General features: G+C 36.6%; 9 protein-coding genes and 1 long non-coding RNA gene across 26 annotated transcripts; 6 read left to right on the top strand and 4 right to left on the bottom strand.

The window, feature by feature from the left end:
- Positions 1-2,706: 2,706 nt before the first annotated feature.
- On the top strand, positions 2,707-24,436 carry DEK (DEK proto-oncogene). Of its 4 annotated transcripts, none has more exons than XM_039322639.1 (11): positions 2,707-2,921; positions 6,136-6,269; positions 15,755-15,856; positions 16,260-16,369; positions 18,560-18,654; positions 19,392-19,512; positions 20,902-21,087; positions 21,559-21,694; positions 22,285-22,433; positions 23,689-23,757; positions 24,162-24,436. In XM_039322639.1, the coding sequence occupies exons 2-11, from the start codon at positions 6,149-6,151 to the stop codon at positions 24,171-24,173; spliced, it is 1,101 nt and encodes a 366-aa protein (XP_039178573.1). In that variant the 5' UTR covers positions 2,707-2,921; positions 6,136-6,148; the 3' UTR covers positions 24,174-24,436. The 4 variants fall into 4 exon arrangements, with proteins under 4 accessions (XP_039178573.1, XP_039178574.1, XP_039178572.1 ...); XM_039322640.1 differs by lacking the exon at positions 2,707-2,921 and adding an exon at positions 2,928-3,325; XM_039322637.1 differs by lacking the exon at positions 2,707-2,921 and adding an exon at positions 3,337-3,529.
- Positions 24,437-29,635: 5,199 nt separating this feature from the next.
- KDM1B (lysine demethylase 1B) lies at positions 29,636-57,216 on the bottom strand. 3 transcript variants are annotated; one of them, XM_039322651.1, is made up of 22 exons: positions 57,086-57,216; positions 56,312-56,358; positions 53,241-53,334; positions 51,719-51,843; positions 50,009-50,098; positions 48,176-48,287; positions 47,291-47,407; positions 46,436-46,474; positions 43,354-43,558; positions 42,949-43,127; positions 41,783-41,959; positions 41,078-41,152; positions 40,202-40,339; positions 39,092-39,263; positions 38,101-38,228; positions 37,316-37,447; positions 36,712-36,786; positions 34,867-34,983; positions 34,075-34,200; positions 33,609-33,731; positions 32,682-32,834; positions 29,636-31,304 (listed from the first exon to the last, which is right to left on the bottom strand). In XM_039322651.1, exons 3-22 carry the CDS (start codon positions 53,328-53,330, stop codon positions 31,221-31,223), a joined length of 2,457 nt encoding a protein of 818 aa, XP_039178585.1. In that variant the 5' UTR covers positions 53,331-53,334; positions 56,312-56,358; positions 57,086-57,216; the 3' UTR covers positions 29,636-31,220. The 3 variants fall into 3 exon arrangements, with proteins under 3 accessions (XP_039178585.1, XP_039178586.1, XP_039178588.1); XM_039322652.1 differs by lacking the exon at positions 57,086-57,216 and adding an exon at positions 56,631-56,848; XM_039322654.1 differs by lacking the exon at positions 56,312-56,358 and having other exon boundaries at positions 57,086-57,197.
- Positions 57,198-76,814, top strand: TPMT (thiopurine S-methyltransferase). Its single transcript, XM_039322655.1, has 9 exons — positions 57,198-57,295; positions 59,590-59,741; positions 61,743-61,835; positions 64,133-64,265; positions 64,960-65,012; positions 66,331-66,405; positions 67,857-67,942; positions 68,786-68,830; positions 76,401-76,814. The coding sequence occupies exons 2-9, from the start codon at positions 59,602-59,604 to the stop codon at positions 76,520-76,522; spliced, it is 747 nt and encodes a 248-aa protein (XP_039178589.1). The 5' UTR covers positions 57,198-57,295; positions 59,590-59,601; the 3' UTR covers positions 76,523-76,814.
- Positions 76,815-81,321: 4,507 nt separating this feature from the next.
- Positions 81,322-83,291, top strand: NHLRC1 (NHL repeat containing E3 ubiquitin protein ligase 1). The gene has a single exon (XM_039322656.1). The coding sequence runs from the start codon at positions 81,680-81,682 to the stop codon at positions 82,880-82,882; it is 1,203 nt and encodes a 400-aa protein (XP_039178590.1). The 5' UTR covers positions 81,322-81,679; the 3' UTR covers positions 82,883-83,291.
- Positions 83,292-91,260: 7,969 nt separating this feature from the next.
- KIF13A (kinesin family member 13A) lies at positions 91,261-170,158 on the top strand. Of its 9 annotated transcripts, none has more exons than XR_005554163.1 (40): positions 91,261-91,747; positions 92,307-92,400; positions 108,111-108,123; positions 110,815-110,875; positions 112,704-112,796; positions 113,739-113,919; positions 114,778-114,865; positions 116,241-116,375; positions 119,516-119,628; positions 122,164-122,275; positions 122,633-122,845; positions 123,223-123,333; positions 124,293-124,427; positions 125,271-125,401; positions 128,007-128,093; positions 129,292-129,461; positions 130,024-130,234; positions 131,821-131,983; positions 133,012-133,152; positions 134,403-134,552; positions 135,563-135,727; positions 137,661-137,834; positions 139,761-139,912; positions 140,003-140,135; positions 140,236-140,382; positions 142,799-142,837; positions 144,559-144,658; positions 147,551-147,677; positions 149,730-149,785; positions 150,511-150,635; positions 151,725-151,901; positions 153,230-153,322; positions 153,468-153,620; positions 154,232-154,309; positions 155,247-155,291; positions 156,794-156,905; positions 158,499-158,635; positions 159,094-159,198; positions 161,458-161,618; positions 165,113-165,251. XR_005554163.1 is itself a non-coding variant. In XM_039322613.1 (40 exons), exons 1-40 carry the CDS (start codon positions 91,693-91,695, stop codon positions 168,817-168,819), a joined length of 5,889 nt encoding a protein of 1,962 aa, XP_039178547.1. In that variant the 5' UTR covers positions 91,265-91,692; the 3' UTR covers positions 168,820-170,158. The 9 variants fall into 9 exon arrangements, 7 of the variants coding, with proteins under 7 accessions (XP_039178547.1, XP_039178548.1, XP_039178550.1 ...); XR_005554164.1 differs by having other exon boundaries at positions 165,116-165,246; XM_039322613.1 differs by lacking the exon at positions 161,458-161,618 and adding an exon at positions 168,542-170,158 and having other exon boundaries at positions 91,265-91,747; positions 165,113-166,148.
- Positions 170,159-172,062: 1,904 nt separating this feature from the next.
- Positions 172,063-185,514, top strand: SIRT5 (sirtuin 5). Of its 3 annotated transcripts, none has more exons than XM_039322672.1 (9): positions 172,063-172,320; positions 174,392-174,563; positions 175,864-175,997; positions 177,975-178,200; positions 178,849-178,936; positions 179,818-179,871; positions 181,398-181,515; positions 184,235-184,350; positions 184,765-185,514. In XM_039322672.1, exons 2-9 carry the CDS (start codon positions 174,392-174,394, stop codon positions 184,838-184,840), a joined length of 984 nt encoding a protein of 327 aa, XP_039178606.1. In that variant the 5' UTR covers positions 172,063-172,320; the 3' UTR covers positions 184,841-185,514. The 3 variants fall into 3 exon arrangements, with proteins under 3 accessions (XP_039178606.1, XP_039178607.1, XP_039178608.1); XM_039322673.1 differs by having other exon boundaries at positions 174,432-174,563; XM_039322674.1 differs by having other exon boundaries at positions 174,435-174,563.
- Positions 185,515-189,056: 3,542 nt separating this feature from the next.
- Positions 189,057-196,308, top strand: NOL7 (nucleolar protein 7). 2 transcript variants are annotated; one of them, XM_039322676.1, is made up of 8 exons: positions 189,057-189,266; positions 190,322-190,382; positions 191,216-191,271; positions 192,094-192,119; positions 192,719-192,794; positions 193,880-194,001; positions 194,087-194,164; positions 195,322-196,308. In XM_039322676.1, the coding sequence occupies exons 1-8, from the start codon at positions 189,091-189,093 to the stop codon at positions 195,387-195,389; spliced, it is 663 nt and encodes a 220-aa protein (XP_039178610.1). In that variant the 5' UTR covers positions 189,057-189,090; the 3' UTR covers positions 195,390-196,308. The 2 variants fall into 2 exon arrangements, with proteins under 2 accessions (XP_039178610.1, XP_039178609.1); XM_039322675.1 differs by having other exon boundaries at positions 194,087-196,308.
- Positions 196,309-198,226: 1,918 nt separating this feature from the next.
- RANBP9 (RAN binding protein 9) lies at positions 198,227-239,446 on the bottom strand. The gene is made up of 14 exons (XM_039322670.1): positions 237,949-239,446; positions 232,400-232,511; positions 218,531-218,583; positions 215,188-215,355; positions 210,756-210,778; positions 209,539-209,723; positions 207,552-207,664; positions 206,668-206,776; positions 205,290-205,480; positions 204,364-204,511; positions 203,215-203,336; positions 201,302-201,453; positions 199,864-199,975; positions 198,227-199,171 (listed from the first exon to the last, which is right to left on the bottom strand). The coding sequence occupies exons 1-14, from the start codon at positions 238,379-238,381 to the stop codon at positions 199,041-199,043; spliced, it is 2,052 nt and encodes a 683-aa protein (XP_039178604.1). The 5' UTR covers positions 238,382-239,446; the 3' UTR covers positions 198,227-199,040.
- Positions 239,447-247,638: 8,192 nt separating this feature from the next.
- MCUR1 (mitochondrial calcium uniporter regulator 1) lies at positions 247,639-262,391 on the bottom strand. Its single transcript, XM_039322671.1, has 9 exons — positions 260,307-262,391; positions 258,199-258,297; positions 257,048-257,151; positions 256,099-256,200; positions 255,439-255,480; positions 253,709-253,780; positions 253,096-253,149; positions 251,346-251,460; positions 247,639-250,518 (listed from the first exon to the last, which is right to left on the bottom strand). Exons 1-9 carry the CDS (start codon positions 260,650-260,652, stop codon positions 250,463-250,465), a joined length of 990 nt encoding a protein of 329 aa, XP_039178605.1. The 5' UTR covers positions 260,653-262,391; the 3' UTR covers positions 247,639-250,462.
- A 20,533-nt stretch (positions 262,392-282,924) lies between these two features.
- On the bottom strand, positions 282,925-286,488 carry LOC120298718. Its single transcript, XR_005554186.1, has 3 exons — positions 285,927-286,488; positions 284,400-284,558; positions 282,925-283,330 (listed from the first exon to the last, which is right to left on the bottom strand). It is a non-coding gene; the product is annotated as an uncharacterized LOC120298718 (long non-coding RNA).
- Positions 286,489-286,978: the final 490 nt, after the last annotated feature.

A 286,978-nucleotide genomic window follows, 5' to 3' on the forward strand; every position in this document is an offset into this window, starting at 1 on the left:
TAACCTGTGAGCAGAGCTGTAGTGTAACAAACAAATAAATATGGCATGAAAATACTGGATTAACCAGTTCAGGAGAGTTATATTTTCCCCATGTTTATTTAACAATAGATTATAGATCATCAAGTTATGATGATTCATTTAGCAATCAAAGTTCTAATGGCACCAAATGAAAACACTTATATTCGGTCCTTGAAGTTCCAACCATAGCAGTTTCCCCCTAGTCACATGAACAATATTTGGGAGCTTGGCAACCAGCTCATACTTATGACCAGTTGCAGCATCCTGCACTCATGTGATTATCATTTGCAACCTTCCCTGCCAGCTTCCCACAAGCAAAGTCAACAGGAAGCTAGCAGGGGAGGTGGCTCAGGTAAGTCTCCCTCAACCCGCCTTGGCCTTTCTTCTCCCTTCACTTGTGCATATGCACCACCCCATCCTTTTCCCCTTTATTTGCACATCCCCATGCCTAATTTCCCTGGGCTTCCCTGTGCTTGCACATACACATGCACCCCTCTCTCTTTCCCAGGCCACCTTACATTCACACACACTTTGCATCGGCACCCCTCTTTCTGGGCTTCCTTATACTTGCATGCTCTCCCACATACTCTTTCCTGGTTCTCTTTGAACATATCATGTGCCCACTCCTTTCCAGGCCTTCCCACTGCACACACACCCTCCTTCCCTGGCCTCCCTGCATTCCTATTGGCTGCGCCACATTGCAGCAGCCCTCTCACTCAACTCACATGTGGCCTGGGCTGGCCTTCTTAGGGTCTCCCCCACACCGAGACACTGCCACAACTCCTTACCTGTGGCACCCACGCTTCCCACCCATGCTTCCCACACATCTCAGGTGACAAATGGCACCAGGCACTGCCTGGATTGCCACCACTAACCAATGTGGTCCCATGACATCATGCTTTATGACCCCATTGTTTAGCAATGGTCCCCATTGCCATCATAACTCAAGGACTACCTGTATTGTATTTTTGAGTTTATTTTAAAGCTGATTATTGTAATAGGGAGAAAAATAAGGAAATTGAAACAATGGGTTTTATCTTGTATGAAGCTTTTATTATATATAGATATTTTACAAGTTTAGCTCAAGTCTTATAAAATCTTTGCCTAACACTGCTTATATATGCAGAGAAGTGGATCCTGAAAATTTGTTTTAATTAAACCTGAGGATTAGAAAAACCATTGTTGCACTTTGATGCAAAGCTCCCTCTAGTGTTCATATGAAAGATTCCATTTAGACTATTCATAAACACTAAACCAATATCAAAAATTAATCCAATGCCTCTTTCCGTCATTATAGGTGGTCCTCATTTAACGATCACTAATTTGGTGACCAATTAAACTTACAATAACACTGAATGAGTGGCAATTTTGAACGGACCTTACATTTAAGGATGGCACAGCATGCCTTTGTCACAAAATCACAAACCAGATGCTCATCACACAGATCATGATTATGACGTTATAGCACCCCACTGTCCTGTGATTGCAATTTGTGATTTTCCCTGCCAGCTTCCCACAAGCAAAGTCAGTGGGGAAAGTTGATAGGTTGGAAGTCATCAGCAGGCAAGATCCTTGCTAAGCAACTTGCATGGTCCTTGCTTAATGACAGCAACTAGGATTGGCTGAACTGCTGTAGCAGAGCAACAATCACATGGGTTTTCAACTTACGACTTCATACTTAACAACAAAGTTCCTAGTCCCAATTATTTCCAGTAAGTATGGAAGATCTGTATAACTAAGCACAATTCATGGAATGATATACTGTGAAACTGTTCCGAAGGGTCTGGAAACCTAATAGCCCAATGAAAGATTGAGGGAACTGAACATGTTCAGCCTCAGTTAAAGAGTGGGGAAAGGATAGCTCTCTTCAAACACAAGAGGGATCACATAGAAGAGAGTCAAGATCTTGAAATAGAGGATAAAGTGTTTAAAAAGTCCACGGTAAAATGGACCGCATGATAAATGACTTCAAATTTTGCTTATAAATATAGATATATGGGGAAAATATGTGAAACTAGTGTTAAATTTGCACAATGTCACAATTTAAAATATTTTTTAATAAAATGATATATCATCGGACACCAATCAAGCTGGGAAAATTATATAAAGGAATACCAAACCAATGTTGAAAGGGTAAAAATAAAAAGAGGAGGACCTGTGAAAAAGCAAAGAGGTACAAATCCTAATTAATATAGCAAATTAATACTACAATAAAACCAGAATTGTTTCTGTTGGGTTTTATGAACATTGAACAAGTATTATGAGAAACCATTACTTAAGTGTGGTATCTGCAGCAAGATTACTCTATGCACAAAAATTAAATAATCTCTCTCTCTCTCTCTCTCTCTCTTACAAGTCAGTAAAAAAATGACATACCTCCCCCACTGAGTTTAAAGGGGGGGGGAAGCTGAGCTCTCAGAAAGGAGCTCAGCCCTCCTTCGTTCTCTGGATTTGGAAGGGAATGCAACTTCCATCTTGCAACTGAGAAATAAAAAACAAAACACGCGGGCAATTGCAGGTGTTCTCGCATAGCTCCGCCTTCTCTGTCAGGCAGCGTTCCGATTCTGCGCATGCTCTGCATGCATTCCTCGAAATTAATGTCTTTGACTTGTTCTCAACGCTCCTGCCCATCATTTTCTAACCCCGCCTCATTCGGACTACCTCTTGAGCATCTATTGGCCGGCACTTTCCCGCTTCCTTCTTCCCCTTTGACAACCCGCCATTTTGAAACGTTGTTGATTTTCTGCGAGGAAGCGAGTAACGCCAATATCACCCCCCCCCACACACACACACACAAAACCCTCTTCCGTCGTGCCTCCCGAAGCGTTTCGTTTTGTCGCTGTCCGGGGCCGTCTCCGTCCCTTGCTGGGCCCATTTTCTTAGAGGTGTCCGTCGGCGACGAGGTGGGTGTTTCGGTGTTGTCGGGATAACGGCCAAAAAGAAGATTCTTGTGACAGGCCCGACCGGAGTGTCCGAAGCCCGGCCGGAACCCGACCGCGGGGCCCCATAGAACCGTCAGGAAAGGGGAGAGTCCCTCAGCGCCTGTCTTCCCTACTCCCTTCAGAGTGGACTTCAATTCCGGCCGGCGCGAGGCCTGACGTTTTCCGCGGCTCGAACTGTTTCCCGCCGGAATCCTGTTTCTTGCCAGAGTGCTCGCCAGCTGCCCGGGGCTCTGTGCTCTGAGCTCCGAGGCTACAGGAGCCTATGGTCTTTAAGCAAGCAGTGGTACTAAAATGGAATAGATCTCGGTAGAGGAAGGCACCTTCCTGATCCGTTCGCCTCTTGGGGACGCTGTGGAAAGATCCATGTAATTCCTCGGCCGCAATATTGTGTTATTATTATTATTATTCTCCTCCTTCTCTTCCTCCTTCGTGTAATTCCTTGGCTTCGATGCTCTTCCTCTTCTTCACGTCCGTGTAATTCCTTACCTGCAATCTCCTTCTGCTTTAAAACTCAGGCAGTAGACTTAATACTCTATCTCCTATTTTCCCCACAACAGCAACCCCATGAGGTAGGTTGGGGTGAGAAAAAGAGAAAAAAAACTGACTTTCACAAGTTATTGGTGTTTGCAGGTCTGAGGGGAAGATGGATGTGTTTTGATTTCCCACTAGTAGCCCCCTGGTTATTGTTGTTGTTGTTGTTATTAAATTTATTTGCAGCGTATCTCACCGTGATGCTACTCCCTCCAGATATTATCCATCTCCCAACTATCAGTGAATTTGTTTCCAAATAGCTAGCTGCTAAAAGTTAACGCATTGAAGCTGAAAAGTACAATGCAACTCAGAAACAGTTAAACTCCTTTTTGGTGTTATTTGAAAAATATATTTTGTTTCTATGAGCTGACAATCTGCAAGTATCAATACTGCATCAAAAAAACAACCAGTTGTATTTTAGTCTGACATTCTGTGAAAAATGTACTGGGTATGGTTACTTTATGGTATGGTATGGAGTATTACACAAGACCAGATGATTGGTTATTTCCGTTAAGTAATTCAGTTGGTAAGCATGTTGTACAAATTCATCTGTTGCATGCTTGCTCCATAATTGCATTTAATTGCCCCTTAAAATAGTCTATTTATATCTGCAAATTTAGCAAGAATTGCCAGTTCAGTGAAAAAAACATATAAATGTGAAAATCAGACACAGAATGACATATTGAAGTTTATTATTTAGCATTACAAGGAACACTCCCATGTCCTTATTTAAGTAGCTTGGTTTCCAAAGCTATATAACTTATATTTCACTTCTCAAAAGTTCTGAATATTGTAAATAAGCTACATTATTTAATGCAAAGCTTCACTAACTTAGACAATTTTAAAAAGAGAAATACAACATAAGGTTCTCATAATTGTAAAGTAGTATCCAACTTGACTATCAGTTTTTGGTAAATGCACTTGGAGGATTCTACTCTAGTTTTCTTGCTTGGTGCCCATATATATTCAGTTGATTATGGTCTAATTTGATCTTTATTATGTTCTTATGTATAATAGTGACTTGGTCAAAATGAACAAGGATTTTAAATCTATCTTGGTTGCTATCTATAGATCTGAATTTTTTTGATACTGATTCTACACATATTAGCCAAGGGTTGACTAAATTTAGTATAGTACACTTTAGTATAAGTGTTTATTTGGAATTCTGTCTGCCCTTATATAAAACTTACCAAGCAGATATACCTCAAATACCAATTTAAAATATGTGTTGAATAATATATTGAGTGATTCATTGCCATTTTTTATAGATGAGACAAAGGTCTATCTGGTTCAGAATTATGTGCAAAGCTGCACTACAAAACAGTTTTGACTTGCTTTAGAAAGCAAAAATTTCCAAACTTAATTTTCTGGAAGTAAATAATAGTTTTAGTAATAGTTTTCTGAGACAATCTTGATTAATTTCCTTTCATATGTGGGAGTCATATTATCCAATCCTACTTAAGTAACTGGAAATCTCTAGAATCAGGATATAATAATTTGAAGTTGTATTCTATAAAGCATTATTTTGAATGCATCTTTCTATTCTTTAGTGTATTTAATACCGAATATATTTTACATAATTTGCAGAACAGCTTACTCTAGAGCAAGATTTAAGTTTTTGGATTCCAGGCAAATTTGAGTGCTTCCATCTTCCCATATGTGAGAATGTATGCATGCAGTGCCCTAGCCATTGCAGATATCAAGATATCATATCTTGTTTGTTTGTCAACTGCATGCCCCTTTTAGGCTTAGATGTTTAAAGTCCATACATGGAAGGACTGCCCATTGAGACCTGAATCATGCGTATACATTGTTAGCAGAATTGCTAAGTTTATAGACAAAGCAGTTCAGCTAAGAATTATATTGAATAAATCAGGGTATCATGTAGAGATCAATGTATTTCAATTCAACTCAATATTCTTTATTGGCCAGATGATTGGACACACAAGGAATTTGTCTCCAGTGCATAAGCTCTCAGTGTGCATATAAACGACAAACAATAAAGTAATATAAGATGCCAATAGTAAAGATAAAAATTGATTGTTTTTAGCATACCTGTGAGATGGTGAACAAATAAATTTAATATATAATAATAATGTATTATATTTTCTTTTATCCATTTCATCCTGGAAATACATGTTGCATTTTACCTTTGATGTCATAAAACTATTCAATAGATTATACATTTGTTTTATTTACCAGTAGTTTGTCTTTATCTGCATGTTTATCTTGTAGATAAATCATATAGCTAATAATGTTGAATTTACAGCAAAATATTCACATGAGATTTGGGGCTGTATTTAATAGGTTATATAACAAATCCCTATCTACTCTTAAGAACTGCTTCTTTTGCTGTAAGAAAATTTGAAAGACAGCAACAGCTTATATAATGGTAAAGCAGGACATTTTAATCATTGTTTGTGGAACAAATATAAGTGACCTGATAAGTATATAACATTAAATGGTAATGAGTAGTCACATATTATTCTAAGCCAAAAATAAACTAATTGTGACTATGCACATTGTATGAACCTTTGTGCTAGAAAGTGCAATACTGCTGCTGTGTGTTAAAAATCTCAGTGCTAGTAGTAGTAATAAAGTGCTTCATACTAAGCTGATATTTTCCCCTATATCTTCTGTGCAGAAAAAAAGCAGATATGTCTGAAAAAGGTGATTTACTTTCTACTGAACAAACAGAAAAAAGAGAACCACGAACTGAAAACAAAGCTGAAGATAGTGAGGATGATGAAGAGGAGGAAGAAGAGGAAGAGGAAAAAGGTAAACTGAAATACAAACTGCTGTATAGACAGCAAACTATTTTCAGATTCTGTCCTTTTCTGACTCCTTGTCACTTTCAGGTAGAAACTCCCCAGAATGCAGTTTATTGTAGATTGTAGAGAACAGTGAAGAAATCTTTTATATTTACTTTCTGTTCATTGTACATTAAGATGGGGAACTTCGAATTGTAAGATGTGACCCTCAGTAGTCACATTAAAAGGTGTGGAATTATGCTCATTCTTCAAGGGAACTCTGACTTTGTCCTGGCTGAGTGGAAACATGGTTTGGCATTGATAAAGCTACAGGTAGTCCTCAACTTACGACCACAATTGAGCCCAGAATTTATGTTGCTAAGTGAGAAATTTGTTAAGTGAGTTTTGCCCCATTTTACGACTTTACTTGCCAAATTTGTAAGTGAATCACTGCAGTTGTTAAATTAGTTAACACGGTTGTTAAGTGAATCTGGCTTTCCCATTGACTTTGCTTGTCAGAAAGTTGCAAAAGATGATCATATGAGCCCGGGGCACTGCAATCATATCATAAATATGAACCAGTTGTCAAGCATCCAAATGTAAATCACGTGACCATAGGGATGCTACAATGGTCATAAGTGTGAAAAATGGTCATAAGTCACTTTTTTCAGTGCCATTGTAACTTTGAACGGTCACTAAATGAACTGTTGTAAGTCAAGAACTACTTGTATTTATTTACAAGCCAATCTTGCTCAAAGAGAATTGCTACTTTCAGACAGGGAATAGAGGAAAGAAACAGTAACAGTAAGTCTCATGAACTCACTAGAGGTCTGCACTTCCCAATATGAAAGATATCAGAATATCATTTCTGCTTACATAAGAGGAACAAAGATATACTCCTGGTACAAGCAGTCTTGTTTCACTGTTGGTGCTTGTAGATCTGCCATAGGACCAAGAAAAAAAAGCTGTTTCCCATAGGCCTTTCCTGTTGCTAAGTTACTATCCTACTTCAACAGGTACTGGCATGCCCAGTGCTTATACTGCCCAGGAGTGAAGACAGACTGTCTTTGAAGAAATGCGCTGATGAAAGTTCTATACTATCGGTGCCAATGCACCTATGCAAGATTTACCAAGTCACTGATCTCAGGTCAGGCACAAGGCCTGGCTCTTATTGCTGCCTTAAGATTGCTTGCCTGTGTGGGACTGATGGCTAAGTTAGTGGAAGAGGTTGTCCTGCTGTCTTAGATTCCTCCAAAAGGGCTTCTGGGATTAAGCACCAAAAAGATTCCTCCTGAAATAGACAAAAGAAGCAGCCTATATTGGCTATACCATACTACAGGTAATCCTTGACTTTCAGTCACAATTGAGCCCAATTTTTCCGTTGCTAAGCAAGGCAGTGGTTAAATGAGTCATGCCCTATTTTACTACCCTTTTTGACTCAGTTGTTAAATGAATCACTGCAGTTGTTAAGCAAATCATGTGGTCGCAACAAATCTGGCTTGGGAAAGTCATAGATGGTGATCACATGACCCCAGGACAATGCAACCATCAGAAATGCATGCCAGTTGCAAAGTGCCTAAATTTTATCACATAACCATGGAGATGTTGTGAGAACTGGTCATAAGTCACTTTTTTTAGTTTTGTTGTAACATCAAACAGTCAGAAAATGAATGATTCTAAGCTACCTGTAAATAATAAATGAATATATACAACTCCACTCTCCCTGAATAAAATTGTCAGACTACACTTTGACAGGGCTCCCATTGTCTGGGCTTATGCAGGCATAGCATGAACCATGTCACTTTGTTATGACAGTTCTATTTATGGGAAGGACTTGTCACACAGGTATTTAATTTAGCAGGTCATGGCACCAAAAAGTTTGAGCTTTGCATTAAGTCTCTAATAAGTTTAGTTCTTTTATTTGAACTATTTGTGTAAACGCTTAATTGAATGTCAAACAATATTTGATAACATGTTGGGAGGTAATATTTTCATTTCCAATGATTTAATTTAAAATATTTCTATTAATTATATTAACTCATCATACTTAAGAGAAATGAAGCATAACTATATATAATGTATTGAGAAAATGTTTTGTTGCTATTTGCTTTATGTCTTCCACTATCTAAAAAAGCTTTTGAATATATAGTATTTCATATTTGTGTATACTATTTATTAAATACCTACTAGTCCATTTGGGATTAAAGATTCATATGTTGTGATTGCATCTATCTGCAAAATCCTTTTGTCCCCCAAAACCAAACAATGCACTTCCTAATTTTCAGGCAGCAGTGAAAAAAGTATACCGGTAAATATACTTGAGGTATAGAAAAAAATACACAAATATTAAGACAAAGTAGAGAGTTTTACCCCCATAGAAATGTTCCAACTCAAATTTATTCACTTCCAGGGCCTGGATTATTATTTTTTTGTATATTGTTAGTTATGCAAATATAATAAAATTAGTTTTAAAAGCCTGTCAATATTTTCATTAGCATCCCAGTTTAACTTTTTTAGGTTTCCTTCTTTAAGTTGTACTTTTAGTTCCAAACTTTGCAATAAGAGACAGTATTTTTAACCTATGCTTTATCATTTTCAAGCATCAGAACATATGGAAATCAGCATTTGATGTTAAACTACAATAATTATTTTCTATGTGTATAATGCCAATATTGAGTCACGGAGGGAAATGTGTTGATTTTCATTTATTTATGGAATGGTTCTCTGGTTGACATGAGATTCATCATACTCACTGGATTCATTCTATGGTGTAGAATGCAAACAGATAACCAGAGGACCTGTTACTTGGTTAACATAACATCATAAATTATGCTGTATTTTCATAATCCTTAAATTTCAAAGTGTATTGAAAGTGCTTGATAGGAGATAACACATAAAATTCCACTGAATCATCAACTGAATGTGTTCTACTGTATGTTTGAAAGGAGATCACTGTCATCTACCACTACCTTCCCCACCTCATATAACCAACAGTAGCCACATTTCCTACCCCTATCTCCATCCCTCTGGGTCCCCTACCTCTGGTGATCTTAGAAAAAAATGTGTGAGGTCTATTTCATAGACAGAAGATCAGAAAAACTCCAGGCCCAAACAGTAATTCCTTGTTTGAAAGCTTGTGCTGAATAACTGACCTCCATCTTCACCCTGATCTTTAATAAATCATTGGAAATGTGTTATGTCCTTTCTTGCGTCAAACTCTCTACCATTATCCCATTTCCTAAGAAATCCTCCATCAGGGAGCTGAATGACTTTAGGCCGATTGTTCTGACATCTGTAGTTATGAAGATCTTTGACAGGTTAGTGTTGGCCCACCTGAAAGTCATCATGGATCCACTGTTAGATCCCTTGCAGTTTGCCTACTGAGCAAATAGGATGACAGATGATGCTGTCAATATGGCATTACACTACATCTTGCAACATATTGAATCTCCTAGGACCTGTGCAGAGGTATTTTTTGTAGACTTCAGCTTGGCAGTCAATACCATCATTCCAAAAAAATTTTGCTCTAAACTGATTCAGCTCACTGTGGTTGTCCATACTTGTAAATGGATTATTAGCTTTTTGACAAATAGGAAGCAACAGGTAAAGCTAGGGAAAATTACATCTAGTACTTGGGCAATTAGCACAGGAACCCCTCAGGGCTGTGTGCTCTCTTTATTGCTCTTCTCTATATACCAATGACTGCAACTCTAGAAATCCTTCTGTTAAAGTACTGAAGTTTGCAGACGATACAATATTATTATTATTATTATTATTATTATTATTATTATTATTATTATTATGCCATACTTAACTATCAAACAAGGAAAAGTAGTGAAAACTGAAGGAATCAAGATGCCCCACGAAAATAACATTAAGAGTCTGGATGAGGAAGATTACTACAAATACTTGGGTATCCTTTAAGCTGACAACATCAGGCACACTGAAGTCAAGAAAAAGATTAGAAGTGAATACATCAAGAGAGTGAAGAAGATCTTAAAGTCCAAACTCAATGGAGGAAATACCATAAAGGCAATCAACACCTGGGCAATTCCAGTCATTAGGACACAGCTGGAATAGTGGACTGGACTCAAGCAGAACTAAAAGCAATGGATAAGAAGACTAGAAAAATAATGACAATGAATCATGCCCTTCATCCACGCAGTGACATTGACAGACTTTATCTACCAAGGCAAATAGGTGGGCGTGGAATGCTACAAGTGCATCAGATGGTTGAAGAAGAAGAAATGGCTTTGGAAGAATATCTGAAGAACAATGATGAAGATGCACTGAAATTAGTATATCAGGAAGGCTTACTAACTACTGGAGAGACCAAACTGGCCTACAAGAAAGACCAAATGAAGAACAGAATAGAGGCATGGGAAGACAAAGCACTACATGGCCAATACATTAAAAAAATAGCTGGGAAAGCAGATAATAATAAAACCTGGCAATGGCTAAGAGCAGGAAAATTGAAGAAAGAGACCGAGGGATTAATTCTGGCTGCACAAGACCAAGCCTTAAGGACAAATGCATACAAAGTCAAAATTGAGAAGACAGCAACAGACAGTAAGTGCCGCCTATGCAAAGAAGCTGAAGAAACAGTGGACCACTTGGTAAGCTGTTGCAAGAAGATTGCACAAACTGATTACAAGCAGCGGCATGACAAAGTAGCAACAATGGTGCATTGGAAGATCTGCAAAAAATATCATTTGCCTGTAAGCAAAAACTGGTGGGATCATAAAATAGAGAAAGTCATAGAAAAGGATAAAATTAAACTGCTCTGGGACTTCAGAATTCAAACAGACAAGCACCTGCAACATAACACCCCAGACTTAACAATTGTCGATAAGAAAGACAAAAAAGTCTGGATAGTGGACGTGGCAGTGCCTGGAGACAGCAGAATAGACGAGAAAGAACTGGAGAAGATAACAAAATACAAAGACCTACAAATAGAAATAGAAAGACTGTGGCAAAAGCAAGCAAGGGTAGTACCAATAGTCATAGGCTCCTTGGGTGCAATCCCAAAACAACTGGAGCACCACTTGAACACCATTGGCATTGACAAATTCGCTATTAGTCAATTGCAAAAGGCAGCCTTATTAGGAACTGCTTCCATCCTGCGACGATATCTGTAATACCATCAAACATCCACATCTGCCTATCCCAGGTCCTGGGTAAGGACTCGATAGGTAGACAAAATGCCAAATCCAGTCTGAACATCTGGCTGACTGTGCGATGATCCATAATAATAATAATGGGTCAGCACCAGGTGAGATGAACTGCATGGGTTTTGGTAACAACTGGGAAAACCTACCTAATAATGAAAAATCCAGCAAAAGGGGCAACACCAGGCAACTACAGGCCAATTACCTGCTTATCAACAACTTTCAAATTACTAACTGGTGTAGTAGCTGATGCAGTACAATAGCATCTAGTTGAAAACAATCTCTTTCCACCTGAGCAGAAAGGAAACCGCCCCAATAGCAGAGGAACAAAAGATCAACTCCTAATAGACAAAATGATCTTGGAAAACTGCAAGAGAAGGAAGACCAACCTGAATGTGGCATGGATTGACTACAAAAAGGCATTTGACTCTCTGCCACGTGACTGGATAATAAAGTGCCTAGAAATAACAGGAGTCAGTAGAAACATCAGAAAATTTGTGCAAAGATTGATGGCACAATGGAAGACACAGTTGCAGATCAATGGTGAGAGATTGGGAGAGGTTAATATCAAGAGAGGAATATTTCAAGGAGATTCATTGTCACCATTACTATTTGTTATTGCACTGTTTCCTCTGTCAACAATACTGAATAACTCAGGACATGCTATCAAACATCAAAAAGATCTACCAGACTATCACATCTCCTTTACATGGATGATCTGAAGCTGTATGGAAAAACATCATCTGAAATAGAATCGCTGCTCAACACTGTCCGTATATATAGCCAAGATATTGTTATGGAGTTTGGCTTGGACAAATGTGCCACACTTACTATCAAACAAGGAAAAGTAGTGAAAACTGAAGGAATCAAGATGCCCCACAAAAATAACATTAAGAGTCTGGATGAGGAAGATTATTACAAATACTTGGGTATCCTTCAAGCTGACAACATCAAGCACACTGAAGTCAAGAAAAAGATTAGAAGTGAATACATCAAGAGAGTGAAGATGATCTTAAAGTACAAACTCAATGGAGGAAATACCATAAAGCCAATCAACACCTGGGCAATTCCGGTCATTAGGTACACAGCTGGAATAGTGGACTGGACTCAAGCAGAACTAAAAGCAATGGATAGAAAGACCAGAAAAATAATGACAATGAATCATGCCCTTCATTCATGCAGTGACATTGACAGACTTTATCTACCAAGGCAAATAGGTGGACGTGGAATGCTACAAGTACATCAGATGGTTGAAGAAGAAGAAATGGCTTTGGAAGAATATCTGAAGAACAATGATGAAGATGCACTGAAATTAGTATATCAGGAAGGCTTACTGACTACTGGAGAGACCAAACTGGCCTACAAGAAAGACCAAATGAAGAACAGAATAGAGGCATGGGAAGACAAAGCACTACATGGCCAATACATGAAAAAAATAGCTGGGAAAGCAGATAATAACACGACCTGGCAATGGCTAAGAGCAGGAAAATTGAAGAAAGAGACCGAGGGACTAATTCTGGCTGCACAAGACCAAGCCTTAAGGACAAATGCATACAAAGTCAAAATTGAGAAGACAGCAACAGACAGTAAGTGCCGCCTATGAAAAGAAGCTGAAGAAACAGTGGACCACCTGATAAGCTGTTGCAAGAAGATTGCACAGACTGACTACAAGCAGCGGCATGACAAAGTAGCAACAATGGTGCATTGGAAGATCTGCAAAAAATATCATTTGCCTGTAAGCAAAAACTGGTGGGATCATAAAATAGAGAAAGTCATAGAAAATGATAAAATTAAACTGCTCTGGGACTTCAGAATTCAAACAGACAAGCACCTGCAACATAACACCCCAGACTTAACAATTGTCGATAAGAAAGACAAAAAAGTCTGGATACTGGACGTGGCAGTGCCTGGAGACAGCAGAATAGACGAGAAAGAACTGGAGAAGATAACAAAATACAAAGACCTACAAATAGAAATAGAAAGACTGTGGCAAAAGCAAGCAAGGGTAGTACCAATAGTATAGGCTCCTTGGGTGCAATCCCAAAACAACTGGAGCACCACTTGAACACCATTGGCATTGACAAATTCGCTATTAGTCAATTGCAAAAGGCGGCCTTATTAGGAACTGCTTCCATCCTGCGACGATACCTGTAATACCATCAAACATCCACATCTGCCTATCCCAGGTCCTGGGTAAGGACTCGATAGGTAGACAAAATGCCAAATCCAGTCTGAACATCTGGCTGACTGTGCGATGATCCATAATAATAGTAGTAGTAGTAGTAGTAGTAGTAGTAATTTAAAAAGTTGGAAGGGACCTTGGAGGTCATCAAGTCCAACCCCCTGCTCAGGTAGGTAACTCTATACCATTTCGGACAAATGGCTGTCCAGTTTCTTCTTTAAAACTTCCAGTGTTAGAGCATTCACCGCTTCTGGAGGCAGGTTGTTCCACTGGTTAATTGTTCTAACTGTCAGGAAGTTTCTCCTTAGTTTTACGTTGCTTCTCTCCTTGATTAGTTTCCATCCATTGCTTCTTGTCCTGCCTTCAGGCACTTTGGAAAATAACTTGACTCCCTCTTCTCTGTGGAAGCCCCTAAGATATTGGAACACTGCTATTATGTCCCCCCTCATCCTTCTCTTCATTAAACTAGACATACCAATTCCATCAACCTTTCCTTATATGTTTTAACCTCCAGTCCCCTAATCATCTTTGTTGCTCTTCTCTGTACTCTTTCTAGAGTCTCAACATCTTTTTTACATCGTGGTGACCAAAACTGGATGCAGTATTCCAAGTGTGGCCTTACCAAGGCATTGTAGAGTGGTATTAATACTTCGCGTGATCTTGATTCTATCCCTCTGTTAATGCAGCCTAGCGCTGTGTTGGCCTTTTTGGCAGCTGCAGCACACTGCTGGCTCATATTTAAATGATTGTCCACTAGGACTCCAAGCTCCCTCTCACAGTTATTACTATTGAGCAAGGTACCCCCTATGCTATATCTATACATTTGGTTTTTCTTGCCTAAATGTAGAACCTTACTTTTTTCACCATTGAATTTCATTTTGTTAGATAGTGCCCAGTGTTCAAGTCTGTCCAGATCCTCCTGTATCCTAAGCCTGTCTTCTGGAGTGTTGGCTATTCCTGCCAGCTTGGTGTCATCTGCAAATCTGATGAGTTCCCCATCTATCCCCTCGTCCAGATCGTTGATGAAGATGTTGAAGAGCACTGGGCCCAGAACACAGCCCTGGGGCACCCCACTACACATTTCCCTCCATGTAGATGTGGTTCCATTGAGGACCACACGCTGAGTACGGCCGGTCAGCCAACTACGGATCCATCTGGTGGTGATGCTGTCTAATCCGCATTTTTCTATCTTATCAAGTAGTAGGTTGTGATCTACTTTGTCAAATGCCTTACTGAAGTCCAAGTAAATTATGTCCACAGCATTCCTCTGGTCCACTAATTTTGTCACTTGGTCAAAGAATGCAATAAGGTTTGTCTGGCATGATCTGTTTTTGACAAACCCATGTTGGCTTTTAGTAATGACTTGGTTTGCCTGTAGGTGTTCACTGATTCGTTGTTTGATTATCTTTTATCTTTTATTATCTCTATATAAAAGGAGGTTGAACAACTGGCCGTGTGGTGCAGCCAGAACAATCTGGAGTTGAATACACTTAAAACTGTAGAGATGAAAATGGATTTTAGGAGGTGCCCTATTCTACCACCTCTTACTATATTCAGTAGCACAATATCAGAAAGAGACTTTCAAATTTTTGGGTTGTATAATCTCCCAGGATTTGAAATGGATCCCTAACATTGGAACCCTAATTAAAAAGGCACAACAAAGAATGCCTGCATCAGCTCAGGAGGTTCAGACTGCCCCAGGAGCAACTGATACAGTTTCACAGAGGAGTTCTTGAGTCATTTGTACTTCTATAACTCTAGTTTCATACAGCAACCAAACAGGACAGGTACAGACTCCAAAGGATAGTTAGGACTGCAGAAAGAACAATTGCGAGCAGACTATCCTCCATAGAAGACCTGTATATTGCACAGGTCAGGAGAGCTGAGAAAATATCTACAGACTTCTCACATTCTGAATATAAACTGTTTCAACTCCTCCCCTTGGGATGGCACTATAGGACATTCTGTTCTGTGAATCAGTTGCTAAATTATTTGAGCTTCAGTACATTTGACTCTTAAGTTGCCAGTATTTTATGTCAGAATGCTTTTTCAAGTGACACATACACTCTTAAGCCCACATATTACTTTATTTTTGTTTATTGTGTGCAGTAATTTCAACCACTTTCCTGACTGCATGAAAGTTCTGCATCAATTGTCTTTCAGAAAAGAGCCTCATTGTTGAAGGAAAGCGAGAGAAGAAGAAAGTAGAAAGATTGACAATACAGGTGTCTTCATTACAGAAGGAACCTTTTACAATTACACCAGGCAAGCTATTTATTTTGCATATTATGCTTTTCTTTGTTTGAAGTCAAACAAGTATTAATTAAAGAAAAAACCTTTGTGTATATAGTATGGAAGATCACATTTGTAATTTTCTAAACTATCCTATGTTTAGATATTTGGGACATTTTTAATGTTTATTTTGAAGCAGTATTGCGATAAATCCTGATAAACTTTTAAGAGACTGTTCCCAAATATTATTACAAGGTTTTATTGCTTGTCAGCGTACAAGATAACTTCATCAATTGTCTTTAGTAAACTTAGGAACCTTGGTTGTTGAATTTTAACTATGCTTTATCTTTTATATGGTAATGGGCTTTGGTTAAAGCAAATAACCTATTGGCTAAAAAGTGTAACTTTGATTATTATAACATGTTTGCCTTTTCAGGAAAGGGTCAAAAACTTTGTGAAATTGAAAGAATACAATACTTTTTAAGCAAGAAGAAAACTGATGAACTTCGAAATTTGCACAAACTTCTTTACAACAGGCCAGGCACAGTAAGAAATCTCATAACATGCTTTTCATTTATACTGTTTTAAGTTGATATATGATGGTTATATGAAATCACACCATTTCCTAGACTGAGCACATTTATATGCTGCATGTTATCATCAGTGGAAGCCTATACCAATTTGCAATATAACCCAGTAAAAGTCCAGTCACATCCAAAATTGAAAATATAATAAACAATGTAAACAAAATAACAAAACCATAAATAGTTAAAACTAGTAGAAATTGGCTCATAAAAACATGGCATCAGTCTTAAAAGCAGATTGAAAACAAGTCTTCTACAGGGGAAATGCTAAGCTATAAAAGTAAATCCCTCAGACACCATAGTAAAGGCAGATTAAGTGGAGGGAATTCCAAGAGTATTGGAGGCATTACCATAAAGGCCCTAGTCCGGGTAAATACCAGGTGAGCCTCTTTCTGGTGAAGCACATATTTTATTTATGCTTCTTAGAATTACATTGTTTATCTTTTGGTTACCAGTAATCTTTGACTTTCAATAGGTCACTCAACAACCATTTAAAGTTATGATGGACTTCAAAAAAGCTACTTATGACCCATTCTCAAAGTTACAACTGCTGCACCCACACCCCCATGTTTATGTGATCACATTTTGGGTGCTTTGCAGCTGGCTCACATACATGACTGGTTGCAGAATTGTCCAGTTGTGTGACCGTGATTTTCAATATTTTCCAGCAGAAAATGGCACACAAAAAAAAATCCCACTGGATGTGCTGGATTTTATTTATTTATTTATTTATTTATGAGACTTATATACTGCTTTAAGTGCAAGCACTCTCTAAGCGGTGTACACCAGTAAGCAATGTATATATATATTTACATTGCCCCCAACAATCTGGGATTCTCTTAATGACCACATGATTTGCTTAATGACTGCAGTTACCAGCTTTACAACCATTGTAAAAATGGTCATAAAATTAGCTCCAATTATGTGTGCTTCAACCTATGACTGCAATAACTTATGACTGAAATTATGGGCTTCGTTGTGATAAGTTGAGGACCATCTGTATTTGATCCAGTTTCCTTTCATTTCCAAAACAAATAGTAATTGCAAAAAAATTGCTATTCAAGAAAAATAAGTGTTCATACCTATTGGCAATGTAAAATTGGCTACAGGTTTCCTTGAATCCTTATCTCTAGGCTTTCAAATAGATATTTTTCTATTTATAAAAATATTTTTCTGTTAAAGTGTCATGTTGATGAATATGGGATCTGCTAGTGCTGGGTCAAAGTTCAATTCAGTTTTTTATTATTACTGTTCGTCACACAGCCAGATGTTTTTGTCCACCTATCAACCCCTTCCCAAGGATAGGCAGATGTTGTTTGATGATATTAAAGGTTAAAGATATTGTGACAAGATATAAGCTGTTCTGCCTTTTGCAATTGGCTGATGGTGATTTTGTCAATGCTGATGCTACTCTGTTCAAGTGATCCAGATTTTTGGTACTGCCCCCAAGGTGCCTATTCTGTTACTATAGTTGCTTTCTTTTGCCACAGTCATGTTATTTCTATTTGCAGATGTTTGTATTCTGTTAGTTTTTCCAGTTCTTTCTCTCCTATTTTACTGTGACCAGGCACTGCCATGTGCATTATCCAGACATTTTTGTCTTTCTTATCAACAATGATTATGTGGTAGATGCTTGTCTGCCAGAGCACTTTAACTTCTTAAGAGCACTTTAACTTTTTTTATTTTCTATTACATTGTTTCTTTTATGGTCTTAACAATTCTTGTTTGTAGGCAAGAGATCTTGGAGATCTTCCAATGCATCATTGTTGCTACTTTGTCATGTCATTTGTAGTTTAGTCTGCATCTTGCAACAACTAACTGGGTGGCTCACCATTTTTTCATCTTCTTTGCAGAGGCAGCATTTGCTGTCTGTTGCTTTTTTCAGTTCTGTCTCTTTGTGTGCATTTCTTCTTAAGGCTTGGTCTTGTGCAGCCAGAATTAGCTCCTCTTAATGGGCAGAATCCATTATGATTGTATATCAAGGACTATCTATAGTTTCATTGTTATATATTTAGAACTTAGTCAAAGTTGACATGACAGTTTTACTGTCTGATTTTGAGGCTATACATTTGTACTTCGATATTTTGACAATTAGATAAAATAAAGAACATTGCAATATTATTTTATACTGACCAACTGTATTCTTTTTTAGGTTGCTTCATTGAAAAAGAATGTAGGACAGTTCAGTGGCTTTCCATTTGAAAAAGGAAGTGATCAATACAAGAAAAAGGAAGAAATGCTGAAAAAGTGAGACTTTAACATGTTTAAGCAATATAATCAATGTTCAAAATATTTGGAGCCAAATGTGCATTCCCAGGACAAAATTCAATTAGTAACGTCCCTTACAAATATTTCAAATCATTTCTGTGAATATAATGTAATATAATTTGACATTATTCTCTAACATAGCTTATATTTAAAAAATAAACAAAATTTAATCATTACCTTAAATTATACTAAAACATTACATTGTTGCTGATACTGTTTACAGCAGTGTAGCTTTGAGAATAGGTTTTTACATCTGTACATTTAAAATACAATCCAAGTCAATATATTAGTTGCCTTTGTACTAGCTTTGGAAATTTTAGCTTAGGAATTTAGCAATATAATCATATTCATATTTAAGGATTTGCTGAAAGACCAACTTTTATTTTGGAAGAAGTATTAAAGGTCCTCTACTGTCAAATTTTAATGTTTTCTCTAGTTATTTGTATTAACTGTAGGGTCTTCCACAGTTTTCAAGTTGTATTGGTATTTATGTGTAATTTATGCGTGTGCGTGTATGTATAGTGCATAAGCGTGTACATGTGCTTGCGCGCACACACACACACACAAATATATATATATATATATATATATATATATATATATATATATATATATCCCACATTTTTATATTACCTATATTTAATACATTGTCTATTTGTATTACATATTTAGTAAATACTTTTAAAACATGTTTAATAAAGTCTGTTACTCTACAGATACAGAAATGCAATGCTAAAAAGCATATGTGAAGTTCTTGATTTGGAAAGATCAGGAGTTAACAGTGAACTGGTAGCAAGAATCTTAAATTTCCTAATGCATCCAAAACCTTCAGGCAAGGTGAGAGCTATTCATAAATCATTGCTTTAATCTAAACTAAAATGGGGCTTAAGACATAATTTGAACATATTAATATTGCTCCCTATAACAAAAAAGACAGGATGTTGTGCTTGGTTTTTTATAGCTGTTTCTCCTGAGCCTTTCTGTTAGCACAAAATTACACTAATGCTTTACTTATTTCATGCATACCCATGTGCCATGGCTTAGGACACAATTATACGGGTGAGATATTTGAGATTGATGCTAAAATTTATCTATAGTAACTTTTATCTATGCCCTTTTAGCCTCAGTAAGGTTACTAAAAATTGTTATTTTCAAGAGTTGCCCTGCATCTACAAATGCTTATCTGAATGGGATGATTATGTCTTCGTGATTCTGTTAGCAATAGAAGTATATGATTTTCAACCATTTCAATGACTGCTTATTTTAGATATATTTGTAGGGTCACATTTTCTGAAAGCAGATGCAACAAACTGATAAGCTATAGTATTGTGTGAGTGGAAAGTCATATAAATATTGAGGGCATGTGACGATCTTAGAGTTGCACTAATATGCTTTGAAAATAAAACATTTTAGTGGGACTTTATTTTTCAAACTATTAGGTTATTTCTTTATTTTTTTAAAAAAAAAAACAGAAAATAGATGCAAATTGAAGTAGCCATTTAGAACAAAACTACAGTTCATAAAGTATTTTAAGTTTTGTTCTGTAATAACATTAAATTTTATAAAACTGTATTCTCCTTGCCTCTCCAATCTTTCCTAATCTCTATAGATAATAGAAAGTCAGTGTCTCAGATCCCCAGAATCTATGAGACCAATGACTGAATGCAAATTGTAAAGAAATAATCCTCTTCAAGCAGGGAATAAAAACTCTTAAACTTTGCTTTTTAGAATCTTCTGCTGAATTTCTGTGGAACCAACTTTCTTGGAGTTACTGCCCACTTACAGAGCACTTCCAAAAAAATGTATCAAAACAATCACTGATATGTAACATTCAATATTTACTCTGAATGGGGGCTAAATTCTTACTCAGTTCTTTTTTTAAAAAATACATTTATTATCTGATTTATAGCATGACTTTCCATACAAAATGAATTAGGAGGTTAACACAAAAGCAAAAATAAGTTGAGGATAATAAAACTATGAAAACATAAAATAAAATGTATTGAAAACTAAAGTTAACACAAAAACAATTTAGAAAGTCATAAAACATTGATTCACTTAAAGTAAACCTATAATCCTATAAAACTATTTTCCCTTCAAAAAAATTTAAAATAGGAACAATCATCAAAGTTAGTTAAGTTGCAGTATTTCCTATGGTATGTATAGATTATAAAACTACTTTGGTTGGTTTTTTTTTTAAATTACTTCATTTTCAATATTTAATAGCCATTGCCAAAATCCAAGAAAACATCCAAAAAAGGTGGTAAAAAAGAACGTAGTAGCTCTGGAACAGCACGGAAAGCCAAACACACCAAATGTCCTGAAATCCTGACTGATGAATCTAGTAGTGAGGACGATGAAAAGAAAAGGAAAGATGAATCATCTGAGGAAGATAAAGAAAGTGAAGAAGAGGTAAAAACCTTGGTACAAATAATATGTGCTAAAGAAGAATTATACTCTCATCTGTAAATTAAGTTAAATGGCAACAGCATGGGATCAGTTAGTTACAGATAGTCCCAAAATACCTAAATTTACCGCATTTAAGATATATTAATGTTATAAATGATTCTTAAAAGAATTGCTGAATAATGGCAGTTATAAATGGCAGTTTATAATGTTATAACATTGTTATTTTAAGGACAAAATTATCTATGTATCAGATGTCTAGGTACAACTCTGCTTGTTCTATAATGTACCTTTTTGCATACTAAAAAAAAATAGAAACACCTGTTTTAACAAGCCACAGATATTGGACAGGTAAAGCATATAGAGAGAGTTTAAATGGATTACATTTTTATTTTATTTCTTTAGCATTAAATTTGTTCAGTATATTTAAAACTGATATTGAAATAAATTTTACTATGCTTTCTACCTACCTCACAGCGACCTAAAAAAACAGCAAAGAAAGAAAAACCCAAACAAAAAGTAGCTTCAAAAAGCAAAAAGGGTTCAAAAAATGCTAATGTTAAGAAAGCAGATAGCAGTACAACCAAGAAGAGTCAAAATTCTTCCAAAAAAGGTAAGTCCACCGTTCATAAAATCTAAGTTATTATAAGCGGATAAAAAAACTAATTTCAAATTATGTATATTTTTCGAGGAGCAAGGCCACTTTAATTTCTCAAAATATTTTGTACTATTTCACGGCTTTTAATGTTCACTTTGGCTGTTGGGACCAAAAGGAAATGTCCTGGTAGGCCAATTGGAAATACTGAACTCAGTTTTTATTAAACATCTTCAATCACATGGTTTAGAGCTGTTGGATGGAAACTAGAGCAATTTTGAATTTGTTCCTATCAGGTTAGGAGGAATTGTTTTTCAGGGGAATCAACCATGTTAGAGATCAAACATGATCTTGAATATCCTTTCCCATCTATAGTGGGTGAAAAGAACCCAGAGATGACTGGTTGAGAAATAGTAAAGTTGGAGGGTCTGAGAACGGGAGAAAAGAAATCTAAAGATGTCTTTTACTGTTTGATTGTTTCTTGTTGAAAAATCCCGGTACGTAAAGTTTTCCTTAATATGAACTAATTTGCAATTTTATTCAAAATTAAATTTGACTGGTGGGAAGAAAAAAGTTATCTGCATTTTAACAAAATATTTTTCATTTAGAAAGTGAATCTGAGAATAGTTCAGATGACGAGCCTTTAATTAAAAAATTGAAAAAGCCACCCACAAATGAAGAATTGAAAGAAACTGTGAAGAAACTACTTGCTGATGCAAATTTGGAGGAAGTTACTATGAAACAAATTTGTAAAGAGGTATACATTTGACATTTATTTTGTATACTATTTACTGTATGTATTTAGACTTCAGGATTAAGAATAAAGATCCAGATTTTGCCTTTGCAGCAGGGATATAAAGTCTCCTTCCTTGCCCTCCCTTTAATGCTTGAAATCAGCCCAATGAGGTGCTGAAATATAATTAGTCAACCAAACTTTATTACATATTACAGACTACCCTGCATAAAAGAAAATATAGTATATAGTACAAAAGAGAATGCAGCATGCATAATAAATGTACTTGTGTTTTGCCTACTTGGCCATCAACAACACATGAATTGTATAGAAAAAAGTAGGGTGCTGTGGTGAGATATACTGATAGGCCCATGGTCACTAATGAGAATCATAATGGAACAGAATTCTGAATGTGAGCCTCCCAGTCCTAATTTGACACTTTCAGTATTGATTTGTATATTTTCTCTTTCATAGCTCTTCTGTAATATATGTTGAAGTTTTTTTTAATATAAATAAATAAATCTATTTTTAATGAGATCTCAAGTAATATACACAGAAATCTTCCTTTATTCCGCCTCTGCAGCAGTTAGCTTGGACAGAGGAGTAATTGGCCCAATTTCTGGCAACAATGTCATGTGTTAACACACACATACCTGCTCCTTTTTGTCTTCCTCTGTTTGATGGACTCCTTTGGTTTGTGCTGTCTCAGGATCAGCTATAGGACAGAAGCAGAAGGAGTCCAGCAGCACAGCATTTAAAAGATAAATATCTAGGTCATATGAGCCCTGCCTTCCCAAGTTATAGGGAACATTAATCTATTCTTAAATGTCTTTATCAAACCAAACAAGAGTAAACCTTCAGGATAAATATTTAGTTTAGTTTTCTCTTTTCCGTATATGAAGATGAGAGCTGGAAAAGATTAACTGTGGAATGGAGTGCAAGTCAGTACTAGTTTTCCTCAGTTTTGTAGTAGTAGTAGTAGTAGTAGTAGTAGTAGTAGTAGTAGTAGTAGTAGTAGTAGTAAAGTTGGAAGGGACCTTGAAAGTCATCTAGTCCTTCAAGGTCCCTTCCAACTTTATTATTATTATATAATAGTTGGGGACATGAATACTTTTTATTTTTATTGTGTAATTTCCTTAGTGCAAATAGTTGATGGAATAATTTTAATAAAGAAAATACTGAAGGAAATAGTTCTTAAAAGAAAATCCTCCTCTTTTCCTATCATAAGTAGGTTTATTCCATTTTACTGATTACACTTATTCTAAATTGATCATTACAGGTATATAAAAACTATCCCAGTTATGACTTATCTGACAGAAAAGAATTCATCAAAAAGACAGTGAAAGAGGTAAATACTTGATCAATGAGATATCATGTTAGATTTCAATTCTAATATATGCCTTACTTCACTGAGATAGGCTTGGTAAATAAATATATTTAAATTTTAGAAATCTTAAAAACTGAGTGGTAAACGTTTAACTGTCAAACTCAGTTACTGAAACCAGGCCCAACTTTTATTCATCTCTGTGCTTAATTGCATCTTGGTAATTTTGTTTTAATGTTTGTTTAATCACTTATTAATCTTATGCTATAGATATATAATAATATGGCAAAAATGTTAATATTTACTTGAAAATCCTGTTGATTTTCTGGGAACTTTCTCTAAAGTAAGATGTTAAAATTTCAGCCTGAGCAAAGTGTACATGGAAAGATGAATTTATATAGAAGATGAAATATTTTCTTTTTTTTTAGCTCATTTCATGATCTAATGGGAAGAAAATGAAGACTACAGTCTTGTTCTCCTGGATTTAAATATTTTAGAAATACCAGCAAAATGTAAACTTTATTATTTTTGTTCTGATTTTTATTTTGCTCTTTTGGTATTAATTAGTCAGAGATGACTATTGGCTTAATGTTCTGAGTGTTGATGGGATTTACCAACTTTTTAAAAAATGAGTTTAATATAATTTCTAAATTTTGCATGATAATACATGCCTCCTACTTTTACTTTGTACATTATGATATTTCTTCATAAAAGTAGTCATATAGCTATTGTAAGTCTTAGTGTAAAATGTAGAGATTCTTTTAAGAGAACAATATGAATTATACAACAGCTTTCATGTTCTCTTAAAAAAATCTCTACATTTTACACTCTTACAATAGCTATATGACTACTTTTACAAAGAAATATCATAATGTACAAAGTAAAAGTAGGGGACATGTATTATCATGCAAAATTTAGGAATTATAGTAAACTCATTTTTTAAAAAGTTGGTAATTTTTCTATCAGGAGCTGGTCACATGCCCTGACTAGGAGTGCTGCTGTTTTACTCTCTTGCATGTGTATACAACTGAAAATTGTAAAGCATGATCAATCACAAATAGATATTATTTTTGTACTTTTAAAAGCTTTTGTATATAAGCTTCAGATTTCTTTGCTTAAAACCAAGTTAAGAAGGAAAAATGTGTTTTAGATGATTTATGACCAGTATCAGTGTTTATGAATCAAGTTGTGATTAAGTAGGAAGTAAATATAATCACCATACAAAAGATAACACATTTGTTTTTGGAAGAAATTTAATTTTCACTCATTTTTCAGTCTTTAACTGAGTGCAGAGGATTATACCTCTAAAGGCTTAATGCAATAGCCTATGTTGTTAATTCATAAAAAAATGATTTTGATTTCTAAAATGTTTTTCCCAAGGTGGGTAGTAATAAAAATCTCCCTTTTAATAATTTAGAGTAGAATATTGACCATTTATCTGGTGTCAGTTAAACAGTTTAGTATTCTTGCAAAACTGCATCCTTATTTTGAACTCTCAGAATCTGTAATTGGGAGTATGCATACTTAAATACATTAAACTTAAGTGGCTCCTGCTTAGTATGATACTCCTAAATTAAAATCTCAATTTTACAAATAATTGTTCATGAAAATTTTATTCGATTCCAGAATTAAGTACCTGTTCACCAAAATCCTTTAACGAGTCAGATGATCATGTGTTAAAAGTTCTAGCAAATGCCAAATAAATGTGTCATAAAGTGAAATCAAGTATAATTAATTTCTCCATGACTGTATTGATTAAAATGATTGCAGGTTTTAAATAATATACTAATATGTAGTTAAGGAATCATAGATCTATATTCCAAAATATATTGTTAATTGATTGACCTCTATCATTTTTACCACTTTCTTTGCATGCGGTCATTTTTATTAAGCTGAGTGTAACAGTTTTTTATTCAATAAATGTCTTTAAGGAAAATGTACACTGATATTTTAATACATGTACAGTAAAACCTGATGCAGAATCAAAGGTGCTTGTGTGTGTCTAGACAAAATATTTCAAGATAAGAAACCTTACTTTTGTATGAGCATACATTTCCTTAAGCAATAATTATTGTAAAGAATAAAAAATGTAATGATTAATTCTCCAAATATTTCTAAGGAACTGTGAGGTGCCACAGGAAATCATTAGACTTTTATTCTGTTTCTCAGTTATGTCCTTTACTTGTTGGTAGCTTTTACCTGTATATATTAACAATACTGACATACATTTGTTTAAAGAAACTAGTTAGGCAAATAGACCCCATCTATCATGTATAGCAGTGTTTCCCAAACTTGACAATTTTAAGGCATGTGGACTTCAACTCCCAGAATTCCACAGCCAGCGTTGCTGGCTGTGGAATTCTGGAAGTTGAAGTCCTCATGCCTTAAAATTGTCAAGTTTGGAAAACACTGATGTATAGGATTAATCAAAATCAGGACTTCAAATTGATTTATAATCTTGGCTTTTAAGTATGTCATTCTAAGGAAAACAAAAATCCTATTTTATTTGTTTGTCTGTTTGGTCAGTAAACAATTATAAATGTTCAGTTTTGAATTACAAGTAAATTATAAAATAAAAAAAAACAAATGAAAGCTACCCTACCCTTATGGTTATGTCAGTATGCTTAAGTACCACTATATCCAACTCTTTTCAACCTCTTCCTAGTCTTTAATCTTCTATTTTTATGAATTAATGCCAACATGTTTTTCTTTAAATATCTAAGAAGCTGACCAACTTCTTATATTATTTCTTTTTTCAAAACAGCCTAAGCGGAGAAGAGGTACAAAGTCACATGTGTTATATACATAGACTGTACAGGTAGTCCTTAACTTGCAACCATTCATTTGGTGACCGTTCAAAATTACAACAGGATTGAAAAAAAGTGACTTTTTACTTTTTTTCACACTTATGAAGGTTGCAGCATCCCCACGGTCACGTGATCAAAATTCAGACGATTGGCAACTGGCATGTATTTATGACGATTGCAGTGTCCTGGGGTCATGTGATCACTTTTGCAACCGCCTGACAAGTAAGGTCAATGGGGAAACAAGATTCACTTAACAACCATATCATTAACTTCAGTGAGTCATTTAACAACTGGCAAGAAAGTTCATAAAATGGGACAAATCTTACTTAACAAATGTCTTGCCTAGCAACAGAAATTTTGGATACAATTGTGGTTGCAAGTCAGGGGTCTTCAAACTCGTCCCTTTTATGACTCATGGACTTTCAACTCCCAGAATTCCTCAGCCAGGGACGCTGGCTGATGAATTCTGGGAGTTGAAATCCACAAGTCATAAAAGGGACAAGTTTGAAGACCCCTGTTGTAAGTCAAAGACTACCTGTATTATAAACAGATGAGCATTTTTTCAGTTACTGTATTGCTATTAAGTCACTTTACATATCATATCAATAGTAAACACTTCAAAGTGTTTTACAAGACATAAGCTGCTATATGTAAGTAAATGAGCAAGTTTCAAAATGAACATCACAATTAAAATGGTTGGGATTTTTTCGTGAACATTTTAGCTCATTTAAATAAATGTCAAAAAATAATGTTCATATCTGATCTTTATTGTAAAAGCAATTTATAAAGTGATTCAATATTTAAAGTAGGATTTCCACATTGATGATGATAAAATACTTACAGATGCCTATTCCTCAGTATGTAAATATTCCATATTATATCATCTGAGTTTAAGACATGTTTCCCTTATTGCCTAATACAATTTGTTATTTGTTAAAAATTTCACATAAAAGGGTTAACAAGTACCATATATGCCGGCGTATAAGGCGACCCGGAGTATAAGACGACCCCCGTCTTCGGCGCCGAGTTGCATGCTTAGAAAGTCGTCTTATATGCCGGAAACTACCGTTATTTCCGGCGTATAAGACAACTCAGCGTATAAGATGACCCCCGACTTTGGCGCCGATTTTAACGCTTGCAAAAGTCGTCTTATACACCGGAAAGTACGGTACCAAAGAAAATAAGTTTAGGTAAACAAAACAGTTAAACTGCTTTAGATCAGTGGTTCTCAACCTTTTTAATGCCGCGATCCCCAACCGGTCGTAAGTCGAGGACTACTCAACCGGTCGTAAGTCGAGGACTACTCAACTGGTGCAGCACCATTTGCAGAATGGGACTTTTGGCGGGCTCAGCAGGGCAGAGACAGCCTGGACAATTCCTATTGGCTTTTGAAAGCCAATAGAATTAGACTCTATTCAAGAGAGTCTATTCTATTGGCTTTCAAAAGCCAATAGAATAAAAGGGAGTAGCACAGCTAAGGAAAAGGGGAAAAAATGGCGGACTGCGTTGTTTGGCAAACCCCGTGAAATGGTCGTTCGACCCCAAATGGGCTCCCGACCCACAGGTTGAGGACCACTGCTTTAGATAAACATTCACACAGTCTTAGCATTTTTGATGAGAAAATTTCCACAAATCAGGATTATTTTGTTTTTCTTTATATACATGTTTTCATTATTATAGTCTGGCTATTTAATTTAGTAAAATATACAATATTAAAATTGTCGCTATTTTAAAAGAGTAATTATTTTCCAATCTGTCCTCTACTGTATAAATCCAGTTACTCTTCAGATTTTCATAGAATCACAGAGTTAGAAAGGACCCTGAAAGTCTTCTAGTCCAGGGCTTTTCAACCTTTTCACCCATTGTACCACTTTTAGGATAAGGCAATATCCAAGTATCACTAGTCGCCTAGCAAAGTGTCAAAAACCTGACCAAAAAAAGGGAAAAAATGATAAAGTACATGTAGTCCTTAACTTACAACAATTTGCTTAGTGACTGTTCGAAGTTACAACAGCACTGAAAAAAGTGGCTTATGACCATTTTTCGCACTCATGACTGTTGCAGCATCCCGGGGTCATGTGATTTATATTTGGATGCTTTGCAACTGATTCATACTTATGACGGTCACAGTGTCCCAGGGTCATGTGATCACCTTTTGCAACTTTGACAAGTGAAATCAATGGCCAGGGTGTGTGGCCAGCTTGTCACTCAGGTTGTGGGGCGCCTGTGGGGGGGTTCATGGGTCTCTGATGGAGGGGGGTGGGACTGGGGTGGGCGCCTTCCCTCCCTTTGTCCCTTCCTCCCCCCCCTTCAATTGTCCCTTTCCTCCCTCCCTCTCAATGTCCCTTTCCTTTCGTCCTCCCTTCCTCTCCTTTGTCCCTTCCCCTCCCGCCCGCCATGTCCAGGAAGGGACAAGGGGAGGGGGCCAGGCCGCCAGCACGGCTGGTGGCCGTGCTGCTGGTGGCCATGGCATGAAAGGCCACTGTAAATTGCTGGACAAGAGCCACACAAAGTTAAGAGCAGAGTGGCGGGAAGATATTTGTAATGAGGGAGAAAAACAGACATCCCCTGAAGGAGATCAGCAAATGGCCCTCGCCCTCTTTACACACCTGTGGACTCCGGGGGAAGGGACACTGCGAGCAGCATGAGGGTCCACATTACCTACGTTACGCCGCCCAGACCCCAGCCTGGTTTCAGCAGGCAGCCTGCCAAGGCAAACTGGCGCATTCCAAACCTGCCTGTGCGCGCACAGAAGCAAGCGCATGCACCTAGTGCCTGGCGTCCAGATGACTGTTTTGCCATGCAGACTGACTGCATTCTCAGCGTTTCCCTTTTACCTGCACAGGCAGATTCAGCATGTCGTTGGTTTGCCTCACCAGGCTGCTCCATGTGAGAAGACCACACGGCTATGTGCCAAAACCAGGCTGGGGTCTGGGCGGTGTAGCGCAGGTAACGTGGACTCTCGCAGCATCCCCTCCCCCTAAGTCCATGAATGTGTGAAGAGGGCGAGGGTCATTTGCTAATCTCTTTCAGGGGATGCCTGTTTTTCTCCCTCATTACAAATATCTTCCCGCCACTCTGCTCTTAACACTGTGCGGCTCTTGTCCAGCAATTTACAGTGGCCTTTCAAGCCATGGCCACCGGCAGCACAGCCACACTGGCAGCCTGTCCCCCTTCCCTTGTCCCTTCCTGGGGATGGAGGGACGGAAGGGGCAAAGAGAGAAGGGAAGGAGGGAAGCCGGCTCAGCCTCTCCACGCGGTGAGGAGCATGCCACTACCTGCCGAAATTGGGCAGACTTGGGGGGGGGGCTGGGTGGTATGGTGTAGGTAACATGGATTCTCATGCCGCGACCCTTCCCCAGCTGCGTTTATCTGTTTTTCGCTGCCACCTGTGTGCGCGCCCAGCCTGTTTTTTGTCCTCTCCTCTCTTGCCCCTCCTTCTCCTTTTCCCTTTGGTGCAGCTCCAGCTGACTCTCCTAAAGCCGCATATTTTTTTTCTGTCCTCCTGCCCAAACTGCCACCTTTTATATCCCTGTCTTTGCCCCCTCCTCCTCCTTTCTCTTCCTGGTGTGCCAGAAGTGCTGATCCTAGGGCCTATGCCTCACCCCAAGCAGCCCTGCAGATCCTGAAGACTCGGTCATGGCAAGTCCTGCACTGTGCTGCTTTGGCTCGTTCCCCCTCCCCGGTACCCTGGGCTGGGCTGGGCTGGGCCGCATACCACCTGCCACGTGCCAGTGTACCACAGGTGTATTATTGGTTGAAAAGCCCTGTTCTAGTCCATCCCCTTGCCCATGGCAGGAGTCTTTATACCACCTTGGACAAATGATTGAGCAATCTTTTCTTGAAAATATCCAGCAATGGAGCAGTCACAATTCCAGGAGGCAAGCCTTTCCACTATATATTTAGAAAACATTTTTTAAATATGTTTACAGGATGTTTTTGAAAAATAAAGAACAGATATTTATGTTGGCAATTTATGCTGAAATTGTCACTGTACAACATCATGTGTTATTACAACATCTTAAATTTGTTTTCTTCTGGAAGATGTCACATCATTTAACTTTTCAAAAAGTCCAATTTTAAGCCAAAAAAAGTTTTCAGAGTTGCCTATTTCCATTACACTTCCTTAATTAGAGTTCTGATTACCTAAACTGTAACTGGACAGAAAGGAAATGTCCACATAATATTTTTTGTTAGTCCATTTACATGATAAGCAAATACTAAGCTTCACACAGTTCTTTTTATGTCATGTTTTGCAAGTCAATAATAAATGTTAAGATTGTTTATGCATAATATATAACTGAATGGCACCAAAGGCCTCCATGTTTATATTTATAACTATTTCTTAAGGGTTTTTTTTCACCCTAGACATGATTGGAGAAACCTACTATCCTTTTGAAGAAACATTCAACTAATGAGCTATTTGACAGTCCATCTACCACTATTTAAAGTTCATTACAGTTCTACCTTTCCTAATACAGTTGAAAAAATAAGGGATGAATAAGCTTGTCTAGCTGCCAGCAATGCTCAGAAGCAATGATACTGTTACAAGCTTTTCTGATAAAACTGAAGTGCATCTTCAAGGCATAAACAATGAAGTAGCTTAAAACTGTCTTTTGTCTTCACAAATTTGAGCACCATGTGGAGTTAAAATTTGTTTTAAAATGTAAACTCTAGTATTCAAAATGCTGATATTTTGCTTGCTTCTCGAACACCGCTCAAGTAGGCTCCTGTAACTGTCTGCGGAAAGTGCCGATTTGTGGCCTGTTTAAAACAAAATAAGTTTCAGAATATATATTTTGAGAGAAATATAATTAACAAAATTCTTAAAATACACAATATGCCATCCTCAAAGAAAAGGTTTTCTTTATAAAAGATCTACTTAATCTACAATTAGAGATGTTTTATAGAAATTTATGTAACTTGTTTATCAAAGCAGAAATCAAGCAGCAAACTATAAAAGTAGATCTACAACATTTCAGCTAAACAATTGGGGGGAACTACCAATATGCTGTAGAAGGTGTTACAAATCTTTAAAAACAAAAATCTCTAGGAGCAAAATAACCAAAAAAGCCTTCAACCTCCTGAAAATAATCAGGGAGATAACAAGGAAGTTCATCCCTGAAGGAAATACATTAAAGAAGGACTTTATGGCAAACATAAATAGGTACCCATGGCTTAACACTATTACAGGTAATCTGTCCATTTGTTCAATGATTATTCAAAGTTATTGCAATACTGAAAAAAATGGACGTATCACTGGTTCTCAAATGCCGGCCATCTCAGCATCCCTGCAATCAGACAACTGTAGGCCAAGCACTTGGGTGTCCAGCTCAAAGCATGACACTACAGAAAGCCATGGTCACATGATCACCATTTGCAATCCTTCCACAAACGAACTCGATGGGGAAGGCGGGTTACAAGTCACTCCAGTTTCTTCTCCCACCCATACACTCATAGCCTCTACTGGCCCTTCCAGGCTCTGCCATGGCCTCCCATGACTCACATATGGCCTCCCCCAGGCTCCCCAATCCTGCAGCATCCACATGCTCCCACCTCTTCCTATATCTTCAGGTTAAAACTGGGTCTGCCTGAGATTGCTGTCACTAAGCAATGCAGTCACATGACATTTTATTTATTACATTTATATGCTGCCCATCTCACTATCCAACCAACTCTTGTTGCCTTACAGTACAACAAAAATATGAATACAAAAAACCATTTAAAATAGGAGTTAAATACAGACTAAAAACAGTGCAGAGGTGATATCTTTGTTGCTGCAACAACAACCTGCAGCCAAGAGTGTACCTTTTGGGGGCCCTGTCAACCAGAGCCAGGTTTTAAGACCCTTCTGGAAGACCAGATGAATGGGGGCTGATCTCACCTCAGGGAGCAAGATGTTGCAAAAGGTGGGGGCCACAGCAGAAAAAGCTCTTCTAGACATTGCACTTTTATGACTGCATTGCTTAGCAACATTCATTCCAGTCCCAATTGTCCAAGGACTACCTATAATAAATTCAGAAATCCTTCTACTATCTGCAATGCCTATTCAAAGCATGAATATGTGTTTAGTCTTTTCAAACTTAGTTCTGATTTGAACGAGGCTGTATTTTTAAAAACTGTACGTAATTGAAATTTCACCTCTCCAGCAAAGAAGAGTTTTCCCTGTATGTCTTCAGCAAGTATATCATATGCTTCACCGCTGCCCCTTGTCTTTACAAAACTATATGCCATTTGGATCCAAGGGTCTTTGCTCCATCTTGTAATGAAATATTTGACCGGATCTGGCACTTCCTGAATTACAAAGATAAGCTAAATTAATAGTAATAAAATGAAACCATTTGTGTCCAAATCTGGACACTTGTTTAAAACATATATTGAATGTTTAAACATCTTGTTAAAACATAAAAATGCACAATTGTCCTGTGAATAACTAAACAAAGCAGACTTCATTAATCATGTGCTCTGAGGTGATTCTGAATTATAACATAGTGAATTCAGTCAGTCAGTCACTCACTCACTCCTTCAGTCATTTCCTGCAAATTTCAGTTTCTTAAGCATCCATGATAGTGCTAGACACAACATTTCAAATTAAGTTTCCAGTTTCTCCAGACAGCTAATACAGACTAATGTCTAAATACTATTTCCAGTTGGTGCAGACAATGTTGAAATAAATAGATCGATAGCCTGATGTAGAGGTACATGACATGAGGAAGAAAGATTGGAAAATTCAAAAGCACAGCAAAAAGACCATTTGGATATGGTACACTTGCTGCCCTAAGACATCAGAAAAAATATATATATTATATTTTATTATGCTAAAATGACAAAATATGTGCATTAGGTGAAATGCTCTTTTCCCTAGTATGCTAAAATATACACAACATTTTAACTGTGAAGCTGTGTAGAAGTGGGACAAAATAAATTTAACACCAAACATTTAGAAAATAACAGATCATATGATAAATCCATTCATCCTTAATTTTTTTTAAAAAAAAAATGTCCTGGGAAGTCTCTGCTTTCCATCTGTATGAAATGGATGTTGTTGTGTCTGAGAAAGAAACCAACCTGTTCCTTAAACAATTCCCGAAGCACGGTCATGCACTGTTGCAGTACTTCCTTGTCATCTAAATTCCTTATTGTTCCCACAGCATCTCCAGTAATTACAGACATTAGAACACTGCTTTTACGCTGAAAACAAGAAAGCAAGGATCATCTATTGTTTCCTCTACTGGTGCTCCCTTTAGCAATTTCTAAATGAATGCTGGCCAGCTCATAAAACTGACCTATTTAAAACATGTGCCAGTGCAGAATAATTGTAGTACCATTTTAAAAAAAATCTTGTCTTGCCACAAACACTTTCATTTTAGATAATAAAAGTCAAAACTGTCAAATGTTCTTGGCATCAAATGTACTGTAAAGCAGTGAGATTTTATTTTAGAAAAATGTCAACTTACATTAAAACAGAGGGGAAAGATAACTCTTAACATAATATTTTTTTTCCAAATCTGAAGAATAGGAAGATACTGGATACCTGTGGGTCCACGTCATAGAAAACACTGAAGAGTCCACGTTTGTTTGAATTAGGTGGAATATGGCCAAAGTAATCAGCTCCTTGAATTTTGCTCTCCCAGAATCTGTAAGGAAACTGTAGTGCAATCTAAACAAAAAAGCAGTATTTAACTTTTTGCTCACTTGGGTTGTCATCCTATATAAGTTTAATATATAGCAGGAGGGAGTAAAATCCCTCTCTTTCTGTAAACATAGATCCCGTTATAGGGCATAGGATCAAGCCATTACTTTTAAAGGTTTTTCTCTCAACCATACTAACATCACTAAATAAATATAGTTTGAACAGTACATATTTAACAACTGAGTATCTTATACGTTTTAGGAATGTATATAGAGAAGTGAATTAATCTTAGCTTAGCTCCAACTTATACCAAACTAACGATGTCCAAAAATCTCAAGGTAAGACTGTTTTGAAAAATAAAGGGGTATCTTCCTACTCTGGGTTTATTTTTATGAATACATACATGTGGAATCCATTTTTGCTGGAATAAGCTTGTCCAGCCAGATCACGTAAAGAGCATAACTTCAAAGAAAGTTAAGATGGAGGCCATAGAAACTCAAGATTATTTTTAGGACCCTTTGCCAGAAATATTAATATACGTATAAGGACCTATATCAGTATTCAAATAATAATTTCTCTACAGCATAGACTTGGAAGGCCTTCACTGGCCTCTACATATTTCTATTGGAAAACGTTCCCTGCAAATATTTGCTCTTTGTATTCTACTTTTTATAACAAAAAACGAACTCTTACCTTCTCAATGACTCCAGCTCCTAAACTGTTGATTGCTTTCATTTTTCTATCTGATAAAGCTGGTTTGAACTGAATTGCTGGTTTTTGAAGAATAGTTAAAGGTACAGCAACTAGAACCTTTTGAGAGAAAAATAGCCCTAATTATATTATAATAGAATGCTAAAGGATCCCATATTTCCAAATTTTCTAATTTACACTTTGCTGGGCTAATGTGCAAATAATAATATAATAATTACTCAGAATTTCATATCTTGAAATGTTTTTTTCCATGTTTTAAATTAATAGTGTAATTGGCTACCAATGAATCCTTCTCGTAGTTATATATTATCCTATCTCAAAATTTTCAGTATAAAAATTAAAAAGTCTAGTTTATGCAACATATTTGATTAAAAATCTAGAGAGATACAATTTTACAATTCAAGTAGGAGTTGAAATTTGTTAACAATATTCTTTAAAATAGCTGCTTTGGTTTTTGTTTTTAATTTGCAGGACTGGGGAAAGGGCACAGAAGGATTTGTAAGGAAATATGTGTGAAACTGAAACTGACTAGACATAAACCAATTAATCTATCCCTACATTACATTAAAATAATTTAACCCAGTATACTCAATAGATTTGTTTCTCAGTTTAAAAGGGGAAATAAAACACAGGAAAAAATCATTTAGCCAACTTTAAAAAAACTACTTTAAAAAAAACTTTCAGTGACTTTCTTCCAGCAATAAATTTGATCAAATCCAGAAAAGAACAATGCCATGATAACAATGCAGAAAAAGATGTTAAGTAGGAAACCACCTATCTAAGACCATAAATAGTCTCTTCCTCTTTTAAAACAATTCAGAGACACAATCTATCAAGGAAATGTTTGTTTTTCCCTCTTTCAACTCCTAGTAATTCAAGGACACAAGCAAGCATTTCAACTGCCTTTCCTTCCCCAAAACCAAATAACATTCAATCTTCCCTCTATTGATAGAGCAGAACCCGAAACAGATCCAAAAGAGGAAGTCAAATTGGTATTATTTACTTCCAAATTATTCTCTGCATAATTTTCATGCAATGTCTCCTATTGCCCTGTGATCTTCCCTAACTTTGCATCCACAGATTTTGGTACTTAGATTGCAACAGTTTGCTCACCGGAAATTGAAGTCCACAGACATCACACTAGACTAGGGAAAGCTATCCTATATTCTTAATGCTGAAGTCTTTTAATTTGGAAGTAACTGAGCAGAACTGCTTTCAAAGAGACTCAGTTAATGGATGACCAAGGCAGAACACCTGAGAGCTTCCCAGTGCCACTGAGGCCATGCATTTACCATATCTGAAACTGCACAATCTCAAACGCCCTAACATTACTTCACAATCCCAAGAGGTGTTTCTAAATGCCACACAAAGATTAGAAAGAGGATGCAGGATTCGGCTAACAAGAGTCATGAAAATAAGAGGGAGAGTGCCATCGAATGGGTTGGCCTACCAGTCTGGGTTTTCCCACTTTACATTTGTGAGGGCAAGTTGCAGGATTTTGAAATACAATAGATATTAAGAATTGTAGTGCATATTTTGTTTCTTGACAAAACATTTCTCAAAAGCACAGATCACACAATATTTGCTCTAAAAAAAGATTAAAGAACATTCATCAATTGCATATAACTTCCCTACTCCTCCACCGAGGAGAGGATGAATCAAAACTGTCAGCTCCACCCAGTATGAAAACCTCATGACATCAAACATGCCATCTTCAGCTGTCAAAGGCAAAAGTACAGTAATAACAAAATAAAAGTGTTCTCCAATGCTGAAAAACATAGCCAGTCTGTTTGTTCTAGACTTCAACCCCAAAGAATGAGAGATCACCTTTTTTGCTGTCCACAGAGTTCTATCCGTTGTGGTCACTTTTACCTCTTCTCCTGAGTAATCAATACTACAGACCTTTTTAAGAATGAAAGGGAGATTGTAAAATATTTATACAGCATCAAGACTCCTCGGCAACCTCTGAAAACCCCACAAAACATGCCCCATTCTTAAACAATTTCCAGAGGCCTTGAGAAAGCAAGGCCCTCCCGTGCAACTTCTGGAGTATCCAGAGGCTGCACGGACACTCACTCATTCTTACACAGCCTCTGCAACCTCGACAATTCCAAGAATGGGGTGTGTTTTCGAGAATAGTTGTAGAGTGTTGATGAACGCTGACTTCCCACCCAAAACATCATGGTGTGGCACCTTTGATACACATTATAGGTTTGCCATCACTGCAGTAGACTATCAAAAGGTCTAGTGTACATTTAAAATAGGCTCTATGAAGACCTATTTATATTTCTTTCAAAATGTATATTAAATTGACCATCCATACAAGAGTTTGGAAAGTTCAAGTAGTTTGTGTATATACAGTTCAAACCAATGAAATGAAATATTCTATGACAAAGCAAGAAAAATGATTTTTCCAGGTTTTGATACTTACTGGAACATTTAACCGAATATCCAGGCCTTCAGCTAATTTTTCAATTATAGCTGAGTATCCTGAACTCAATAAAGTATGATCACCAGCAAACTGAGCAAAAAATTCATTATGATCCCAAGACCGTGCAGAAACCTATGTGGCAAAGACAATTGTTCATTCAGTTGCAACTCAACTCTTTGGAAGATGATGAAGACTAGCATATTTTCTTTTCCCACGTACCTAAAGAAATCTCCTCATTCTCCTGACTGTCCTATATGTGAAAGGCTAATTGTATCAGGCTGCAGCTATATCATCCCTTCTTTCAAGCCTAGGACTTAGCACATTTAACACTGCAAGTGAGTTACCTTCTTCCAGCTTTATCTGAGCATGAGATTTAAAAAAATACCTTCCAACAAGCAGTACTGTTCTCTAAAGCATTTTTAACTTTTTCACCCACAGCAGCTCCCAAATAACTTATATGTAGCCAATGAAGGGCAGTTTTATCCCTTTTTTGCAAAGGATGAATTTCACCTGCCAGAATTTTGTAGTCATGTAAAATGGATTCTACTGCCTACTAAGCTCTGGGAGACTAGTTCATTAACTTGCCCCATCCAATCATTTTATAATTTTCTTTCAGACTGTTCAGTTAGAATCAGTCCCATATTAATTAAAGCCAGGAGACATTTATAATTTGGAGTATGTCTGCTTAATAAGAAAATAGGGATCGGGATTCATTGTTAAGACAATTGGCAATACATATTTTAACCATATGGTTCTGTCATTGTAAGAAAATTATTTCCACTCACTTCATGGAGGTTACTGCCACAGGCATATTCTAAATTGCTAACATGGAACTGGAGCACTTTTTCCTCTAGTTCATTGAACTGGATACCGGATTCCTGAATAAAAACTTTATAGATTTCCTGAATTTTATCTGCAAATGTTTTAACAGTTCAATAGTTAGTAAAAGTATTCATTTATCTCAGCTTCCCATTGTTTCAGCACCTATTTAGCACATGTATTTAAATAAAATCCATACACACATACATACTACAGGCATAATGTAATAAATTTGAACACTTAAATTGCAGACATTTCAGTAAGAGTTAAATTCACTAACCTGACATTTATACCAGAATTTTAAAAATCTCTGGTTTTATCTAGTGACCACTTTATGGTAGCATTTTACATGTAGATGGCAGGTCACTGACAGAGACAACTACCTCTACCAATATACACTCATATATTAATCTGGTCAATATAAGGCCATAGCAAACCTAATAAATACAAAACCTTGCTTATTTTCAAGTTCAAGATACTTGTTACAATTCTCCCAGATCGTGTATAAAAGTACAATTCTGCACTTTCAAAAGTTGTATTTCTTCCTAGCAATGCAATAATTCAATGAAACCTATTAACAACTGGATTGGTTGAGTTTCTGCTGTTCACACATGCAAATGATGAATAAAATAAGTTTGAAGAAGAGACCATTTTTACTTTTATCTTCTCCTCAGTGAGCAACACATGACCAAGCTTGTATTCTGGGCATTAAAAATATTTTGTTTTTTCCTCTTTTTCCCCCCTTAGTACATTGTATAAACCTGGCAAACTGTCCTTATTCAATAAACCAATTCAATAAACCAGGTCCATCTAGCTAGGATTCAAACTGGCCCAATTCAGTGACTATGTGAACATATACATTAGACAAACTAACACACACACACACAAATACATCTATGGATGCAATATTCTGCTGCCATTGTTGCACTTTTTTACTCTTTCATGATTCTTTCTTACCTCCAAGTGGAATGTCTTGATGTTGACTTTTATCTTTCCTCCAATCTGCCACAACATCAAGGATAGAATTGAAATGAAAATCCATGCGCTTATCTATTGCAGGATCTGTTATCCTTCCACCTTCTTGGATCAAGTCACACTTCTCTCCAATTTTGTGCATTTTAATGCCCAACTTTAGAAAAAGAAATTTTAAAGGTGTAAGCATGTGAGTAATTCAAACTTCAGTGCCAACCAAATATTCATTGATATTATTAATACATAATAATCCCAACCAACAGCTATTGCAACAAAATATTTATCAGTGTTTTAAAGACAAGTTACCAGATTGGTATCAAAACAGGTAGCAAACAAAAACTAAGAAAACTTTTGAAATCTTGAGAGTTTTCTACTCTCTGAATCAATTATTTAATTTATCATAAAATATTTATAAGCCTAGTTCCATGTGTCATGAAGGAAAGGCATTCTAAATAACAAGGATTATTAATTGAAAATGGTCTGTTGTTTACTGGAAGAGTGACATAATCCATTATAAATTTAAATCCATGATGCAGGAAGAAACTTTGGATGCAGAAGCGCCATGGTGTCGCAGTGGTTAGAATGCCATATTGCTGGCTGATTCAGCTCACCGCCAGGAGTTCGATCCTGACCGGCTCAAGGTTGACTCAACCTTACAACCTTCCAACTGTCAGTAAAATGAGGACCCAGATTGTTGGGGGCAATATGCTGACTCTGTAAGCTGCTTAGAGAGAGCTGTAAAGCACTAGGAAGCAGTATATAAGTCTAAGTGCTATTGCTATCTGTAGCTTAATAGCACCAGCTAAAATGTTAAAATATGATTTATTTGCTCTTAAGAATTGTATTTAGCTCCTCATATCCTATTCCTCCATACAAACCTTCGGACAAATCCTTGCTCTTTTCCATATGCTAAAACTAAAGAAACATTTCCCAAACTTCCCCAAAAACCTACAATTAGAATGCCTTCAGGTCAAGGCCTTCAGTGGAACACAAAAGTCCTTGTAAAATGTATCCAAAATCACATGTACATTTACAGGGATCAATATATACTAAGCTTGTTATCTGCAATGTGTCATCTTCAAAAGTGCAACCCACTTGCTCACACATTAGTGCTATAGGATTGTTGATACAGCCATTCACAATCTGAGCTCCTTTTCCCACAATGATCCCCTTGAAAGTCTTATCGTCCCATACTCGTCCGCCAATTCTATCCTTTGCTTCAAGCACAAGGACCTGTAATATACAAACAAGGTAATGGAGGTGGTTAAGAAATACTTCAATCTCGATGGGTTTTTTTTTCAGCAGTTAGTATAACACCCCAGAGTCATCAAGAGGACAGAAGAGCATTATCTAATTATGTGGGTTGTTTAGCAAGCTTTTGATATAATTACAAAAGTGAGGTGAGACCTAAATAGGTGGGCCATGGTGGCGCAGTGGCTAGAATGCAGTATTGCAGGCTAATTCTGCCGACTGCCAGGAGTTTGATTCTGACCGGCTCAAGGTTCGCTCAGCCCTCCATCCTTCCGAGGTCAGTAAACTGAGGACCCAGATTGTTGGAGGCAATATGCTGACTCTGTAAATCATTTAGAGAGGGCTGTAAAGCACTATGAAGCGGTGTATAAGTCTAAGTGCTATTGCTAAATATAGGCTCTTGAAGTGTTAAGCAGAGACATACTCATATGAAGTTCTTCTTAAAGAAAGAAACTGTAAGGAGACAGTTGAATCTGTCATATCCAAATGCTGGCTAAACTTTATGTTACATAATGAAACCACATTATAATAACTTCAAAGTCATCTTATTCTTTAGTCTCTGCAACTAGATACTAACACTATTCCCCACTGTGCAATGCAGTAATTCACTAGAATACTTTCTGGATCGTAAAAGTTCATGTTCAAGTGATTAGAATATAATAAAATTATACCAGAAGACAACAGTATTACAATGTCTTGCTTTATATGATCAGGTCTTACTTTAATTCCAAAATTTTGAAGTTGTCTTGCAGCTGCTAAACCTGCTGGGCCAGCTCCAACCACTATTACAGATTTCTGCGAGGAAGAAAAGCAGGACTATTACAAATACTATCTAGCTAGTCAAATAGTCCTTACAAGATTTCGTACAAGTTGCATAAAATATAGAGATAATATTCACATTGAAGAGAACTATTGCCAACTAGAGTAGTCCTCAACTTATAACAGTTCATTTAGTGACCTTTTGAAGTTACAATGGCACTGGTAAAAGTGACTTATGACCATTTTTCCACACTTATGACCATTGCAGCATTCCCATGGTCACCTGATCAAAATTCAGATACTTGAAAACTGATTCATATTTATGACGGTTGCAAATTCCAGAGTCATGTGATCACCTTTTGCAATCTTCTGACAAGCAAAATCAATGGGGAAGCCAAATTCACTTAGCTGTTACTAACGTAACAACTGCAGTGATTTGCTTAACAACTGTGGCAAAGAAATATCATAAAATGGGGCAAAACTCACTTAACTGTCTCACTTAGCAACAGAAATGTTGGGCTCCATTGTGGTTTTAAATCGAGGACTACCCGAACTAAGAACATCCCAGAAACGTATTTTTTTACTTTGAAAATCTTTATTAGGCTGTTTTTTGTACAGAATATTCTGTAACCAACTTAATGATATACTAAATCTTAAAAGACCTACATTGTGGTAGTCTTTGGGAAGCAGGGCTTGGTCTCGATTAACTGACAAAACTCCTGTATTAATCAGACCTTTCCTGGTCATAAAATGAAGGATTCTTTCTGTCTCCCGAACACAGCGAATGCGTACTAGTCCTCGAACAATTATGTGGTGAGTACATTTCTGAGGGGTTAGAGGTTCCTGTAGATTTAGGAAAGAAAACCAAGGCCCAAACAAGAAAAAAAAGAGTCATGAAGCAAATCCAATTCAAGCCATACAGCAAATTGTCTTGCAACCAAAGAATATTGGCTTATAGTCATCTACACTTCTGAAAAATAATGACTAAGAATCTTATGACACATTCAACAGTTTTGCTGCATAATAATGACATCACCAACTAGATGGGACCAATGTTTTCTGACTTTTGGAGCAGAAAGGGTGACCTATAAAGCAGGGGAAATTAGCCTGATTCTGGATGTTTTCAAGAAATGAAATCAATTCCTTAAGATTGTGCATGACTTAAAGCACCGGTTTTTTCCCCCTTCTTACAATCCCCATTTCCCTTCCCCAGGAAACAAAATTTTGGCCCAACCTAATCTGGAGATACACTGAAAGCTTTCTTGCTGTTCGTAAGCCACGGGTTGCACATCTATGAGATAGACCAACTACAGACATGATGTGTTCCAAAGTTTTGAAAGTATAATGCATTACTTGAAATTGTAAGAATCGTGGCTTCCACACATGTGGAGGAAATCAGGTTGGGGAAGGTTGTGGTGTAGCTTTCATGTGAAGAAATTATCCTGCCGAGTTTATAAAGTGAGATCATCGGAATTAAATGAGTGGAAAACACACGTTTCAGAAAAGAGTACCTCTGCATTCCTGTATTTTCCTTTTCTAAAAGCAATAACGTATATGCTTCTCATCCACCATATAAACCTCATGAATAAATCAATAAAGTAATAAGTGAAAAACCTTTAGATAAAAACCTCTGAGTCTAGTGAATGAAGCATAAAGAAAGAAAAATTGGCTTGGTCTTCCTTACAAGACGTTTCAGAGCCCAGGAACAATCACTATGAAGACGATGGCATGACAGAGTTCTGGCAGGACAGAAAAGGTTCACAGTCCCACTGAGTTATCAAAATATTAAGCTGGCATTACTTGATAATCTTTTGAGAATGCATAAAACGTACTTTGCAGTTTGTGTACCACAAGGCCAGAATGAGATTGCGCAGCGCTAGGTACATGGTGGGGTCCCGGGAATATTCTGGAAACTCATAGAGTTCATCTAATTCCATGACATCTGGCCTTACACACAAGGCTTTACCGCATTCGTTGGGCTGATAGAAAGGCTGGAAGTATTTGTTCATCCCTGAAACACAAGAAAGAATCGATCGTCCAGCAAAGCCAGTTCACAACTATAGCGTCAAAAAAAAATCCAGGATCAAGTGCAATGGAAAACACACAATGGCAATGTTGACTGGTCACTGGGAAAATAAATCTGCTTGAACCTACAGCTGACAATGCCTACTCTCAGTCATAATTCAATTCTAAATACAAAGTAGTTAAGGGAGGACAGAAAAGAAATTCTGGCTTACCGGCTATGGAAGGTGGAGTCTTTAAGTTCTCCATTTTTATCACACTGGATTCACTAACCGATCGGTGAGTACTGGTGCAAGAGGGACTCATACCCACACAGTCTGGGTAGTATGCAGACAGTAATGGAGCAGCCACACTGTCCTTCAACAGGGGAGGAAGGATAAGCATGGAATACCACCAGGGATCTGAAACTTCAGCAACTCTCTAGAAAGAAGCATTAGAGCAAAAGTCAAGAAGAAAAATCTTAGCAACAACTCAAGTTTCTTCCCCATCACCAGTATTCCTGGCAAACCTAGCAGACAACTTTGTCTCCCAAAAAGTAGAGAAGGGAACTAGGGGATTAGCCATCTTGGATCTAATTCTCACTAACAGAGATGAAATGATAGACGGTGTTGAAGCCATAGGAACCCTGGGAGGAAGTGATCATGCAATATTAGAATTCAACATTATAGAAGCACAACCAATAGAACACAGTCAAACTAGAGTCTTGGACTTCAAGAGAGCTAATTTCAATAAACTTAGAGAGGGCTTGGGAAGGATTCCATGGATGAGAATCCTCAAGGGGAAAACAACTCAAGAAGCTTGGGAAATTTTGAAAAATGAGATAATAAAAGCACAGTCTAGCACAATACCAACAAAGAGGAAAAACAACAGCTCTCAAAAGAAACCAGCATGGCTGCATAAAGAACTCTCTGACAAATTGAAAGATAAAAAGGACAAGTATAGAAAGTGGAAGGAGGGGAACATAACTAAGTCAGAATATCAGCAAATAGCCCGAGCCTGCAAAGATGAAGTGAAGAAAGCCAAGGCTCAAAATGAACTAAGGCTTGCGACCAAAGTCAAAAATAACAAAAAAAGCTTCTTTCAACATGTAAAAAACAAGAAAAAAGTGAAGGAAACGATTGGTCCATTAGTGGGTGGAAGTGGCAAGAAGGTGACAAGCAACAGGGAGAAAGCAGAACTATTTAACTCGTGTTTTGCATCTGTCTTTACACAAAGGGAAAAAACAGACCAACCTATCAAAAATAGTGCCATAAAAAACAAAACAGAAACACAAGTTAAGATAGGCAAGAAAATGGTTAGTGAGCACCTGTCCAGCCTAGATGAGTTCAAATCGCCAGGACCAGATGGATTACACCCAGAGTTCTCAAGGAACTGGCAGATGTGATATCGGAGCCACTGAACTATATTTTTCAAAGATCCTGGAACACAGGGGAACTACCAGAGGACTGGAAAAGAGCTGATGTAGTTCCCATCCTCAAAAAAGGAAAAAAAATGGATCCAGGAAATTACAGACCTATCAGCCTGACCTCAATACCTGGGAAGATCCTGGAAAAGATAATCAAACAACGAATCAACGAACACCTAGAGGCAAACAAAGTCATTACTAAAAGCCAACATGGGTTTGTCAAAAATAGATCATGCCAGACAAATCTTATTGCATTCTTTGACCAAGTGACAAAATTAGTGGATCAGAGGAATGCTGTGGACATAATTTACTTGGACTTCAGTAAGGCATTTGATAAAGTAGATCACAACCTACTACTTGACAAGATAGAAAAATGTGGGGTAGACAGAACCACCACCAGATGGATCCGTAGCTGGCTGACCGGCCGTACTCAGCGAGTGGTCCTCAATGGAACTGCATCTATATGGAGGGAAGTGTGTAGTGGGGTGCCCCAGGGCTCTGTTCTGGGCCCAGTACTCTTCAACATCTTCATCAATGACTTGGATGAAGGGATAGATGGGGAACTCATCAAATTTGCAGACGACACCAAGCTGGCAGGAATAGCCAACACTCCAGAAGACAGGCTTAAGATACAGAAGGATCTGGACAGACTTGAACACTGGGCACTAACTAACAAAATGAAATTCAATGGTGAAAAAAGCAAGGTTCTACATTTAGGCAAGAAAAACCAAATGCACAAGTACAGCATAGGTGGCACCATGCTCAATAGTAGTAACTGTGAGAGGGAGCTCGGAGTCCTAGTAGACAATCACTTAAATATGAGCCAGCAGTGTGCTGCAGCTGCCAAAAAGGCCAACACTGTGCTAGGCTGCATTAACAGAGGGATAGAATCAAGATCACGTGAAGTATTAATACCACTCTTCAATGCCTTGGTAAGGCCACACTTGGAATACTGCATCCAGTTTTGGTCACCACGAGGTAAAAAAGATGTTGAGACTCTAGAAAGAGTACAGAGAAGAGCAACAAAGATGATTAGGGGACTGGAGGCTAAAAAATATAAGGAACGGTTGCGAGAATTGGGTATGTCTAGTTTAACGAAGAGAAGGACAAGGGGGGACATGATAGCAGTATTCCAATATCTCAGGGGCTGCCATAAAGAAGAGGGAAGTAAGCTATTTTCCAAAGCACCTGAAGGCAGGACAAGAAGCAACGGGTGGAAACTCATCAAGGAGAGAAGCAACCTAGAACTAAGGAGAAACTTCCTGACAGTGAGAACAATTAATCAGTGGAAAGCTTGCCTCCAGAAGCAGTAAATGCTCCAACACTGGAAGTTTTTAAGAAGAGACTGGACAGCCACTTGTCCGAAATGGTGTAGGGTTTCCTGCCCGAGCAGGGGGTTGGACTAGATGACCTCCAAGGTCCCTTCCAACTTTACTACTACTACTACTACTACTACTACTACTACTACTACTATTATTATTATTATTATTATTATTATTATTATTATTATTATTATTTCTCAGTCCTGGCTGAATGTCACATTAGAAGATAAATCGCAGATATGTATGTTTGTGTATATAATTGTATGTACGTATGTTACCAACAATGTGTGAAGTTAGGCATTTTATAGAAATTCATAGGTTGGAAATCTATAGAATGCCAAAAGAGAGCTAAGACTTTGTTGGGAAGGTAGAAGTGTTCCACTGTGATCTTTCTAAAACAAAAATAACATGCAGACATGGAACAAAAATACTAACCACATCACTTTATTCAATAGCTCTGCATTCTCAAAAAGTGATCAGTTCTAAAATAGTCAGACCACATCATGTATTCATGGCTAAGCCTGCACCTTCTATTAATCCATCAATTTTAATATCACAGGCATTGCTTACCAGATCCTCAGGCATGGTGCACTGGTCTGAGCCTTCCACCTGGAATAAATATAAGCAGCCTGAGTCTTTCCAGCTGGAACAAAATGCCCCCTTTGACCAGTACTGTAAATGAAGCAGCTTCTAGACTTGAATAATGTTCTATCACTGAAGCAATAGTATTGCTGGTGTCCAACATCATACAACATTGCACTTGACACTGAAAGCTAAGGATGTGGAGGGTTTTTTCCCCCCCCCCTAAGACACAGGAAGCATTTTCTTCTGAAGGACAGTAGTTTTAAAGAGAAAAGACTTGCCTTTGACAAGCAAGAAATAGATCAACAATTATGCTCAAAAAGGACTGCTGTGCCACAGATGGTCCCTGGAACAAGTGCCAAAACAACTTCTTACAATAGCCTTAATAGTGAGTGTTGTTAAAAACTTACAAGATTTTGGCATCCCAAGATTTACAAGATTTCCAAAAGGAAGAGTAAAATCGCTCAGTTTTTTCTTCTGTAAAATTAAATTAATTTCTGATTTAATCTGTGAACACCCTCTAAAAGATAAGTCATGTGCCTATAAGTAACACACTGTTGATCTCCCAGAGACCCTCAAAAGAAATCTGATGCTACAAAAAAGAATTGAGAACTACTACTTCAGTGCAAACTACATGAGCTGCTCCTGCAAAGTAATTGGTATGAATGGTTAGCAAGTATAAGGAGACGCAACACTGCAGCTGTTTATGGAGCCACTGAGCATCAGTATCCACGTATAGTACATTGACATCTATGTACAGGCGAGCTCACAGAAGCACAGTATAAGCTGGGGTAGAAGTAGAAATAACCAAGCCTATTCTGTGCAAATAGATGTTGAAGGTACCTTAGTAGAACTGTTCAGTTTCATGCCACAGCGATATGCTTTGGCTATTTGTGAGGTAAGTTGAATTTCCTTTGTCAATTGACGCCACTTCCCACACTCCGCCTTTGTGCACTGAACCTACGGGGTTAATAAGTGACATTTTAAGAATTATGAATAAAGGCAATGAAATTGGTTCAGAAGGTTCAAAATAACCTGAATTACATTTAGCCAATTTATTTCAGAAATATTGCAGGAAACTACTTGAGGCTTCAACAAGAGAACAATAAAAAGCAGGCACAATATATCCAGGAGCAGATCTGATGCTTTTTATGAAGAGGTCTTGGAGTCAGGCCCTGAGTAAGGGCTGAATAAATTCCCTGCTGGAAACTCTTATAGCTTGTATAAGCAATACTGAGTGGGATAAAGTTGACATAAATAATCTTATTATACATGTGGCTCACATTTCTTCTGAGAGATCAAGGCAATGTGGAGCTCGTAATCTTTCTAAACATTTTTTTTTTTTTGCAGAATGTTATTTTTTACAATGGCCAAATTCTAAGGCACTCTAGAATTATTTACAGTGACACCAAATAAATGTAAGCAGGCAGTGCATATCCAATCCCTAATATATGTTCTAATTCCAATCCCTAATATGTGTTCTAATTAATTTAACGAGTTACCTATTTTGATTTTTCACTATAAAAACTCAAAATCTACAACATAGCACTTGTATCAGAAAGGGTTACTGAGAATTTATTAGATGTCATCAAGTTTTACTTTACACCTTGCAACCACATGGAATAAGAAAATTGAAAATGTGCCCGATTATTTTTCAGAAAGATTATAAACAAATCTTTCTGAACAAGATTCAGAACAAACAGACATCATTATAAACAAAAGTGTTACCCAGTAAGGAAGCTGTTGATCAGCCATAAAAGCTTTAGGACTGGGTTCACTTTTTCCATTACTGGTCCAGATCCTTTTCCACGCGGTGTATTTTTCATAACCATCTTTATGACTAACAAAAGTAGAAAAAGTAAATGATAAGGAATAAGCAGACTAAGATTTCTGTAGCTTATCTAAATGGACAATATTAAGAGGGGAAAAGCAGTCATTAAAATAATAGGACTGTAGACAGAAGGATTTTCCCATAAGCAGGCAGGGAAAAACAAAATCCAAATCAAGACAAATTTCTGGTGAGTTCACAGAAATATATATTTAATTTTCTTGGTAGTAATACAAAAAACACTTTGCTATTGCTACCTTCTGGCATTTTTTTTTTAATTGACTCTCCATTCTAGACAATAACTGGGGGTCTCCCAGCCAAACATTAACCAGGCCTGCCTCCTGCTTAGCTTGTGAGCCCAAACAAGGCCATTTAGGTATATCTACTTGCTGAGGCAAAACTAAGCAGACAAGTATACTAACAAAAATTTCATGGTAATACTATGTTGGTTAATCCAGGGGTGGCTTTGAAATACATCCCCTGCAATCATGCATATCTAAATCTACACAATGATTCCACTATTTGATTTGTTTCTTGCAACTAAATCTTGGGTTGTATCCAATTTCAACCATCAGCCAGCAGAACTGGACTTCCTAGTAGATCAGATTCTTTTCTCTGTAACTGGGGTCCATATGACCCTAACCTGCTTGGAAGGGAAAGGAAGGGAACGAAAGATTCCTGTGATACAAACTGAAGCACTATGGAAAACATCTATTATGGAACTCTACTTTTTTTTATTCTTGATGTTGCTTTCACAGCCAGGCTTTAAAGCAGACGATTATCTCCAAATTCTTTCAATTCAAGGAGTGACTTTATGGCAGGCATGTCAAACTGCTGGCCTGCGGGCCAGATGCGTCACTCCGAAACTGCGCCCACCCCAGTGCTGGCAATGGGGGAAAAGTCGCAATATGTTGCATGAAGTCACATGATGTCATGAGTTTGATATGCCTGCTTTACAGTCTCTCACAAGTGCTAGTTGCAAGTATTTGTTATATAGGGCAAGGTTGCAAATGAAATTAGGCTCTATTAAAGTCATCTGTGAGCGAGCTACACTTCCCATGTGTATTCAGTACATACTTAGCAACAGAGAGGCAAAAAGGACCAAATTCTAAAATATGTTTTGCTTTTTACTATGACTCCTTTGGACATAGTTTTGAAAGAGAATATCTTTTAATATCTTAGTATTGCATCTTCTAATACAAGATGCTCAGGTTGTCCAGGGCACACTGAAACGGTATCTGCTAAATAGCCAAAATTTCTGATAAGTGGCAGATTGCCCAAGAATTTAACATTCCTACATGATAAAATTCTTTCATTAAATTCCTAAACTCTTAGGATGGAGATTGGTATGTTCTCATAATAGATTTTAAGCATTTTCTTTTTTAATGGGTGTGGGCAAAATCTGGACCTGAATATATTATCAACCTGGTTCTAGAAATAAACAAAACACCTGGTTCACAATCATTAACATGTTTTGATTGATATAACTATCTAAGAGTTGTACAAATGTAGCAGTTATCTCTTTATAAAAAATCAAAACCAAATGGGCAAAGCACAGAACTATGAATAATAAACAATCCTAAGATTTGCTCACCTCGAATAGATTCCACTAAGCTCGGTGTGGTACACAAGGGGATTATGTTGTAAGTCTTATCAATTTTCTTGCTAATGACTACAGGATTTGTGCTACTAAATGAAGTCATTTCAGAGTATAAACTCTTAAATAAGATTACCTTCTGTAGTAATGATCAAAACATTCGTTACAGAAATGTTCCCCGCAGGACAGATGATACCACCTTGATGTGTAGCCATTTTTAGCACATCTAAAACAGAAAATATTTAAAAACCCTATTTACCAAAATGATATGCTTTGCTCTATAGTTTCAGATTGCTTTTTACATTAACCATCAATGAAGCACTTCTACCTATTCATATTTGAAATAAAAGTCATGAACAGAAGTTGTATAGCACACCTGTAGGGCAGATTTGAAACTATTTCCTGTACAGGTAATCCTTGTCTTACAATCTGGAAGGATGCCTATTTATCATCAGTTATAAAATGATTTGGAGAACTCATTTACATTTTGTCAGATATAGAAACAGAGCTATGTTTGTCAAACTGTTGTGTAATGAATGACAAATGATAGATTGCTTTGAAATTTGGACTGCATGTTATTTGCTTTATTTCCCCCTTTTCCCATTTGATTTCTGGGCAACAGCAGTATAATAACCTACACTTTACACACTAGTTTTAGTGTTACAGGGCAGGCAAGCTTTGTTTCCCCCCCCCCTTTTTTTTCCTCTTTTGCTTTCCTTGGCATATAATAATAAAATGAATAGAAAAATAAAATGAAAATTCCTGAATTAAAAAGTCCTAACTAAGATCAGTAAAATCTTATCAACAAAGGTTTCTTGGCTATCTTGGCAAAATACCACAAGATTTCAACACCGGGATTTATAAAATGGCAGTGTCACTCTTACTAGATAGATGAGACAGGAGGCACAACCAGATAAACCAATTCTACTTTAATATAAAGCTACATTAACAAAATCTTCCAAATCAGAAAATACAATTCTCCTGTCATCTCATTTACAGCTTTAGAAACTAAGGAGGGTTCCTTCTGAGCGTCTTGCCCTTCCCATTATCCAGCTATAGGCTATGTTGTCTCTTATCTCCCTGTTTGCCTAAGTAGCATCTATTTGCCCTGTCTCCCAAGGTCTATCCCACATTCCATTACAAGCAGCAACCAAACTAAAAATGTTGGAAATCCCCGCATTGAAAATATACAAAACTAGTCCAACCTCCTAAAACCCAAAGAAAACAAGAGAGGTCAATCTTACTCAATTGAGAATAAACAAAGCAAAGTCAAAATAAAGTTTTATCACACTGAAGATCACTCACTGAAAATATGAGAGGACCAGAGAAGACTGGAGGGGTGGAGGGCGTTGGAGTGGAGGAGGAAAGAGAATCACCCAGGGATTCAGGCTACTTGAGAGACTGTCTCATCCCACTGGGATTGAACCACCTCACCCATGCCAGCAAAGGAGGTGTGCTCTGGGCCCCATCGGCCAGGGTATTCTGGCTGGCAGGATCTAGGATAAAGTCCTTCTCTGCCATTGCACCTGCCCTGTGGAATATCTTGCTCCCTGGAGTGAGGTTAGCTCCAAACCTCCTGACCTGCCACGACAGCTTAAAAACTTGGTTCTGGGAATGGGCTTGGAACTCCAATGGAGAGTCTTCACACTGCCCCTTTCTCATCCTACTCCCTCCCTCCCTCCCATCATTGCAGTTAAGACTCAGTAACTAGGATCTTTATAATATTTTATTTATATTGCCTACGTTTTGTACATTTTTTTAATAAAGTAAGCCACCCAAAGTTATCCCACAGTAAGATGGATGGCCAATACATTTTACAAATAAAACTAAATAAATAAACCCAAACCTTTCAGCAGCACTAGCAAAGCAGACTGGACATGTTGCAGTACACCCCGCTTTTTCACATTTCCGATATTTCTTCTCTGATATTTCTTCATCCTCCTCAGCTGCCTCTGCTGCCTTTTTCCTCACCTGATAGGAACACAGAGAACTTTGTGACTAAAGAAGCTTGTGCAGTCGCCCTGTCTGTTTTCCAGCACATGCTGACGACAGCCTGAATTTCTGCTGCACCCCTATTTGCAACCATCTGTATTCATATGGAAATGTTGCATGAGTAGCTGGGCACAGAAGAAATATTTTTTAAAAAAAAAATTGTCAAGGCTTGGTAATGTTGTGTACACAGCATGTCTTACTTTGAGTAAAGCATTAATAAAGAGCAGCGTAATAATCCAAAGATTATAACTAGTTTTTAGAGAGAAAAGGAGCCAAGCCCCAAAAAACAGCATTCCAGATGTCCCTTCAGAGTCTGATGACTGCAAAGCATATAAATCCTTCTATTCTTCACCATTCAGTCAGAACTGGTTTCTTGGATGAGAAGTGAAATATTTTCAAAGGGAAAAAAAAAAGAAAGAAAGTCCAGTTGCCTTTTGAAAAGCATCTTTGGGACAACCACAACATGGATGATTGAGAATCTCCATAGACAGCATTTCAGATAGGCAACAGCCCAGTCTGCAATTATAACGTTATTTATTTTAATGGTGGGGGGTGGGGGCTAGATATCTTTTTATGCTGTAAGTTGCTTCAATATTCCAATTGAAAAGAGGCTTAATTTTTAAAAAGCATCACACAACAGGGACACTAAGATTCAAATGCTTAGGTTCCAAAGCATGGACACACTTTGAAGAAATAACTTTAATAGGTGTCTCAGGTACTTAAAGCTCTGTTCAAACAGTCAAGCCACCACAGAATCCAATATTTCCTCTTCCTGCTATGTGTGTGTATGTGTGTGTGTGTGTATGTATATATGTATATAGGTATATAAGTATATAGGTACATATAGGTATGCATATAGCATACATACTGTATACAGTATATGTGTGTGTTATGTATGGGTATGGCTAGATATATAATTTTGAGAATAGGCAACAGAATTTCATTTTTAATGTATGCCAGTGTGCTCACAGTAAAAAAAATGACAATAAAGGTTATCTTATCTATCTTGTTATATCTAATGCAAGGGTGGAGAAATAGTTTCTAATGCAAGAAATAGTTTCTCTTGCCCTCCCCCCATCCATAATTGTTGCCTGTCCTTCTGCCCTCTGTTTATTTGGGAGATAATGGTCAGCAGCAAAGGACTGCTTTGCTTACACAGTTGCTATCCATGCAATGTACAACCTTATGAACTCAGTGTTCTGAATCTACTACAAGCCTTCACTCTTCCAACAGCTGAATAGCAGGAGAGCCAGGCAACAGGTACATAGACAAATACAGGGGGGGGGGCAAGATGCATCGGAAATGCAAACGTATGCTCAATATGAAGATTTAACTGATTATCATTTCATTTATATATTTAGAAAGACATACAGTACCTGTCTCCCTGAACTTCTCAACGGAAGGTTGTCAGGTGCTTGATCTAAAGCTGTGGCCTTTTTCTTCGTTCGGATTCTTCCACCTGACATGGTACTGAAGGATTTAAAAAGAGAGAGAGGGGGGATATTAAGCAGTCTCCTTAATGGAGAGTTTGAAGTGCCCTGCCAACCAATCCCTGCTTTAATAATTTAGAATGTATTAAAGGCAGAATTATTTAAGAAGGCCTCCGAATTATGAATGTTGCCATCTGTTTATTTATCTGTGTATATATATATATGACCCTGTCAGCCCAGATATGGGAGAAAGAAATCTTCTTTCTTTTCTTTTCTTTTGCCTGTATCAGCTCAATCTAGAGCCATCCACAAGCAGCAGTCACTAACTGCGACATCATTTTACATTTTTAGGTTTTTAGGTTTTGCTAACAAAGAATAAAGAGAGAATGGTATAGCTATTTCGGGTTCCTTTAACCCTCATCAGCCACACTTACTCTTCTGAGATTCGAACCTGGGCTATCTGCATGTTAGGCAGATGTTATAACCTCTAAGCCACGGGTTCTCTCCCACTTTGTTAGCTACCAGGAGAGAGACAGGGGGAGGAGATTTTTACCTTGAATGATTTTTATATATGTGTGTGTGTGTGTGTGTGTGTGTGTGTGTGTGTGTGTGTGTGTGTATATATATATATATATATATATATATATATATATATATATATATATTTTCTGAGGTTTTCGCGGGTATTTGTATGTAGGTCTTTGGTTGTTCGGGTTTTCTCCCACGTAAAATTGGAAGTGTCTTGGTGACGTTTCGACGAAGTCCCATTCGTCATCTTCAGGCTGGTGCTTTCAGCTTCGTGCCTCGAGCAGCAGTATATATATATACTGTATATATATATATATATATATATATATATATATATATACACTGTATATATATTACTGCTTTTTTGGCTTTTTATTGTGACCTAGATTAAGAAAATACTTCCACCCAAGCAATCACAAGAAGAAATCCTAGTATAGCAACTTTTCATCCAGATCTTCCCATCAGGATAATCTGAGATACACCTAGGCTGATAAAATAACCCTCAGAAAGGGTGGGTAATTTTACAGAGACTCCAAGCACAGCATGGGTTTGTTAAAAAGACATCATGGCAGACAAGGCCTTGTCTTCGATGAAGTGACTAAATTACTGGATCAGGGAAATGCTGTGGACAGAGTGTACTGGGGTTTCAATAAGACATTTGACAAAGTAGATCAGAGTCTACTTCTTGTTAAGATAGAACAATGTGAGATTGACTGTACCACCACCAAATAGATGTGTAGTTGACTGACCAACTGTACTCAGCATGTAGTCCTCAATGGAACTACATTTATATGGAGAGAAGCAAGCAATGGGGTTCCTCAAAGTTCTGTCTTGGGCCGAAGAATTGGCAATTAAAACATATAGATGAATTAGCACAAGAAAATATTATTTATTCGTGGTTTCAGTATAGACAATTATTGGAAAGGTGGAAGATAGATTATAAAGTGGGTTTGATTAGAGAGGATGAAAATTTGTTGAAACAAATTAAAGATCAAAGTCGATCTCACATAAAAAGAATTTATGATGTATTAGTGGAATTGGATTCAGAAACAGAATTAGTTAAAGATTGCATGGTCAAATGGGCTCAAAATTTTGATGAGCCGGTTTTATTAGAAACATGGGAGATAATTTGGGTGAGGAATGTTAAATTTACGCAAGCTCAAAATGTACGGGAAAATTTTTATAAAATGTTTTATAGATGGCACCTTGATCCACCAAAGATGTCTCGTATGTATTCAAATTTGCAACCTAAATGTTGGAGATGTGGTTGTTTGGATGCAACGTACTATCATATTTGGTGGTCATGTAAAAGTATAAAAGCTTTTTGGATAAAGATATGGTGGAATATTCAAAAAAAATTTTAAGAGAAGGATAAAATTCACTCCACAATTGTTTTTGTTAGGTATTATTGTTGATTGTCATGATAAAAAAATTATTTTAATGTTAAATTTAATTACAGCGGCAAGGTTGTTGATAGGACAATATTGGAAGAAGGAATTTTTGCCTACTCCTGGAGGAATGGTTTTTTAAAGTTTCTTATTTATCTGAAATGGCAAAAATTTCAGCTTATTTGAAAGATCAATCGCAAGAGAAATATCTCTTGGTGTGGAAAAGATGGATAAACTTTATACAGTATAAGTATAATATTAAAAGATATTATTTAGCTTTTGAATAATTTATGTTTAAAGTTTAAGATAATAAGTATTTTTATTATATATATATATATATTGGACTTAAAGTACTTAAACATTTGGTTTTTTTTAATGTATTTTTTGTTTGAGGTTTACTTAAGTTTAAATGTTTTGTATTTTTAGTTCTAGCTAACCCTGTATTCAGCTCTGGGAAGAGGGGGGGGAGGGTTTTTGGGAGGGTAGGGAGGTAGTGGGAGAGGGATTTTATTGTAAAATTGCAAAAACTTTCAATAAAAAAAAAGTTCTGTCTTGGGCCCACTGCTCTTCAATATCTTCATAAATGATCTAGATAACGGGATTAGAAGGGGACAGACAACACCAAGCTGGGGGGTATTCCCATACTTTGGAAGATAGAGTCAAGATTCAGAAGAATCTCAACAGACTGGAGCATTGGGTTCTATCCAACAGTTCAGTTCAGTGATACCCCATTTTATGACCTTTCTTGTCATAGTTAAGTGAATCACTGCAGTTGTTAAGTTAGTAACACAGTTGTTAATTGAATCTGGCTTTCCCATTGTCTTTGCTTGTCAGAAGGTCACAAAAAGGGTATCACATGACCCCAGAACACTGTGAGTCAGTTGCCAAGCATTTAAATTTTGATCACATGACCATGGAGATGCTGCAAGGGTCATAAGTGTGGAAAACGGTCGTAAGTCACTTTTTTTCCTATGCCATTGTAATTTCAAAAGATCACTAAATGAACTATTGTAAATAAGAAAATGAGTTGCAATTGCACAAGAAAGAAGAAAATTATAGTTCTCAGAAGTTTCATAATACAAAGGGCAGCTTTCTGTTTACCTAGAAATGGAAGAACCCAATTTTCAGATGATATAAGTCAAATCAATCTGTAATAATACAAAAGAGAAACAAAGCATTGTAAACACAAACGAAAAGTGGCATAAACAGCACTGGATCCTCTTTCTTTGTGGAAGTCTCACTCCTCTCAATTCCTCTTTTCTGCAAGGAGGAGAAATACCACATCCATTTCAGATCAGAACAAAAAAGCTTTAGTCAATCATCTGCCTTGATAAATTCTAAGGGAAGCGCCTCTTAGAATCCCCTCAATTCAACACTTCAGTGTCTCCAAGGAGACAAAAACCTTGCCTGGAAATCTTACCCTCTGACGTGCTTTGTAGAGGTTTTTTTATATATTTTTTTTAATTCCACCTTGCCCCTTTTGCTGAAAAGGCGCTCTGCCCATGGCTCGGAGACGAGATGCGGTGCGTGCGGGGAGCGGGGACAGGGGGTGTTAACAAGGAAGACTGCTGCGCCCCGGCACTGAAATTACTCTCCAGGGCCAAGTCCCCGGCTGGCGTCCCTTTCAAAATTCAGCCTCTAGAAAGCAAGAAGTAACCCTTTATTGCACAAATGTCCCCGATCCGCGCAAGCACACATTTTTGCAACAGAGATTCCTCGGCGGAGGGCATGCAGCGGGGGGGGGGGAAGAGAAGAGACCGCGGGTCGAAGAAAGGCAAAAGACCCTCAGGCCCACCTTAACGTTTACCCCCCTCTCCCAAGAGGGAACGGGCGCATAGGTTCCTCCTGCCGAAGGACGCCCGGCCCCATACTTACCCCCGGCCAGCCCTTCCCCGCTGGTCGACCCAGCACCAGCTCCACCGCAGCTGCTTCCGCTGGCCTCAGCGCGGGGCGTGTTGGGCGAGGGGAGGAGACAATGTTGCGAGCCTCTCGCTTCCTCTCTTCTCCGCACGCGCGCGAGCAGCCCGAGAATACAGCCGCGTGCCGTCCAGCCGCTGCGCCTCCGCAGGAGCCAGGAGTTGAGAGGTTCGTCCCCGCCGTTACTTTTCGCTCAGGTTGCTGGTTTGCTGTTGTTTCTGTCGGTTTCGGGTCCAAGGGAGGGGGTTCTTGGTGCTCTCTGAGCTTGGTGGTTTTTCTGCAGACGTTTCATTACCAAACTTGGTAACATCATCAGAGTTACTAGGAGAATGAAGTCAGAGGGCAGACTATCAAATCCAAACCAAGCAGCAATGCCCATTTATTTCTGCTTAGCTTTATAGTCCTGGTTTCTTCCCATTGTAGGAACCCCAGGATAGTGTTCAGGATAGACCAGAGGTCCCCAAGCTTTTGGGTACCAGGGACCAGTTCCATGGAGAGAGATTTTTCCATGGACCAGAGTGTGTGGTTTTGTGTGCTGGGGCTTTGTTTGTGCGGACCGGTTGCTGGCATGCCGCAGCCCAGTATTGGTCCACGGACTGGGTGTTGGGGACCCCTGGGATAGAACATGGAGATTCTCAATCATCCTGATCAGGGTTGTGCAATGGTGCTTTTCAAAGAGGCAACTGGTCTTTTCTTGGTTTTTTTCTTTGAAAACGCTTCACTTCTCGTCCAAGTTCTGAACTAAAGAACCAAAGAAGCTTTTTGGATGAAAAATGAAATATTTTCAAGGAAAAAAAGACAAAGTCCAGTTGCCTTTTGGAAAAGTACCTTTGGGACCCGAGATAGTTGGTATAAAATGTATGATAATAGTAAAACCAATGCAGTACACAATCAAAATTAAAAACTGATGTATTTTCATCTTAATGTGTGGCTGCATCTGATTGATCTTGGCTGAAGTTCAGCAGGATCAGTATTTGAATGGGCAACCACCAAAAGATTTTAGTAAGATAGGATAACAAAATGGTTTGGAGAAAAGCAATAGCAACAACTTCCCTAATTTGCTAAGAAACTATACTGAAGTTTCAATGGAGTCTTCAGGAATTCAGATCCACTCAAGTAAGTTTATGCTGGCTTGAATTGATTTAAATCCAGAGACTGCAGGTTTACTCGCTTTCAGAACTCAATTTTACTTTTGAGTTGAAAGAGATTCAACTGTAGTAACATTATAACTCTAAATGCAGCTTGCAGTTTTAAAACTTTTTAGAAATGGTTAATGGACCAATAAAACATCTAACAGCAGAAAAGCAACAATCTGAAGATCGGAGAGTACATCCAGCATATTTTAATTTGCTGAAAAAAAGCAGCATTTGAAAAGAAGTTTAACATCTTCTCCAAAACTAAAGAAAAAAGACCTCTAGGAATGTTTTAAATAATGGACAGAATCACACAGGCAGAGATGGTTTTTCAGATATTCTGTTCTACAAAAACCAGGGCTTTTTTTTTGTTATAGAACGCCCAGAACGGAGTTCCGGCACCTTTTTTGGATGGAACCTTGTAGGGTAGGCAAGGCAGGTTGTATGATGTGTGTCAGTTCTGGCACCTTTTTTTTTTTTTACAAAAAAAGCACTGACAAAAACCATTGAAGGCCTGCCAAGGTTTTGAAACAAGCCCAGTGAACTTTCACCATATTGTTCTAGCTGAACTTTCTGAATATTGTAAAAGAGCAATCCTACATCAGCTGGGACGTTAAATTAGAAAAATATCCAGGAAAATAGTGGCTGACATCAATCTCCTTAATGTTGGTTCGGAAAATACATCTTTAATATATTGGAAGTAGGAAACTACCCAAGAAAATAATTGAAAATTGAGCATTAGGTATGGTGGAAATGTACTTTAAAAAAAAAATCAGGAAATTGTGAAGGAGTTAATGAATTACTTGGAGCTTTCACTATTAAAATGAGCCAGGAGAATCAATCACATTTTGAATCAATTTAGATTTTGGATACTAAAATTTGTTGTGGGTTTGGTAGCATTTTTTGTAACACATTTGGGATGAGACACATTTGGGATGCTGAAGTCTTTCTAACATGATTGCAACTCAAGAGAATATTATCCTGCCCTGTGTCCTTTCCCTGTTGCATAGACATTCATTAACATAACCGTAAAGCATGCTGTTTTTTCGCCTTTCCTCCCTTCCTCTGTCACACACATTACTTTCATTTATTCAGGAAATCGGCAATCCTGTACATTATTGGATCTATGCTGTGGAATGAATGAGGAGGAAAGCCAAATATAATTCTTTAAATAGCTATTTCTGTAAATAACAGTCTCTATGTATGTCACAATATGTTATTTTAAAAATGATTTTTAGCTTGAGGATGCAAAACCCATTATCTTATGAATGCAGGCAAAGGTTTTTAAATTCACAGATAGTTTTTTTGAATATCTCATGCTGAACAAAGGTTGCCTAGACCATGGAAAATCCCTCCAGCTCCTCTAGAAATGAAGATTGTGATGATCCAAAGATACAATGGGATCGAGTGATGACTGGAAAAGAATGGCTAAACTGTTGGGATACAAACAATATTGGATTTCATAATAAAGAAGAACATCAGTAAGTATTCTGCTAGCCAAGGAGTCCTCATTAGTTTCAACCTGATGGTCACTTAAAAAAAACATTGCCAGTTTGCAAAATGTCTTAAGAGCAGCCTGGCCCATTCACAACACAGCTGCCAAGGGACATATTTTTGAAATGCCTGTTCATACTTTACCACCTTTGCTTTTGACTGAGCTGCAGTCGCCAATTAGATTTATTGAACCCTTTTGGGCTCAGAGATATTCTTGAAATAAAAGTGATACTGTACCTTGTATTTTACTTTAGCTCGTTTGCTTACATTTTTATACAGTGGTACCACAGTACTCATCGTTCATTGGTTCTGGGAGGTGCAATGAGTACTGAAAACTATGAATACCAAACAAATTTTTCCCATAAGGAATAATATAGTGAATCACAAGGCAGCCAACACCAACAAGTTCTAGCTTGAGTACCCAACAAATGATGAGTACCAGGACAAGATTTTCTCATCAGAATCCATTGAGTATCAAATTCAATGAATTTCAAAGCAGTTGAATACCAAAGTACCACTGTATACGGTATAGAAGAGTCTAGAGACATTCCTGAGCAACACCTTGGTATAAGGTATAGTGCCATATAACAATGTGTTTTAGGGCAGATTTTTTTTGCCTCCCTCCGTATCACAAAAGACATAATTTACACTCATAGCCATGGAAATATATTTTGAGGACTATTAACTCAGGAGAGTTAATTAATTTTGCTTTGCAGAGTCATAAGATGAATTCTAGTTCACTTATAGAAAGAGGTATTATTATTATTATTATTATTATTATTATTATTATTATTATTATTATTAACATGAATAATCTATAGTTAGATTCACAATCTAGGATTGGTGGAAATAATTCAAATACTTCTTAAGAATTCTTAAGATAGCATCTAAGAATATAGACAGTTCCAAGCAGGGTAGGGTTTTTATGTGTTCAGGTCTGATAAATTCAATATTTCCAGATATCAAGGAAATCCTTTAGGTATTGCTCCAAGGATTCAAATCATGATTGGTATAACAGTGGATTTCTTTTCCCCTAAGCCAGGGATGTCAAACTGCCGGCCCATGGGCCAGATGCATCATGCCAAAATCGTGCCCACCCCATTGCCGGCAATGGAAAAAAAGTCATGACACGACGTTGCGAGTTTGACACCCTTGCCCTAAGCATTCAACTTTGATCTGCAAGTTCTGATATATTTTGTAATTTTTCCAGTTGTTTTTCCTCAATCCTAGCATTGTCCGGAATAGCAACAGCAATGTACCAGAGTATCTTCTTTTCAACAACTGTTATATCAAGGCTGTTATGAACAAGATGCCTGTTTGTTTGGATCTTAAAATCCCATAAGATCTTAACCTGCTCATTTTCCAAACCTTCTGAACTTGATGGTCCCAATAATTTTATTCCAATCCATACCTCTGGCAAAAGTTTCCAATGAATAATTTTGGCAACTCAAACACGCTGCTTATAGTCTGCGAAATTTGGCTTCGGCCCACTGATCAAATGGTCAATTCATTCATACTTTTTACTACAAAGCTGACATTTGCTATTGTTTGTTACATATTGAATTTGCCCCTTCATGCAATTAGTTGGCAAAGCTTGTTCTTAAGCTGGTAAAATAAAGCCTTCAGTTTCTTTAAGACTCTTGATTTTAACCAATTCCGTGTGGGTTTTTTAATCATTTTTTTCCTACATCCTTCAAATATTGACCATACATTTGCTTGTTCTTCTAATTAACCAATTGCAATTGTTGTTGTTTTTTCTATATTCGGCCTTTACTTTTGTTTTCAAGAGCTTTCCTTGGTTGACTGCCTTCAATAAGACTTCTTACCTTTTCTTAATGTAGCCCTTCAGGCCATGCTAAAGAAAGCTCAGTATTTAAATTGGTGTTTTGCACATTATTAATTGATTCTATAAGAAGATGAGTGTGAAGATCAGTTACTTTATGTTTTTTTTAAAAAATAACATTTTCTTTTCTTCCCCCCACCTCCAGATTCCTGAAGAAACACCTGGATATTTTTCTCAACGGCAGGAAGGAATTAAGAATATTTTTTCCACTTTGTGGGAAAGCTGTTGAAATGAAATGGTAAATGAATCATTATATCATTTCAGTTTTATCTAGATTTTGTTATACTACTTCATGAGTATAAACAAATAACAACTAATAAAACATGGGGAGGGGAGAGATTGGGTAATTTTGCTGAGACCTTCATGTATTTTCAGTTGTGTGATATTCTCCTTCACTGTTGTTGTTAGTTGCGAAGTCGTGTCTGACCCATCACGACTCCACGGACAACGTTCCTCCAGGTCTTCCTGTCCTCTACCATCTTCTGGAGTCTATTTAAGCTCACTCCTACTGCTTCAGTGACTCCATCCAGCCACCTCATTCTCTGTCATCCCTTTCTTCTATTGCCCTCAATCTTTCCCAGTCTCCTTCACTAGGCAAACTTAATCCCTGTAGTATGGTACCTTGGTACTCCACTGCTTTGAAACTCATTGAATTTGGCACTCAATGCATTTTGACATGAAAATTTTGTCCCAGTACTCATCGTTTAGTATTCAATGCACAAACTAGAACTTGTTGGTGTCAGCTGCCTTGTGACTCACTACATTATTTCTTATGGGGAAAAAAATTTGTTTGGTGCTCCTCGTTTTTGGTATTCATCGTGCCTACTGGAACTAATTAATGATGAGTATTAAGGTACCATTATATTTCAAAATCTTCATCTTACTAAGTCATTCTTCTCAAGCCAAGAAATGAGGCAGCTTTCTTCAACCTGCCATTGTCCAGAGCTTTGGGCTGTAGCATCCATTATCCACACACTTAATAGGCCAGCTGGGACACATGGAGCTGGAATCCAAAACATCTGAAGGCTGTCTGGTTGTGAATATGGATTAGGGTTTAAATAATTTAATAATCAATCCAATTTAGAATGCTTTCCTTTATAACATAATCAGTTTATTGAGATAAACCATTGTCTGTTAAAACAAGCAAAAGCTGTGCGGAGACCCCAACAATCAGTTAGAACCCTTACAGATAGCCAGAGATGTTAGCTGAGAGTAATAGTGCGTCAATAGAGAATTGCGATTAGAATAGTTTGAGGTTGAAAAACATGTGACTGTCCACATACTGATTAATTATACAAGAAGTCCTTGACTTACAACCATTCATTTAGTGATCTAAGTTACAACGGCACTGAAAAAAGTGACTTATGACCGTCTTTCACACACTTACGACCATTGCAGCATTCCCCCATGGTGACGTGATCAAAATTCACCTGCTTGGCAACTGGCATGCATTTTTTTCAGTTGCCATGTCCCAGGGTCATGTGATCACCTTTTGCAAACTTCTGAAAAGCAAAATCAATGAGGAAGCCAGATTCACTTAACAACCACATTACTAACTTCACAACCGCAGTGACTCACTTAACTATGTCAAGAAAAGTTGTAAAATGGATCAAAATTGACTTAACCACTGTCCTACTTGGCAATGGAAATTTAGACTCAGTTATAGTTGTACGTCAAGGACTACCTGTAGCTCCTAAGCCTAATAGCTCAACAACATCTGGAAGGGCAATAACTCCCTGTGCCGAGAATAATCGATAAAATATGAAAACTTTGTTTCAATAAATCGCCATCTATTCGGATGCACATACATTTTAATGTATTACAGAAGTAAATACATAAATTCTTTATGTTATTCACAACACCGCCAGTATCAAAATGAATTTTTCTTCATTTGTTTGTTTGATAGTCATGAAAGGAATTAATGTAATTTGGGCTGTGCCTCATTGAACAGAATGGGGAGAGAGGAATCTCATTCATTACATCAATACACTGATAGTTTATGATGCTGTGTTTTGTCAAATGTTCCCAGTTTATCAAGGGTCCACCATCTGAGTGAATTTAATCAATGTGGAAATAAACTTTTAAAATGTAAGTTAATAATGTAGGCCAGTTTATATTTAAGGCAAATGCTCTATTCCTCCACACATCTACAGCTTGATATTCCAATTTTATTACATTACTATTGGAAAAAAAAGGGGAGGAAAGCATCTTATGTTTTTACCTTAATGGGGAAAAAATCCCCATGATATTTAGCTAGTTAAAAAGTCTTCAAAAAAAACTAGAGAAGCAAAGTAGAACAAAGTATTCAGTGTTGCTTCTTATCGCTCCATTGCATTGTGCTTCGGTTTCTTTAGTCCAAAGTTTTATTTGCTTTTTTAAAAAAATACAACTTTCTACAGATAATATTCTGATTGTTACAAAGGCAATTGCCCACTAACACCAAGAGGACTTTGATCTATCTTCTTTTACTGTAAAAAAAAAAAAAAACCTCAATAACATATGAGTAAACATGGCATATTTTATTGTTCTGTATAGGTTAGCTGACATGGGACACCATGTAGTTGGTGTAGAAATTAGTGAAATTGCACTGAAGGACTTTTTCACAGAACAGAATCTTTCATTTTCAGAAGAAATAGTTCCAGAAATCCCTGAAGCTAAATTACTGAAAGTATGTATTGAGCCCTGTATTTTCTTTGTAGAAATGTAATTTATTGGTATAGCTAAGCCTAAAAGTTTATCAGTGGCCCAAGAGAGATATATCCCTGGTTTATTGATTTAAAATATGGATCCTTGCAAACCATGAATTAAAATAATCACAATGAGGACTGGGCACCATTAAAATGCATTTAATGAAATAATGATATTTATTATTCCAAAGGTAGTATAGTAAATATTTCATAGCAGTAGGGTATTACTAATAAAAGTGAAATTAAAATCTATAATCATTATTGAAAGTATAGAATTTCTTGAGGATAGACGTGAACCCCTTGATGAAAACTGAAAAATTCATCCCTGTTTCTCCATTTGAAGTTCCTTTATTTAAGCTGAAATGTAAATAAATACCTGGCATGTTTAAGGCTAGATACTTCACTGCTTTTAAGCATTATATACAATATTTACATACACACATTTATATATATATTAAAGTTCCTCTTAAGTGAAAATTAAAACATGTTATTGCTTTAATTATGTTAATGCTGAATTATTTTAATGCTTAATTTTGTTTTAGAAACAGTATAGCATTACCAGTAAGAAAATACAACTAATAATAAAAAAGATAGAATGTTTAGATGATAAAAATGTTAATTACTTTTTTGTTGCTTTATCTTTTTTTAAAAAAGTTTGTTTATTTTTCATTGTAGTGCACGTCTCTGAATATTTCTCTGTATTGCTGCAGTTTATATGACTTGACCAGGTAAGAAGTAATTAATACTTAGTCTTTCCAGACATTTAGCATATTTGATGGCTTTCAACTCCACCTGTAATGCAGCATAGGTAACATCTATGGCAGGAGTTGGCAACCTTGGCTCTTTTATGACTTATGGACTTCAGCTCCCAGAATTCCTGAGCCAGCTGATCTATGGGAAATCTTACTCTGGCTCAGGTGCATATATGATGGGTAATGAGCTTTTCATGCCATGAAAATAGACATTGGCTGAGCTCACACATCATGCTAATATTTAATAAATGGGCTAGATCATATATAATACAAAACCAGGGATCAATCATCTTCTTAGGGACTGAGCACTGTGACATAATACAGGTAGCCCTCGACTTACGACTACAATTGAGCCCAACATTTTTGTCGCTAAGTGAAACATTTGTTAAGTGAATTTTGCACTATTTTACCATTTTTCTTGCTACAGTTGTTAAGTGAATCACTGCATAGTTGAGTTATTAAGTTAGTAACACAGTTGTTAAGTGAATCCGGCTTCCCCGTTGACTTTGCTTGTAAAACAGTGTCAAAAGGTGATTGTATGCCCGGGGACACTGCAACCGTCATAAATATGAGTCAGTTGCCAAGCATCTGAATTTTGATCATATGGCCATGGGAATGCTGCGGTGGTTGTAAATGTGAAAAACGATCATAAGCCACTGTTTTCAGTGCCGTTGTAACTTTTAGTGGTCACTAAATGAACTGCTGTAAGTCGAGGACTGCAAGTATTGTGTAATTGCACAGGTCTCTGAAATTATTTTAAAATATTTTAAAATGGCCCCAAACTCACTAGTTCATCAAATCGCCTGATATTTTGTTCCTTGTATCATAAGGTCTCATGCAAGAATATTGACATTTTATAAGATCTAGTAATCTTAGCAGAATTTGGGAATTTGTAAGAAAACTTAATGAGGACTTCCTGGATGACAGTTGGGGTTCTCTAAGCACTTTGGCATTTGTCATGATGTGTTTTGGTTCACAAATGATCCTAAGTCAGAATGAACACATCATATTATAGACTAGCATTATGTGCAATTGAAGCAATTATATCAATTCATTTTCTGATCCTTGGATCATACTAAGCATATTGCAATAAAATACATTCTCCCTAGTTCTGTAAAACATTCTGCATCTCTATCAAAGCTGTATTTTTAAGCTGTTTCTTGCTCATGTGGATTTTAAAACCGTTGTCTTCTGTGTGTTGGGTGTTTTTTTGTATTCAACATTGCTTTTCTGGTATGACTAAAAATAGTACTTACTAAGTTTGATATGATTTTTTTCCTTTCTTTCCCTGTAGCTCTGTGACTGGTCATTTTGATGGGATTTGGGACAGAGGTTCTCTAGTAGCTGTTAACCCTTCTGAGAGAGAACGGTTAGTAACTGGGAACTGCATTTTATGTTCATATCAGAAACTACAGTGTTGCTTGTTGAGGCTTTGGGTGCCAAGGAAATTGCTCTTTCTTCCTGAGTGATTAACTTGTTCCAGTCATTCTGTACTGGGGATACTTCTCCTGAGTAACTTTTGCAAAATTAGATGAAATAATTATTGGGAAACATGACATGACACGGTCATTACATTTAAATCACAAGTGCGCTGTAAGGCATGGTTAGGCTTGAATGACAGCACTTGACAGCAGTACTTTCTCTTCTCACAACTCCTGGTGTAGCATTCCTCTAATTAGGAGATGCAAAGCAGCAAGTTAGTGTAATGCAGGGGTATTCAACCTTGGCTCTTTTATGACTTGTGGACTTCAACTCCCAGAATTCCTGAGCCAGCTAAGCTGGCTCAGGAATTCTGGGAATTGAAGTCCATGAGTCATAAAAGAGCCAAAGTTGACTACCCCTGGTGTAATGGATGAGAGACCCAACAAAACTTTGCTGATGTATATAACTGTTTGCTTCAGGGTTGATTTTACATCAGAACACCTTGGTATCCAAAATAGTTCTCTACAGTTCCTTGACACTTTTCTCCATAAATGTTTCCTTATCCTTTTAGCCCCTATATTGGGTATTGCTCACATCTGGACTTTTGGAGTGTTTGGCTTTTTGAATTTAATTCTTAACCAGCTTGGATGATGTTACTTGCTTCTGGAGATTTTGATTGATTTATCCAAACTGTGATCTGTGCTTTCTCTGGACAGCGCTATTTGTCTTTCATTGCACATGGATCTACTAACTATGACATAAGCAGGGGTTTAAACATATATATTGTGTGTATGTGAAACCAAACAAAACATGCTGTGTTATAGCACACAAACCCAGCCAGTATAAAGCCTGAACTTGAAAATTTAAGTAACACCCTGCTGCTTTTTCCCTCCACACCCACATATATATATATATATATATATATATATATATATATATATATATATATATATATATATATTGGTGAGATCCAGTGGGTTGTTGTGATTAATGTGCCTGAAGTATGCCACAATATGTATTAATGTGCCACAACCTACCTCACAGGATTGTTGTGGAGATAAAATGAACACTCTGTACACGTCTCCTTCAGCTCTCAGGAAAAGGAAAAGGAAGCAGCAGCAGCAGCTGTGTTATTTCACACTCCATGCTAAGCTGCAACATAGTTTTGGCTTAGCACAATTATAGGAAACAAACCTTTGCAGAAAGTCAGCTGTGCTTTAGCATCATTAGCAAGACAGCTGTCTGCATCAACCCCAATTGTGACTTTAAAAGGTTTTAAGAATCATAGCTTATCGTGTTATGTGAATCCAACTTTTCTCATGTTCCACTTTTTCTATTCCTTCTTTGTAATAAAATATCAGTTTTCCCCAGTATGTGTTTCTTGTCCTTTCCTTTTAGCTATGTCCAGTTGATACTATCACTAATGAACAGAATGTGTCGCTGTCTTCTAGTTACTTTGTTGTATGATGTAAGGAAACACAAAGGTAAGATATTGGGACTAAAGCCAATATTGGGGAAATCTTACAATGATGTACATCCTTTGTAACTGGAAGTAAGCTCTTAAGATTAATATGGCATTGGTCTGGCATGATTAGAGGGCAGGCACAGCAAGTCTAAATAGATAGGGTCCTTCAGTGAACATCAGTTAAATTCCTTTCTAATACTTTCCAATGCTTTTATGGTATTTATTCAATGATATACATCTTTTTCATGGCATTAGCTTTTAAACTAGTCAACCATGATAATTTATTTTTAAGAAATCTATTTACAGATACAATTTACTGCAAAATATGATTACAACAGACCAGATCATTAATGCATAAGAATATAATATAATGAATAATCAAAATATTCATGATTCTCTAGGGCAGGCATGTCAAACATGCGGCCCAGGGGCTGGATGTGGCCCGCACAGGCCTCACCCACCCGCCCCACAAAGGCAAAACAAGTCCTGATATGTCACGATACAGCCCATGATGCAATCAGATTTGACACCCCTGCTCTAGAGTATGGCAATAGCAAATCAGGTTTTTTAAATCTACTGTTCAGTATTCTAGGAATCTGCCATAATTTTTATAACATTCAGTTCAGCACTAAAACTGGAGTACAGTTTTAGATATCAACAGAAAGCCATTGCATAAGGTTTCTCAAGTGACTGTCTTTTTTCCTCTCGCATTTCTATATTTTTTGAAATATAAATGGATTGTTACAGACTGAACTGACATTAAATTAAGTAAATCCCTGAATTCTCATTTATTAAAAGGGAACATTTAGGGCTTTGGCTGGGTTTTCTTTCTGAATTTCTAACTTCATCTTTTCTCTTGTAGGTCCACCGTTCTATGTTTCTGATTCAGACGTGAAACGTTTATTTGGTGAGTCAGCGAAAAGAAGCTTTAACCTTTGCCAAATGTGGCACCTGCCTCTTCAGGAAAGAAAATGCTTATTTTCGTAAACTAAGAGGAAGCAGAGCCATGTCAGCTGACCCCCAAAGCAGTACTGTAATATGGTACTTGGGGAAGGGGGTGCTATTACACCAAATGCAGAGGATAAATATCAGTGACCTCAATCTATTTCTGCCAAATTTTTGTGCTAGAAAAAAAAATAAACTTGAATCTGAACATCTAGCAAATGGATATCATATCCTTCCAGTTCAAGGTTACTTTCCATGTTGAGTTCTAGTAATTCAATCTAGATTCTTGGATTTATTCTGGCTCTTTTTAGATCCCAGTGTCATCCTATAAATCTAACATCCTTTGTGTTCACCTTTCCTAATTTGGACAAAATCTACTTTGCAGATCTAGGACAGGGACATTTTCTTTTTGTCTCAATTTGTATCCTGTTATCTGGGCTGTGCCAATGGAAATGACTCATTTTCTGCACTGCTTCAAGCTAGTTGGATCTAGAGTGACGCCAGTAGAAAGCATTCTTGTTGCCAAGGCCTTGTGCTTCCAGAAGGCTGTATAAAGAATGCCTCGTATTTCTGCTAGCCTTATGTCAATATGCCTCATGACATATTGAGCAAAGCTTTGTGAGAACAGCACTTGGGAAGTTGGAAGTGGGCGTATGGCAGCAAACATGGTAATACGAGATTAGAACACAACGGAACAACAGACTTGGAAGGGACCTTGGAGATCTCCTAGTCCAACCCCCTGTTCAGGAAGAAGACCCTATACCATTTCAGACAAATAGGTAGCTGTCCGATCTCTTCTTAAAAACTCCAGTGATGGAGCACCCACAACTTCTGAAGGCAATTCCACTGGTTAATTGAGATGGTGCCACTCCTTCTACTAGTGTGTATGTTAAAATACTGGGTGAGTCCTTGTTGTGGCATGAATTTTGAGAGACTGGCCCAGGTTTTTTCCATGCATAGTGTTAAGAGAAGCATAGCATTGTTTTTAAATTCTCATTTCTCACGCAAGACTCTTGTTTTAATTGGAAAATGCACTCCACTTATGGAGGGGCTGTCCCTTGTTGATAGGCTACCTCTGGGTCCAATTTTTAGCAAGAATAACATCTCAGTATAAATGCACATAATTGTATTCTTACTTTTGCCATTTATTGCTATGGCTGCCTGGCTGCATTCTTTTTTTTTAGTTCAAAAGCATGCAGAGGAAATAACTTGACCATCATATACCATATTACAAAACCTATCAACAGCCTCCCCATTAAAGCATCAGATAAGAGTACATTAAAGCGATTAAAACAGATTTTATCAATTTTAAAGCTCCTTTAACCTTTTCATCTGAGGGATTTGAAATTAAAGATTTCTCTTTTAATTTAATCTCCTCTTCCAAGTCTTTCCGTTTCTGAGTCTGTTCCTGTCTATGCAAATTATTCATTTTTATCAAAATACCACGCATGAAAGCCTTACTTGCATCCCACACCATTGACATTGATGTTCCCTTATTCATATTTAAAGTAAAATATTCCTTTAAACATTCCTTTAATTTGTGAACATTTTTTTCTTTTTTAAATAAGTTCTCATTCACCCTCCAGGATCTCCTGTCTTCCTTCTCTGCAAACAGTTCCATCCAAACTGGACTATGATCGGACAGTGTCCTAGGAAAAATTTTTACATTCTTTACCCTGTTGTATAAATCTGTTGTAATCAAAAAGAAATCAATTCTTGAAAAAGATTGATGTCTATCTGAGAAAAACGTAAAATCCTTTTCTTCTTGATTACGTTCACGCCAATAGTCTCTCAATTCCCAATCTTCTTTCATATCGAAGAAGGCTTTAGGTAGTTTAGCCTGTTTAAAAAAGGTAGAAGAGCCTTTTTTATCCATTTGTGTGTCTAAGACACCATTCCAGTCTCCCATTAAAATCACAGATCTATAATCCAACAAAGTTATTTTCTGATGTAGTAACCTGTAAAATTGCTCCTGTTGCTGGTTTGGTGCATACAGCCCCACAATAAGGATTTTCTTACCATATAAACCAAGTTCAAGCATAACATATCTTCCGTAAGGATCTGATTCTAACAGGGTAGCAGATAAATTCTGTTTAACGTAGATTACCACACCCCCTTTCTTCCCAGGGGCGGGAGATACAAAATGAGATCCCAAGCGAGGATTATTTAAATATTTTTGGTCTTTAGCTGTAATATGAGTTTCTTGCAAGCAAATGATGTCATTGTTATGTTGTTTCAAATAGTGGTAAATTTTTTTTCTCTTTTGAGGAGTGTTTAATCCATTAATATTCCAGGACAGGAGCTTTGCCATCTCCCTTGGCCTTCAGCCTGGAGAAAATCCGCTCAAATTCTGCTGCTGATGAATATGTAGCAGAGCTTTTGGGTCTTGCTCCTCCCACCGGCACTGAAACAATTTGCTGAGTAGATTCTCCAATTTCTTTTTCCTTTTCTTTTTTCTGTTGTTCTTTTTCTTTACGTTTATGTGCTGCACGGGTCATTCTCTGTTCTTTAATCTCTGATTGAGACATCCATGCCACCTGTCCAGCAGTCATCATCCCTGTAGCTTCAGATTTCTGTTCCACCTCTTTATCACTCAAAACTTTCTGCATCATGGGCAAAGGAGAGCCTGCTCCCAGGACCGTTTTATAGAATTCCTTAGCTTTAGCAACTGTGTTGAGTCTATAACGTGTCCCCGCATGGCTCAAAACAATGCCCATCGGAATCTCCCATCTAAATGGCATTTGTCTTGCTTTAAGTTCATTTACTAAAAAAGCAAAATCTTTTCTGGTTCTTAAAATTTTAGGTGGAATTTCCTTTAAAATAATAATATCTTGAGCAGCAATCTGAAATCTTTTATTATAAAAAGTTTGTAGAATCTGATTTCGCAAAGACTTCTTAGCAAAATATATCACCACATCTCTAGGCAGATCCCTCTGTTTTGCAACCCAGGAGTTGACTCTATAAATTCTTTCCACATCCCCACGTAACTCTTCTTTATCAATATTCAAAATAACAGCCAAGTCATTAATCACCATTTCCATCAAATCTTGAGTTTTATCTTCTTTCAGACCCCTTATTCTCAAAGCATATTCCATCTGTCTGTACTGGAACATAAGAATATCATCTTGTGAAGCCTCCACTTTTTTCTCCATATCTTGAAATTTATAATCCAGAAGTTCAACTATTTCTTCAATTTCCTCTACTCTGGAGTCCAGCTTCACAACCACTGAGGCCATTCCAGATAAAGCTAAAAGTATATCATCCCTCAAAATAGCATTATTCTGTTCTAAAAGCTCCTTCATCTCTTTCTTCATTTCCTCCTTAGTTTCAGATTTATTCTGATCCAAAAGTTGTTTCATTTCCTCCCTAAACTGTGAAACAGCACTTACCATTATTTCTTTAATGTCTTGTGCTGATGTGCCAGATGGGGGAGGTGAAGGTGGAGTAGATTTAGGTTGCTGCACTGAAGGTATTATTTTAAGTTGTTGCTGCACAGTAGAAGTAGCAGGAGAAGAAGTTACTTTAGAGGCTGCAGTAGCTGGTTGTCGTTTTGAAGCCATTTTAATTTATCTTCCTTTCTTCTTAAAAGTACCAATAAAAATAAGTAGTCCAAGAAAAAATTAAAAATAAAATAAAATAGAATAAAGTAAAAAAAAAGCAATATTAAACAACAATTCAGCCGAACCGTCTTCTAAAGAAAAAAAAAGTTTCAAAACGCCATTTTACTTTCACTCTCACTTTTCCGCCCAAAAAAAAAAGAAAGCTCGAAAAAATAAAAAAAAATCAGCACAAACTAAATAAACTAAATAAACTAGAAAAAAAAAATAAAATAAAACTAAACTATAAATAAAATCCTTTAAACAGTTCTGTCCGGTTTAAGATTACTCACGGTTTCTTTATATTCGGAGATGGTAGCGGCGTCTCGCTTTGTTTCTAAAGAAACAAAGACAGCTGAGAGGCGGAGAAGCAATGAACTCCGAGGGAACCTCTTTCTCCCCCTAAAAATAAAAATCCAGGGAGAGTTAAGAGGTTCTACCTCTATTCATGCGATCTCTACCCCTTCCCTTCGCCCGGGAAGGGGATTGCGAGCCGCGGGCCAGCTGGTAAACGCTGTGCTCCGCGGATCTGACACCTTCTCAGGAGGACGGCTACAAAGTAGCCGCCATCTCCACCGCTTCAACCACCGGAAACACAATTTAATATGCTGATGGCTGATCAAGCTGCAACCAATTTGCTATTTATGAAACAAAATACATTTTGTAATGCTAATAAACCAGGGAGATGGTTGGCCTATCAGTTAAGAAAAAAACAGAAACAGAGGAATATAGATAAAATAAATTATAATGGTAAATTGGTTTATCAGAAAGAATTGATTAAGAAATCTTTTTTAGAATACTATCAAAAATTATATAAGGGTTCTAATATTCAAACTACAGACATAAATAATTATTTAGGCAAAGTTAACTTTCCTAAATTAACAGAAGATCAGGGAAAAAAGATTAACGGTTTAATTACTAAGGAAGAAATTGTTACAGCTATTAAACAATTAAAATTGGGCAAAGCGCCGGGTACGGACGGGTTGACATCTATTTATTATAAAACTTTAGTAGAAGAGATGATTCAACCGTTGTGTGAACTGTTTAATAAGTTATTACAGGGGTTAGAAATCCCTCCATCCTGGCGTAATGCATTTATATCTCTGATTCCAAAAGATAGTCAGGATCTCACTTTGCCTAAAAATTATAGGCCTATATCTCTTTTAAATGTGGATTATAAAATTTTTGCAAAAATCTTAGCTAACAGGCTTATGGGGATCTTGCAGCAGCTTATACACAGGGATCAATCGGGTTTCATAACTGGAAGGTACATGAAGAATAATGTTAGACAAATTATTAACTTACTAGAGTATTTAGAAAAGAATAACCAAGTCCCTGCAGGTCTGATATTTTTGGATGCTGAAAAAGCCTTTGACCAAGTGAATTGGCAGTTTATGTTGTGTTTAATTAAGGAGATGAACTTCGGACAAAATATATTACAAGTATTATCCAACATATATCAAAAACAGACTGCTCAAATTATTGTAAATGGGGGTTTGTCAGAGGCTTTTGTAATAGAAAAGGGAACAAGACAGGGATGCCCGTTATCCCCGTTATTGTTTGTTTTAACATTGGAAATTTTGTTGATTAAAATTCGGGAGTCTCAAGAAATAAAAGGAATAGAAATTAATAAAAAAGAATATAAACTAAGAGCCTTTGCAGATGACTTGGTTGTTACTTTGTCTCAACCTGTTTCCTCGGTGGTGAAATTATTACAATTGATTCAACAATATGGATGTGTTTCTGGTTTTAAAATTAATAATAATAAGACTAAAATATTAGCTAAAAATATGACTAATGGTGATAAACAGGCTTTAGTTAACTTAACAGATTTTGAAATTGTTGATAAGGTAAAATATTTGGGGGTTACACTATCTGTTTCTAATGTAAAATTGTACAAAAATAACTATGAAAAGCTGTGGATGGAGGTACAGAAGGATTTAAAAAATTGGAATAATTTACAGTTATCCCTTTTGGGTAGAATTGCAGTTATTAAAATGAATGTCCTGCCAAAGTTTATTTTTCTATTTCAAATGCTACCTGTTTTAAAGAACGAACGTAACTTAGATGAATGGCAAAAAGGTATTAATAAATTTGTTTGGGCAGGGAAGAAACCAAGGGTGAAACTTAAAATAATGCAAGATTTTCGTGAGAGAGGTGGACTCAAGGTGCCAAATATGAAATTGTATTATGATGCTGTAGTACTGACTTTGATTAGCGACTGGGTGAATTTAACAAATATAGAAATACTTCATTTGGAAGGCTGGGACCTACTTTTTGGATGGCATGCCTATTTAATATTTAATAAAAAAGTGGATTGGGTTTTTAAGTCTCATATTATAAGAATCTCTTTGTTAAGAGTGTGGAGAAAGTATTATAAAAGTGACTTCAAAATACCATTATGGGCTATACCTCGGCATGCCATAGAAGGTATAAGGAAAGGGGTAAATATGGATAAGGTCTCTTACGCACAGTTACTAAGATGGGATGGCCAAGACTGTCAGTTAAAATCTTTGGAAGAATTAACACATGAAAATTTAACTTATTCATGGTTCCAATATAGACAAATAGTGGATAGATGGAAGATGGATGGTAAAATGGGTTGGCTTAGAGAAGATGGAATTTTTTTAAAAGAAGTAAGAGACCAAAGGCCAACCCATATTAAGAGAGTTTATGGGGTTTTAGTGGAATTAGATTCAGAACCTGAATTAGTTAAAGATTGTATGATTAAATGGGCACAGAATATTGGTGAAACGATTTCAATGGATATTTGGGAACTTATTTGGATAAGAAATGTTAAATTCACACAAGCGCAAAATTTAAGAGAGAATTTTTATAAGATGTTTTATAGATGGCACCTTGACCCAAAGAAAATGTCCATTATGTACCCTAATCTACAGCCGAAATGTTGGAGATGTGGATACTTGGATGCTACCTATTATCATATTTGGTGGACCTGTAAGCATATAAAAGCTTTTTGGATTAAGATATGGTGGAATATTCAAAGAATTTTTAAAAGGAGGGTAAAATTTACGCCGCAATTATTTTTATTAGGTATTGTTATTGACTGTGATGCTAAAGAGGTTACATTGATGTTAAATTTGATTACAGCCGCTAGGCTATTAATAGGACAATATTGGAAGAAGGAATCTTTGCCTACTTTACAAGAATGGTTTTACAAAGTTTCGTATTTGGCAGAAATGGCAAAGATTTCGGCTTTCTTAAAGGAGCAATCTCAAGAAAAATTTTTTGCGGTATGGGAAAAATGGATAAATTTCATACAATATAATTTGGATATGGAAAAATATTATTTAGCTTTCTCATAATTTGTAATGAATGCTATTTCTTTCTTTCTTTCTTCTTTTTCCTTTTTATATATATATAATTTTTATGTATTATTATTCATATATATTTTTCGTCTATTTTCTTCCTTTTTCTTTCTCTCTCTCTTTTCTTTTTTTCATTTTTTTATTTTTTTTTTTTTTTTCTTCTTAGTATATATTACTTATTTTAAAGTTTATGTTATGCATATTATTATTATATATATTATTATTGTGATTTTTAATCATTATTATTAACTATTTTATAAATTGTAAATGTTATTTTTAAAAAATTTGTTAAATAATCCTATATCCAGTTCTGGGAAGTCGGGGGGGGGTGGGGTGGTTGGGGAGGGGGGGGGTGGATTTTTATTTGTAAAACTTTTGAAAAATTTCAATTAAAAAAAAAAAAAAAAAAAAAAAAAAACAGATTTTATCATAGCAGCGTATAACCTTAGGGATGCTATTTTTGATGAGAGATATTAAATAATAAGGACTTTTTTTCCTATATAAGGCATTTATAATGTGTAACAGAGTAAGGGGAAATAATAGTTTACACGAAACCCGAAGGGTAGTGATTGTTGTCAAAACCATTGAAATTTTTTTTCTCTTCCAGGAAAAGACTGCGATATTCAATGTCTTGAAAAAGTCTATGGTTTGGAAGAGCGACATAAGAAGTGGGGTTTAGATTATTTATGGGAGGTTTTATACTTGGTCACATTGAAAGAACCGAGATGACTCCTAGACTTTCCTCTCAGAGGATGAGGAGGAGAACCACTTGGTTGCCAGACATCTTAATGTTTCTGATCTGAGCATCAATCATTCTTGAGATACTTTCTTCTATTATCAATATCTCTGAGAATAATTTTCGTGAAATTTGCCTTTGCAAATAAACCTCCGTTGTTAAAATGGAATACCAAGAGTTACATCAGGATTTGTGCTTTCTCCCCATTTTTCCTATCTATTGGGTTCATCCTAATAATCATCATTATGCTGAGCTAAATAAATAAATAACATTATGCAATATTGACTTTGCTGGAAAAGGTTACTTGGCTGTAGGATGCTTAGTAAAATGTGTACTGGAGGCTTTCTGTTGCATTGCTGCCTTTTGTAGTATTTCTATTTGGTCCACCCTCTGATGTATGGCACACAGCTTTTCTCTTATATGAGGTAAAGACTTCTGTATAAGGCTGTGTAAGGTAAAACCTCACTCAAGTCAAGCTTAAAATTGGATGACTCCAGGGATGTGTATGTGTAGTTTTTGTGACAAGGATATCGAAGAGATTCCGCACAGTGGCTTTTCAAGATTTTTCTTTTTTTCAAACACCATTGGGAGATCTTGATGATCTCTTATGCAAGGATCAGCAAAGGTCAGCTTTGTGCCGGCATCTGCTTTGAGGAACAAGTACAGCCAGGCAATCTGAGGCAGGAAGAGAATGTGCCAACATTGAAATTCCAGAAGTCAGAATGATTGAATTATTAACCAGTTCCTATAGATTGGGGTTTTTTTTTCCCCTGCAGGCAGTACTAGTGCTGATATATTTTCAAGCAGCGGTAGGCATGCCAAACATTTGACCTTGTTTAGGAGAATGAGTCATTTCCCATGGTAAGAAATCACTAACTGGGTGAGGGAGAGATAAATAATAAATTATTGCCAAGGCTTAGGAGACATTCAATTCCAGTAACTTCTGCTGATACCATCCTGCTTGGCTGCTATCGCCTGTCAGTTACACCAAACTGTCTGGAAAAAGAGCGCACAATGTATCAGAAGCTGGCTCATACTTTATGGGCAATTCTATTTGTGATGGGTACAGTCCACAGCTAACATGTAGGCTTGGTTTTATTTTTTTACCCATTGTTTATTTGAAAAGTATTAGTAGTTTATGAAAGATTTCCAGCAAATGAGACCTGCTCACCTGTTTATAATCTGAAAAGCACGATATAAAAATTTTATATTTTTCAAATACGAGATACGAAGAAGAAAATGTGAACATTGGGGTTTTTCTTAAATATTATTGTAATATAAAATACAAATGGAAATAAGGATTAAAGGGGAAAGAAGTGTGAGATGAAAAGAAGAAGGAAAAAAAGCAGTGACTTCTGACTCTTCACTGCAGTAGAATAGAAAATACAGTTATGCCCTTCCCTTTTTGCTTTATGTTTCTGATAGATATAAGCCAGATTCACTTAACAACTGTGACAAGAAAGGTTGTAAAATGGGGCAGAACTCATTTAACTGTCTTGCTTAGCAATGGAAATTTTGGCTCAACTGTCATTAAGTAGAGGACTACCTATTCTCTACGGTAGCCTCAAATCAGAGTCTCACAGTACCTTTTAAAACAGATCTTTATTATAAGGCATAAACTTTTGGCACATCTGATGAAGTCAGGTGGAGTTCACAAAGCCTTCATGCCTTATAATAAAGTTAGGGATTTTTAAAAAAAAAACTATGCTGCTAGACTGGATATGAATATGATTTTTACTCAGTGAAGTCTTAAGTGTTAGGAAACATTTGCTCCTCTTGCTTTATTTCAGGAAACAATAATAGAGAAATGACAGAAAATACATAGAAGTGATGTTCTGATCTTCAGTTAAAAACAAATGAGGTATAAGCCCATGCCAATTATAGGCACTTGTGCATGGGGAAGATGTTACACAGCTGGGGTTCTTCCCTCTTTAGTCAATTTATGGGGCATCTACTGTAGGAAGCTCCTTACTTAGCAGCGGCTGTAGCCTTTGCCATCTTTTCCATCCACCACCCCCCTTGTGAAAGTAGGAATGGAGACTCGGTTGTGTTAAGGTATCATGTAGGGATTTCACCCAGAGAAGAAGGAAAGGTTTTGCTTATATACTGCCTTCTTATCATTATTGCATCTTTGATTATGACATCAGGTCATCGGATACATATCGGGTAATTGGTTATAGCAGGGGTTCCCAACCCCCATTCTTTGGACTAGCACCGGGCCAGGCAAACAAGCGAAGCTCCGTTCATGGCGTGCAGGCAGCATGTAAAACCACACCCCCTTCGATCTGCGGGAAAAAACTTTCTCCATGGAACTGGTCCCTGGTGCCCAAAAGGATGGGGGGGCTGGGTTATAGTACTCTGTTCTGCCCCAATGTGGTCCCCATAAGAGATCTTGGAATGTCAGATTCAGGGATCTATTGCAGCTTAGGGGTGAATGTAGCCAAGTAACAGGAGACGACCACAATGGCAGCTTCTGTTACAGTAGTAAGTCTACTACATCCACAACAATCTGCCATACTGCATGGATAATAAATTGAGCTGCACATTGCCAAATCTTTCTTGTCCTCTAGAATTAGCCACTGGAAATACCAGAATGGGAAAGTCAGTATTATGCCATCAAGAATAAAAAATAGTTGCCTGTTTTAATCTAAAAAGTGACTGAGTGCAGTGAGGGATTATTGCTTCCTAGCCTGTTCCTCTCTTCCTAAAAGGCACAAGGGGTGCACTGTAAATGTGTCCTTACAAAAGAAGACTATTGGACCAATTATTCTGTATATCAGAATATTGATAACATTCATTTACTGAATTGTCTTTCTACCTGATCTGTTGCATAAAGGAATCCAGAGCAGCAGTTTCACTGATCTCTGTCTTTGAGATTTTTTTCCTAGAAGTCTTCACTACATGGGGACATGATGGCATTTAATCTTATGACAGGATAATGATTCAGAATTGACTATGTAGCAGATACTCAGCAGACAGAAATAGCTAGAAGGGTAGAAGATTGGTTGAAAAATTGACATTGCTGACTGATATGGGGAAATTTGAGCCCACTTATGGCTGTGAAAGTTGGACTATAAGAAAGGCTGAGCACCAAAGAATTGAGGCCTTTGAACTATGGTGCTGGAGAAGACTCCTGCAAGTCCCTTGGACTGCAAGACGTTTAAACCGGTCAGTCCTAGAAGAGATCAACCCCGACTGCTCTTTAGAAGGCCAGATCCTGAAGTTGAAACTCAAATACTTTGGCCACCTAATGAGAAGGAAGGATTCACTGGAGAAGGCCTAATGCTGGGAAAGATTGAGGGCAATAGAAGAAGGGGACGACAGAAAATGAGATGGCTGGATGGAGTCACTGAAGCAGTAGGTGTGAACTTAAATGGACTCCAGAAGATGGTAGAGGACAGGAAGACCTGGAGGAACGTTGTCCATGGGATCACGATGGGTTGGACACGACTTCGCAATTAACAACAACAACAACAAATTCTCAGATCAAGGTGGTTCTGCAGATCCCAGACCCTGGACCCAGTCTTTCTTTCTAAGTAATGGTATGTGGGAAAGACCTTGGGAGATGGTACGAAGAGATGCTACCTAGAGAGCAGCCAAGTAAAAGGGAGCATAGCCTCCAGCTGCATAGTGGGCAGAATAAGAGGGTCAGGAGGGACCCTCCCTACATTATCGGACTCTGAAGGTAACAGCAAGAGAATTGTGGTTTCAACCTTGGTAGATTTTATTAATGTAGCATTACAATAAAGTAGAATTAACTTATTTGGTCATATGTCCCACCTGATCTACCTGCTAAGGTTGATAGCCTCTTCTTACCCTATCTGCCAAATTAGCAAGACAGAGAAATTAAAGGTGGTATAGCTGCTTTTACTCTTTAATGTATACTTCCTAACACAGAATGAACATTAGGAAGAGCTAGCTGTCTTTAGGAAGAGTTTCAGCTAATTCTAAAATACCTTCTACATGCCAACATTTCCTTTATGTTTGCTGTAATTCCTTTGGTAGCTAACTTGTCCCAGTGACTTTCTATAATTCTGGTTTGATACTGATCTGATCGGTGGCCAATCAAGTTGTTTTTAAAAACTACTTCCCTTTTTATAAGTTGTGTAACATAAGGCATCTTGATAAGTGGAACTTTGTTTTTCTCACTATAGGTACCATACAACTACAATGAACATTAAGCTATTGAAAGCACAGGGACTTACTTTACTATTGTTTTTTTCCGATATCTCTCTTTTTTTTATTATTTCCTAGTCCAAGCTACTGCTCTTGGATTTCCTGGTTGTCCTATATTACTAATGTTTTTTTTGGATCAGCCAAGATCAGTGCTTCCACCTGGCTTTTTAGATTTTTATTTATTAGTTTTTTTTTTAAAAAAATAGCTACTTTATAGGTGATACATTTAAGGGAAGAATCTTTTTAGCAAAACTATGAATAGAGGTAGTCCTTGCTTAGTGACTGCCTTATTTAGTGACAAATTGCAGTTACAATACAATGATGATGAAAAAGTAATTTTGCAACCAATGCCCACATTTACAACTTTTTCAGGTCTGTAAAGCAAAAATAAAATTGAAGTAAGATCATAAGCATAATCACAGTTTTATGTACCCACCACTTTTGCTTAACAACTGAAATGCAAGTCCCAATTGTCATTAAAAGAAGATGACTTATATTGTTAATTCTAATATGCCGAGACTGCCAAATCAACTTTCATCCTTCCTTCCTTTATTTATTTTACTTTACTTTAGTCTTATGTGAGTTGTGAATACAATCAGACTCGCTAGTTTTACATCACCAAACTTGCTGGAATGAATTGTGAAAGTTATGTTTCTATGGAATGTATTACAATTGTTAGGATTCAGCCTTCAGTGACTGGTGCATAGCTCTATCTGCTTTCTCTCACATTATAATAATTTAAAAAAAAACCAGCATGAATCTATTATTTGCATCTAGATGTTTTTCCCGAAAAAAATTTATGTGAATTTCCTCAAGAGGGCACCAAACACCAACGCAAGCTTGCATTGTGGCCTGCAGCAATCTGCGTAAAGACCTCTGAGGTAAGAGGGTCTTGTGACTACACCAATGTGACCAGATGGCACAGCACTCCCCCTCTCCTCAGCAGCACAATCAATCCTCTTAGACTCCTACTAATGGCTGCCAAAGCTGCTGATCAAACAGAAATCATGACAATGCTGCTAGATCAGTCTGAGAACAATCTGCTCGAATGCAAAGTGTGCTTTGAAAAATACAGCCTGGAGAAAAAACATCGACCCAAGAACTTACCATGCGGGCATGTGATGTGCCTGGAGTGTGTCATGTCTCTGGCCCACCCTCGGAATTTCAGGCTGGAGTGTCCTTTCTGTCGCAGAGCTTGCAAATCTTCAGAGACCAGCGACTGCTTGCCGTTGTTGCACCTGATGGAAATCCTGAGTCCTTCAGCCAATCAAACTCCAGTTGCAGGAAGGATGCTGGGGAGAAGGGAGGCTGTGGCTGCCCCTGGATCTCAAGTCTTCACGTTTCATCTTTCTTTCGGAGGCTGGGGGACGCTGATCAACCCCACAGGGCTGGCTGTGTGTCAGAGCTCGAGCTGTTTAGCAGTGGCCCACGATGGCAAGAAAAGAATTAAGCTGTTTAGCTTCAGTGGCAGCTGCCTACAGCAGTTTGGAGAAAAAGGGCAATCGGGAAATGACCTCAAGTACCCAACTGACGTCGCGGTCACTTTGGATGGTCACATTGTTGTCACCGATAGCGGGGACCGTTCAGTCAAAATGTTCGATTGTGATGGCAGGAGCAAGATGGTCATTGCAGAGTCCTTTTCCTTGCCGTGGGGCCTGGACACGACGCCACAAAATGACATCCTCATGACCGATTCGGAGGCAGGTGCTCTGTACCGCTTGTCGGCTGACTTTAAAAAGGGAGAATTAAAGGGAGTGAAAAGGCTGTATTCTAACCTGTGTCACCCAAGGAAAGTGGCTGTTTCGCCCATCTCCGGAGCCATCGCAGTCATCGAACATTTGATGGGCAAAGGGCTCTGCTACGGCAATACCAGGCTGAAAATCTTCAACAGAGACTTGCAGCTAATCAGCCAGGTGGACAGTTTTGGCCTGAATCTTGTCTTCCCTTCCAAAGTCCATGCCAGTGCTGTGACCTTTAGCAGGGAAGGGCAAGTAATAGTAACTGATGCTTATAACCAAGCCGTCTTCTCTCTTGGAAAACCTGAAGAATTCCCTACGTGTAAACCTTTGATAACTCAGGGTCTTTCCTACCCTTTAGCATTAACTTTCATATCAGACCATTCTCTAGTGGTTTTGGATGGTGGGGATCATTCTTTAAAAATATATACTCTCAGCTAAACAGTGGTCTGGGTGGGATCTCATTTCAAGGAAGATTATTCAAAATGCTTAATTCTCCAGCTGGTGGGTTTGAGTGCTCTCTGGTTTAGCTGTAGTGGATTTTAGTTCAAACAAGTTGAAACAAACTTAACTCTATAGCTTTATGTCTCCCTCCCTGAATGGAAGTCGTGTTAACTTATTTCTGAGTAGAAGTGCACTGCCAAGTGACCATCCCTAGTAGAATTACTGTAGTAAAATATATGAAGCCAGATGTGACCTACTTTGAAACTGTACGTATTCAGTTCTGAGTAGGATGAGTTTCTCTTGGGTTATAGATGATAGAAAGCCAGTCTATTTGATCTCTTTCCACCAGAAACTTAGGGTTTCTTAAAACAAAATAAAGGATTCTTTTCTTTTCTGCATTACTAAATAATTCTGATTTGTGTTCGTTTTTCTAACCTGATGCCCTCCGGTTATGTTGAGCATGCCAATCACATTATTTCTAACCAATGTGACTGAGGATTCTGGAAGTTGATATTTCATTTAAATTTGTAAATTTAGAAAGGCAGGTTTATAACCAAGACGGACCCAAGAAACATCAGGGAAAATGATATTTGTCAGTTATTCTGGGAATAGTTGGTTTCAGTAAATACTTTGCAGTGTCATCATGTAAGTAATTTAGAGTGGAACAAAACAGGGTATTGGAGTGACATGTTCACAGCTAGTCAAGGCATGAGGATGACTCACATCCATATCATTATATTAATTTATTTTAAACACCTTGCAGCTAGTTAAACCAGTGCAAACCTGCATGTGGAGAACATTAAGCATTAATGTTAAGTGTTAAGATAATTCTGTACTACTACAGAATATCTGTCAAAGAAAAGATATAGTTTAAATCAACCATTTCATCAGTGTAAGGGATAAACTACGGTACATATACAGAGTTACGTTTTACATCATATATTTCTTTCTTTAATGGGTGTGAATGAAATACATAACATATAATAAACAGTAATATTTTTGATGCATTTGTATGCAGGTAACATATATCTAAATGTATTAACTACGTGTGTGTGTGTGTGTGTGTGTGTGTGAGAGAGAGAGAGAGAGAGAGAGAGAGGGAGAGAGGGAGAGAGGGAGAGAGAGAGAGAGTCTTCAGAACTATAAATTCAATTTAAATTGAAACCTTCCCTCCCAAAAAAACAAGGGAATTCTGGCAATTTACCTTGGAGCTATTTTTCTCCTCAGTATTATCTACTATGGTTGCTTTCATCCAATAAACATCCAAAAAATTAGCTTCAAAGAATAAAATATAGTTGGAAACCCATTTTTACTTGGGGCAGGGGGTGGGAGGGGGAATTTAAGCATTTTTACCCCACCATCTTTTCCTTTAAAGGGTAAAGTCTCAAAAAGCATGCTCTTTTTTTAAAAACAAAAACAAGCCCAAAATACACATGGTTGCAGCTAACATATATTTGACTTAAATTTAAACTTCCTTCAAAATCAGCTACTTAACTTCATTAACGTGCCCATAGAAAATGGAGGAATAGTTTGCCATTGTTTTCTTTCAGATTTTTTTTTTCAGTTTTCCAGTCTAGTCTGCAACTAGATTATTCTCTGTGATCTCCCATCCAATTATCAACTTGACTCAATCCTACTTAGCTTTCAAAGTTACACATGGTTAAGCAGGTGCTGCTTCCTGCTTTTTCAGTCTTGGTGTTGTTAGGATTCTAGAATTTACAACATGAGAAATGCAAATGTATTCCTCACAACACAAGTCATACTGTTGTTGCTGTTTTCTAAACAAGAACAGGGATGAACTTAAAGAATCTGTGTTAGCAAATTATTTTCCACTACTGCGGGTTTAAAAAAATGCAGTGCACTGTTCATCGGTTAATCTGGTGGAATTTTACACTTTACCTAGCATCCTTATGTAAATTAAAATTGTTGCATGTGAAAAACTCATGAGAGGCTATAAAAACATCATATTCTTGGAAACCCACATGGAAAAATAATTCTGAGTCAAATGACTGAATTGTGTCCAGAGTTCTTCTGAGTGGAAGAATAAGGAAGACAATATTTGTCATTTCTCCATCTTCTCCTTTATGCTCTGGAAGGCTGGGACGTTCCCTTGAATAGAGAAGCACTAAATTAGGACTTATTGCAATTTGGGCCCCATCCTCTACTCTCAGACCAAATTGCTGTTAAATCTTGGATCCTTTTGCCAATAGAAGAAAACATTTTGATTCATCGGAAGCTAATTCTGGATCCTTGCCATGATTTGTACAAAATTTACCATCTGGTATGTTGTAGTTAGAATAGGAATGGAATTAGGATAAAAATAACGTTTACTCTTTTTCCCCCTTGGTTTTTGGAGAAAACGTTGGCAGTCAAGTATCCTACAGTTACTTCTGGCAAAAAATAAGTTTCACATCAGCACAGACGTGATACCATCAGAAAAGTATCTCCATGTTCATTTACAGAAGTAAAGCTTTACAGTGTCTTCCAAAACTGACAGGATTAAGAAGTATGTATTGTACACAATTTGGATTAGTGTGTGTGTGTGTATATATATATATACACACACACACACACACTAATATATATATATATATACATACATATATATATACCACATCCACAAGTATTAAGGTTATTTTTAAAATAACCTATAATCACAGTAGCATTTGATTCATTTAATAGCTCTGGGCCAAAAGAGATGTAGTGCCAGTAAATTGAGCTGGATCTTTTGAATGTTGTTTTCATTTTAAGTCATGAGGTTTAATTTTCATATTTCTGCCAGGAAGTTTTTCATTCCAAAAATCTCTTCTATAAGCAGGAATAAGTGCAGCCCTGAATCACATTCAGCTTGCAGGCATTCCTATATTGGTGGCTTTCAGAATCCCCCAGCACAGAGGGGAACCAGAAATATTACCCCTTTTAAAAAAATTGTAGGCAGGTAAGGAAAAAAATCTTAAACACAGAGAAAGCTTAAGATATCTATTGTGTGCCACAATATCCCCTGCCTACCTTCCCATATTGGAAAAAAAAGTTATAGTTTTTGGAATGAGATTCCTAATACAAACATTACAGCAAGGGTTTCCTTTTTCAACTGCATGCTCTATAAGGGTGGAGAATCTTTTCCTGTTCAGTACCTCTGGACTGTGAGTAAAAATGAAGACCCAAATGGGCAAGGCCACCCTTTACTTATTTTCTCTTTCTCCTATCTCCTTCCTTCCTTCCTTCCCTTCCCTTCCCTTCTGACACCAACACCAATGCCCCCTTTAGTTTTATTTTGGTTTGGGGTTTTTTTTGCTGCAAAAGGAGAACATGGAAGAACTCTGGAAAGTTAATGTTATTTTCTCAAAGGAATTACAGGTAGTCCTCACTTAACAATCACAATTGGGACCACCACCTCTACTTCAAAGCAATATGATCATTAAGCAGGATATAACTATGATGGATTTATAACCTTACTTCTACTCAATCATTAAATGAATCACTTGTGGTTGTTAAGCAAGACATCACGACTGCAACTTGCAATTTTATTGCCAGATTCTCCATTACTTCTGCTTGTCAAAAGCCAGCTGAGAAGTTCACAAATGGCAATCACGTGACTGTGGGATGCTACAAAAGCCATCAACATCCGCCCCAGTTGCAATGTGCTTGAAACTTCACCATGTGACTGTGGGGATGCTGTTATGGCTGTAAGTGTAAGTACTGATCATAAAGTTACTTTTTTAACACCATCATAACTTCAAACAGTTGCTAAACCAGGCAGTCCTTAAGTGAGGACTACCTATATGTTCAATAAATTCAACTTGGTATAGTATGACATATACTGACTATATTAAAGTAGTATATATGAGAAAATTGCCTCCCTTTGTCATATTCTTTACAAGATTACATTTCGTAATCAAAATGACATTCAACTTTGATGCAGTTCCAATTATTTCAGGGCAACATAACCTAAATCCATCAGCAAACACTGCAGATCTATTTTGTGTTAGAGTGAAGGTATTTGCAGTTTTGTAAACGGAAGGAAAGTTAGCCAGTGAAAAGAGAACTTCCCTTCTATCCTGTCTCTATCAGTACCCCAGGTTGGACTTGCTCACCTGATTAAGCTAACAGCTCAGTGTTATTCTTCTTGTATTTGTAGATTTGATTCTGAACTGACTTGAAATGAGAGTGAAAATCAGACACGTATAAGCAATAGGCAGTGGAAATTACCCTTACAGAATTCAAACTCAAAAAAGGGGGCAAGAATGGAGTTCTCTGCACCCATTCCCCATCTCTCTATTATCCTTTACATTTTAAAGAAACACACTGAATGGTTTTTATGGACTTGCAAACTGCATATGGGACAAATATTATCTATTTGCTTGCCTTCAAGGAAAATAATAAAACCCCATAAACATTCTAAAAAACAATAATAGTACAATATTCAAGCAGCACCATTTCCAGAATTTAGGAAACTGAGAAACAACATATTGGACGACTTCCTACAACATTTTACATTGTGCTAAATTGGAACGTGATAGTTTGTTGTTTTGAACACAGCAAGAACTTAACCTTTCTTTTAGCATGTTCTTGTATGAGAAAGGCCAGCACGTTAATCCATAATTTTGTTTAGCTGGATGTGAATTATATGAGACCCAGGTTTCAGTTTTAGTATGTTGCATAAAATCCTCCGTTTAAAAACAGCTATTGCTCAGAAACTGCCATCCTTTAGGGATGTCCTTTTTTTCCAGTTCAGGGACATCACAATCACATGGAATACAATGTAGCAACATTACGCAGAACAAAATTAAAGTCAGAAAAATTTGCGAACAAAATCCTCCCCGAAGCATGATTGCGTACAATGTAACATTGCTATTATAATATTTTTACCTTAATCTGTCTCCCTCTCCATGGGATCTAGTGAAATAATCATCCATGTTCAAGAAATGAAGAATCATTAGATTTGTGGAATTATCAGATTGTTCACTTAGATGAGGACGAGCAAGGGGAACTGATTCCAACAATTCTTACACAATAAAGATATCAATCACTGGGCCATTCTACATGCAATATTTGTACTAATCTGGGACAAATGTTGTGCCCTGTGTTCTTTTAACATGGGAGCTTGTTGGCAGTTCTCCAACTCTGTTGTGATGCAGGAAAACATGGTGAAGAGAGTTTTGCAATGTTAATGTTGGAAACTTCCATTGGGGAACTCTATCTTATCTTCAAGGTTTTTCTCCCCTTCTTGTTGAATTCCAAGAACCATAGCGCTCTGCCACTCTTTCCTTGTATTTTGTTTTCTTCATTGGAAAATAACATTGAGACAGGATACTAATGGGAAACTTGATTTTATATGTTTATAGTGCCTTAATCAATGCATCAGATTTGCTCCATTCAGGTCATCAGAATTATGATAGTAAATTATATCCCTGGGAATATATTGCAATGAAGAGGTGCTTCTATCTTAACTAAACTTTCCACCAGCCAGCTTCATAGAAAAACATGGTTCTATTATTTACCCCAAAAGATATTTTTTAATTCCCTTTTACTTTTTCCTAAAAGTTGGTCCACCAATTGCTTCTTTCTGCATTTTCTACAACTCTATATAATCCTTTGTAAGATATATTTTAGCTAGAACGGCACACATTCTAACTAGTGCATTCCAACTGTGGCCAGTCCAGAGATTGTATAAAAGCATTGTAATACAAGGACTTTTATTTTTTTTAATGTTTTGCATAGTTCTATGGAATTGGGTGCCTATCTATTATGTTAGAATTTATTATTTTTATATAGTACAAATCTACAATGACACACTAATGGGCTTCCCATTTATAGAAAGGCATTTTAGTTTTAAGCAAGACTTAAACATGTCAATTATCTTGAAATACAAATGCTATGATTTCTGTTGTGTATATGATTTTAGAAAGTATCTTTGAAAACTATATATTTAAGGTATTTGTTCTAAATTCCTAAGCTTTTCTGATATTGGCCTCTTTAGTCGGGAACCCCTGGCGTCAGTTCAGAATCCATGTTCATAACTGAGTGATGGGGATCTGTTTCTTGCATACCAGACATTCTTTTGTCATAATGAAGAGTGGATGATTTAGGGAGGGGCAAATAATGGAAGTCTTGTTTTCTCTATAGTTCACGCTAATTTGTGTTGAGTATGTCTGAAACTGAAAATGGGTTGCTAAATGTTTATTTTCCAGTTCCAGAATAGAGAAATGAGAATGAAAAGTGAGCAGAGTTAAGAACAATGACCATCCAATTAAACATTAATCATTATGCTTTGCAATAGAAGGAAGTACTGCAACATGAAGTCAATCTCAATATGCTAATTTCTCTCACACAAACACTTCTGCGACTGCCTATCATATAGTATTGATTAAATAATATAACTTTTCCTATTGTTTGAGAGAATCATGTAGTATGCATTTGTTTTAACAAATTACAAAGCCTAAATAGAGTTCCTTCCACACCAAAACGCATGGGTTCAAGGGACAAATAGCACTCATGTGTTTTGATGACTATGTCAATTTTTTTTAACTACAATGTACTGAAAAAGGTCTTGTGGTTTGTTTTTTCATTAAGAAATAAGCTATAATTGGGAGAGCCAGTTTGGTATAACGGTTAAGGCACCAGGCTAGAAACCAGGAGGCTGCAAGTTCTAATCCTGCCTTAGGCATAAAGCAAGGCGGGGTGATCTTGCACCAGTCTCTCTCAGACCTAGGAAGAAGCTGATGACAAACTACTTCTGAAACCTTCCTAAGAAACCTGCAGGACTCGTTCAGGTATTTGCCAGGAGTCAAAAACCGATTCAAAGATTCACACACACTCACAAGCTATAATCAGGTAATATATAACCAGCAACAAGTCAAAACACAGCATACAGTGGGCAAAACTAGCCAATGGCCTAGTTCGCATCCTGTGCTATGACATATCACATTGGTGGTGAGGATCAAAACAGAATTTGAGGCACTATAGATTTTTATTAGTCATAGATCAAAAAGAATTTTTTTTCCTAAAACATAGGGCAAAAGGCGGGATAATTACTGTAAGGATTAGGGCTCAGAAAGGGTAGAGTTTATGCTCTATAACGCAACTTAGCAACCTTTCAGGTGCATGCATGCATTTAGGAAGGGGACGAATCCACATTCTTCTCTCAGTATGTAAGAGTTGAGGGCTAAATCAGAGGTATGCAGGTATTTGACTTAGGACAATTGAGCCCCAAATGTCTGCTGCTAAGCAAGACAATTGAGTTTCTCCCCATTTTATGACCTTTCTTGCCATAATTGTTAAGAGAATCACTGCAGTTGTTGAGCTAGTAAAACGGTTGTCAAGATTTTGACTTTGCTTGTCAGAAGGTCACAAAAGGTGACTTTCATGATCACATGACCTCAGGACTGAAGTCAGTTGCCAAGCTCTGAATTTTGATCATGTGACCAGGGGGATGCTGCCATGGTCACAAGTCTGTAAAAGAGTCCTAAGTCGCTTTTTTCCAGTCCCCTTGTTAACTTCGGACAGCCAGTAAACAACAGAGGTTCCTGTATGTCTGCATTCATTCATCCTGCTATTAAACGGTCAATAGAAAGCCCATCCTGTGCTGCGCTGCTCTAAGCTGCTTTACCAGCAAGGAGAAAAGACTTGACAGGAGTTAAGGCACAAAACACTCCTTGTAGGACAAAATGAATAAATAAAAAATAAAATAAATCCAACCCTTCTAGCCGGACGGGGAAAGTTGTTCACAGGAAGCGGCGGACCCAGAGAAGGGAGGGAGATGGCAAGTGAAGAAGGAGGCGAGGGAAGAAAGCAGAAAAGAGGACAATTTATTTTTGTAATGTCCCCTTTGTTGCAAACCAGGGCTAAAGGTGGCTCCGTGATCTCAAAAACTCGGGACTAGTGCCGCACCCCGATTTCTTAAGTGAATTATTCAGTCCCGGCGGTCGTAGCTGAAAAGAAACAAAGAGCGCAGTCTGGATCTCGAGCAGACCGGACCTGCGTCCATTTCATTATTCCACATTCCACGCTTTTCCTTCACACGGGCAATCGCTCCCGCGCTATTTCACGCTCGTCCCCGTCTTCCACCGTCCGCCAAGGACACGCCGCTGCCTTCAACTTGCTGCTCCGTCGGGCGGCGAAAGTTCTCCGTCGCCGCCCATTCCCTTTTGTCAATCTTGACCCCGCCGGCCGCCTCCAGGAGGAGAGGAGCGAGCAGAACCACCCGCGTCTGACTGCGCTTGCGCCAGCCGCCATCCCCGGCTGGCGGCCTGGGAAAGTTCGCGCATGACTTTTAGCCGCCCTTCAGCAGTTGGCTGTGCCGTGGAGTCCCCCCCCCCCTCCCGTCGCTTCACAGGGGCGAAGGCGCTCGGGTATTTCCGACATCGGCCCTCGCTGCCCCTCCCCCCCGGCCCTGGAATCTCCACAGGGAAGAGGGACTAAGGCAGGAGCCGCCGGGCGCCGCCGCCGCCGCGGAAGCTGGAAGATGGCGGTGGCGGGGGAGAGGAGGCGGCGGCAGCAGCGCAGGCGGCGGCGGAGCTTGTCGCGCAGGCTAGGCTGAAGCAAAAAGCGGCTGCCTCGGCGTCTCTGGGAAACTCTTCTTCGGCGGCTGCTTTTCAAGCTTTGCGCGGCTTCCCCTGACTTCTCTCTCCCCCCCCCCCCAGGCCGGGATGACCCTCGTCTGCGCCGCGCTCCTCGCGCTGCCTGGGCGGCTGCGGGAGTGTCGTTGCGAGCAGCTGCCGCGGCTCTGAGGCGAGGGGTCCTGTGAAGGGAGGCTCCAGACCTTCGTTCGCTTCTGCGGGGAGGATTCACCTTCGCTGCCGGGAAAGATGTCGGATACCAAGGTGAAAGTGGCCGTCAGAGTCCGGCCCATGAACAGACGAGGTAATAAATCCGATGGAAGAATAACGATGGTGCTCATTTCTCCCTGAGTGATCCCTTCCTTCGCCCCCTCTCCTCCTCCTCCGCGGGCGGACTGTTTGCAGAATGCACTTGTTTGCAGAAGGGTTGGGGAAAGCAAAGGTTCGGAGTTGCAGCCCTTTCGGGGAAGGGGCTGTTGTCCCGACTTCAGCAAAACTCTCTGGAACGGCGAAAGGTCGTGGGAAGCGGGGTGGAGAGCAAACCTGCGAAACCGAGGTCTCGGGTCGCGCCGTGTGCGAGCCCGGAGCGCGTATAGCAGAAATCTCGAGTGTCTTGCTGGGCTTCTTCTCCCCGCGCTCCTTTCAGTATTTTGGAGAACAACGCCCCTCTCGTTTCCTACGCTTCTAGTCGTAAATGGGAATAGTTTGCTAAGCGTGAGAAAGAATCGGGAAAAGTTCTGTTGGCTGGCGAAGTATGTATCAATCAATCGGTCGGCCGGCCGGTCGATCAATCAGAATAAAGCTGGAAGGGAAGTATCCTTGGGGGAGACAAAGTTCTGAAGTCCCTTGTGTTAACCTTCTAGAGTTGGAGCTGAATACCAAGTGTATTGTGGAAATGGAAGGGAATCAGACTGTGTTGCATCCTCCGCCTTCAAACAACAAGCAAGGAGAAAGCAGGTAAAGAACAAATCCAAACCTGTGTTCTCAAGTTGAGTATCTTTTGTTATCTGCACATCAGCTGCTTCTGTAATCTGCCTCTGTTTCCCCCCCCCCCAAAAGATGGTTTTGGCCATGATCCTCCTCTGACTCATGTAGGTGCCAAATAGAATAAGGTTAGTTAACCTGCACTTTTGAGTATTGAGCTGCATGAACAAAAAGTTATTAATGCTATCTTCTAACTGGTTTGCATTACAGTAATGTGTTCATGGTGTTTGGCATTGATCTAAAAGAAAGATGTTTAGAATTTCAGGCAACAATGAATGCTGTTGGCGCTAAATGCAAAGGTTTGTAAATACATGCAGATAATCTACTGGATTCCTTATTATGGTTTATTTCAGTTGTAAGAGTGTATCTGGCATTTATTTATAAATCCTTGAAAATCATCCAAAATAACTTTAAAAATAGATCAGATTTTTTTTCCATTCATTTAAGATTCAAAAGGAGGACTAATGCAGCAAAGATGCAGAAGGAAAATTTACATTTTCTACTTTTTGATAGTGATCTCCTGGCTATAATACTGGTATGAATCTGTGTCTGTGTGTGTTTTTATTCAGTGGATCTGAGTCACAGCTTTCTTATAAAAAAAGGAAAATTATGTTATTTTAGTCTCTGTTTTGATGAAAGTTACGTGTCTTAATTATGGAGATGAGAGATAAGTGAACTATTTGATGTGTAAGGGATACTTCTGTATAATGTTAGAGCTTCTTGTGTTACTTATATTCCAGTTTTTTATATTATATCAATACATTGTTTCAGGGAATTAAAGGAAATATTAGGGCTGTGTGAAATTTGGATTCAGAGATTTGATGGCAATTAATTTGACTCTCCTAGTTAAATTAGCTTTCCAAATCAAATCAGAAGGCCAAAATTGATACCTTTATATTTATCTAAATAATTTCAAATCTCTGCATATTCCCAGAAAGTTTTTTTTTAATTCAAATGGAAATTCAAAACAAATTGACCCAGTTAAGCTCAAATTACTGAATTGGATTGATTTTCTGACTCTCTTTGATTCATCAAATCAAATCTACTTTCTAAATCATATGCATTCGAATTGGATCAAGTTGATTATCTTTTTGAGCAATTGAGACGCTGTCCTCTTTATCAGTCCAATACCAATTGTATAGTTAGTATGGATTGCTGTGATTGACTTACAACATTATACTAGGAATGCAAGTCACTGTAATGTAGAGTGTGACATTGACATCTGAATGTATTAAACAGTAGGGCTTCATATGGATAGTTTGCTTCAATGAAAGATAAAAGAAAGCTCGCTCTGGAATCTTTCTCATGAAGAAGTGTGGCTCCTTCACTTTTCAGAACAAATTGAAGTGGCCATATTGCTTTGCTCTCTTCCACAGCATCCTGCAGCTCCTCTGGCACTCATAATTGGCAGAAGTCTTCCAGGTCAGCTAGTAAAAGAATTAGAAGAAGTTTCTACACCAGTACAGTACCTTACGGAAACTGTACTAACTTTTGCAAGTGCTGAAGGAAATTGCAAAATGATGTGTAATACTTGTTCATTACAAATGTTAGTTGCTACATGTTACTAATTATGTTTGTAAATAGTTCTCCAGGTAGCTTATACAGTGCTGAAAACATGTGCAGGTAGTCTTCAACTTATCACTGTTCATTTAACAATGGTTCAAAATTATGACAGTCTTGGAAAAAGAGACTTATTGTCAGGTGCAAGAACCCAGAATCATTAGTGAATACACCCAGGTAGATATTTTATTGTTGATCACCTATAATTATAAGAAACTTGCCAGAATGATTGCATTCCCTTGGGAATGGTCAGAAAAGGCTTCAGGGATTCTGAGATAGGTCAAGTCTGGAGCTTTCCGTAGTGCAGGGATTCTAAGCTTGGCCCCCTCTTTAACACAACCCTCCTGTATAGCTGGAATTTCCATCACACTAAGGTTTGGACCTCAGACATTTCTTCCCCCAAACTGATTCCATGCTGGAACGTCTCTTTATTCCCCCTAGAGCAGGGCTAGGCAATCTTGGCTCTTTTATGACTCATGGACTTCAACTCCCAGAATTCCTGAGCCAGCAAGGTTGAAGTCCATGAGTCATAAAAGAGCCAAGGTTGCCTAGCCCTGCCCTAGAGGGTCCCCCTCCCCTCAACCGGTAATTCCACTATACTTATAATCTGTATTCTACTTACAACCATTGTATTACCTCTATAATCATGTGATCTACAATTCAGGCACCTGGCTTGCATTTACAACCAGATGCAGTGTCCTATGGTTATGTAATCATGATTTGCAGCTTTTTTTGCCCATTTCTGGCAAAAAAAAAAAAATGTTCTTTGGGGAAGCTGAATTGATTTAATAACCATGTGATTTGCTTAACAACCACAAAAATTGGGCCTGACTCAATCTGTGATTTATGATCACAACAACTTACAATGACAATTCTGGTGAGAACTATCTGTATAGTGTAGTCTAATAGTTGAAATAAAGATCCACAGTGAAAATATTATGAAACAATGCAATAAGTGAATTAAAAACTTGCTTTACAACTTTTTCAGAAGAGAGAGCAAGATAGGACTCTTGCAGGAGGTAATTGTAGAGTCTGCCGTCCATTGATGAGAAATATCTATTCCAGTGTTTCTCAACCTTGACAATTTTAAGGCATGTGGACTTCAACTCCCAGAATTCCACAGCCAGCAGCAGTCCACATGCCTTAAAATTGTCAAGGTTGAGAAACACTGATCTATTCCTTCCTGCCCATTGATAGAACTTCAAATGGAAGTAAGCTGGGAACCAGATTTTTCCAGAATATCATAACAATATTAGGTCTGGCTGCATTTTGTACCAGCCATATGTTCCAATTATTTCTGAAAGCAGACCTGTATTTGGCAATAATATACCTGCTTTAGTCACAGCTCCAGGTGTAGTATCACCAAAATCTGAGCGGCAATTTTTTGAGCCACAGTATCTCTCAGCCTGTGAATAATGACGGTTCCAGAAGTGCTCTCACATCAGACCTGATATTAGTAAAAGATTCCTATCTATCCACTGACTTAGTTGCAGTTCTTAATTTGTTATCAAAAGCCTAATGAACCTATAGCCCAGTCCTATCTAAAATTAGATATATCCAAAGATAGTAAAAGTAATAAGCTTCAATATGTCCAGTTCTGCTATCAAGATACTATTACTTACTGTTTGTCTTGCTTAGTTGCATGGTTCTTTTGTATTTCACATGCTCTTCCAATAAAGCTTCCAATGCGAAAAGACAGATTGTTTATCAGCTGGCTGCCATTGATTAGGCTTCTATGCCTAAGAGAAGACTAAACCTGGGTCTTTCCACTCTGAGTTCACTATTAATCATTACACCGTGCTGGCGCTTACATAGTATCAAGTTAATAACAACCAAATAAGTCCCATTGTAACATAATAATTTATATGTCTTTAAGATTTAATATTTTTTGTGTGCTTAAGTCCTAATTGTTTTCTGTATTCTCCAGTGCAGATTGAAATGATTACTATATTTCATGTAGGAATATACAAAACATTTTGAGTTGAAACACCCAGTATCAAGTTCAAAGTGAGTTATTTTCAGACCTATCTGAAAATGTTTCAAGCTCAGAAGAGTTATTTCCAAGTTCAAAATAATTGCTTTAAGCTTGAACAGGGCTTCTAAACATTTCTGAGGTGATTGATGCAATGTATTTTGGACATGAAATATTTTGATTTTAAAATATTTTGAATATCTTTAATAGATCATATGTTATGCAGAGATTTTAAAAACAATATATATTTAGATAACATTTTTGATTGTACTTTTAATTAACTTTTTTAAAACCACTTTTCATTGGAGCATGTACCATTTATAATGGCTGATGTGGTTATTTATCATACCTTCAAGCTTTAGACCACGTTAATAGGTGAAAGTTATAACTCTTTTGAGTTAGTAGGTCATTGTAAAACCCTCAATTTCATCTTATCTAAGTGGGGTGTCTGGTGAAATGAGACAGATACCAACTGTTTCCTTATCCAACATATTATCAGCCAGATAGAAACTGCTATGCAGGCCCTCTTAATATCACCTGCCAGAAGCAGTGACTGGAATAACAGCTGACTGCATCTTTTGCCTTTATTTATAGAAAACTAAAAAAAAAGTGATTCTGACTTCTCTTAAATAGGTCATCCTGTTCATTGTTTCAGTTTATAAAGTATTAAAATATTGTTAAATATAAACATTTATCTGTTAACTATGTTGCATTTGTCTCAGATGTTGGCTGAAATACTAATCAGTAGAGTGTTATTCTAAAATTATGAATTATTAAAACCCAGGTCCTAAGATTTCAGATCTGTGGCAATATTCTTAAGGTATTAAAATAAGGATCTGATTTTTAAAAAGCTTTTTTTTCTGGTCTTGGTCCCTATTTAGAAATATCCCAGTAGATTTTTTTTTCAGCATTTGTAGGGGTAAATCTCAGTTTAAATAAATTATACCTTCTGATATTATCTTTTGGGTTTAATAAATCATTTTTTCCTGAGGTCTTCAAGAGCTAAAAATTACATTTTTGGTTGTAGGGAGATTTTATCCAGTGATAAAATTTACAAATGTTGAAAATATGGTTTAGTTATAAAAGAGCAAACATCTCATTTTTAATAAGAGTTTTTCAATATTTATTTGCAGTTAAGCATGAGTTAGGTTAAGGTGAGATATAAAAGCAATAATGATACATCAGTCAGGACTAAAATATATTAAATAGTATGATTCCTTTAGGTATATCCAACATACAGTGATGCAGGGTATTTGATAATAGCAAAACACAAAACAAAACCTTATAGAGAGTCCTTGATTTACGGTCACAATTGAGCCCAAAATTTCTGTTGCTAAGTGAGACAGTTGTTAAGTCAATTTTACCCCATTTTACAACCTTCTTGCTAAGTGAATGACTGCAGTTGTTAAGTTAGTGACATGGTTTGTTAAGTGAATCTGGCTTCCCCATTGACTTTGCTTGTCAGAAGGTTGCAAAAAGGACCTGGGACACTGAAACCATCATAAATGTGAAGTAAGCACTAAATTTTGATCATGGGATCCTGGGGATGGAGCAACAGTCATAAATGTGAAAAACAGTCATAAGTCACTTTTTTCAGCGCCATTGTCACTTTGAACAGTCACTAAATGAATGGTTGTAAGTCAAGGATTACCTGTAATTTGTTAACATCCAAAACAAAAAGATGAATATAAATATGTTAAGATATTTAAAGTTAGTCATTTCCTAAATTCTTAAAAGAATTTAACTTACTGAAAAGCATAACAACAACAGCAAATGGCCTATTTAATAAAAAGAGACTTAGATGCATGCACAAAATATTTTCCAGTATTATAACTTTGTTTCAGTATCCTCTTGATTTAAGTATACAGTAACTAAATGTGGTCCATAAATTTTGAACCTGCTGAAACCTGGAACTTCCAAAAAAGCATGAACATAAGATTGTGACCTAGATTAACACATGTCATGAATAATCACTTCCATACTGACATGATCAGTTAAAGTCATGGGGTTGTAATGTTCATTAAACAATAAGCAAAAGATAATGTCAATGGGACTAGAAATGAACAACAAAATGAGGGTTGAATGAAAATTGATGCTTCCAATGTTATAAATCACCAACAGATGGCAGTACTGACATGAGCATGACATCATGTGACGTCGCAAGTTTGACATCCTGCACTAGAAGCTCTGATGTGTTCTTTCACTTTAGTTGGCAAGAAGTTACTGTGAGAAAAAGTTGCTATTACTTGTGAAATCAAAAACTGTAATGAGTTTTTGTCAGTTGCTTCAAAGATATGCCACAATTGATTTTTTTTACTGCCCAAAGAGCCTCTCTAAATGATATTCATTGCTGAATGCGGGTTATTTATGGTGATGGTTACTCTGTTGACTTGAGTACTGTGCTCTATTGGGCCAAAAAACATAAAGTTAGGAACCAGGAAGAGCTGATTTGTGTGATTAAAAACCAAGTGGAAGACCTGTGATGACAGCTAACAAGTTTCATATGAAAAAGATTGATATAATTACAGACAGACAGCAAAACAGTCAAAGGAAATTTTTTGTCAATCTTGGTATTTCCCAGAAAAGTAATAGTTCCATTGTTTATGTTCTTCAATATTAGAAACTCTGTGCAAGATGGCCATGGCAAAAATTAAGGTTCATAAGTTGAAATTTGCCCACAATTGTTGTCATGTTATCAGAATAAATATGAGGAATTTCTTGACAGTATCACGACAGCTCTCCCCCCACCCAAATAGGCTAATTGTTATGGCTTAGAAATGAAACATCAGTCCATGAAGTATCATCACAAAGCTGATAGAGAAAGAGAGAGAAAATAGACCTCAGATCTAAGTGCATATGAGGAGGTACATATGATGTTATTCACATTGATTTTCCTTCAATCTGCCACCACAGTCAACTCAGTGCTACATTGTAACATTCAAAACTTTGAAACTACAATTTAGTAGCATTCAGAAGCACAAGAAGGAAATGTTGCTGCAACATGAAAACACTGTGCCTCACAAGTCACGGAAAAGGCAGTTGTGATGTTAATTCTCACTGCTAGACTATCCAGATCAAGTGCCTTGCGGATCCCACCTTTTTGCAAAATAATAATAATAAAAAAAAACATTGTGGGTATCTGTTTGACTCAAATGAAAAGATTGGAAGGTTTGTCGGGATCTGCTTGAAGGGCAAATGTGGAGTTCTTTCACGAGGGCTGTAAGAAACTTGTCCCTTATTGACAGGAGTGTGGAGCAAGTGGTGGTGATTATGTGGAAAAGTAAATACAGGTAACAAAATAGCTTATTTCAAGAATTATTTTCCTGTTTCATTTATTAACATACCCCAAATTAAAACGAAGGACATGGAGGTGAAGCATTACTTTTCATTCAACCATCATGTAGTAGTAACTTTTTTCTATCTTTAAATCATGTCTGATTCCTGTTCAGACTGCCCAGATAAAGCCCTGCATTTTTCAGAAGTGGTTTGCCATTGCTTCCTTCCTAGGGCTGAAAGAAGGTGACTGGCCCATGATCACCCTGCTGCTTTGCGCCCAAAGCAGCACTAGAACTCATGGTCTCCTGATTTCTAGTCTGATGCCTTAACCACCACACCAAATTGGCTCTCAGTATAGTTACATGCAAAAGTTTAAGCACCTCTGGATTTCAGTGGGCACAATCTTCATGGAAAGCAACAATGTACAATTGGATTTACTGAATCACAGTTTGAATATAATTGTTACTTTAATATATTTCACAATTCCAGCTAATAATTGAAGGTAGATAACATTGATCAACATGGTTTTTCCCAAGCAATGGGGTTCTGTAAATTAGCCACAGTAGCCAAAAGTTCTTGATGCTGTCTGATTTCAAAAAGCTATCCCCAAAGTAGAAAAGATAGCAAGAAGAAAAAGCCGACGAAAAAGCAGTAAGCAAAATAGTATGCTTGATACACACACACATATACAGCTTACTCTACTAGCTCCTCTTTCCGCTTTATAACCTAAAAGTATTGGACTCTGACTAACTGGTTTTTATCGGTCTTGTCTTGGAACAATGTTACAATTTAAAATGCAATTTCAGACGGGGTCTGGCTGTTTTTAAGCAGTTCTGCATCTTGAAAGTTCATGTCCTGACACTTGGTACTATAATCCATTAGTCATACCTTGATCAACTTCTGGTTTGTGCGTATCATTGTTTCTGTCCACCCTACGGTTAAAAGGTTATTTGCTGGACAAGGCTGCAAAGAGGTTTCATTCTTCTGAAACATAAATTCTCTCTGGTTCAGCTAGCAATGTCCAAAGTACCCTTCCAACTAGAAGAAGCTGATGCAACTTCTAAACCTTTCTGCAAACCTGAAGGCATATTTTACTATGTGTAAGTTGTTTACAGATCTAGAATAAGGAAATAATATGAAATTGCAGAGGTTTGGATGCACTTTCAGATAGCATAACACCTCTCTTGGCAGAAATAAATATTTTCACCTAGCTGAGTCTTTCAGGTCTTTCTGCTGGATTCCCCACCCCTTTTTTTTTTCTTGCAGAAATACTCTTGTCTCCTTGGGTGTATGGCATGTTGCGATCGCTCACAGATTTTCAATAATAATAATAATAATAATAATAATAATAATAATAATAATAATAATAATAGAAACAAGGAAGATCAAGGAAGCACTGGAAATAATAAAGCAACAAATAACAGCTATAGCCAGGAAAATCAGTAGATATGAAGCTCGAATTGCAAACTATAGGCAGAACCTCCAATTTCAATCCAATCAGAAACGTTTCTACCAATCCATCAATGGAGAAACTGCAAGGAATCAGTCAGTACCTGACAAGGAAGAAACAGTGCAGTTCTGGAAGCAGATATGGGATAACCCAAAGAAATACAACAAGGATGCGGCTTGGTTAAAAGAGGTGGATGCAAATAAAACAGAAGTTGAAATGAAAGAACTAGTAATAACAACAAAAATGGTAGAAAAAAGAGCAAAGAAAATCAAAAATTGGTCAGCACCAGGTGAAGATGAACTGCATGGGTTTTGGTTGAAACATCTAACTGTTATACACCCACTCATTGCCAAGCAGTTCAACAATATACTACAAGGAGGAGAAATTGAAAAGTGGCTAACAACTGGGAAAACCTACCTAATAATGAAAAATCCAGCAAAAGGGGCAACACCAGGTAACTACAGGCCAATTACCTGCTTACCAACAACTTTCAAATTACTAACTGGTGTAGTAGCTGATGCAGTGCAACAGCATCTAGTTGAAAACAATCTCTTTCCACCTGAGCAGAAAGGAAACCGCCCCAATAGCAGAGGAACAAAAGATCAACTCCTAATAGACAAAATGATCTTGGAAAACTGCAAGAGAAGGAAGACCAACCTGAATGTGGCATGGATTGACTACAAAAAGGCATTTGACTCTCTGCCACATGATTGGATAATAAAGTGCCTAGAAATAACAGGAGTCAGTAGAAACATCAGAAAATTTGTGCAAAGATCGATGGCACAATGGAAGACACAGTTGCAGATCAATGGTGAGAGGCTGGGAGAGGTTAATATCAAGAGAGGAATATTTCAAGGAGATTCATTATCACCATTACTATTTGTTATTGCACTGTTTCCTCTGTCAACAATACTGAATAACTCAGGACATGGCTATCAAACATCAAAAACATCTGCCAGACTATCCCACCTCCTTTATATGGATGATCTGAAGCTGTATGGAAAAACATCATCTGAAATAGAATCGCTGCTCAACACTGTCCGTATATATAGCCAAGATATTGTAATGGAGTTTGGCTTGGACAAATGTGCCACACTTACTATCAAACAAGGAAAAATAATGAAAACTGAAGGAATCAAGATGCCCCACGAAAATAACATTAAGAGTCTGGATGAGGAAGAGTACTACAAATACTTGGGTATCCTTCAAGCTGACAACATCAAGCACACTGAAGTCAAGAAAAAGATTAGAGGTGAATACATCAAGAGAGTGAAGAAGATCTTAAAATCCAAACTCAATGGAGGAAATACCATAAAGGCAATCAACACCTGGGCAATCCCAGTCATTAGGTACACAGCTGGAATAGTGGACTGGACTCAAGCAGAACTAAAAGCAATGGATAGGCAGACCAGAAAAATAATGACAATGAATCATGCCCTTCATCCACGCAGTGACATTGATAGACTTTATCTACCAAGGCAAATAGGTGGGCGTGGAATGCTACAAGTACATCAGATGGTTGAAGAAGAAAAAATGGCTTTGGAAGAATATCTGAAGAACAATGATGAAGATGCACTGAAATTAGTATATCAGGAAGGCTTACTAACTACTGGAGAGACCAAACTGGCCTACAAGAAAGACCAAATGAAGAACAGAATAGAGGCATGGGAAGACAAAGCACTACATGGCCAATACATGAAAAAAATAGCTGGGAAAGCAGATAATAATAAAACCTGGCAATGGCTAAGAGCAGGAAAATTGAAGAAAGAGACCGAGGGACTAATTCTGGCTGCACAAGACCAAGCCTTAAGGACAAATGCATACAAAGTCAAAATTGAGAAGACAGCAACAGACAGTAAGTGCCGCCTATGCAAAGAAGCTGAAGAAACAGTGGACCACTTGGTAAGCTGTTGCAAGAAGATTGCACAGACTGATTACAAGCAGCGGCATGACAAAGTAGCAACAATGGTGCATTGGAAGATCTGCAAAAAATATCATTTGCCTGTAAGCAAAAACTGGTGGGATCATAAAATAGAGAAAGTCATAGAAAATGATAAAATTAAACTGCTCTGGGACTTCAGAATTCAAACAGACAAGCACCTGCAACATAACACCCCAGACTTAACAATTGTCGATAAGAAAGACAAAAAAGTCTGGATAGTGGACGTGGCAGTGCCTGGAGATAGCAGAATAGAAGAGAAAGAACTGGAGAAGATAACAAAATACAAAGACCTACAAATAGAAATAGAAAGACTGTGGCAAAAGCAAGCAAGGGTAGTACCAATAGTCATAGGCTCCTTGGGTGCAATCCCAAAACAACTGGAGCACCACTTGAACACCATTGGCATTGACAAATTTGCTATTAGTCAATTGCAAAAGGCGGCCTTATTAGGAACTGCTTCCATCCTGCAACGATACCTGTAATACCATCAAACATCCACATCTGCCTATCCCAGGTCCTGGGTAAGGACTCGATAGGTAGACAAAATGCCAAATCCAGTCTGAACATCTGGTTGACTGTGCGATGATCGATAATAATGATAATAATGATAATAATTTCAAAATCTTTACTATTTCCTGTAAATACTTCATGGTAGATTTGGAGGCACTTTCAGCTAAACTGACTTCTGAAATATCCAGTATCTTTTCAGCTTCAGTTTTTTCACTGACTGTGAGACATCAGCTTCTAGAATAGGTTGATACACATTTTTAAGACTCTTTGTTTATTTGTGAAAAAATTTGGCCAAGAGTTTTCTGCCAGTTTTCAGTTGAATTTACTATGTTTCTCAGTTTAATTATTTAACCGCAGAGTACCTATTATCATAGCATTTTTCATAATACAGTGCATTGCTTCCTTCCATGGAAAAGCTGTCTATCACATTAAATGCCACATGACAAATCCTTCTTATGTTCCATGTGACTCATCTCTCCATACAAAGTACATACAGTATGTACAACTCATCACTAATCTTTCTTCAAAAGGAACAATGGGGGGGGAAAGATGGATCAAACATCTTCTCCATCTGTTAAGCAATCATAATATAGAGTACAGCAGAAGTCATTTTATTGTTCAAAACCTGAGGCTAATCAGAGGTTCCAGATAGAATAGTCCATTAGTGGGATCTCAAATGCATATAGGTAGTCCTTGACCTGTGACTGATCACTTAACTGTTCAAGATTACAATGGGTCTGTGTGGTTCCATGATTACATTTGGGGTGTTTGCCACTAGCTCACATTTGCAACTGGGTATAGCATCCTGTGGTCTTATGACCACAATTTGCAATGTTTTGTGCTGGTTTCAGCAATAAAATAAAATAAAATAAAAATCAGAAGAATGGGTTCTCACTTATGGTCTATGAGGTCCAAAACCAGGAATAACACATGGCAATTCATCCAAACTGAGGTCCTTATTGCTTTATACCTATAGATGAAATCTTGCCAGAATGAAAAGTATGCAGCTGTGTTGCATATACATTTATTTATTTGTTAAATTTATTTGCTGCTTATCTTGTATCTTGATTTTTTGGTGTTATGTTTTTATAAATTGTCTTATGATTGGAATGATTACAAAACCGGTCCAAAAGGATCCCATGATCAGTAATATTGAAAGGTGCTATAAGGTCATAAGAATTAATAGACTCATATTCTTCCTTGGGATTCTCGTAGGAAATATCATCTCATAGTATGTTCAAGCTAGTTTCTGTGCCAAAACCTAACCTTGACTGACTGAAATCATTCTAGAAAATAATGTTTCATTCAGATGTGATCTGATTAACCAGTTATTTAGAAATTCAGGCTCTATTTCTTTTTTCTAAGTGTGGCTTCATTTCTTTTAAGAAATAGTTTATAACCTCCTGGACTCAAGCCAACAGGCATTTGGCCATACTGTATCCCACACTTTGTCTCGTTATCATATCAGGTGGTGCTTTGGACAGACATTTAACTTCCAAAATTGTAGAGCATATGTCCTGACACATATGCATCCTAGACATTTAATGACAAAATCAAACAAGACGTTTGGTACCAAGAGTTCTATGGAATCTTCCATAAAGCTTCCAAATGCTAAAAATAATAATAATGAGAAGTTAACTAGAATCGAGGCAACCAACTTGCAACCTAGCAAAGTAGTTCAGATAGGAAATATGCCCAGATGAATTAATTCTACTTTATTATAGCGTTAGATTAATAGAATCTGTTAAGTCTGAAAGTACATTTCTCCCCTGTTGCCTTTACATCCCATGAAACTAGGGAGAGTCCCTTTTGAGGCATTTGCCACATCCACATTCCTTTTGTAGATTAAGCTTCCTCTTATCTGACTGGTCCTCTGGCTGCAATTCTTTCCTAAGGTGATTCCCACATGCCATTATAGCAACAGAGGATACACTGAAAATACACTGGTTTTCTTTTTAAATTGGGGTTCTTTCTTTATCACTGCAGTTTTGAGAACAAAATCTTATTCATGTTTTATCAGATTTCATTGAGTTTTATCTAGTCATCGTCTAACTTTTTATGGTCTTACTAAATAGAAAGATCTACTTTAATTGCAAATCAATACTTTCCCTCCATTTTTACTGAAATTAGTTGGCCTGTTTTCCATTTTAGACTGGAAGAAAAATTTTATTTAAATGATTGATGTCATTGGTTTAAGATAAATACACATTTTGAAGCCATCAGCATGCAAGAAAATTATGAGATTAGTATAAGCTGTATTAGAGGACAGTTCAACTTTAGTTTATAGCTGAAGATGTCTTACAGCTGGTTTTGGGGTCAGTTTCCTTGTACGTTTTCCAACATTTTGTTAAAATGCAAATTCTTTCATAATTGACTATGAATCATACATAATATTTGTCTTCAAAAATTAATTTTTTTGATGACATTACTATGCCCGTCATAATTTATGTATATTTTTCTTCATGGAATGATTGAAATTTAAGAACATAATTGTTCTTCAATATATGCTGTGGACATAATTTACTTGGACTTCAGTAAGACATTTGATAAAGTAGATCACAACCTACTACTTGATAAGATAGAAAAATGTGGGGTAGACAGAATCACCACCAGATGGATCCGTAGCTGGCTGACCGGCCATACTCAACGAGTGGTCCTCAATGGAACCGCATCTACATGGAGGGAAGTGTGTAGTGGGGTGCCCCAGGGCTTTGTTCTGGGCCCAGTGCTCTTCAACATCTTCATCAACGATTTGGATGAAGGGATAGATGGGGAACTCATCATATTTGCAGATGACACCAAGCTGGCAGGAATAGCCAACACTCCAGAAGACAGGCTTAAGATACAGGAGGCTCTGGACAGACTTGAACACGGGGCACTAACTAACAAAATGAAATTCAATGGTGAAAAAAGCAAGGTTCTACATTTAGGCAAGAAAAACCAAATGTACAAGTACAGCATAGGTGGCACCATGCTCAATAGTAGTAACTGTGAGAGGGACCTCGGAGTCCTAGTAGACTAGTGGTTCTCAACCTTTTTAATGCCGCGACCCCCAACCGGTTGTAAGTCGAGGATTACTCAACCGGTCGTATGTCGAGGACTACTCAACTGGTGCAGCACCGTTTGCAGAATGGGACTTTTGGCGGGCTCAGCAGGGCAGAGACAGACTGGACAATTCCTATTGGCTTTTGAAAGCCAATAGAATTAGACTCTATTCAAGAGAGTCTATTCTATTGGCTTTCAAAAGCCAATAGAATAAAATGGAGTAGCACAGCTAAGGAAAAGGGGAAAAAAATGGCGGACTGCGTTGTTTGGCGACCCCCGTGAAATGGTCGTTTGACCCCAAATGGGGTCCCGACCCACAGGTTGAGAACCACTGTAGTAGACAATCACCTAAATATGAGCCAGCAGTATGCTGCAGCTGCCAAAAAGGCCAACACAGTGCTAGGCTGCATTAACAGAGGGACAGAATCAAGATCATGTGAAGTATTAATACCACTCTACAATGCCTTGGTAAGGCCACACTTGGAATACTGCATCCAGTTTTGGTCACCACGATGTGAAAAAGATGTTGAGACTCTAGAAAGAGTACAGAGAAGAGCAACAAAGATGATTAGGGGACTGGAGGCTAAAACATATAAGGAACGGTTGCTAGAATTGGATATGTCTAGTTTAACGAAGATAAGGACAAGGGGGGACTTGATAGCAGTATTCCAATATCTCAGGGGCTGCCATAAAGAAGAGGGAATCAAACTATTTTCCAAAGCACCTGAAGGCAGGACAAGAAGCAACGGGTGGAAACTAATCAAGGAGAGAAGCAACCTAGAACTAAGGAGAAACTTCCTGAAAGTGAGAACAATTAATCAGTGGAACAGCCTGCCTCCAGAAGCAGTAAATGCTCCAACACTGGAAGTTTTTAAGAAGAGACTGGACAGCCATTTGTCCGAAATGGTGTAGGGTTTCCTGCCTGAGCAGGGGGTTGGACTAGATGACCTCCAAGGTCCCTTCCAACTTTACTATTATTATTATTATAGTCACACATTGTTTAGTGGCTACCATATTTGGTGGCTATTTGCAAATACAACAATTAAAAAAGACATTTTCAATGAAAGCATGCATTTATGACCAAATTTCATGCACCTACATCCTTGTTGTAGATGCATGAAATTTGGTCATGCATCTGCAAAGGGGGCACAATGGCTCAGCTGTTAAAGATGCTGGAAAGCTGACATCCTGGGTTCAAGACCCAAGCAGCACACAATGGGGTGAGCTCCCATTACTTGTCTCAGCTCCTGACCACCTAGCATTTTGAAAGCATGCAAATGTGAGTAGATTGATAGGTACCACTTTGTTGGGAAGGTAGCAGTGTTCAGTGCTCTTTTGGCATATAGCTATGCTGACCACATGACCACAGAAAATATCTTCAGACAACGCTGACTTCCTCAGTCAAGAAATGGAGATGAGCACCGTGTCCTAGAGTTGGACATGACTGGACAGCAAAACCTTTACCTTTTACCTTTAAATTACCAGTGTACAGTGTACATTGGAGTGAGAATAATGCTAGCATAGCTGTACAAGATAACTTTATTGATAGCAACCTGTGATCTTGACAGCATATTTCTCTCTCTCTCTTTCTCTTTCTTTCCCTCCCTCCCTCCCTCCCTCTCTCCCCCCCTCTCTCTCATGCTTTATTAGTAACCATTTTGCTTCTGATTTAAGGAAGGGATTGCAGTCACCAAATGAGGAGAGAGTGTAATGTTACTTGAGTGCTAAGCAGTTATTCCTATCTAAATCTCATTAGTGTAAGTTTTTTTGGAAGAAAACATATTTTTCCACTATCAGTGAATATTAAATTCAACTATCTTTCACACTAGAAAAGCAGTATATTAAAGTGATCTAATAGTTACCAACACTAATCAGATTTCATTTTTTTTAATGCCTGCTCATCTTCCACTTGAATTTCCATACCACAGAAAACTACCAAAGGTAAGAAACTTATTTCTATTCTCTTTGATTTTGTAATTTCAAATCAAGATCATTTGCTTATAGTGATACATAAAACAGATCTTGGTTTTAAGCACTAATGCCACTTTGCTTTCAGGTCAATAGTTTTGTAGTCTAATGTGATTTAGTGCAATTTCCTGTATTGTTAATTTTTTAAGATAGGCTCAGAGAAAGGGCTTTAAGATGTATACAAGAGTGCATCACTGCCAATGAACAAATTTGCAAATAATTGTACATATTACGACAATGTTTGAGGTGAATGTTCAACCATGTCTCCTTTTGTCCAATGTATGTACTAATTATTATATATTATTGAAGGTCAGTTCAGATGGAACAGTCTCTAGAGGCATGTCTACATTTGCTGCAGCATTCTATGGCATATTTAAATGATTGTATGAATAACATTGGCATGGTTTCCTTTTGCTTTTGTTTAAGAGATGAAAAAATTGGAAAATACTATATATATTCATACATGTGAATTATCTTCTTTAACAAGCAGAAGCATATATATCCTCTACTTGGATTTAGTTTTCATTTATAAAATAGAAGTTAGAGGCACTTAAATTGGAAGAGGATACCAGGGAACAGGAATATTTATTTTCAGTTCAAATAATACCAATCTTTCTCTGAAACTAATACTGAAAAATATTTAAAATACACATACAGTGGTATGAAAGAGTTTGGGCACCTCTAATCAAATTCCATATTTTAGCTAATTCCAAAATGAACAAAATCTCATATAGTACAAAGTTTAATATTATATCTCTCTGAAAACTTTAATAATAGTTTTGGAATGCATCTCAGAGGCCACAGACCTGAATACATTGGAGATTTATAGGGAGATCTCAGATACACAGCATAAACCAGAAATATTAAGAATCTTTCCAAGCTAGCAGATTTCTGCAAGTAAGAGTGGGGAAAAAAATTGGAAAAATCAGACATACAAAGATTCTTAAGAAAAGTTTGGAAGCTGTTATTTCTACAAAAAAAATGGTATTAAATTAATTAAAAGATCCTAAACTTTGCTTGTCATATTCAATTTTTCTTTCATTGAATCTGCGCACAATTGCACATAAAAACTAAATATACATTCCAAATTGCAGAAAGCTGTTCTGTTTAACTTTGTATTATGAAGATCTTATATCCTGCTCACTTACGAATTCATTGAAATGCATAGTTTTCATTAGGGGCTGGATGCCTAAGCTTTCACATACAACTGTATTCATACTGATCTCTAGTAGGGCTGATGACAGCAGGAATCATGTTTGTTTTATATTCCATGTATATAACACATAGAAAATGTATAGTAAATTAAATTTGGTAATTAACACCCAAGATAAAAGGAGCATCAACTTTTTTTATTATGTGTGTGCTCTTTAAGGGGTGTGGATTTTAAAAAAGAATCCAGGAAGTCATCAAAATTCTTCCCTCAAGTTTGAGAAATGTTTGGCCTGATGCCTAATAGTTAGGTTTGTCCTGGAAGGATATTTCTGTGATTATCAACATTTGAATTTGCCATGGCCAGAAGTTTCCAACAATTTTTGACAACTACTTTAAATGGCCTTAAGAATGTTAGCAAGACAAGAAATATATATGTGTGATAGAAATACATTGGTAAAATAATACGCACAATTGCCAACGTTCTGATACCTACCTAAGAGATGAATAATTGAATGTTTAATGAATTGTTGAAGACTGAATTGAAGATTAAATTTTAATTTAATGTGTTATATAATGGAGGGGAGTTGAACTCTTCAAACAGAATGCAAAATGGAGCTCAAATCCTGAAGATCCAAGCTCTGTCCCCGCAACCTGCCAGAGCAGTTCCCTTCCATTCGTGGAAGGGAGCTGAACTCAGCAGGCAGCTCTTTAACTCCATCCTCTGAACAGCGTGGGATGTCCCTTAATGACCACAACTAGGAGTGCCCATAATTGCAGTCATTGAGCGAAACAGTCATGTGGGCATCTTGTTTAATCACCACTTTGCTCAACAATCAAGATTCTAGCCCCAATTTTGGTCATAAGTTGAGGACTACCTGCATTCGTATGTGTTCCTGCCAACTTGCTTATTTTATTTAGCCCCTCTTGCCAAATCTTTTTTTTAACTATATGTTAAATTAGATTTGTAAAGGCATTTTTCTTTTAGTTAGTTGCCAACCAGAATCTAGCTATCTTGACTTCCAAATGTAGTTGTCCCTCAGCACCGATTAAGGTTGTCAACCCAGATAGGCAATGTCATGTAAAACATCAGGCTTCTCTGCAGGAAGCAAGGGGGAAGGCACACCTCCTCCCTTCTAATCCCATACAGCAAAAATTCTGTGGGGCTGGGTTGGTCCGTGAGAAAATGACTGGCTCAAAGATACCCAGTGAGTTTTCATGGTTGATGATCCACTAGAAGTAGGGTCTTTCACTGCTGCTCCAGGGCCTTACCACTGCTGCCCTATAGATGGACCGTAGCTATTTAGTGAAAATTAATATGAAATCTTCACCAGGAATAAAAGATAAGCATATTCGACTGGATTTTACTGTCTTATTTTTGGTAAGAAATCAGTTGAAATAATCAAAGTAAAACTAAGAATTAAGAAACTAAATATGTAAGCTTAATTAACTTTTTAAAACATGGTTTGAGGTTCATATAGTGCAAGTAGTGATCTGAAGTATGTTTACCCACAGGTATTTGCCTTTGATTACTGTTTCTGGTCCATGGATGAATCAAACACTGCCAAATATGCAGGTATGATTTTTCATTCCTACTATTTTTAGCTGATTCAATTTTTTTTCTCCATTCCTGATTAACATAAAACATTCTTGTTATTGGTGCTAATATATTTTGGCTGTATAGGTAATCCTCATTTACTGACCACTTGTTCAGAGATTGTCCAAAATTGTAGTGGTGCTGAATGAGTGCTACAACTGTTTCTTGAAGTTTCCTTCATTGCAATCTACCGTGGTCATATAATTGTGCTTTGGGAGCTCGGCAACCAGCTCACGCTTACGATGGTTGCAGCATCTTGTGGTTATGTGATCACCATTTGTAACCTTCCCTGCTAGCTTCACAAGCAAAGTCATTGGGGAAGCCCGCAGGGAAGGTTGCAAGATGGTCTGTTAAGTCCTATCGACCTCCCAATCCTTGGTCACACATCGTCAGCCAAGAATCAACCCTAACAACCCGTCATTTAAAGCCTTAACTGCAACTACTCATGTGCTAGCTTTGCATTAACTAAATTTTGGATTCCATTAAATGAACTGGTGCCAATTTACAGTTCACACTAAATTGTAACTGCATTATTTATACTTGCACTAATCACGACCTATCTGTATGTCCTTCTCCCATGTTTTCCTCGGCTAGCCCAAGCTCTCTGTCAAATTTCCCTCCGCCATCTTGAGCCTTCTTTATGAAGCAGTGGGATCTATCCTTTTCTTTCTTTCCACTAGGAAGTGGAAGCAAATCAACTTTACTCAGAAGACCAGCAAGAGACTGTGGCTTATTCTCTCACATTATACGTCAGTAAAAAGTAAAAACTAGATTATGGCAGAAGAATCTAAGTCACTTAGGTGAGATAGGCAGTATAGAAATACAGGTGCTCCTTGACTTATGACCACAATTGAGCCCTAAATTTCTGTTGCTAAACAAGACAGTTGTTAAGTGAATCACTGCAGTTGTTGAATTAGTAATGCAGTTGTTAAGTGAATCTGGCTTCCCCATTGACTTTGCTTGTCAGAAGGTTGCAAAAGGGGACCTCTGACCCTGAACCCTGCAACCGTCATAAATATGAATCAGTTGCCATGCTTCCAGATTTTGATCATGTGACTATGGCGATGCTGTAAGTTTGAAAAACGGTCATAAGTAATTTTTTTCAGTGCTGTTGTAATTTCGAACGGTCACCAAATGAATGGTTCTAAGTAGAGGATTATCTGTAAATAAATAAATAAACTGAACAAATAAATTAAACAATTATTGATTCATTTAATATTTATTTATTTAAATAAATGAATACACTGCAACATAAAGCAGATATACAGACTTTATGCATAAACAAATTTAGATAAAAGGAAAAATTGAAAATGACACAAAGATCCACTCCTTTCAAGCATCTTTTAATTTTAATTAGTATTTTAAAAATGGTAAGAATTTAATAAATCTCTTATTACAAAGAAATATAAATCTTATTACACACATGTTATGCTATTCCTTATGATCGAATATCTTCCCCTTATTACTGCTCTTTTTTTTGTCTTGAGGTTCTATTTTTAATTTCAACTGAGTTTTTTTTCAAGCATTTCTAGCATCAACACCTTAACATAAAATTGCTAACAAAAAATAGATAAAAATACTTTTACATTTTAATTTTTTTTTTTAAAAAAAAAAAAGTAAAATAATCTCTCATATATCCCCATTCTGATTTTTGTCTCAACATGTGTTCCAACAGTTAGAATTGCTGTCGGTGAAAAACAATAGTGGTAGCCCCCAGGAATGATCTGATTGATACAGAGCGGGCAAAGTGCATTGCAGTATAGATAATTCCACCTCAGTTGCGCCTTTCTTTCCTTCTTTTTTGTAGATCAACAAGTTGTGTTTAAGTGCCTTGGAGAAGGAATTCTTGAGAAAGCCTTTCAGGGATATAATGCTTGCATTTTTGCATATGGACAAACAGGTAAGAGTTGTGTTTATAAGTTCCAAATGGAAATGAGATATTTTGTGGAGGTTGTCACCATCTTCTGGGAAAGAAGAACCACTCACCAGTGTCTTCTTTGCTATGTGAACCTCTCCTTAAGGTCAGGACTTGACTTAGGTCCAATGATCCCATCCCCCTCCCCACTGTTCTGCATTAATATGGCTTTTTAATATGTAAACAGAAAGGCCCTGTCCTCTCTTGAATTTTCCTTGATCCAGTTATTTTTTTTCTGGATTTCTTACCTGGTTGCCTATTGTCATGTTGCTTTAACCCTGGTGGTTCTCTAGAACAGGGGTCCCCAACTCGCGGTCTGTGGACCAGTACCGGTCTGTGGCATGCCAGCAACCAGCCACGCAAACAAACAAAGCCCCATCCGCGAGATCAGGAAGCACATGAAACCACGCCTCCTCTGGTCCGCGGAAAAACCTCTCTCCACAGAACCAGTCCCTGGTGGCCAAAAGGTTGGGGACCTCTGCTCTAGAACTCTTGGAGGCTTTCAATACAATCAGGCATACTATTTTTCTGAGTGAATGGTCAGGATTGAGCATTGGGGGTATTGTTTTACAGTGGTTCTGATCTTTCCTGTTGGGTGTTAAGGAAAAACAGGGTTATGTGGAGATCTGGAATTGAAATGTCAAATGTGATTGTGAATATGTGTGGACATACATGTAGCATCTTTTGGGAACACCTTAGAGCAACCATTTTTCCCCCTGAGTTTATGAATCTTCCCTCTGAAGCTAACATGCATTCTTGGGAAATGACACTTTATTGTATGCTACCTCCTTAACTCAAATACACATTTTCCTGAGATGGTGCAATTTATACTGTTTATTCTTTGTTACTTATCATTTTCAAAAGAGACAGCAATTGGTAACTTTTCCATTTTTAAATATAAAATGCATTTTTATATTCCTCTTTTAGGCTCAGGAAAATCCTTCTCAATGATGGGAAATGCAGAGCAGTTGGGTCTGATCCCGCGCCTCTGCTGTGCTTTGTTTCAGAGAATAACTTTAGAACAAAATGATTCACACACTTTTAAAGTAGAGGTGTCCTATATGGAAATCTATAATGAAAAGGTCAGGGATCTACTTGACCCTAAAGGGTAAGTGACCCCCCCCCCAGCCGTTTTTTATTCTAGATGTATAGTATATTTGAGGGAACTTTAGTCTCGCTTTATAGTTTGTATTTTTCTTTGTTTTCCTAATAGTATATAAGAATACCAATGATTAATAGTTGTTTACCCTGCTAGTTGCTGTGGCAGGTTCAAATAAGAATTTCTTTTTAATTTGACAGTCAATTACACATCATGGCTGTGTCACCCCATCTTTAAACTTAACTGTTCTTAATGAGGAAAATGTATACAGATAAGAATGGAAACTATTTTCTTAACTGATAGCATTTCTATTTGTTGCCCTTCTAATAGCCCTCTACCACCACTTTATCTAAATTGGAGAAACCAGTTTGAAGTCACATCTCTGCTGCTGGGATGTGTAATGTAAGCCTGACCCTGTTTATTACAGAGAGTTGTAGTTATTCAAGCAGAATTGTCAAGAGTCTCTAGTGAGTACTGTAGTGTTTATTAAGGCTACTAGTTGTAAGATTTTGTCTTAAAAAGAATATACATATGCCAGTTTTAATGGAACAATGGTTTTTTTTAATAATTATGGAGATGTTAGAAGGTTACTTAGTACCTTTACAAAATTTGTAAAGGAACCAGATTTTTTTCAAGGAGGGTGTTAATTTCATTGTCCCATTTTCTGTTTTTCCATTGCATCTAGCATCTTCATGTCTTTTTACAGATATGAAAAATATTGTTTAGTAAAAATAAACCTTTATATTTCTGATAAATGAATTTTCCTTTTGAGAACAAGTTTATATATTTATTGGTCTATAATGAGTTAATTTCACTGATTCATTTTCCTAACAAAGTTTAAATTATGACAATATTTTTCTTTCAAAGGAGTCGGCAATCCCTCAAAGTTCGTGAGCATAAAGTTTTGGGTCCGTATGTAGATGGTTTGTCTCAACTGGCTGTTACTTGCTTTGAAGTAAGTAAAATATAAGAAATTGGTCAATATAATGGTATCCCTGGGTTGAGGAATGAATTTGCACAGCCACTGCATCATACTACACTATGCCATGTTAGATAAACAATTGGCTGAATATAGGTACTTCTATGCTTGTACTGCAGGGTGAGAAAAGAAGCATGGGGGCTAATTTATATATGGACAGTATCTGTGTAAGAAAGTAATTTGTGTTAAGACAGATTCACTTGCATAAAAACATGCATGTGTTAAACATATTGTTAAAAGAAACAGAGAATGGAAATGTGCATTAGAGGAGAAAATGTAAGTTACATAAATGATTTACAGTAATGAGTATTTAACACACAGCCACTAATATATTTTAGATGTATTGATAAACCAAACAAGTTTTGTTTAAAAACATTAATTTATATTAATTTATTCATTTTCAATTGACTCAGCTATTTTGGAGGAATGGCTTGAATTAGGTATATCAAACATTAGACAATTTTGCAAATCATACTGTATATATATATATATATATATACTTTTATTTTATGCTTGTGGAAACTTCTGAAATGATGAAATGGCTTGGCCTCTTTGATCTGTTTTGGAATATGCACGTTGAGATGATTTACAGATTTAGGTAAGGACGGGCAAAAGTGTTGTGAGTTTAAATTTATTTAGATATCACATTATAAGGGCTTAGGGCAAGTAACGCAACTCCTTCAGTCAGCAAAACAGCATAAAATTATATTTACAAACATGGAAATACCTCCATCTTTCTAGGGTTATTTTTTTTTTTTGTAAAAAATTTTTATTTTCAATTTTGCAATACAATACAATCTTAAAAATACTTCAGATAAAAAATAAAACAAATTAATACACACCATTTTCGGTACTGCTCACCCATTTCCCCCCAAACCGCATCCACCCTCTAACCAACTTGTCTCTTTCCCTCTTCTTTCTCTTTCTCCCTCACCCCCTCTCCTCCACCTTCCTACTTACTTCTCACCTTCTTCTATCCCAATGTTTCTCAACCTTGACAATTTTAAGGCATGAGGACTTCAACTCCCAGAATTCCACAGCCAGCAATGCTGGCTGTGGAATTCTGGAAGTTGAAGTCCACATGCCTTAAAATGGTCAAGGTTGAGAAACACTGTTCTATCCTCTCACTCCGGATGCTAACTGTGCTTTTGAAAATAATGTAGATGGAACTTTAGTAGGTGTAGAATGGAAAGGAGTTCCATAAGAGTGAAAAAATACATATATAATATGCATATAATGTTTTAAGTTGTATTTGTTTATTTACGTCTAAAATGATAGGTTTATATAAATTGCAAATGCTGCAACTGGAAAAAGGAGATTGTTGTGTCCAATGTTTTATGTTATTCATCAGGATATAGAGTCACTAATGTCAGAGGGAAATAAGTCCCGGACGGTTGCAGCAACCAACATGAATGAAGAAAGCAGCCGCTCTCATGCTGTCTTTAATATTATCGTCACTCAAACACTTTATGATCTGCAGTCTGGCGTAAGTGAATTGAACATGAAGCCATTTTATTATTTGGGTAATATGTTAAAAAATTTAAATCTTACCCAGTTGATTTCAATTGTATAAATCAGGATTTTCAACCAGTGGTACGGGTACCACCTGTGGTACATTGGCACCTGGCAGGTGGTACGCGACCATCCTAGAAAAGTGGTAGCGGGGGAGGGGAATGAAAGTGCCGCCGGGCGGGCAGGCAGGTGTCTTGCTCGGCTGTGCCTTGGGGGCGCTTTTTTCAGTGCCATTGTAACTTTGAACAGTCACTAAGCGAACTGTTGTAAGTCAAGGACTATCTGTACTTTATCACTTTTTTCCTTTTTTTTTTTGTGATCAAGTTTTTGACACCTTGCTAGGCGACTGGTGGTACTCAGATATTGCCATATCCTAAAAATGGTACAATGGGTGAAAAGGTTGAAAAGCCCTGGTATAAATGACAATGTATTTCCACTGAAATTTCTGCTGTTATAGGTGTAAATAATATTTTTTAATCTGGAATTTTGAGGACCAATTTGATGTAGTGATTAAGGAATAAAGGACTAGAGTGACATTGGATGATAAAATAGTTTTAAAATTAAAATGCTTTGACAGTTAAATTCAGCCAAAGAAGACACTGAGTTTTTAATATGAAAGTGAATATGGATTTCTAATGCATACCACAGTTTATTTTGCATGAAATATCAAAATAAATATTGAATTATAAAGGTCCAGTATGACACCTAACTACATTTATTTGGCATAGTTTTTCAACGTGTGCCTATGCAAACAAACAAAAATAGGCGCATTCAGCAATCTGGAACTTTACATAAGTAATTTATTGAAGAGTGTTGATCAGTAGTCATACCTTAGGTCTGTGATGGTGAACGTTTTGGACTCTGCATGTCAAAAATTCAGAAAATGCTTACCTTGCCTGCTGGCATGTCATATCACCACCTGCATCCTGGCCAAAAGAGGCCTCTCAGGACCTCCTCTGTGAACTCTCCTCTCCACTTTCTGGACCCTCAAAAGTCACATGAGAGAGCCCTGGTTTCTCAAGGCTTCTGGAACCTCAGAAAATCGTATGAGAATCCTTGCATGATTTTCAGATGCCTCAGGCTGTGCAAGAGAAAGACCCTCCAGATGAGTTTCAGGGGGTCTGGAGGCCTGGCATGTCACCTGTGACACACATTTCGTAAATTCACCATAGCTGCCTTAGGTATTTAGTGGAAAGAGAGTGACAGACTGAGGTCAGTAAAGGAAAACTCAGCTTTGTTGCAAACTGTCTAGATTGAGGGACAACTTAATCTTGTCTTTTGTGATTAAAGTATCGTGCAAATTTTATCAATAAATAAAAGAAATTGGTTTATCTGTTTAGAATCCTGATGCTACAACAGTTATAAATGTGAAAGACGGTCATAAGTCACTTTTTTCAGTATCATTGTAACTTCGAATGATCAATAAACAAATAGATGTGAATTGAAGACTACCTGTGTATTGCCTTTAACCTTGTCTTCAAATGTAGTATATGCATAATTAATTTGTAACTTGTAACTTTTATAGTATAGTACTAATCTATGCTAAAATATTATTTGAATATGAAGAAAATTAAAACATGTAAACTTTTGTGCTATAATGATAAGCTCAATAACAATATTTATTTGGGTATTATTTATAGTACATAGTACTATGTACATCATTATAATACATAGTACATTATTATGAAATGCTTTGAGAAGCTAATAAAGGACATTATTGTATCTAGCCTTCTGCCAGTATTTGGCCCGCTTCAGTTTGCTTACTGACCAAATCGTTCAGTTTGTCTACTAGATGCTGGGGAATGATTGTGTTAAATGCTGAACTGAAGTTGACAAACAACAAACGCACATGAGTATTTCTTTCCCCTAAGTGCTTCAAGCTCAGATGGAGAATAGAAGAAATAGCATACCGATTTGGTCGGTAAGCAAACTGAAGCAGGTGAAATGCTGGCGGGAGGCTAGATACAATAATGTCCTTTATCAGCTTCAAATAACATCTTAGCACAGAGCATTGCTATACTGAAAAAAAGTGACTTATGACCGTCTTTCACATTTACAACTGTTGTAGCATCAGGATTCTAAACAGATAAACCAATTTCTTTTAATTTGTTTATAAAATTGACACAATTCTTTAATCACAAAAGACGAGATTACGTTGTCCCTCAATCTAGACAGTATGCAACCCTGTTACACAGCATCACAGTCTGATTTAGAAGCATCACTGCTTCATACAGGAAGGAGGTGCAAAGAGTGGCGAGGATGGCTGAAAAGATTATTGGCAGATCCCTCCCTTCCATCCAGGACATAGCACATAAGTGTCGCTTGAGCAGGGTTCGTAAGATTGTCTGGGACACAACACATCCTCTTCACGACCTGTTTTCCTTGTTACCTTCTGGGTATCCGAAGCAGAACACCTGTCACAGTTTTGTTCCATACAGTATTAACCTTGTGAACTCTGAAGCTTCCTCCTTCAGTTATGTATTCAAGGTGGACAGTGATTAATATTTATATGTTACTTATGTAAGGGTGTAGGTCTATACATATGTTTTATATAGTATGTTTAAATGTGCATTATGTATGTGTACACTTTGAGAGCAAGCAACTAAATTTCATTTTTAATGCATGCCATTGTGCTCACAGTAAAAAATGACAGTAAAGGTTATCTATCATAAGAAGTGAGTATTTTCCCAACTGTTGACCTTTCAAGATGATAATGAACTTTGGGAGTTATAAATTGAGGCCAACAGAAGGGCAAACCAAATCTTTTCATCCAGTTTTTTTTTAAAGGCACAGAGGAAATAAGCTGAAATTACACAGGCTCAGCTTTGTTAGATGGCCAAATGGCTGAATAGTATCCCATTTTGTTGGAAAAGTTAAGAATAAAGGTGGCTTATCTCTAAAGGTTTCCCTGTCCTATTCATAGCCTTATTTTCCAAAAAAGTATTCAGCCATTTGGCCATCAAATTTCAGCAATGAATTCTCTCAGTGTTGGATGTGATCAGTGAGGTACTGTGGATGTACATGGGTGTTGCGAGTTTTTACTTATTTTGTAAATCATAATATCCATTAATAAAGCTTCAGTTCTCGCCCCCCCCCCATTTTTTCCCTACTTAGAACTCTGGAGAGAAAGTGAGCAAAGTTAGCCTGGTTGATCTGGCTGGTAGTGAGAGAGTATCTAAAACAGGAGCTGCAGGAGAACGTTTGAAGGAAGGCAGCAACATAAACAAGTAAGGCACTGATGAAATTATATTATCCAAATAAATTGATTCTAGCTGCACTTATAGGAAAGCCTTCAAATCACGTTTCTGGTCTTTTTGCTACATGCAGATTGTATTTTTATGTTCTGGATGTCCTATTATTTTTCTGCACTTATTTTCTATTGATGAGCTAGAAATATAATTTAGACAGGATCTTCTGCTGTGAAGCAAATGCGCTGAAATCAGGCCAAGCAGTTCTTGGTATGGCAACAAGGAGAAATTAGGTTCATGGTTACAGAGGTTTTCAAACTATTCTTTCTACGGGGTTTTAAAATATAATTATAAAATATAAGAATAATTAACAGGGTACAGGGACATGATTTCAAAATGTATAACTATTAAATAAAATGGGAACAATCATAACAGAAGGGTTCCTTCACACAATTAATGTATTTTTCAGAAAAAAATAAATGATGGAGTTTTAACGAGGTATTTTTTTTTCCGAAAGAAAAGGTTCTGATCCAGAAACTGCCTTATTTGCCTTAAAACTGTCTTATTTGCTTCCACTAAAGCTATTTGTAGTGTAGTTTTTTTAATAAAACAAAGGATAGCTGATGAAATAATTATTTCTTATATGCTTTTAAGCCCCCAGCCCGTCCCACCCCCACCCCCAATCCTTACTTTCTGGAGTTGATTTGTGGAGTTCCCTGCCAGGTCGCTGCACCTAGTGGGCTTGTTTTGGGCTGTTTCTTTTGCAGCGTCTGGTCAGTTTTCCTTCTCCCATCTTTCCCCTCTGTACCTCAGCAGTCTTGGAGCATCAAGACTTGCAGTTTTGCTTCCGTATCTGGGGACTGCCACTGAGTTGCTTGCCTCAGTGTTGGACGCTTTTCCCCTACTTCTCTGCTGTCTTCCTGGCTTGACTCCTTTTTTCCACACCCACACCCACACCCATGCCTGATTCATCTGATCCATTTTATGTAACAAAAGTCTCCAATTAAGGAGGGGTTGGATCTGTTTCAACCCTCGTTCCTAGTCAGCACCAAAGTGCTGGATCCAAGGAGGAAAGGAGCAATGCCTGCTCACTCTGGGTGGTGAGTTCATTCTCCCTCCTTGGTCAATTTTATTAGTTGATTTCTGAGCCTAATGTTTTGAGAAAGAGATAAGTTTTCCATGTCATCCATGGTTTTATACTCTTTGATCTTGTATTTTATGTATTTATTTAAGACACATATGATCTCCCATCTCAGATATACAGTAATAATTTAGCATCAACAGCAACAAAGATAAGTAACTTTAATTGATGCAGTACAATGATACTGAGATCTGAATCAGTCCCTCCTCCTCCCCGATGTAAACCATAAAACCAGGTTTACTTAACATCCTGGCCCAGGGCATGGGGATACATCCAGGTCTTAAGACTTTGCAGAAGACCCACAGGGGGGGGACCATCCAGATCACAGAGGAAATAGTGTCTATAGGGCAGGCAAAATGATGGAGAAGGCACACTTCCAGGATCCCACACTTTCATTGTCACTTTACTTGGCTCACTCTAAACAGGCCCTCTAGTTAGCTCTCGATGGACACAATAAGGGTGGAAAAATATTTACTTTTTGCCATCCATATGGCCACAGAATAATCCTTAAGGAAGATTCTTCTCAGTGCTTGGTCAGCTTCACTCTTCATCTATTCTTCATCTTCTCTCAGTGGCATTCTAGAGCCATGTTTCTCAACCTTAGCAACTTTAAGATGTTTGGACTTGAACATCCACTAATACTGTTCTAAGCATTTTTATATAATCTAAGGACTTGGGTAGATCACTGCTTTCCTCCTTTCTTAATTCTCTCCATTAAAGAAGGCATTTCGGACCCAGGGATATATTTTTGTGTGCAGTGTCTCACGATATACTAAGATTTTTTTGTTATTTTAATTCTCTGCAATTGTGCCAATTCTCTCCCTGAAAAAGTCAGAACTAGTTCAAGTATTCACAAATACTAATGCTTTCCATATGTATCTGAAAGGATATGCATTCCAGTCTATGATGTGTCCTTTCCTCTGTTCTATGACATGCTCATGTGTACAGGAATGTATTAGTGTTGTTTAGCTTTACATTACATATGACAAAGTTTTACTTGGGCAAAAAAGGAGAACAAAAGTCTTAAAAAGGCATTTTTTTTAATGTGGCTGTGTTATTATACTACAAAGGATTTTTTCTTATTGTATGCTGTGCTACATGAAGCAGTTTTAATTACAAATAAACAGTATTAGAAATCACACTGTACCCAAATTAATCGTATTTATCAACAATTCATAACATTACTACATTTAAAGTCTTTAAATAATGGAACTAAAATAGGTTCATTTGAATATTTTTTTATTATAAAGAAGTCTTAAACTTGCATGTATGTATAGTGTCATCTTAGCATTCTACAGATTCCTGTTCCCCTTCAAAAAAAGTTTATTACATACTGTAGAGCCTGCTTTTTTAAAAATAAAGGCATTGTTAATTGTAAATTTTCCAAATTATGTGTCACATGCCCAAATTGATCACATTTACTATTTTAATAGGTCCCTTTCAACACTAGGCTTGGTTATCTCATCACTTGCAGACCAAGCAGCAGGAAAGGGGAAAAATAAATTTGTGCCTTACCGAGATTCTGTACTCACTTGGCTTCTCAAGGTAAACATAGTTATATTCTACTCCTATTTAAAAATGGAGATATCATTTATTACCCTCAAGTAACCATGCACCTGGGTGTACAAGCTGCAGCATATTTAGTAAAAATGGGAAATACTGCAATAAGATCCAGTGTGGGGTTTGTATTTTTCCTTTATGACCATTGCAACAAAACATATTCTAATTTTTACATACTGATTTCTAATGCTGAATGTTAGAAATGTCTAAGGGTGACCAGATCACTTACAGCTGAAAGAGACTTTAAAATGATATCTGTTAAGAATAAAAAATATATTTCAGGCATAAGAATACTTTAATTTTGTTTTACCACATTTTATCTATTCCTAATAAACCTTTTAGGACAACTTGGGAGGAAATAGCCAAACAGCCATGATAGCTACAATCAGTCCAGCAGCTGATAATTATGAAGAAACATTGTCTACATTGAGATACGCAGATAGAGCTAAAAGGATAGTAAATCATGCTATAGTGAATGAGGATCCAAATGCTAGGGTTATCCGAGAACTACGGGAAGAAGTAGAGAAGCTGAAAGAGCAACTTTCTCAGGCAGAGGTAAAGCAGGTGAAAATTTTGTTTTATCCAGTAATATTTAAAACATGAGTAAAATGGAAGTAAGAGAAAGGGACAAATACATTTACATTTAGACAAAACTTTGGAGTTTTCTATAAACTTTGTATCAGAAAAGGGTTGCTATTTTGAGATTCCAATTGAAAGGAAACAGAAAAATATAACTCAGTATTCATTCTATGATTCTATGAAGGAGAATGAAAAGTAATGTCTTTAGTTTACAAATATACCCCAAAAGAGTGATTTGGTCTGAGCTCTCTGTTTTCCAATTTTCTTAATTATAATTTTGAAATGAAAATATTTTATATAAACCACCTTGGAATTTTGAGAAAGTTGTAACAGGTGTATTTTGAATATTAAAGGCTATGAAAGCACCAGAATTAAAGGAAAAATTGGAGGAATCTGAAAAACTAATACAAGAATTAACCATTACCTGGGAAGAGAAATTAAGAAAAACTGAAGAAATTGCACAGGTATTTATGCAATTATGCATTTAGTACTTAATTGAGATGGATTAAATTTATATTCCTATTTCCTAAACATGTTTCAGGTGCAACATATTTTTAATTTTTGTAATAATGTTATAGAGCAGACAATGTATCGGAGCTTTTTCCCCATTGCTGGCAATGGGGTGGGCAAAGTTTCCTGATGATGCGTCCGGCGGGCCGGCAGTTTGACACCCCTATTATAGAGTCAATACACACACTGCTGGAGTTAAAGAGGTTTTGAGTCTTATGTATGCTGTAGGTAGTCACAGCATTTCAAAAGCAAGGATTGCTCATCATAACAGATAAATGCAACTGTTCATTCTACATTGTATTAAAATTATATCTGTGGCCTGAATTCTTCAAGGAAAGCTGAGCATTCTGAGCATTTCTTCCCTGGAAACCATGCTTTTTCTCACATAAAACAAAACATGTTGAGTTTTTATATAGTTTATTTACTTTCAGCTTCATTCATCTTTGAACAGAAGGTTATAAATAAAAATTGTACCTGTTTGTGTAATTTTTTGTTTTAAGTTCATCTCAGCTGGATTCAAATTAATGTTGGCTTTTCTACTCTATCTGTTACTGATTTTGAAGAACAGTGATTCTGCTCATAGCAAAATTGTGTGTGTGTGTGTGTGAGAGAGAGAGAGAGAGAGAAAGAGAGAGAGAGAGAGAGAGAGAGAGAGAGAGAGAGAGAGAGAGAGAGAGAGAGAATGAGAATTGAACACTACACCAAAAATTGTTCTGCTTGAATGGGAAAATGATACAGTATCTTACTCAATACCCAACACTATTGCAAAAACTGTGGCATAAGTATTTATAGAGAAGTATTAGCAAGTATATTTCTTCCACTTGTGATTCTTTGGACACAGTTCATAATATTAAAGTTCATTGTCGTGAAAATAATTACAGCTATTACTTCAAACTTTCTGTTAATTTTACAGGAAAGACAAAAGCAATTAGAGAGCATGGGTATTTCTCTTGAATCTTTGGGGATCAAGATGGGAGAAGACAAATGCTATCTGGTGAATTTAAATGCAGATCCTGCACTCAATGAATTGTTGGTTTATTATTTAAAGGTAAAAAACAACAATAATCCACACTTTCAAGTTCTTTACTTTTATTGAAGTTTGTCAAACCGGATTTTGAAAAAAAAAAAAAAATAGGAAGCTTACTATGTCTACAGTACCCAGCAAATTTTTTACTCTAGTCCTTGACTTAAGACCACAATTGAGCCCAACAGTTATGTTGCTAAGCAAGACATTTGTTAACTGAGTGTTACCCTAGTTTACGATGTTTCTTGCCACGGTTGTTAAGTGAATCACTGCAATTGTTAAGTTAGTAAATGGTTGTTAAGTGAATCTGATTTCCCCATTGACTTTGCTTGTCAGAAGATCACAAAAGATGGTCACATGACCCTGGGACACTGCAACCGTCATAAATATGAACCAGTTGCCAAGGGTCCAAATTTTGATCACATGACCATGGAGATGCTGCAGTGGTTGTAAGTGTGAAAAACAGTCATAAGATACCTTTTCAGTGCCGTTGTTACTTGGAACAGTCACTAAACAAATGGTTGTAAATTGAGGACTACATGTATTTTGAAAGTATGAGTTAGTGTTTAATGAAACCCTTGTAACAGGCTAGCATATGAAGATTTCTCATGTGATTGTCAAAGATTTCCAAATAGCTGTTTCTGACATACTTCCTCTCAGTATACATGAGCCATGGAGGAACTAGAGACAATTAAATGAGTTTGAGGCAGTGCTCTGTAGAAAGATGCAATATCACCCATTTCACATTTTACAGTAAATATAAACCTTTGAGTTTGGATTAGATTGCACATACATTGTAATTTATAATTCTTTACTTAGGATGATAGAAGCAGCAGATTTTATTTTCACTCTATTTGTCTTAATCAGGATCACACTAGGGTTGGTGCGGATACCTCACAGGACATACAGCTATTTGGGATAGGAATTCAACCAGAACATTGTGAGATAGACATTGCACTAGATGGAGAAGTTTCTCTCTCACCAAAAGAAAATGCAAGGTAAGGGCATCTGTAAAATTGGGAGCCTTTGTAATTTAAACAAAAGGACCTTGCATTAACAAAGAGAGGAAGACTCTGTAAACTTGCCTAAACTTTGAAAGCTACAGTTTATTCTAGCTAGTACTAATTACTGTGCCTGACTTCTTCCTTCAGAAAAACTTGACAGCGTTCATACATTTCACAAAGTTTGTGGCTAATGGTTCCAAGTAGTTTTGAGGTTAAGAGCCATCCTTATTTCACATCAGGCTGATTTTAGTGTCAGTAATTTTGGGATTGAGTGCTGATTCGTGTTCACTTACACATTTATCATTAGTTACACTTTTGATACTTTTTAAAGCCAAAAACAAAGCAGGAAAATATTTTTCAGTAAGATTTTAGTTAGTGTAATTGTATTAGACAGATTTTACACAAATATTCTTATTCTTTAATTGGGGAAGGCCAGCTGTTGGCAAACATGTAAATATATAGAAAATTAGTTTCACTGTGTTTTTTGTAAGGCCTGTTACCATGAAAGTTCAAGGCTTAACAACAAAAATATTCTGAACAGATGGTATTCATGTTATGATAGAGTTGCATTGTCATTGTCAGAATTAGTCATTTTGACTGGCAACAATAAAGAGGCATGTCACTGGAAAAAATGTATAAATAAATAAACTTTGTTTAATTTGTGTTTCATCCAAGATTTCTAAATAAGCACAAACTACATTATAGAATTACAACTGACAATCGAATCAGTTCATTGTTGATTCTTGTGGAAAAAGCAATTAACTTCTTTATGATTGGAAAATGAATTTAAAATGAGGATTATTTTTTTCACAGTTGAAGTACTGAGGATTATTTATATTGTCAGCCACAAAACAAAGAAATTATGCTTTAAATATCACCTGCTTGAGAAAATTGAGATGGAAAATTAATTATTTTCCTGGTTTATGTGCCTCTGTTTATGAACAGAATTGAATGTTATATAAAATCTACTTCTTTTAAATTATATTCTAAACTGAGAATGAAAGGTATATTTTGCTTCTTTTGGCTTATACAGGGAATGAACTTTATTTTTATGGAATAACTGCATATTGGAGGAATTTGTATTACTGTTGAAGTTATTTAAATAAATGTATCATTAAAGAGATTTAAACTAGGTTTCTGCAGATGGCTTGCAGTAAACAGCCTGTGACCCAGTTACTTAAATACATGCACTGTATTGCCTATTCCCCCCCCCCCTTTTTTTTACAGCAGGGATGTACTGCAGCAAATATGTTTTTGTCAGTAAGAATTAAAGCCTTAATTAAATTCTTGATGATTTAACACTGAATACAAAGTTATTATTTTTATTTCATTCATGTTTGTATTAATCCTATGTAAGTTAAGAAAATGGGTAACCTATTGATAATATATTTCCAAAATTGGAATACACAAGCTATAAAAATTCTGTCATTAGTTTGCAAAATGTTGTAAAATACAGAAAGATATGATTAGTAAAAATTAGTAAGGTATAAAATGGTAGCCTTTGATGGATGCTGCTCATTATCAAGTAATTCCAGTTGTAATTATAAGACCTCAGTATATAATCAACCATCAACAATCAGATTCAGATGGAGCATCTGCAGTGTGAGCTTCTCGTGTCTTTATAGGTCTTATTTCAGTGTGGAGGTGGGTAAGAAGTCCCATATGATTCTACTATGTGTGTAAGGCCATAGTTTATACCTTCTATCCAGTCATGTGTATGTGCAAGAGTCAATCATTTTTCTCTTCAGGACTGCATGTTTTTATTTATATATCCACACACAAATTCTGTCCCACAAGCATGTGTACAAATCCTTATCTCCACTCCATTGCAACCTTCACTTTACAGTGGATTAGAAAGAGCCTTCTATACGCTTTCCAGAAGAGCAGCGATACTAAGGTTCAGGGTTGTCCTCGTTAAGATACTTCCAAGAAAGTCTACCCAAATTCTCCTTGCCCACTCATTTCCACCCCATGAGTGGCTCAGATGAGCTAAGCAGTTTTCTGATTTTTAGGTTTTTATCTTCTCTTTGCTTCAACCCTACATGCTACAACAGCTTGCTGGGTTGAATGTAGCTATTCACATGCCATTTAAACTGCTATATTTCTCTAGCCTAGCATCAAATCAAAGATACTAGTGTAGTGAGAGATTTGTCACTTCTATGTTCCACTACACTTAATGGCCACATAATTGTATTTAGCCTATCAAGCAATGACCTCCATCAATTTACTTTAATATCATAGTGACCCGGCGGCGATTTGAAATGGATGGTCAATCTAGCACTTACTAAATATAGCCTGTCTAAAGGGACATTTGGAATTCTTCCCAGATTGTTGGGGAATGAGGGCAAATTCACAGCCAAAAGGCAGTGATTATCCACTCTTTCACTAAAAGACAAAAGAGGGAAGAGACATTACCAGGCTTTCTGTTTCTCCCATAGAAAGAGGTAGCAAATGTCTAGGCTTACTCATCGTCCTTTAATCTTAACCAACTAGAATAATTCTCTGGTAGACTGGACTTTGCTGAAGTACTATCCACAATAGCGTGGGAACTTGAGTATGAAGAATGATTTTAGTCTTATAAATGTGTTTTATTTTTCAGATCATGTGTAAATGGCACACTGGTGTGTTCTGTGACTCAGCTGTGGCATGGAGATAGAATCTTATGGGGAAACAACCACTTTTTTAGGTATTTGTTTTTAATGTTCCATAATAGTTCAGTTGTAATACTAGGTAGCAATACCCAGCCAACTCTTTTCTGGTGTCATAAACTTAAGCATGAAGGGAACTGAATTGTACTTTGCACTGATGAGAGACCACTAGGAATACCAAGTCTGTTGACTAGACTTTGAAGTCAAAAAAGCATCTCTGAAGAAGATAGCAGCAAACCACATATTTTTCCTGTGAAGAAAAATAACATGATTTGTCCATGAAATCACCAAGCGTCACGGTCAAGATTTTACTTAGTTTACCTTATTTATATAGTGAATAATTTTGCTTACAAGGGATACTTCCAAAAAGCATTAATTAAAAAGTTACTACATTTCAAAGATCAGAATTAGTTTTTCTCAGTTTGAGATAGTGATATACAGGCCCCAGCAACTATTTCTAGAGTTTTATTCAGCCGACTTGATATTTTTTTATTTTATACTGTGACACCTATATTGAAGAGAATTTGAAGTTAATTCAATCTAAATTCAATTATCACTTGCATCAGCTTTTAATATTCCACCATATTCATCATAAACAATCTTGATAGTAAAATGTAACAAATATCATTTTTTGTAATATAAAATTGTTTTATTCTTTTTTAAAAAACAAAATCAAATTTTATCACATTTACCACTGGTAGTAGGAAGACTGACACTTCAACACAGTGGTTTTTAGAATCTTTGACCCAATTACCTGCTTTCCCAGATTAAATAATGACATTATCCCCACAAAAAAGCCTAGGCTTGTTGCTTTATATAAGTATCTTGGTGGTAGCAATTCCAAACTGGATCCTTGAATCATAACATACTATATATTGTTCCATTCTCTCCAGGCTATTCCCAGAGTACCTCCTTGAGGAGCAATTATCGATCTAAGAATCCCTACTGTAATATATCGTGACTTCCTGCTAGTGCTGTCTTCCATAATGATCCTCCATAGGATGTTTAGTGATGTTTAGTAGTTGATGTTTCAAGGGCTTGATGGGCAGCTAGCAGTATACTTTTGTATTCACATTTTGTAGGATGAGCAAGGACTATAATCACATTTTTTTCTTTCTTTGTTTTGGAAAAGTATGTCTTTTCCTGCTGTCCCCAGTTCCTTCATAGAAATAAACTTTATACAAATTTATTTAAAAATCATATTGGTAATTTTATACCTTTTTATTTTTCATGTAGAATTAATCTTCCTAAGAGAAAGCGTCGAGATTGTTTTAAAGACTCTGAAAAAGAAAAAGAACATGAAGCAGAACATGATTTAGATGCAGCCAGCGAAGCTTCTTCAGAACCAGACTATAACTATGAATTTGCACAAATGGAAGTTATAATGAAAATGCTGAACAGCAATGGTGAGCAAATGATGTTCAGGGGTGCTGAAACCGAACAGGTGTAGACAGGTCTCTGGTTTGTAGTATATTGTCTTGATACATAATAAAGAACATACAATTCTTCTATATCAACACATCAGTAATTGTAGCGATTTTCTGTAAATAGATGTTCTAATAGAAAACTTGGAGTACATTTTCCCAACATTATTTTTATTCTGATAGATGGAACCTAAATATATTTACTGAAAGTTTTATGGGGTTTATCTTTAAAATTGAGTTTTGAAATAGTGTCTTCTGCATTTTTCTAGAATATATACTTCTTTTTTTTTTTTAAAGAAAGGCATGCAGGTTTTGAGTCATGTCCTTTATTCCACCTTAAATCATTTTAGCTATAAGAATGTGTGAAAATGTTCCATGTTAAGAAATAAGCCAAACTATACAAAAGGCATATTGGGACAGTATTTTAATGAGGTCAGTGCATAGGGTTGTGAAGCCTAGGAGGATTTTCATAAAGTGATAATGTTATATTAAGCATTCCCACTGGAAATAGTTTCTAAAATAGAGTGGACCCTTTTCTGCCTAGATCCATTACAAAATGTGGTCCAGGTCTTGGAGAAACAGTATTTGGAAGAAAAACGTAGTGCTTTGGAAGAGCAGAGGATATGGTATGAGCGGGAGCTGGAACAGCTCAGGCAACAGCTTTCTCCAGAAAGGCATTATCAGCAGTGTGGTGGCAGCCTTTCAGATGCTGCCCAGGCTGCTCAGCAGAAAATAAATTTCTGGTCAGAAGAGAGGTAAGAATATTGTTCTTTAAGTAACTGAGAGATTGAACTGTAGGGAAAAACTTCTTGAAATCATTTTGAATCAATAGTGATACAAAAGGGTTACCTACTTAATTTGTTGCTCAAATCTGAGTCATTTAAGTTTTTTGTATTCTGTGTCTATAAGGCCTTCAGTGCATTTAACTGGGTTTTTTGCATGATCTCCTCTGTAAATATCGTGTAATCCAGTTTACTAAGAGACTATACTTGCCTTGATTTATTCTAACAGTCCTTGCTTAATAATGGTAATTGGGATCAGCAACTCTGTCGCTAAGTGACATGGTCATAAAATGTGATGTCACATTTGTGACCACATTTGATTTTCAACAGCAGTTGCAGCAGTTCCCTTTGCTATCATTAGGCAAATCCCATATGATTGCAGCATCCTGTAGTCATGTAGTCACCATTTGCAACTTCCTGCCAGCTTCCCCATTGACTTTGCTTATCGAAAGCTGGCAATGAATGACACAGATGGCCATGATCACAAGGATGCTGTGACCATCATAATTGTGAGCTGGCTGCCAAATGCCTGAATCACAATCATCTGACTGCGGAATGCTGTGATGGCTGCAACTGTGAGGAACAATTATAAGTCCTCTTGTTCAGAGTCATCATACCTTTGAATGGTGGCTGAACCAGTGGTGCTGAACTAAACCTGTTGTATATCTACGGAGGTTCTCAGTCATTCAGGTCATGGTTGTCCCAAAAGTGCTTTTAAAAGGGCAGCTGAACTTTCTTAATGTTTCTTGAAACTGAAGAAGCTTCTTGGAAGAGAAGTGAAACATCTCCAAGAAAAAGTCCAGTTGCCTTTTTAAAGCACTTTTGGGATAGGCCTACTGTACCACGTGGGTATTAGTATTACATATTAACATTTAAATTATTTTATCCTAATAATTTGGAGAGACTTGGAAATCATTGAATAAAAACAGATTAAATATTTGTTTAAAAATAGAAAATGCTCTTGATTTTATCAGAAGGCTCTGATAAAGAGAATTTACAAAAAATAATGTTGTAGTTTTCTCAATACTAATATCAGAAACTGATTTTCTAAATTACGTACATTTTTTGATATATTTAAGTCTGGTTTCCTTTGTAGGGATGAATTATTTCGACAAAGCTTGGCAAAACTAAGATAACAAATAGGTTGCTTTGAAGCTTTGTTCATGTGTTATTTGTAAAAGAATAAAACATAGAGCCTTTAGGCAATAATACATAATTTAAATTTGGTCCCACAAATCAAATAATCTATATTCCAGCTTTCAGGATAATTTGGTTATAAATAATGTCTCTTAAAACACCTGTAAAGATGGATTAATTTATGAATTTGTTTGAATATTTAATTATAAATGTTACATATATTAATGTTAGTATTATTATGCTTTCCTGATGCATAATTATTCTAATTTTCATCAGAACTCTACATCTGGTGACCAAATTTATGCTTTTTCATGGAGAATTTACAAAAAATAATGTTGTAGTTTTCTCACTACTAATATCAGAAACTGATTTTCTAAATTACGTACATTTTTTGATATATTTAAGTCTGGTTTCCTTTGTAGGGATGAATTATTTCGACAAAGCTTGGCAAAACTAAGAGAACAAATAGTTAAGGCAAATGCATTTGTAAGGGAAGCTAACTTTTTAGCTGAAGAAATGAGCAAGCTAACAGATTATCAAGTCACACTTCAGATCCCTGCTGCCAATTTAAATGCAAACAGAAAGGTAAGAAAATGTACTAGCAGAAACTATTTTATGTAAAATGTCAAAAAGTCCACAATCATTTTGTGCTCAAGTTAAGATTTAGAGTCTGATTTTGTGCATGAAGTAGACAGAATGAGGATAGTTATACACCAAGAATAAGCAGCTTCTTTCATTTTTGTCTCTGTAACCTGTACATATCAGTATAAATAGGGATTCACACATGTACTGTACTGAAGTACTAAAATATCCACAGGTAATCAGAGTTGTACCAAATTAAACTAAGAACTTGGTGATTATTAGTTCACATTTGATAAGATAAAGTCTTGTATAGAGAGTGAGAGCATAGATCACTTGCATTAATGAATATGTGTGGAATACTCAGAACATAGAACGTTAACATAGAATGAAGTAAAAGCTTTTGTGTGCCAGCTTTTCCCATGCAGTATGGTCATGCAAAAAAGACTGTTTAAAAACGGTGTTATATTTTGCCTGCGTGCTTGTCTCCCCTAACTAATAGCTGACTGTGATGTATTCGGTGAAGTGGATATAACCATGAAAGATTATGCCAAAATAAAGGATTCTTTGTTGATTGCAATACATTCAGTAAAGGAGATTTGTATTCATGCATGAAATCTTAAAACTACATTTAACTAGAGTAATTCTATGTGATTAACATTGAAAACAGATCTTCAAATATATTCCTTCAAATATAAAAAGAGAAAGAAATATAGAGAGAGCATCTGAGAAACATACAGATATATAGATTTTTTTAAAACACATTTTAAGCACTGAACTTTCATGTTTTCATAAATTAATTTTAAATATTACTATTAATGTTACATTATCAAATGTTGTAATATTATGGTAATGTTACATTGATTAAATATAAACAAATTAATATTAATTACAATAATAATGTATTATTTTCTTACTGAGGATGTTTTCATTGTTGATTCATGATTTTACATTACCAGAATACCTTGGCAGATTTTGGCAGTACACAAATTGAATAAATACTGTAAATAAAATGTTTGTGTTTTGTTATTCAGAGAGGAGCAATTGTCAGTGAACCAGCTATTCAGGTAAAAAGAAAAGGAAAAAGCACTCAGGTGTGGACCATTGAAAAGCTAGAAAACAAATTAATTGATATGAGAGAGTTATATCAAGAATGGAAAGAGAGATTTCAGGAGGTATTTAACCATTTTTCTAATACCAGATGTATAAAAGTATGCTTTCATAAAACCCCCTATAGACTCCATTGCCTCATTCATTTTTATGTTAGTTTATTCTAATCCAGTGATGGCAAACCTATGACACGCGCATCAAAGGTGGCATACACCACAAATGTTTTCAGTGATGGGATACCCAACAACAACTAGTTTTAAAAGCACACAACATTCTCATGATTTTTGGAGGGTATGGTGAGAATGAAATGTGGGCTTGTGTAACTCTGGAAGTTGCACAAGAATGGGGCCTCCTTTCAGATGGTTTTCAGAGGTTACCAAGGCTGCGGAAGAGCCTTCTCTGAAGCTTCTTCAAGAACAAAGGCCATGTGCAATCTGGACATCTTCAGATAGGCCCAGATGTCTGTCACCAGAAAGAGAACATTTCCTGAAAGCAACAGATCCTGGAGATTACTGGGACGGCATGCAGCAGATCCTGGGGGGCAATCATACCATTCCCCAAAATTCATATGCCTTGTGGAATTGCAAGAGGTGCCTTTTTGAGTGGGAGTGGTGGTACTAGAGCTGAAGTCAAGGCCCAGGCCTTGACTTCAGGCCCAATTTCTGCTAAGTGCCGCTGTTCCAGGTGGCCTACATAGTGCGTGGGAGGAGAGAATTGTTTCTCTTTTTTTGAGGCGGAAGGGTGACACTCCAGCAGACTCTAATTAGACATTTTCCAAATTTTTGACACACCATAGCCAAGAGGTTCACCAATACTGGTTTGGTTCATTATGCTACCCATACTACCCATGGCTAGTACTTTGTAATATAGTTCCTTTCACTGATTTTGTTGAGCATTACAGGATACATTGCCTGCCTAACAATAAAAAATAAGCATTATCATTATGTTTTATTATTACATTTACATTTCTATCCTGTCTTGACAGTTAAAATGATCCTAATTACTATCTTGTGTCCTGTATTTCAGAGATAATAGAGATTGTTTGAAGTCCTCATTATTTCTGTTTTAAAGATAAATAAACTGTTGGTCCTCAAAATGTTTTTTTTTTAACTGATGTAACTTTTTAGTGCAAATAACTGTTATGTTTCTGCTGTGATACGTAATAGAATTATTACAATAATAAAAATGAAAATAATAGTGTAATTATTTATGATAAATGATATATATTCCAAAATATAGCTCATCATTTCCATGTTGAATCATTTTGATAAACACTTTATGCTTTTGAAATTTGTATCTTCTTTTAAAAAAATAGATGAAAAGACTCACAGGAAAAAGAGGTGACCCTTTCTATGAAGCCCAAGAAAATCACAATTTAATTGGCGTAGCAAATGTCTTTTTGGAGTGCCTTTTCTGTGATGTTAAGCTTCAGTATGCAGTACCAATAATTAGCCAACAAGGGGAGGTAAGGCTTAATCCATAATAAATATTGCACTTTGTTTGTGAAATGAGTATTTTTGTTTTACATGTATATTCCTCTCCTTTTGGCTTTCTGAGGGGCCTTGAAGACTTGGCTCTTCCCCCTAGCATTGAGCTAGGATGGGGGGGTTGAGCTGGGAGGCTTGTTTGGTCTGGTGTCTAGGGAAGAGGGTACTTGGGTTTGTGTCTTTGTTTTGTTGATTGTTGTAAGCCACCCGGAATCATTATATGAGATAGGCAGCCTGTGAATGACTGCCTGAGTAACTGAATGAATTGAAAATAATGGCTGATGTTATGTATAGCACAGTTGGAATTGCCATCTGCTGTGTTTCTGTTTTTCTCTTTGTTTATTTGGTGGTGGTGCTGTTTGCAGTCTGTATTAGCAAAGTGTTAGAAAAGGCAAAGGATGTGGCTTAAAGGAAAAAATGCCAGACACATTACATTGTTGATCTGTGGAGTGAAAGCCTGAGGAAAAGAAAAATCATCCACTAATATCCACAAATAAGCAGGACATCTGTGGACCATATGGAGAACAACTAAATTTCATATGGTGACAAATAGTTTCTCCACACTGAGTTCTAGTATGCTTAATTTAAAAGCCATGTCAATGAAAGAATGGTATCTATACAAAAGGATTTTCAAAAGTATTTCTTTCAGAATACGTAAATTAATAATAGGTTTAAGTACACTGAAATTAGATGTACAATTACATACTGCGAGGGTATGTGGGTCTTCCTCCTGTTTTCCAAAGTCATTTCTACATACCATCGCACATATAAATCTTTGTAGTATAATTTTATTATCAATATTGATTAAGAAGACTAGTATGTCAGACTTGAAAATATTATATATGTATTTTTCTTTATTTAGTTGCTGAAGATACAGTTGTATGATATAAATTACATATATGAAATATATATGTATATCATCTGCATTATTGATATTAAATATTAGGGACTTCTTTAACATCTTAAGTTATTGGTTTTTTTAACACAGGTGGTAGGACGTCTGCATGTTGAAGTCATGCGTGTCACTGGTGCTGTCCCAGAACGTGTTATGGAAGGAGATGATTCTTCTGAAAACTCTAGTGAAAGTGGAAGCTTAGAAATCATGGATAATAATGGAGAAATTATTCACAGACCAAAAAAACTCACATGCAGGGTAAGGGATCCATCATCGATGTCCCAATGTTTTTTAGGGGGTAGATGTTTTAAAAAAATACAATTGGGTAATTACACATTTTAGAATGTTGCAATAGGAAATTGTTTTCTGTCAATATTTAGAGCTTCAGTTAACCAACAATATAAAACATACATGTGATACATGAAGCCACTAGGAAAGGTTGTCAGGCAATTCAGAGCTGTATATCATTAATATGCTGATGTTACCAGGTATATGTCTTCAGCTAGGCTTAGCAGGTGATGGTGTCAAAAGACTTGATGTAGTAACTAGGGTTTGTGTGGGACTGGATAGGAAGAAACAAATAGAGTTTTAATTCCCAACAAAATCTAAAAGCTGTTGATCCTGGTCTGATTCCAAAATAGGCCCATTTTGAAGGAGCATCTTCAATTTAAGATGGCTTGGGTCTAATTAGAACTTAGATTGAGATTTCTAATTAGATTTTGCCTGCTGCCTACAGCAACACAGAAAGGACACAGAAAGGATTCCAACCCTATAGGAAATAGGTGGAGCGGGGCCTTGGAAGCAAGCCTTGTGTGGTTTCCTTTCTCTTGGAATGCTTGCTTCCCAAAGACAGAGTGGCTCCTTCCGCATTTATGCTCTAGAAAGTACTGTTCTTCCACAGTTACATTTTCTAGGGTTAAATCTGTATTCTAGTTATGTTCAGCTAGCTGCCAGTTATATGGAAGTTGTTAATAATAAGTTTTCAGATTGGGTTCCTTTAAGAATAGATCAATTGTATTCTGTACTGAAGACTAGAGACAAAATGAAGCTTTGGGTAGGCGAGAGACTCATGTTCAGGATGCATAATTCCTTAGGTCCTACCCCCAACCAGAGCACTGAAATAGAAGGAAAAAAAGCTTTCTCTGCTTTGTAATCAAGTGGGTGGGATGGAAACAAAATTCTTTTCTCTCTGCCATCATTTAGAAAAGGTTGAAAAATAAGTTGTCTTTTGTGGCCCTGAACTGTAAAAAGAAGTCCAGCTCAGAACTGGGCAGGAGAAAAAATTCCTCAGCTGCTTTGCCTGAGCAAATAAGAAATTAGGGCTGGAAAGATGTGTTTGTGAGTGAATATGCAAGTATTAACAGAAGGAATATTCATGGTTGCCTTACCTTCTGCTGGCATGCAGCTTCTAGTACAGTGGTTCTCAACCTGTGGGTCGGGACCCCATTTGGGGTCAAACGACCATTTCACGGGGGTCGCCAAACAACGCAGTCCACCATTTTTTTCCCTTTTCCCTAGCTGTCCTACTCCCTCTTATTGGTGGCCACACCCACTTGGGGGTCACCACAACATGGGGAACTGTTTTATGGGGTCACGACATTAGAAAGGTTGAGAACCACTGTTCTAGTATCTTTCTCTCGGTTGAACTCAAGTTCAGCTCCTTGCTTGGAAATAATTCCCAATCCTATTCTTACATGAGTTTTGATTTCTTTCTGTTGGAGATGTTCTGTGAGTTAAAACAAAACAAAACACCAATTTGAGAGATGTAAGGAGTCCATTTGCTTTAGGGATCATTTTTTGATTGACATGTAGGCAGTTGACCCTTTCAAAATGTTACACATACCTTCCCTGCCTTTTCTGTCTTTCTCTCTAACTCAGGTTCATGCAACAATTTGGATTCAGTTTCAAAAAGTGTTTTGGAGCACAAACATAGCACTTTTCTGCAGCTCTTTCAAAGATCCAGAAAAATGCTTTAATAATTTGCAGGGAAGGGTCATGTCTGAATCCTAATGGGTCATAAGTACCTTTGGAAGTACCAGAAGAAACTTTGGAATCAAAATTGTAGAGCTGTGCTAATTAAAAGATACATTTTTTTTCCATCTGAGGCATATTTCTGCATTTTTGTAACTAAATACTTGTTTAGAAACATAAATATTTTGGTTTATTCAATTTACATTTCATCATTGTCCAGGTAAAAATTAAAGAAGCAACAGGACTACCACTGAATCTTTCAAACTTTGTCTTTTGTCAATATACCTTCTGGGATCAGTGTGAACCAACCGTTGCAGCACCAGTTGTAGATCCAGATGTGCCTTCACCTCTGGGCAAAGATGTCCAATTTACAGTGACTTTCTCTCATTGTAGGGTAATTATTTGTTTTTCTTTAGACTATCATGTTTATGTTTTTGACTTGTGTATTGCATATACACTGTGGGGTAAAGGGATTTGGGTTAATCCATTTTTGTAAATGCAAAAAGCCTCAATATTTATTCATATGAAAAACATGTATGCAAATTATTTAGTATCTATTTGCAAGCCCAGTTCATTTGTCTACATCAAACTAAGAGTAATTCATAGATACCTCAAAAACAAGTACACACAATGAGCATTGCTTTAGCAACATATTTACTTTTGTTTTTAAGATGGAGGGTTCTTTGTGCTGGTTTTAAGAGATGTCTATGCAAAAAGAAATTATTTCAGAGAATAGTTCATTTGTCTGCCTATCTGAAGTTAGTAATACACTTTTGGGGCTGATTCTATGTATTTCGCTAGGCAGGCATCTAGATATTTAAACAATTGTGGATTTTATTAAACCACCATAAACTATAAGCTATTACATATATCAAAGAGAGACATTATGTATCCTGCTTCTGGTAGAATTCTTACAGGTAATTCTTGGCTTACAACAGCATTTTGGATGGGAATTTCCATCATTAAGCAATGAGGTTGTAAAGCACAATCACATTGCTTAGCAACAGCAATCTCTGCAGTCCTGGTTGCCATCATTAATTGAATCCCATGGTTGTTAGGCGAGGCGAGGGAGGTGCATGTTAGGGAAGGTGCAGAGGGGTGAGTGAGTGCAGCACAAACACAGAGAGGTGGTGGGGAGGATGCCCAGGTGGGGAAGACTTATCCCTGAGATTTCTGACCTTTCCTGCCAGCTTTCCAATTAATTTTCTGGGGAACCAGCAGGGAAGGTTGCAAGGGCGCTGTGACTGGTCGTAAGTGGAAACAGGTTGCCAAGCACCCAGGTCGCAATATCATAACCACAAGGGTGCTGGGATAGCTATAACTCTGAGTGCCATCCTGACTTCGAATGGTTGCTAAATGAATGGTCATAGGTCGAGGACTAATTGTAGGATAATTTAAACTTCAGAGAAAACCAGTGGAAAAAGGAAGTTCTTAAAAGAGTCTGGTGAGAGAGAAAAAGTAAGCCATTTTCTTTTGAATAGTTGGTATCCGAGGATAACCATGAATCCAATTTATTGATTGGATTTACATCTACTGTTCAAAACAGCTTTTCTCACTTTTCAGTTAGTTTTAAACATATGTAATTAATATAAAGTAATTGGTGAAGGGAGCTAATTTGGTGTAGCAGCCTGCTATAAAACAGGAGGACATCCTATTCCTACCTCAGTATGAAACCAATTGAGGGTTCTTGGACCGCATGCTCCCTCTCAGCCCTAGGAAGAAAGCAGTGGCAAACCACTTCCAAATATTTTGACAAGATAAAGGCAGGGATGGTTAGTACAGTCTGGCCAGAATCAACACTGAGTCAAAGGCACAAACACATGAACCAAACTTTTAGCTAAAACCAACAGAACCAACGAAAAACACGTAATCATTAAAAGCAGGAAAAAATTGCACATTGTTATATAATTAATCTTACAATAATATAATTAAAAAGATAACTAAGTAATCTTGTAACTTAAAAATTAAAGTTTATTGGGGGAGAGATGATAGCAATCATTTCAAGTTTAGCTTTGCCATGCTGCGATACAGGTTTGAATACAAAATATATTGTATCCACCACTATAAAAACTGGTTTTTGATTATTTCTGAAAGCATTCTATTGTTATAAAATAGAAATCTGTTAACTATATCCTGGAATCTGCGTGGTACAGCATGTTGGTGCAGATGAATTGATTCATGGAACGATCTGTCAGTTTAGCTGTATTTTTCTCTATATTTGCAATCCATTTTGAGTCTGGGAATTTGATGAATTTCTTCATTACCGACCATACAGGGCATACATTATGTTTTCTGTGGTAAATGTTCCCATTTTTTTTAGGATTATATGGTGAATGTAACAGAGGAATTTCTGGAGTTCATTGCGGACGGAGCTCTTGCTATTGAGGTCTGGGGTCACAGATGTGCTGGAAACGGAACCTCCATATGGGAGGTAGATTCTCTTCATGCAAAATCTAGGACCTTGAGAGACAGGTATTACATTATTCTTGAATCTTCAACAGGAATGAGTTATTCTGGGCCTTCCGAAAAGCATATTTATTGATTTTTTTAAATTGTTTTCAGGTGGAATGAAGTAACACGTCGAATAGAAATGTGGGTTTCAATTCAAGAACTAAATGAAATTGGTGATTATGCAGCTGTGGAGCTTCACCAGGCAAAAGATGTAAACACAGGAGGAATTTTCCAACTTAGACAGGTAGGGTGGATGGGATTTTCTCCTCTTAAAAAATAATGCTAGTGCATTAGTATATTTTTATATTACTTCCACTCTCCCTTTTTTTTTTTTAACTGTGCAGGGTCATTCTCGTAGAGTTCAGGTGGTAGTTAAACCAGTGCAACACTCGGGAACATTGCCACTTATGGTTGAAGCTATTCTGTCCATTTCCATTGGCTGTGTGACTGCCAGATCAACCAAACTGCAACGGGGCTTAGACAGTTACCAGGTAGGCCTTTTAAATGTTAAAATATTAAAGGATGATACAAATTTAGCCTTTTAATTGTAGCGTATAACGTAGCGTAAATGAATTCTGATGTACAACAATGAATTCTAAAAAAAAAAAAAAAAGCTGCCGGAACTCACACACGTCATACAGCCCGCCTTGCCTATCCTACAAGATTCCATCCAAAAAAGGTGCCAGAACTCCGTTTTGGGCGTTCTATGAGAAAAAAAGCCCTGCATAAATGTACCGTTGCATCAGTGTTAGAATGAGTTCCATGTACGCTACTTCTTTCTGACTCTCTTGTGACCTTCAGATCATTATAAGATCATCAGTTCTTTATAGTTAGTCCTCGATTTAGGACCACAACCAAGCCCAAAATTTCTGTTGCTAAGCGAGATACTTGTTAAATGAATTTTGCCCCATTTTATGACCTTTCTTGCCACAGTTGTTAAGTGAATCACTGCAGTTATTAAATTAATAACATGGTGGTTAAGAAAATCTGCTTGCCCTACTGACTTTGCTTGTCAGAAAGTTGCAAAAGGTCATCACATGATCCTTGGACACTGAAGCTGTCATAAATATGAGTCAGTTGCCAAGCATTTGAATTTTGATCATATGATCATCGGGATGCTGCAATGGTTGTAAGTGTGAAAAATGATCATAAGTCACTTTTTTCATTGATACAACTTTGAACAGTCACTAAATGAACTGTTGTAAGTCAAAGATTACCAGTATTGGGAGATACGGAATGATAAATAGACATGTCCTGAGTAGTATGGAAGGAATATATGTGCCAGCAAAAGTAAAGTTACGAGTTTTTAATATTCTTATTCTCTTCCTCCCTCCCTTTCTCTCTGTCATGTATCTCAAATGTCAGTGGTGTGGATGATTTCTGTTTCCCATTTAAATAACTTGGTGATTTGTAGCTATTTTGAGCTAAAACTTTCAGGCCATAGGACAGACTGGTTGGGACTTTTGAAAATTTATCTCCAAGCTCTTAGAAAAGAACCAGGTTACCTATTCTGAAATAAACTATAATTTATTATTTCTTTTTTCAAAAAATCACATTAACACTATGGGTACATGTATCTCCCCTTACTGAATACCATAGGCATATATATTTGCTTCTTTCTCAGATATAAGTGGAAAAAACTTAAACATTTTCATTTTTACTTAATGATGAACTATAGCTCTCTATTATGTGCAAATGCTGAAGTATGGTAGGTGCTACACTAAAAAGATAAAACTATCATTTGGTATTGGTCTGTTTCATAAGAACAATCAAAGTGGAATCATTTTCTCTTCACCTTTTATGTTTAGAAAAAGATAACACAAGCCCAAAGATCAGTATAGATTGTTTACTATTTGAACTTTGGGCTAGCCACTGATAGTTGCTTACGTGACATTCTACATACAGAAATTTGTAATGTATTTCCAGGGAAAGAAAATGGTACTGTAACTGGCAGCCATTTATCTTCCATTATTCTCCCCTTAATATGTAATTGGTATAATAGGTGTAACAGGTTTTTAACCCTAATAAATGGGAGTAATTGATTCTATATTTGAGTTAAGAGAGAGCACTATCTGAAAAATGCAAATTAAGTTTTGGATAGCATGAATAAAAGTCTTAACTAATCCTACAGAGCAGTTATCAGGATAAAAAGGATGAAGGCACATTTGTGCCACCGAACGCTCCTTAGAAGAAAAATCAACGATACATGAAACAAATAAATCATTCTACTTTTCCAATAATTAAATATAGCTTACAATCTTTTAACCCATCTTTCTTTGATGAGTTTCTCAGAGCAGTAATACTACTTCCCTTTAATTGCACATGCTATCCCATAGTACGCCAAACTGAGCACAGTCTTTGGGTAATCAAAGAACAGATGTGCTCTTCTCCCTTCAAACATGACTTCAAAATTGTTGAACTGCGATTTTCAGTTTATGTAATCCAAGAAACTCTCCTTTGTAGTGTTTATTTCCCTTGAGAAAGTGTAACTGACAAATTGCATCACAGCAGCATAGAAAAGGAAATCCCAGCCTTTTGGGAATTCCCGACTCTCTTACATACACAATAAAGTTATGGAACCTCAGGCTTCTTTAAAAGATGTGGACTTCAATTCCCAGAACTCCCCAGCCAGCATAGCTGATTGGCTGGGAAATTCTGAGAGTTGAAGTCCATACATCTGAAAGTTGGCAAGATCGGGAGTCCCTGGTAAAGAAGCCTGAGCTCCCATAACCTTATTGTGTATGTAAGAGAGACATTTGATTGCTTCCTTGAGCATTGTTAGTCGACTACTGAGGCTAATTTGATGGGGGTTTTCAAAATCTGTATTGCATGTATCTTGCATTTGTTGAGGTGTGTTACCAATAATGCATGTTCTAAGTGTTTATAAAGCTTATTTTTTTCCATCAGAAAGGAGATGATGATGATGGTGATATGGATAGTTATCAGGTATTGCTGCTGTTGCTATTAAATCACACGGCATGGGGCACAGCTAATGCTAATTGTTACCAAAGCATTTGTAGAATATTAGCACAAACAGTGCTCGCTTTTGAAGTACTCTGGCTTTAAAGATCTTTTCAATTATTTAGATTAAATTTGACCGTAAATTATATTGTTGCGCTTGACATCTATAACTATCAATATGCCATACGCAGTATTTGTTGATTGAAAATGCATTTAGTTAATTGTTGTGTTAAAAATTCTCTTAATGACTTGCAAAATCATTAGAACAATAAAACAGCATATAAAATAAATGCAGTAGATCAAAGGATAATAGGTGCTTCTTTTAAGAGATAAAAAACATGAATGTTATAAGTAAAATGCTTGCCTTAGAAATTTTTGTACATATATAACCTAACCAACACAACTGAACAATATTCTCAACAATCTCTAATACAACTCAGATTAAGTGAATTACTTAACAGAATAATTCTTGCACAAAGTTGAAATCTTTTTTAATGTATGAATGTCTGCATTTTTAATTTCATACAAAATCCTATTAGATTTTTAAATTCAGTAATCATCCAGAATTTAAGTTTTATTCTGATTTAATGTTGTGCAAATTCAATTTTTAGTCATATGTTAACTTTTTAAAATATCAATGAATGCTTCTTTCCTAATAATAGCTTGTAACAGATTTCAGAATTAAATAATACATTGTAATTCAAAACTAATAGAGGTTTTTAATTTTTTAACTTTTAAGAAGCAGCAAAATTAGCACAGGTATTAGTTTCAACATATTCTAAAATAGTTTAATAGAGATTGTACAGTGACTTATTACGGACACTTAGCTTGAACTACTTGTAAACCTTTATGCTGAGACTCAGATTTGACTCTATCATGTACAAAGAGGACCATACGGATCTAATTTAAGGGTTTATAAGTAATAAGAACTGAACCCCATTCCCTTTCTCCAGCGCAAATATTGATAATTTTCTGCAGACCTTTCCCAAGTCAATCCTCTGTGATTAGATGCATTCCTGATTCTAAAATAGATTGAAGGGAAGGTGGCTTCAGGTTCAGATTATGGGAAGGTAAATTAAATTAGGCAAAAATTATATACCCCTCTTACTCCTGTTTGAATTCCATAGATCCAAGTTTAAATACACAACCAAGCTGCTCTCACAAGTAGTATGAGCCCAAATTAGCTACTAATGTGCTTCAAGCTGCTTATAGTGCTTCTTGGTAATGTATGCTAAGGAACAGATGAAATATTCCTGTAATGTCAAAAAGCATGACTGCATGGTTTTTGATTTTGCATGGGGATGGTTTAGTTGCATTGGTAAGAGCGAATTATGAAAGAATTGATACAGTTTTAAGGGTTGTTATATTGATTTAATCAGCACTTCCTTGTGCTACTAAATAATTTGTTGACTGCTGCATTACTTTCCTGCTTAGGTTTAAATCACAGATTTACAAAAATGAATTTGAAATAGAGAAATATTTCTATGAATCAGTTGCATTTTCTAGCTTTTCTTTCTCTCTGCTGTTTGTAATTTGGGTGAGCTTGCCTTTTGGGGCAATTTATTGTGACACTGTTGTAACTGAAGTATTTATTCTTCCCTGTATCAATGATCAAAATGATTAAGTAATCTTCTCCAATCAAATCTGAAGCTGTAGAAAATTAAATATGTATATTATCATTTCAGCTATGTGCTTTTTTCCACTAGGAGGAAGATTTGAATTGCGTGAGGGAGAAGTGGTCAGAAGCGCTAATAAAACGCAAGGAGTACTTAGATGAGCAAATAAAAAAAATCAATAATAAACAAGGTTTGTGAGCCTTGTGACTTAGCTTCTTTTATAACCCCCTTTTGTATTGTTTGCAGATAGTGTATAGTGCTGTCATGGTCTCCTACAAATATTTATTTTAATATTTGAAAATTATATAGTTCAAAGAAAACTTTTAATATGGCAACCATGATGCTGTTTAGTTTATTATAAAATGAAACTGGATAGCTACTTCAGTAATAGTAATAGTAGTAAAGTTGGAAGGGACCTTGGAGGTCATTTAGTCCAACCCCCTGCTCAGGCAGGAAACCCTACACCATTTCGGACAAATGGTTGTCCAGTCTCTTCTTAAAAACTTCCAGTGTTGGAGCATTTACTGCTTCTGGAGGCAGGCTGTTCCACTGATTAATTGTGCTCACTGTCAGGAAGTTTCTCCTTGGTTCTAGCTTGCTTCTCTCCTTGATTAGTTTCCACCCGTTACTTCTTGTCCTGTCTTCAGGTGCTTTGGAAAATAGCTTAATTCCCTCTTCTTTATGGTAGCCCCTGAGATATTGGAATACTGCTATCATGTCCCCCCTTGCCCTTCTCTTCGTTAAACTAGACATACCCAATTCTAGCAACTGTTCCTTATATGTTTTAACCTCCAGTCCCCTAATCAACTTTGTTGCTCTTCTCTGTACTCTTTCTAGAGTCTCAACATCTTTTTTACATCGTGGTGACCAAAACTGGATGCAGTATTCCAAGTGTGGCCTTACCAAGGCATTGAAGAGTGGTATTAATACTTCACGTGATCTTGATTCTATCCCTCTGTTAATGCAGCCTAGCACTGTGTTGGCCTTTTTGGCAGCTGGAGCACACTGCTGGCTCATATTTAGGTGATTGTATACTAGGACTCCGAGGTCCCTCTCACAGTTACTACTATTGAGCATGGTGCCACCTATGCTGTACTTGTGCATTTGGTTTTTCTTTCCTAAATGTAGAACCCTGCTTTTTTCACCATTGAATTTCATTTTGTTAGTTAGTGCCCAGTGTTCAAGTCTGTCCAGATCCTTCTGTATCTTAAGCCTGTCTTCTGGAGTGTTGGCTATTCCTGCCAGCTTGGTGTCGTCTGCAAATTTGATGAGTTCCCCATCTATCCCTTCATCCAAATCGTTGATGAAGATGTTGAAGAGTACTGGGCCCAGAACAGAGCCCTGGGGCACCCCACTACACACTTCCCTCCATATAGATGCAGTTCCATTGAGGACCACTCGCTGAGTACGGCCGGTCAGCCAGCTACGGATCCATCTGGTGGTGGTTCTGTCTACCCCACATTTTTCTATCTTGTCAAGTAGTAGGTTGTGATCTACTTTATCAAATGCCTTACTGAAGTCCAAGTAAATTATGTCCACAGCATTCCTCTGATCCACTAATTTTGTCACTTGGTCAAAGAATGCAATAAGATTTGTCTGGCATGATCTATTTTTGACAAACCCATGTTGGCTTTTAGTAATGACTTTGTTTGCCTCTAGGTGTTCGTTGATTCGTTGTTTGATTATCTTTTCCAGGATCTTCCCAGGTATTGAGGTCAGGCTGATAGGTCTGTAATTTCCTGGATACATTTTTTTTTCCTTTTTTGAGGATGGGAACTATATCAGCTCTTTTCCAGTTCTCTTGTAGTTCCCCTGTGCTCCAGGATCTTTGAAAAATATAGTTCAGTGGTTCTGATATCACATCTGCCAGTTCCTTGAGAACTCTGGGGTGTAATCCATCTGGTCCTGGTGATTTGAACTCATCTAGGCTGGAGAGGTGCTCACTTACCATTTTCTTGCCTATCTTAACTTGTGTTTCTATTTTGTTTTTTATGGCACTATTTTTGATAGGTTGGTCTGTTTTTTCCCTTTGTGTAAAGACAGATGCAAAAAATGAGTTAAATAGTTCTTCTTTCTCCCTGTTGCTTGTCACCTTCTTGCCACTTCCACCCACTAATGGACCAATCATTTCCTTCACTTTTTTCTTGTTTTTTACATGTTGAAAGAAGCTTTTTTGTTATTTTTGACTTTGGTCGCAAGCCTTAGTTCATTTTGAGCCTTGGCTTTCTTCACTTCATCTTTGCAGGCTCGGGCTATTTGCTGATATTCTGACTTAGTTATGTTCCCCTCTTTCCACTTTCTATACTTGTCCTTTTTATCTTTCAATTTGTCAGAGAGTTCTTTATGAAGCCATGCTGGTTTCTTTTGAGAGCTGTTGTTTTTCCTCTTTGTTGGTATTGTGCTAGACTGTGCTTTTATTATCTTATTTTTCAAAATTTCCCAAGCTTCTTGAGTTGTTTTCCCCTGATGACAGACATTATCATCATCATCAACAACATCTTCATCATCACAGTTGGAAGGGACCTTGGAGGTCTTCTAGTCCAATCCCCTGTCTAAACATACCATTTCAGACAAATGGATGTCCATTCTCTTCTTAAAAGCCTCCATTGATGGAGCACCCACAACTTCTGAAGGCAAGCCATTTCACTGGTTGATTGTTCTCATTGTCAGGAAATTTCTCCTTAATTCTAGGTTGCTTCTCTCCTTGGTTAGTTTTTATCCATTGTTTCTTGATTTGCCTTCTGATGCTTTGGAAAATAAGTTGACACCCTCTTCTTTGCGACAGTCCCTAAAATATTGGGACATGGTATCATGTCACCCCTAGACCTTCTTTTCACTAGAGCAGACATACCAAATTCCTGCAACCCTTCTTCATTGTTTTATCCTCCAGCTCCCTAATCATCTTAGTTGCCTTTCTTTGTACCCTCTCATGAGCCGTATTAGAGCTGATTTTTGTCCGTTGTTAATTTAAAAATAATTCGCCATGCTTCCTCACAATATTGAACAAAATATATTGTATCTTAAGAATTTTGCCTCTGATGTGCTGTCTCTTGCCTTCTCCATATATTACTTTGCCTTATAGAGAAAACAGATGATGACATAGAAAGAGAAGCCAGGCTTGTAGAACAATGGGTGGGACTCACAGAAGAGAGAAATGCTGTGCTGGTCCCAGCACCAAACAGTGGTATTCCAGGTGCTCCTGCAAACTGGTAGGTGGAGAGAATCACTGCATCGCATTGCACATTCAGTGTAAAATAAATTCATATGAGTATCGAAATGCGGGGATAGGAGGTTGTTGTGTTACAATACGTGTGGGATTAATGTTAAATTTCATATCACATCAAGCTGATGCTCTGAGAAAAGTTCGCAACATAAAGTAATACAAACACAAAGAGAAGGAACCCAATTACAGTAGGGTAATATATCATCGTATAATAAAGAATAATTCACTTAATCTCTTTTTCTCCCCTCTGTTTTCTAGTGGTGCAGTTAGGCATGGTAAAGTTTTTTTAATACTTATATTTGGAATAATTTTTCCAAGTCTGATTGCAATAGAAATTTGGGAGAAATAAAATTTATATTTAAATTAATTAATTTAATATATTTAATTCATTCCTCCTTCACCAGTTTAGTAGAGTAGTTATAAATTTAGATTTATTATACACTGACATTCAGGCCAGTGTGGTGTAAGGTGTTGGACTAGGAGTTGGGAATTTCAGTCCTGAATGGCTTTGGTTAATTGCACCCTCTCAGTCCAACCTATTATACAGCCTTGTTGTTACGTGATACAATAGAAAGAGGGGGTGTCTTTTGGGTGAGACTTTAATTTGTTTCCAAACTGTAATAGACTCATCCAGATTATTTGATTTCTGCTCTGTCTTTCATCGAGGAATTCAAGATGATAGCAGTTTCTGCATAGAGCATTGATGAATGCAAAAATATATTCTTTGTTAACTGTTAAAGAAAGTCTTACTGCATTGTCTAAATAGTCTTATATGGATCTAAAGATCATGATTTCCAAAGCTATTAGAATTTAAGGCTGTTGTGATGAATTTAGAGGAAGAAGTGGGGGGGGGGGAAGAATTAGAAGTGGAATGTCAGGTTTGAGGCATTAATGGCTTATTACCTAAATCAATGGTGGGGGGCACCTGTGTAACTCCTGAGAATGTTGCTGAAATCTGATGAACTTGTCAAATCTCATCTGAAGTGCCACAATTATTGTGAAATCTTAGATTAGGCCACAAATTAGCCAGCACTAGTCACCAGAAATATTAAATCAATGCTGCATGCCCTGAATTGGTGGCCCAAGGTGTCTAATTGCCTTTCAGAGTGCTGGCTTTAATCCACAACTTTAAATAGTTTGGCATCAAGATATTGTCAGGATTTAACCTATTCAGTGCATTTATTCCAAGAAAAAGTTCTAGTGAGTACCTAAAGTTAGAGATATTTTACTGTTCTAAGGTCAGGAGAATCACCTCAGAAAGATACTGTGGTCAACAGTATCAAAAGCAGCCAAGAGATCAAGAAGCACCAGGATGGATACAGAATCACCATCTAGCCTCTGCCACAGATCATTAACAAGTGTGACTAAAACTGCCTCAGTACTATCTCCTGGCCTGAAACCTGTCTGAAACAGGTCTAGATAATCTGTTTCCTCCAGGGTTTTCCACAGCTGATGCTAGCTTTACCGGGTAGACCAGACAGGAAACACGAGCAAATAAGTGAATTCTGCTTTATCATAAAGCTATATTAACAGAACTTTGTATGTCTGAAATTATATTTGTCCCACCATCACATTTACAGCCCAAGAACCTAGGAAGGATCCCTTCTGTGCCTCTTGTTCGCTCCACTATGCTATGCCTGCTCTTATCTACTGGTTCCCTAGGCAGCATCTCTTCACCCATCTCCCAAGGTCATTCCCATATACCAGGGGTAGGCAACCTTGGCTCTTTTATGACTCGTGGACTTCAACTCCCAGAATTCCTGAGTCAGCCATGCTGGCTCAGGAATTCTGGGAGTTGAAGTCCACGAGTCATAAAAGAGCCAAGGTTGCCTACCCCTGCCATATACTATTACATCTGCAGACTGACAACCTTGTCCAAGTAGGGAAGATTGGAGACTGGATGATAGTTACCAAAAAGTATTGGGTCCAAGGATGCCCTCATTGCCACTTTCAAACCCAGGAGACCTTTATTTTGCCATTAAAATATCTCTCCAAATTATGATTCAATCTATTGATTGATATATTTCTTTGTTATTAGGGTCCCACCTCCTGGAATGGAAACACATGTCTCTGTACTTTTTCTTGATTTAAATGGTAAGTTCCAGTTTGGTATTCATGATATAGAGCTGTGGATATTCATGATACAGTTTAGTACTGCATGGAAAATAGTTTTCAGTTGCACCTTGGACCTCAAGTGACTTTTGGCAAATACATCATTGGATTGTTGAATGTGTTGAGGACAATCCAGTCTTGGGCAACAAAATTCCCTTAGTGATCTTAATAAAAATATAGGTCATCTAGATGTTGTTTCTGCTGAGGCAGTGCATAGTACCATACTACCATAATAAACTATGGTAAGTCTCATAAATGAAAAAAGGAGCTTATGGAACATAACAATTTAAAAAGCCAAAATCTATTCAAAAATTGTGTGTAGGTTTTCAGTTTGTTCATAATGGTGGGTGATAAATTAAGTAAGAAGCTGGCTGTTGTTGAAGGCATATATTTTGCTGTATTTAATTGCAACTTAGAGATGAAAATTGGAAGGATATTGTAGACATTTGAATAAAGTTTTATCAAGTATTGTGGTAAATTTTGATTGCACTTAAAATCACTTGAATAACCCCCTATCAGTAATTATCCTCATTTAAGAATCCAGTGATTGATATTGATTGCCAATAAAACAAAAATCTATTTCTCAGCAGTGTAATTTGTATTTAGGATTTATTTTTTGTTTGTTGTTACAGTTCTACTCACATGGTCCTGGGTAGAATTTAAAGCTAGTCCTGCCTTAATTGTAATTTCATTTCCTTTGTTGGTAGCTGATGACCTTAGTGCCAATGAACAGCTTATAGGTCCACATGCATCTGGAGTGAACTCAATACTACCAAAGGAGCATGGAAGCCAGTTTTTTTATTTGCCAATAATAAAGCAGAGTAAGGATGAGGTAAGTAGATTTATGGTTATTCTGGTTCTATTACTAGTGGTCTGTTATATGATTAATATTATTTCATTCAAATCTTTAATACTTATTTCTTGCATTTTCTTTGCTGAATAATTTGTGTTTTGTTTAGACTTATTCCTCAAGAATAAAATTTAACATATAGATGTTTATAGAGTAGCCTCTAGGTTTTTTAACTCCTATTATTGTAGCCCTTTTGTTGAATGAATAAATAAATATTAAATTAGTAGTTGTTATAATTCCCCAACTAATTTGCATCAAAATACCAATGAACTCACTTTCAGTTCTTGAGCATCTTATTGACTGCTATGAAAAATAAGATGTAGTAGACTAAACTTCATTAATATTCTGTTAGCTAGATATGTTCGAACTATAACTCTTCAAATTTATAGATATTATGGCCAATAGTTGGGAATTCTGGGAGTGGTAGTTCTAATAAGAGGACACCAAATTCAGGAGAGCTGCATTAGTTAGAGCTTCACTGTAATCCAAATGGATTTGTATTACCTTAAATTAAATAAGAAATGCGATAGCATATTTTTCTTGTATACTTACATACCTATTTTACATATGTAAAAATACAAAAAAGAGATTTTTCCTTATGGTAGAATAGGATATCCTAAAACTAAGTTGCTCCTCCCAGACTTTTCAATGAAGAAATGGTAAACATGAAAGCATTTAGGTCAACAAAACAAGAGAATATTTGTAGTTTAGGGTTGAACTGCGGGTCCTTGGGGCTCTCTTATCCAACAGCTTTGTTGTTAGACTAGATATCAGTTTTAGAAGGGAGTAGGATTAGCTCTCATTTTATATACAAGTAGTTTGCCTGTGTTGATAGAAGTGGTCTTAGAATGGCAATTGTTAGAAGCATAATTATGAATTCTAGCACCAGCCACCTCTCAACTTTAAGAGGTAATGGGGGGGTATTGCTTTAGACTTCTGTTACGTGTCTCAATGTACACTTCATTATCTAGGATAAATAATTTTCTTCAAGAAAATATATCTTTACACTTTGGATCCTCATCGAGGTGAGGTGAGTTTTCTATTTCACCTTCAACCAAACTATCCATTTAGATTTCAGCCACTGCAGCCTGGGACTCTTCTGTACATGATTCAGTCCACCTAAATAGGGTAACACCTCAAAATGAGAGAATATATTTGATTCTCAAGATTACAGTCCAACTCAGCCATCCTGCTGCAATGGAACTGGTATTACGTAAACGGATTGCTGCTAATATTTATAATAAGCAGGTACGTGGTGTCTTATATTCCCTAGATCTTTCCATACATTCTGTTTTGCTCATATTTTTTTTTCCATTTTATTACTTTAGCAGTTGAAAGAAAAATGAGATATAGTAAAGTTAGAAGATGGGAAGCAGATCTGTTCAGTATTCTTCCATTTCCATCTGTAATTTAATTCAAAAGTAAATTGTTGTTGTTGTTGTTGTTAATTGCGAAGTCGTGTCCGACCCATCGCGACCCCATGGACAACATTCCTCCAGGTCTTCCTGTCCTCTACCATCTTCTGGAGTCCATTTAAATTCACACCTACTGCTTCAGTGACTCCATCCAGCCATCTCATTCTCTGTCGTCCCCTTCTTCTATTGCCCTCAATCTTTCCCAGTCAAAAGTAAATATCACCGAGCAAACCTCAGTATTATATTTCACTGCTTTAGTAATTTTATAATTGAACAAAGAATAGGTAGTCCTCAATTTACCACCTCAATTGAGCCCCAAACATCTGTTGCTAAGCTAGACACTTGTTAAATGAGTTTGGGCCCATTTTACAACTTTTATTGCCACAGTTTTTAAGGGAGTCACTGCAGATGTTAAGTTAGCAACATGTTGTTAAGTGAATCTGGTTTCTGCATTGACTTTCCTTGTCAGAAGGTCACAAAATGTCATCATAAGATCCTGGGACATTGCAACCATCATAAACCACTTGCCAAGTGTCCAGATTTTGAACACGTGACCTTGAGGAAGCTGCAACAGTTGTAAGTCTGAAAAGCGTTCATGTCACTTTTTTTCAGTGCCGTTGTAACTTCAAACGGTCACTAAACATATGGCTGTAAGTCAAGGACTACCTTTATACAGTAGGTAGTCTCTATGAGAGTATTTTTGCACACAAGATTTGCTTTTCATTTGCATTAGTAATTTGAACAGTTCCTATATCTAGGATGCAATAATTTTAGAACTTGCAGCTATGTCAGAGAGATAAAAGGCCAAATACATCTGATACTGGAAACACACAAAATGATGATGGCCATTTCCCATCATGCATTTTTGACATTATAGTTAAATCTCGTCCATCCTTGAAAAGTTCAAAAGGGCTTTAGTATCACGCTTAACCGTTTTATGTTCTACCACTTACTAGATACATTCCCATTTAGTTTTGCAGTTTGAAAGAATTTCACGTGGACTTAAATGATAGATGTGTATTGAACCATATGAAAAAAAACCCATACTTTTTCTAAAAGTTCATATATGTGCTGTGCCTGAAGTAGTATATATATATTCAATATATATTTGATACACTAGTTTAAAGAATTGGCTCACTTATTGTTTACTTTTTTTCCTAGAGTTTTACACAAAGTCTCAAACGAAGAATATCTCTAAAAAATATATGGTATGCTTGTGGTGTGACCTATGAAATAGTATCCAACATACCAAAGGTAAATACAACTGTGCTCCTATCAAGAAAGCAGAATACCGTTTGTTTTTCATATTAAGTCATTCTGACATGAATCTTGTCGCAGACAGAATTGCATTAAATCTAAAATTGCAATCCTGCATTAAATCTAAAATTTAATTTTTTAGGCCACAGAAGAAATTGAGGATCGAGAGACTCTAGCTCTGATGGCAGCCAGAAATGAAAATGAGGGTACCTCTGATGGTGAAACATACATTGAAAAATATATACGTGGGGTATTACAAGTGGAGAATATTTTGAGTCTTGAACGTCTGAGACAGGTGAATAGGAAAAAAGCTTTAGGCTTATTGCATTTAGTTTTTAGGTATGAGGCGTATTTGAATCTGAATCAGGAAAGGTCAAGGGTTTAAGGTAAAGAAGCACTTGTATTTGAGACAGGCCAGGGCATGCTTTGGTGCCTCCTTACTTAAGAATGCCTTTTCATGGGAGTGAATGGCTACCATGTGAACCAGGATAGGATATGGTTTTCTTGAAAGAGGTGTCGACAGGTGTGGCATGCCTACCCATGAGCCCTCCAAAGCATTGCTCCTGCATCTGATCTGAAGCACTTCACATCCCAAATGTTTCCTTAATGTTGTCGTTATTCTGGAATTCGGTGGATGGGAATTACTTTTGAAATACATTTATAAAGTTATGACTGATCCTTGAGATAATAAAGATGGTTATCATTGAATTAAGCAAAGAAAGAGCATGCGTATAAATAAATGTAGCTCTTATTTATTCTGAAATGTGATTTAAGTTGCAATATTTATATATACTGAGAATGGAGACTTGTTTCTAAATAGATACATAAACATACAATATTGCTTGTTAATTGCCTAGCTCTATTAAAGGAAGTAGAGTTCATCATGTTCCTTTTATTTTAACACAGGCAGTCACAGTTAAAGAAACTCTTTCGGCTAAGACTCGACACCTACAAAGGAGTATTAGCACACCAAATGTTCATAATGTAAGATAATCTTCTAAAATGTTGCATTCCTGTATTACTGTAAATGCTAATGTTGTAGTCAAATGTGTATAAATCCACATTGTGTAATAAATGGGCATTTCCGGAAATGTAAAATTAGTAGATTTCCGCTAGTTGTTTGGGGCAATCTACAATTTTATTTGGGGCATTTTTATTTATTTACTCAGTTTTTAAGTCTGCCCAATCACAAAGCAACTCAAGGTGGCCTACAGAGGTTAAAAGTACATTCTAATAACAAGAATAAGAAAGATAAAGCATCTATGCACAAGAAAGACAGAAACTTCAGTTATATCTCATCCAGCTGGTCCACCAACTGCCCCCATCCGGTATCTGCCAGCTTTTTTTGAAGCCTTTCTGAATTACAACAGAGTTGGGATACAGATCATAGGGAAAGTGCTGATTCAGAGGGCAAGCGTACCTCCTGGGCCCATAACATGTTGTTTAGTTGAAGGCACTTGTATATATTAACTTTGCTTGTTCTTATAGGATGGGCATTGGGTAGAAAGGTGGTCCTGCTAATATCCAGATTAAGTTATGGAATGGAAAAATGGTTTAAGATAAGTAGTAGGAAATTTCCCTCCCCCTACCTCTAAAATAAATTGCTTTCTAAGCCACCTACAATCTTTCTTTCAGTGGTTGTCCATGTCAGTTGAGTAAATGTTTTAAAAAGACATTTGGAAATCTCAGTTATATTTTTAATAAATTCAAGAACTATTTGGTAGACACACCAAAAAGTGCATTTAGAAAAATCAATCATAAATATATGATAAATTGTAGATTAAGATTTGTTTGCTATGGATGTTGGTATCATGTACAAATGTGTCAAAACTTAGTGGTAGATAGCCCTGGAACGTACTGTAACTTCTTAGCAAGTTGATAGCATTCATTAGATTAAAATTTGTTATGATTGTTATTTTAGGTATCTTCTAGTCGATTAGATCTTTCTGGCTGTGATGAAGATAAGGTACTTGAATTATTGGCAATATATTTAGTACTTTAAAGTATTTTGAAAATATGAATACAAATCCTTTTTTTCTTCATTTTTAATATAGGATTATATAGATATCATTTAAAATCATGTATATAAACATTTAGAAAAATTATTGTAGATTATTTAGAGTAAGTATTTGGTATCAGTGAGTAGAAAAGAAATCTGAATATTTGTTAAGTTCAACAAAATTTGTTTTCTCTTGACTGATGGGAAAAATTATAAAGATAACTACATTGTAAATTGTACCAAGTACAAAGGTACCTATAATTTTTTTCATTTCATACTTATACACCAATAGTTATAGGATATTTTTGGACAATTTTTGAAAAATATGCCACTGTAAAGCTTTAAATAGTTGTAATCATGTTTATTCAGTCAGTGCTGAAGAATGAGTCTTTTAGCTTGCAATAGGAACATAGTTGAAAGGAATATAAATGCTTGAAAATGTTAATTATTTCACAAATGTTAAAATATATAATGATTCTTTCCTAGAGGAGAACAATCACAGATAGTCCTTGTTTAATCACCATTTGTTCAATGACCCTTCGAAATTATGATGGCACTAAACAAATGGTAGTTATGGCTGGTCCTTGAAGTTACGATTGTTGCAACAATCCTGTGGTCATGTGATCAAAATTGGGGTACTTAGCAACCTGCCCACATTTATAACTACAGTGTACACTTTAATTCGCCCTACGCCATCTCTTTCAGCCTTGTGAAGGGTCAGTACTTGCCTTGGCTGGACACACGTTTTCAGTAGTGGAATTTTTGTTGCATAAGTTATAATCTAAACTACGTTGAAGTGTTTGACCCTGATATTAATACTTTTCATGACTAGGTGAAATAGGAAGCATTAATTTTTATTCCATTCAGTCATTGAAATTTGCATATAAAATTGATTAATTGCTAACAGCATTTTATAGAAATAATTATAGATTTGTTTGTATCATAAGATTTAATAATCACTTGTAATAGACCAGGGGTTTCCAAGGCTAAAAATGTTACAAATCCAAACTGGGATTAACAGTAAGTTTAATAATTGTAAATACTACCACTGAGTCATGCTAGGTAGGCAGGTTTTGTCATTTGGATGGGATAATGATAAATATTAATCACTATTAACTCAGTGGTCCCTAACCTTTTTGGCATCCGGGACTGGTTTTGTGGAAGACAATTTTTCCAGGGGGCGGGGGAGGAGGAGCACACAACCTAGATCCCTCACATATACAGTTTACAGTAGGTTTTGCGGCCTGGTTTCTAACAGGCCATGGACTGGTACTCATCCATGGCCTGGGGGTTGGGGACCCTGTATTAACTGATCCAAAGCCATACAATCATAAAATATGCCTTAATGCCTCAAACCACCAGTGATGTAGAAAATACATAGGAAAGAGGAATTTCTGTTGAAAGCAACTGAAAATGTTGCTATTTTAGGTGAAAACTAATGTAGTTTTTTTCTTTGTTTACATCACAAGGGTTGGCTGGAAGGTCAGCTAGATGTCATAGACTGTTCTTCTAGTTATCAAGATATATCATGTTATGGTACTTTACCAAGAGATTCACCTCATAAAAATAAAGATAACAGTGGTAAGGTTTTCTTTTGTTTCATTTACTGGGCTGTTGATGAAATTATAAATTAATGAAAGAAAAATTAATAGTGTGAAATATAAACCCTGTTGCAGTTGTTTCATGTGCAACTTATAAAGGCCAGGTAAGTTTTATACTGTTGTAATCTAAGCAATCAATATCTTTTGCACAGCCACAGATTTAGGACACTCTGAATTCCCAGATTAATCTTTCTAGGATTTTCTTAATAACCTTAATAGAGAACCCTTTTCAAGAAATAATGTTGCTAAACATAGAAAGTCATTTTTTGTCCATTGTTTTTTTTTAACAAAGCCATATCATACAGGATTTTAGATTCAAAGTTGAAAAGGTCTTTTAAAACATGCAGATGTGTTCCCCTAGCACAAATCTGCAACTAACTGCCTTCCAGCACAATGACAGGAAAATATACATTTGAGGTAAGGAGTTGCAAATGAATATTGTATGGATACTCCAAAGTGCCTTTTTTCTTTGAATCCTAAGTGGTACATAGCCCTATTTCTTATCTTGATATATTGCTATTCCTTCAGATTTCTCAAGTTCTTTATTTGATTTTGCCATATCCCATCTCTGGTTTAGATCCAGTTTTCTACTACATTCTGATCTGAAATCTGTGGTTTTTATATGTACAGAAATGAATCAGTAGGACTCCAGTGGACTAATACTTAAACTATGCCTTTAACTGAGGGAAGTTTTACATTCATATGCTCATCCAGCCAAGAAACGCATCATCCAGGCATTATGTGTTAACAGTTTTATCTCATAAAGTTAATAAGATAATAAAAAGGCTTCATCACTGTTATCCTGGTCTTTTGCTAAAGCACCTGAAATGGTAAAAGACAATCTATTGGTGATCATTTAAATTAATAAATACAAAAAATCCTTTTAAATATTTCATTAACTTTATCAGTATTTTACTGTTTTATAGTAGGCAATGTATTTTTGTTCTTAATATTCACCAATAATGTTATTTTAATATAAGAATTTACTTATTTTACCATTAATTATATATTATTATATTTGTTGCTTTTCCAATGTGTATGAATGCACCCCATTGGTTAGCACATTTTATATAAAGCAATCTCCATATTCATTGGAGTTTGAGAACCTCAAACTTTTTTCATTGTTTAGTAAATTATTATTCTATGTTCTGCCATTATTGCATATTGCATTTGGCATAATAACATTATTATAAAGAGAGTAATTTCTCTGAATTCTACAGCGAGAAATTCTGTAGAAGGGAAGCATAGGAAGAATGCATATTTATGCCGTATGAAAGTAAAGAGAGGTTTTTCTTTAAAATTGAATGATTGGATGAATAATAGGATTAGTGAATCTATTCAAGGAATCCTATGAAATGTAAATAATCCTACTTCATTCAATATCCTCTGTTAGTTTTCTGAATAAACAGTGCTGTGAGTTCAAGAACAAAACCATTAGAGACACTGTGATGAATAATAAACTCATGACTAAATACTTTGTGAAGCTTTATTTGCCTTTTACAGCATTTGCCTATTTATTTTTCAGTGGATGTTCAAATAATGAATGTTTGTGGTGTTTTTATTTTGCAATCAGAGAATCTACACACATCAAGTATCAGTACATTTAAAGCTTTCTCTCCACAACCACCCAAATTTTTCAAACCTTTAATGCCAGTGAAAGAAGAGAACAAAAAGGCCTCTCTTGAGACGCAACCTCTGCTTAGCAAAGAGGTAAGTAGTAGGAAGAAATTTCGACTTTAGCAACATTATATGGCAATATTAGACTTTATATGTGGATAGGAATTATTTTAACCTAGGAAGAAGCTAACAGCTTGTATCTATGATAGGAAGTATTTGCAATTGTGTCTTAAACTTGGTCCTGTTTATTAAATGGGATCCTATTTCAGTGTCACCTCCCTTTGGTAAACATTCTTGCATGTCTTATATTTTAGCTTAAACATGTTTGCATGTATAAATGTTTAACCTGAGCTGTCATATTTGTATCATTGTATTTGAAACAATGTTTTTAAAGTCAAAGCTCATTTTGCATGGATTTCTACAATTAATTTAACTGTCATGCCTGGATTATTTTAAGAAGAGAACAAGAACCTTTTGTGTTGTACTAATATGCATGGTTCATTGTCAGTATTTTCTTTTGTGTGATGTCTTGTGTATCTTAACCTTTGCAGAGCATGTCTTCATCTCAGGTATATAATGCTGATTGTGTTGTGCTGTCAGGAAATAATGGCAATAGCATGCCATTAGAACTCAATAGCATACAAGAGGCAAAGACTGTAAGTGTTGCATTCGTTTCTGACTTAAAGCCTGGTGGCCATTCTAAATAAGTATTTATGCTGCAGCTATAAAGAGAAAATGCATGTATACAATATTCTTTATTGCATGGTGGTGCTTATGAAAGTGACAAAATCCATACATTGATGTTTTAGGTTGATCATTTATTTATAATATTTCACTTTTTAAACAGGGATATTTCACTTTTTTGAAAGGGATATAAAAATGGTAGGATTTAAAGATTTTTTTTTCATTTCCCCCCCATTAGGACTGAAATCTGAAAAATTGGCACAGATTTCAACTTTTACCAGTGTTCTACAACTTTTCATTTTTAATTTTCAGAGTACTTAATTGAAAGTGATAACTTAACCTTAGACTGAGCACAGCTAGTATTAAAAGCATGTAACAAGCAGGTTTGCCACTCATTTGTGCATTTATGTATATGGGAATGCATTCATGCGTGCATGGACCAATAATAAAAAATAGAGGGCAAAATCCAGATTTCACACACATAACAGAGTGACAAAATAGATTTTCCTGCTCTGTTCTCCACAACAGGTCTTTTAATTCCTTGACAATATTATATAGAAAGTCAAGGGACTCTACTGAATAAAGGATGATGTGGGGCACGAGGCAGAGGGAGAAGTGAAAAGTCCTTCAAGAAGCAGGGTTCTTTCTTCCGCCTCTTTACCTTTGCTCTAGAGGACCAGGAACTTTTTGTATAGTATTTTGGAATTTGAGAGGGTTCCCATTCTGTTTTTTGGTGAAAACACAGAAAACTTGTGGCAAATCTGTTTTAAGGCTTATCAACTCTAAACTTCTTTCCAGAATGCTTAAAAGAACAACTAGAAAATGCTTACTCTTCCTTGTTTAGAAATCCTAGCCCTATGTTTTCAGTTGCATTCCATTATCTTAAACTATTACACCTACGATCCCCAATCTTTGCAGCTCCATGGACCGGCATGGGTGCGGGGGGGGGGGTGTTCGTGCACACTGCTTGCAAATATGGAGCTTTGTGCGCTTGCCTGCCACTTGCTCAGCCCAGTTCATGGACCGGGGTTTGAGGACTATAGTATACATATGATTATAGGTAGTCTTTGACTTACAACAATTCATTTAGTGACTGTTTGAAGTTACAATGGCGCTGAAAAAAGTGACTTATGACCATTTTTATACTTATGACTATTGCAGCATACCGTAGTCATGTGAACTACATTCAGATGCTTGACAAATGATTCGTATTTATGACGGTTGCAATATCCCCAGGTCATGTAATTCCCTTTTGCAACCTTCTGATAAGCAACATCAGTGGGGAAGCCAGATTCACTTAACAATCGTGTTACTAACTTAACAACTGCAGTGGTTCACTTAACAAATGTGGCAAGAAAAGTCATTAAATGGAGCAAAACTCATTTAACAAATTTCTCACTTAGCAATAGAAATTTTGGGCTCAATTGTGGTCATAAGCTGAGGACTACCTATACTATATTTCCCATTACATTTATAAGCCAGTTTCTAGCTGAAGTGATCTAGCCATGCTTACTTGGTGTCTTTATCTTTTTCTGCACAGTAATTCAGAATATAATGCTTAACGTGAAAGTAAAAGCTCAATATAAAATGCCCAATAGATGTTGCAGCAATACAATAAAAATATATTTTTACAAGTCAGGTTATCCATTTTGTTGTATAGTCCTGTTTTTGCAGTTTAAGATTGAGATGTATGAGGTTTCCTTTTAATGTTGTCTATTTTTAGTGTAAGCCATCCAGAATCCTTTGGGAGTTGAATGGCTTCTAAATTTCATAAATAAATACGTTGAATATTCTATGTGAAGATTTCAGTTCAGTGGTATGAATATTGATAAACCCTTTATTCTTAAACTAATATAAAAATCTGATGTGTGCACCAGCAAACTATTATGAGTACTATCCCTATGACATTCAAACAAAGGGAATAATGAATACATGTTAAAATCTAGATACATTATGTAAACATCCAGTGTAACTTAAATTCATCTGGAGCCACTGTTCTAAATTGCCATACTAGGTGAATAGTTAGCTGAGTATTATAGCCCATACCACAAATTGCCTAGTTCCCTTTTTATTTAAAAGCATTCGTCAAATAACATCTTGGTCAAGATTCAGTACTTTTTATCAAGTAAAACCACTTTCTTCATGCACCAAAAATGTGGGTTTTGATTGTCTTGTTGATACAATGCTGCCAAAAACTAATTTTCCCCTGGCTTTTATTTCTTCCCTGGAAGGATTCTTCAGAGTAGAAGAGGGTTGCCAGGAATTTTCCCCTTGTTCCAGGACATTGATTGGATATATTGTATTGTTGATAACTTAGCTAATGAAGGATAAGACAAGAAGATTCTGAAATGACTAGACCATTTTGGACTAGTTTTAAAAAGTCTATTGAATGGTGAGCCCATTTTATAGATTACTGGATCTAAGACATTGAAATAAATATTAATAACAGTATGACTGAAGTTTGGCCAGTATGTTTCAAACCACTTTTAGTACTGATGCATTTTCCAAAATGGAGTCTAGTATTCTATTTATCAGATTACATGGTGTTGTTTTGACAGTGCTCAGATAGTTAAAATCGATAGATATAATGTGTAACTTTGGATATATAAGAAAATAGCGATGTCTGTCATACTAATCATGGTAAAGTGATCAATATTGTCCAAAAATCACTTGGCAGTGAGATTGTTGACTAGAGAATGTTGCTTTAATTTTCTGAAGCTACCTTAGAAAACAGCACAAATCTGTGATGCTTAAGCCTTAAGACAATCATAATGTATTTTTTAAAAATACAAAAAAATCCCCTCCCAGTGATAATAGAGAACTGAGATCTGGAGAGCAACAGAAGATTTTTTTCTTTATTAGGGAACCCCAAGTAGTGACTGAATGATATTAAAGTGTATAAAAGTAGTTTCAGATCTTGCAAAGGTTTTATTGTATTGTGATCTACTGAACAAATTAACTGAGCATTGTTGGATATGCAACCAATTCTATTCATTTAGCAAATGTTATTTGGCCATTAATTCAAATTATGATTTTAATTAAAAAGAGCAACTTTTTGAGACCATCTGAGGAGAGCATGGCCATTGCTATTTTATTGCCTTAGCCTGCAATTTATAGGACATTCGGGATAGCTAATAATCAAGAGGAAAACAAAATATAAAATAGTTAAAACCCAGTAAAGAAGAACTAACTTAACTTTATTATTGATCCTGTTCAAAAGGCCAGATTGGAAGAGAAAGTCTGAACTTTTTTCTTAAAGCTGAAACAGCAGATAAATGCAACTTCTAGCTTGGGATTGTATCCGCCATGCCTATCTAGCAGTAGATACCTGAACTACTGAAGTAAAGTCTCTTCAACAGTAGTGCCTTCATACTGAGGCAGGGAAATTTGTTTGGAGCTTTAGAGATTATAGTTAACAGCATCAATACTATGAAAATTATCTGTTGATAGCTGCTGCTGATTTATCAAAAATACACCATGATGTTGTAGAAACAAAGAATCACTCTGCAATGCAAATTCTGGATCTAAACCATAGATTACTGGGTGTAATTTGCTTTGGTGGCCAAAGGTATAATTTATGTCTTCTGTTATTATAGAAGCTTTAATGTAAATTTTTATTTCCTTGCAATAATGATGGTTGTAAAGCCATATAAAAATTACGCATTATTTTAGGACAGCTGTGAACATTCATTTTATCTTGATTGCCTGTGTTTGGTAATTGCTAGACACTGTTTCATATAATGCTTAGTTTTTTTAGTAACTGATCTTTTGCATAGTGCCATAGTAAGTAATATTTCACTGTAGGCCAGCTTAGATGGTAGCACCTAGCCAAGCTAACGATGCTGATTCTGGTTAGTAATAGCAATAGTGCTTAGACTTATATACCACCCCAAGTTATATTCTGCTCTACAGTGCTTTATAGCATACTCTAGGCAGTTTACAATGTCAGCATATTGCCCCCTATAATCTGGGTTTTACCGACCTCATAAGGCTGGAAGTCAGAGTCAACCTTGAGCCCATCAGGATTGAACTCCAGGCTGTGGACAGAGTTAGCCAACAATACTGCATTCTAACCACTGTACCACCAGGGTTCTCATGGTTAGTACTTAGATAGGACAGAACTAGGAGGCCCCAGGCCAGTGTTTTTCAGCCTTGGCCATTTTAATGCATGTGGCATGCATGCTGACTGTGGAATTCGGAGAATTGAAGCCCATGCATCTTGAGCAACACTGTAATCTAGATTAGGATGTTAAAAGAACTAACCTGGAAGAAGGTAATAGCAGACTATTTATATTGTTGTCCAGAAAACTGCTAGGTCTTGTTTCTGTATTCACCAGGAACTGAGTATGTTTTAAATAAGACTTTTTTCTTAAGCACTGCAAAATATTTTTTCGAGGGTGCATTGCTTTTGAAACTATAAACTGCAAAACAGGAAGTTTTTCTAGCATCTGAATACCCATTAAATATTATAGTTTTATGAATGCCTGATTTGTTGCATTCCTTTTATAATTCAGATTTTAAAAATTGTGATCTTCTGTACAAAATACATTTGGGCATAAAGTGGTAAAAGGGGTATGTTGTAAAAAGGTGTAGGCATTTACGTTAGATTTTTTTTTCCCCTGGATTTTCCATATTTCATATAATTGGCACCCTGATACACTTGTGCTAATGGTTATATGTGATAGTTAATTGTTTTCATTTAATTCCAGCACCAATTCTTATTGTGTTGCTAGCTTAATAAATAATGTATAGGTACAAATCTATACAGTTAACAGATTATTTGTATTTTTGGAGAATGATATTAACATCCATATTAAGATAATAGCTTAATCAGAATGAAATAATAGATGTTAAATTAGAATTTGATATTATTCAAACTCTTAGATGCTAGAATCTGAACTTAGTTTTTCACCACATATCTTCATGTTCATTTTTCTTAAACCATACTGTACTCCATCTGATTCATCCTGGCAAACTGTCAAATCAGAATGGGTATTTTTTAAAACAAGTATGATGCGGACTGAAAGAATAGGAAACATCCTGATGAATGCACGCCATTTCCTGAATAAGCTTTATACAGCATTTTAGATCCCAGCTGTAAAGCTTCTTAGAGACCTAGCAAATAGCAACCTTCATTAATACAAAAAACACATGTGAGATTAATATGAATAGCAGATGTTCTTTAAAAAGAAGACTAATAAGTTCCACTAAAGTAAAATAAAATGAAATTCATGCCAGGAGTTTTTTAGTATTTGGAAAAATAGCATTATTTTTCTAGTTCATTGTAACAAGGCTAACATAGGATAAAGAAGTTATTCTTTATTAGAAGTGAATTTAAGGGAAGTACCCATTATTGTTATTGATAAAAAGACTTTCAAACATATATTAAACTTTTTTGAAAGTTCACAACCTGAATATTTAACAGTGAGCTTCATTTTGTTCTGTTTCATATAATAGGCATTTATAATTTTATTAAAATATAAGAAAATTTGTGTTTGTCTCTTGATTCTACACGTTGGAAACTGCCAAATCCAAAGTTTTAAATGCATTTAATGATAATAAAATTAACAAAAGTAACCTTTTCATGAAATCAGTTGTAATACTTGCCTTTATAAATTGAGATAATTACAATCCAATATAATTATAATGAATGAAGTAAATAGTTATTATTCATGTTGTTTTATCTAATATAATAAATTACTAGTTTTGAAATGATAAGATTACTAGAATTGTTGAAACATTACACTAAGTTCTCACTGCATGCTAACTAAACAATATCACAGTAACTTCTTTACTTAGACATTAATCATATCCCTTGTTCATTGATGACTTATCTTTCCTTTGTTTAAAATGTAGGAATATTGATGTCATATTCTTATCCTTTAGCAGGACTCTGAGGAAGATGATGATTTGGAGATTAATAACAAGAAACCTTACGTGCCTGTGGAATTTGCTGACTTCAGTGTTTACAATGCTAGTCTGGAAAATAAGGAATGGTTATCCACTAAAGGAGATTGTACAAACTCTTGTGTTACTGAGAAAGAAGTATCTCGTAGCCCCACCACAAGCAGTATTACAAGTGGCTACTTTTCTCATAGTGCCTCTAATGCAACTCTATCGGATATGTTTATTCCATGTAGTGAAAGCACGGATCAATTAGCCAATCAAATGAGGGATTTGGATTCAAATGACCACTCTGTAGTACACCTAACACATGTTTTAAAATCATCAAACCAAGGAGTTTCAGAATCAGAAAGGGACTTGGCTAAATGTAAAAAAATGGCATCGCCAATCACAGGAACTTGTGCCTTAGCAACAGACGTTCAAGGGTCTGAAAGCACAAATGTAAATGCTCCAAGATTACAGTGTTCCTCTTTGGATTCCTCTACTAACAAACATGAGATTGAATTTCTATCTCGAGAAGCAACAGTTGAGCACATTTCGAATGTTTTTGAGGATCATGCATTTACAGAATTCATGGGTGTTGATGATGCAAAAGAATTTGAATGTTCCACAAGTATAACTTCTAACAGAAAAAAAAAGTCATTAGTAGCTGGAATGAACTCTGTCATACCTTTCTCAAAAAATGTTCATGACCAAGATAGCGCTTTGAGCTATCTGGAATCCACAGTGGTGGGATACGACCTGTCGAGTAGTGTTGAAAATCCTTTGTTGAAAGCCAGAGAAAAAGAGTCTTCCAGTTGCCAACAGTGTGCAGATTCTCTCCCAGCAGGTGATTTTGTTGGAAAAAGTCATTTAGATGCCCTAAGTTCTGAAGATATTTCTGAAGGACATCCTAATTGGTTGGCAGTAGGCGAGCAAGTATACGTTGATGATAATAAGACTGGCACAGTAAGATACATTGGTCCTGTGGATTTTTCAACTGGTACTTGGGTTGGCATTGAATTACACATTCAAATGGGTAAGATTTCATTATTTAGACTCTTATATCAGCCAGTTATTTAGTAATAGTAATATGGCCCTTTATTTCAACATCAGACAATCCAAAATTGCGATGTTAGCAACATACTGTTTTCATTGATTTATGTCACAACTTTCTTCACCATGAAGATCAAAATAACTGAGGACTGATGTGTGGAAAATAGACTTAAAGTGACTTAAAGTTGAAATTTAAGAGGCTGAGTTCTGGTTATTCCATCCTTCCTTAATTATGATCTCTTCTGCATGGTGTCATGTTTTAGGAAATGTATTTTTTAATACTGAAGTATCTTGAGCTTTTCTTATACACACAGATGTGTACATATAATAACAATAATACTTCCCCCTCCCACCAAATCTTTCCTTTTGTCAGTTACTAGATGGTAACCAAACCTTAATTTAGTTTCAGCAAAATCGTTACATTAGGTGCAATAATTCATTGCTACATAAAACATATTTTATAGATTATCTTAAATTATGTAACCATTAAGAAATAATGTTGCAAACTTTTTTTAAAAAAAAATAACCTTTATTTATATCTTCTAATTTAGAATTTAAATTTAAGTTGAATTTGCAATTGATTTTCTTTGCCATTTTAATCAAAATTGATCATATGAATGTTAAAGTTTATATCTGACATCAAATATTACATTTTAATATATGAGATTATTCCTGATCTCTGATTAAATGAATGCAAAAGGTATCAAATATTGCCTCCAGAAGCAGTAAATGCTCCAACACTGGAAGTTTTTAAGAAGAGACTGGACAGCCATTTGTCCGAAATGGTGTAGGGTTTCCTGCCCGAGCAGGGAGTTGGACTAGATGACCTCCAAGGTCCCTTCCAACTTTACTACTATTACTATTACTGTTACAGGCTGCCATAACAGTGGATTGCTACAAAAACGTCAATTATTTCTTTCGTTCGGGCAGTAGAATATACAGTACCTGACAGCATGTCAAAATAATGACTGATGTTGAATGCAAAATATTATCAGAATAATTGCATAGGTGAAGGATATTCTTTAGCAAAACAGAGTTAGAAGACTGGGAAATACCATTTTTCTTTTGTCTTGGGCTTCTAGTAAGCCTGGAGAAATGGAAATAGAATCAAAGGTCCTGAAAAAAGAATCAAAGGCCCAAAGGAGGCTCACCAGAACACTCACTGAGAAAAAGGGAGCTAAAGGTTTTGTTTTGTTTTTTTATCTTCAGGACATTTTGACCCTCCTTTGGTAATAACGCAATATTGGCTTCTTTCCAGATTTGAGGCATCTTTGCTCTTTGTAATACTCCATTTTTTAGTGGCTGAAGAAGTTAGTCCTCAAAACATTTATAATATTGGCTTGTAAGGCTACTTCTGAATAGTAGGCACTCCCTTTCACCAGTTAGTTAGTCCATTAAATTGAAATTTCCCTGAATCAGTTAAATTCTTGAGGAATTAATTCTGTCCGATCAAATTCATGCATTGGAGCTAGAGCAGTGATGGCGAACCTTTTAGAGCCTGACTGCCAAACTGCAACCCAAAACCCACTTATGCATCGTCGAGTGCCAGGTGGGTGTGGCCCATTGGCTGGGCGTGGCAAATTGAGTGGGGTGGCTGTGGTGGTAATGGCAGACTGGGTGGGACTAAAAAGTTCAGTCAATCAATTCCAACTTTGCAAGATCTTTTTTTTTCCCCGTGAGAAGTTGAAATTGACTGAACTTTTTTTTTTTTTTTTTTGCACATGGGAGCGGAGGCCTAAAGCGAAAAGGTTTTTATAAAACCCAGCTGAAGGCCTAGGACTGGGGCAACGCGTGCCCACAGAGAAGGCTCCGAGTGCCGCCTCTGGCACCCATGCCATAGGTTCGCCACCACTGAGCTAGAGGAAGGAAATTTGCTACTCAAGAACACCCTCATCTCTTTGTTATGCCCATAGAGGTCAGTTTTGACTTCTGGTGATTACATGCAGTTCTCTTTGCAACATGTTCAGAACTGGCTTGTTGGTACTTTCTTCCTAGGATTGAGAGAATGAGTGATTGGCCAAAATCAACTAGCTGGATTTGTGCCTGAGAGAGGACTAGAAATCAGGTTTTCTTACTTAAGGCTGACACTTCTTATCTGCTATGGCAACCTGGCTCTTTCATGTTTGCTTAGTAGAGTGAATTATAAACTTGCACAGAGACATCTTCAGCAATAAATTCACTATCTACCAAAACAGCGATTCACAAAAAAGTTCCTTTAGCTGGGGAATCTCAGTCCAGAGAAGATAATATTTTAATGAATAGTTGCATAGTTCTAGAAATTAATCCCTCTGATTATAAATGTTCAGATGTTCAATCTAATTCTTACTAAAATTGCAGCATTAACAAGGTGATAATTTAACTTGTATTTGTTTTAAGGAAAACATGATGGAACTGTAAAAGGCAGAGAATACTTCCATTGCAAGCCACAACATGGGATATTTGTTCGTCCTGAATGCCTTGCTAAATCACCAGCTCAAGTAAAGTTACGCAGTAGAACTTCACAGTCTCAGGTATTGTCCAATGTGGAGAAGTTGAAGAATTCAACATTTCAAGGATCATCGTCTCTCAAAGCAGAAGCCTTCTGTCAATCAGGAGATGCAGCAGCTTCTGCTTTTTCTAGAAAACAGGAGATTAGGAAATCTTGGATTAACTGAAGTTGGTTTTGGTTTTGCACTTGCTGCACATATCACTGGGGAGAAAACAGTTTTCATTTTTTTAAAACAATTGTAGTTTTAATATGTAATTGAATGTTTGAATCACAGATATAATTCTGTGATTTTTTTTTAAAAAAATAGACAACCTATGTTGACTGTGTATCATTTGCCTACCTGAAAGGCAAATATGGTTCACACTAGAGTACAATCCTATATCCTAAGCTGGATATGTACCCCATTGAGCTCAATTGGATTCTTGAGAATGGATGTATATCAATGCACTGTTTGTAGATAAAACTGTGAGTTTTACTGAATGTTACTGAACAAATTGGGTTACATTTTATACAGAATATTTTATTGGGTGGAAAGGTCACAGGGTGTAAATATGCATCTTGAGGGAAAACCTACAATATGTTAATTACCAAAGAATTTGTATTAGTGTAATACACATGCTGTTTATATCATGGTTTAATGGTATGTATATGTTTTAACTGACAGCTTGGTGCCATATTTGTAGAGATTAATATGAGGCATCATGCTACCATATGTCTTTTGTTTAATATGAACACTGAAGATATTGTTTTCACTTTGATTTTATGTTTTGTCTTCCTACGGGCCTGCCACTGTGTCAACTTGACATTTATTGGAAATATTTAAAATGCCTAAATGTATATATGGCATTTTTGTGTGTGTACATGCCAACTAGGCATTTTAGGTGCAAGAACAGTATTACTGCTTTTTAAAAACATGGGCACAAGAAAGAAAATAGCAGTACAGCATCACAAGTACAAAAAATGCACTGTTTGTTGCTGGCTATGTGACAAGACTTAGGTAAAATGTTCTGAGGTGATTTTATCTGTAAATATATTTTTATATGAACTTGTATTATGCTTTGAGGGTTTTAGAGAATTATTCCATGTATAGATATTATCTTGGGTATATGTAAAGTAGCAAATGGTTCAAGAAAAAGGAAATATGAATGGCCTACTGTAGTTTTCACTTTTTAGAAAGTAATTGAGATGATGGGATCTTATGGGCAAACTGCTGCTACTGCTGTTTGATTTATATGTATAGTAAGCTAACTCCTAGTATTTTGCAATTAATGTAAAGAATGTAATTTATATTCTATTTCTGCTATACTGTATTTAATTGGTACAGAACATTTGTGTTAGAATACAGAGTGTTCAGATTTTTATAAATGTTTTTGCTTATTTGATTTTATATTCTGTAACACAGCATTTTATTAACTAAACTGTTCAGTAATTCAAAGTTTAGCATATTCTATACACGTCTGGACACTTTTTTTGAAGATGATAAAGTATTAAAGACATAAAGTAAATTCATTGATAATTTCATCAATCCCCTCTGCAAAACAATCATTCTTCATGTTGATTATGATGCATATGGTCTTCTGTACCACTAGGTAGCTTTCAGCTTATACAGGAAAGCTTCTTGATCATACATAATTATTGAATTGAGTCCAAAATTATGGATTTCTGTTGGTGAAGAGAGAAGGAAAGTAATTTTGCCAATTTTTCCTATTCCTTTTGCCACTTGAAAAGTGCAAGGAGGATCCTTATCAGCATCAAAGGAGCATGGGAGGAACTGGTGATAATCCATTTGTTCTATTCATGAAAAAGCAAGTCCCAGTCCTACTCCTTGTAGCAATATTAAAAGGTTAGAATTTGCAGTATGCATAAATATTAGGATTGTGGGCAGTTTAGGTGTGATTCTACAGGGGTGCTTCAGAGCACAAACAATAGCACTTGTCTGCAACTTCCACATCTTTTTCCAGGATGACATGAAGCAATAGAAGATAAACACGTAATTTCAAAAAAAAAAAAAAAAGATACAGCTGATTAAAGGGCACAGACAGCTGTTCTTCCACATCTGAGCACTTCACATATCTAATAAATAGCCTATGAAAAAGGTCGTGAATAAGCATGAGGTACAAATGATGATACATTTCTTTGCTGAAAAACAAGGATAGCTTTGAAGATTATAGCCAGTTGCTTGTCTAGTGAACAGAACCATTTTTACAACATTTTAAAAAAGGCTTGTCTTTCTATTCTTATTTATCTACCTTTCTCCTTGCCTCACCCATTTATGTACCATCTCCATTTTCCCTGCAGCTATTCCCACTCCTGAATACCATAAAGGAAGGAGGGAAATGTGCATGTGTTGAGAGAATAGTTGGTATATGCAGGTAGAAGTTCACTTAATTTTATAAATGGGATATATTATTGTATAGGCAATTTCAATTGGTAGTTATGAGCTCTGTTTTTGGGGGGGAATGAGGCTTCTAATGCTATATATACATACAGACATATAAATACAACACACCAGTACAATTATTAAGGAGAAAAATCTTGTTTCAGCTAGAGCAGTGTTTCTCAACTTTGACAATTTTAAGGCATGTGGACTTCAACTCCCAGAAGTCCACAGCCAGCAATGGGAGTTGAAGTTCACATGCCTTAAAGTTGTCAAGGTTGAGAAACACTGAGCTAGAGGTTTAAGTTACAACAACTATAAGAATGCCATTTAAAAACAGTATTTTTAGTATTCTTCATCTGATGCTGAAAAACATCATTGTGGGTGCCATATACTGTACGTATTTGTGGGAAGGGCATAAAGTAAGCTGGATACTGTTATTATGAAGACACTTCTTTGTGGACACCCATCTAACCTACTTAATATCCAGAGGAGGACTCCGAATATTTTTGGCATGGCCATACAGAATGAAATACAGTATCATTTAGTTTTTATTTAGTTGCATGTTTTTAAATTTATATGGCTACTTGGTTAACATGTAGCTTTGTCCTTTGTTCTCCCACTATATTGTGCCAGGTGCTGATAGCAAGATTCTTGTTGAGCAAAGGAGCTGTGCAAAGACTTTTAGTCTGAGCAAACAACTCAAAACAAGCCCAGCTGGCTCAGGAATTCTGGGAGTTGAACTCCACGAGTCATAAAAGAACCAAGATTGTCTACCCCTGATCTAGATTCTAGATCTAGAAAGACTCCAAACTGGGCCACTTTAAGACTTGCGGACTTCAACTCCCAGAATTCCCCATGAATCCTGGGAGTTGAAGTCCACAAGTCTTAAAATAGCAAAGCTTGGAGCACCCTGATCTAGACCAGTGTTTCTCAAATTTGGCAACTTTAAGCTATGTGGACTTCAACTCCCAGAATTCATACAAAGATCCCATAAATGCCTGGCGCTAAACCCCGCCTCGCTGGCGACGCTGTCAATTTGAAGCTAGAACGATAGAGACGTCGTCGGCCGCCCTCTGCCCTCCTCTTTCCCCCAGCTGCCATAGCAACCTCAGAACGGGCACTTTAGGGACGACCCGCGCGCGGGGGACGTGCCGCCCTTCACGCAGGGCCGCCTCGTGAGCGCGCGGCGAAGGGCCGCTCTGGCGGCTGGGCCCGCTTTGCCACTTCCTCGCGGGCGACGGTCGCGCTGGCTGGACGGGCCCGGGGAAGCGTGCGGTGGGGCTCGGGGTAAGTAAGGCGGCCGCCTGGCTGGGCTCTGTTGAGACTCGCCGTCTTGGGAACCGGGAGCGTTGGGCGGAGTCGAGGGCTCCGTGGGTTTCACCAGGCGGCTCCTTTCCCGCGTTGCCTCTCCGCTTTCGGAGGAGGGGAACCCGACAACCAGCGGCGGCCCGGGGTGGGGAGGGCTGTTTTGTTCCTGGCTTTTCGGCTGCCTTATTACCGGAGGAGGAACCAATTCCAGACGTTCTTGGGCGAGCCCACAAACGCTGGGTGGGCCTGTGTTGGGGTGGGCATGGAGGCGGGCCCCTGGTCTGTTTAGGCCTGGCTCTTGCCGTTTGTGGGCAGAAACAATAACAACAAAATATTTATATCCCACCTTTTTATGTATGTACGTACGCACGTATTGCACGTCGCCTCAAGGTGGCGAATATACAGTTGTGCTAACTAAAGATCTGGTGTTTTCCTTCTTTCCCCTCCATTAATTATTTGCAGTAGGCAGAACTCCTGAAAATGATAGGACCCCCAGATACAAGTTTGCTGTATTTAAATGGTCACTTAATCTAGTGTTTTTGTTTTGAGTGTAAAGTGTTTTTTAGGCTTCGTGGGATGTCTGCTGGTGTCCCTACCTCCAGTTCTGCTTTATTGATTAGGAAACTTTGGGTGGCTCGAATTGGTTCAATCAAAACATATCTTTCCGGATAGTATTTTTTTCTTTTAAAAATTTTGTTTTCCTATTTATTTTTTGCCTTTAGAATGTTAGTTTGAACTGAATAGGACAGCAGTACTGTGTTCCGCTGAGCCATTACCCTCCTTTCTCCCTCTCCCAACCCTCCATTTCTAAAAACAACTCTTCCCCCCTACTTATTTTGGCAGTGGGCTTTCTATCTAATAACATCAGCATTCCTAGGGATTTTTTACGACTAAAAGTGAATGTATGAATACTTTAATAATCAAATCATTGGGTGACATGTGGTAAGTCTTCTTCTAAGGATATCTCTAATTTGAACAATTTGCTTTGAGTCACTTATCATGACAACAAAGTCCCTTTGAGTCATTTATCATCACAGCAAAATTGAGTCTAGCTTTTCAGAGCAATTTGGCTAAATCAGCTAATGGTTTTTAAACCCTTTCTATATCACGCTAAGAAAACTGCAAAGATGTGTTCATGTACGGTGAATCATTACATAAGTCAGTCCTCACTCAAATGGAAGTATATACCAGGCATTGGTTTAAGAAAAGCAATCTAATGCAGTAGATTTCTAGATTTTATAGAAAAGTTTTCTAGAACACTGTATTTAAGTGATTCTGGAGTAAAATCACAATAAGAATTGTATGCCAAAATAATAGAATATGAGAAATATGGCCACAAAGCAAAAAAGTGGGCCAGTCTCTCTCAGCCCAATTCACTTCACAGAGTTATTTTTGTTGGGAAAATAGGAGGAAGAAAGGGTATTAGATATGCTTGCCACCTTGAGTTATTTATAAAAACAAAGGCATTAATTAAAAAACCCCACAGCTAGCACCAGTACACTGATAAGGCAGTGAATGTGAATAATGTTATCTGAGTTGGTAGACTGTATATTGAGGTAGATATTAGCATCGGATTTAAAAAATGGTTTTATCAAACAAAATTAAACCTAGTTGGAATAGAAGGGTAGAATTTAAAAATTAATGCTATAAATTGCATTGAGCTGGTCCTTAGGTGAATAAAATTAGACTTCTTCACTAAGATACATTTTGATAAATGTATCTTTGAGAAACTTCCAGTTTCAGGTGTTCTCTTTATTTACGTCAGTCTCGTGAATAAGCATTAAAGAGCTTTAACAACTTGTATTAGCAGGAGGATCCTGGGCAAAATGAAGAAAGAGGATGCAATCTTTGTGGAAAATTCTATCACACAAGAGCTAACATAAGCAATGTATTATAGTACATGTATGCGCTCTGGACATTAGCACTAGAATGGAATGTAACTCATGTTGGCCAATTTATTAAGGTGGTATTTACTGTGGTACTATGGTAATTACAGTGAAATATATCTGGGATAAATGCAGGCAAACATTTTGCTTTTTTATTTCATCAGATGGCCACTTTTCCACTTTATTCTTTTCAATCTCACTTAGCAGTATACTGGATCCTAATGAAGCTTTTCAACCTTACCGTGAGGAACATAGTTTCTCAAGTCTATTGTGGGCTTAAACTTGCTCCAGCCAAGAAAGAAAGGACATACTTTGAAATGGCACGACCCAGTTCAAGTAAGAAGGATACTTTTATATATTCAGAAGTTTCTTGTATAACTTCTTGTATAACAAATGAATTGTGTCCCCAGATATGCAGCATATGGGCATTGAGAACTGTTAATGGTGGAGACTGTACAGATAATGGAATTTAATTTATTTTCTATTGTTAAAGGAATGTTTTGGATACATTTAACGTACTCTTTAAAAATAAAACTGGCAAATACATTAGCTTGAATGAAGAGAACAAAGAAATTGTTTATGACCATATTAAATAAGAGGGGAGGTGATTGCTTCTCCTGGGTCACTATATCTTCCTCATAATTTTTCCGTCCATGTCCACTCTCCCGCAAAAATCCTTTGGTTTAAAAACAGCAATCAGGAGATTTATGTTCCCAAATTTGCTGCTTCTTCTCTTCAGATCAAAAAGAGAGATTTATTTTATTTATAATATAAAATCTGAATGGGGGGGGGGGGGAAACAGATTTCATATTGTATTAAATTATCCATATAAAATCTCCTTGTTTCTTATTCCTTAACCTGTTTTTAAAGCTAGTTGAACATTTTTCTTGACTCAGGTTTGCAGTAAAGTTTAATATTTAGAAAGTTTCCAAAAACTTACTTTTCCCCTAGACCTTAACATTAGTGTGGGTGGCAAGCCCTTATATCCCTTTATATTTTTTTCTTTTGGATGTACTTCATTCTTTCTCTTATTGTATTGGTTTTTGTTTTGTTTTTTTAAATATTGTATGCAATCCAATGATTTTACAGAGTTGGGCTTCCTAAATTTTACAAACAAATAGCAATTAAAATTAGCCCCAGAAAGGACATTTTTTAAATAAATTGATTAGATATGCTAGATAATCATAGAACTAAGCTGTTATTTCTTCGACATATTTGGGTAAACATAAGGAAATATCAGTACAAATTGTTGAAAAGTCTGTTTCTAATTTTTACGACTTATATGCCAAGCTGTATAAGATCCCTTAGATTTCACCATGCAAAATAGACTTCATATGTAATTAATTTTGAGTATAAACTATTCTCTTTTTTAGCTCCAGCTTAAACACTCAAAATACTAATATACAAGCATAATTTACCTTTGGGACATACCGGTACTCGCTTGTCCTCCTCCTCAAAATGTTAAGATCCATATCTAACATTCGAGGCAGAGCTTATTGGATTGAATTCATTTAGGACCACCCAGAACAGGAACCTTTATAGTTGAAAAATAATTTCACTAAATTTTCCACACGCTAATCAAAATTGAGAATGTGTTTCAAAAATGTACTAATTGTATTTTCCTTATTTATTTAAGATATGACTGAATTTCGAGAAATATTTGCTAAAGCAAAACATATAGCTATTATCACAGGGGCTGGAATCAGTGCAGAGAGCGGTGTTCCAACTTTCCGAGGTGCAGGAAGCTTTTGGAGGAAATGGCCTGCACAAGTATGTACTGTTGGTATACTTTCAGGATGCTAAATATTATTTAAGAGCCGTAGTACTTTTTAAAAACCCAATTACCTAGTATGACGTGCTAAGCAACAGTTTGCTTTGAACATGGTTTGTAAAATAGTATGACATGTTGCTAAGCAACAGTTTGCTTTGAGCATGGTTTGTAAATACTCATGCAGTATTCTAAGTCAAAACCAAATCCTTTGCTTAGAAGGACATGCTACTCTATAGTAGACTTAAAATGTTGATATGCAGGCTAATTAGCTAATCAGTGTATTACTAGATGAAACACAGTAGTGTCAAATAATTTTCAAAATTATCTCAGTGTAGTTCAGAATGCGTATGTGTAGTAAATAAAATGTAATTAAATTCTGCTAGAATTAACTTATTAATATACAATAAAATCTTATTTAATTGATTGAGGAAAGAGGTGTTCATTATTTATGAAAGATACATGGGGTAATTTGCATAACGTGCATAATAATTAAACTTGCATGCTGTGTAACTCAATGATGCAATTCAGTCAGTATTCCTCATTATACAATACTGATTGGTGCCGTTCTAAGAATTAGTCCATTCTAAGTGAAGCTTGTGGCATTAGGTTTGATACATTGAGATTTCACCGAATTGACAGTATTATTTGATGAGTTATAGTGCTTTACTACATCCTTTTTTCTTTTTGAGTCACAAATTGACTCTCTTGCTTATTTTCCCAAGATTTGTAATTTCTTTTAAGATTTTCTATGTCATATAGGAAGGATAGACAATTTTAGTGTAACTGAGATTGCCTTATTTGAGTACTTGTCTCTGCAGATTAACTTTTTCTCAATGCATTTGTTTCCGATTTTAAGAATAGTTGATTAAGTTAATGGCTAAAAATTAATACTGTTTATGCTATTTCAAATTTCACTGTAAGTACAATTTCACTGTATTTATTGAACCAATCTTATTTTTACACAACTTCAACATCAGTTAGTGAAGTTAGTCCTATCTTTGAACTATATGCTATCAAGTCAATGTTGGCTCTTAGGGACCACATGGGTGGATCCTCTGCCTATGTATGATCTGTCCTCAAGAATCCCCTTAGGTTACTCCAATGGTCCATCTATCACTGCTGTAATCTAGTCCTTTCAACTTAATGCTGATTGTCCTCTTTCCTATCCTTCTATCTTTCCCAGCATTATAAACTTCTGAAGAGAACTAGGTCTTCTTGTGTTTAGTCTCAGTTTCCACTCTGCTCCTTGACTTCCTTTCTCGAGCTTCCAATTATCTGCCTTTTCAACTTTCAGAGTAGTATCAGTATAATGCAGATTGATGTTTCTTCCTTGAGATATAATACTAGCTCACCTTTTTCTAGTCCAGTCTTCTTCAGTATGTATTTTGCACATAGGTTGAATGAATGAATGAATGAATGAGTGAGTGAATGAACGAACAAACGAATGAATGGATATCATGGGAAAAGGTTAGTATAACTTTGGCCTGTTTGGTTTTTTGGGGGGATCAACCTAGTGTCAATCCATTGGTTATGACAGGAATTTACTGCCGGCTTGTCCCCTTAATCTGACATTGTCTTAATTTACTTTTCAAAATGTAATTAGTAAAATAAATGTTATAAAAATCTAGCACTTTGAATAGACTTTGAGAAGCTGAAATGGAAGTTATTGCAATGGAGATTCTTTGATTTAAATTCTACGTTTTGTAACATCCATTATTAATAGGCTTTACAACTCTATATTTTAAATGATACTATAAATCTTAATATAAAAACTTAATTTGATATAATGTGTGGTTTTGAACAAACAGGCCATAGTTATACAAACCTTTTCCCATGATATTCATAAAGCATTTTGAACATAGAAATACACTGTATAAATGCACCCTGGTTTGATAGCGTTGCAACTTCAGATAATCTTCATAATCAGCTGTGGATATTTCTTCTTTTAACAAAATAACCAATTTTTTTATTCACAGGAACTGGCTACCCCAGAAGCTTTTGCACGGAATCCCTCTAGGGTGTGGGAATTCTATCATTACCGTAGAGAATTAATGATGACCAAACAACCAAACCCCGCACACCTTGCTATAGCAGAATGTGAGGCTAAGATAAGCAAGCAAGGCAGGAGTGTTGTAATCATCACACAAAACATTGATGAACTCCACAAAAGAGCAGGATCAAAACATGTTTTAGAAATTCATGGTAAGAATTCCCAGAAATGGATCATTTAACCATATTTTATATTAATAATTTGGTATAATTATTTGCCAGTATAAATTCTATACTAATAAAGATCTTGTGCATGCTATGATTGAGTTCTTCCTTTGCCTTAATAACTTGTATTTGTTAACACATTCCATTTTTCAAAATATTACAATTGACTTTGATTTTGGTTTTTGTTGTTGAAAGCTATATTGTTACTTCTTTTTTAAAAAAATATTTTATTTTCCAATTTTACATTTAGGTATTTAAAAAGCAATGTGGTGACTGGGTTAATCAGTTCAATAACAAAATCTTTAGTACAAATCTCAAATGGCAACCTCAAATATTTCTTCTCTTTTTCCCTTAACCTTTACTGTCTCGTATTCACGCTAGTACAATTCTTATTATATCAACTCAATAAAAACATCATTATTACATTTATCAATAAAATTTTAGCTAGTACGTGTCTTAATTACATTCAACCTTCATAGACAATCCATATTCTGTTATTAATTTTTACCCAATTTTTAGTTTGGAATATTGGTGAGAAACTTCTTATTTTTATAGGATGCATAATGTTCCTAGTTTGCCGGAAATAAAAATTTAAAAATTAATATTGTAATCTGATATTATTACTTAACTTCACAGGTAGCTTGTTCAAAACCCGATGCACCAGTTGTAGAAATGTTGTGGAGAATTACAACAGTCCAATCTGTCCTGCTTTAGCTGGAAAAGGGTAATTATCTATGGTGTTATAGTCACAATTTTTATTAAAGAAGAATGATAGAAATACAGGATACCATTAAGAAGGCAGGCAAGCTATATGAACATAGAGTGGGCAAGCTGCTATCTTGTGTATGCCCCTACATCACATTTGCAAATGGAAAGCTGTTCTGCTCACATGTAGGTAGTAACAGATACCTGAATAGAGTGGTCCTTCACATCAGTTTGGACCTCAGCTATGGGGTTTAAGTGATGTTTTTAAAATGAATATGTATACTTTTTCGATTTCACTATTTTTTTTACTACTGTCTATTTAAGAAATTTGGAGAGTTGTCCAATTTTTTTATATCAAAAATTTAAGTTCCAAAGCAAAACACAGAACAGCTAACACCTATATGTAGAATTTTACTGTTGCTGCTTTGTAGGACTGTTAGCGGTTTTATTTGTGATTTTGGGGCACTATTTCAAGAACAGTTGGGAGGATATAAACTTCTGTTTGAGCACTTACACAGGCGAGCAGTTACGAAGACTGATGTTTGAGTTACTTCCTAAATGTTTAAAATTTCAAGACAATTATATCTCAAAAAATCAGATGTCTAAAGTAGGAAAAAGGAAAGAAAAAGAAAAGCTTTATTACATGGAAATTTGCAGAATACTCTATTCATTTCCCGATAGAGTAAAACATTTCCTTAGTATTGCCAATTAAACCTATTTCTTAAAATGATTATTGCTTTTTCCAAACGAGCTTTCAAGAGAAATAATGTGCATGTTGTTGGTTATCTCATTAAAATAAGACCACAACTAGAGATTTACTGGTACCAGGGAGAATATGATACTTCCTTGTTACTTTGCTTTGAGTAAAGTATTTGTTCTTATTATTGCTAACAATTCTAGTGCTCCAGATCTTGAAACTGAAGAAGCTACTATTCCTGTGGGAGATCTCCCTCGGTAAGTTTTGATCTCATGCAAGTTTTCTCAAAAAAAGTAGTGTGTGTGTGTGTGTGTGTTTATCCATGATATTATGAGGTAGGACTGATTTGCCTTACAACAAGATCTGTGTTGCAGTTGAATGACCACAAGCTTGCAGCTTTCATATTCATTACAGGTAATCCTTAACACAGTTCATTTAGTGGCCATTTGAAGTTAAAACGACATTGAAAAAAGCAACTTGGGACCTTTTTCTCACACTTAACGACCATTGCAGCATCCCCTTGGTCACATGATCTACAATTGGATGCTTGACAACTTGTTCATATTTATGACGGTTGCAGTATCCCGTGGGTCCTGTGATCCCCTTTTTGTGACCTTCTGACAAGGAAAGTCGACGGATTCACTTAACAACTATGTTACTAACTTGACAACTGCAGTGATTCACTTAACAACTGTGGCAAGAAAAGTCGTAAAATAGGGCAAAACCCACTTAACAAATTTCTCACTTAGCAACATAAATCCTGGGTTCAATTGTCGTAAGTCGAGGACTACCTGCAATGTTCAGAGAGGGAACAGAATTATACATGCTGCTTCTCTTCTGTAAGAGATTTGTTGGACAGCATAAGAGAATACACATGATGTACACACTTGTTCAATCAGAAAACATTTGCATTGACATTAAAATGCTTTGTACATGAAGGTATTGGTAGCATTTAGCTAGTGTCACACTCTTGATAAAAAAATAATCCATCAGTGATAGGGATCTCTTTTCCAAGATTGTTCCCTTTATTCCCCCTCCCTACTTCTAAATTGGCTGGGGAATGGACTCCAACCTTAGCTTCCAGGGAGAAGGAGAATTAGCTCAAATCTCCCTCTCAGTTTTGCTGAGGAATGACTTCTACCATTTGTGAATATTTACTGGGCTACTGACACCTGTATCATAAACTGCATTTATGATATAAACTATATTTATATTTAATTCAATGACCCTTAGTTTGAAATGCAGTTGCTTCGAATTTAGCTATTCTTCTTCTTCTGCTCATTCTAAGAAGTTTTAGGATTAGAATCTTATCAAATAAAAAGGAATTAAAATCATAATGTATTTATGCTATCATAGACTACATTGATGAGTTTCATATTAATATTATAAAAGTTCAGCCTTTTGTTAAAAGACTCGTCTAAGCTGAGTATTATTTTTTTTTGCCCAGTGATTTTTAGCAGCATTATGTGTATAATTTTCTCGGTTTTAAAATCCAAAAACTTAGATTTGGTTCATTGGCTGGAATATTTATTTGCAAAACAATAATATCAAGATTGGTGAAATATTTTGAGTAATTTATTTGGATTAAATATACTGTATAAAGTATGAAGGTTTTCCTAATGGATTTTTCTAGAATTTAAACAATATACAATACTTTTGCACTGAAGTTGATACATGTGCAACTTTTTCTAAAGTATAGTAATCGCCTCTTTTAAGCTGCTTTATTCATCTTTCTGCATTGCTTCAATTATGTAAATAATTTCTCCATATTTGGGGGAGACAGATGCGAATTGTGCAATGGCCTCTTGCGACCTCATGTTGTATGGTTTGGAGAAACTTTGGATTCTAATATCCTTACAGATGTTGAAAAAGAACTTGAGATATGTGATCTTTGTTTGGTGGTGAGTAATTTTTAAAACTTATTTGCTTTCCTTACTTGATGAACTTTGTATTCCACTTTTAATTCAGGAGTTAAATATCTGTACATAGTACTCCCTCCTTCTGTTTTCTCTCCTAGTACACTGTGAGATAGGCTGGGCCAAAAAAGTACTCAAGACATTTTCATAACTAAAAGACAACTAGGATCCAGGTTTCCTTGACTCTAGTCCAACATTTTAACTACTGCACCAGTGTTTCTCAGTATGTTAGGACATTTAGTAAAGTAAGTAAGTAAAACCGTGTATTTTTTAGGACAGGTATCTCTCAACAAATACCAAGCGTAGCATGCTTCATTGATAACAATATAGATTGCTTTCTTCTGGGTTGTTTTTCATTTTTCCAACCTAGTAACCAGCTCTGATTTTTTTTCTGCTCCAACCCAGCTTAATTTTGTGCCATCAAGTCATTGTCAACTCTTAGCAGCCATACAATCAGATTTTTTCTATGATGCTCTGTCCCTATCCTGGGATTTCATATCTTCCAATAGTGCACCCATCACCCCCTGCCTGCTGGTTTACTTGTTCTTCTCTTTCCTTTCACATTTCTCAGTGTTAGAATCTTCCCCAAAGAGCTAGGTCGTCTATCCAAAATAGAATATTTGGAGTCTGGTCATTTGTACCTTGAATGAGAACTCTGGGTTGATTTGTTTGATAATCCATTTGATTTTTTTCTTGGCTGTCCACAATATTCTCAGAAGTCTTTTCCAACACCAGTGTTCAGAAGTGTCAATTTAGTGGTTTTTTTCCCCCCAAAATCAGCCATAGTTGCTTAAGAGCTGACTCAGGAGCTGGGCAAAGATGACATTCATTAAGAGATTGAACAGCTATTTGTCTGTAATAGTATAGGACAGTGGTGGCAAACCAGAGGCGGCACTCAGAGCCCTCTCTGTGGGCAGGCGCACCATGCCCGGACATGGCGACCCTCCCTCTTCAACCAGCCACCCGCTAACTCGACGAGGTCCCACGTGGCTGGATGCATCCCAGCACCCATGTGCTCGCTGGCCTCTGTGTGCAGGGGCCGATGGCGTCAGGCAGCAGCCGCTCCGGCCCCTGCCTCACCTTGCCCTGTGACAATGGCACCCCCACCCTGCCTCGCCTTGCCTCGCCTCTCCCCACAGGACGAGCCTCTTGCCCACCACCCCACCTGCCAGAGACCCCCTGGATCTCCCCCAACCCAGCCTGGCCCTCACAGGCATCCCTTCCCACAAGCAACATTGAGGTGATCACGCCCATCTTGGCCACACCCATCCAATCTGCCAGGACCACCACAGCCATGCCCACCCAGTGGGCCACGCCCACCTGGCACCCGGTGATAAATAAGTGGGTTTCAGGTTGCAGTTTGGGCACTCGGTCTCGAAAAGGTTCGCCATCACTGGTATAGGATCTCCTGCCATGGATATGGGGTTGGATTAGAAAACCTCCAAGGTCCCTTCCAACCCTATTGTTATAAGAAATATTGCTAAGTTGAGCCATCCCCAAATTAATATGGTATAGGACAGTATTGTCAAATAGTTAAATTAAAATTATAATGTCCTATTATAATCAGTGAGGGCCAGTTTGATGCAGTGGTTTAAAACACCAGGCGAGAACATTGTGAGGTCCCATTTTAAGCACAAAGCAAGCTGGGTAATCTTGGGCTGGTAACTCTTCGGAGAAAAAAGCGGTGGCAAACTGCTTCCGAAATCTCACCAAGAAAGCTGCATGGACTTATTCAAGGATTTGCCAAAGTCAAAAATGACCCAGACATATATGCATACACACACACATGCATAAACAAATTGGTGGGCAAAAATAATTGTATAAATGGATTTGATATTTGTGTTAATTGCTAAAACTTACTGTAATGGGCTGTGGGAGTAACTCTGAGAAACAGAAGGAAGAGCTACAGCCAAGGCAATGGTCAGATAAGAAACATTTGAGTCCAAAGCGGGAATGGCGTTTGAGAAAGTATCTCAGATTTGACTGTGCCTAATTTTCTTTAGAATAAAGGCAGAGAGGGGGAAAGTACATTCAGACTTACAAGATTCTGGTACTGTAATCCTGTAATAAAAGTAGTTTTAATATTCATAACTTTGGTGTTCAGGTTTGGTCTGCCTCAGAGGGCTGACATGTACTGTGAAAGGTCTTCATTTGATTATGTATACTCCTACTTTCACTATGCAAATGCCTTCTCCCGTGCCCTTTCAATATTCCAATAATGGTGATATTGATATATGTCTGCATCAGCACTATCATAACTATTAAGGAGAACTTAAAGACAGCTTGTAGATCTGTGGCCAAAGGCTAGTATTACATCTCTTTAATCCTAATGCTAATTAAGGAACTAAGGAGAAACTTCCTGACAGAACAATTAACCAGTGGAATAACCTGCCTCCAGAAGCGGTGAATGCTCCAACACTGGAAGTTTTTAAGAGACTGGACAGCCATTTGTCCGAAATGGTGTAGGGATTCCTGCCTGAGCAGAGGGTTGGACTAGATGACCTCCAAGGTCCCTTCCAACTTTTATTATTATTATTATTATTTGGCATTCCTATGGCTGGGGTCAAGCTTTCTAGTTAAAAGAGATTGAGAAAGCAAATATTTGCCTCAAGCAAAGTTAGAGGGCAAGCCAGGTGAATGCTTTATTAGTTCAGTCAAGTATTGCCGACTTTGATACAGCTGTGATTTTGTTTCTCTTTCACAGATTGGAACTTCTTCTGTAGTATATCCTGCTGCTATGTTTGCTCCTCAGGTATCTGCCAGGGGAGTGCCAGTTGCAGAATTCAACATGCAGAGCACTCCAGCAACGGATAAATTCAGGTAACACCTTTTGTTGTTATAGTGAGATCCTGTTTTTGCAGCAATGTAAATAGAATTGGAAGGATTTATAAATGCTTGTTAGAAAGACAAGGTCATCTTCTAGTTTATAGTAGTTTGTTATGTCTTCTTGGCAGTACTATAGAAGTCCATGGAAAAACAAATGAAGATCAAATGAATAAATTAAAAAAAAAAGGCTTTGCAGTCTCTTTATAGATTTCCTGTGCTGGCATGAGGGGCCAGACACCTGTCTCCTAAGATTGCCTTGTTTTTGATTGAAGTTTTGATATAATAGCCAAAATGCATTTGTAATAGGCACTGCTGTGGGAACTCCATAAATGATTTATATTAATAAAATGTGTGCTGTATGTATAACTTAACTGAAAAACAATTTAAATCACAAATCTTCTTTATCAGATTCCATTTCCCGGGTCCCTGTGGTACTACGCTGCCCCCAGCCATAGCCTGTAAAGAAACTGAGATCACCTCTTGAATGTTTATGAGAACTAAAAAGGAGAAAAACTACAATTGCCTATTTCAGTAATGGTGCAAATGTAAAAGGAACCTGTTCTCCTTTGGAAAACGCCTTGCCTGAAACTGAACAATGGAATCTGAAGATGACGTTGAGCAAAATAAATCATGATTCTCAGATGACGAGAATGAGCAGTGGAAAAGGATGATGGACAGTGACAGGAAAAGTGGTTATCGCTTTTTTGGGTGGGGGAAATCATGTGAATTGAAAGTATAAATATACAAACTGCTCAAACATATGAAAAAGATATTTGTACTCTATAGAGTTTTCAGATTGTATCTTGGATAAATGTTAAGCAAAACAAGGATGTTACCATTATTCATATTTCACAAAATTATCTTCTGAAAACGAGGGTAAAATTCTGAAAATTTTAAGAATAAGCTAGCTTTTAATACAGCCTACACTCCAGTACTTTGCAGGAAATCAATAAACAAAAGTATTCTTTGCTATGAGATGATGCTAATGGGTTCACGATTGTAAGCAATATAAAAATAGTAGATTAATAACTTCAATTTGCATATGGTTGCCTATTTTAATTTCACTTCCAGAGCTGAAATATATGTATGAACCTAAACACAGTTTTTAATTCTTTGCTGTCCTGAGGCACTAAAATAAATTAATGCCTTTTTAATTGATTAATATTGTTTTGTTGATCAAAAGGTGAGGCTATATTATTTCATGTTAGCAGGTGGTAGACAGTAGGCTGGTTTTTTTTTTTTTTTTACTTCTGCCCCTTATTAGAGTAACACTGATAAACACATTGAATGGGAATGAGCTTGATATACAAACACTCTGAAGCAGACATAGCAATATTTTATCTGCATGACTTAATAGGTTCCATTTTATAATTTAATATTCAGACTAGGTTTGATTAAATGGAAAGCAATGCTCATCAAAGGTCTGCTTCTGCTACAGGAGAGCATGGAGAGGTAAATGTTTTGCGGCACATGGTTCCTCATGAAAAACTTCTGTGGAATGTGGAAAACAATTAGCAAAGTGGTTTCCTGCCCCTTCCTCCACTTAGGATGCTCTGGTGGTTTCTTCCACAGTTAGCCATACTGAATGCCTGTAACGTCATGCATTTTTATAGAGATGCCATTAGCCGAGGTTGTTCCCCTCCTTTTTAGCAATCATTTTGGGTGGGTGAACTGGAAAGAAGATAAATTTCTCAGATCCTAAAGTTGCAAGGGGCCAATCTTGCTCAGTTTAAAAATCCAGATTAAAGCACTCCACTGAAATTGGTATCAAGCCTGGGATCACATCCACTATCTCTTTGGATTAGTGATGTAACAAAAAGATGTAGAAAGCATAAATAAGATTTCATAATTGTAAAATCCTAAAAGCAATACAATCCTAAAAGTAAGACAGCATTTTCTTATGGTAGCTGTAATAATTGTGCTTGTCTGACCATATAAAGCACAATCATGCTCAGAACAAGTGGAACTTCTGCTAGCAAGTGCCATTATGAGGGTGGGCTACAACTTGCTGTAGAAAGAACAACAAAGGAGTAGGTAGTGTTTCTAGTTTCTCCAAATGACAAGGGCAAAGTTCACTCTGCAAAAGAGGTATTGTTATACATATATCATGGAAAACCAGATATAAAGCAAGTCAAAGAAAGCACCATAGGAACAGGTAATATCAAGTATGTAATCTGTTGATTCAAAGACTTTTTGTTTTATGTCCTGTCACTCACTATTGGTTACCTGGATTGCCCTGGTCCACCTGGATAGACTTATTGAAGACGTGCCAAATTAAAGTTCTAGCTTTTAATAGCTCCAAGGCTAGCAGAGGTTGGTATGAGAAAGAACACTAGCATAGCTAATTGTGGATTCTAGTTTTCTGGAAAGAGGAAAAAAATTGTCAGAGTCGTAAGAATCATTGGAAAAATGAACACGCCAGCAGTAGAGCCAACACATGTAGATTCTTGGCAACAGGATCACCTCAGTTTTAAGTGGATTGCTGCATTTGAAACATAGCAAGGTACCCAGGGTATCTAGGTTGGATGGTATTTTAAGGGCTTAAAAACAATAATTCATATAATGAAAGCCAAGTAACATCTGGGAAATGGATCTGATTTTAAAAGGTCTTATGGCAGTGAGTATGAACTTACTTTCTCCAGTATAAAAGAAACTCATAGGGCTTTAGCTCCTTCCAGCTTTCTTCATTGGATTTTCCTTCCAGGCCTGCTTGCTTGCTTATTTATTTATTAATCTTATTTAGAGACTGTCCATCTCACTCTTTGAGCGACTCTATGATCTGGTCTTTTCTAAGCCTCTTCCAATTTCTCTGAATCTTAGTACTCAGAACTGGAACAGTACTTGAGATGGAGCCCCTGACCAAAGGAAATTAGAATACGATTTGGAAATATTGCTTTCCCTGATGCATGTTCCTTTTCTCTAGTAAATTGGTAGTTTTTTCACAACTACACTTAGCAAGATATCTCTGTCTTATGTTTGTGCATTTGATCAATTTCCTAAGGATTTTGTATGTTTGAAATGTCAAGTTATTTTCAGCCCTTTCACTAAGGTCATTTTAAATTTTATGTCCATAAAACATTCTAATGTCTCACCCAGAAATTGCTAAATATTCTCTTCTTTTCATCTAAGACAGTCTTAATAAAAACACTGAAGAGTAGTCAGGCAGTGGGCTGAGCCTTCTGAAGCAGGCAGGCCTGCCAAGAGCCAGGGTGGTGAGGTGGCAGCTACAAGAGGCCAAACACAGTTTTATTTGTTTTCCTGACAGAACAATTAATCAATGGAAAGACTTGCCTGCAGAACATGTGAGTGCTCCAAAACTGGAGGTTTTTAAGAAGAGATTGGGCAACCATTTGTCCAAAATGATATATCCTGCTTTAGGACTAGAAGACCTTCAAGGTCCCTTCCAGCTATTAACTCTGTTATTCTTGTTACTGTGCCCCTGCTCTGTGGGGCTTGAGGATGGCCAATGGCAGTCCACTGAACAGGAAGTGAAGAAGATAATGGTCAGCTGGGAAAAGAGGGAGGCAGCAGCAGGTAGATGGTGGTGGCCGAATACAGTCTTGTCTTCATCTTTGCCAGTCTGTGCAGGATGCCAAAAGAGAGAGATGGGGAGGAGATAGGCAGGTGGTGGAGTTGAAGCAAAAACAGTTTGTTCAGGATGGAAAAAGTGAGAAATCCCTGCCTATATGACTACTTAGTCCTTGTTTAATCACTGCAACACAACTGTTGTTAAGCAGCATGGTCACTTGATGTTTTAACAACTGCTTTGGTTAGAAAAAAATTCTGATCCATTAAATAAGGATTATCTGTAATGGGATTTGCACCCTTTCAGGCTGGTCTATGTCTCCTACAATAGAAGAGGAAATGGATCTGAAATGGGGGTTTCAGAGCAGTTGTGATTGTCTACTGCTGTGTCTATCAGGAAATACAAGGTGGCAACACAGACCAAAATAAATAAACTTTTATGCAGTCTTTCGGTGTGTTAAATTTGCCACGAGAATACTGAAATCAATTGCCTTCCTAACATGGTAGTGAGAAGAGCTCAGAGCAAAGGCTTGGCAGTAGATTGTGCAAGTTATTTTTTTCATACAACATTGAAGCCAGGATGCAATGAACCCTAATGAACTGTCCAGCTGTTCCAATCTGCTAATGGAAAAGCAGTCAGCAATTTTCCATTGTGTTTGGGGAAGGTTGTTACATTTGGCCGGCCAAACTCTAGCGGTCGTCTGACTTTTCGGTCCGATTACAACAGCCCGGGTTTTGGACTACACTTCCTACCACTCCAACTATCACTACCTTAGTTTGCCGTTCAAGATGAAGGCGGGCGATTTAGAAAAAAAACGTTCATCCAAAGCACAGACAGACACACCGAAAGGGCACGAGCCGGACCCGCTATTCATTTTGGGAAGAGCGAGAAGCATAAAACGCTTCCATTGGTGTAAGAAAAATGTCCGAACCTACATTTTGGGTTCTTCTTTCCCGTGGTCCTTATAAAAACTCTTTAGTTTTAACGCACAGTTGCAGGTATTTTACACTGTACATTGTTTCTGTTGTCTCCACAAATCACCAGCGAGATGGTTTTGTTTAAAAACTCTCTAATACGGAGAAAAGAGGTTGTCTTCCGGGCATTTTAAAATTCTATTTTGACAGCTCCCTTCCTCGGAATACGAAGGGAAGTAGGCCGATTGCTTCCGGCGATAGAGTTCGAAGTTAACCGGAAGTTAGGTTAGCAAGATGGAGGCGCACGCTGGTGGCGCTACGGCGATGGAGGAAAGAGAACCGGCGGTTGTGGCCGCCGCTGCCTTTTCCGACGGGGAAGAAAGCGACGAGGCCCCAGAGGAGGTGACTTTCGAGAGGGCGCGGGAGGCCGCTGTGGAGGAGCGCCGGCTGGCGGGGGAGCGCGCTCGCAGGTAACACACAAGCCTTCCGGCACCCCTGGCGAGAACCGGCGCACCAGGGGCAAGTGGGGAGGGCAGTTTCGGAGCGGCCTCACCGCCCTGCCCTGCCGATTGCACGCCCTCCTGGGAGCGCTTCCCCGGCACAGCAAGGCAGAGAAGCCAAAAGCAAACCGAGGCAGCGGGAGGTTGCATTTAAAGTCAACGCAGCCGGATTTTTCAAGAGTGGCCCTTTGTCCGATACTGTCAACGCTGATTTTTCTGGCCAGGCTTTCTGTAGGAATTTCCCTTCCCTAACTCCACTCACCATTGTCTTTGGCCTCATTATTTATGTAAGCAATTGTAAAGCTGCCTCTGGTACCCAGAGCACTTGAGGGCGGGACAGGATGGAAACTTATAAAAAGAGAGACCCAACCTAGAACTCAGGTGACCCTGATGACACAGATAAACCTCAGGTGACCTCAATGACTCTCTAAAAGAATGCAAATGACCAGCTGTCTGCAAGAAATAAAAATCCTTCCATTCCCCACCATCCAATCAGAGCTGAAGAATTTTGTTGGATGAGAAGTGAAATATCTTCAAAGAAAAACAAGAAAGTCCACTTGCTTTGTGAAAAAGCATTTTTGGGACAACTATGACCTGGTTGATTGAGAATCTCCATAGAAACTTAGAACTATGGAGAAGTTTCCTGACAGTGAGAACAATTAATCAGAGGAATGGCTGGCCTCCAGAAGTTGTAGGTGCTCCATCACTGATTCTTTCTAAAAAGAGATTGGACAACCACTTGTCCGAAATGGTTTAGGGTCTCCTGCTTGAGCCGGGGGTTGGACTTGAAGACCTCCAAGATCCCTTCCAACTCTGTTACTCTGTTAGTGTTCTGGGTGATCATGCACATTGCAAGAATAAAGATTGTAACCATTATGACACATCCCAGTAGCCATTTTTTTAAAAAAGAAAAACCTCCCTTAATTACATCACCTTGTACATAGGCAACACTTTGTGAAAGCATTCAGCTTTAATTATGGAGAAAATGCATATTTTTTAATTCATGTCTTATTTTGCTTTCTTAGAGAAAAGGCCTTACTGAAAGAAAAGAGACGACACAGAGAAGAACTATTTAAGGAACAAAAGGTAATTTTGCATCTCATGTTCATAATTCTTTAGATTGCTTGAAATGCTAATTATACTTATCATGCTTTGTTAAACATAAAAAGGTTCAGACGTGTTTACATCCTACCTAGGAATAAATTTCATTACAATTTATATCATGTTTCACTGTAAGTTTGACTACATATACAGTCTTCTGATTTTGTTGAAATTATTGAACAAGGATTTGTCTTAATGAAAAGCTATGTAAGTGTTGCTATTGTACTTCCAAGTTCCAGTTACCATTTTAAAGTGGCCTTTCTTAATGCGTCCTCCAAATGAACTGGACTTGATTGAGGATGATATGAGTTTTGTTCAGAGTGTCCAAAGAGAACCAGACTGGGCAAAGCCCTTTTAAGCAATGAAAATGATAAGTAAATGTGCGCTGAATGCAATAAATCATACAGAAGTGAACTATTCTTAGGGATTTATTTCTCACCATGAAAACACTTTATACTATCAGGATATGTGGCAGTTTGCAAAAGTAAACCCCTTGGTGATATTATTACAATCTGAAAGTAGGTGATTCTGAGACAATAACAAGCAACTTATTACACACAGATTTTCGGCTTGCATCACAAGTGATCAAGGATTTTGGGAGTTATAGGTGGGAAATATCTGGAGGGTACTATGTTTCGGTACCATTTCAATATGTGCTTGATTTAATTATTACATTATTGTTATAATGTAGTTATGTTTTCATAAGATTTGTTGCCTTAAATTAACTAGATCTACAGTTTATAATTAACAAAAATTATTATATAGGACTAAGTTAATGTCTAGAAATAGTATTAACTAGAAAAATTTTATCTTCTCAGAAAAGAAAGTTGCTTCCTGAAAACATCTTGGAGGAATTAGCATCCACACCCAAAAGGTAGACAAATATGTTCTGGGCTACATGTGACTATTCTAGGTTTTGAGCTGCATTTTATCTTTGTCTATAATCCTGAGAAATAGTTAATTCCATCATTTCTCTCAGGCTTGATTTTCCATAAATGACAGTACTATGTGTTTATCAAATTGTATTACAGGTAGGCCTTGACTTACAATCATTCAATTTAGTGATTGTTCAAACTTATAACGGCACTGAAAAAAGTGAGTTATAACTATTTTTCACACTTACAACTGTTGCAGCATTCCTATGGTCACATGATCAAAATTTGGACAGTGGCAACTATTTCCTATTTATGATGGTTGCAGTAACCTGGGGTCATGTGATCACCTTTGTGATCTTTTGACAAGCAAAGTGAAGCCAGATTCACATAACAACTGTGTTACTAAACAACTGCAGAGATTCACTTAACAACTGTGGCAAGAAAAGTTGTAAAATGGGACAAGACTCACTTTTTTGCTTAGCAACAGAAATTTTGGGCTCCATTGTGGTCGTAAGTCAAGGCCACCCATGTAAGGCATTTGTGAAACTAAAAGTAACTTATGATGTAAGAAACAGCTTGAAATCTTTTTCTGTTAATGAGTCAAGTACTTGACTATTTTTATACCTACCTGAAAGAAATTATTTCCTCCAGTTCAAAAATTTCTGTCAATTTCTGAAAAGAAAGAGTGTGAGGAATTTACAATCTGTCATATGAAATTCATGTTTTAGTTAGCTCAGTATTGATAGTTTGCATGTAAATGACGTTTTATTCATAGATTATGAAATCTCTTCCTAATAGTTATGCAACTTTTCTTCCTTTAGCACAAATCAGACATCTGATGAGCAAGGTATGTATAAAAGTCTACTTTTTGTTATCTCTACTGTGTTCTTTATCATATTGTGAATATAGTATAAAATGTGTCTTGAGATCCATATTCCATCTAATACAACAGGCTAAGTGTCAAATAGAGAAGCTGAGCAGAGTGATTTGAAAAAATATAAAGTAATATTTAATACATGAAATAGATGAACACATAAAATACCTTGTCTCTGATGCCCATACAGATGTTTCTAAAAGGTTAGAATAATGATGTGAAAGCTTTTAGTCAATAAGACAGTACTCTACATACAAAAATATTACTGTTCCTTAATATTGATCTGTAAATACTTCTATGCACTTTTTTTTTTAATTTGACATTTGTGTAATCCCATTCTATTCAGATAAAAACCAAGTTGATTGTTAAGAACAATTTGCTGTGGGACATCATGTAAATCTAGGTTAGCAGAGTTATCTCCGTGAACAAGTACAAGTGAAGGACTCTGGCTTTATCCTTGTAGAAGTCAGAGGAAAAAGTTAAGCAAGAGTTTCTAGAATCTTGATTTAAAATTTGTTGAAATATATTACTTTCATATGGCTTTTAAATTCAGCACATATATTGATTTATAGATCAGAATGTTGAAGATGAAGTTGAAAATCAAGAAGATTCAGAAAAAGACTCAAAAGAAGAAAGTTTGGTAGCAAGGTATGGCTTAGATTAGCCTTCCCAATTTTGGATGCCCTCTGGATGTATAGACCAAGTCTCTGAATTTCTTGACCAGCATGAGGATAATTCTAGATATAGAATTCTGTACTTAAGAGGACCCCAGGTTTAGCAAGCCTTGGTTGTTCTTATTTAGTATAATGGACTTAGTTATTAAGTAATTTCAAGAAAAGCTCACATCTTTGCAAAATCTGATTTCCTTATTGTTCCTCCATGTGGTTAGAATATATGAAATTTATTCTCAAATAAAAGCAACATTCTCATTTAGGCAGTTGTAGATACATTTGTTCAAATCGTTGAGATGTCCTCTACTTTCATAATGTTCCAAAATAAATTACTTTAAGAAGAGAGGCCACTGTTAGTTAAAATGGAAGTCACTCTTACATTAACCTTTAGAAATATTTTGTTTTAGCTTCAAAAGGTTCCTATAGCTGTAGAATTGATGTGGTGCATGGCAAAGAAGCCTATATTATGGATGGTGGGGCTTTGTAATAATCTAGAGTAATTCTTAAATGTTGTAATAAGCATATTTGCCATTTCACATTCATTTTATTTGAAGCAGTTTTTTTTGCAATAGTGTAAACCTGAAAGTGTCAATATCATGGAAATCATTGGCCTCAGATGCACCATTGCAACTGAGGTACCAGTTGCAGACAAAGGGCAAACTGTGTAAGTGGCACCACTGTATGTAAACTAAATATCAGAAATAGCAAAACTCTTGATAAGCTTGAGTTTAGTTTTACTTCATGCTGCAACTAGCAATTCTTCAAATTAAACTGCTTAATCTGAACCTAAATGAGCCATATCTACCTACCGGTACCTACTATTCTTAGTTTATTGTAAACCTGCCCAAAGTCTTGGGAGTTGGAACAGTCCTGCCCAGAGTCATGAGAGTGAGGGAGTATGTAAATACATAAATAATTGAAATATATTTAGATGTTACTTTGTTTGCATGTTATTGCTTTATTTGGTCAATATGGCAAAAAAACAGGGAATGTGGTTTTGCTTCTGTAAAATGAAGTAGAAAACCAAGGCATTAAATATATTAACTGTTTCTTTATCATTAGGTGCCCCCCAAATTATATGGCTGTACGGTTAAAAGACCAGGAGCTAATCAGTCAACAGCAACAGGAAGCCAAAGACTTTATACAAAGACAGCTTTATGGAGCAAGCTGCAATCGAACTACTGGTAAAGGAGTTTTGCATAATGAACTTACAAAATATACCGATTGTGTGACAATTATAATTTAGTTAAATCCCTCTTGTTATTCCAGCAAATCAATATTTTTCTGTTGAAAGCAAGAAAAAAACAGTTAAAAAAGCTGCAATCCAGTTTGTGAATAAATCTTGGGGTAAGATGATATTCCTTTATTTGTCTTACAGCAACAATTTAAAAGTGCTTTTATTGACTTCAATATTTTAATCTCAGGTTTTGCATTGTATGCCCCTTTTTCTTTTAACTGAAGAACATATACTAAAAGTGAAAATCTGGTCCAAAATAACTGCTCTAGTCATTTTGAAGGACTTCTATCAAAATGGTAATTTTCTACATACTCCCACATACGAAAACAAAAATACAGTCAAGTATAACATAAGCACAAGTAGCTAAAGATGTTTGTAACATGACATTTATACCCCTGGAATATGATTAAGAAGCCTGAATGTTGAAATTGAATGATAAAGCTGTCCATGTAATTTAAGATAAGAGCTGTTTACTTCTGAGCATATTCAAGATGCCTTACCATTCAAAGCACTTGTGGTCTTGGAACAGGCACACGTGACAGCACATATAGTCCATTTTAGTTCATTTTAAAAAGCAAACGGGGTCCGACCTGGTAATAGTTGGAGTCGAGACCATCAGGAGATTCCAGGATTGTAGGCTCCCATGGAAAGTGAAAGGGAAAAAATGCAGAAGGTAGCAGATATCAAACTGCTTCAGTATTTTTTCCAGGAAGTTTAAATAGATGTGTTTATTTGAGAATTGTAATTTATATATAAGGCCATGTAAATTTGTGAAGGGTCAAAGACCTGAATGAAAACTTTTTTAGTTTGCAAATCCTGTAAAGGCTTCCTAGGAACAATACACATTTTTTTATTTATTTCGATAAAATTGGAGAGTGAGTTCTGATATTAGTAGTTGTCCGATTCATCGACTAGATACCAGGTGAGGAATAAAAGAGGCAAAGTACCTTGTCTCTGTGGGCTACCAAATCCATGACGTTACAGAAAGGTACAGAAAACAATCTCAAATTCTAGATATGGAAGGAAGACTTTTTTTCCCTTTCTGCTTGATTTCCATAAAATGAGCATAATGGCAATCCCAAGCAAATTGTTCAATGCTGTAGATGTATAGTTTTAGTTGGTTTTTTTATCGATTGTTGAGAGTGAATGGAAAATATTTTCTTAAATGGGACAGCTCAATCAGTGAATCCAAGCTTTTATGGAACCTACAGCAACAATTTTACTACTACTGAATTCTGTTTTCAACTGTTTGTTTTCTTGTTCCTAGGTAAAGTAAAAAAAGAAAAAGCTACTCGGTTTACAAAACATTGGGTATCTTCAAAAATAATTCCCTGAAATATTTTGCTGTTGCTTATGTACAATATCACTGCAAAATGTCTTGTATTTGAATTATATAATGTCCTTGCTATTGTTTTATATATTAACATTTTTATGATTTCTGTCTTCATTTAAAGAGAATTAAAAAGGATAACCTAAATTAGGATCTTGCAATGGTATGTTCCAACTAAAAGTAATTTTATCTGGGTCTTTTTAACTCAAGCTACATTTTTGATTGAATGAGAGATCATTTTCTTAAATATTTTTGATACTCTTTTTGCGCAAGCATCTTTTAACATTGCCTCTCCTACATCCGTAAATTGACTTACTAATGTACCCAGGATATCTTTTTGGAAGTACACTCTAGTTGTAAAAAGAAGATATATCTTGAAATAATTTGTATATAGGTTTGCAAATATGGGAAATATTACCCAAAACATTGAATTTAGTTTTCCGGAAAATAATTCCCATGGAATTAGTAAATGATCCAACAAGTAGGCTGTCTGTGTGCCTATGGCAGTGTTTCCCAAACTTGACAATTTTAAGGCATGAGGACTTCAACGCTGGCTGTGGAATTCTGGGAGTTGAAGTCCACATGCCTTAAAATTGTCAAGTTTGGGAAACACTGGCCTATGGGAACCACAAGCAAGATGTGAGTCAGTAGGAATTCCTAATTCATTAACAGCCTGTCCCTATAGCTCACCTATTAAGATGAGAGGCATAGCCAAATGGTCCAATGCAAGAAGTCAGCAGAGAATACTTACAATAGGCAATGGTATAGTTATAATCCAGTCCTGAATTTCTTTAAGAGTCAACACCAACAGCAAAGCAGGTCCAAAGGATTTATAGAATGCTATGCCAGAGCAAAAATCAGGTTGACAGGAAATTTATTTCATGTTTGGTTCCTTTCCAATAAAAAAAAAATTAAAACTTGTAACCTGATGTCCTTCATCTGAATGAATTTTATACTGATCAGAAGTAACTGTAGAAATTGAGCTAAGCAGACCACTATTCTTAAGATGTTCAGTAATTGGGCAAGCCCTTTTTTCTTTGCCCTTTGTCTCTTGATACGGTAATCCCATAGTTCTTGTAGCCCAGATGTACGAATCGATCTGAATCCTGGTTAGAATTAGGTAATGGAAGGTGGCTCCACTAAGAGCTCAGTATTATTCCCTGATATCACTGGATTATATTAATGTGGCTTTTTACTCAAATTCTGTTGTCCCTATTCCTCCAAGGGAATTGGGATAACTGCTGGTATTATATGTCAAGTCATTGCTGACTCTTAGCAACCATATAGATTTTATCTGTCCCTAACCTGATGCTTCAGATCTCTCAGCAGTGGTATATTAATTGCACTGTGTCTGGATCCATCCTTTTTCATCCACTTTTCTAATAGTTCCTTGTCCAGAGTGCTGTCTTATGCCCAGAGTAGGATCACTAGAGTCTGTTCATTGGCAGCTCAAGTTAGAACTCTGGGTTGATTTACAGTATGTGATTTATTTTTTGGCTGTCCACAGTAGTCTCAAGAGTCTTCAACAAGTGTCCATACTCTTCCTATCCAACTTTTCAAAGTTCAAAGATACATAATTAGGAAGCTAACATGTATTAAATCTAGTGATTATTGTATTCAGAGCTGATCACATCACCCCTTCAAATTTGGAGACTCAATGGATTGACTTTGCAGAAGCTGAAACTCTGTAGCTTTACATCTATAGCTGTAACGAAGGGGTAGGCTGAGTAACAAAATGGGCTGTGATGCTGATAATGATAGCTAGCCAATCTTCACCTTGCAAATTCTGCCTATCACAGCCTTGGGAAAGTACTGCCCTGCTACCAATGTTGCACTTTTCATTAGATTTTTTTTTTTTTAATTTGCTTGGAGACATACAAGATTTACACTATTCTTTTCATTCTATGAATAGACCTGAGCTAGTATGCTGATAAATTGCTGCAAATGATATACCTTCTTTACAAAATAGAGCATAATATAGGTAAAACAATCGTGCTCAAGTGGGGCATAATCCAAAATTGTCAGGAGGCGCTAATGTTGCCTATGAGCCAAGAAATCTGTCAAGTCAGAAAAGCAAATAATTTAAGAGCATGGTACAGTGAGACCAAAAGGCTTACCAAACAAAAGCATCAACAGTTTTTTATGAAGTTGGACCATTTTTGCCCAATGTAAGTTCTTTACTTGATAATTCAGGAACATTTCCTTGCCACTGCATTAAGAGGAACAGGTTGATTATTTCAAGATCTATCCTGGTGAAAGCATAAAGCTTTCCTGGCTTAATATCTGAAGGAACTGCTATCCCTGCTATTTTCATTCTCTTCAGACAAAAATAATGAAGCAAATGCATGCATTTTGATTCTTTCCTATTATAGGATAATGTCACATCTTGTAAATGTCCTAATGTTGCTGCCATTAATGTCAAATATGAAACAAATATTAGCTCATATGTAGACCCCGTTGCATAAAATATAGGACAAGTATAGGGCAGGACCTATGAGAATCACATTTTGGGTATCCATTGCCTTCACTTGTTGACACTTGGTATAAGTAAACATTCTGCTAACCACTTACACAACTATTTCTGCTTTTATATCAGCTATGTATACTTATAAAAAGCAAAAAAACTGCAATAATTCAGGGCAATTAATTTTGTTTCATCAGCCTTAGGTCATAACAATTTTAGTCCAGGATAGTCACTTGACATAGCAATCATATTTAAAAGGTGAAAGATTTATATGATCTGAAGAGAAACCAGAGTATTTAAATATTTAAATTTAAATATTTAAATTTTATCTACTTGAATCCAAAATACAACGGAAGCAGAAAAATAAGGTAGCAATCCTACCATATGTAAATATTTAATGGCTGATTAATTATGGTATCACTACATTTTATTGCAATAGAGTACTCATGTAAGCACTTTTTAAAATGCAGGGTGTACAAAGATTAAATTAAGACTGAAATTGACTAAATATTTGGTTTTTATATAAATAGGCCATAACCACACTGTGTTGACATGTAATACTGTTATAATACAACAGTTAACGGGTGAGTCTACAACATAAGTTGTTTGTAGTTAAACAGGAAACAGAGCTGAAACGACCATGTTAAAACAAAAACCACTAGGAAACAGGTTGAGATTGTAAGTAGCAACAAACATATTCACTCAGCTCCTGAGTATTTCAAGTTTTACAGTACACATTAAAAATATTTCTTCCCATCAATACTATACAGCCAAACTGTCAGGTACATATGCAGTTTGCAAATTACATTGATTGATCTATGTAATGAGGGTGAAAGTTGGCAAATTATCCTGCTTGAAGTTTACATCACCCACGTACTAACACATCCACAACATTATCTATTTTGCTCTGCCCTCCAGGAAGGCAGAACTTTTTGGTTTGTTTGTAACAATTCAAAGGTTTTTCAATCTGATGTTACTGATGGTATTTAACTCTGGTTAAAGATGGAAAATATCTCCTAACAGTAATTTAGAAAACCATTTGCATCATGCTGTAAACTAGGAAGCAATGTAAAGCAACAGACCTGTCCTTAGTACATAATTAAAAAAATCCAAACTCCAATTGGCAGAGTTGGTCTACTTTCGTGTTGAATATATGCCACATTATACACCTTGGACATCTTCATATGCATAGCTAGTGTAGATAATCTTCCACTGTGGCAAATGCACAGGATCCAATTCCTGATCGGGCCATCAGACCTAGACACTGTGAAGCCTGTCCCATTGCGAGAGCAAGAGGAGGTTGCTTTGGTAGATTGTGTGTCTCTGAAAAAATTCAACAATGCACTATTTTAACTTGTTTTACTTCTCAAAAAATTATTACACTAATATTTCTACCTAACTCAAATAACTTATTTTCAAAATTACTGAATGGAATGTTAATTCCAAACTAAATAGTAGTTCACTATGCAGACCATCTCAAATCATAAAATGTTAATGCCTCCAATATTTAGTGAATATTAATAAACTCTTGATAGAAAGTTCTGATGTTCGTGAAAGAGTATGCCCATTTGTATCCTCTCAACTAGTAAATGCAAAGGTGCTCAGCCTGGGTGACACAGTACCTGAATTCCAAGACTGCTTATGGAATGATACCAATTATTTTGGGTGTAATACAGCAATCCTTAGTTTCTAAATCAGTAGCTGAAATGCCATTATATTTCATATTTCCCTATGACTAGAGGAGTGAAAAAGGGTGGGGTAGAGTAGGGGAGAGAGTGAAATGGCTCTCCTATTCTGGCTGCTTACAAGCCTCTGCTTATTTGTAGATGATACATCATGGGTTTGATAATAAATGGCAGTCTCAATGGCGTATGGTACATTTATTTTTTTATAGCCATTCCTCTAAAAAAGTATCAGAAATTCCAGAATTTCCTTCAATAATCAAGTAATTGTGTTTTCTCTGTGTTTAATGTACCTTAACAAGTTTGTATGAAGAAGGAAACTAACAGACTTACCTAGTATTGCACTGTTGAGAACTGAACATACAGGCTCTCTCTGAATAGGATCCAACTGATTTCCAACTGGACTATTCCACGGATCAGAATATGCAAGTAAACTGAACGCATCCTGTTGAGAAAACAAATCTTAGAAATTAGTGGCGGGATAGCCATTTATTCTGGAAGCTTCAACTTAGATTACTGCATAAAGCAGGAGAATAGACTTCGTGACTTAAATGAGCCCTTCTGTCTATGATTGTATGAACTGTGTCATGACATTTACGTTGTTCTTCCTACTGAAATAAATTAAGACTATTTTCAGTATTACTTTTTACCTTACTCAGATCAAATTTAAATCCCTCACTGGATGCATCATAATATTTCCCAAAATGTACATTTGAACTATTTATACCCATTCCCTTTATTATCCCCAACAGATGTCACTTCTGTGTAATAATAATAGTTTCTAGTATTAAACCTCAATAAAGACTGGTGCTAGTTAAGAATAAAAAGAAGGCAAATATTTAATATCCTGCAACCGATCCTAATAGGACAACTGCATTCCCTTCAGTACAATTCAGTCTTCCCATCACTTACACAAAAGGAAAAGCCAGCATAATCTCATGCTATCTACATTTTAAGTACCAAGAGAAGAGAATTAACTTAGCTCAGTGTTGAACTGTGGAGATTTTGCGCTCTTTGAGCTTGGTTGTTTAATTGTAGACATTTCATTACCCAAGAAAGTAGAATCATCAGTATGAGTAAGTATGGGGTTTGCTCTCTGTTTATATAGCTTGCCTTGCCAGTTTTAGTGTGTGTGGGGGGGAGGGGGGGTAGTTTTCTCCTTGGTAATTCCTTGATTTCTGCTTGATTGTTTCCCTTAATTAATCCTTCTTTATCTGAATGTTAGCTGCTGGAGAGGATATGTTCTGGTCTTTTTGTTTCCTTCCTAGTGTTTTTTATTGTGTCTTTTGAATAGCATGTAAACGTGGTTTATTTCTATGGGTCTACTGATGGCTGATTTGTCTGAATGCCAAGCTTCCAGATATCCCTAACATTTCTGGATTTGGTTTGGTCTAGGATTGAAGAGAGACAATAAAAAAGCTAAGGAAGAAACAAAAAGACCAGAACACATCCTCTCTAGCAGCCAAAGACCCAGATAAACAGGGATACACACCAGTCAAGCAATCAAGCAAAATATAGTGTCCTAATCTAGGAACTACTGAGAAGAAAGCCACATCCCCATCAAAACTGGAAGGAAAAGTTACTATATATAAGTAGGGAGCAAACCCCATACTTACTCGTATTGATGATGTTACCTAATTGGCTAATGAAATGTCTCTGCAAGCAAACAACAATTTCCCTCTATTATACATCCCCTTACATTGTATAAATGGAGTAAAATCTAAACCTACCATATTATTAGCAATTTCTCTACAAAAGTGACATGACTTACTTTGAGCATTTTCTTGTTGGCTGAGTTTTTGCCACACTCCCTTCTTAGCTGTTCGCTCATAGCTTGTAATTCTCTGCCAAAGTGAATCATTCTTTCAATAGCTGCTTGGCTACCACCACATAGTTGGCGTCTTAACTGACTGGAATCCACCTCTAAGAATAACAAGGTAGTAATTAGATAATGATGAAACAATGCAGGTATGGGACATGTTATAATTTAAATCAGTATTTATATAGGTAGCTTATAATTATTCATATGATTGCTATAAATTATGATAACAATGATTCTTCTTGTTTTTTTCTCCTCTCTCTCTAACTAGCCAGCCATCTCAAGACAGTTAAAGAGTTACATGAAAAGTCCCCACTAACTGTATCCCCACAATGTAAATTAGTCTGGGTGACAGGTCTAAAAACATTCAGAGAGTTTGAGCTTCAGCTAGGGATTTGTCTGTGTCTCCCTAGTCCAGGGGTAGGCAACCTCGGCTCTTTTATGATTCATGGACTTCAACTGCCAGAATTCCTGAGTCAGCTATGGAAGTTGAAGTCCATGAATCATAAAAGAGCCGAGGTTGCCTACCCCTGCCCTAGTCCAAGTCCAAGACCTTCACCGCTATGTTACACCACCTTCACAGGAAACTTGCATGATATACCAACTGCAAAAATTTCAAGGGCACAAGTGCCCAGGGAAAAAAGTTTTTACTGCTTTTCTGAAATCACCAAGGAATACAAAACTAACCAATACTTTGAAAAAAAAAGTTCTGCGAAGCTGAGACTAAAGCCAAAAGCTGTGGCAATCTGAAGATCCTCCGCTTCTCTGGAATATACATCCCTGAAATTATTTTTGTGGTTTGGGGAGAGGAGAAGAGGTTAAGGAATAAAATAGCTTCCTTGAACCCAAACAAAAGCTTATGATATTAATTCTATCCCTTTATAAAAATAAAGAGAATCAGGGCAATTTTGAAAACCCTTCAGACAAAAAACCCCACAATTTTAAGCCTTTTATTAGGCTCATTTCAGTCCTTGTATGAGAAGTGCACATGACCTTTTTGTAGGTTGCAAATGTTGCTCTACAGTATAGTCTCTGAATACCTAAATGTCTGTTTCTGTTACAGCTTTGTACTATATCCCAACTCTTGACCTCTGAAAATTTAACTGATTAGTCACAGAATTATTTTCTGATATTTCTACAGATTAGGCTGTTTTGTATATTAAATAGTAAGATAAAGCATACAAAGAATTTAGGCAGTCACCAAAACTACTAAAATCCTACCTGCACATTATCCTGTTCTGTGGACTGTAATAGTCCATTTTCTAAAACATTTGTAGAGGGTGTACTGTAGCATCGTTCAGTCTGTGTTTTATTTAATCTCACATCAGCCATTTGCCAAGAAAATTATGTGGCAGATGCCAAGGCATGCTATTCAACACGGAATAATCAAATGATGGCATGAAGAAGCATATCGAGTAGCATCAAATTACTAAGCACAGCCTCCATTTTGAGCCCTTGCCTAATCAAATACAACACAAATGGAGCTTATCCTCATTTTAATAGTTTGATCCCATCAATATTATGTGGCATAACTGGAACTGACACAGGTAAGGTATCCAACAAAAATAATTCTAATTCAAAAATTTGAGATACTTAATATTTATGATGTATTCAGGGAAAGGTGGTTTGTACCCTCCAGGTATTTTAGACCTACTCTCATCTTTATGAACTTGGACAAAACACATATCTGGGGGACACCATGCTGTATCTATGAGGTATACTTTGCATAGAATATTTTCATGACAATGTTAAATATATAAACTGACACAAGAATTAAATGTCTTTATCATTTGGAAATCTTTTCAAATAACAGTAATAAAAAAACAATCCTTGCAAAGGTAGATAAGTAAAAAAAAATTGCAGACCCATTTCTGTGTCACATTCTTCCATTTCATGATCATGTTTAGAACTGCCATTTAAGAAACCATTAGATGATGTCTCTGCAACTCCATTAGAGTAATGATCTGTTTCCATGTCTACATCATTGCTGTGAACAAAGTAATGGATCATTTTTAGAATTAGATCTCATTTATAAATAGTCACACTGTAATCTACAACCTAGATGTAGCAACGTACCACCATTATTTTACTATATGTCCACAATACAATTAACTTCTGTTTTAGGCAGATAGTGTAACCCATGGATGGGGAATCCGCTGCCTCCATGTTTTGCTGAGCTATAGTTCCCAGCATCCTGCAGTTCTTGACTCTTTCACCACCCTAACAGAGCCTATGCTAGGGTAAGAGGGCCCTTTTCTTACCCTGTGCCAAGATAAGAGAGTCAATATGGAAAAATCAGACTCTCTTACAGCTCAACATGATGTTAAATGCATTCCAATAAAGTCCTAATAATGATGACCAAAGGCAGGACAAGAAACAACAGATGGAAACTAACCAAGGAGAGAAGCAACCTAGAACTAAGGAGAAACTTCCTGACCATTAAAACAATTAACCAGTGGAACAACCTGCCTCCAGAAACTGTGAATGCTCCAACACTGGAAGTTTTTAAGAAGAGACCGGACAGCCATTTGTCTGAAATGGTATAGGGTTTCCTGGCTGAGCAGGGGGTTGGACTAGATGACCTCCAAGGTCCCTTCCAACTCTATTATTATTGTTGTTGTTGTTAAATATACAAAATAGGCCTAGCTCTAAATTTTAGGGAGATCAAATCAAGCCATGGGCTTTCTTGCTGCTCTCCTTTGCAATCGGGAAGTTGACAGGCAGGCAGCCTACCCATGCATGATGGGGATTGGAGTTCTTTTCATAATATTTTTACCTATTAACATCGTCATATGTTGTCCTTGACATACACACATGAGAATTGATACCAAGCTACTATCAATCCATTTCTCAGTGGCAGCCCACTTCTCTCTCACCAGAGTGATAGAGGAATACTGGAATGAGGGTGAGAAGAACAAGGGAAGAGTGGAATACAGTACAATAAAGGAGAGCAGGAAAAAACCACAACAGGTAAGTGAAAAAAAATAGAACTAGACAGAATTACATTTATGTACCTGGAATAGTTGTTGATCTGTTGTGATCTTGTTACATTTATATTATTGAGTTCTGGTACATTTAAACTGGTAGACTGATGTTTACTGTGACAATATGACTGATGAACTTTGTTTGATATCACTCCATTACTGCAACTATTTTCAAAACCTAAAAAAAAAAGGTGAAGGAATCAAATAATGATTTGAATTAATAGAATGTGTTTTCTTACTTGATTATAATATATGTAACTCACGTAGCTTGCACACATTAACTAATATAAGCTACATGGACAAACCTATACTATAATCACATAAGTATACATCTTATGCATCAATATAAAAGTTAAGCTAATTTAAAATAAATCCTGATTCTTGCCTCAAAATACTTAGCAACCAATCCTGCTCAGAGGATAGTTCTCTCCCAGAATGCAGTACCATAAATAGCCTGTGTGGACAAACATGGTGTCAGGAGTACAGAAGAAACTTCCCTTCTGACTACTAGGTACACATGTCATGACAAGAGCTTCCAAGTGATCTTTATTCTCACAAAGAAGGCAACAGTAGCGGCTATAGCAGTTTGTTGAGTATGTCTTCTTTCTCTTTCTCCTCCTGCCCCATTTCTGATTTTTTTTTTCAAATTTGTGGATTATCAATTTTTATTAAATATTGTTGAAAACAAATGATGTCACACAAAGAAAGAACTCCTCTAAATTAGGTCATATTATGGAAACAGTTGATAAAAGTGCAACCTGCAGCGGGGACAAAGTATTACAAAACAGCTGGTAACCCATGAAGTAGATACTGGCCAAAAAAGGGTCAGTTTCTCCTATTCAACAATCCAGGCCAGGATGCACAACACAAACTATTCCATATGCTAAATGGCAAATGAGCCTAAACTCTGAAGATAAGGAAGTGGCATGTCGTCCTCTTCCTCCCGTCAAACTCACCAGAACAGTGCGTGCTACTTCCTTTGCCCGTTGATAGACTATGGATATTCATTCCATGGCTGGGGCTCATACTAGGACTACTAAATGATCGTGGACTAACAGGATAGCTATCTTGAGATTTTGGACTGTGACCTCCTAGACATCGTACTTCACTGTCTGTACCATTGACCATTTCTATAAACTGACGTACCCTGGAAAACACGAAGAGAAGTTATTTACGAAAATTAAACAATAATTTTAAAAAACAAGCTTATACTGTTAGCGGGGGCTAACTGCTACTTTATACAAATAGTAGCCAATTATGCATCTAATTAGACGTGCCTAAATTGATGTATTAAAATAATGAAATAATAAAGGAAGAAGTCTTCTTCCTCTCTCATAGAAGTCTGTACATTAGAGAATTAAGCGATAACAACATACATATCCAAAAATAAGTTCCATTCAATCAAATCAGTTTTGCTTGTTGGGTGAGTGGCTGTTACAAGGAGATTCTAGGCTTACCTTTTCACTGATAGGGATTTTTAAAAAAAAAATTTGACAACAAAAAAGTCTAAAAATGGTGGGACACAACTCTGCAGGTGAAACAATGAATTGCAGCATTGACGTTATCTACGAGCAATAGACATGCAGAAATCAAGACTCAAATAAATGAATGGTTATTGGCACCCTTCACAAATACTGGGTGCAAGGAGATTCTATCTTCATCGAATGATCTATTGTGGAATCAACGTAATCAGAAATGTTTTGTTTAAAATTTAATCTAGTTTTTTTTTTAATTGTTTTAATCCTGTTTTTAATTCTCATAATTTTTAATTTTGGGATTAAACCATAAGGAAAAGTTTGGAGCCATTATTTTATTATTCATTCAGTGAACATAACTACATAAATTCACAGATGATCAGTAAAGTAATTTATTTCTATAGGACAGTGATGGCGAAACGTTTAGAGACCGAGTGCCCAAATGCAACCCAAAACCCACTTATTTATCGCAAAGTGCCAGGGCTGCATCAGCATTGTGGTGTCCTCAGGTGGGGCCACTGGGTGGGTGTGGCTGCAGTGGTCAAAGCAGACTGGGTGAACGTGGCTGGGGCCAGTCCCTCATCATCTCCGGGGCATCCCCAGGGGAGCCAACGCTGCTTGCTCGCTCACTTCCTACCCTGTCACTTCCAAACGCCATGTGCTCGCAACTCTGGTGAACTCTGCTGGGGCAACAGTGCATGTGCCCACAGAGAGGGCTCTGAGTGCCGCCTCTGGCACCCGTGCCATAGGTTCGCCACCACTGCTATAGGAGCTTGAAAACCATAAAATGGATAGATATAGATTCCCCCAGACTAGGCAGCTATTTATTTATAAATATCTGCTTTACACAAAGACTCACTTCAAAGCAAATAAAAGATTAGGATTTCTTTCTAATAGACTTGGATACAACTGCTGTGTTGTTTCAATGGCCTCTCCCATTCTTCCTGCTAACACCAGTTTCTGAATTCCTGTTAGCAGAAACAAAAACACAAGTTTAAAAATGTACATTTCAGGACCAGTTTAAGCAACAATTGAATACTTTGGGATCTCTCTTCAGTCTTGGTAAGAGTCTGTATTTCTTTCTTTGTTATAACATTATTGATATATACCTTGGGCGCCACAAATCTTTCTAATCATATTTTACTAAAATTGATGAATTACATATAACTTTGATCAAATGACTAGGATCTAAAGTTAATTAAACTAAAAGGATTCAGACAATTGTTTATTTTTAATCTGCTTTAGTTCTAATACACTGTGTCAAAAATATATAAAATATTCAAGGTAGCTTTGAGCACAATTATAAGCTATATTTTTATCAGTATCTTAACAATGTATATAGACTGTTTTAAACTGCAAATTGATATTTAACTAATAATAAATTGTTTAAGCATTACTTTATTAGAAGTGTACTAAAGTGTACTAAGTGTACTACATATTATTGGGTTTTTTTATCAGTTTGTTTATTCAGCTGTTTTTATAAACACATAATATAAATGTAAAAAAATGAAATTAAGTAAATAACCATTATTTTTATTAGGTAACAAGCCAATCAATTTTTTGGTACATAATCAATTTCTGGCAAAACAAACTTATCATGTTTCTATTGATTATTCAGATATATAAAACAATGATCAATGAAATATAATATTTGAAATCCAAAGGCCACTTAAGAAGAAGCATTTTCAAATCTGAATATTTAAATTCTTTTAGACTTAACAACACAGCACTATTCAAGCTTACTTTGTCTATTTTTAATGGAAGCTAATTCTTCTAGTACAGTCTGGTCAGTAGATCTAGCAAATGCTTCTGCTGTTGCACAGTATCCATGATGTACCAAGTAAGATGAAACCATTCTGTAAAAGAAAGTTAATACAAAATATAGCATGGAGGCAGCTTTACCATTAGGCAATTTATTTACAAGTATCTCTTTTCCTTGAAGATTCACTTCAATACAAACTTTTTATCAGTAGGTTAGGTAAATTTACTCTGAATAAAAATGCTACATTTATTCTAATATACACTGTTAAAAATAAAATATATTATAAAATATAATGATATAAATAAGAATATAATGATATGTATTTACAAGTTATATATATTTAACTTTTCTCAATTTAAAATTGGATACATATGTATATTTAAATACACATGTACATTCAGTTCATTACCAGTGGGAACCAGTGGTAGGATTCAGCCAGTTCACACCAATTCGACAGAACCGGTAGCTAATTTTTTGTTGCCCAGGCCCAGAATGGACTTCCGGAAGCGGCATCCACACAGAGAACCGGTTGTTCACATATTTGAATCCCACCACTGGCTGGAACCTAATACTTTAAACAGAACATTCAAGAGTGCCAAAGATAACAAAGACTATCAAAATGGAATTACACACAATGGAGAAATCGTTTAGCATGGTGAGAGATGTGGTAGAAGCAGTAACATAGTGATGCACAACACATGTAATAACGTGCATGCAAAAAGTATCTTTGTCCTGGGCAAAGTAGTTTTGGATATTAAAGAGGAAAGTTTATCTGTATTCTGTATCCATCAAATTTATCCAAGTGTGTCCACATGACTGGTGATTCAAAAACATTAAATTACAAATGGCTTTAAAATGAAAAGTAGCAACAGTAGGTAAATGACATGTGTTAATTTAGCTTTCACTGAAAAAATATACATAATTTTCCATCCTCAATCAAGCAGAATCAAACCTGGAATATACTGTTCATAAAATAATTAAAAGAAAATAATTCTACTCCCATCAAATTACTAGAACAGTATCTTCTTAATCCACTTCAGTGCTGACAATTCACAATAACATGAAATACCCTATCATGACTGTGAAGAATCCATAATGACAGGATTGACAAACAGGGTTCTCTGCTTAATTTCCATGGTATGGTATGAATTAAGGCATGTACAGCTGGAATTAGTGATTAGTTCTAAATCAAGAATATGCTAATTATCCTCTCCAAGTACATGCTGCATACTGTATTGAAAATATCAGTATGAAGCATGCAAAGCTTAAAAGAGCAGCAATTAAATTAAAATGATTTTGCCAACTACATCTGCATTTTATAGATCACTTTTAAACTTGAAATTAGTGCGCATACAATAATTCTAACATTTTCAAGCACAAAAATGATTTAAGATGTTCTCATAAAATAGATCTTTTAAATTAGATGCACTACGTAGAACAAGTTGAGACCAGAAATCAATGCAGCCACCACCAAGTTACAGTAATCAGATAATGAGAGTTGTGCAATGCTTCAGATATGAAGATGGGAAAAGTGTTTTGAAAGGAGTATGTATGCATGTGTGTACACACATGTGTGTATGTGAGATGTACCATCTGTCTAAGACTTTTTAAAACAATAATGTCTTTTTTCCAGGCTCACATGGCTGCCCTCACAGCATCCCTGGAAAAATATTTTAAAAACTCCCTTCAAATCCAAAGTGCTGCACAGCCCTACCACATACAAAAAAAAAAAAAAAAGGTTAACATTTATTGAAAGGAGTTAAATGCATGGTTTTTACATGGAGATAAACTACATCAGATAAAATTACCCTCTCAGGAATAAAAATTATATTTGCATGTCTTATTTCACTGCACAAATGTACAAGAAATACAGAACAAGATTTGTAGGACCGAAATAGATCAGTTTTAAAATCTCCCAAATTTGAATAGGAATTTAAACAGACACTCATTATAATCTTCAAATCATACTTTTGGATCATCGTCTGCCATTCTCCTTCCCGATCTCCTATAGGGAATCTGTCAATCTGAGCCTGAGTTTTGGTTCTCCATTCACGCATATAATCTTCAATGTCAAATACAAATGGATGTTGTCCAAAATTAGCATCCACTACTTCTCCAGGTGTTTGAAGTCCAACTGTGGGGTATAGATTTGGCTGCAAGAGATAATTACAATATAAAATGTAATTGTACAAAACACAAATAAATTGAAATTAGCATTAAAACCACATAATTAAGTTAATATTTTTTGCATGCTCCACCAACAGAAAAAATAATTAAGTAGTTAATGTTTGAGTTTCAAGGCTATTTAAGAAATCCTCAGGAGGAAAAATTTCACTCAGTGAAACTTGCAGAGTTCTTGCCAATCAGGATAGGCAATAAGAGACTTAATAATCTTATGAACTGAATGATCTAGGTTTTAAAAAGTCTGAAGCAGGCCTGTGTCTCCAAGAATAAAAAAATTATAAAAACAAAAAAAAACAATTTTTGTAATGAACATGTTGATAAAACAAACACTCTTAAATAACGTATTGCTTTTTGGGGGGGGGGTATCTTTTGGGGGGGTTAATATGATGGGCAATGTTTTTCAAATCTACCAGAACAAAAAACTTAAAATCAATACATTCTCATAACATGATGTAGATATTATAACACCATTTCTCAACCTGGCTGTCCTCTAAAAGTGGGGACTTTGCATAATGAATAGCAATATTAGTGCTGAGAATTTGGGAAATAGAAGTCCATTCATCTTGAGGGAATTCAGACTGGGGAAGGACAGAATTGGTATTAATCTAGTGCAATACTTTTACTTCATTACTGTGCATAAAATCTAGCCATTCCTGTTGTCAGTGCTTCTTTTTATATGTATGAATATGCCAGAAACCTAATCAGAGACCTTCTATATGCAATGGATGTGTTCTACTGCTAAACTTAAAATTCTACATTTAAAATCCTTTAAATAAAGCATCAAAAGTTAGAAATACGTAACTCCAAACGGTAATCATAATTCCTTAGAATCTTCTGCCATTATTATAAACGAATGCTTATTAAGTAATTTGGATATTTTTAAAATGAACTTTGCTCTTATAATTTTTTAAAAATAGAACTAACTGAAAAATGCATGTTATGTAAGCAAGGAAAATGCTCTTTGGGCACAAATATTTTATACTTTAATACAATGATCTTACCGGCAAGTCTGTAAAAGCAATACCTGTAATCAAGAAATATTTAATTAAAATCTGAGCTGTCACAGTCAACACAAGTCATGCTTTAATGCTCTTGTAGTTAAAATACATCTCCAGACGAGAGAAAATATAAACAGCTATTCACTTCTTTTTTGCTAGAAAATAAATTTATACAGGCAAGACATCCAATAGCAACCACATTTACATTATTTATATAATTATATTTGAAGAAGGCCAGAAAGCACAGGATTGTCAAAGTATTTATCAAGCACCAATTTACCAAGTAAAATTTTTATTTTCAGCTTAATGAAAAGCTATTTGAGAAGCTACTTTTTCAGTTTACTCATATGAATCATACTTCCATCATTATGTATCTAACTGCAAAGGATTACTATTCTTTACTTGCTTGTTTGTTTATCAAATTGGAATGGCGACCACCTTTGCAAAGAAACTTACTCGGGGCAGCATACTATAGTGCAATAAAACAGATATAAAACAACTGTTACCTAAAACCAGTGCTTTTTTTCAAAAAAAAAAAAAAAAAAAAAGGTGCCAGAACTCAGACACGTCATACAACCCGCCTTGCCTACCCTACAAGGTTCCATCCCAAAAAGGTGCCGGAACTCCGTTCTGGGCGTTCTATGAGAAAAAAAGCCCTGCCTAAAATCATTAAAATAATTATTAAAGAATATTAAAAACTATAATAGTTCTGTATAAAAACAGAACTAAAGAAGAAAAGTAATAGACAGAGGGATATGAATAATAGTGGAGTTCGTCCATCTCCTGAGGTATCTGACCTGCTGGTATAACCAGGTCTTAACTATTATTATACCACATATATTATTCAAATTTTCAAAGTAATTGCAATAAACCTAACCTAGTACATTTCTCCAATGCTTACTTTGTCCAGGTTTAAACAAATACCGTATTATTTAAATGTTACATGATGTTATGATTAACAAATGCTTTGTTACCAAATTCAGTAGTAAAATAACCACTGTCTCTTATGTAGCATTCCAGCTACTAAAGTTTTCTGCTACTGCAGAAATGTAATTCTCATGTGGCAAGTTATTTTAGTGTTATCAAGTCAGACAGGAAGGACAAATACGTAAAGGCAACTCTCTTCTCTTTCTAATACAATGGTGCTTAAATGTTTTAGATTTTCAATATTTCTGTACAAATATGACATAAAATGTGACTGCTCCACACAATTCTTAGAACTGAATAAAACGAATCCAATTAAACATATGAGTCAAAAATATTATTGTTCATTTTTATTAAGGAAATGATCCAAAGCTATATAATTTTATATGAGCCTCTAGGATAATCAGCTCATTTGAAGGGGAAAATAAAGTCAGGTTGTTCAATCAATGGGATGATAAAAAAAAAAGTTTTGTGTGTGTATGACGGGAAGAGTGTCCTGCCTTATTTAAAGAACAGTATTTTGGGTATTCAAAATCTGATCTTCACAACACAGGTATATAGAAATGTATCATGGCTCAAACAAAGAAGATTTCTAAGGACATCCAAAAATCAGTTGTTAATGCTTCCCTAGGCTGGAAATGTTATTAAATTATTTCCAGAGAAAGCAGATTGTTTATATATGGAGGAAATTCTCCAGGAGGTCTCAAAGAACAGCAGGGTAATAACTTAACAAACTAAAGGACTCTCTTGCATTGGCAAATGTCAATGTTTATGAGATCACCATCAGGAAAACACTGAACAATAGTTTGCATGGCAGGATTGCAAGGAGAAAGCCACTACTTTTCATCAACATGGAAACAAAAATCTTAGCCAAATTGTGTATTGAAATCTCTTTCTCTTTTCTCTATTGATCCTACTTCTAGACAGGATGCATAATAATTAATGATTTTTTTCAAAAAAAAGTCAACAAAATTTGATTTCTTTATTTAAATTGGATTTTTTGTATTTTAATCAGATTTTTTTTATTTTTAACAAATATATTTTAATAAAAGGCTTTTGGAGTAAAAAATCTATCTAAATATAATTTTCTATTTAAGATACATTAATAATTTAGTTTATTCAGCGTGAAATGGAGCTTAGTTATGTAGCATGAGGCTGTATATTCTGCAATATTTACATTTTGGTAAACTCATTCAAGGAATCCAAGCTCTGCAAGCTGAGATAACACGCACTGTACTAATGCATTCACACAATTTCACAGTAACCATGAGATAAATCATAAAACAAAGTTCAGGAATATTCCTTTATCCCATTGTTTTGCAAATCTATATACATTATAAACTGTATGATGTTTGCAGAGAAATGCATCTTACCAGGCTCGTCTAAGTGTTTTAGTTAAATAAAAGAATTTGAGTAGTTTTCCAACTATGTGCGATTAACCTAAAATTGGTTCTGATATTGCTGTTTTACTAACCTGACAGCTTATTATTCTAAATAGGAAACCTTCATTTTGTTTGCAAATAATATTAAAGATTCTAACTACCAGCAAGAATGACTCCTTATATTTAAAGAGCACCTGTCATTTCAGATCCATCATGGCAGCACCTGTTAGCGGCCATCCACTCACCTGCTGCCCACCACATCCCTCACCTTGTGTCATTGCCACATCACCAGCCGTCCCAGTAAAGTGAATGGGACTGTCAGGGAGTGAACAGCGGGTCAGAGGAGGATCCACTGCGGGACAGAGATGACAGTTGCTCTTTAAAAATTATGATTTAAATCGAGTTGATTTAAATCAGGCCTTTTTACTAGTGATTTAAATCGATTTGATTTAAATCAAATCCACCCTGATTCTAGAGAATTAAGACTGAACTCCTCAAAGGCTTTTTGATATCTTTCTCAGCACTCAGATCTGAATGCCACAGCCAATTACCCTGTGGTGGGTTTTAGTTGAAAAAACTTTATAGCTACAAGCTACTTATTCTACTTTATTTGCCACCGTATTAATAATGCCTTTACTCTGGCTCCTTTCAATACTTTACTTTCAACAATATTAGATGGATATTACAACAAAATTCCATTCACCAACAGAAGCCAGAAGGAAACTGAGACCTTAATTGGTACATTTTTTGTTGTCTCTCCCACAGTGATATATATGCAAGAATATTTGTACTTTCTCTCAACAAAAAATCGGATGTATTATGAGAGAGGTAATTTTTCCTGCTATAAGGTCACACAATCCTGCCATCAATAGCAGAGTTGTCAAGTTTATTAATCTGCAATGATTTCCATAAGAAGGGGTAAAGTGTCTTAATTATGAGTAGCGACTTTTCTTTTGTTTCGCTTTAAGTTGTAATTCAAAGATTTTACATAACTGTTTATTGCTTCTGTTTAATTTGCTCACTATTTCAGTGATTCATATGGCTTGACCATAATTATACTTTATTAATACAAATCCAGCTCATCTTTGCTCTCTAGATTTCAAAACTCTGAATTATAATGACAACATATTATATAAGATATCAACAATTCATATGAAAGTCTAAATGTTCTATTAAAATGCTATGTATTTTATCTGGCATTCTCAAATCAAATACAATATTTTATATTAAGAAACTGCCCTATAAAACAATGCCCATTGGTTTTTCACTTCTACTGAAAATGAAAATTAGAACTGTAATGCATTCATTGTACAATATTTACTACGCACAATTATACATGAAATCAAGGGAACCAAAACTGGGAAATTATCACATATGTGTTCATTTCCTGTTTTTTCACTGAATGTATAATTCCACATCCTTGTTTGATTAATTAAGCTGTACTGAAAAATATTTAACTGACTCAAACATTAATTCTTGAGGTAACCAGAGTAACTGGAAAGCAATCATATTAAAAGGCTATATTTACCATAAAATAAATAAACTACATAAATTTCAAAGCTATTATCAAATTGCCATGCACTGATACTGACAGATCATAGTATCTGTTGGCTGTTGCTTGTATTTTGTTTTTTATTGTATTATATATTGTATTTTAATTGTTTTTATTTGCTCCCCGAGTCGCTGGTTTGAATTGGGTGGCTAAACAAATTGAATGAAATGAATGAATGAGGTTTTCTGAACTTTCACTGATAAAGATCAGAAACACTTTCAGAATTCATTTAATGTTTCAAGAATGCCATTTCCACAGAACAGTAGCATATTTCAAGCATGCTACTAAACTGTGCTTTCATTTCAAACTAATGTTTTATTCTTTTAAAATGGACAACTGTGTATATTACATTTCACCAAATCAGATATTAGCCCTCAGAGATCAAACAAGGATCTTGCTTGAGAAACTAAGACCTGTTTGAGCCAAACATACTTTAACCATTATATTTTTGGTGTGCTTATTTTTTGAGAGTTAAGCTCTGATCAAAATTACATACATCTAAAATTTGGAAAGATTGGTCAAATTTGCTATCATACAGTATTTGATACTTTCACAAAATAGAATTATTTTTTCATACCCAAACTATGCCCATTCTTTGTGTAGAAGCAGGTATTGTTGATAAGATTTACACAACAACCAATGACATCACCAGTTGTAAATGTTGGACCATAGGGCTGTCCTGTTCCCGAGGAACAAAATGAGTGCCCATCATCTCCATGGTAACCATATGAATGTTTATCCCAACCTAGAAACAAGACAAAAATAAGTATTTACTACATCATAAAATGCCCAGGAACAGATTCTGCATCTAAATTTAATTATTCTTTCAATAGATTCAAATACATCAAATCCTACAAATGAAAGATCTGGACTGTCTTAACCTCAACATACAAGAACATACAATATAAAAAATGTTTTATAATGATATGAAGACAAATATTGTGCTTCTGAGCTCAAGAAACTGCAGCTACCATGGATATATAAGTTAGCCATGTGTGTTTGCAGCACTATGAATACTAGATAGGAAGAACATTTATTTATTTCTTTGATGTAATCTAAATGCTGCTTTAACCTAAACAAGGCTCTAATTAACTTACAGAATAAGGTAAGTAAGAAAGAGTATTAAAACAATACAGTAGTAAAATCAGTATCAAAACAAAATAACAGCACTCCAAGGAATAGCTTATAGTTTCCAAACCTAGCAGGAAAGTCTCCATCACCACAAAGCTATTCCCAAAGTTCTCTAGAATAACCAGGGCTTAATGGATTTCCAAATGGAAAAAGATATTAGAGCCACACTGACTTCATAAAGAATGCTGTTCCAGAGAAGAATGCTGTTCTACAAGTAAAATAGCTTATCTCTATGACTCCTGGATATGACATTTCCTAAGGATCCAGAGACACCCTCCTTTTTTAGTAAGTCGAAGCCACTAGAACAGTGGTTCTCAACCTTTCTAATGCCGCGACCCCATAATACAGTTCCCCATGTTGTGGTGACCCCCAACCACTTATACATCACCGGGTGCCAGGGGCATGGCCAAAGAAAAGGGGGGGAAAATGGCGGACAGCCTTGTTTGGTGACCCCCGTGAAATGGTCGTTCGACCCCAAATGGGGTCCCGACCCACAGGTTGAGAACCACTGCACTAGAAGAAGGTGATCAATATCTAGACCATTGCATTAGAGATGTTAAATGGGAAAACATAAAGGCTCCCATCACTTTATAAGTGCTGCATTTTCAACCAATTGAAGCTTTGGGTGATTTTCAGTGACAGCCCCATGAAAAGCACATTGCAATAGTCCAAATGAAAGGTGACTAGGCATGAGTGACTATGAGCAAGCTCTCCAGGAAAGGCTTTAATTGGTGCACGATAGAATTGCACAAAGGTCCCTTTAATTATTGTTGCCACCCCCTCCTGAATGTGAAGTTCTTGTTCAATGCAAGATTTGAAAACAGCAGAAGAAGTACCGAAATGTTCTCTTTGTACCTAGGAAACAGTATTCTCCCCTTTTTCTCTAGTGTCAGTTCTATCAAGATTGTTATTGGCCTGTTTACCAAGCTGTTAGGTTGAAATTTTCTCATGCATTCCTGTATTATTTAGTTGTATCAGCCTTATACAGATAAATTAACACAGTTGAGAAATGTTCAGTAAAATGACTTTGAAAATGAACCTGGTTTTGGCATTGCAACACGAAGCTGCGTGCACATCAGAGGCTAGACATGCATAAAAAAAAGATGATATATGGAAAGTTATGTATGGACTCCTGGCATTCTGCATTCGCATCAATAATCTTCTGAGTTTGTCTGAGAACATATAGCTAAACCTGGTTCAAAGTAATTAAATTAATTAATGAAATTAATTCTTCCCTTCTCATTTTCCTTCCCAGTACAATTTTTGGAAATATAAACAAATGCATATAAATAAGTTTATAAATATAATAATTTATTCAAGAACAATTCCCCTTGTTCAAGTAGACAAATTCCCAAATATGTGTATATGGTTGTTGTTAAACCTTTCAGACCAGGAATATTTTCTGCATTTTCTTTCCACTGCTTAAGGGCAGTTAAAATACACGGTGCTGTGGATAAAATCACAACCAATCTTAGAATATATCATTGATTTAAATATTATTTAAAATGCATTTTGAGATATTTTTTCCTAGTTTAAAACTAAATCTAGGATTTATGCTACTGTTACAAAAATAACTGTGCTTGAGATTGATTAGCAGTGAAGAATGACTGGCTACAAAAACTTGTCTCGATTTGTAGACTATGGTTTGAGAAATTAAAAAAGTGTCATACATTATCATCTTAATTCTCACTAAAAATCCAAATTAGACAAGATGTCTCTTTAATGTTTACATTAGCTATTTTCAGCCACTGAATGATACTATTCTATAGTTCCACCTTCTATTTCTCGCATTCTACACATATTCAGCTGGAGGAGAACATAAGCATGGTTTGCTTGAATTGGCATAGAGAATTTCTTATGATTCAGTATCCTAATAAAACAGTTCCAAAACATATCAGTAATAGTATTAAATAGATGAATAAATCTTGTCTTCAATTTTCAGACAGAATGCATAGACATCAGGAGGAGAAAAGAGGCTACGGCCAGTATGTACATCCTCTTGTCTGCCCAGTTTGAAGCCGTTCACTCATTCAGCTATACATAAATTAACCTAACAACTAGCTATATTCCAATTAAGAAAAAAAGGATTTAAAAAAAAAAATCTGGAGAGGATGGTAATTTAAACCACCATGCATACACAAAATGAAAGACACAGTGCAATTCGGGCAATTACCAACACAGAAGCCTTTAAGCATTTTATAATTAGCAATCAATTCCTCTAAAGTATTTACAATTTCCAAGCAGAGTTTCAAACAACTGCTAAGAAAAAAAATCTGTTACTGATAATTCTTTTGGGCCTATTTGATTAGGAAGTGTTCCTCAAATATATTATGCTTAAAGTGAAATCAGCATTATACCAAACTCCTTTTCTTGGTCAAAATGTTACATTTTGAGACTTCCTAAGCAGAGCTAAGATATTCACATAATTGTGGCATGTTGAATATCCCATTTTTGGATAGAAACATCCATCTATAAGAGTAACCTATTCCAAATGAAATTTATACTGAGATACAGAGTACTTTTTTCAGTTTTGTTATGCTAAATGGTGTTTAACTGATGTTTGCATAGAAGGCCTGCATTATCTTCCTGCAAGCACTCTTGAAATGTTGGAGTAAATTTTGATAGAATATGACAAGCTATACCTTGAATAAAAACCAACATTCTTTCTAAATCCTAGATTATATTAAAAACTTATTAAAGACAGTTCTCATCTAGAAGAAAGAAAAGATGAATGGATTAATATATGATAACAATAAAGGGTTTTTTAAAATAATTATTCTTCATCATACCTGGTAGTCTGTTCATGTTCACTCCTTGAGCTGAGAGTCCAATTCCCATATAACTGAAAAATGGAAATTAAACAGTCATCTTTCTCTGTTTTATATGTACTCATTTCAAAACAGTAATGAAACAAAAAGCAATTTTTCAATTTAATTTATAATGCCAAAATTTTTGACTTTTTACTCAAAATATTTTTATTTATTTGATTTTTATTATTTTCCTTTCCTGAGAATATTAAAGACTGATGAAATACTTTTACAATATTCAGATATTGAGTATTTATTGAGTATTTATTTCTAGTGTAACTAATCAGAAAAAAAATCCTGTGTTACATTTTCCATTTGGATTATATTTTGCTCTACTAATTAATCTAGAAAACATTTGCCAAGATTTAAGAACTTCAACAAGGAATGCACCCATGTCCAACTTTGAACTTTGCCATTCCAAGAATTTTCCTAAGAGATAACATGCAAGCAATAGTGGATGGAGCCTGACTTTGACAGGTAGAAATGCCCTAAAATGGTTCCAGGGAAAAATACATGTGCTTAGGGAGGCAATAAAGGGGAGAAAGAAATCTGATAGAAAACAAATCAAATGTCTTCTAGGATGAAATCCCTTCAGGTTGTTGGAAAGTAATACTGATTTCTAAAATCTTTTTCTAGAAAAATGAAATACAATCCACATTTCATGAAAATGACCAAAAAAAAAAAAAAAGGAGAAGAAAGTTGATTTATAATGTATTAATTTCTACCTAGCAAGTAAGATTTTGGAAAAGAAAAATAAATTAATGTGGATTTTTCCCACATTGGTATGTTTGATTTTTAATGCAATTCTGGAAAATATCTACTTTTTGAAGTAAAGTCCCCGTTCTCCCCCCCCCCCATGTATCTGTTATATGGAGGTGCTCATCCTCTAAAAATATTAATGAAGAAAAAGAAAAAACATATTTTTGCAGAGATATTTAACATTTACAATAGCTTTTATTTTCTCTGCTTAGCAGCCGAGAAAACAAGTGTCATGCCAATATCAGGACCCTGATAGGAAAATTCAAATTCAAAATTTAAATTGAATCTTTAAAGATTTCTATAGGATGAATGTGTGTAAACTGAAGATTGTTAATACTCAACATCACAAAACTTGTACTTATTACTTCTTGAAGCTCAGTCATAATCTCCTATCACACAACAATTTAATAATGTATTTTTGTAAGAGAACAATAAGAACTTACCAAGTTATAAATTATAATGGCTAAAATAAATTATGCATTTTATAATTAATGCTGTAGGCTTTACTAGAATTTAAGAAACTGTAAGTACTAAAATCCAGATGGATTACCTCTCAAAGATTATCCACCATGCCCTACTTTATGCTCAATAATGGACTCAATTCTAAAATTAGTATTGATGACTGCCAACAGAACAGTATAGGCATTCTCTATCAGTTTAATTGGAATTTCAAGTGGGGCCCTGGTCTTTTGCACCTGACAGTTTCACCTCATTCAGTTTCAAGCAAACTGTCCTAAAGGAGTTTCCAGAGAAAAACAAAGCTAGACAGTCTTTTCTTTAATCAAAGTAGTCAATTTAGCCACCTTAGCCAATTCTATCAGCTTCCCCATTTGTTCTTCCATTGTAGGAATGTGTTGGTCTTTCCCCTTCTGTGCATACAAAAGTCTCGCTTACTGACGTGAATAACAAACAGGCAATATTTTCCTGATGACAAATATTTCGGTATTTTAAATGAAAAAAGAAACTAAATATTACTGAGCTCCTCTAATAGTGATAATCACAGAAAATATAAGAATTTGTCAAGCAATTAATCTGGAATATTTATTTGCAGATTTTTTAGTAACTGCTTTCTTTTCTCACACTCTAAATTTAATACATCAAATAAACTGCAATGCAGCCAAATTATGGAAATAGCTTAGGTATTACACCTGGATAGGACCTAGATTCAAATTGCTATTTAACGACTGAGTTGAGTGACTCGGCATTAATTTTTCTATCTTAGCTTACAGCATTATTGTTGCAGAGATAAAAAAAGGGGAATATGGATGCTACAGTGGTCCTTACAACTCTTTTAGATTATCTTTTTATTAGATTATATATAAATAGTAATATTGTTCAAGATACTGAATATAGCACTATCTAGTCTAATTTTTCCAACAGCTACTCTGTGAGGTAAAACTGTGCCAATCTACCTATTTATCTGTCTTGTCTGCCTATCTGCCCCCCCCCCCGCCCCCATGGGTAGTATGTATCGTGCTCAATTTCAATCTTCTACAAGAGGCCTGAGAGTTTGAAGGTTCTGTGCAGCATCTTAGCTGTTTCTAGCACTAAAGTCTTCTGGGCAGAGAACTCTCATGTTGTTCTTGGCATCTATTTAAACCACTCTCCCAACTTAGGGATTACAACCCTATGTGCTCCTACCATTACTAGGACCACTTTGGCCTTTACTTTCCACATTTTTTCTGATTTCTCCTTCAGACCCTTCTCCAGATTTTCATATTCCTTCTTCCTGATGTTGCTGTCACTTGCCACCACTAGATCTATTATCACTGTTGTCTTTTTCTTCTTGCCTACTACCACGATGTCTGGTTGATTGCCTTCCAGTTTGGATCTGGAAGTCCCATAGGATCTTAGCCCTATTATTTTCCACAAATCTCTCATGTGGACTTGGGAGGGTATTGCCCATACACTCTGCAAAGAAATGTCAGCTGTACACAATGTCAGCTACTTGGTTGTGCCTTTCAATGTATGCTATTCCTACCTGAAACTAATATCCTGCCATTATGGGTTGAACTGTCTCTGAGGTCTCTCTGCACAGTCTGCAACTTGGCTCCTAGATAATGCAGCAGACCCTTGCTTCTATAGATCTGATGCTTAGTTCTTCTTCTGGTACTGTGACTAGTATTCTCTCTTCCAGCTCTTTCCAGCCACTGGTAGGATTTCCCAATGTCAACCGCCTCAGCTATCTCTCAATAGTATATCCCATGCAATGGTACTTCCTGCCATGCTACTTCCTCTGCTTGATCTTCCTCCTTTGTCCATTGCTGCCTCAGGCATTCTCTCAGCGGCTCATGTTTGGGTACCATCTTACTGATGTAGTCCCAGGTGCTATGGGTTTCTTCCAGGACAATGGTTTTGATATTGTTTCCAACTGGTGTACAGTATCTGGGTGTTGGACATGGGGTGGAATCCTTTGTAGATTGTGGATCTTCTGGATCTTCACATCACTATCTCCCGTGTCCTCCTTTGGCCACTATATTGGCAGGGTATCTAACGACTAGCAGGGCATACATGTTGATGGTATGGAACTTGTTCTTTATGAGTTGGCTCTTCAGGACCTGTCTTATTTTTGGTGCTGATGTCTTCCTTGCTTCCTCCTCATGGTTCCCTTGTTACTCTTGGATACCGAGGTATTTGTGGCTGATCAGTATGGCTGTTATGTGGCTTGCTGGTAGTTTCATCCATTAGTCTTAACTATCTTCCCTCTCTTTGGTCACTCTTCTCAGGTCCAAATGATATCCCAATGTCCTTACTGCAGATCCATGGATGAATGGATGAGCGAGTCAATGTCTCATTCACTCTTAGTACACAGTTTGATGTCTTCCATGTAGAGGAGGTAGCTGATGGTAGTTCCATTCTTGAACATATATCCGTATTTCTTTGGGATTATCTGCCTATGCAGAACAGAGCAGCTACAGTGCATTACCTTGGTATATGCTGCACTTTATGGCTACTCAGATAAGTCCGTCTAGACCTTGAATTTTGGGTGAGTGTTCTGTCTATGAACAATTGGTGTTGTTCCCAATGTCGTGAGCTGTGCTCATATACTGGCCTATTAGCAATTAATAAACACTAATCAAAACCACAGATGTCCTATGTCAGTGGTGGCGAACCTATGGCACTAGTGCCAAAGGCGGCACTCGGAGCCCTCTCTGTGGGCACGCACACTGTCGCCCCAGCCCCGCCTCCCCGGTAGCCCTCTCCTCACCAGCAGCCCCCCCAGAGAAGAGTTCCCCCCGGGTGCGGCCCGGGCAGAGCTGCACAGCCAAGCACATGGCAGCTGGGCAGCAGATGATGCTCCGAGGTGCGGGTGGAGGGCGTGGCCACCATGTTATTGCAGGGCCGCCGGGGTGATCTGCGGCGTGCTCTTGATGGCCCTGAGGGTGGGTGGGGTGAGGGCGGAGCAGGGCGGGAGAGGGAGGGTGGAGCGGGGGCAGGCCGGTTTTGGGCACTCGGTCTCTAAAAGGTTCGCCATCACTGGTCTAGAGCAGTGGTGGCGAACCTATGGCACAGGTCCCAGAGGCGGCACTCAGAGCCTTCTCTGTGGGCACATGTGCTGTTGCCTCAGTCCCAGGCCTTCAGCTGGGTTTTATAAAACCTTTTCGCTTTAGGCCTCTGCCACTGTGTACAAAAAAAAAAAAGGTTCAACTTCTCGCAGAAAAAAAAGATCTTGCAAAGTTGGAATTGACTGATTGAACTTTTTAGTCCCACCTTGTCTGCCGTTACCACCGCAGCCACGCCCACCCAATGGGCCACGCCCACCCAGCACCCAACAATACATAAGTGGGTTTTGGGTTGCAGTTTGGGCACTCGGTCTCTAAAAGGTTCGCCATCACTGTCCTATGTTTAGAAACATGAATCAGGCCTGGACTTCTTATGAAATATTGCATAAATTTGAGTTGTGTGCTAAGTAGGCTGGCTACATAAATCAATTAAACAAACAAACAAACAAACCATAATTTCAAGTAGTGCTCAACTTAAGCCACATGCTGTGGGAACAGTTTCAGGGTTAACATGTGTACTTATTTATCCTGTACTCATAAAAATACAATAATTTAAACAAATATTTAGGCCACTGACTTTTGTATACAATCTAAATTAAAACTCTCACCAGATGGCTCTGCGTGGAACCAGCAAAAAGAATCGAATATAACAGGTTTCATTTTCTTATTATTAGGATTTTCTTAATAATCAGAAAATCCTTCCCTCTAATTTATGACTATTATTCCATATCTTGCATCCTCAGCTATAATAACCAAATACAGTACATTTAATTATTTATTAATAGTGACCAGTTTTAATTTCAAATTCTGACATTTAAAAGAAGTCACTATCTAACTGCAAATCTAACTGATCCTATTTGGTTCTCATCAAAGGTATCTCTACTAAGGCCTTATTTAGTTTCATATTCATAATGAAATCCCTGTTCCTTGCCTAACAAAAAAGGTGTTTCAGATTCCAATTTGAAAAACAACAAACCAAAAAAAAAAGCATAGGTAAAAATAATCTTATTTATTTCCTTAGTTAAGCAACTTGGTGACCCCTCACAAATTCAGAACTACAACTTCCATAATGACAGGTTTAGCTTTTTCTGATGGCAGGAGTAAAGTGGTGGAAGATTGGACAGCATAAACCAACTAGTTATTAACAATGAGCCAGGTTTCTTAAAGATTCTGACCGATCATTATATGCAAAGTGATTTATGGTTAATAAACTGAGTATTATACACTTAAATATCAATCAACTAGTTTCTCAGGCTAAAACTGTTTTGTACAACCAAAGATTAACTTGAGCATTACACAGTATAAAACAGGGGTCTCCAACCTTTTTGGACTGGCGGCCTGATGGGAGAGAGAGCAGCAGGTGCCTTACACACAACTGTGCAAACATGAATGTGGCCACACGTGTGTGTCTGTGTGTACAAACAGGCTATAAGCATGCGCACCACGCAAATGGGGCTGCGAGCATGAGTACAAGGCTCTCAGCAACAGTGGCGCCTGTGTGAGGCTTGTGGCGCCACTGCCAGGCTCGTGGCGATGCTACTATCAGTGCGAGGCCTGCGCTGTAGCCCGTAATGATTCCACCCAGCGCGAGGATCGCACCACCAACCCCCGCACTGGATCGTGCCGCAGCCCACCTGCCGCTTGTGGCGTTGCCACCGCCCGAAAATCATTTGCGGCAGTGCTGCCACCTTCGTGTGGTGTGCCACCGCCCACCTGCCGCTCACAGCACTGCCACCCCCACAGTGGCAACACCGCGGCCCGCCTGTGTGAGGCTAGTGGCGCTACCGCTACCCACACAACACTCGTGGCAACAGTGGCATGAGGGGGGGTTGAGCACACACACATGGGCGTGCACTGTCCAGTTACTCATGAGGCCCAACAGCCAAGAGGCCATGGCTCAGTAGTGGTCCACGGCCCAGAGGTTGGGGACCTCTGGTATAAAAATATTCAAAATTAAATGTATTTATAGCATTCAAAGGAAAGATTTTAGTGTTATGTGAGGAAAGCTGAATATACAACAAACCAGAAACTGGTTCTCCTGCCTTCATAATTCCCAAACTTTGAGATTACAATTCCAACCCAAACATTAAGATTAACAATTTTCTTTTCTTTTTTTCTTTTAATATTTTTATTGGTTTGTCAAAATATAAAATAAAATACAAAGAAATTCAAAAAAATAATAGAAAACTAGAAGAAGGGGGAGGAAAAAGAAAAGATAATGTAAAGAGGGTAAAGAAAAAAAACATACCAACTTCCGACTCTCTTTAGCACAGTAGAAGATAACATTACAATCACTACTTTTTATTTTTAAACAACAATATGTACAAACCATTTCTATAACAACAAACCTATCTAATTAACAAAAAACAAAATCAAGATTTCATTTTTCATTGCAAGCCCAACATCTGGAAGCAATTTCAAATTAGAAATAAAGTTAGATATATTCTATTCTTTGGATAAAAGGATCAGTTTGACCATCTCTGCTTCTCATTGCCAGGAGAATAATGTGTAGCTCTATTGAGTCATTAATTTTTATCATAATTCATATGATATATATTTTCAGGTTTTTTTTAACCCTAAAGGGAGAAACACTTTCCCTGGTTTAGGTATTTTACTAACTTTAAGCAATACTCAAATATTATAGATAAAAGGGAAAAAACAAACAAACAAACAAACAAAAAACAGTGGTCCTCTCTGTCCACTCTTTCGAAGACAGCAAAGTCCATATGTTGGACAGAGAGGATCTGGTTTGAAAGAAGAGTCAAAGAGACTATCTATGTCAAAATTGAACTGCCCTCTCTCAACAGAAGGGGAGAGATATGACATTGTCTATCTTTAGTCCACAACACAGTCCTTTCAACAGTTCGACACCCATTTGCACTAGTCAGGGGACCCTCAGGACACAGATAAACCTCCAGGTGGCATCAACGACTCTCTAAAAGAATGCAAATGACCAGCTGCCTGCCAGGAGTATAAATCCTTCCATTCCCCACCATTCAGTCAGAGCTGAAGAAGCTTCTAGGATGAGAAGCTAAACATCTTCAAAGAAAAACAAGAAAATCTAATTACCTCTTGAAAAAGCGCCTTTGGGACTTTTTTACAGTGGTAAAAAGGTCAGTGGTGCTGAAGGTGGAATTCACCAATGCAAGATAAACTACTAATTTTTGTGATTTGGAAACCATCAACTATTTTGTTGATATAGCCTAACATTGTATTTGTTTTTTTTGATCTACAAGGTATTATTGACTGATAAGCCAATATTTAATTTTCATCTGCAACTAGGTTTCAAGAGGGATATAATTTAGAATTAAGTCACATTATTTTCTCCCAAACCTTATTTACAATATTATGGATATCAAACAAAACCAGGATAATAGTGAGAGAGCCATGTAGGTAACTGCCTTTACATAATTTTCCATTTTTAAACAATAAAATTTCAGCCAGCTTTTTAAGAACATTCTCTGATATTCAATAAATAGTAAAATAATCTTCTGCTGAATTATTTTAAGATTAGAAGAAACATAATATTTTTAAGACTCTTTACCATGATTTATTCAAACTGATTACTGCAACTCTTTGTTCCAAAGTAATATTTAATATTATCCATCTTCATATTACTCTTCCATTTTAGCTAAATGATAGGTATTCCACAGGTTTTCCTAGCCCAAATTGCGTTTACAATAACTCAAAGGATTTTAAGACTTGATGCAAGCTTTATATTTTATAAAACATACTATAACTAAATCCATAATAAAAGTACATTAAATTATTTGTATGACACCGTGATATTTTTTTAATAGCTACCGTATATTCCGGCATACAAGGCGACTAGGCATATAAAACGACCCCCAACTTTTGAGAAGATTTTCAGGGTTTAGAAAGTCATCTTATACGCCAGAAAATACAGTACAATATTGAATTTCTGTTTAAAGATGAGCACAATAGGAGCTCCTTTGCTGCTAGAAAGCTTTGTCTTGTTAGTGCTCATTTCTGTAAAAAAAAATAGGGTTGGCCACTAGGGGGCAGATTGGTTTTAAATTCAGAGAACAGCTACATTATTCCTTATTCCTGCGTACAAGACGACCCCTGACTTTTGAGAAGATTTTCAGGGATTAGAAAGTCATCTTATACACCGGAAAATACGGTATTTTAAAAAAAAACCACGATTTTTATGTCTCAAATGAAAATGGCAAAGCATTTCTGTATTGTAGACCGAATAATGAAATGGCTTTAATAACAAAAGGATGATAGTAATTGAGGAAACCTTCTGAAATTCTGTGAAGAGGTATAAAATATAAGAATATTTGTCACTCGGATGTTCTAGTCTAATTTTCTAAAAATGCAGAACTCAAATTTCCATTGCAAATAAATTAATAAAATAAACCAATGAATATAATTGAGAAGTGGAGTTAAAAGTATCAGAACTTTTTTCTAAATATCTACTCCAGAATTAAAATAAACGTAAACAGATTAAAACTCCTCCTTTACAAAAAGCCTGAACTTTGCATTATCATACAATATTTCTTGAAAAAAATTAAGTTATCTTCATTATATAAAAAATAACAGATTTCCAGGACAACCCTGTAGAGTTCTACTAAAAATTGGCTACAAGACTGCACCTCTTTTGTTGTAATCTTACACACTTTTAAGAAAGTTAATGGGATTTTTCTTGAGTAAACATAGCCAAGCTCAGGTTCTAAAATGTTCTTGAGAATTGCACAATATGATTAAATATTTCCATTACCTAGTATATCCATTTATTCTTTTGTTACATTAGGACTTGCATGCATTAAATTATAGCAAATACTAAGCTGAAAATATACTATTCCAATCAGAGAAAACTATAAGGAAAGGACTTTCTGAATACAACTTATTATATCCACAATTTGTAGTACTTATAGCAAAAGATCCAAGTGATGGTTTAATACAGGCATGTTAAACTGCCGGCCCGCAGGCCGGATGCATCACACCAAAACCGCGCCCACCCCATTGCCCACAATGGGGGAAAAGTCACGATACGTCGCACGTCACATGATGTTGCGAGTTTGACATGCCTGGTTTAATATAACAAAAGACAAGCATTATAAAATGCATTTGCTGGTTTTGATAAACAATGTTGTGCCAAGAGTTTAGCATGGTTGCACAAAGAACTCTCTGATAAACTGAAAGACAAAAAGGGTAAGTATGAAAAATGGAAAGAGGGACACATAATTAAGGCAGAAGACCAGCATATAGCCTAAATTTGCAAAGATGAAATCAGGAAAGCTAAGGCTCAGAATGATCTAAGACTTGCAACAAAAGTCAAAAATAATTATAAGTTTCTTTCAACATATAAAAAACAAGAAACAAGTAAAAAAAACAATTGGTCCACTAATGGGAGAAGATGTCAAGGAAGTGACGGTCAGCAGGGAGAAAGCAGAGCTGCTTAATTCTTTCTTTGCATCTGTCTTCACACAAAAAGAAAAAATAACCCAATCTACCAAAAACAGAATCATAAAAGACAGACAAGGGATTTAAACTGAAACAGGCAAAAAAATTGTAAGAGAACACCTGTCTACTCTAAATGAGTTCAAATCACCAGCACCTGATGAATTAGATGCCAGAGTTCTGAAGGAGCTGGCAGACATGATCTCAGAAACATTGAATCATATCTTTCAAAGATTCTGGAGCACCAGGGAATTACCAGAGGATGTGATTCCCATCTTCAGAAAAGGGAAAAAAATTAGATCCAGGAAACTACAGACCAATCAGTCTGACATCAATATTTGGGAAGATCCTGGAAAAGATAATCAAGCAACTGATCTGAGAACACCTAAAGGCATGCAGTTATAACCAGAAGCCAACATGGGTTTGTCAAAAACAGATCATGCCAAACAAATCTTATTTCATTCTTTGACAAAGTGACTAAATTAGTGGACCAATGAAATGCTGTGGACATAGTATACTTGGATTTCAGTAAAGCATTTGATAAAGTAGACCACAACCTACTTCTTGGTAAGCTAGAAAAATGTGGGATAGATAGCATTACCACCAGATGAATTTGTAACTGACTGACAAACCCCACTCAATGTGTAGCCCTTAATGGAACTACATCTACATGGAAGGAAGAAAGCAGAAGGGCAACACAAATTTCTATTTTAGGTCCAGTACTCTTCAATATCTCCATCACTGGGGGCTTTCAAAAACAGACTGGACAGACCTTTGTCTGAAATGGTATAGGGCAGTGGTGGCAAACCTATGGCACAGATGCCAGAGGCAGCACTCAGAGCCCTCTCTGTGGGCATGCGTGCCGTCGCCCCAGTCCTAGGCCTTCAGCTGGGTTTTATAAAACCTTTTCGCTTTAGGCCTCCGTCGCTGTGTGCAAAAAAAAAAAAAAAAGGTTCAATCAGTCAATTTCAACTTCTCGCAGGAAAAAAAAGATCTTGCAAAGTTGGAATTGATTGAACTTTTAAACTTTTTACCACGGCAGCCACGCCCAGCCAATGGGCCACAGCCACCCAATGGGCCACACCCACCCGGCACTCAACGATGCATAAATGGGTTTTAGGCTGCAGTTTGGGCACTCAGTCTCTAAAAGGTTCGCCATCACTGGTATAGGGCCTCCTGCTTGAGCAGGGGGTTGGACTAGAAGGCCTCTAAGGTCCCTTCCAACTCTGTTATTCTGTTCTGCTCTGTTCAGCATGATCTCTAACCAGGGACAGTAACAGAGATAGGTTAAAACACAGACCTTTGGTTACACTCTGAGACCATGAATCATTTGAAATTAACTTCTGCAAAATGTGACTCTGTTATTAAAATCCAAATTGGAAGATGACCAATAGTTAACTTTCTTCTTTAGATGTAACTGAGAGCCAGTTTGGTGTAGTGGTTAAGATACCTGGCTAGAAACTGAGGGATTTTGAGTTTTAATCCTACTTAAGGCACAAAGATGGCTGTGATCTTGGCTACTCATTCTCTCTCAGACCTAGAAAGAAGGCAATGGCAAGCCACTTCTAAATTCTTGCCAAAAAAATCTTCAGGACTCAACATTCACTCCAAGATGCACAATATGCATTGAATATAGAGCTCGATATTTCTACTGCTAACATTATTTGAGAAGTTCTAGAAAATATAGCAGATATATTTGTATAAACTTCTATGTTACAAATATCTAGACAATTGTAGTAAGGTTTGCATTCTTTAAAGGTTTTGATAGCCATTTTATAGCCAAGTTCAAAGAATTCTCCACAAGAAATGTTATTGCAGAGGGAGACAGGTGGTTTAAAAATATAATAAATAAATAAAAATTATCTTGCCTATATGTATAAAGCATCTTTAGAGAAATAGTAAATAATATAAAGCTTCCTGTGTACTTTAATCCCACCTGCTCCCATTCTGCTATTAAAAAAAAAAACACATTAGTATATACTACTCAGTGCATACATTGTTTAGAATTGCATTAAAAATTCAACTGTTAAAGTATTTTACAAACTGTCTATCAATACCACAAATATAAACTCATATTATTACATTCCTCAAAAGGAATGAAAGTCCAGTTGCCTTTTGGACAAACCACATGGTTATCTTTGGGATAACCATGACCTGGATGATTGAGGATCTTGATAGACAGTCAAAAGTAGGGGGAATTATTTATTATTTCTTTATATATCATATTTCTAAATCACCTTTCTCATTCAAAAAGGGGCTCTGGGCGATGTACAATATAATCAATACATAAAACATATAAATAGTAACATTAAAATTAAAAATTAAATTAGGGTTAAAAAATTTTAAATTATAGAATGACAAACATCAAAAGGAAAAAAAATTCTAAGATGGCCTTTAACATTGGATTATTACAGGTGGAGGGGCTCTCAAGGGGCTAACCAGCCCCATGGTTGCCTGGTCCTCTGTGACCTTCATGCAAGTATGCAGAGTCAAATTTTGCCCCCTTTGAGGACTTTCTTCACCTCTGGTAGCAGGATGTTCCACAAAGTGAGGGCACTGGCCGAGGAGGCTCTCTTCCTAGACCTCACCAGTCGAAATTCTTTGCTACAGACAGGTAACATACCTTCCCTGCCTGATCGAGTGAGATGGGCTAATGAGATTGGATGAAGCCTATGCTATGTATGGTTTTATAGGTGATGACCAATACCTTGAATTGGACCCAGAAGCAAACTGGTATCCAGTGCAGTTTGTGGAGTAAGGGTGTTGTATGAGCCCTTCTTTGGGCACGCAGTATGGCTCCCATAGCTGCACTCTGCACCAGTTGAAGCTTCTGGATACTTTTCAAAGGTAGCCCCATGTAGAGTGTATTGCAATAATCTAATAGGGAGATGACCAGGGTAGGAGTGATTGAGGGTAGAGGCTCCCTGTCCAGAAAAGGGCGTAATTGGCGCGCAATGTGAAACTGGGCAAAGGCCCTCCTGGCTACAGCCGCCACCAGCTTTTTGAGCAGGAGCCATGAGTTCAAGAGAACCCCCAAGTTATGCACCAGGTCTGTCTGGGGCAGTGCAATCCCATCCAAAGATGATAAACTCCCGAGTAGAGGGGCCACCTCAGTCACTCTGTCTTACTGGGATTCAGTTGAAGTCTGTTGTTAATTAAATGAAGTCCTAACTGTCAATCATGGAATGAGGAAGTACTTATTTCCTCCAACATGCTAACATGATTTACAAAAGTTTATCATATTATTAATTACTTATATGGCACATTAGTCTTTATTCATCATTACAATCACATTAAGATAGAGCTAATTTTATTCCCACAATTAATCTATTAACCATAGTTTACTGAACTAATCCAATTGCATAGGTTTGCACAACATACTTAGCTACAAATGAGTCAACATTTAACTGTAGTATTCTGTCCAAACCTGGACTGTATATTCATATATGAATAGAAAATTACAGACTTGCAACCTCAGAAATTGTACAGAAAGATTCTGCAAAAATTTATCCTAAAGGTCCTTTTTCCAAAAGGCATGATACCCATAACCTGGATGATTGAGAATCTCCATAGACATTTGCAGATGTTTAGGAAAACTGATTTGACTCCTTAAAAGTCCTATTCTATAAAAAAGGCCCTAGACATTCACTTTTGGAGCATAATTATTAGCATGTTGTGCAAAATGTTTTGTGGCTTTTCACGTAGTGGGAACTATATACTCTTCTATAGACCAATTAACTGAATCAAAGAAATCAGAATTTTGAAATTGTAGCTTGCATTAGATTATTATGAGCCACAAATTCACTAAATTTGAATTTACTAGAATAGTATCAGAAAGCAGAAATGAAAAATAAAAAATTCTATTTTAATCTAGGTAGTATGCATACTATTAATTTAACAGTGTTACTGTATTAAATTACCAAAAGGAATTTGTCTGTAATGCAAGTAGGCCAAGTATTTGATTTCTCTGGACTATACAGAAATTGATGATTGAAAAAAAAACGAACAGTGTCGGTCTATAACAATTCTTCAACTGAATAAACTGAATTACATCTTTAATATATGGAGAAAATTAGAAAATTGCATGCACCACTAATTTTTTTATTAAAATGTCAGCCTGTATAAATCAAACTATATTTGCAACAATATATGAAAATCTTACCCATCTCTTCCTTTGCTGACAATTTTTACTTCAAAATAATATATTCCACAAGCAGCAGGTATGGGATGAGTGGCACGAACAGAAGCAGCATCTTTTGGAGTTTTCCCATGGCCTATGAAAATATATTAAAATATATTCTAGAAATTGAAGACAATGGTTCATTAATAAAACAGCTACAAAATAAAGTACTTGTGAGAGGCTAAACATTTAACTTTCCTAATCGTATCCTTCAATCTGGGTACTATTGAAACCCTAAAACATGCATTCAGTTTAGCAGTAGCCGGTTCTGGAATGAGGTTCCCCTAAGATTGGGATGGTCCCCCATTCTACTGATGTTTTGAAGAATCTTGTAGAGATGTCTCTGTCCAGGCCTTTAGCAAGATCCCCCTTAGGATTCTACAGGGTTTTGTTCTCTTCTGTTTGGGATCAATGTCTGCCATCCTTGCCATCTTTTTTTCTTTTATTTTTGCCTACTGTATTTTTTTTTTTGTTTTTAATGTTTTTTTCTTGTGAATTGTCCTGATTAGTTGGAACTTGGCTGCTATACAATTTTAATAAATCATCATCTTCATCATCATTTTGATCAGAAAACAAGGAAAGAACTATTTGTAAAACAATTGTATCAAAACAATGGTTAATTTACAACCATTCCTTATACTTGAAGCGATTTTCAAAGAGTTTAGCGTTAGTTTCTTTAAAGCAAAGACTGAGTAGTTTACTACTTCTATGTAATTAAGTATTATTTTTGGTTTTATTCTCCAGAAAAACATCTGTTCTTAGTACTTACTAAAAAAACAATCTATCAAACCAGTAAATAAGATTAATCATAGCTAAATAATTTTACAGATATAAGATTACTTAAGATACCTGCATGAGATTTGAAACCAGTGATTACATTTGAAATGATTCTACATATGTGTTAAAAATACAATGGTATCTTGGTACTCACTGTTAATTGGTTTTGGTAGAGACAATGAGTACCAAAACAATGAGTACCAAACAATTTTTAGTGAGTCAAAAGGCAGCCGACACTGACAAGTTCTAGCTTGTCCATGAGTACTGGGACAAAATTTTCATGTCAAAATGTGCTGAACACCAAATTTGATGAGTTTCAAAGCAGTTTTGAGTACCAAGATACTACTGTACATATATTTCCATGTGTATCTCCTCTTGAATTAAAAGGCTGGGAAAAAAGAGCTGATTTCTACCCACTAATTGTATGTTGCTGGCTCTGTCACCATTGTATGCATTGCAGGTTTTCCATTGCTTCTGCCAATAAAAGGTTCATGAAGCTATACTTTTATGATGCTGATGGTGGGGGAATGAAGCACTATATTGCAAAAGCATTCTGGCTCCATGGCTACTTCTGGATATCTGCATGCCGGCACTGATATTCCCTTGCAGCACTCAAGATGAAAATTTTGCTTGTTATTGATTGTCCCTCCTGCTTCATCCTATGCTCTTCTTCTATTAGTGTAACTTGTCAGGATTAATTTTAGATAACAGGTTTAGTTTTTTTTTTCACATTAAAGTGCTAGATCTGTATTGAGAAGTAATCTGTCTGGTAAGGTCCAATGTCACTGCACCTGTTAGTTGCATAATCTGACAAATAACTAAACTACTCAAGCACTTGCCTAAACTTGCTCAATCTCATTCTAACCATTTTCTCCACATCAGAGAAAGTGAATGGTATTTTTTCCCATTGGTACGTAACATTTAGTGGAATGAGAAATTAATCTATGGGAATCCCCCAATCACTTTTCTTAATTTGTCCTGCATTTAAACAATAGGTATAGAACCAGCTAACAGAATAAGGCTTAGCAATTGGGATACAAATTTTATACTACATTATTTTATGCTGGCACAGGTTGCATAAGCCTTATGGTAAATTATAAATGTACATTCCTTTCTCAAAGTAGAATAACAGTTTTGAAAACTGTTTAAAACAAAACAAATGTTAACACAGAGTTAAACTCTTATACAGTGATATTTGCTACTAGAAAATCAAAATATAACCACTAAAATATAGGGTTGAATGAGCAATATTCAGTTCATAGTTTAAGTGGTATTTATGCAAGAGAAGGAGCAGAGAAAAAAATGACACTGCTATCCATTCATACCCATATGCAGTTTGGGTTAAGCAATAATATTTTTTTCATTTGTAATTAAGCTATAAAATAATAAGCCACATGGCCATAATATTGGTTCAATATAAGTTAATGTTCAGCTGGGATGGTTTTAATCAGGACGCTTGCATTTCAGCTATCTGAAAATTAGTGCAGACATTTATAGAAAATAGTTTTTGTGGTTCCCACATAATCTTATTATTATAGAATCACTTTTTGAAGAATTGGTACTATGTAAGTAATTATTAGAGAAGAAAAAAAAACTACCTATACAATTTTCCCATCCATAACAACAAAATTTACAATGGCTCATCTATTTACAATGGCTCATCAAACTTTCATTTGAACGTATTTATAATTTGGTGGGACATCTATTATAGCTTTAAAATGTTAAGTTTATATAACTAATAACAAAACAGTTACATTATTGAACTTATTCAGAATGTTATTATATATAAAAATCAATGCATTCCTCTTCTAAATAAGTTAATCCTTCATTTTCTATTTTTTTAGTTATTACACAGGTTTACTAGAAATCTTTTTCTACTATTTTTTATTATATGGTGTTTGACACTACTAGGTGATGTAGCTAGCATATACAGCAAAACTATTGTCTGCATGAAGAATTATTCTTTATACGGTATTTGAGAATTTTACCTAAGACTGGAAAAGATGCACTCTCCAATTGCATCTTTAGTTTGAACTGAATTGATTTATCATTTTATCTCTCCACATATACTTCTAAGAAAAAAAAATCAAATGGTATCTATATAATCAAATCTTCAATATTCTTTATATAGATCCTCAAGTAACTAAATCTATGTCTGAATTACGGTAATTATTTATGAATCATAGTTATGAATGAATTGTGCAGTTTTATTTCTATTTCTCTGTGGGTGAAATGAACTCAATCCAAATGTTCTGAAATGAAACAATTTTTGAGCATTGCAGACAAAGAAAGAAACCACTATTATACTTTTATATTAAGCCAAACTACACACTGCAATACTTGTTAATAAAATATCACACAAAAAGTACAATACAAAATAAAATAAATATGGAATAGCTGTAAATTATTCTCAACGTATATTTCCTGATTAACAATGCAAATCATAATGAACATATTAACTTAAAGCTCAAATCCATAGGAAGTTAATCACTTTTCAGATTTAACAGTGCATAAATCATGGTTAGTCCAACAAGTTTAGCCTCTACTTTCCCCCTTGCTATCAACTCATCTTTCAGCATGGCTGCAAGGAGGTCAAAACATCCATTTCTATTTTAGTTTATCTGCAGTTTAGCATCTCTCCCAAATCCTATACTATGATTATGGTTAGCGAGCATAGATTCATAACACTCTCAAATTCTGATTTTATATTTCTAATATAACTAAGATAAATAAAAGTTGATCTGCCATGTGATATGATAAGTTGCAATTAATAAAAAAATGGAAGCAATGACTTATAGTCTTTGTCACAGTGATAAGAAAGCCCAAGGACACAACATCATTCTCATTTAGGTTAGTGATAATTTAGTACTTTAGCTTTATCTCTGAATCATTAAATTGTTACATATTTCAAATATACACTATAGTACTGCCATACAGCATACAAAAGAGTCATTCAAAGAAAAACTTGCCTTGGAAAATTCCAAATTACTAGTTATCTAAATCTTTATGGTTGAACTTAAAAATATTATTTCACTATGTAGAAATTCGGCATCAAAACAAGGAAACTTCTTCCAGTGCTTAAAGGGACTGTCAGCATATTAGGACACTGTACCATTTTTCTGTGAAAGATGCAAGCTGATATCTAAATATTAAAAATTTTATATTTGCTATGTACTAAGCTGTAAATCAGAAGCTATACATAATAGATTCTTATTTGTTTTCATTTTCCTCCATTCTAGACAAAGCACTCCTGCTTCTTTGTATGCACACACACACACACCACACACACACTTACACACAAACATAAATTTTTCCAAAGCCTGTCTTTGTAAGATCAAAAGTTTAGAACAATAGATGAGTCTTTTTCTACAATATGCACTTAATAACCAGTTGTCTCCTTTTTTCTCTTACTTCATTTAAGTATATCTTGGTTTCCTATTCCATTTTAGATGAATGAGTGTAAGTCTGGACTGTGTGTTTATGTGTGTATAAATCTAAAATGCAGAAGGAAACATGAACTGTCCCAAATGATTTCAGCACAACAGAAAATATAGCTTTTTGTACATCAGCTTGTGACTCTTTACTTCCTGATATTAACATCAAAGAAGGAAGATAAATTCAACATATAATAGAAACCATTTGAAGGAATTAATTTTTCATTAGCCAATATTGCAGCTAATGTTCATCATCATGCCAGATGAATTTACAGAACAATGGATTTCTTTCTTCATTTTTACTCGTTTTAAAAGTTTTACATTTATTCTTCCAACTTCTGCTGACCTTTACTCTCTTGCTAAACAAACACATTTCTTGCCCTAACCGGTTATTTTTAATTGGACACGTCACACTGACTGACTTGCTTTCTCCTCCCCTGACCCCAAGTTGTTATTCAACAGGAGAAATAATCTCTTTTGAAGAAAAGGACACTTTATACACTCATTCTCCCCACATCATCCACAACCAGAAAATAAAGGATCATCCAAGCGTCTCAATATTTGGAAGATGGGGAAAAAAATGAAGCTGAGAGGGTGTCTACTTGGCTTCCTAACTTTTCTCGGAGGACCCAATGACATTTGTTTCCTGTTGTTCTATTTTTTAACATTTCTCCTCCCCCCTATTGATTTCTTCTAAAACGTTTCCTCCCCGATTAAGAAATCCAGGGATGGGGGTTTAAGAGAGGGGAGTATCAGGTTTAAAAACAGATAATCCCAGGCCTAGTTCCTAAAAGACCAGGCCTGATTGCACTTAATCCTAAATTGCCGAAGGTGAAAGTAGATGGGGCAGAAAGGAAATCAAAAGAGACACCAGAGAAAAAAAGAAAAAGAAACAAGAACAAGGTTGTCAGAGGAGATTAAAAATATGCCATTTGGTTTTTTGGGAAGTGGGCAGTTGAGAGTGGTGGCGTCAAGTGTTGTCTGTCGAAGGTGGAAACAAAAAATGATGCATGAAGAAGCGGGGTGTCGTCCACCGACAGCAGCGGATGCAAGGGGGGTTGGGGGGGGAGGGCTTTGCTGGCCGAACTGGGGTGGGTGTTTTTTAGGTGCAGGGGTCGACCTGGAAATACTCGGGTTGGGGTTTGGCTCTCTAGACAGTGGAAGAGGTAGACGACCCTGCCTCCGGGACTCTTGCGGGAGCTGTTGACCATCCTGTCACAACCTGCTTGGCTGCCTGGGCGTCTCTGCTGGACGAAGGCCGGAGAGAAAAGCGTGCTGGCCTCGGGCCTTGCTACTGCCGTCCCCTTTTTTTCCCCTCACCTTTGTAGTGGACGCGCAGGTTGTTCTGTGAGAGGCCGATGTAGCTGAATTTGTCTTTCGGGCTCCAAGACCGAGGAAGCGGCGTTTCCTGCTCGTCCACGGCCGGGTAGAGCCGCTTAAGGCGCCGCTTGAGCTCCTTTTCTTGCTCGTTAAGGGCTGGATCGCCGCAGTGAGGGAAAGGGGCCGGGGCGCTACTGCCGCTCCCGGCAGACATGGGCCCAGCTGAAGAGACAGCCGAGACTGTTGTTGCCGTTGTCGCCGTCGCCGCTGCCACCGCTACGGCGGGCGGAGGAGGAGGCGGCGGGGCCGAAGTGGCCGGCGGTGGCGGCGGCGGCGGGTGAAGGAGAAGCGCGGCCGAGGCCGGTGAGGGAGTCGGGTTGCTCGGCGCCAGAGGAGCCGTCGCCGGCAGTTGCTGCGGCTGCTGCCCGGACATGCCGGCCTTCGTCTCTCTCGAAGGAAGCGAAAGCTTAGAACGGGGGTTTATGCGAACACCTCTCACCGGAGTGACAGTCCGAGATGCGGAGAGCACGGGAGCCACACACCCGGAGGGGAGGGGGGGAGGCGGCGGAGGAGGCGACTCGGCTGTGGAAGCTCGCGCGACTACGAGAAAGGGATTGGAAACGACGAAGGTGATGACGAGCGGGGGTGCGCGCGCGCGCTCGCGGAGGTGTGCGTGGTATGTGTAGATGTTGCGTGTGCAGGCGCGCGCGGGGAGGCGGACGAGTAGCCCGGCCTCGAGTTCGGGAGCTTGCGCGCGCGTGCGTGCGTGTGACGCGAAAGGGAGAGGGAAAGCGGAGCTCTGGCTTTGTCGCTTACTGCGCCGCGAGCCTTCCGGCGGCTGCTGCTGCTGCTGCTGCCGCCGCTGTCCTGCCGAGGATGTTACTGTACTACTAACTCAGCAGTGGCAGCCGCCGCCGCCTAACGTGCTCCCCAATCAGCTGAGCGGCGTGGCAACGCCAAGAGCCGAGGGGAGGCGCTTGCCTGCCAGTGATACGGAGTGCGTGAGAGGACGGTAGCGAGGGTTCTGCCGGTTGCCCCGCTTTCGAGAGAGGGCGGGCGAAAGGAACGAGGGAGGAAGTGGGCTGGTGGGCCTGGAGCTGCAGAGGGTCCAGTCGGCAACCAACAGAGCTGACCGGCTTCCTCTTGGTGTCGCAAAACAGGAAAGGAGTGGGAGGCTGCGACGTAACCCGGAATATCTATGTATACCTCCCTACCTATACCCCTCTCCCTCTTTCTCACACGCACACACTCTGTCTTTGTTTCTCACTCTGTCTCCCTTCCCAACCATAACAGGAATGAATGAGGAATTTCTGTCTCTCCTTGCTGCCGTTTAGCGGTCGTCTGGATTTTTGCAGGCCAAATCCCGTAGCCCTATAAGTATACCAAGACATTTTTAATTTAATGCCTGTTTGAATTACTCAGTTACAGTTGGCACTGTGTCCAGCAATAGGAACAAGACGCAATCAATTGTTGGATTTTTGTGGAAATGCAATTGGAAAAAATAGGCGCTATTTTGAATAAAATTAAATATGCTGATCAATGTCACTGCCAAATAGAAATCAATTCATCTTAGTAGCCTGCTGAGTTCGGTAGGAGTACCCCCAAATGGCTAGGATGATAGCATGCATAGAATTAGAACCAAAAGAAAAAAAATGCTGGTTCGGACTGCAGGCCTTGTATACTTTTACAGTAGCTGACTAGATGGCTTTGGGAAAGCCCAGGGGAAAAAAAAAAAAAAAAAAACAGAATTGGAGCTGGCACTTGGCCACTATAGCCACCCCCCCTGTTCTGTGAAGGAATCCAAACTGAAACATTCCCAAGGGATGGCTTTCCAATTTCTGCCGGGGAAAACATTTAATGAAGAAAAGCCCAGTTCCTTTCTCAATAATTATCTTACTGTTAAGTAAAATTAAGTATATAACATAAATACATGTCCATCTATGTTGATATATTGTGCAAAGTATTTTTATGAGAAAAACTACATGTACCTTAAAGTTACCTTAAAATAATTACAATATACAGTAATAACAAAGGGTCATCTATCACATATATTTATTTAATGAAATATGGTACTTGGATAATAATTCAGGAAAGTCAGATAACTATAGTATTTTTAACACAAAGGGTTATAAACAAAATGTAAAGGCACGTGATACTGGGTAATCAGGATTTTAATCTGAGTATGTGAAAGTCCTTTATATCATTAGTTTAAGTTTAAATATTTTTTTGAACCAAGAACTGTATGTGCCCTTGAGTGGTGTTCAAACAGTAAGATAAAATGCATTTTATTTTAAATTAAATTAATATAACTATTTCTGACATTTAATAATTTCCCTCTTTTATTGTATAAGATTTAAAATTTACAATATGGTAGCAAGCTTTGAAGACTGTGTGTTGTACATCCCTATTTAAGAATTTAAAGGCAGATTATAAACATCATTTCCCCTTATCAGTACCTGATTGCTGCCAAGAGCTATAAACTGTGTGGGACTGTATGGATGAGGAATTCTAAATAGATTTTTTTGGCACTGTGAGAACATTTCTTAACAATACATTTTGTATAATGCTTGGTTTTAATTTTAATTTAACATGCCTGGATTTGTGTTCAGGACCTAAAAAGTTATAAATACTGTCTGCTTGTAGAAATTGGTTTTTTACCTATCAAAAAATCCCTAGAAGAGAATGAGCAAGTCATATAAAAATTAGAAGAGAATACTACACTTTAAAAGTAAAAATCTCATTCTATATTTTTATCTCTGAAGTTTATAATTTAAATAGTTTTCTAGTTTTTGTAATCTTGATGGCTGCCCAGTTATATAGAACTCCAATTATTTCCCCTTCTGCTGAACATTTTTGGATAGCATCACACTGGAGAAAATAATGGAGAATCTGCTTTAGCAGAGTGATGAAATTTAACATAGAGTATCCACTATTATACTTCATTACACAAATATAACGCCAACTTTATTGCACATAGGGCAACAACATTGTTTATTTGCATTATTTTCTTTTGCCATTCCATTCATATTTTCAATAATTGGGAGCTTGAGCATCATGTCAATAGACTGGGACCTCACAGTTACAAGTTGAAGCTTGTAATCATTTGTGCTACATCACTATGCTCTGATTTGATGACAGGCTATTTGAGAGCTTGGCTTTCACAATTTAGTCCTTGACAAGTAGAAATTACATGGGAAAACTAGAAAACTACTATCTTCAGTTTAGAATTCTTTCTCAGATCATAATGGACTGTCTTGCTTATCATATTAAACCATGGATTATTTAACCATAACATACAAAATGAACCAAAGTCCAGTGCTACTGTAAGCTATGGATTACAGCCCAAAAGGCTGGGCTCAAACATGTTTAAATAAAACCATGTTATGACTTGGGGAATGCATGAACTCAATATTGCAGCATTTCCCATTTAACTACTATAAACAGGAAAACTCTTAACTAACAGTAGTCTAATGGAGATGTGTTTACTGAATTAACGAATCTTATATGTTACCCCAATCTGAGACATTGAACATCTTATATTTCACTGTTACAAAAAGGTTAAAAATCAGAGTTGCAGCTGCAATTACAAGTTTGGCACACAAGGAGCAAACAGATTAGAAACTCAGCATGGGAGATTATTGTTCGTAACAGTTCCACCCAAAGGACTGTCTTGAAAAGGATAAAGTGGTTTTCCTAAAACATAACAGGATGGAGATTAATCTGATTTTGGGAAGGGAGCTGCCATTGAAAAGGGTTAACTCTATGCTTTTGATGGTCCTTAAAGAAGAGCCCTGCAAAGAGTCTCCTCTATCTGATACAATAATATTGACTAGGCAGAAATCACTGAAAAAATGTTACTTCATAGATATACAAGTCTTGAGCCATGTAGATCTTTAAAGGTGACAACTGGTGTTTTCTTACTGCACCTGAAAGCAAATTAATAATCAGTGTAAGCTAATAACCATGCAGTGAAGCAGACTGTTAACTGTACATGGGGTAGCTTTCATACTCCCTCAGTACTGGAGCAGATGCATTCAGGACCACTTGGAACTTTAAAATTTTCTCCAAGGGCAAATCCCCCTTAGTGAATTGTACTAATCCAAACAGAGATGTCTAAAACATGAGTGATTGTTACAAGGAATGGTTGTAACTGGCACAAGATAACTCTGCAAAAACCTCCTTATCAGCAGCTGCCACTTGTTCTGTGAATCAAGAGGTGTCTTAGAATAGATTACAAACCATTTCTGCAACATAGAGAACTATAGGTTGAATATCCATGGAATCAGAACATTTCTGTATCCACAGCTTTTCTGTCTTGGCTCAGATTAAGGTCGAGTTTGTTCTTCCCCATCTACATCTATCCCAACAATCAGTAGGCACCAGAATACAGCTCTATCACATCTCCTGTCCAGCCTGGGTCAAGATATCTGCAAACCAATCATGTCTGACTCCATGTTTTATCCCTTGCGAAGTGCTTATACCAAATAACACAAAGGAACAAGGGAAAGAACTAAGAATGCCATCTTGAATTCCAGAGAGATAAAAGCAGAATATTAGAACATCAGATAAATAATGAAACTGTTAATATTCCAGATTAAACATTTCTTTAAAGCAAAGTATTGTTTTTGTCTCATTTAAATAAACCTTAAACATCCTTGCACCAAAGAATAGAATAACAAATCTCCAGAAAGACTATATTTAAGAAAACAAGTATTGCAAGGAGAGTTGTTTTCAGCATTCCATATAATCAGCAGCTCTTAAGTATTTCATTGCCCTAATTTGTTCAAGCAGTCTCTTATATTAGACTGTCAGCAATTACAACTTGGGATCAAAGGAAGAAACAATTTCAAAATTGTTTTCCTATGGGCCTACTTCTGTAGAATGAAACTAATTTCTTTATCTTTACACATGGATCTATATATACCAGGTAACAATATGAAAAGGAGCCAAGGGGCTGTCAACAGGATAAAGCAAATACCATTAAAAACTACACTAATGCATCTGTAGTCAAGATTCAAACTATTTTTCTAGATATAGTTTGTTACGTGTCAGTGCTGTTCTAAAATTGTATAGGCAATGGTACCCTTCGGCCTGAATGGAAAAGATGTCAGGCAAGATATTAATGAGAATATTCCTATAATGCAGAATAAAAAAAAAAACCACTTATTTTTAGATATACTTGGATCCCCTTTAAGAACACTGCAAACATTTTCATTCATAGCCTTTAATGAAGAGAATTTTTTTTTCTTCACCCTATAAATTTGATGGACAGCAATGAAAGGATTACATAATGCAATGCTATTCTCTAAGGAAATTGTTTATGTTCTTAAGAGACAGCAATAAAAGGATATGTGCAACAGAGATCAGACTCATAACTAAAAAAGGAAAACTTTAATTCTGCAGATGCTATTTTGAGATGAAATGTTTTGAAATGTTTTGCACCAGTAACATACTTTCCTCTCTTTATTTTTGCATTTTTAAATACTTAGGCTTCCCGCCACACAATTTTTGAGTTGTCCAGAGCAGTTTATTGAAATAAGTGACTTGTCCAATTCCTAATTATCTCAATAAGCCTAGTTTGAGTCTGGATCCTGTCCAGAACTCAGGGATTATGTAATAAAACTGGAGTATTTTTTCTTCCCCATTGTGTAATGTTCAACTAGCACTGTTGTTAAAGATTTACATTTCTGTAAATACTGCATCCCTCTAAGTAACTAGTGTGCAGGCAGTTTGTTTCTATATCACTACTGGACCATTCCCACTTAAACAAAAACAGAATAGCATTAGCACTTTCTAGCACTTTTAAAACAAAACAGAAGATGGAAGGGGCTGACTAGGACTACGTGCTGGGCTGCTGACATCTGAAGACAATCTTACAATTTTTAGATTTCACAACACAGTGAAAATAATATGTCCTCATTGTCACGTACAGGTATTCCTCAACTTAAAGCCATTCGTTGAGTGACTAATTTGAAATTACAAGGGTGCTGAAAAAAGTGACTTACGACTGGTTTTCACACTTACGACTGTTGTAGCATTCCAACAGTTACATGATCAAAACTTGGATGCTTGGCAACTGGCATGTATTTATGACAGCTGCATTGTCCCAGGGTCATGTGATCACCATTTGTAACCCTCCCAGCTACAAGCAAAGACTAAGGAGGAGCCGTATTTGTTTAACAACTGCATGATTCACTTAACAACTGCAGTGATTCGCTTAACAACTGTGGCAAAAAAGATTGTAAAATGGGTCAAAACTCACTCTTGCTTAGCATAGAAATTTTGGGCTGAGTTGTGGTTGTAAGCTGAGGATTTCCTGTAGTACAATGAGTTATGTAAATCAATAAATTTGCATATAAAGAATGGTTACTTTGCTGCAGATCAAGCTGTGACTGTATACCATGTGACTGTATAGCTGAACTTACTGTAATAAGCCCATATATATGCTTAATATTTATCACTCTTGGATCTGACTTTGAAATCTGTTTTTGCTTTCCCAGCCAACTGGACAATAAATGTGCATTTAAAACTCAGCTAACAGTTTTGTCTTGAACAATAGTTCTTGAGCCAAGTGACCTAATTTTTCCATGTCATCCCAAAGATTTCAGGGTTGGAAAATAAACTAGTGAGCACATGGAAGAAGAAAAAGTTAATGCCAATTAACTTAATAAAAAACATATTGTTCTTTTATGTTATTTGCTTTATTTGTTCCTTCTTTGCTTCTTCTTTTTTAAAAAGTCGACCCCTAGTCAGTTTAACAGGGAAATTTTTTTATTTCCAAAATTGTTTTTTGGGAGAAGAGCTTACAATGCACATTTAAAAAAATATAGTGGTTTTAAATTATATTAAGTATGTTCTGTTCTCATATATTATTATATTTATTCAGCATTTTATCTCATACAATCTGCCTATCTAATTGTATGTTTAGGCAATCATTCATTAAAACGTATGCTATAGGCAAGCTATTTTGAACATAAAATTTTATTTTTATTTAGATCTCAGGCAATATGACAACAAATATGTTCAAAAACAGATGCTTCTCCTTTAGCCCCTAAATAATATGTGGCATGATGTGAATATGATATAAAATAATTTGATAATTTAGCTTCTGTAGTGTTAGTACCCTATTAGTCTGAGACCACTATATAAGAATAAGAATACAGTCCTGTGTATACTTACCACAGAATAAATCTTATGAATGAGAACCAGTTTGGTGTAATGGTGAAAGTATCAGGCATGAAACTGGATGACTGTGAGTTCTAGTTCTGCATTGGACACAAAGCCAGCCAAGTGACCTTGGGCTAATCAGTTTCTTGCAGCCCTAGGAAGGAGGCAGTGACAAATACTTCTGCCAAGAAAATTTCAGTCTCTGAGAATCGGATACAATTTAACAGAAGAAAAGAAAGTCTCGTGAAAAGCACAAGTATTCTTACATGTACAGTGCAAAAAATAGTACTAATGAACTTCAGACTTATATGCTTGGTTTGCATCTAACACTACTGATATTGGCATTTTTCTGCTTTTGGCTTACAGTAATTACCAAGCCTATATTTACCTGTGAACCTGATCACCATGATTTATTTAATAAACTGTTATTTGGAGTTTAACTTGTCAAGGGAGAAATGCCGCAAAGTATTTAGATTTCAGCTATGGTGTTCAAGTTGGTCTCAAGCTTTTTCCATCCAACAAAATGTGTAAGATAAATAAGTACAATATAATCCAACAGAAAATTTAATTGTTTCTCTCATTAATGATTTTTCCCCCCACAGAGATATATTATTATCCAGGTCAGGCTCCAATGTCTTTAAGATCTCTCCTATTACCACTTTATCATAAATGCATTCATTCAAGTATTGAAAACATTGACAGAACATAATAGGAGAATTTAAATTAGGTCCATAAATATTAAGCATAGCTATTACAATTCCTGCTTCCTGATACCAGTAAGAATTTGTTGCACATCAATTGGCAATTCTTTTTGAAACAAAATTGCCACATATTTAGCTATCATTGAAGTATTTGTAAGTAAATTTCTACCACACAATATTTCTAGATTGTTATATTCATTCTATACTTCATTAATAGAGGTTTATCCTATTCCACTAAATGAGTCTCCTGTAAATAAGAAATATCTCTCCTTAAAACATTTTAAATATGCTAAAATTAATTTGGTTTTTAGGTTCTTGAAGCTCTTTTTACATTAACTTTATTAATTTTATTTTGGCTCACTTATCAATGTTTTCCCAATAGCAATTTATTATATAACCTGTATCATTTCACAAATATCTAGTAATGAACTTCACTGTATTTAAATATTTATCATATTTTCTAATACTGTTTACAGATGTAGAACCTTCATAGGAACTCAATATTCAAATAGCGTATTACATATGCAGAAAAAATGTGATGATAAATTAAAATAACAAAGAATAACATCTATAAACTATCAAAACTCTTGTTCCTAGAACTTTAAATGGACAAAACGGTGCATCATAGGGCAACAATTTTTGAACCAAAGTACCTTAAATGGGCTAACTTACAAAATATGTTCAAAATTCAGGACTCATGACTCCTGAGGGAATGAAATGTGAGAAAGTTGTGGCTGCTTCAGTAACTGCTGCTGCTTCAGCTCTGCTGTGCTTCTGCTGCAATCATTTGATGCTCATTTTATGTTTCACGACAGTTTCCCAGCCATTCTCGCAATGCCTCATACCCTTCCTCACCTAGCAGCAGCTACTTACTTACCTGTATGCTGGGAAGGAAAGGAACAGGGAGGAAGAAATCCCCACACTCCCAGCCCTGTGCTCTTCCCCGACCTATGTGGTACTTCTTGCACATCTTCTTACCTGCCTGCTAGTGTTGGACTTGCAACTTCCAAGACTTCCCCATTGACTCTCTTACTGCAAGCTACCCACAAGGAAAGTGAAGGATAGGAAAGGGAGAGAAGGAGGGGGGGTAGGAGGGACATAAGAACAATGAGGAAGGGAGAGCACGAGAGAGGGATGTTGCTTCCATCTCTGTGCCCTGCCAGCTTCCCACAAGAAAATTCAATGGGAATGCCAGCAGGAAGTCAAAAGTCATTCCCGCTCTCAAAGCCTTTTTGCCCAGCTGTAGTCATTCTATGTCTATGTTTAGATAAGAAAATATATCTGAAACAACAACCCAAGGGCACACGGATTGTTTAGTTCTTATAAAACTGAAAAGAACCTTACCTCTCCCCACAAGAAATAAAGAATTGCATGACTTCTCAGTAAGATAGCACTGCAGTTCATCTCTCTTATTACAAATAAATAGGCAGAGCAATTTCAAACCAAGTGTTTAAACTCAAAGTTAAAGATTTAAAATGGCAATATGCCCAGACTCATTATTGTGAAGTTGCTAAGAGTACAGAGACAAGAAAAAAAAAATCAAGTACCTTTACAGTGAGGCTTTTCTTTCCCTCACCCTGGGCAGATTCACACTTCTCCCTTAACAATTGCTATGAAATGAAACACAAACTTATCCATCAACTGATTTCAACAATAAAGGTCTCTGCATTCATGGGGTTATCAAATTTGTGAATCTGATCTTGATGATTGTTGGAGGTAATTGCTGGAAAGCACATAAAATATTGTAGTTGTATTGATCCAGTGAGTTCAGACTCTTATAAATAATCTTATTTTATCTGAGACTTCTTTGGTGAAACTAAGATAGATTGATACTTTAGTTTGGCTAGAACTCCACTTCAATAGAAATTTTATCAATTCCTGGCAAAATATACATAGTGTCATGGTTGACTACCTACACAGCCCTGCTTTCAACCAGTCAACAGCAATGGGGGTTGGGGGGAAAGGCATTGGAATGTAAAGGGAGGTTTGGGAGGGAACTCTGGAATGCAAGTGTGCCGCCAAAGTCTATCAATTGGGAACGTCCAAGGCAGACAGGCTGTTTCCAAAATAAAGCAAGTGCAACTAATTGATGGACATTGGAAATGGGAGGGTCAGGGGAGAAAAGGAAAAGTTTCCCTATACTGTTTGCGCTGAAAATGTCCAAACTGCTATGCTACTTCTGTACCCATATGGCCTTTTTTCTATTGGAGAAAAAAATGCCTTAGGAGTTTCTTTTGCTGTTTAATGCAGTGGGATGGTTTACACATAGAATCTCATCTCTTGTGTAATATGAAAGAAATGTATAATAATGATATTGGTACTAGCTCTGGTATTTTGCCTCGTGAGAGAAATTTTAAACACATGTTCAAACCTGGAAAGTCCGTTCCTAAAAGAGGAGATAACACCAGCAATATAATTTTCTCATGGTAGTACATAATTTGAGGGAGAATAAAGTTATCCTGAATAATTTGTTATTTAAAGCACTTACTCCACATAAAAGTATTCTGACAAATACTTAATAAATTTTGTGCCATGATAGAAAACCAGATAACTTTAATTCCCATTTTTTCGTTGGGTCTTTACTGATTAAGATTACATTTAATTTCCATTAAAATTATTCAAATAGGAAATTTCAAGAAGACAAACCTAGAAATGGTATATAAATATTTCAAATCTCCATCCATCTATCTATCTATATTTATTTAGAAAGACATTGACACATTTATTTAGTAAGAAAAACCACTAATAAGGTACAATTTAGCAAAAAACAAAATTTAGAAGTATCGATGGCATTTAAAAAATAAAATTATGATGTTTTACAGTTAAAACTTAATCACAAAATATAACTGCCTGGTCTAAAAAGCAATATTAAACACATACACACATACCCACACAAACATAAAACGGGCTCACCAAATACACCAACCTCAGGATTGGCAATAACTATTTCAGATTATTTTATTATTTTATTTAGTGTAATCTAAGGTATCTATTTGTAAATGAATTTCTTTATAAAACATTATTTGCCACTAATTGTGACAGTTTACATGTAAAGAGATTTTGGAACTGCTATTACAGAGAAGTAATTATACACGTAGCGTAATAAAAAAAAGGTCAAATGTATGTGGTAACCTATCTTGAAATGATATTTCATAATCTGTATTATTCAGTAAATCTTATTCATCAATATATTTCTTCTGAGTATTTTATATTTATAAAATTGATTAAAATAGTGCAACCACTCATCACCTTTATTTTAGGAAAATATTATTCAAGTCTCATCTTTCTTAAGTTAATTAAATGGATCATAATCAATGGCTATTTTGCTTGTCTGACAAAAATCACAAAAGAAGGGGAAATAATTAAGTATGAACAACTAAAAGTATTTTTGCTGCAGGATTATTTTGGCATCTAAGCTGAAAAAAATTATGCATTTTTTCTCTTCTTTGGTAATAATAAGGTTACTATCAATTTGTTGTTTCTTCATAAAAGTGATAACAACTTCCTTTAGGTTGCCAAATTTAACAATTAACCAATTGCTTATGTAAAACAAACATTCTTCTCCACATTTCCTTAAAGAAATGCGCCTATGGGTATATATGTTTGGTTTAAATTTGGGGGCAGCTTGTACACATAATTTTCCAGTCTGCAAATGACTATTCTTTTGATTTCATGAGAATTAACTTACAGGTATGTATTTGTGATATTTGGTATCTTCTAGCTGCAACTGCCAATACTATTTTCTACTTAGGAAAGTTTTCTCTTTAAACTTATAAGTGCTCAACTGCAGATAAATTTGGTCACTGATTTATACTTACTGTTATTCTAGAAATATTGAAAAATCTCAGATTTAGGCTACAACCTTGTAATCATTGGCCGAGAGTAAATCCAATTAACCTTTTTTTTTAATTAGGTTTATGACTGTGTTGGTAGCCTTTTATTATTTTATTAAGAAAAAAATGCTTTGTTTCTCTAGTTGTTTCCCTAATATAAAAATATTGGAAGTAAAACTTTTGCAAAGTTTTTGCTTCCATTATTTTCATATTAAGGAAACTAAGATTTTGTCTACTATTCTTTTGACATTTTGTTATCAGCACAATCTTTTCACAACAGTTGCTTATAAAACATTTTTAGTTGGACAGAGATTTATTAACAATAGATGACAATGGAAACATCCATTAAATACATCAACAAGAAATCTTTAGAATCCTGTTTATCAATACAAAGGAAGTAAACCATGACATAATTCAAGAATTTCTAGTTCTGAAGGAACATGATAAATAAAGGCAATTGGATTATTTTATCTCCTCTCACTTAGTATTAATGCTTGTTGTTATACCACTAATCTTCTAACTTAAAACTTGCATTTGATACATGAAGTACATTCTAAAAGCTACCTTTTTAGGATCATAATATCCTGGAGACATATAAACATTCAGTTCTGAGTGGAGATATTCTGTGCAAAATATGGATGCCCATAACACAGGCAAGGTTTCTTTCAATATTTTGATACCCATATAGTTTTTAGGAGCTCATATGTAATTCTTTGATTACAATCTTCAGTGCAACAAATAAATTATTTCAGATGGAAATAACATGTTATTTCTTACGGCAAGCTAATACTGTTTGCTGAAAATAATGTTTCATTATATCCATAAACGGTAAAATCCGAGTGCTACTGTAAGGCACGTAAATACTGAACCTAGATGAAGAAAGGGAGAAAAAAAAATACACATAAGGATTTCTAGGTATAAAAATAAGTTTACATACGATTAGGTTTCAGTCTTTTCAAAAATACAATTCTATCAACATTAAAATGTTCTAATAAGTTACCAGAATTGTCAGCTCAGCACAACAATGTCCCCCCCGAATGGAGACGAAATGTTTGCAGCCAAATCGCCAAGCTTGGAGATCAAAGCAACAGCCCAACTACCAACCTGAGCTACTAATATTCAAACACATCTCTACTAGAATCTTGCATGCAACTGTGTATTATTAGGCAACATGGAAACTAATGTTTTGCTAGGCTGTGGATCATAGCCTATTATGTTTTGCCTTTCAGAGAATGAAGAAAATTGAAAAGACTAATCATCAAATAAAGGGAAGAAATACAAAGTAAGCAGGACTAGAGTAAAAATATTGTTTAAATTATTCTTTCAAGTTATTTATTGCAATATTTGTTATTCAAATTTTATACACTGTTGCGTATATTAAATTAACTTTATGCTAATATGTGTTTTATAGATACTATCTGTTTTAGCAATTAAGCATCAAAAATGAAAGTTGTACTATGTAACTAGTAGGGAAGAGTTATTTGCGGCATCAAACACATAACCAATTGTAGACAAGAGATTATGCCACCAAAATATACTAATACAGATAAAAATGAGGGGCTGTATGTTCTAAACTAATATGCTAAACTAAACAGTTTCTGGTATCATTTTTGACATAAATATTAAACATAAGCATAAACTAAGCAGGCAAATAAGGAAATTGGCCAAGCATATATGTAGACAAAGGATAACTTACCAGCTAAATATTTGATGTTGTCAAGTTTGTGTGATTCAAGCATTGTTTTCAGACCTGCAACTTCAGTATCTATTTTCCTATAAGTCTGCGTTAAAGCTCGATCTTGCTGGGCATGCTTAAAATAGAGAAAACATTTTTAAACAAATCTGTCAACATTAATAAAATTTTATTAAAATATTAGGCAAACATATCCCAAAAATAATACTGTAATTTTTTTTATATAACATGTTCTCTTATTTTATATACAGTTTTAAAGGGAAGGAAAAATCTATTTTTGTTCTTAAATAATATGACATATGTGTTTATTATTACACAGAGCTAATTGCTTATTTACAGTATTATAATCAGATTGAAATACTGTATTCTTTTTTCCCTGCCTGGCAATTAAAAATTCATTTTTAATAAAACTTATTCGAATATGTGTATGTAGGGCAATACTATTTAAATAATTTCACAGATTTAATACAAAAGTTGAATCAAATATCTTAATGTATATAATATTAGGGTTTTTTTTTTAAATTTGTGAATGACATTTCATTTCAAACAGATTTAAAGCTTCACCAACCTGAACCAATTCTCAATAACCTATCAAGTCTTCGTATTGTTTTAGAGATACATATCAGTTGGAGAAATTAAGCTTTGAAAATATAACAGGATTTACTAAGAACAAAAGGTTAAATTAGGGAAATATCTAAGGATTTTTCTTACTTCTAGATGATATTCATATTCTGAAACAGATACCAGTTTAAAGCTGATCTTTGCCATATACTATCATACATCATTTTTGCATAATTCATGATTTTTAATTTCCTAAAGTTTTAAAACTAAAAGCCTTTCATTTTTATATTGCACTATAATTGTTCTAGTAATTCATGAAAGAATAAGAACCAGCTATAATGGTAATAGTCGAGCAGTTTAGATAACAACTTCATTATACCACAGCTTCGTCTTCTGTGTCAGTTGTGCTCCTTCCTGGGTCATTAAGCCCTACTCATAGTCAACCATTCTCTGGACACTTCTAGATTGGACCTGGAAACTTCCAGATTGGACTAATGCAATGTGTTCTACATGGGGCTTCCCTTAAAGACTTTCTGGAAATTACAGCTCGTACAAATGCAGCAGCGCAGGCAGTTATGTGCATTTTTAGAGCAGCGCATATTACACTTCTGTTCCGTGAGCTATATTGGCTGCCAATTTGCTTGCAAGTCCAATTCAAGATCTGGTTTTAATGTTAATGCCCTTCATGGCATGGATTATCTGAGGGACTGCCTCTCCCAGTTATATTAGCCATCCATCTAGATCGGGTGGAGCAGGCACGTTGTGGGTCCCATTGGCTAGGGACCTTCAAGTCACAGGATAGGTGTCTTTTCCACAACAGTACCTACGTTATGGAACATTCTTTCCCCCAATGAAAGCTCCATCCTTTTTGATATTATGAAAAGCCCTCAAGTCTTACTTATGTTGTCAGGCATGAGGCTCCCAGGCAACTGCTCAGACGGCTCCATTGTTGAGGCAGCCATTTTTATTTTTCCCCCTCCTGTGGTTTGTATCTTTTGCTTTATGATATGTATTATTAAAAATACATTTATAGTGTATATGGTTTGTTTTTATTTATTGTTATCTGATTACAGGTTTGCTGCCCAGAGTTTCCTTCAGCAAGAAGGGTGTCTATATTCATTTGATTATTTAAATAACGATGTGTAAGGAAAGGACTTTTACTGTGATTAATAATTATATTTGTAATTCTTACCAATTCCACTATTTCTGTTCTCATTTTCAACACTTTTCTATCGTTAAGTGAATACTGAAAAAGAAGAGTAGTTAATTATCTGCTTCTTAAAAAAAAGGCCATCTTCCATTTGTCATTAATCGTCTTAAAATATCACTGCAGCTATAGTTTCTGGCTCTCCCACATTCTATTTTACCTTCTTTACTAGCAATTATATGAATGAAATGCTATCTAAATACCATGAGGTAAAGTTCCAAATCAAAAAGTTCTAAATTACATTAGCCTAGGGAAACCATAAATATCTTCCAAAGTTTATTTTTAGCTATGGGTCTTGAACTCATTAAGCACTTAGGAGAATCTAAACTGTGGAGCCAGTGAGTCTAAAATAATTTATTTCAAGTTCTGTAAAAAAAAAAAAGGTTATCTAAAACTAAACTTTTAATCCATTTATTTAATTCATTTTAATCCATTTAATCTAATGGATTAAAACATTAGACAGGTGTCATCCTCACAATACTATTTGATCAAATAGTAACATAATTAAGAGAAGCTGCTTCACAGTTAACACAGAAGTACATGTTACAGTATGACAGGATTTCTGAACAATCTTTATATGAAAGGGAAGCATACATACCAATTCTTTTACTCTGCTTTTTTCTAGATTGAAATCTAGCTTGCTATCTGTTCGTACTTTGGAAGTTTCATCCTAGAAAAAAATTGCATAGAACTAAACTGAATGCCTGTGTTCAGATTCTTTAATCAAGAAAAGTAATACTATATTTAATGAAGTTTTCCACATTCAACAGCCCTAAATTATTCCAGAAATATGTATTTCTTTTATTACTCTACCAAACTCTCCTCCTGCTAAAGAGGAGAAAACAAAATAAAAGCATGAAAATGTTACTCAAAAAATGTTTACTCAAATGAATCCTGCTCTTTATATTACAACAAACCTCAACATAATTTATAAAAGGTGCCTTAAATTAGCTGAATTCTGAAGGTCTGCAATACAATCTTTCTGTTGCTATGATACAACATCTATTGAACGCTATCACAGAAACATCTGTCAATGATTTACTTTTTCAACAGCAATGTTTCAGCACATAACCCAGTGTGAGAAACGCTTCTAATTTAGAATGTAAGGAAAGACTTTATTAGGCATTTCCAAAAGCAGTACATAATAATGTCCTCAATTTACAACCACAATTGTGCCCAAAATTTTTGTTACTAAGCACAGAAATTGTTGTTAGACAGTTAAGTGACTTTGGCTCCATTTTACCTTTCTTGCCATAGTTGTTAAGTGAATCACTGCAATTGTCAAGTGATCACTTTTGTTATTGAGTGAATCTGGCTTTCCGTTGACTTTGCTTGTCCGAGGGGCACAAAAGGTGATCACATGACCCCGGGACACTGCAACAGTCATGAATCAGCTGCCAAACTTATGAATTTTGATCACGCAACCATAGTGATGCAGTAACTTGTCATAAGTGTGAAAAATGGTCTGAAGTCACTTCTTTCAGTGGTTGTTGTAACTTCAAATGGTCACTAAAACTGTTATAAGTTGAGGACTATTTGAGAGTATGCAAGCAATCCTCTATCAACTACCTATAAAAATGTCTATATTTTTTTGTTGAAGGTATTTTAATTAAGGTCATTTTACTAGAATATTCTTATCACTGAGATTCTTTTGGCACTGTTTCCTATGGATTAGTTTATTACAGATGAAAAGCAAATTAAGCGGTTCCACTTTATGTAGACAACTTATTTTGATAACAAAGTCCCAGCCCTCTTCTTAAATTTGGGGCTTGGTAAATTTTCCCAGTAATTTTTTGGTGCTGCCAGGGCACAGCCCAAAAGATACAAGATAGAACAAAGCCTTACATCAGTATTTGTAAGGTTCCATGTACAGATTGTTAGTTTAAGTTTAAGTTCATGGGATATGTATATCATATGTATTTAAGTCATATATCATAAAGTTTATATACTTTAAGTCAGCATATAATTTCATTATTCTGATTTGTGAGACCAAAAGCAATAAATCTTTTCTAGACTAATGCAGAATTTTTGTATTTAACAGTGTTTAAACTATCTGTGTTTATAGAAACTTATACATATTCCTTGTTGATGGGTTAAGCAGATAAGCAGGATTTTGACAATGCAGCTCATGTGTTGGTTCTCAGCAAGTGCTTACAATTTTAGAATATAATCCTATATATATATTCATTCAGAAGTAAGGGCAGTAGAGCCCAATGGCATTTGCTCCTATATAAGTGGACCCAGGGTGAAATTATAAAGTAACTTCTTACAGAAAGTAGATATTTATTTTATATTCTGAAGTTGCATTTTGAAAACAATGTAACTTACCATTACTTGCTTTTTTAGTTGCTGAAGTTCAAGTTTTATTTTCTTTGCATAAAAAAGAGAATACGCTTACTTAAAACACCAGACAAAAAAAGTAGTGAAGCATGTAGCAAATACATATTTTAGGCAACAATCAACTCAGTTTGATAATAAGGAGGTAGAAGAGGGGAACTCATTTAACTATATTAGGTACTATATATGCCTGTATATGGATATATTCAATAAGCTTCTACTGGATATTTCTGTACAGTGCTGAACTGAATGTAGCAAGCATATTGATCTTATTAAAGCTTTCACAAATACAAACATAAAGGTGAAAAGGGGAAGTTAAAAATCAAGATTTCCAGCCTTAGAGAAACTGTATTTCTTATATTTTTGTTAGATGCCACTCCAAAATTACAATGAAATGAAATAGGCATGAGCATAGCACATTTCTTTATCTACTGCTCTCAGTGTGATTAAATACAAAATCCCTTTTAATTGTCTGGTATCAGTGATTTTATTTAGTACAAGGTTTCTACCTTAAAACTGAAAACAAAAGCCCTTCCTTAACTTCTAGGTGGTAGCTAATATTAAACTGATTCAACATATTTTGGGGCCACCACTAAAATTTCATCCACATTAAAAAAAAAAATAGCCAATACATTTTTTTTAAAAAAATACCTCATTTTCTGCTCGGAGTGCTGAAAATTCACTTTTTTCCAAAATAATCATATCCTTTTTTACAACACCAATATGAGACATTATCTGCTGAACAGCAATTTCCTTTGGAGCAAGAGAAAAAGAGTTTCTTAAGGCCATCAGTACAACCAGTGCTGAGATATCATCCTCAATGTTCATTCTAGCTATAATGTCTATGCAATATTATGTAGATTATATGATATATAATTTAATATATGATTAAGCAAATATAGGCATGGTACTTGCATGCAGAGAAGTCCCACTAGACTTAAATTTAAAAAAAAAAATCTTTACTTATCCTGCCCAGTTTCCATGGTACAAAAAGGGAATGCTAGATGAGATCATATATAGTAAGGTAGTTTAGAGATCTTATGATGCAGAACTATTTAAGTTATGAATAGACCATTAAGTTCCTGCAGTGTACATTGTTTGCACAACTATTTGCCTATTATAATTGTTTGAGATTCAAAGGCAAAAATATGTTTTGGCACCTGCTGAGGTGCTCACATGACCTGTCTGTTACTATTTAAAATAGTTTTGTCTTTTCTTGGGAATGGCTGGTGCCTTCTGCAGTTGTAGTGTGATCCCAAAAAATGTTTATTTGATTTGAAGAGTTGTAAGACAGATGCCATATGCATGTCCCCACACTCACCTTGGACTCATGAAGAAGCACTAACTTTGAAGGTAAATATAAGAATCCATGCAAAACAATGCCATATCAGCAAATAATGAATGCTTTTGCATGGTTTATGAATAGACAGAGATCAGAGTATCCTATTGTATAGCACAGACATATTTTATATATTTACTTTGCAACACATTTTATGTTAGTAGCACTATCAAAATCAGTTATAACTAAATTTCTATAGCTTTAGATGGATTTAATCTGAGTCCACCCTGGTAAATATTATATATTAAATACATTCTCAACCTGTTGCATTTTGGTGACCATGTCTTTGTGTATCATATCCATATTGCTCTTCATAATGTTCATTAAAGCAGACACAATGATCTCAGATTGCTGAGTGGTGAATCCTAAAACAATATAAAACATTATTATTTGCTACATACACATTGATTCAACAAGCATAATCATAAAAACAAGTGTTTCAATAATAATTTGGGGAGGGAGAAAAAATCCATCTCTTCCTATATATAAATATCATTAAAGATTATGTAACACTAAATAATGAGGCAGAATTTTTTAAATTTTTAGAGACTATGAAGATTTAATGTGCTTCACAAATCTGCATCCCTTGCAGTGCACCCTTACACATTTTATACATAATCTGGTTTGTATGTTAAATGAAAAATGTCTTTTGCTTCAAATACAAAGCAAACTATTGCAATTTGGAAGTTTTGTTGGAAGCTTTGTTGTTGAACTTACCATTTATAGAAATAAACCTAGTTGGAATGATTTTAAGAAGGATGTAGGGCAAAACTAATTGGTGTTGTACCCTCTCCTCCCTCCTTTTCTGCATGGCTGGTGTGTCTGCTCCATATTACAATGGCCTTAATGATGCCCAGCGAGACCATTTCCACCAGCCATGCCCTGCCTTCACTTAGCCACTGCCAAATTATGGCCTTTGCACCTGCTCTTGATGTTTTCAAATGTTCCCAGTGGCACATTGCACTTTGGATATGGAACATCTAAAACTAATTGATATGTATGTATAATGTTTGAAAAAAGGCCCTATATATAAGTCTTACATTATTACAAGAGGCAACTAGTGAGAAGATAGTATCTTAAATAAAACAGATTAGCAATGAAATACTTGTATGACTTATGTATATGAATGTTTAATAGCATTGCTTTCAAAATACAGAAATGGACAGAAAATGAAATCTAGTTCTAATATGTAACCAATATGCAGCTGTGTAATATCATTAAAACTACCTCTCCCAAGACCTCATGCTTACTATTACAGTGACATAAATACACTACAACTAAATTCAAGTGGCAGCTAACTTACTCCAAAAAATGCATACAAAATAATATTTATGTAAGGGGTTATTTCTGAAGAGATACAGAATAACAAAACTGTTATTGTTATTCACATTGTAGAGTAATATATTTATTACCATTTTCTTCCAAGAGGCACACAAAGGCGTGGGTATCAAAATAAAGTGTTCTGCTTCCCAATGGTGAACATCTGCTTTTGCTATTTTCAAACTGCAGAGCTGATGCAAAAAAAAAAAAAAAAAAGCTTTAATATAAAACAAGTTATTGTTTTCTCTTTTACAGTAAAACAAATAGTGTATTTCAGCTTTAAATAGCTGGGATATGTTCTCTGTGACTACAGCTTCCACCAGTTAAAACATTTATGTCTATTTTTTTACCAAAAATGGAGTGGAATTTTTATAATTCTCATTCCTTCTTCCTTAAATAGTTAACTGCAAACATGCAATGATGAAGAATAAATATAAAGATGTTTATGATTTTGTACAACAATCGTTTAATTAAAAGTGTTTTAACATCAACTTCAGCCCATTACACTTTTTAAAACATTTAACCAATTTCACATGGATTAAAATAAAGTACATTCCTAAATGTACATTCCTAAATCTGAAAGGACTTAGCTTTGGTTAGATGCTGTTTTCCATGGGCTGCTTCTTAAGGATGGGGGAAAGGTGACTTTTCAACAGAGCTCACACAGTTGTTTTCCTTCAAAGTGCAAGTCAGTATAGTAATTATACAGTGTTGGTCTCTGGTCTCCTTTACTACCCACCAAGATGATATTGTATTGTGACTCTGGCTAGACTTGGTCTGGTGTGCCTGCCTTCTGTCTTCCCCTCCTTCCTTCTATGGTCCAAGGATTTCATCTAAATTCTCATGGACAAATTACCATTTCTAAGATAAACTGCCAATTCTTATAGAACTTGAAACAGTAACAGATGATTACATTTCTTTTGCCATTGCTTTATTGTTCATTTGAATTTTTGAATTTTTAAATTGTATTTTTTAATTAATACACGGTTTCATTAATTATTTTAAGCCACTTTAGTTGCAATTTTAATTATTTTAAGTCACTACTTTGTTTCTTTTAATAGGAAACAGAATACAAATCTTTTAATCAAATTATAGTGTAAATTGTTGTGGGATGCAATCCATTTCATCAAATCCTTCAATAATTAGTCTGAAAAATAGACTAATAGTGTAATTTAGATAACTTCTAAATCTGGTCAGCTTGGCTCACCTAGTATGATATAGGTAGATGTTCTGTGCAAACACCCAGAGCCAACAAGATACCTTTTCATCTAAGTCCTTTCTACCTTCTAAAGATATTTAAAGGAAAATCCTGCTAGCCAAGGGAAGGTTGTTTTCTTTATAATTTAAACTTTGTGATCATGTATGTATATGGGGGGGAGGCACATATTATGGAGTTTGTGGGAGAGGAATTAAACCTCTGCTTTTTTAAAGTTATATTTACTGCTTTTCATTTTTAGCTCTATTTTTTTTTTTTAAAATCCTGTAGTAATAATGATGGATGGCTGAAGAGCCTCCCAACAATTTGTGGTATTTTTGTTTGTACTTGCTAGAGTTTATTTTTTTGTTCTATAATAGGTTCTCATAAATCAAACAAAAAATGTAGGGCTTCTAGATTTGTGTGGCTCAGACTATCATTATCTTTCTTCTTTGTACTTTTGATTGTGACATTACTTACTGCTTAACATTACTCTTGCTTCTTATAATCTGCTACCAGTTCTGCAGCGTTGGATACTATCTTAAATGCTTATTTACTTAGTTAATACAGCATACAATCATCAAATCCTGATTGGTTATTTACCCAGAAGTAGTCAGTCTCTAAAATTATACAATACATAAATATTAATATTTAAAAATATACAGCATACGGTTGATATATTAAATAAAATCCTTTGTTACTGTAACTCAGACCTTTATCATTTCTCACCTAAACGATGTGATCTATTCTGTGCCACTTAGAACCAAACAAAACTGACACCTTCCAAATGGTTTCTTCACGTTATAGTATAACCTCCATGAACTCTGATCACTAATGGGAGCGAGTGGGGGAAGTGAAATCGAAAACATGGAAAGCGTATCGAGTTAACTACTCCGGAGTAGAATAGTGGTGTAACTTTGACTTGGAAAACAGCTGCTTTTTCCATTCCCCAAGTATCAGAGAAACGACATACAGATTCCACTCCCTCCATCTTGCCCGTCTCACCTCGTCCTTCCACCGCTCGGCAGCGACTCCCGTTCAGGCTGAGGAAGCGGATCCCCACCGCAGGCGAAGGGACGCCTTCGGCAGGCGACAAGGAAGAGGCGCGCGCCTCAGAGCGCAGCTGTCCGCCCGGGCTGACTCCCGTCGCCCGCGCGCGCGCTCCAAAAGCCCTCCTCGCGAGGTCGCTCACCAGCTTCTGATCTCCTAGGCAACGGCCAGGAAAAGGGGAGCGCGTGACGCCGAAACGCGAAGCGCCTACGCGAAGAAGGACGGCGGGTTCTCCCTGAACGAGGAACAAGCCTTTTTGCCCGTTCACCACGATGGCGGCAGCGGCCAGACTTCTGACCATGCCTGCTTTTGCTTTTCACGACGCGACGGAGTCGTTGCTTTGTTTCTTCGCGCCGGAGGTCGACCAGTTGCTCCTCGAAAGGCGCTCAGTTCCGCGGTCTGCTAAATTCCGGCATGTACGGGTCCCGGTTCAGTGAGTACAACGCATGCGCCTCTGCAAGAGGCGGGTGGTTTCGAATGACGTTTGGAAGATCCGCCCGCCCGGCTGCGTGTGTCTAGGATTTTTTTTCCTCCTCCCTTCTCCGGGTGAGGGGGCGTGCACACTTGGAAACAAACGAACACATGCAGATTGTAGCATATGGGGAGAGCCCGAATACACGCAGAGAGGCGTTCAGTATGCACACAGACTACAGTAATTAGACACCAGGGAGAATGCACACAAACACGCAGGTGTGCTTGTGAGAGAATCCTGCAAAGGAAAGCTTCCAAAATGGACTGGTTCTGAGTTGCAGCTGTGGAAAAAAACAAATGCCATCAAAACTGCCCTTGGTGAGGCAGTTGGGCATAGCATAGAAAGTTGCTAAATGTGCCATGTTAAGCCCCTTTTCTCCTGGCTAGGTGATTATGTGGAATGTCAGCAGTCTGTTCTGTGCTTTCCCAAACTCATAAACAGACCCAACATGAGAGATCAGGAAAGCAGAAACCAATGAAAGAAGTGACCCAGAAGAAAATACAGATGCCTCCCATGGCTATTGCTGGTCAAAGGGTTGGAAAATAATCCAGATGTCATTCTTTGTTTTCCAACTTTTGTTTTGTGACAGTGTGACTCATATAAGATAATTCACAATTTAGTGTTTGCTCATTACAAAGAAATCAGGGAAAACTAATAGTACAGATTATTTTGCTATTTCAAGCTATGGCAAATAATATTAATTCAAAGGACCCTGGCTGTGATTTGAATGAATGATAGGATTTGTTTGAGACCAAACAAACCTATCCTTCACACATTTGTTTTAACTTTTAAACTATTCTCAAGGTGCTTTTTCAAAAGGCAACTGGACTTTATTTTTCCTTGAAGACGTTTCACTTCTTATCCAAGAAGCAACATTTCCCAAAACTCTTGTCTTTTAGAGGAGCTGAATTTCACGTCACACTTTACTTCATATTTATTGGCTGAAGTGAAAATCATCCCAAAATGTCATTCTGAGGTCTTTCTCCATAAATGAGTTGAAGTTCTTTCCACTCATCTTTGAGCTGCAGTAATCTTTATCATCCTGAAAAGTTGATCGTCTTCTGTTGTCTCTGTTTGAAGTCACTGTTCAATTTCCCTGAGTTTATTTTCCAAAGAAACCAAAAACTCAGTTCTTCAGTGTTTCCCTTTCAACAATCATAGTTAGGATGGGATGAGACTGAAAATGCAAAAAAGTAACTATTGGGCTATGTACACTTTGGGGGTTAAGGGTTCCACATTCCTAAAATAAAAGGAATTAGAGATGTTTGCTTTAAAATGTAGTCTTTGGAAGATTCCAGTATTTAGTTTTTAAACTACCATTCTACTTTTGCACTTGCTAGAATCACAAGCTGTGGAGTTGTTAGAATACTTATTAAAATATTTTCACCTTTTTCTTCAGGCTTCCAAAAGAGTTTACATAAAATCAACAAAATCAAAATAGCTCTTGTCTATAGGTAGTCTTTGTCTTACGACCCCAGTTGAGCTCAAAATTTATGTTGCTAAGTAAGAAATTTGTTAAATGAATTTTGCCCCATTTTATAACTTTTCTTGCCACATTTGTTAAGTGAATTACTGCAGTTGTTAAATTAATAACACAGTTGTTAAATGAATCTGGCTTTCCCACTGACTTTGCTTGTCCTTAGAAGGTCACAAAAAGTGATCACATCATCTCGGGACACTGCAACCATCTTAAATATGAGTCAATTGTCAAGCATCACAATGTAAATCACATGACCAGGGGGAATGCTGCAATGATCATATGTGTAAAAAATGGTCATAAGTCACTTTTTTAATGCCATTGTTACATTGGTCACTAAATAAACTGTTCTAAGTCATGGACTATCTGTACTGGCTTTATACCCAAAAGAAAGAGGATATCTAGAGTAAAAAAGAAGGAAGAAAGTTCTAGTAACAATTCTAATAGTTTGGGAATAACAATATTGGAATCAGAAGTTGTCTGGAGCTGGTATAGTAATTCTGCTTCCTATCTCTTATTTCAACCTGATGAATTGACAATGATTGGGTCTTCATGGTCTTCATTTCTCTGCAAAAGAAACAGTTTAAGGCAGTGGCTCCCAACCTTTTAGGCACAAGGGACCAGTTCTATAGTTTTGTGTGTTGCCTAGTACGCTGCGGATAGGGCTTTGCTTGTTTGTGTGGCCCAGTTTCTGACATGCCATGGACTGGTGGCGGTCTGTGGACTGGGGGTTGGAGACCCCTGGCTTAAGGGACTAACTTGGAGATTACATTTGAACAATCAGAAAGAAAAAAATCACTTTCATTTAGCCTGTGTGTATCAACCCTTGTGTTTGTCAGGTTTTGCTGCCCAAACCTCCCACTTACTTTGGCCTGTGGTCTCCTGTGCCATCATATTTGAATATAGCCTTTCTATGTTTAAAGACTTGGGGATGATTTAAGCTTTGGAATAAATACAAAAACATTAAAAAAAATCCCCATCTACTTGCACTTCCCTACTTTGGTCTTGATGCACATTTTAAGCAGACAACAAGAATCTCTAGGGCAAGGGTCCCCAACCTTCATGCGTTGGCGGCCAAGGGCGGGGAGGTGGAGGTGCCTTTATGCGTGCAAGCAGTTGCATGCATGCATGGCACCACGCACGCATGAATGTGGCTATGATTGAGCACATGTGATGCTTGGGTGACACTAGCGCCTGTGCAATGCCTGGATGATAGTATGAGTGGGGATGTTGCACTTGCAGCAACGATAGCGCTGGCATGACACCACAATTTGACTCCCTACCAGATGGACTATTATGTGAATAAACATTTGTTTGAATATGGCTAAAAGAACAGAGAATTTCGAACATAAAGGGATCTTATAACAAGAAGGATAATGAGATTTAAGTAATATAATATGTTTTATAATATATTAAATGTTAAAATAGCAGGTTGATGTAACTTTTATTAATATGTAAATATAATATAAACTGATTAAAAAGGATGTTATATATAGATACTATAAGACAGATAAAAACTATAGTATTTTTATAATGCATGACATAAAATATTGGGATGATGTACCTAAATGGTAAAATTTAGACAGATGACTAATATGAAGAAATTATGACTGATAAGAATTGGATTGAATATAAGGGAATTTAAGCGAATAAAAATTATAAAAATAGGATGTATGCTGATGAGATGATGGTTATGAGAATAATATAAGCTGAAAAAATGTTATATAGAGAGATTACTATTTGTATAAATATAAAAAATACCTATACCTAATCATTTATATATTGAAAATATTAAGAATTATATTTTGGCTAAGGTTGAAGAAGGAAAATACAAATGGGAGAAGGGAAGATCAAAGAAATTTATCATTATTTAATATATTATGGAATTATCAAATTTAATCATTGATTGTTAATTAATTATTACTGTCCTTTTTTCTTGTTAAAATATAAACCAAGACAACATGCTGTACACCACGCACTGGAGATCATTATAGTTAAAAACCAATAAAATATCTATTTATATTAAAAAAAACCACCAGGAAGTATGTTAATGAATTGTCATGTGTCTGTTCTTGGACTGTTTGCTTTATGGACACCTAAATATAATAAACTTCTATTACATTTAACCCCTCTTAAATTATATTATATAAAAGTTTTCTTGTGAATTCTTTTTTCATCATAGTTCAGAACAAAGGAATCTCATTTACCTATTACTCCTATTTTCCCATGCAAGATAGATTTGTCATACTACAGAGATAAAAGGATATAGCCAGCTGCAAATGCTGGAAAATCATCTCATTGTCTCTTTCGTGTACTGAAATAATTAAAGCCTGTTTTATACCATCAAACCACGACGATAACTTTTGATATGTATGAGTTTCTAGACTACTTTGGTTTTAGCTTGAATCATTAACTAGATGTAATAAGAGTTATTTTGATGTTTAGTCTTCAAAGAACATTTTCACACTCTAGCCTGGGCTGCTGCTAAAACATATACTTGCAAAGAAAAGTACCAGTCTTCTTGCCATTTGGATTATCTAAACAGCTCTTCAGTTTATCAAGAAAAAGTACGGTATAATATCAACCTAAAATTGACACTTTTGTCTTTAACGCATGGCAGGCAAATATTTTTCAAGGTTTGAAAAATAGCGTTTCTGGTCAAGAAATTTGGTAAATGATTGATTTATATATTTATAGTGTAAATCTCCTTATGCGTATGCAATGATGCAGCTTAAGAAATTGACTCGGTTTTAAGTTAGCTGCTAGGTTATTGCAAAGCACTGGAAATTCAAGTAAATTTTGTTGGATTAGTAATAAAAAATATGGGATAATGCTTTGGTTTAAGAATTAAAAACAACAAAGAGCTCTGAAATGAAAGACAAGATCAGTCAAATGTAGTCCTCAATTATTAGCTGTAATAATAAAAATATTCCCAATAGATAACCATCAGGATATATTTTAATGGAAATATTTAATAGATTTTTTTAAAATTGTTCAAAATCACGTAGGTATGCAGTAACATCCCAGCTGAGGAAGGGTTGTTTGTTTCTCATTTGCTGTTAATTAGCTTTTTTCAATTTTGTATGATTATTACCTCCACTACCGTAATTATTTGATTTTCGTTTTGTTTTTATATTGCAAAAATATTAAAAGAGACAGCAGAGGCAAGAGATAGTTTCAGTTGTTCATTTGCTCTGTCTTTCTAATAATGTAATAATTAGAAAAAGAAAAATCAAAACTCTTGATTTGTGATATTGTCCTTAAAATGGAGACAAAGGAGCAAAAGCCATTGGGAGAGTGGTTAATTTGCCTTGCAAAATGTAGACCAACCTGGTCCTTTATATTCAGTCCTGAAGCAATTCCCTCCCTGCTTTCTCCACTTCTCCCTCCTTCCTTTGCATATTTTACTTATGATTTTAAAGCATGAGAGCACAGTCTGACTATCTCATTCAAGCTGTTTTCAGGGAGAGAAATTCTTTCAAAAGCTGGGGAAAAAAGGTGACGAGGTTAGCACAAATAGGGGAACTGACTTTTAATTAAAGAGAAGAATTTATCTAGTTTTGTTTCTTTTTGGAAACCACTTTTCTGCTTTTTGCTCAAAACTGAAAAAATAACGAAGCGTTGATTTTAGGTTTGATGATTAGAATAATTGGTTATTATAGAAATGGCTTGAAATGTTATGAAATGTAAAGCAAAAGGCTGAGATTGTAATTTTTTTTTTGTATTTTACTGCACTGAAAAAAATTGGAAGTCACCACTTTTCTCTCTCTCTTTGTACTTTTTCTTTTTCTGCATAACCAAGTACTCATTGAACTTCTGTGCAGCTATAAAGGCGGGATACGAACAAATAAATGAAACCTAACATAAAAGATCTGATTTTTGAGATCATAATCTGATTTTTCAGGGTAATGACTGATAATATGAATTGGGTTGCACTTCTCAAAGTAAAAATGGCAAACTTTAAATGAAGGGCTTTAAACTGAATCCTGTAAAGACTAGAAATGAAAAGCCTGAAATAAGAACCTCACATAAAGACTTGTGTTGAAATGTGCTGTAATGGTGCCTATTAAACTACTGAGTGGAAAAACAGGAAGAACCTTGGCTCATAAAAGTTCATGGTCTTTGTTCTGTATATACTATACAATGTTTAAAGTGTGGGAAAGAAAGAAGACAAGTTTGAATTCTTTGTACAAGAATACAAATTGGATTTTATAGCCCCCTGGAGTATTCTGCTCTGGCAGAATTAATTTTGACCATTTTAGTCTCCTGATAATCAATGGGCACCTCCCTCCCATTAGTACTAAGGCATAAAGCTATCATAGATGGCACTGCCTAATAAACAAACAATGGAAAAATTTATATCAGTAATCAAAGTGCACATACAATATGATGGTGGTGATTTCTAGGCAGTATGGGGCCAAATGAAGTGTCTCTGTCCTCCAAATTCCATTAAGAATACTCCAATTTAGGGCATATCGACTTCAGTAGAAAAATCTCTCCAAGAATCTGGCTCAAGCAAGTATTGTCCTAGATTTATCTATGTTTAATTAGGTCACACCAGGAGGTTATTCTGTAAAATATATACATTGGTTAGGTACCACTATGAATACTAAACTATATAACTATCTCCTGTAACTCATTGCAATATTTAGATGGCTTCAGGTTTGACTGTTGTTTAATAGAGATAATTTTACACTGGTTTTATAGCTGCATTCAGTGGAGCAAGATAAACATCGAGGGAGACGAATTGCAAAGTGCCATTTTGCCAGAAAATGGCAAAAACTATTGCTAAGCACTCATGTGGCCATGGGACACTGGAACTGGTCATAAATATGAGCTGGTTGCCAAGCAGCTAATGTACAATCATGTGATCATGGAGTAGGTGGGGATGTAGTAGCATAACATTGAGGGTGGGTCATACGTAGCATATTTGAAGTCAGTCATGACTGTCAAATGGAAGTTAAGTGACCAGCTGTTAAGCAAGAACTACCTGTAAAAAGATTGATTTTTTTTTTCATTTCTTGAAGTCTGAAAAAAGTAGCGATTCTAACAAGTAGTTTTTCCGCATAATTTCACTCAAACATGAATATTATGTGAATAGGTTGCAAAAGCATGCAGTAATTTGGTCCATAGATGGCAGCAGTTTCTAAGAAAGTTCTTTTCAAAGGCCATTTCAGATCAAGAAATGTGCTGGACACAAAGATCAAAATTGTGAGTCAGTCTCTAAATTGCAGTCAACTCCCCTTAAATAGTGCAATACTACACAAACTACTTGAGGACCAGTTTGGTATAGTAGTTAAGGCATCAGATTAGAAATTGGGAGACCATGAATTCTAGTCCCGCTTTAGGCACAAAACTAGTTGGGTCACCCTGAGCCAGTCACTTTTTCTTAGCCCTAGGAAAGAGGCAATGACAAAAAAGTTTGCCAAGTAAACTGCATAGACTTGTCCAGGCAGTCTCTGAGAATTGGGCGTGATTGAACAGAAAAAGAAGAAGAAAAATGCAAACTACTTATCATCCTTTTCTTCCTAAACAGTGTTATTTGTTCCAACTTTATCTACAATATGTTAAATAATAAAGATAATTTTGTTTCTTTAAAAATAGCAACATTTTACTATTTTATGTGCAAGCTCATAAACAACAATAGTTCTTGCTGTTAGGGGATAATTTTGTGTTATTAATTTTATTGATTGTACTGAAATAAATGACTGAAATAAAATTCTGTCTGTCTCTGTTTAGTTAAGGAAATATTTCTGAAATGATGACTCAACAGATCACAGGTTGTCTAGTAGGGTATAATCAGGGCTTTTTTTCTCATAGAATGCCCAGAACGGAGTTCCGGCACTTTTTTTGGATGAAACCTTGTAGGGTAAGCAAGGTGGGTTGTATGACGTGTGTGAGTTCCGGCACCTTTTTTTTTTTTTTTACAAAAAAAGCACTGGGTATAATAATAATAATAAACAATTAATCAGTGGAACAACCTGCCTCCAGAAGCAGTGAATGCGCCAACATTGGAAGTTTTTAAGAAGAAACTGGACAGCCATTTGTCGGAAATGGTATAGGGTTTCCTGCCTAAGCAGGGTGTTGGACTAGATGACCTCCAAGGTCCCTTCCAACTTTATTATTATTATTATTATTATTATTATTATTATTATTATTATTATTATGTTGGAAAGGACCTTGGAGGTTTTCCCATCTATATTTTTCTGTACAACATTCATAACTCTATCAGCCATATCAGTTTAATCTCCATTTTCCTGGAATCTACTGTCACTTTTGGCTATGTCCCATTGAAACTTCCTGTAATAGCCCTCTTATACCTTATGAACATGTTCTTCAAAAAATCTGGTGCAGCCCCTGCCTTTTTGAAAATTCTTGCCAAATTACCTTAAAATTTCCAACCAGCTCACAAAAAGTTCCCAGGTTCTTGCTATATGCATAGTCCTCAACTTATAGCCACAATTGAGCCCAACATTTTTGTTGTTAAATGAAACATTTATTAAGTGAGTTTTGCCCCATTTTACGACTTTGCTTGCCACAGCTGTTAAGTGAATCTGGCTTCCCCATTGACTTTGTTTGTTGGAAGGTCACAGAAGGTGATCATGTGACCTTGGGACACTACAACTATAATAAATATGAGTCAGTTCCCAAGCACACGAATTTTGATTACATAGCCATGGGGATGCTGCAACGGCTGTAAGTATGAAAAATGATCATAAATAACTTTTTCAAATCCGTTTGAACTTCGAATGGTCACTAAATAACTTTTGTAAATTGAAGATGACCTGCAATGCTTAGGAAAAGCTTGCTATCCCATATTTCAGCTACCACTTCCTATTCTCTTCAATGTCAATAGCTTCCCTAGCTATTCCCTGGCTATTCCCTGAAGCGGTATTTTAATATATTCTTTTAAAACATCTCACCACTATCTTGACATAGTCTTTCTATATACTTTGCTAGATCTTTGTAGTCAAAAATAAGCAGTGATCTATTAACAATGATCTACTAGAAAGAGTTAGTGCCATAAACTCGTGGATATGATGGTGTGGGAAAACAGGGGACAGAACTAAATTCAGAACAATTCATTACATAATATTGGCAATATTATGTGGCAGATCAAATGAGTATTTGCTATTATGTTACAAGATTTTAAATTAACGAAACACAAATTCATGACTTCGAAAGTCTGTAAGAGAACCTTTATTTCCATTAAAACATCATTGCTTATGAATGGTTATTCTAAAAATATATTTCCTGTGTTTTGGCCTCATCTAGTTCTTGATAAGACAAGAAAGAGCTAAAAGAACCATGGGTGTGTGTAAAATTTTAAAAAGTGAACAACATGGTATGGATTTTCAAATTATTTCCAGTTGGCTACTAATCACAGAATTTTTTTAAAGAACTATTTCATAAAGTGTTTGAAGTTAAAATCTCTCTGGCAACTGTAAAACTCACCGCTGGATCAAATGAGCTAGAAAACAATCTTCTGATGTATTTATTATCCTATATACTTACTGTGTAGCAGCCAGCTTAAGAATTATTCTGTTTCTTTGGTGAGTTTGTGAATAGTAGGCCAGTATAAAGCAGAGAAGACTATCTGTTCAATATAAAATTGTTAGATATACAGGTAGTCCTCGACTTAGGATGGCAACAGAGCCCAAAATTTCTGTTGCTAAGCGAGACAGTTGTTAAGTGAGTTTTGCCCAATTTTACAACCTTTCTTGCCACAGTTGCTAAGTGAACCACTGCAGTTGTTAAATTAGTAACACGGTTGCTAAAGGAATCTGACTTCCCCATTGACTTTGTTTGTCAAAAGGTCACAAAAGGTGATCACGTGACCCCCCTGCCAGATACTGCAATGGTCAGAAATATGGCCCAGTTGCCAAGCATCTGAATATTGGTCACGTGACAATTGGGGATGCTGCAATAGTCTTAAATGTGAAAAACAGTCATAAGTCATTTTTTCAGTTCCTTTGTAACTTTGAATGGCCACTAAATGAATGGTTGTAAGTCAAGGACTATCTATAATACAATGTACAATATGTGGGAAGTCAGCCCCTCCCCCCCGAGAAACAAATATTTTTGGGAATATTAAAAGGCAGAATATTATATTTTGCCAAAGGATCTTAAAGGCAGAAACCAACCCCCTCCCCCCGAGTCTCTCTGCCCCAAACAGAAACCAAGTCTGCAGAAATGCAGATGTGATAATTTTGTCAGAAAGATTGGAGCCAGGAAGCTGGGATTAGAAAGACAAATATCCCTAGAATCAACAATCCCTCACACCAAAAATCCAACACATGACATAGTCATCAGCCACAACCCCAGGGAAGCAGGATATGACCTTTGGGACATAATAGGATTAACCCACCACCATCACAATGCCAGAAAGGCACACTCAGACACAGGTTAACGTTCATGCCAAGGAACAACTCCAAACAAAAGCCCAAGAAGATATAAAAACCCACCACTCCCTACTACATGTGGTCAGCCTTCCCAGAGCCATCTTTCTATCTGGCTCTCCTCTTCAATAAACTACAACCTTCTTTCTAAAGCAGTCTCCATTTTGTTTATTCCCGACTTGGACTGGACCCTGATGAAGATTTTTCCTTCAACAAATATAAAAGCTTCCTCAGATCAACCCTCTCAACTGTTGAACGGAAATCAGATTACAGCCTTCAGATGTGGTTTCTCATTGCTAATAAAGCTGTTCATTCATGTGTTAGGTAAGCGTGAGAAAGATCTCTACTTACGTACCAATGCTCCCTCCATATACATGAGGATTTTGGAGAATCAAGATTCCTCCACTTTGCCACCCTTTGCTTTGTAGTTAAACATTTATTTTCATAAAGATGAAAGGGCAAAAAAAATGTTCAATGGAAAGGCAACAGATTGTACAAATTGCATGATCCAATTAGTAAGACAAAGATAAAATCTTTTGATACGCTCTTTTCAGAATGGACAGAATCACATGGCCTGCTCCATTAATTAAATCCTTCAACTAAGAGATATAGTTTTAAAAGGACTGCAAAAACAAGGAGGAACAATTAGAAATTTGAGTGAATCTGAAAATGATGTAACACAAATTTTGGAGCAACATTTGACTGCCAGTCCCAATTAGGCTTGGGAGGGGGATGTCACCTGAGGGATTGCCTGTAGATGGATGGTTGATTATTCTGGTTGATCAATAGGTAGGAACAATTTAGCCTCAAACTAAGGTTCTGTTGAGAAATTTTAAAAATGCAACTAGCACTCTTTTGGCTTGGCAGATATGTGCCATGGCCTTCAGGAAATGAAATCTTTCCATGTTTATGCAGGGCACAAGAAGGATCTGACCAGCATGTTATATCTACTCACAAATTGCAACTGCCAGTAACAACAGGGACCTGTCCAGAACTCTCTTACAATAGGTACAGATAGTCCTTGACTTACAACCATTTGTTTAGTGACCATATGATGTTACAGCGGCACTGACATCCAGTCCTCGCACTTCAAACTATATCAACATTCCCCTAGTCCAGGGGTAAGCAACTTTGGCTCTTTTATGACTCGTGGACTTCAACTCCCAGAATTCCTGAGCCACATGGCTCAACTTGGAAACCTCTCCCTTCCGTTCAGCATGTCTGGCTCAGGAATTCTGGGAGTTGAAGTCCACGAGTCATAAAAGAGCCAGGGTTGCCTACCCCTGCCCTAATCCCATAATCAAAATTCAGATGCTTGGTAGCTGGCGTGTATTCATGATGGTTACAGTGCTCATGTGATTGCCATTTGTGATCTTCACAGCCTGCTTCCAACAAGCAAAGTCAGTGAGGGAAGACCAGATTTGCTTAATGATTGCGTAACTTACTTAACAACTGCAATGATTTGCTCAACAACTGTGGCAAAAATGATTGCAAAATTGGATGCAACTCACTTAACAACTGGCTTGCTTAGCAACAGATATCCCAATCCCAATTTTGGTCAGAAGTCAAAGGAATAGCTATATGTTAAATTGCTTCAGTTTGACTGGCAAACCTCCAGAATCACTTACTGAACATATTTCCAAAACCCAAAGAGGCTGCTGAGAAAGTATACTTCATTTGGTAATCAAGAAGGTTGTGACTCTTTAGACTGAGACAAAGCCAGAAAATAATTGGGACTCTTTCTTTAGGCAAGCATTTTCATTAGAACTTGGCTCCTGTTGTAATTATACAAACATCCTCTGAAGCGAAAAAAGGCAACTTCCATAATGATAATTAGCAGGTTTGTGGCTGGAGCAGGAAAGTTCACAGGTTGCCTTTTGTTAATGAAGTGTCTTGTTTTACATCAAATGTGCTTTTCAAGGAGGAGAAAAATTATGCAATAAAAGGACGCTGGTTCTGCAAAGGGAGCCTATTTTAATCATTGAAATGTGCTACATCCAAATTCCAATATTTTGGCTGCAGGGAATAAGACTTTTTCCCCCAGTTGCTGAAAAATGGTATGAGAAATGAAGGAAGGGAGGGAGGGAGGGAAGAAGGAAGGAAGGAAGGAAGGAAGGGAAGGAAGGAAGGAAGGAAGGAAGGAAGGAAGGAAGGAAGGAAGGCTAAATTTGTAGCAGTTCAACTAGTTTGGTCAATAAATGAGAGGTGCTAGGAATTCTAGTTTCTGGTCATTCTGATGTTCTCCTCTCAGGTATAACTTTTAGGACAATCCAACTCTGTCTGACCTGGTGTCCTGCTTCTCTATGTAGTTCTTGTATTGGAACTTAAGTACAGCTAGTCCTTATTTAGAGACCTCAGATGGGACAGCAACTAACTCATTAAACAAAGTAGATGCTAAGTGAAACTGTGACTGTGCTTACAATCATATTTCAGCTTTCTTCTGCTTTACAGACCTGCAAAGGATTGGTTACAAAATTACTTTTTTCATCACCATCATACAGTTAACTGCAAGTAGTTGCTGAACAAGACAGTCACTAAACGAGAACAACCTGTATTGGTATTGTACTGTACTTTCCAAAATACCCACTTTGCTACAAACTGTTAGATTAAGCTACATTGGTGTAACTTTTAAAATTAGTCATAACATGAAGTCTCTTTCAAGTGAAGGCAAGTCCTAAACGACTGAACCGATCCATCTGTACAAAGCTCTGTGTTATGATCCAACATAAGTTTTCTGAATATGGTCATTAAGCTTCCTAGACATGTGTTTTATCTATACATTGCTGACTTTTTTGTTCAAAATTGCAGGTAGTCCTTGACTTACAACAGTTCACTTAGTGTCCGTTCCAAATTAACGGCACTGAAAAAAGTGACTTATGACCATTTTTCACACTTATGACCATTGCAGCATCCCCTGTGGTTACGTGATTTACATTTGGATGCTTGGCAGCTGACTCACATTTATGACAGTTGCAGTGTCCGAGGGTCATGTGATCTCCTTTTGTGACCTTCTGACAAGCAATGTCAATGGGGAAACCAGATTCACTTAACAACTGTGTTACTAATTTAACAACTGCAGTGATTCACTTAACAAATGTGGCAAGAAAGGTTGTAAAATGGTTGCAAAACTCACTTAACACATTTCTCCCTTAGTAATATAAATGTTGGGCCCAATTGTGGTTGTAAGTTGAAGACTACCTGTATAATCCAAAAACAGATCAGGAGGTTATGAGGATAAAACAGGAGAGATATAATTTCTACTTGGCTTGAGAAAAGGATGTCCACATTTAGAAAGGGAAGATTTACAATAATGTTTTCAGAAACTTTGCTTTTAAACTGAGCTGCTGACAGGGTCTATGATTTAAATATTTAAGTCTTAATTCCGGCCCTTTTTCCCCTCTACTCCCGCCAACTGTGGCCTTATTTTGGCCATATAAATAGACAAAGTAAGGGACATGCAACAACTGCAATACAGTAGCAGGAGTGAAAGGCTCAAATCAATCAAATCCACTGATTTGTTTAACTGTTTGGAAAAATGTTACGGGAAGTGGACAGACTGCCATTCTATTGCATGTTACAGGGCTTTGGTTTAAACCTTTTAAGAGTTCAAAAGCAATTCACTTCTTTTTAACAAAAGGCTCTTCTGACAGTTTAAAAATTAACATTTTTTTCCTGGCAGAGGTTTTTGTGTTTAATCAAATGCTTCTACCACTGGAACATTTCCAGATTGGTTCTGTTTCTCTGATAGTATGCTATTGTTTGGCAACTGAGCTGAATTACACTTCTGGCTTATCTGCAGGAAAGAGGGGAATCTATGAAGTCAGTTTTCAGTTGAAAATGCTGAAGCTGTGTGGATCTCAAGATGGAGATGTTTACCTATTTGAAGGAACTTTTGACTCTTGAACTCACTTTCCAACGCTCCAGCTTTTACCATCTCAGCAGGTCCAGCAAAAGAACACTGGCATGAAAATTTCACAGTTTATATTTGGTACTTCAGGTGATATGAAGTTGACAATGTCCATCTTCTTGCTTTTTCCTTCTTTATGGGGTAGAATGGGTGGACTTTTTTTTTTAATTGCTGCAAGTTCTTCAGCAGGTTAGGATAGAGCAGTGATTTTACTCTTCAACACAACAGAGATGGTGGAAATGAAATGCAGAATTATATACTGCATTTCGTTCAGTAATACAAGGCAAAGTACATTCTGCTCCTTTCATCCGTTTTCCCCACAACTGGGAAGTAGGTTGGACTAAGAAAGGGACTGGGAATGGGACCTATAAAATGATGATGTGAAAGTTTCCCCATCCTGAGATAATAATAATAATAATAATAGTAGTAAAGTTGGAAGGGACCTTGGAGGTCATCTAGTCCAACCCCCTGCTCGGGCAGGAAACCCTACACCATTTCGGACAAATGGCTGTCCAGTCTCTTCTTAAAAACTTCCAGTGTTGGAGCATTTACTGCTTCTGGAGGCAAGCTGTTCCACTGATTAATTGTTCTCACTGTCAGGAAGTTTCTCCTTAGTTCTAGGTTGCTTCTCTCCTTGATTAGTTTCCACCCGTTGCTTCTTGTCCTGCCTTCAGGTGCTTTGGAAAATAGCTTAATTCCCTCTTCTTTATGGCAGCCCCTGAGATATTGGAATACTGCTATCATGTCCCCCTTTGTCCTTCTCTTCGTTAAACTAGACATACCCAATTCTCGCAACCGTTCCTTATATGTTTTAGCCTCCAGTCCCCTAATCATCTTAGTTGAATAATTGTACATGTAGGTGGATTGTAAAAAGTGAGAGCAGAAGAGCATAAATACAGAGGGGACTCTCGGTGATTCTATAAGACCGTGATTTTTTTCACTCCCTAATACTGAAAGATAATTTTGCGTGTCACTCCACAATATTTAATTCTCCTATAAATCAATAAAGGCTTGCTCCAAGTATGGTACACTAGCAACAATCTTCTAAACAAATAAACAATCCTCTATGAATCAGCTCACATTCAGGATCTTACAATATTTGGTTGGAGGTTAAAATATATAAAGAGCGGTTGCTGGAACTGGGTATGGCTAGTTTAATGAAGAGAAGGATGAGGGGTGACATGATAGCAGTGTTCCAATATATCAGGAGTTGCCACAAAGAAGAGGGAGTCAAGCTATTCTCCAAATCACCTGAAGGCAAGACAAGAAGCAACGGATGGAAACTAACCAAGGAGAGAAGCAACCTAGAACTAAGGAGAAATTTCCTGACAATTAGAACAATTAAGCAGTGAAACAGCCTGCCTCCAGAAGCTGTGAATGCTCCAACACTGGAAGTTTTGAAGAAGAGATTGGACAACCATTTGTCTGCGATGGATAGGGTTTCCTGCCTGAGCAGGGGGTTGGACTAGAAGACCTCCAAAGTCCCTTCCAACTCTATTATTATTATTATTATTGTTGTTGTTGTTGTTGTTGTTATATTTGGAGGGGTATAAATCATCTAGCAAGGACATATTAAAATACACCAATACAACAGCTTTGGTTTTCTTATCAAAAGATAATTATATTATTTCCAGAACGTGATAAGAAATGATAATTCATTCCAACCAAATTAATCATGGATCTTTTTTTAAGTTGAATGAAAACATGTGCTATCTGAGATTGAGAAATAAGTATTTTCTTAGTTAGGTAAGTCTACCTAAAATGGTTTGCAAAACAGATGTGTAAAATGGCTGTCTTGTCTCTAATTGGACTAGAAAAATATATTTGAACCACCGGATTATCTCCAATATTAATAACCACCAAAATGACATAATGATAATCAGTATTCAGAAGTTCCTGCTTAGCTATAACATTTGAATTGCTTGACAGTAAGGTGAGTGGCATATTAAATAAATAAATAAATAAATAAATAAATAAATAAATAAATAAATAAATAAATAAATAAATAAAATTGAAGCTTCCTTAATTAGTATTGCCACTCATCTCGCAATACTTTTTGAATTTTTGTATTTCTCTATATGTGAATCTGATCCACACATTCCTAGCCAATAGATTTTTTTCCCGCTCTGGGAAAGTTGCACTAATTTCAGTTTACTAAAAAAACATCTTTCTGTTCTTGGCTATATTGCAAAAGCTTCAATACTTCATGGGAAAAAAATGTTATTACATGTAAAACGATCTCATTATTTCAGGATCTTGAAAAAAAATCTCCATATCTGGCTGGCAAAAATATAGGTGATCACTAAATATCAGCAAAGAGATAAAAAAAAAATATGCTACTATAAAGGGTTCATTCAGATTTTGGTTGCCCAGATCTGATAAATCTTGTATTTTGTCTCACATCTTTCGCCCTAGTCAGCAGATTTTTTTTTCTCTTGCCTTATATTGAAAAGTTTTAATATATCTTATTGTATTATGGCAGGCAGATGGATGGCTTGAAGCTTGTTTTTATAAAGGGGCAAGCTGTTTTCTCCTTTGTAAGGAGATGTGCCCCAACCTTTGCTAGTTTTCTAAATTTCTTTTATTGGTGTATGAGTCTAAATCTCAGAAAACAATACAGTTACGTGAAGAGAGGTTCTTTGCAAGAATGTGATAAGCAAATCCCGCAGAGAATTAGTCATCTGGCAGGAATCCTATTATTTTTTCATGAGCTGTAAACACTGATGTCTTGACAACCTACTGATCTTGATATGTCGGGTACTTTGGAATGCACAGTTTAAAACACCCGCTGATTAACTAATATTTCTGCATAGATAAATCCAGCCCTGGACTGTGGAAATCTACATCCATCTTTAGTATGTAACTGTGCAGCAATCTGCCCATACAAACATCTGCAGTTGTGCCTTAACTGTATTTTAATTGTTCTTTTATAGTTGTTGGGTAAACATCTTGGCATACAAGGTGGAAGATGTATAAATGTTTATTAATCCAGGCTTTGGCTGAATATTTATTTGAAGTGTTCTGAGCCTGATCAAATAAAATTTGGTCATAAGTCATATCAGTTTTCATTTATTTTCTTTTATACATGCTACTTATTTACCTTGAGTGTTTTTTGATGCACCCTGTCAGCCCAAATATGGGAGAAAGAAATCATCTTCTTTTTCTTTTGCCTGTATCAGCTCAATCTAGAGTCTGTATCAGCTCAGTCTAGAGATTTCTTTCTCCCATATTTGGGTCAACAGGGTGCATCAAAAAACACTCAAGGTAAATATCCTCCCCCTGTCTCTTCCCTCCCTGATACAGCTGACAAAGCAAGAAAGAGCCTGTGCTCTAGAGGTTAATATAGCTACCTAACATGCACACAGCCCAGGTTCGAATCTCAGAAGGGTATGTCTGGCTGAAGAGAGTTAAGAAGCTCAAAATAGCTATTCCAGTTCTTCCTTTATTCTTTGTTAGCAATCTAAAAAAATGTATATGCTACTTATTGTATATTATTTTTTTCTTTTCCTTTTCCTCTATTTAATTCTGCCCAGGTACCATCTTTTTCTTCTCCTAACTTCCCCAAATTCTGTTAAATTTTTGATTGCCTTCTTTATAAGAAATGCTCAATTAACTTTCTGGTGGTGTATGATTAACTATCTACTATTTTTCATCCCAAGGCATAACCACAATCTGTGTCAATTTGGAATCGGTGCTGGGTTTTTATGATCATACTAGGTTGGTTGGTTGGTTATTGTTAGCCATTCCAGGTAGATCAGACAGGAAACAGCCCAGCTGAACTAGTTCTACTTTACTGGGTACATTAACAGAATCTTGGAAGTCTGAAAATACAAATATCCTACTGTCTCTTTTTACAGCCTGATAAAAATGTCCGAGTTTCTTTCTCTGTTTTTATACAGCTGTGAGCTCTCCTGCTCTTATTTGATTGTTACTTAGGAAGCATCTCCTCCCCCCCCCCAATCTCACCCCCCCAATCTCCCCAAGTTATTCTTACATACCATTATAGTTATTCATTATTTTCAGACTATTTTGAGAGATTGAGGAGTTGAAATGGTGCTACTGTCAAAGGAGGCTTTGTAACATGCAAGCAGTAATTACATGTAAGCATAGTTACTGCTGTACAAGAATGGCATTTAGATAAATGCCTGTGCCTGAAGAGAACATCTTTATCTTACATCTGGTTGATAAGTGAATACTGTGTTATGCAATACATAAGATGTGATGTGCAGGTTCTAGAATATTTGTACTACCATAATGGCCCAATCTGGATTGGGAGCAATTCTGCATAGGGTATGTTTGGAAGGAGCCTAATATTTTAGCCTCCAGCCTCTTTGTTAGCAAAATTGTGAAAACTGCAGTGCAATATTTCTGGATAGCACAGGTGAGGGCAAACTGGCAAAAGCAAAAATGCTTCTAAAATATTTTGAATAATGTTAGATGTATGCATAAATGCATCTCTATAAATATCTTTGGAAGATTTGCTGGCCCTGGGAGACAAAAATGGACTGGTCAAGGCTCCTTCTATACACAAAAAAATGAACATTTGATGGGAGGTAATTATGCTAAAGAAATGCTGTGCACTGCAGGACCAGTATAACTTTGCATATTTAATGTAATCACCACCAACAGGTTACATGGAGAAGCATCATCTGGATAGCACTGATAGTGGATTGTAGTGACTCCAAATTAGACTTAAACTTCATTAGAAAAAAGCATTATATCCAGTAGTTATTTTTTTCTTGGATGAGTCATCCAGTAAGTTCCAAAGTTGTGTGCAGATTGTCCAGTGCCTTAACCAATCCACCACACTGGCCATCAGACAATGTTGATTCCCCCCCCCCATTTTTTTTTCAAATACAGAAAGGCCTTTCAGGTGAGACTTTATTGTTATTAGCCAAGAATAACAGAGTTGGAAGGGCCCTATAACATTCCAAACAAATTCAGTCAACTTCCCAGTGATGGAGCAATCACAACTTCTGAAGGCAAGTCATTCCACTGATTAATTGTTCTAACTGTCAGGAAACGTCTCCTTATTTCTAGGTTGGTTCTCTCCTTGGTTAGTTTCCATCCGTTGCTTCTTGTTCTGCCTTCAGGTGCTTTGGAGAATAGCTTGACTCCCTCTTCTTTATGGCAGCCCTTCAAATAGTGAAATGTTGCTATCATGTCTGGAAAAAAAATGCAGCTACCATTTCTTCTCTCCCCTATGAAAATGTAATACTACGTGAGAAAAACCTTGAGAAATAGGACAAATATATGTTGCCTAGGGAACAATCAGATAAGAGATGGTACAGCCCACAGCTGTATAAGTGGTACAGCCCAGAGCTGTATAAGTGGTAGAGAAAGAGGCTCAGTTACACTTGCTAACTTCTGAGACTGAAAAAGAGATGGCAGGAGATTTGCACTTTTACACTTGCAATATTCTTTTAAGACAGCCTTAAAATAAAGTAGAAGTAGTTCATCTGATCTGCTTCCTATCTGGTATACTGGGAAGGCTGACATCAATCTTGCAAGTCTAATACTTTTTTCCAAAGAGAGGACTTTCAGGAATGGCCTCTGATCTTCAAGGAAGGCCGCTACCAGCTGAGCATCTGACAGCACCATTGTTAAAATATCAACAGCAAGTTGAGACACAAATAATCAATTTGTAGAATACTATGATTCAACTAATCCAGTAGCAGGGGCAGAATTTGCTTCAACCAGTGGCAGCACAACACACGGGACTCAGCCAATGCTCTGGGGGCTATGCCCTCTTTTACCTGAAAGTTTCCTATGCAGCAGTCTTAGCCCTGTTTCTCAAGATCTTTCTCAGAATGTTATTGTCCTAACAATGAGAGTAGTGCAGGAGGGCATAAGGAATGGCCTCGAAGGATAGTGGGAGGATCCCTTAGCAAGACAACGATCAGACAAATGGGGATTAGTTCAGTCCAAGAAAACCAACTTGAGGAAATATCTCAGACACATCTTTTCCCCAATTCACATGAAGATCAAGTGAGGGAGGAGGGAAGCACATTCAGACTTGCAAAATTCCGTTATGATAGCTGTTCTTAAATGTAATTTTAAATAGTAATAAAAGTTATGTGTGGCATTGGTTTCTTAGCCTGATCTATCTTATTGGGTTGACAGGCAGAGACTGAACCAGAAGGCCCGAGGTTCTGCAGAGAGAAAGCAACAGCTCTCTTGAATTTGAAATTCAGAAACTGCAATTTCTGATTACCTCCCAGTTGCTGCACTGGAGTGATGATTGAAATAATGTTTTCCTATTTCTTGCAGGTCAGAAATAGGGGGCAAAAGTGAACAGTAGGTTACTACTGTCTATAATGCCCTGAGCAATAGCTGCCTCTTTGCTCAAGCAGGGATTTTCAAGCCTTACTGTGCCATTTTACCAACTCCCAATAAATTCATTTGCATAGTCCTGCAGGTATAAACGAATTTCTGTGATTTCCCCTGCTCCTTGAAGAGGCGCAGATATCACAAAAGAAGCCTCCCATTTGGTAGATGCTAAAAGGAGGAAATTGTGCTTCTCAGGTAATCCCTTAGCCACCAATGAGAAGCTCCCCAATAACTTTCTGGATGTGACCCAAAAAAGATCTGCAGCCAAAGCAACCTGCCCACCTTGCCATTGAAGGTACCATCCTCCTGAAAAACAGGTTCTCAGTGAAGGCTACCTGTAATTGGATAGAACAGGGATGGGGGTTAATCATCTTCAATTCAGAATGGGACAACTTGCCGTGGCTGACTGACCGTGGCCAACTTGCCATGGGACAACTCGCTGCAGGACAATTTGCCGTGGGACAGTTCAACCATTAAATTTACTTATTTAAAATAATTTAAAAATATTTTAATTTTTGTAATTCACGTTGCATTTTGTCCTTCCTGTGGCATCCTTTCTTTAACGATTCTGTTCTACCATTTCTTTGATATTTGTGTAGCGCTTGTCCTGCGGTGAGTTGTCCCATGGCAAGTTGGCCATGGTGAGCTGGCCATGGCATGTTGGCTGCAGCTGAGTTGGCCGTGGCGAGTTGTCCTAGACCCCTTTCAATTTGCTTATGACTGCCAGATGGCTGAGACTCACAGTTTCAGAACCTCTGTGTTAAACAACTTTTTTTCTCCCTATTCTCATCCCCCTGAAAGATATAGATAGAAAGACTTCTCTCCCCCCCCCCATTTTAATGACTGCTTATAAAGTTTCTCTTCCTGTAGAAGTTGGTTTGGGAAGGTCCAAGGCCAGTCAGAGCAGGAAATGTGCCAGGATCTTGCTTAGGGTATTGAGCTGAGGGGAGAACTAGGTAAAGTCAGACCAGAAGTGGAGTGTGCTATCTTTAATGACTTCCTCCTGCTCCTTCCATTATACCAGTGGTGGCGAACCTATGGCACACGTGCCAGAGGCGGCACTCAGAGCCCTCTCTGTTGGCACGCGTGCCACTGCCACCAGCAGCAAGTCCATTAGGCCGCCACCGCCGCCTGGAGCAGAAGCCCCATCCAGCACAAAGGCAGTGAAGCGGCCGACTAGCAAGTTCGAATAGAGGTGGTAGAGCAGAGGTCACCAACCATTGTCAATTGGTGAACTGGAAGAAAAGGGAGGGGGAAGCATTTTACATGCGTGCATGTGTGCAGTGGGCCACAAGCATGCACGTGAGGCAAATGGGGCGGGGCTAGTGCCTGCGTGATACTTACTAGCCATGCCCCATTCTTGTGTGGTGCAGCACCTTGTATCTGCACTCTGCAGCGTGGTGGTGGCCATTTTTGCACCTTGCAGCATGGTGGCCCATTTTTTTGCCCCCGGGTTTTGCGTGCCAGAGGTGGCACTCAGAGGCACCTCCCTGCCCCCCGATGCTGATGCGGCCCTGGCACTTTGTGATAAATAAGTGGGTTTTGTGTTGTGGTTTGGGCACTCAATCTGTAAAAGGTTTGCCATCACTGTATTATACTTCTTGTTCCCAAACATGGTAAACTGATTGTTCCTAAAACAAGATTTAAAGGCAAGAATATGGAATGTGGATATGGATGTGGGGAAGAGAATCAGTTCTTCATTCTAGAAAGCCTTTCCTGCCACCCATGAGTTGGCAAGAGAAGTTGGGAAAATGTTCTTTTGGGAGAGTGGAAAAGCTATGATTTTACTACTACTACAAAAAAGCCAGCAGGAGCAGAGCAGGTTATATTATTAAGTTGTACTTATTTTATGCTTTGAAATCTCCTGAGGGACCTAATAGGAGTATACAAATACCATAAATAAATAAAGAAGAGAATAAATCTCTTAAAATTGGTAATAAAGGCTCCACAATTAGCTGCTAAACCCATTTTATTGTTTATTGGTGAAACAATAGAAGCATTTAACCACTAGGTGGAGATGGCTTCATATTCAGTGAGGAATAAACGTGATTGATCTGGCATCTGAAAACATTTTTTTCATATCCTATTTTTTTTTTTGCATTTATTTTTTGGTCAGTGGACTTTGCCTGTTTGAACAGGGAAATGAGTAGAAAGAAACATACATTTCTCAAGACCTGTAGTTTGTATTGGGCTACATTTAACATCTTTTGAGTAGACTTCTCTACACAGCGGAGTTTGTCTTGCTTTCCTACATTCTGCATCTCTTGTGTTGTCCCCATAGCTGTTCAGGAAAGCCGAATGGACACCTAGAAGAGGAATCCAGGGCATCATTGGTCTGCTAGCAATTAGACATCACTGCACAACTGTAAATAGATTTTACAGCAGTGGGAAATCCTGGAAGGGAAAAAAAGCTATTATATATATTTTATATATACTAGCAAATCAAATATTTTCTATACATTCAAAAGATAAATAATGCTCCCATGTCATTATACATCCACCTCATCAGAAAATCTTGTCGAGAAGTTAATGACAGCTTTTCCTTGTTCATTTTTGAATCAAGAAAACTGACTGACAAGCAAATAGTAATTTATTCCAGTCCATAAATCATTATTTGGTTTTGACTATCACTGTTACTACTTTATCTGGAACTGATCTGGGATGTTGCTTGTATAATTATTAGAATGGAATAGAACTGGAAGGGACCTTTGAGGTCTTCTAGTCCAGTCCTGTGTTTAAGCAGGAGACTCTATACCAGTGATGGCGAACCTTTTAGACACTGAGTGCCCACAAAATGCCCTGCCCCCGCTCACTCTGCCCCCTGCCCTGCCCGCCGCAGGGCCACCTACCACTTCCATGGCCCGCCGCAGATCGCCCAGGCGGCCCTGCAGCACCATGGCAGCCAAGTCCTCTGCCCGCACCCCGCAGCATCATCTGTGATGGGGTGCGAGGGTGGAGTCTTGTCCCTGCTGCCCGTCTGCCATGTACTTGGCCACGTTGCTCCGTGTGGGTCATGCCTAGGGGCTACTCTCCTCTAGGGGGCTGCTGGTGAGGACGAGGCTGTGGGGGAAGGCGGGGCTGGGGCAAAAGTGCGCGTGCCCACAGAGAGGGCTCTGAGTGCCACCTCTAGCACCTGTGCCATAGGTTCGCCACCACTGCTCTATACCATTTCAGACAAGTGGCTGTCCAGTCTCTTCTTAAAAACCTGCAGTGATGAAGCACCCACAACTTCTGAAGGCAAGCTGTTCCAGATCCTGCTGTCAAACCAAAAGGCAAAATTGCTGTTTGTGTTCATTCAGTCCATGGTAAATGAAAAATGGATTACATAACCATCACAATAAAACCATAGTCAAGAATCACTCAATGAAGCCATTTTTCACTATAAGGTTTCTGGAATAGCACTATTTTCTACCTAACATCTAGTGGGAGCATATTGATTCCCACACCGTGTTCGTCTACATACCTACAGGTTTGTTGCTGAAACAGAGCTTAGATGACTTTCAACTGGAATTGGATAAGAGACTCCTTTTAAAACAATATTGAATGGCATACAAATGCTGATGGTGGCATTATATTGGTGAGGACTCATCGTGCCTGCAAAAGGGATTTCTTTCAGTTGCCACTGTAAGAGAAGCATGCTTGTATAAACAACACTGAAAGACACAAAAGACCATTGATAATAAAGACACTGAACAGATGGGAGGACAAGAAGACTTCAAAGATGTTTTCCAGTACTAGCAGTAGTAATTTATAAATCCACAGAAATGCTTTATTCCCCCTAGAGGATAACGGTAGGGGTATGGTAGCTTTTGTTTCATCTAGATTGCTAGAGAAAATTATATTTGCCTATATGTAAGAAAATGTAGGGTACGGAGTTAGCTTTATTGTAGGTATTATTTAAACTATTAGGTTGTGGTGAAGGTGGCAACGAACAGACTTTAGGAGGCATTTTAAGAATCATACCTCTGTACGCTAATTGTTCTCTTTGTTATGACTGCCATTTAAAACAAATCAAAGAAAACTCCCTTAAGACTCATTAAGCAGTTTACCAACCCAACACATTAGTGTATTGTGCTAAATATATTTGTTGGAACTGATGTCAACAGTGGCTAACATTTATGAAAAGCTTATGCAATACAGTATCAGAAGAGTTTTGAAATATTCGTTTTTCTGTTTACAAAAACCAGATGATCCTTATTATTTGCATTTCGCCAAAGTTCAATATCATCACACATCTGAACTGTATCATATTAGCATAATATTAGCATAAAAGTCTTAAAACTGAAATGGCTGATTTGACTTTTTCGTTATGAAAAATGATGCTTAAATGGACAATTAGCTTGAACATTTCAACTCTTGGTGGGTTATTGATGACTCCTCTGCAGCCACTTGAAAGACCGTAGAGGAAACTAAGACTAAAAGGTAAAATAGTGGCTGGAATATAGTACAAAGCTATTTATTTAACATGGATATATTTTACTGTGAAATATATACTGTATGAATAAATAGATTTGGTCTGAAACCAATTTTTTATATGTGCTGCTATCAGTATACTGCAGTCAGTGATTTACAGTAGAGAAATTTGCTGGGCACAAGCCCTTTGTACCCTTTGTAGAAGCCTTTGTGTATTTTTGCAGGGATTCACTATGCAAAACAGATCCCGGACTATTTTGTTTGCATTACAGATAATCCTTGATTTACAATGGTTCGTTTAGTGACCATTCAAAGTTACAACGGCACTGAAAAAAGTGACTTATGGGCATTTTTCACACTTACGACCATTGCAGCTTCCCGTGGTCAAATTCAGACACTTGGCAACTGACTCATATTTATGACGGTTGCAGTCTCCTGGGGTCCTTCTCACAAGCGAAGTCAATGGGGAAGCCAGATTCACTTAACAAACGTGTTCCTGACTTAACAACTGCAGTGATTCATTTCAGAGCTCCGCAAGAATGGTTGTAAAATGGGGCAGTGCTCACTTAACAACTACCTTGCTTAGCAACAGAAATTTGGGGTTCAATGGCGGTCGTTGAGGACCAACTGTGTACTTCGTCGCAGAATTCAGGAGCTGTGATTGCTGACTTTTCAGAACTCTGAGTTCGAGTTCATCTTTTAAGATAGCACCCAGGTTTTTTACATGCCTCCAGTCTCCTCTGGCTTGCAGGTTTTGAAGTTTCAGAATGTATTTATCATCTGAGCAGTAAAGAAATGAGGCCTTCCGGGCACCTCAGCCATCTAAATCTTCAGAAGGTAGTGATGATGTTGATGCGGTTAACTTCGGGATCATGAGAACAGGAATATTTTTTTCCATAACGTTCTTTGGACTGAAGATTGAATATTCCAAGAGAGGCAGTGAGGTAGCACACGTGAAAGGAACGGACTTGATGAGGGAGAACAGCTCTGCTGCACACACATTTCTTCTGGGAAATCAACATTTTAAACCAAGTAAGTTATAGGTAGTCCTTGATTTACCACAGTTCACTTAGTGACTGTTCAAAGTTATAATGGCCCTGAAAAAAGTGACTTTTGACCATTTTTCACACTTACAGCCATTGCTGCATTCCCCCATGGGCAAGTGATCAAAATTCAAATGCTTGGCAACTTGGCTCATATTTATGACGGTTGCAGTATCCCAGGGTCACGTGATCACCTTTTGTGTCCCTCCCACAAGCAAAGACAATGGGGAAGTTAGATTCAGCTAACAACCACATTACTAACTTAACAACTGTGGCAAAAAAGGTCGTAAAATGGGGCAATCTCACTTAACAAATGTCTCGCTTAGCAATGGAAATTTCAGACCCAGTTGTGGTCGTAAGCCGAGAACTATCTGTATTTATTTATCTTTTTTCTCTTTTTTTTAGCCAACCTTTCTAGGATTAAACATCTGAAAAACATACCAGTAAGAAATGTGGGCAATCAGCTAAAGGGTTGAAGACTGGTGAACCAGGATGGTCAGAATCATAGACTGTACCTTGAATGATGCTCTTTTTTTTTCTCTTGACCTATTGCACTAGTAGCTGAAGTACCATCACACAGTTTGAA

This window comes from Crotalus tigris, unplaced genomic scaffold (genome assembly GCF_016545835.1).
Source record: "Crotalus tigris isolate CLP2741 ecotype Arizona unplaced genomic scaffold, ASM1654583v1 scf7180000024119.3904262, whole genome shotgun sequence".
In the NCBI taxonomy this organism is placed as follows: domain Eukaryota; kingdom Metazoa; phylum Chordata; class Lepidosauria; order Squamata; family Viperidae; genus Crotalus; species Crotalus tigris.

What these genes read in the sequence shown, in the direction of transcription:
- NOL7 (XM_039322675.1), top strand. Translation starts at nt 189,091, where the DNA reads ATGGAGGCGCACGCTGGTGGCGCTACGGCGATGGAGGAAAGAGAACCG. An exon ending in TTAGCATCCACACCCAAAAG is followed by an intron (nt 191,272 to 192,093) that starts GTAGACAAATAT and finishes TTCTTCCTTTAG; the next exon opens with CACAAATCAGACATCTGATG. An exon ending in TCAGACATCTGATGAGCAAG is followed by an intron (nt 192,120 to 192,718) that starts GTATGTATAAAA and finishes ATTGATTTATAG; the next exon opens with ATCAGAATGTTGAAGATGAA.
- RANBP9 (XM_039322670.1), bottom strand. Translation starts at nt 238,381, where the DNA reads ATGTCCGGGCAGCAGCCGCAGCAACTGCCGGCGACGGCTCCTCTGGCG. An exon ending in CCTGCGCGTCCACTACAAAG is followed by an intron (nt 232,512 to 237,948) that starts GTGAGGGGAAAA and finishes ATATTTTCATAG; the next exon opens with GCCATGGGAAAACTCCAAAA. An exon ending in GAACATGAACAGACTACCAG is followed by an intron (nt 215,356 to 218,530) that starts GTATGATGAAGA and finishes TCTTGTTTCTAG; the next exon opens with GTTGGGATAAACATTCATAT.
- KDM1B (XM_039322651.1), bottom strand. Translation starts at nt 53,330, where the DNA reads ATGTCAGGTGGAAGAATCCGAACGAAGAAAAAGGCCACAGCTTTAGAT. An exon ending in TTCAAAATTTTGGAATTAAA is followed by an intron (nt 40,340 to 41,077) that starts GTAAGACCTGAT and finishes TGTATATTACAG; the next exon opens with GTCCTTGTGCTTGAAGCAAA. An exon ending in TAGCACTAATGTGTGAGCAA is followed by an intron (nt 39,264 to 40,201) that starts GTGGGTTGCACT and finishes CTTTTTCTAAAG; the next exon opens with TTGGGCATTAAAATGCACAA.
- TPMT (XM_039322655.1), top strand. Translation starts at nt 59,602, where the DNA reads ATGGAAAATCCCTCCAGCTCCTCTAGAAATGAAGATTGTGATGATCCA. An exon ending in CATAATAAAGAAGAACATCA is followed by an intron (nt 59,742 to 61,742) that starts GTAAGTATTCTG and finishes CCCCACCTCCAG; the next exon opens with ATTCCTGAAGAAACACCTGG. An exon ending in CTGAAGCTAAATTACTGAAA is followed by an intron (nt 64,266 to 64,959) that starts GTATGTATTGAG and finishes TTTTCATTGTAG; the next exon opens with TGCACGTCTCTGAATATTTC.
- MCUR1 (XM_039322671.1), bottom strand. Translation starts at nt 260,652, where the DNA reads ATGGTCAGAAGTCTGGCCGCTGCCGCCATCGTGGTGAACGGGCAAAAA. An exon ending in CACTCCGAGCAGAAAATGAG is followed by an intron (nt 255,481 to 256,098) that starts GTATTTTTTTAA and finishes TTTTATGCAAAG; the next exon opens with AAAATAAAACTTGAACTTCA. An exon ending in AAAGCAGAGTAAAAGAATTG is followed by an intron (nt 253,150 to 253,708) that starts GTATGTATGCTT and finishes CTTCTTTTTCAG; the next exon opens with TATTCACTTAACGATAGAAA.
- SIRT5 (XM_039322672.1), top strand. Translation starts at nt 174,392, where the DNA reads ATGGCCACTTTTCCACTTTATTCTTTTCAATCTCACTTAGCAGTATAC. An exon ending in CCTGCTTTAGCTGGAAAAGG is followed by an intron (nt 178,937 to 179,817) that starts GTAATTATCTAT and finishes TAACAATTCTAG; the next exon opens with TGCTCCAGATCTTGAAACTG. An exon ending in CCTGTGGGAGATCTCCCTCG is followed by an intron (nt 179,872 to 181,397) that starts GTAAGTTTTGAT and finishes TGGGGGAGACAG; the next exon opens with ATGCGAATTGTGCAATGGCC.
- DEK (XM_039322638.1), top strand. An exon ending in AAGGAAGAAATGCTGAAAAA is followed by an intron (nt 18,655 to 19,391) that starts GTGAGACTTTAA and finishes GTTACTCTACAG; the next exon opens with ATACAGAAATGCAATGCTAA. An exon ending in TCAAAATTCTTCCAAAAAAG is followed by an intron (nt 21,695 to 22,284) that starts GTAAGTCCACCG and finishes TTTTTCATTTAG; the next exon opens with AAAGTGAATCTGAGAATAGT.
- NHLRC1 (XM_039322656.1), top strand. Translation starts at nt 81,680, where the DNA reads ATGGCTGCCAAAGCTGCTGATCAAACAGAAATCATGACAATGCTGCTA.
- KIF13A (XM_039322613.1), top strand. Translation starts at nt 91,693, where the DNA reads ATGTCGGATACCAAGGTGAAAGTGGCCGTCAGAGTCCGGCCCATGAAC. An exon ending in AAAAATCAATAATAAACAAG is followed by an intron (nt 144,659 to 147,550) that starts GTTTGTGAGCCT and finishes TTTGCCTTATAG; the next exon opens with AGAAAACAGATGATGACATA. An exon ending in TAGTATCCAACATACCAAAG is followed by an intron (nt 153,323 to 153,467) that starts GTAAATACAACT and finishes TTAATTTTTTAG; the next exon opens with GCCACAGAAGAAATTGAGGA.